The sequence below is a fragment of the Eulemur rufifrons genome, chromosome 7 (assembly GCF_041146395.1).
Source record: "Eulemur rufifrons isolate Redbay chromosome 7, OSU_ERuf_1, whole genome shotgun sequence".
Lineage (NCBI taxonomy): Eukaryota > Metazoa > Chordata > Mammalia > Primates > Lemuridae > Eulemur > Eulemur rufifrons.
In genome coordinates, this window is record NC_090989.1 from 258183606 (window position 1) to 258471963 (window position 288358).

General features: G+C 37.8%; 2 protein-coding genes across 2 annotated transcripts; both read right to left on the minus strand.

Moving 5' to 3' along the window:
* Nucleotides 1-807: 807 nt before the first annotated feature.
* On the minus strand, nucleotides 808-154485 carry GRIN3A (glutamate ionotropic receptor NMDA type subunit 3A). The gene is made up of 9 exons (XM_069476643.1): nucleotides 153787-154485; nucleotides 108740-109344; nucleotides 88347-89394; nucleotides 51649-51794; nucleotides 47418-47533; nucleotides 38916-39067; nucleotides 6782-6946; nucleotides 5451-5527; nucleotides 808-1147 (listed from the first exon to the last, which is right to left on the minus strand). Exons 1-9 carry the CDS (start codon nucleotides 154483-154485, stop codon nucleotides 808-810), a joined length of 3348 nt encoding a protein of 1115 aa, XP_069332744.1.
* PPP3R2 (protein phosphatase 3 regulatory subunit B, beta) lies at nucleotides 19807-20319 on the minus strand. The gene has a single exon (XM_069474501.1). It carries the CDS (start codon nucleotides 20317-20319, stop codon nucleotides 19807-19809), a length of 513 nt encoding a protein of 170 aa, XP_069330602.1.
* Nucleotides 154486-288358: the final 133873 nt, after the last annotated feature.

Below are 288358 nucleotides of genomic sequence, written 5' to 3' on the forward strand. Positions count from 1 at the left end.
AGGCACACATTATAGTGGAGATGCTTAGTGAGATTAGAAGTATAGTCTTATTCATTCCTTAGCTGGATTGCCATCTTGGCCTAGAGTTTTTGTTCTAAAACCATGCTGTGCATTTTTAATACCTCTTCTGCCCATCTTCTGTCCTCACTTCCCATATCCCTGTCCCCTTTCCTAGTGGCATGTAAGCATGTTCCTACTAAATGTTAAGATGGAGTCAGAGATCGAGAACCTCAAAAACATGGCTCTTGCCTGATCCAATCAATCCTTGGCCTGCTGTGATACTGATGAGTTCAGTATCCCTCCCAAGAGGGGGGTACTCTGCTCCCCATTGAGAATGTAGGAACAAGTCTAGATGGGGGAGTTGTATCAAAACCTACAACCCTGGATAATCCTGTTCTATATTAAGATTCAAAGAAATAAACCAGTAAGACATAGGTATGAGTAACAATTTTATCTCTTGTTGATAGTGCAGAGAAAGGGCTAAAAACCAGAAATATTACTGTGGCACCTGGTGAAAAGTTGACAGGAGCTGGGGTTGTCTGGTTATTCACAGATCCCTCACATGGAGCTTACTCCTGATTAATTTAAGATTCTTGCTGTGAAAAAGCCTCCTATCCTGGGGACCTAGGGAATGAGCTTGGGAGAGCCGCTGCCGCATGTTAGGCTAGGGAGAGCAGACTTGACCTCCAAGAAGACCTGGCCCTCAGCTTCCCCACATCTGTGTCAGTAGTTACAAAAGAGCATTACAAAGTGTCTCAAGGGCTCAGAGGAATGCCAGGAACTGAGAAAGGGGAGCAGTGTGATCACCTAGGACTCACACGTCCGATTTGTCCTTTGATACTCTTCCAGCTCTGTTTTCCTGCTCACAGCCAGCTGTAGCTCCTGACGGATCACCTGAATCTGCTTCTCGAGCTCTGAGAGCTCCTGCATCACTGAGTTCCGAGATACATTTAGGGAGTCTGCTTTCCCATTGGTGGTCAGCAAGGCAGGGAGCTCTCTTCTCCTTGGAGGGAGAGGGATGTCCTGGTGGGTCCGGATGCCCAGCTGGTTTTGTCCTTCCTCATCACTAAAGATGTATTTTCGTCGATTGTCATGATTCAGATTGGAAGTATTCCACACGGTGAGCTGACGGAGTCCCATATTGGACCTAGGAAACAGAGACATTTTAGATTTACTTTCCATTCTGCAGCTCTCCAAGTGCTGTTCTCTATCTGTTAGCCATTTCCTAGGTGAATAATATGCATTTAGAGATGAAGTAACAAAGCCGGACAGACTGCCTGCTAGAGTGTCATGGGGACAACAGGAGTCATGAACTTTCAGCTGAAGTTCAAGGTCTTATCAAGGCTTATGCTGCTCTGAAACTGGAATGGGGAATCATCTGGAAGGCTATTGGCATGGGGTGTGGCACATTTTTCTGTGCCATTGTATTCCCCTCCTGTGGGTGAAACTCAGAGACCAGCACTGCCTTGAAACATTCTGTGTGCTATAAAGGTGGTACCTTAGTAAAAGTGAAAATCTGTTATTCAGATGTCGGACTGACATCTTATAATACAGCCATCCTTAGTCCCACAGGACCACTCCAATGTTTACTACTTGATTTTTAGGGAGAATAAAAGCATATAAGCCACAGGTTTCAGCAAAGTGTTTCTCACTGTAGGGATGACTTTATGTGGATTGAGAATGACAGATCAGTTCTGATGCTTAAAAAAAAAAAAAAGCTCTCAGGTTCCTGCTGGGATGATGAAAATCAAATAGAAACTGATTTGCAATCCCGTTTTAGGCTTGCATTGTACCTCCTATCACCATTGTGGAGAGATGGCACTAGACAGCAAGAGAGTGCTGATAGAGAGTCATAGGAGGATGTGAACTGGTTTCTGAAATACATTTTGACACTTAGATGCAACGAGGAGTTCCTGGCTACAAGAACAGATTAAAGCCCCAAGCAGCACAGCTTCTGATTTCTTCTACCCTACATGGAGGTGGAGGAGGTGGAGAAGGAGGAGGAGGAGGAGGAGGATTATGACCATTTTTGCAATCTACCACAGAACAAAACAAAATAGAAACACCCTATTAAATCCTCGTGTTTTTGTTTTCATGCATATAACTGAATCGACTTTATTTGTGGGCTCTTACTTGCCAAGAGGAGAAGGGGAGGAACTGGAGGGCGAAGGGGAAGGAGAAGGATAATAAAGTCTTGATGTAAAAGTGATCATAAACCTCCATTCCTCCTATCATCCATCCCCTTCTGTAATATGGCTTCGCACCTCATCCCTATCGGGTTCCTTTTCCCCTTGAATTAGGGCTAGTCTCATAACTTGTTTTGGCCAATAGAAAGTGGCAGAAGTAGCAGGGAGGCATTTCTAAGCCTAAGCTTTTATGAAGCCTTGCGCACATCTACTCTGTCTCAGAGCCCTGATGCTGCAACGTGAACAAGTCGAGACTGGCCTGCTTGGTGGTGAAAGGCCATGTGGAGAGAGTCCCAGCTTCCCAGTTGACCCAGCTGAGGCCATTACAGACCAAACAGCCCTTAGCTGCTTTTCCCCTTCCCTCCAAGCTGGCTGCAGACACATGAGCAAACCCAGCCCAAATTGGCGAAGCCTGGCTCAGATCAGCAGACTGCACAGCTGAACCATAGATTAGTAAGCACCTCCCTGTTGTTTAAAACATTAAGTATTGGGATGATTTCTCACATGGCAAAGACCAACTGATATGTGCCCCAAGCCATTAAAACACACAAACACACTCCAAACCACCCTGTAGTTCTTTAACATTTCTCATAGTTTAAGTCTCATATAAGTGAGCAGAGGGCACCAGGGCTGGGTTTTCATGTGTCCTGGGCTGGATAAAATTCTATAAGGAATTAGAAGCCTTTAGATTTAAATTAGAGAAAAGATACAGTTATAATTTTCCTTCTAGCTTTACAGTTCCCCTTAATTTTTCCTTCAAATCTTTTCTTACTGAGTTTGAATAATTTCAAAGCAATCTTGTTTGTGGTGTTTGTTATATGGTTTGCAATTTTTGTGTGCCTTAGAGTGAAAGGAAAGGGAAAAGGGAGCTCTATTGGGAACCCAGTGAGGTGAAGGATAGACCAAAACGTCCATGAAATCACATGTTGAATGAACTAAGCACTATATATAAATAGTCTCTTGCAGTATGCATTTTTTTCTCTGCATTGAGTAAGGAAGGAGCAACATCTGCTTCTACACAATGGCCCACAATTTTCTCAAATGTTTCCTCAAACTCTTATGTTAGCAATTCATTCATTTATCTATTTTATTCATTTGATAAATATGGAGCATAGGGGAGAGATGCCAAGTAGGGCATTTGCAAGAATGAGAGGGAAAGGGTGTTCTTAGGCCAGTAGACCTATCTCTCTAGTACCATAGAATGATTCATAGCAGGGAAATCCTGGGAATTGAGCTTCTGTACATTTTCTTGGACTGTTCAGGCAACCACAGGGATCAGGTAAGTAGAGATAGCCGATCTGGTTATCTTCAGAGCTTTATATATCTATCTGGTAATATAGAAGAAGAAACAGAAGCTGGACTCCATGGCAAACTCTAGTTGCGTGCATCGCCAGTGCTCTGCTAATTGTTGTGTGGCTCTGGGCTACCTATGAGTGTCCGGTGACAGATGCTGAATATAAGATTTAGTGACTAATTGCAAAGAATGAGGGGGCTATACTCTTGGCCTCAATAACGTTTAGGTTGTGTTTTGTATTAAGCTTTCCTAGAGTGTAATGTGACCAGTGAATGAACTGTTTTTTAACATTATAAATGAGCAAAATAGGCTTCCATGAAGCAATTATATAACATAGAGGTTCAGTGCTCCACTGGACCATTCAAAAGAGACTTGAAGGCTGTGGGACCCCAAACACTCATTGTGTTTAAAAGGTTGTAAATGTTGGGCTGTAGAGAGGTGGGCACAGGAAACGTGGGCCCAAGGTAAAGCAAGAGGACGAGTTCTGCCTTAGCTCCTTCTCAAAGTAGGGGGTTCAGGAAGGGAATCTGCCAAGAAAAGTGGGTTAGTTGAGTTAAAAGGCACATTAGGTTCTTGATTTAAGTGAGAAAGATGTGGATATGAATCACATCACAGTTGGAGATGGGATCACTGGGCTCCCTGTTTCTATAGCTGGAACATAGATGTTTTGCCATTGTAAGACAGTATCTTTGCTGCTGTCTTCTTGTGTTCTTCTGGTTAGAAATTTATGTTAGAAATAATTATAGAAAAAATATATGTAACATGCCTTGGAACAGCTGTGACCTGATTAGTCCACAGCTTGTCAGGAACAGACTTGCAATATTATACAGGAAAACCACAGACTGAGAGGGGTTTGGGGAGTGCTCACTGACTGGAAAGAGAGGCTATAAGAAATAATGGAAATGATTCTGACAGGCTAGATGCAAAAAATGCAGAGAAGAGGACTGCAGCAGTCCCAGAGGAGATAAAAACAATGAAAAAAAAAAATCATGTTTTCCATCCCTTTTTCTTTTGTTATGATGAGGGGGTGAATGTCAGCTTTCAAAACTATCCAGAAAGCCGAGCTCTGAGCTGAGGATATGCCATAGATGACAAGAGTTGCTTGGAGCTGATGCCCTTGTCTGAGCCCTCTGAGAGTATGAAAGGACCAGGAGGGCTGCCCTAGGCAGCAGGCAACAGAGGACAGCCAGGAGCCAGACCCAAAAGCTTCTGACGTCTTTAGTCACCGTGAATAAGGCACCAGTCATCCACAGGTTGGCTGTGGTGAAGGTGCGTGGTTTCAATGTTCAAATATCATTGATGCATTTAATGCTTGTTAATTCCTATTAATGAGATGCTTTCTCCTAGGGAATCTGTAGAAGAATGCCAGGAAATGGATTAGGCAGGACATCATGTCTGTTGCATATTTCAAATACTATTAATATATTCCTAGGAGTGCTGGAAAGGCATGGGGATTGTAAACATGCCAAAAAGATATCACATGAAATTAATTGCTTGCCCTGCTAGTGAATTAAGTCTTTTGTGTATAATAATTGCTAATATTTATGAGGCATCTGCTTTGTTTTCAGGGCTTTACATGTATTATCTCATTTAATCTTTATATCAGCTCCAGGAAGTAGGTACTGTTTTTTATCTCAATTTCACAAATGAGGAACCTGAGGCACAGGGAGTTTAAATAAATAAGTTGTCAAAGTAACACATATCTTAAGTGTCAAGACAGGATTTGGATCCAGATGGTTGACTCTAGAGTCCACACCTACACCCTAACCATGATGGTGTATTATTGCCTGTACTGCATTTCAATGTCCATATATTTATTTTATCTCTTTTATGTATCTGAAACCACATGTATTTATACTTATTTTATTTATCAACAATTTGTCCTGATTTGATCTGAATAATTATACAGTTATGTCTCTAAACTTTTATTTTAGCAAATGTAAAGAGAGCTGGCATTGGCCTCTACTTACCTCTTTTCCAAACGTTTGGTCTTGAAACGCTGCTGCTTTTCCTCTACAAATGATGTGTTCAGTGCTCTATGTAATCTCTGATGGAGAGAACAGATTCACAGGTAGAGATTATTAGAAACACATAGGTCAGGGGCAAAGTACTACCTGAGACTTAATGATGCAAGTAGTCACTACAAACCTTGGCCTCTTTAAACAAATTTCCAGGAATGCCTAAAAACAGATCAACGTTTAGCCCCAAATCTCAAGAGCACAAGAATTCTAATTATAGGTTATTATTCTTCCTGGAGAAAAAAAAGAAAGTGATCTGATAGAAAGCTTAGAAATGCCCTGGATTGTAAAATGGTATGTGATATAAAGTGGCTCAGTCATAACTAATGTGTAGCAAAAGGTCTTGTACAATTGCTAAAGTTAAATCAAAAACTTAAGTCTGAACTTCTTGGCAACCAAAACAAAGAAGGGAAGAAGGACTTGAGAATTAAACTAATCCTATTAGCATATAATAGAGAAGACCTATCTAGAAAAAAAAGTATTGTGTTAACAAAGTGAGGGGGTCAGCATGAGAATGCATGAATGGGGCAGAACTGGCAGCCCCCCTGCTGGGAAGTGAGCCTTTGGTGCACTGGGAGGCAGGAAGGAGCCCACCACTGGGGAGGCCAGGGGGCTCATCCCCGTGGTCAGGTGAAACTGCCCCGTTTGTTAGAGTTCATCTGTCATTAAGAAGCCTTCTGGCTATATTTTTGCTTTCCACGTCAATTTCCTTCAGGGAGAGTTGTGCAAACGAGTGTGCTCGAATTGTCGGTCCACTCAACAGTTTCAGTTCTCCCTGTAAATCAGCATGTTGGTGTCTGGATTTTATGAAAGAACTGTGGCCCTGTGAGGCTTGACTTGGGCACCAGTGGGCCTCAAACCTCAGACAAGGAAAAAGGCAGAGAGAACAGAGGTAAGTGGGGTCACTTAAAGAGGAACAGGACTTCATACTCATTTAGGGGTTTCAATTTCGGCAAGAAAAGAATATGGGAAACAAATATTTCACACCATTTTTTTCAGATCGTCACTGTTAAGTGAAGCCTGGTTAAAAACAGTTCTATTGCTTCTATTATAGGTGGCAATGGAGGGTTATAAGAAAGGCAGGGGATAGCTTAATGTAAGGGGAAAGTGAATTAATGGGATAGAGGGAACCCCATCTTCTATTAATACATTCAGAGTGCCTATACCACCGCTGTGATCATGGTAATTTATCATTTGTCAGTCTGACATAGGGCTCTGGATCCTCCCATCACTGGGAATTCTACAGTTGAAGAATATTGGAGAAAGACACCTGTGCCACTCACCTGACTGGTGTGGAGCCAGTATTGCAGCTTGGATTTGTTTTTGATTCGTGGTAGCAGCAGCCTGTACACTATGTGCTCACCAATGGTTGTCAAGATGGATAGACCAAATCCGATGCACAGCAGCACGAAGAGTCCAGAGAAGTGTTTGATGCCCATTTGCAAAGTCTATGATAGAAAAGGAAAGAAAATGCCACGAATGTGATGACCCACCTGGCCCAATGCTTGTTCATTCTTTTTCTTTTTTAGACCCAGATGCCTTTTTTTCTGGCCCTAAGGAAAGCTGGGGACTATTCCTCCCAGTGTGTTCTGTGAACTTCACTGTACTGCGCTGTGAGAGGAATTCCAGTGCCGGACTGAGGGCTGCTGAGGAGCACAAGCCTGGGGTGCTGTTCACATGCTGATCCCACTGTGGAACAGTCCCTGGAGCTGTGCCAGGGTCCTGGGTCTGCACCAGGGTCCTGGGTCTGCACCACCCTCCAGTCTCTTAGAGAGAAATAGAGTTAGGGAATTGAAACAATTTAATATACTAAAATATTCTATCCGGGAAAGAATATTCTTCAGGGACAGAGAGTGAGTAGATTTAAGGGGAAAAGATGATGAATTTAGTAATTATGGGCTTTGAGTCTGTCATGGAACATGGAGATCATCTAGTTCAATGCCCTCATTTTACAAATAATGAAACTGAGACCAGAGAGGTGTAGTAGATCAAGCCAGGCCACAAATTAGGCAGCCATAGAGGAGAAAGAGAAGGAACCTAATATTTATTGTTGCTTAGTTTTTGCCAGATGTTTTGTATTGAGATAGGTATAATCCCCATCTTCTACATGACAGAGATGGTCTATAAGTCCATCTCTGTTAAGCTTCAAATCATGGGCTCTTTCTGCTGTACAACAAAACAGCAGCAGTTACAGCAACAACAACAGTTACAATAACTATATGTGACTGGCACGTTGCTAAGAGATCTACATATTGTAAAAGTTAATTATACAAATTGAGTCATTCTTATCCGTACCCAACTAAATCAAGTCAGGTGGCCAGGGGACAAAAGCACTCTTGGCACATAGCATCTGCTCCAAGAGTTAAATTTTCCAAAAGCCCAGCTGCGTAAACTGCCTTTTATAACCTGAAACCAGTTTTATCTAATGGCTACTAAACAATCTGCTGTGACTTTAAGACGTGTTGTACCCACTGCCGTCACTTACCCATCAGGGCTTGCCAGCTCCCCAAAAGTTTACTAGTGCCAGTGAACTTTCTTTCAAAACAATATGTAGCATTTCTTCTTCTTATAAAACTACCACCTTTTCTTTATTCTTCAGACATGCCGAAGACTATCTACTCTGTGTGTATGCCCTGAATTGCAATTCTTGCTTCCCAAATAGTGTTTTAAATTTAGAGATTCTTCTCTATATTTTATTTGACTACAACAATATGCTATCTAAGAAAACCTCACGTGTACTCTGCAATAGGTATTACTCAGTCGCTGACATCAATGGCAAGAGTCATTGCTGCAGAAGGAAAAACATTTAATGTATTGAGAGTCTACTATGTACCAGGCATATGCATCTCCTCTGTGTACTATGGGATGGAGATAGAAGGAAGTTCTATTTCCCTGTAAGTAGCTTTAGTCTAGGGAGAAGGCAAACATGTATGCCACCATGATACACTTGATCCATGTTTCCTGGGTTTTGTGGATAAGCTGGCTGATGAGATAAGATTTGAATAAGAGAGGCAGAATGGGGAGGTAAGATGGAGAAAGTGAACACACTAAGCTGAGGGTAGCATAAACAAAGGAGAAAAGACATGACTTTTCCAGACAGTGGTGTAGGAGGTTGAGAAACAGACTGCTGTAGTTTAGGGGAGGGTGCATGAGGCATGCGTAGTGCTGTGGTTTGAATGTATGTGTTCTTCCAAAATTTATATGTGGGGACTTAAACTCCAAGGTGGTGATATTAAGAGGTTGGGCCTTTGCCCTCAGGAAGGGAGCAGAGCCCTTACAAAAGGACTCTCAGGAACTAGCTAGTTCCTTATGTTTCCCTTCCACCCTTCCACCACATGAAGAAATAGCAGCAAGGAGCCAACTTGGAAGCAGAGACTGGCTCTGCAGCAAGACATCAAACCTGCTGGCACCTGGATCTTGAATTACAGCCTCCAGAACTGAGAAATAAATTTCTGTTCTTTATAAATTATCGAATCTCAGGTATTTTGTTATAGCAGAACAAATGGACTAAGATATTTAGTAGGGAGAAACAGGACCACACTAAATCGAGTTCTTAGATGCTATTCTAAGAAGTGTAGGTGTTATCCCTTTGCTGGAGGTTTTTGGTCATCATTATCGTTGATAATTATTTAGCACTTAATACATGTAGGCACAGTTCTTAGCACTTTATCAATGTAGCAACTTGCCCAATCTTCATAACGACCTGTGTGGTAAATACTGTTATGATCTCCATTTTATGAGTGGGTGAAGAAACGTAGCAACAAAGAAGTTCAGTAACTTGTGCAAAGTCACACAGCTAGTGAGGGTTAGAGCTGGGATTCAAACTCACATAATCTGTCTCCAGAGCCCATACTTTTCACTGCTTCATTTGTCTGATGTGAGGGGATCCTCCTATCCTCTTTAAGGGGGTTTTCTTCTTTCATTCTCCCCTCCTCTACCCACCCAAATCCTGGAGAATGGTTCAGGCATGAGGGACATAAGGAAGCCTATCTGGGGGTCAGGACTCAGAGGTAAAGCTCAGAGATTTAGGCTTTGATGGACCCTGGGTCATGGAATCTCTTCTCCGCCATGACAGTATTTCAGGCAGTGGCTATGGCTCAAAACCAGTGTTAGGATCCCTGGAGAAGAAAAGACTAGAGCTGAGGAGGAGCTCAGAGCATGCACCAGCTCTAGGACACTGAGACACAAGACAGGGAAACTGGGCAGACGACCTGGGAATGCTGGCTGAAGCCCAGCCATAGGGAACAGAGAAAGCAGGTCTAGGAAAGGGTTCGGTGGGGAGGTTCATTGGGCCCTGAGGGCTGCAGAGGTTCTGGGGCTTTTCCTGGAACATTTCTGTACAAGCAGTGACCAGCTGTATAAACCCTAACCTCCAGAAAGTACGGAAAAATGTGTTTGAAATTAGTCCTTGGTCTGGACCTATTGTAATGTGTAGAGGATATGGCTATTATAGAAGGATTCAATGAGTTATTGGTATAGATTAAGAACAAACTGGGAAAATTCATTTTGGACTTTGACATTATCCAGCATTCAGTAAAACTCTAAGCATACAGGCACTGTTTTCTTATAAGATACTGCCAAGATAAGCAAGAAAAATGTAACTTACAGTGAGTCATCTTGCCTTTAAGCACATGGCTTCTCTGTTTCCTTGTGTATAACAATAATTAGTCACATCTCCTCTAATTACCTCAATAAGAAATAGGCCATATACAGTTTATATTATACATTTCTTTGTTAAATTTCTGTTGTTTGCATCCATATGCTAATAGACTGTTAGAAGTAGTTATTGTTTTTTTTTAATTGGGCATTTAATGTGTGCCAGACACCATATATTCATGTTATGATCTTACAGTAACCTTGTAAGTTAAGTATAATTATCCCCATTTCACACTTGAGAAAACAGAGGTTCAAAGAGATTAATTTCCTTACCCAACATCATGCAAACTAATAAGTGGGGAGCTAGGCTGCAGAGCCAGGACTGTCTAATGTCAAAGCCCACATTTCTTCTCGAGCAAATACTATTTACAGGTATCCTTCGCTGTCTGAATTCTCACTCTCTATTCACTATAATAACTACCAAAAATATCTATTTAAAACTCACGACTGGAATTGAAAATCCACTATAATCTGCCTGTGAGCACCAGTGAAATTACGTCTGAGTCTGAGTGATAAGATATAGGGCTGCAGTTGCAATTTAGCTGTTCTTCCTCTAGGATCCTGTTGTTTAAATGTGCTATGCACTAGATATGTGCATCTTCCCACATTACCAAGTGAAAACTTTTTTTCTAATCCAGTGGAACTTGCTCAACTTGACACTCATCATTGGTCAGAGGAAGAAGAAGGGGAGGAATAATGAACATTTAATGTCAAATCTTTAAAATAAATTTAGGTGATGCAGACGAAATGATGATTGCAGTTGCAAGTGATACGTGTGGAAACACATTCAGAAATGCAATCACAAACCCAGTCGCATACTGTGAAAAGCTGTGTAAATGAAACCAAAAAGAATGCAAACAAACATAAGTTTTGAGGGTTTTATTTTCCATCCTATTGCTTCCTCTGGAGCTTCATTTGATAGCTCACAGCCACACACTTCCAGAGACTCAAGTGCCAAGAAGAGAAGACTGTGCCAGGATTTAGACAGGGACAAATCTCAGGCATTTGTGGCTTCTCTTGGTCCTCCACAAGGTTACTCCAGCACATCCCATCTCATGTAGGCAACTCTTTAATTAGTAACATTCAAAAAATTATCTCGTTAATTTCATTGTTCTATGTGCTATTTATACTCAAGTTTCTTTAGCATTTTATTTTATTGTTAATTTACATTAGGATATATTTATTATACTGTGGATGGGAAACAGTTTGTATCTGATACTGTACTCTTTCATATTGCATCCAGGAATACCCACTAATTAAGCATTAAATAATTGGTATTTTAAATGCTTTATATCATGTAGAAATTATTGGTGGGTTGTCATATATCCATATATTCTGCACTAGGATATTAAACACTTATAGATGTCTAAGAGTGTTGCAATGATATTTGGGGAAACTGGTTGGCGTTTTTGGTTTTTGGATGAGGTAGGATGCATTATTATTTTTCCCACTTAAACTAAGGGGAAGGGATTCCACCATCTGGAAATTCACTAGGCAACACATTCCTAGGAAGAGACTAGAGTCACATAAAAGGAGATGTCTGTACTATCATAAGCGTGGTCTTGGACCAGATCATCAGTGCTTCTAGTAACATGCAGAGGTCAAGACTACCAATTTTGTTGTTGCCCAAACCCTGCTTTGCATTTTGTTTAGATGTAGACACTTGAAACATCTGACAACTGGCTAGATAACTGATTCGTTCTCAAGCCTCCTGCAAGAAATGCAGTTAAAGTATTTCACTCATCATCTGCCTTAGATGTTACTGATTAAACTCTATGCAGCTAATTCTCCCTTGTGCCCCATCCACACCTCCCAACATACAGCAATCACCCAATTTCTCTGGCTCTCAAGAGAGTTGTTTATACTCACAGCATCAAATTTCTCTCTTCCCACTCTCTCTTGGACCCACTCCAATCAGACTTTTGTTCCCTCTCATCACCTGTCAAACAGCTCCTGTTGAAGTCATCAATGACCTCCACACTGCCAATCCAATGGTCAATTTTTACCTTATTCATGTATTGGCAGCTTGTACACTATTGATTACTCCATCCTCTTTAACATAACATCTTTGCTTTGTTTTGGGGATACCTCTCTTTGTTCTACCTTAGTCTCTTTTGCTGTTCTTCCCCATTTTTCTGACTGTAAACATTGGCATGCCTTCAATTTTTTAGCTACACTCACATTTTCATCCAGACTCATGGCTTTAACCACCTATATGCCAATGACTCCCAAGAGTTGGGGACTTTTCTTCCCTAACTCCCTACTCAACCTCTCTACTCAGGTATCCAGTAGACATCTCAAACTTAACACATCAAAAGCAAATTCCTAATTTTCCTTCTGAAACCTGCTCCTTGTACAGTCTTTCTCATCTCAACAAATCTCTATTCTTGTGGCACAGGCCAAGAGCTTAGTCACCTTTGCTCCTTCCTTTTTCTAGCATCCCATAGCCTAGTGTGTCTGCAAATATGGTGGACTCGACCTTCAAAGCATATCCAGAATCCAATGACTTCCCACTCCTGTGCTGAACACACAGCGATTGTTTTCCATCTCATGCAGAGTAAATATTAGAGCCCTTACAATGGGTTACAAGGCCTTGACAGATCTATTCCTACACGTTCTAACTTGACAGCCTTCTTCTCACTTGTTCACTCTGCTCAGCCACTTGGGCTTCCTTATTGTTCCTCAGATCTATCAAGAAGTTGCTGCTGGAGGGTCTTTTCATTTTCTGTTCTCTGCCTGTAACCTCTTCTGCCAGGAATCAATATTCCTCTTTCCCTCATTTCCTTCAGGCCTCTGCTCAAATGTCACCTATCAGCGAAGTCTACCCTAACCACTGTGGTTAAAAAGGCAAATTCCCCCCCCCCATCCCCTCAGACACAATCTCCCTCTGCCTGCTTTATTTATCTCCTGACATATGTATTTGTTTATTGCCCAGTTCCCTCCCTGAGTAGAATGTAAGCTCCAGGAGGCCAGAGCTTTTGTCCACTTTGCTCTGTGTATACCCTGATTGCCTAGAACAGTGCCTAGCACATACTAGGCATTCTATACATACTCTTCACATGAATGAATGAAAACATATGAAAGCTAGAATCTTTTATGTATAATAAAAATTTGTGTATTTCCCCCCTAAATACTCATATATCTCAGAGGCTTCTTAGGATAGCTCTGTGAGGGAGAAGGGTAGAGATGGATTTTCCCAATCGATAGGTGAGAAAACTGAGGCCCAGAGGGCTTGAAGAACTTGCCAACTTGACCTGACAATGCTAGTATTCATTGATCTGGGGATCTGATGTTGGAAAGGAGACAACAATATATTTAAAATTAACAAAGTAATACATTGGAAGTTGAATGCAATAATTCTAGCTGGTTGTGGTAGACTGTACTGATTTTACTTTCTTAGGATCCTTTCCTTGGGGAACTGCCCTTCTCCTACTTTGTGTGGTCTTGGTGTGTCTGTCAATCACAGACTCCTCACTCCCTGGTCATGGGGCCACATCTGTGACCCAAGGTAGGCCAATTTGGATCTGAAGCAGAGACATTGTGCATCAAAAGTGGTTGCAGGCTGTGTACAGTGGCTCATGCCTGTAATACCAGCACTTTGGGTGGCTGAGGCAGGAGGATCACTTGAGGCCAGGAGTTCAAGATCAGCCTGGGCAACATAGTGAGACCCTGTCTCTACAAAAACAAACAAACAAAAACAAACCAAAAAAATCATTAAAAAAAAAAAATGGCTGTGGCTGAGTCATTGCCAATGTCAGTGCCCCAAAGACATGGTCCTCTAGTTTCTGCCTGCCACTAATATCCCTGTGTCCTGTGGTTCTTGAGGCCTAATCTGCTTGTAGCCGAAGAATAGCCGAAGAATCTGACTTGATAGATGTACTGTTTAGAGGATTAAGATCCTTTAGCTCTGAGGTGTGAACATAACCTCTTTTGAGGTAGACTTTTTTTCTGATGCACAACACTGAAATGAATGGATATAGCCTGTTCTATTAAGACTTCCCTGACAGAGTGAGGCTGTGCCTTTCTTTGCCTGTCTCCAGAAGCCTGGTGTACAGCAGGTGCCCAATAAATGCTTGTTGAATGAGGCATATATCTGAAAAGGAACTTAGTTATAAGTACTCTAAAGAGTTCCTATTAAATGCTTTTCCCCAGAGCAAAATGACTACAAGAACCTGGGGAAATCCTTTTATTTTTCAGTGATCTAGTGCATTAAACTCTGCATGATCTGTTCCAAGTGTGTAAACACAAATCCTGATGTTCAAAAACACATTTTTTTTTTCTTCAAGAAGAGAACTGGGGGTGGGGGAGAAATAATGATTTTAGTGAGAGGTAAAGAAAAGAAAGGCTATGGTGCTTCTGAAATACTGATGACTCATACGTACTTGGAAGCAGGAAAAGGAAGCAAATGCTGTTTCTAATTTGAAGACCTGAGATCTATTTTATTTTTTTGACTCCTGATTATTTTGCCCAGAAGAGCAGTAGCTTAAAAAAATTCGTCAGATTCCTTGTTGTGTCTATACATATGGCCCTTGGGGAGGGGGAGGAGATGGATACTTGCAGGAAGTCTGGGCTCCAGAAGTAACAAGGACAGAGTTTCCAGGGAGGAGGTTTAGTCTGTCTGGAGAGGGTGGGGTAAGATTGTGTGGTATAATCATTTTGAGGTTTCTAAAACAAAAAACAAACAAACAATAAAACCATTTATCAACAGTCATGAAGAAGAAGAAAGAAGAGGTTTGCTCAGAGAATCCTGAATTTTCTCATCAACCAAGACAGAGTGAAAGGTCCCTTAACAAAAGAAACAGAAGAGGAGATGATTTACCAACTCCAGGGAGACACTGCATGAGCCTAAGTTAGCAGTGCTCAAGCCAAAGGGTTTTGACAGCACTCAGGGTCTGTTAGAGCTTCCCATCACTTCCCAGAGCCTGGGGAAGACATCTGCCTTCTGTAATCTGGAAACTGTTTAGTGGCTCATCAACGCGGCGCTGCCCATGTTGCTGAGAAGATGCCTGTAAGATTTTTGGATGGTCGGCGCCAGAGAAAGACAGACAAGCAGAGTAGAAAGGGGTAAGCAACGAGGCTTTATTTGAGCGCTCCCAGGCCAGGGTAACGGGTCCCAAGAGAGGGGCCCAAGAAGTCACGCCACCCAAGAAGTCGTGCGGCCTAGAAGTTTTGTGTGGGCTTATATATGTTTTAGAGCTGGGGGATGGGGGCTTTTCCAGTTCCCATTACGGTTTTAGGGTGGGTATTGAGAACTAGGAGGGGCTGGTGGCATGTGTGGATTCCAGGAACTGAGACCCTTATCAGGGTAACCATCCAGGTGTGGCTATTCTTTAACTTAGCTGGGCCCTGCAGGCATTGTTTTCGTCAGGTCTCATGGGCTTCTTCTTTTTTTCATTAGGGAGCGGAGGGGTGCCTGCCACCAGCCTTACAATGCCCCCTTTCTCCCTGTTTCTTGGGCTTCCTTGGGAGTCCCCATCCCTTCTCAGCTTGGGCAGCCATCTTTTATACTTGGAACTGGTACTTAATTTGCTGTATTAGCTCTGTTGTGCAGTCTTTTGAAAATTTTAATTTATTTTTAAAACAACTCAGAAAAATATTTTTAAAAACTAAATGTGAGATTACCTAGAATCATTTCAGTATAAAAACAATTTCAATTTTCTGTTTTCTCTTCTGAACTATGACTATATGCATATATATTTTCCAGAGGTATAAAATAGAATATAACCATGCTGTATTATGCTTTATGAAAACATTTGATATTATTTTCTAAAATATTAATAAAATATTTTCTTAATATTAATTTCTAATGGTTCAGATTTAGCCTATGATCTCTCAGATACTGTCCTCTGCTCTACACAGCTTTATTGCTACTGCAGTGTCCCTTTGGTGTTATTGTTTTTCATTTTGAGTCAGCTAATTCTTTTAAAAGTGACATGATGCAGGATTTATAATTCGCAGTCACATGGCAGCCAACTCAGCAGGAGTCCAGTCTGATCCTCAGTCTAGTGGCCTTGCTCCCGTACCACGGCGACACTCTATCTTAACATCTGGGCCTCTCCCTTTTCAAAGCATGCAAAATTGATAAAACACCATAGTCACTCTAACTACCTACTCTGCATCCTAACAGAGAATCAGTAACAAAAAGTGAAGAATGGAATTTGTAATTAAAAAAAAAAATTTCTGGAAGGTTTTTCCTTAAGAATGTTTCTAAAGCATGATAGATTTAGAATATATAAACCAACTCTGCTGAGGTCATATTTTGTTCTCTGTTTCAGAAAGAGTGCCTAGTGGCCTAGGGATTGCAACACGTGGTAGAGAGCAGACGCAGTCTGTTAATATAAGATTCATGACAGCATATTGTTGCTCATCTCTATAGCCTCAGAGCATATTGGTTGCTGTTCTCAGTTTAAATACTGTCCCCTGTCTCTCAAGATGAGTTGAAGATGGAAGATGATTTAAAACTGTCTTGCCTAATATATCTGTTTCTTTGCAATGCATAGAATGAAGAAGGGGAGCGCTGCTTGACAAGCAATTCACCTGTTCGGGCCTCAGTTTCCTGTTATGAAATTGAAGCTTGATTTGATTGCATTAATAAGACTATCAGAAATAATTTGAGAAAGGTAAATATAGGACCCACAAAAATAGGAGGAATACAGTGAGGTAGAAACAAAAGCTCAGGGTTTTGAGTCAGAAAGCCAGGTTCAAATACTTGCTTTGCCACTTACCACCTGGGTGACTTTGGAGGGAGAAGATTCTAGATCTATGGCATAATCTATAATGCTGAAATGATGGCACCCACCTCACAGTCATGTTGTGAAGATTAAATGATATAATAAAGGTTATATCAAAAGTTATGAGACAATTGCTCAATAAATGTTAACTCTTATTACCCCAAGGAATTGCATAGAACTAGATTTGTTGGCAACTGGCAATTAACTTAGAGAAAAAACAAAGCATTCTAACTTGGAAGTAAATGTGATTCTTTCCCCCCAATATCCATGGTCAGATCTTTCCAGTGCTAAAGCCAGAAATAGGCTCTTAGTTCAAGATCATTGCCACAAAGCCATGGATGGCTATATTAAATTGACTGTCTGAGCAATTAGCTTTTTAATTCCAGTCACTCTAGAAGCTGAAATATTTTTCCTCTCTTTGTTAAATTTGAACATGTAATCCAACATATTTCAAACACTCGGTCATAATTTTAAAATTTCCATATTTTAATGTGCACATTTCAGTGTGTATAAATAATGTCTCTTTTTAAGAGCGCCTCTTGGCTAACATGACATGTGCTCACTTTCCTCATGTAAAATTTTCCTCCACAAGGTGAAATATGTTGGGCTAGAAATGAGAAAGTCTCTCTGTTTTAAACTTTCTCTAGTTCTCCAGTCAAGATAGTCTATGGTCCCCTCTGCAAGCGAAGGGGCATGTAGGACCTTGACGTTGTTCCCATTGTTTTCTTTCTGGGCTAGGATTGCACCAATGTCCAGTTAATTTTAGAATGGGTATGGCTAAGAACTAAGTAAGGGTACAAAAGGAGCCAGTAGACCTCATGTGTCCTTTAAATTTTGATGTTGTGGAAGGGGAAGAAAAGAGCAGGGAAGGAAATTAATAGAATGAATGGAGTATTTGAGGTACTTTGCATGATATATCTTTTTGAATCTTCAAAGTAATCCTGGGATGGATCCTTTTTTTAATTAGGTGGAAAGACACAGAGAGGCTAAGTCAGTCGCTCACGCTCACACAGCTAAAAAGAAGTGGCTGTGCTAACAACACAGTTGTAACTACTGAATCCAAACCTGCATGTGTTTGAGTCTTTGAACTATGTTACCCTCCAGTGGAGTTATGATTCACATCACTACATCACTGCAGGTTGGGAGTGTTTACTGATTGGTAATACATTTTTTAGGACTGCAAAGAAATTAAAGGGATAGGGATTCCTATTATTTGTGGTTCCTAAGTAAGTAATTATATAAAAAAGTGTGGCAGGGTGCCTTGGTAGATGAGTGTCCTGCCAGTGAATAAATTTGTGGACTTATTTTTCCTTCTTTTTGGTCAAGACTGGTTGCCAGATTCTTCAAAATATAGCAATACTAAAACTCTTTGCAACAGATCTTGTCCTGAGAAAAATCACCTGAGAGGTATCGCATGTTTAACTAAGTATAGGGAGAGTGTGTCTGTTGTCCTGGTGTTTTGAGAGCCTTAAGCACTTTGTATGGGGAGTAGTCCTCTGTGTAAAGTGGCAGACGCTGGGACCAATCCTGGCCCTGCTCTTCTGAGGATAGTCAATGCTCTGAGAACCGACAGCAGTGTGTAGGGCTTCAGAGAGCTGGCAACATTTGGAGTGCAGGCAGTTATATACTCACTGGTAAACTAATTTTCCAAAATAAACAAAAAAACCCAAATATTTTTTGTTTGTTTTCCCACCATGGCCAACCTAAAGCTCCTAACTTGACATAAATGAGTGGGGAGGGACATGTACTATTGGATCTGGCCCAGAGCCAACAGGATCCAGGACACTCCTGGGTGGGCATCTATCAAGGTATGAAGGACTCTGGGCTGAATGTCACATTAGGGAATGAGAGAGGTCCCAGCTTCCCACTAGACCCCAGATCTGATTTTCAAAATCAAGCTTAGCTAGTGTAGCCAGTATTCACCTCTGCTGTAGAGACCTGCTTGTCAGTCTCTGCATCTCTGAGCACCAGGAGCAGCACCACTTCATCCTGGAGAGAGCCCACTGCAGCCTCAATCTTAACTACCTCTGCACCATGGGAAGACTGACTCTGAATCTGTCCCATTCCGTCCTACTGGGGGGGGCTCAGTGCTGGAGGTGAGAGCACTTTCTGGGATGGTCCCTGCCCTATTTGACTGGAAATCCCCTTGCTGAACTTAATACTGGAATGAGCCACCAGTTCTGCAAACCCATTGCCACTGAGGTTGATAGTTTGGCCGGGCACTTAGTCCAGACTTAGCATTTCTCACAAGCGCCCTGAAGCTTGGTTCTGTTGGGAGCTGGAGCAATGAGACAGGAGGAGCCCGACTGGACTCCTAGTCCTCAAACATGCTCAGAGATTTCTGGATGCATCATGGAGAATGGGGCTGCTAAAGGGAAAGATGGACTTCTGTTCCCAGGGAGAGGTGATTAAAAGATGCTCAGCAAAGAGAAGTGTATTTGTCCCTGTTGCTACAATCTGTTGTAGAAGGTTGGCAATCTGTCAAAAGATACCTAACCACTGCAAGTAAATGAAAACAGTTCACCTAACACCCATGAAAACTGTGAATTTCCTCCCATATACAAAATAATGAGAAATAAAGGCAAAGATGTATATTTTCTTATTTTTGAATTTTTAAAGTTTTTCCAGTTTGGTCTCTGAATTAAAACAAAGAAAAATATGTTTATAAAAGCTATTTCCTTTTCTTTTCCCACCAATGCTCCTTTGTCTTGCTCTTCCCCACTTCAGGGTGTTATCCCAAATCACTGGGAGAAGAAGAACTAATAACACTGAATGGGTGATAAAACGTGTTAGAAAGTGTGGCTTCATGAAGAGAAATACTTCCAGGTGAGTCAGAGAGAGAACATTGCTGGACGTCTTGAGCAACTCTTGAAAGAGATTAGAAAGCAAAAGTTGTCGGGTGGCATTCTTAAGAAAAAAGCTTACACAATTACTACCAACTTCTTGTGGATCTCCAGTTTTCTGACCACAGCGCTGAACTCCTCAAAGGATATTTTCCCGTCGCCATCCCTGTCCAGGATGATGATGGTTTTGTCCACGAGCTGCTGTAGCTCCCAGTCCCTCACGTTGTTTCCCACCATCATCTTCAGCACCTGGAAGAGCTCCCCGTTGGAAATGTAGCCGTCTTTATCCATGTCGTAGATGCTGAAAGCAAACCTCAACTTCTGCTCCTCGTCTCCTTTGACGCTGAACTGGGAGGTCCCCCGGATGAATTCCTGGAAGTCCACTTCTCCGTTGCCGTCGGTGTCGAAGATGTCGATCACTCGCCGCACCAACGGGTTCTGCTTCAGCTCGGGCAGGGACATGAACTCCTCCACGGTCAGGGAGCCTGATTTGTCCAAGTCCAGCTTCTTAAAGCTCCTGGCCAGCCTTCTAATTTCATCAGTGTCGAAGTGGGAGCACATCTCCAGCGGGTAACTGGCCTCGTTTCCCATCGTGGGCCCCGGACAACGGCTGGCAGGTGGGAGAAGCGAGCAGGGGCGGCTGCGCAGGGCCTCGCGCAGGGATGGTTGCGCCCCGGTGGGCGGAGGGCTGTGGGACGCCCCTCCTCGGAGGAGACAGTGGGCAGGGGACGCAGGAGGGGCTGGGTGAGGGAAGGGAGAGAGGAGGGGAGGGGAGGGAAGGAGGAAGGGTAGCGGAGCCAGGACGTGCCCAGGAGAGGCAGAGGCGGAGAGCTGGGCTACCTAACCCTCCTCTCTTCCTTCTCTCAACCCCCTTGTAGCTTTCCATTATAACCCCTGTTCGCCTCGCAATTATTTTATCTTATCATTTCCTCACTTTGTTTTTCTCTTGACAAAGTAAACCCCAAGGGGGCAGGGGGACACACCTGTGTTATTCACGGCAGTATCCTGGCGGCACAGTGCCTGACGTACAGGATGAGCCTAATAAATGTATGTCAAATGACTGAACTGCAGCCAAGGACTCTTTATGCTTGCTGTACAGGCCCAGTGTAAGGACTAAACGCGGTGAGAGTCAAAGCATTGAAAGTATGTACATTTCCCGTAATTCCCTGTGAGGGGAAGCCAGGGCTGACATCCTTCTGTACCTTTGCCAGGACATGGGGTTCAGAGTTTTGGTAAGAGACCACCCAGACATCACACAGAATTTCTTACGTGGATCACCTACAGGCACTAATGTATTCCTGAATTTGGAACATTTTTTTAAGAGGACACAGGTCCCAAGTACACAGCCTCTATTACTTGGAATCCATCATCTCAGGCCCAATCCTCGTCTTTGTGGTTTGGTGCCTGGCAGCTGTCCTGCAGAACACTTCAGGGAATGGCTGCAAGGTGCCCAGAGAAGCCTTTTGTGTGTGCTGAGAGTGACAGTAGCCTCTAGACTGTTCCCCCTTTGTTTCAACTAGATTGGTTCTTTTTGTTGAAGATTAATCTCATGTGCTCCCTCATACTCCTTCTTCCTTTAGGAGCACATCAATTACTGCAAATGCATAAGAAATAAATTTGGTTCAAGAGCAATACAGTTCAAAGGGACTTGGGGGGAACCCCAGGCCACTAAATCAAACACTCCTTCACTTTTAAAAATGTTAGCAACGTCTGTGTTCTGTAGTTCAGCCAAAAGATCAGTCTAAAGATAACCATGTAGAAACTGGCACAAGCAGCCACGGATACCTTTAGCACCAGGTATGGCCATTTTGTTTTCCTCTGTAAACAAATGATAATCCATGGATATTTTTTAAAGCTGATCATGAGTATTACATAAATAAAACCTCTTTACCCAACTAGACTGTGATATTATACTTGGAAAATGTTTCGTCTGATTTTGTCTCACTTGTTTTCTTGCTTTCCAGTTACTCAGAGAAACAGGGTGCAAATTCAAATCTATTGAATTTTTAATGTTAAGATCACCCTGAATTGTATTACAAGATGCCTGAAATCAGTGCTGGTCTCCTAATGCTACCAACCACTCTGGTCTATGTCTTTTCTATAACACAAAGATCTTTCTAGACTCCGGAAGGAGATGCCCAGGCCCTGGAAGTGCTATTCTGAACAGTCAGAAGACTCATGGGCAGGGACAGAACTCTATTCCCTGGGCACACCAAGGTAGCTTGAAGTCTCTGGAATTGCATTATTGGCCTGATCTTATGTCTTTGACCACAGTGTAGTACAGATTCTTGGCTGCAAGTAAGAGAACCCACCTCTAAGAAGCTTAGCAAAAAAGAGAATTTGTTGGAAAGTTCTCACATGATGGAAAGAAGAGCTGAAAAACTCAGTTGTAGGAAGGGTAAGGATCATATACTGTTTAAGGAACAATTAGAACCAAGGCCTCAGGACCAGTTACATAATTTTCAGGGTCCAGTGTAAAATGAAAATGCAGGCCTCTTGTTTGAAAATTATTAAGAATTTCAAGACGGTCACAGCAGGCCTTAAACCAAGTATGGGACCCTGTGTGACTGCATGGTATATACCCATGAAGCTGGCCCTGCAAGGACTTTGACCTCTCTGCATCTCTCACCTTGCTTCTCTTTCCTTCACTGTCTCCTGTGATAAAGCAATTCTTCTGCATGGCAGAGGACACGACCACTGACAGATTCTAAGTTGAGACTTTGGGGGTTTTATCATCAGAAAAGATTGACTTTCCCCTGTTCTAGTTATATGTCCACAAATGTCAGGTACAGGCTCTGATTGTTCTCACTTGGGTTGGATTCCCACCCTTGAGCCATTGGACATAACCTATAACATGTGTTGGGAGGGGGCGCTGGGTAGGAAGAGCAGGTACCAAAAGAAGCACTTGCTCTTCCTTGTAAGAAGGGTTGATGCTGAGCAGACAGAACAGTAGATAGACATTAGATATGTCCATGAGGGCTGACTCCATAGGAGGGAGGAAGCATTTAGTCTAATGAGCTCCCTTCAATTTTGCCAACCGAACAGGCCACAGAACTTGCTCTAGCTACAGGCCTCCACTAGCTCATTCATTTCTGCTAGGTCCGTCTTTTTATTTACTAAAATATCCATTCACCTCTGTGTAGAAAGAATCGGAATCTCACTTGCAGGCACTCTACTGACTTTTACAAACTGTAGGTTGCTACATATTAGTGGCTAGCGAAGTTAGTTTAGTGGGTTACAAGCAACATTAAAAAAATAGAATAGCAGATCATCGAACAGAAAATATCATTAGTAAAGGGAATTACTATTACTTCATGATGTTATTTTAGTTATATTAATATATAACTATATAAAACTAAATGTAATATATATATGATAAAGGAATAGCAGGTTGTTCTGGGTTTGCAATATGATGTATTATGTATTTTCTTGCTATATGGATTATGGTAGAAAATAAAAACAGTCTGACAGATATCATGGAACTCAGTGTCTGGACATCTTGTGTTCATGCCATGAGAATAGTTCAAAGGCAAAAGCATTTTCATCCTAGTTAATTATTTCTGAGATCAGTATGTGAGGATAAAGTAGGTGGATCTTGAAATAATAATCTAAAGCAGTACTGTCCAATAAAAAATTATATTAATTATATTTGTAATTTGGCCGGGCACAGTGGCTCATGCCTGTAATCCTAGCATGCTGGGAGGCTGAGGTGGGAGGATCGCTTGAGGTCAGGAGTTCAAGACCAGCCTGAGCAAGAGTGAGACCCCATCTCCACTAAAAATAGAAAAATTAGCCGAGTGTGGTGGTGCGCATCTGTAGTCTCAGCTATTTGGGAGGCTGAGGCAGGAGGATCACTTGAGCCCAGGAGTTTGTGGTTGCTGTGAGCTAGGCTGACGCCATGGCACTCTAGCCCCAGCAACAGAGTGAGACTCTGTCTCAAAAAAAAACAAAAAAAACAAAAACAAACTATATCTATAATTAAAAATTTTTTAGTACTGGCCGGGTGCAGTGGCTCACGCCTGTAATCCTAGCACTCTGGAAGGCCAAGGCGGGTGGATCGCTTGAGGTCAGGAGTTCAAGACCAGCCTGAGCAAGAGTGAGACCCTGTCTCTACTAAAAATAGAAAGAAATTATCTGGCCAACTAAAATATATATAGAAAAAATTAGCCGGGCATGGTGGCGCATGCCTGTAGTCCCAGCTACTCGGGAGGCTGAGGCAGTAGGATCGCTTAAGCCCAGGAGTTTGAGGTTGCTGTGAGCTAGGCTGACGCCACGGCACTCACTCTAGCCCGGGCAACAAAGCAAGACTCTGTCTCAAAAAAAAAAATTTTTAGTACTAACATTAAAAAAGCAAAAAAGTGAAATTAATTTTAATCATATATTTAATTTAACCAAATATACCCAGTGTTATCATTTCAACATGTGGTAAACATTAGAATTTATTAATGAGTTAATTTTACTTTTTTGTGCTAAATATGTATTTTATACTTACAGCACATCTCAAATATGACCCAGCATTTTGAATGCTCAATAGCTATATGTGACTATCATACTGGACAGCACAGATTTTGACAGTTAAAGGAAAAAGGAAGGCCGGGCACAGTGGCTCACGCCTGTAATCCTAGCACTCTGGGAGGCTGAGGTGGGCGGATCGTTTGAGCTCGGGAGTTCGAGACCAGCCTGAGCAAGAGCGAGACCCCCATCTCTACTAAAAATAGAAAGAAATTATATGGACAGCTAAAAATATATATAGAAAAAAAAAATTAGCCGGGCATGGTGGTGCATGCCTGTAGTCCCAGCTACTCGGGAGGCTGAGACAGGAGGATCGCTTGAGCTCAGGAGTTTGAGGTTGCTGTGAGCTAGGCTGACGCCACGGCACTCACTCTAGCCTGGGCAACAGAGTGAGACTATGTCTCAAAAAAAAAAAAAAAAGGAAAAAGGAAAGGTTTGGAGGGTAAAATATTTAATGATCAAATTATTATCCCAACTGATTGAATTAATTAGATTTGAAGAAAGCATGATGGGGTGAAAAGAATTTAGAATAGGGCAACCCAGCATCAAATCTTAACTGTTATCATTATTGCTGTTACTAATTTTATTATTATTTACCCTGCTAGTAGAGATGAAGTCTTAAAGAAAGACTACCTCCCCACCCTTAAGTGTATGTATGTCCATTTAACAAACACTCCTCATGTATTGGGGACAGTATGCCACACACTGCTCTAAGTACCTTACCAGCATTAATTTTGGCTACCCCAGTTCACAGATCTTTGAGGACTCATGGCAGACTTTCCATTGCAGGCTTGAGAAAAGTAGCAACTGACATCAATGGCCCACCAGATATTTCTATGGATTCCTCGCTGACCTTCTCCTGAGTAATTCCCTGATGGTTGTTATTTAGAAAGGAGTCACCAGCGTGGACACTCTCAGTAAGCTGTATTTCTCTACGTGACTGTGTTATTAGGAGGCAGCGAGGGGTAGCGGAGAAAGCACGGGAGTTAAATAGACCTGGTTCCAGTCTCAGCTCTTCCCTTATTACCTGTGAGCCCTTAGAGAAACCTCAGTGTCCACTTCTCTAAAATAGTGACAATTTATCTACTGTATTTGTCTATTGTGAGAGTCAGATGAGGGAATGTACATAGAAATATTACCTAAGAGGAGAAATCTTGTCACAAGAGTTAATTAATTGAATGGGTGAATAGACAATACCAGGAAGATGGTACCACTTTGTTGAAATAATTCAAGTTTGCAAGCAGAATCGCTTTACTCCTGCATCGTAGAGGATGTAACGTTACGCTGGATCTGGAGTAAATGTGAAGTTGAGTTCCTATTGTTCTACATTTCATAAACTTTGTAGTTCAGCATTGTTATAGTACTCAATGCCATTGTTTCGATTTTCTCTGGCCATTATTCTTAGTCATTTCCATGGAAAACACTATTTGTTACTTTTTCTGTTTATCACTGTGGATTGATGTGGACTGTAGGACGTTCACTGCAGTAAGTAAATTAAAAGTGTTGACTGTTTTGGAAGAAACCGGGAGCCTGATGGCACTTCTATTTCAGCAAGCCATTTCTTTTTTCCTCAAAGGTTTTCTGATAAAGAACTCTGAGATGGTCATGTGCAAAAAAATAACTGACATGGGAAAATAAAACTGACAGAAATGGAAGTGATGAGACCTGAGGCTCATATAAAGCTTCATCTTTGAAGGCAGTCAGAAGACCAGAACGAGGTCACACAGCCATTCTAGAAGCTGCACAAGTGGTCCTCGACTTTTGGCTGGAAGCTCTCCCCTTTCTGTAGTGTTGCTGGTCACCATATTTAACATCTAACTGTATTGACATTAGCCACAGTATAGACTGTGGAACCACATAGCCCCGAGTTTAACCCACTTCTGAGCATTAGGTTTCACCACTGCAAAGCAGGAATAATATAATGGTGTCTTATAACTTTGACTCAAACTGTACAAAAGTAATTTATGTAGCTAAAACGTTGTACTCCTATAATATGCTGAAATAAGAACAAATATAAGAGTGTTATAGCATTGTTGTAGGTATACATGAGGTAATATCTAAAATGAAAAATATTAAAAAAGCATCTAAGATAGCACCAGCACACAGTAAGTGCTCAATATGTTTTGTACTCTCCTTTCTTTTCCCTTTCCTATGTCTTTATTTGCTTTCTCTGAGGCAGAAATTTGGCTCTGGCTATATGTGTTTTATCTTTTCTGGATGTGACAAACCTTATTTAAAGTTTAAATCCATTTAGCCAATATATTAATATATTGAGCACCTCCTGTGTGCCAGGCTCTATGGCAGGTGATGAGGTGTTCTGTGGTGAGTAAGGAACAGTTCCTTGAAAAATACAGTTGTGCCATTGAGAAACCTACAGTTTAATAAGCAGTATGGCTTTAAGGATGCAACCCTATCTGGTCAGTCTTTTATGTTTATCATGTATATTCAAAAGGATTAGGAATGATACACTTAGTTTTCTTTCGTTGTACTGGGTTGATATTTAATGTGAATTTTGGAGTGTGTGGTTTCAAATCAAATTTTGCTGTTTAAAAATCTGTGGCCTTGGTCTGAATTACTTGTCTGAGTTACTGTTCATTCATCTGTAAAACAAGGACAATGATTGCTAACTCATAGCCTCATTTTCAGGATTAAATGAAGAACTAGGCTCAATGCCTAGCACACAGTAAGTACAAAAATGGTAGAGGTTATAATTATTGCCTACGGTAGGCTTGCCTGAAAAATTCCAGTAGACTGTTCACATCTTTACACATGCAGATATTCTTAACTATTCATTTGTTTTCTCAATAAATATTTATCAAGCATGTACTATGTAAGAGGGATACAATATGACCTGAAGTGGATACTTTCCTGCTGTCCCTGTCCTCATGGAGCTTGTGGTTTTGTAGGGAAGATAGACATTAACTGAAGTATCATGTTCATAGATATATAGGAATACCTGCCTTGAGTGTTACAGGTGAGAGGTCTATGGTGCCAGGAGAGTTTGCACAAGAGGAAACCTTTATTGGGGATGGTTGATCTGAAATCTGGAGGAGTAAAGGAAGTTAGCTAGATGTTCTGGGAAGGGATGAATGTTCCAGGAACTCTCTGTGCAAAGGCACTGGGGCAGGAGGAACAAAACAAGTAGGAGGAACTGAAAGAAGGCCAGTGCGACTGAAGCAGGAAGGTCAAGGAAGTGCATGGTATTAGATTAAGTGGAGAGATAGTTGGACCATTCTCCAGACACTGAAGAAGGGACATTCACTCAATTATTCCTTAGAGAGCATCATTTATTCAGTCATGTTTCAACATGTAAAGCATTGAGGGCATTCAGACGTGGTCCCTCCTCAGAAAGCTTATGACTGCTGAGCAAATTGAGGCATTCAAGGATTGTAATTAATAACATGGGATGGAAAACAAAAGATGTGCTCAGAGCGGTAAGGACAAAGAGCTGTAAGAACTCAGGGAATTGAGAAATTACTTTCTTCTGGGAACAAATAGAGAAAGATAGAAAGATATATAGTTTTTTTTTTTTTTTTGAAAGAAGTGTTTGATCCTGAGGGCAGCATGGGGAGCAAGTCCCATAACCACAGATGTGGGAAGAGGGGAGGTGTGGGTATCAGCAAGTTGTTGATTGTGGCTGAAGTACTTGAGCAAAGTAGCAGAAAATGAGCTGCAAGGAACCAGATCAAGGTGGATTTCGAATGTTTGGCTAAAAAATTTGGTTTCTATTTGGTAGAGAAAGCAGAGGCTTTAATCAGAAGAGTGACCTAATCAGAATCAGATTCTGGAGAGACTCTGGCATTGTGGATTGAACAAGGCAAGGCACCAGCAGCTAGGAGAGCAGCTAGGGAATGGTGACAACTACACACGCTTGTCTGGAAAACAAGGGCCTGAGCTAGGATGAAAGAGGCACTAGAAATGAAAGGCTGGGTGTATTAGTTTGCTAGGGTTGTTGTAACAAAGCACCAGACATTTATTGTCTCCCAGTTTTGGGGGCTAGAAGTCTGAAATCAAGGAGTTGGCTGTGTCATGCTCCCTCTGAAACCTTTCTTGCCTCTTCCTAGCTTCTTGTGGTTTGCTGGCAATCTTTGGCATTCCATGGCTTGCAGCTGCATAAATCCAATCTCTGTATTCATCATCACATGATGTTCTCCCTGTATGTCTGTCTTGGCATAGTAGTGGTCTTTTTTTTTTTTTTCTTGATGGGGTCTCGCTATGCTGCCCAGGCTGGATTCAAACTCCTGGGCTCAAGCAATCCTCCAGTAAAGATGACAGTTACTGTTACGACTCCTGCCATAGCCTCTCAAGTAGTTGGGAGTACAGGTGTGCGGCACTGTACTTGGCTGGTAGTTTTCTTACAAGGACGCCAGTCGGAATGGATTCAGGGCTCACCCTACTACAGTATGACTGCATCTCAACCTAACCAGTCATGTCTAACCCTATTTCCAAACCAGACCACATTCTGAGGTGCTGGGGGTTAGGACGTCAAGACCTCAACATCTTTTTTGGGGGACATAAGCAACCCCTAACACTAGGCCTGAAGTCTGATTGGATGGAAGGATAGAGAGAGGGGGCCAATGAGGGGTTCCAAATGTGCACGCACTGGCTTCCCTGGCTGGCCAGCCCTGTGCGTCCATGTTGCCGGAAGCCGCTCCTGCTGTGTGAGGAGACGGGCTCCCCTGTAAGGGCCCCAGGGTTCCCCCGTGACGCAGCTTTCTCATCCAACAGGTCCTGGAAGTCTACCAACTCCCACAGCTGCACGGGGAAGAACTGTCCTCAGATGCATTGGAGGAAATGCTGGGGCAGTTTCTCACAGTTTTAGACGTGGCGCATGCTGTTTGTGAGGAACAAAAAAAGATTGCTTTCCCAATGCTTTGTCACACCGCACATGAGAGCCACTAGATGGCAATCTTCCCATGTTTTCGTGCTTTCTCTGTTTTCTGAAGCCAGCATCTTCAGTCTGGAGGCAACTACACTTTGCACAGGGAACAGAGATGAGGGAGGAGTCCCATTTCATGTGATCCCCCACAGATTTCAGTGCATGGAAGTCTGAAAAAATGGAAGGAAGACTGTCTCTTCCCATAGTCCAAATCAGTGTGAGCACCGTTTGTACCTTTTAGTTTCATAGTAAGTAGCATCATAAATATTCATGAGTTCATTGAATTTAACGAGGGGAAAGGCAAGAACTATTAACAGTATGTGGTCTTGGGTGTAATTTATGCCCAGGTGTCTCTGGTTTATAAAAGAGTAATCCCTTATCCCATGAGATCTGTTAACTTGGTCATTAGCAAGGATGAAGGAGACACTTGCTGACATTAGTTTTCCCTGTATCAGAATTCAAACTTTGGTCATTTATACTAGTCAGAGAGCAACAGAAAAGCAGCCCTAACTTTGTGATGATGTGGGCTGACAGAAAACAAAACTACAGAATTGTAGGTCCCAGGCCTGCCCACCCAGCAGCCTGACTTTGAAATACCATTGACCACATTTAACACATTAACTACCATGTGAGTTGTATTTAACTCACACAAGTTTTGAGCATGGGGCCTCGTGAAGCATAAGAAGACTCAATTCTCTGAAACAAATTCAATAAGTATGTCATGAATCACGTCCAACTCAATTGGCATGCAGTGTAAAAACTGATTCTAGCACCTTGTGAGTTACATATAACTCATGCACAGAAAACAATAAAAAATAACTTTGCAAAGTAGAAAATTCTAGAATCATGCATTTCTCAAGTTCTCCAATTAAAAAGTCTTCAGTTCTGTAACGTATGTAAGCATGAAATAAAAGAATGTTTTTGATGTTGGAGTTATAAGATGCTTGTAATGCTAAGATGCTCCTGCCTTTTTAGAGGTGGGTCTAAGGTGGGTCCAAGTTGGTGCACCAACTGTAATTTCTTGTGTGTGCTTATTATTCACCAAATATTTTTTCTTCTGTGTGCATAGTTCTATACTCAGGGAAGGAGGAAGGAGCATTTGTTAAGCCAGGTATTCTTCATAAACTATCTTATTATATATATTTCACACTTTCAAGCAGGCCCTATTATTATCCCCAGTTTGGGGGAAGATCTGAAGTTTTAGAACTTGCATGGCTGGCATAGACACACAATGGTGAAGCTGAGAGTTAAACCCTGGTATGTCACTTCCAGAGCTGAAATTTTTGACCTCAAGGTAATACAGAAGCTACAAGGCAGAATGCAGGAATAGTTAAAAGCTTTTAATTTACTTGTGAGTCTAGCTGTGGCTGCATAACAAGTGGCCCAAGGAAAGCGGCTGGGAGAGGGGGACCCATAATAGGTGCATATAAATAGGGCATCAAATTCTGTCCATTCAGCATGATCAGATGCAGTGTCTTTGGAGGGCAAGGACAAATTGTATCACTTATAATTTCATATCTCAGTGTCTTGCTCATGCGTTACCTGCAGGTTTCTTCCCCTATGGGGGTTACCCCTTCTAGGAAGTCTGCTCTGGTTCCTTCTAGCTCTTCTGTTAATGAATCAGTGTTTGTGTCATTGCTTTACCTTGTATCTTCTTCTCTTGCTGCCCCTGTGGCAGTGTAGAATAGGGGGTTTGTTGACAAGTCTGTCTCTCCCTACCTGTGAGCTCTGTATTTATCTCTGCATGGGCTGTACATGGCACGGGCCTGGCACATGGGAATTCAATACATGTTTGCTGATGGATGGATGGATGAATGAATGAAAGAATGAATTTGTTTTGGTGGCAGGGTAGAGGAAGGTGAGGCCTTTCTGAGATTGGCTTCCCGTTCTTCATGCCCAATCCTACTTCATGTCATAAAAAGGACATACATACAGCTTTGTGCTTCTTCAGGTTTTCAGCAAGTGCTACCTGGATGGGTTCCATCTGACCTTATGCTTGGCTTAAATATTAAACTTAATTACTTAGGCTATTCCAAGGGAAGCACTCAGCTGTCAAGGTGGCTCCTGACACACACGAGTTTTCAATTTAAAGCAATCCACAGTCATTAACTCTTCTTGCCTCGCCATAACTTTCCTCAGGTTGAATAGTAGACAGTGACATTTTAAATTGAAAAGGGAAGGGGTAGGAATGAGAGAGGGGCAGTAGGGTGTTGAGATGTGGCCTCATTGTCAGGAGCAGAAAAGACTGCATTAAAACTCAGCCCTCCCCCACTGCCCTAACCATTCCTTTTGGATTTTTAATATGAATTAAAGATAAACTGGGCAGAAAACTGACTGGAATTGAAACTTCTTGATGTGACTTGTGTGATCCTTTTGGCTTTCAATATATGAATGACTAATCCTTCCCTTTCTTCCCACAAAAATTAATGTATAAGAATGTATTTGCTATGAGTGACCTCTGTTTTCCTCATTAAATAAATATTAATAGGTGAACACATACCAACATATCAAGTGTACATTTTGGTGGTCCTTGGGAACCAAGGCTAGGGGATGGACAGCCCAGGCTGGAGGCCAGTTGGGTCCCTGTCCACTGTGTCCCAGGAACCATATCTTCAACTGGGTGGGCCAGGACTCAGCTCTAAACATACCTACTTGAAAATCGCAGCTTTGCTGGCCATGGTACATGGGCGTTTATTTTAAGGGAAGGAAACAAGTTTAAAGAAGTGAAGTGATTTTTCAAAGGTCATGCAATTGGTTTTGGGAGAGCCAGGACAAGTATGATTGCTACCATTCATTCAGCACCTACTATGTGTCAGGCAATTTTATGCACATTACCTCTATTCCTTATACTGAGATAGAAACATAAGATATCACCTCCATCATGCAGAGGAGAAAACTCAGAGAGGTTAAGTAATTTGTGTTCATGACATTTTGATGTGCCTTTTTGATGCGGATGTTTTGATACCATGGTTATCTTTACTTTTGCACCTATACAGTGCTCCCCAAAAACAAACCATTTAAACATCCACTTTTAAAATGACCTCATAATGAGCTGAACAGACAACTTCACTCCATCTCTTAGGGGGCCCCATCCCTTAGGGGGTGAAGGCTGAGTGGGGGGAGGCCAAGGATAGGAGGGGTCAGGAATGGACTAAAGGTCAGGTTGGGGCTGGCCATCAGGAATCGGGTTAGGTGAGGGATGGAGTAAGTCCGAGAATGGGGCAACATTTCCTGTGGTGCACTTTCCTTGATAATAAAATCACTGAAAAGTTTAATGATTTACTTTCAGATTGTTTCGACATATACTTCTCCTTTTTCCCACCCCATGCAATCGAGGCTTCTGGATTCCAGAGATAGAACTCCTTTCACTCCAATGCTCAGTCTCTTGCTTAGTACACATTAGTTTCCCTCAGTACTTAGCAACAGCAGGAGGAGACTCCTGCATTCAGTCAGAAAACCTTGCAACAACGCAGTAAGATATGCAGTAAACTGAGGCTCAGAGAGGCTAAGTATTGTAATTTTCTCAAGGACATGGAGCTGCCTCCTCATGGTAGAGCCAGGGTGGTCTGACTCTCAAGACCAGGGTCATTCCAGTGGACTTGGCTGACTTCTCTCTCCTTCCTGACCAGGCAAGGCATGATCTGTCTCCCTCCCGGCTGGACCCCTGTCTGGAGGTGCAGAGTACTCTCATCCTCAGATGGTCAGACTGCAGATGCTGTTCTGTAGCTGGCCCAGTCCCCTTTCATCTGCCACGAGGGGCAGTGCTGGGCGTTCTTTTGCCCTTCCAGATCCACTCTCCACCTTTCTTCATCCTGCTTTGTGCCTTGGGAAGCTGACTTCTCTGGACCACGTGGACAGGCTCCCTTGACCTAAGGCAGTGGTGGAAGATGCGAGGGTGGGAGGAGCCTGAGGTCAGGCTCTTATTCCCTGGCTGTCTTCTGTCTGGGGCACTGTGGGATGGCTGTACCACTAACCAAATGGCCACGGCTCTTAGAAAGTCCGCTCCCATGCCCCCTAGGTTCGGGAAATGGCTCTCTTCATTTCTTCCTTTGAACCTAGATGCAGTAATGACACCCTCACTTTACCTGCCCTGGGAGGCTGCACTGTCTCTGTCGGTTTCCTTAAACCATACATACTTTTGCAAATAATTTCTTTAAAATTCTCCACTGACCACTGAAGTGTGCTATCTGTTCCCTGCCAAGACCACTGTTTCCTTTTCGTTCTTGGCTAGTCCCATTTGGTTAAAAGGTACATTATTCAAACCATTATTTAAAGGAGATTTGCAAAATGAGGTATCATCATAAATCTTAATAATTCCTTGAAGAATTTTGGAGCTTGCTAAACTGTGGTCTGCTGCCTTGCTTTCCTGGTTTGTGAATAACAGATTTCATAAAACTGTTGCCTTGGAGCTCTTAAATTCACTCAGGGACTTGAAAAAAAATTACATTTTTTTGTGTGTTGTTGCTGCGTCAAAGGAAAATGAAGGAAATTTACACCCTGCCATACGTTTTCCCCAGTGGAATTGTTTGACAATGAGTCCACTGTGGGTAGAGGCACAGGTGCACCGGAGGATTGTGGGGAAACATCTGAAGTCAATTTAAAATTTCTCTTCCAAAATTGCCAGGTCTGATCTGCAGAATTGGACCTGCAATTTCCTAGGTGACCCTAGGGAGCAGATAAAGCCCTGGAATTTTTTTAAAAAAGAGTTTATCTTCTAGGGAAACTGCAGCTCTACAGCTCTGGGGTTGCAAAGAGATGGGAGGTGAATAGGTCAAGGTTCTCACGCAGGGCCAAGTATTAATGTCCAACTGCCAGAAACGTGGGGGAAAAAAGCATCTTTCATGTTTTATTACTCAGCAATCATATAATTCATTATCCAGACTAGAATATTTTTTCAGAGTGAAAGAAGGTGTTTAATTCTTCTGTGGTGATAGACATAGACTGAGACTGTAACTGGCAAAATGGAAAGTAAGGTCAGAAATAACCCAAAGAATGTCTTCCTTAAGGGCCAAGAACACCTGTGGGAGAGGAGCCATCCAGAGCCTGCCTGCGTCTGTTGCTCCGTGCCCCGCACCCCTGTCCTGGGCAGAGGGGGAGGACGAGGGCCATGTTTATTGAACTGCCGATTTACTTACTCCTCACAGGAGCCACTGAAGAGATGAAGAAACCGAGGCTGAGCTGGATTAAATGACTCGTCAAAGGTAAGCTGGTGGTAGAGGGAGGCTTCCGAGATGGCTTGTCTGATTTCAAAGCCAATCCTGGTTTCTCCACATACACTAACACAGCCCACCAGTGTATGGAATTTGAGGCAAAAGGAATGGCAAGCAAAGCACTAACAGTCTGCTTTCTTTTTCTGACCTTTTCTGGGAGAAAGTTAAAAAAAAAAAAAAAAAAGCAGGTGGAGACTCAGCATATTGAGCCGTGGGAAATGCAGCAGGCAAAGGGCCTCTGCGCATGAGACCAAGCTCAGCCAATGAGTTGAAGCGTGTTTCCATTTAATTATGTTCTATCTTTAGGTTCTGATGATCCTGAAATTCTGTCTTAGGTTGGACAAGACAAATATGTCAGTGCACCATGGTATGCATGGCTGCTTAAATGCACACAGGTGAGCAACCTTATAGAACAGTGTGTTACTGCACAGACCAGGATATGCCATAGTACAGACTGCTACCACTGAGAAAGAATAACTCTACGTGTATTCATAATATTCTCTGAGGATAGGGGTGGCCCTCCTATCTCTATACACGTATAGATGTTACCAACACCCTCTTGTATTTCTGTCTCTGGAGTTCCAATTAAGGACACAACTCTCCTCCATTCTCCTCATTCCTACTTCGCTCACCCTTTCAAATCCAGCTGACCTGGGATGTGGGCCCAAGGTTGTCCTAACAAGTACCACTTGATCCTGATATCACCCTCTTATCCAATGCTTCCAGCTGACCACATCTACAATTTTCCAACTGCTAGTTCCCTAAGTCCCCATTTTCCTCTATGCTTCCCTCAAATCTTTGATCAATGATCATCTTCTTAATGAGGCCTTCCATGACTGCTGTCACCACCCCTATTCTCCTTCTCACCTTGTAACATACTATTAATAATTTACTTATTATGTGTTATGTCCACTGTACATTTGTCTCCTCCTGCTAGAATGCAAACTCCCCGAAGGTAGGGATCTTTGTCTCTTTTTTCAATGGTATATCCAACATATCTAGAACAACGTCTAGCACATAGTGGGTATTCAATAAATATTTTTGGATGAGCAAGTCCATTTTTTCAGGTGGCCTAAGTTTTCAGAAACAGGTTGAGTAGGTCATAAAGAAACAGAGGGTATGAACTGCATGTTTACTGCCCCTCAAAAGGCTTTCATTGAGTCACATCTAACATCATGCTCTCAACTTCTATGAAGCATCAATATAAGAATTAGAGAAGCAATATTTTTGCATCTTGTAAATATTGTCAACTCTGTGATTCGGTGTCATTTTTCAAAAAAAAAAAAAAGAATTATTTTAGAATTCAGAATTAAAGATAGATTCACTTCCACTTCTTTTTTGATTAAAAAACTTTCCAAAAAATAAAAAAAATAAAAAAAAAATAAAAAACTTTCCGACTCATCTTATAATCCTTTTTGTCATGACTTCCAGGAAGATCAGAGGTACACTTAATTGCCAACAGCATTGACCAGCTTGCCTTGGCTTCCAGTTGGAGTTATTTGTTCTTGTTTTATCTGTTTATCTATCCATCTGTCTACCTATTATCTATATTCATCATTGTCTATCTGTCTGTCTGTATTAATTTCTAGGGATGCTAAAACAAATTACTACAAACTAGATGGCTTAGAACAACAGAAATTGATTCTTTAAGAGTTTAGGAGGCCAAAATTCTGAAATCAAGGTGTTAGCAGGGTTGGTTCCTTCTGGAGGCTTGGAGGGAGAATCTACTTTATGCTTCTCTCATAGTTTCTGATAATTTCTGGCAATTCTTAGTATTCCTTGGCTTGTAGCTACCTACTCCAATCACAGGGCCTTCTTCCCTTCTCTTCACATGGCTTCCTTATAAGGACAACAGTCATGGGACTTAGGGCCCACCTAAATACAGCGTGGCCTCATCTTTACTTAGTTAACTACCTTTTCGAAGACCCTGTTTCCAAATAAGGTCACTTTGTGAAGTTCTGAGTAGACATGAAGTTTGGAGGGGGGCACTCTTCATCTCAGTACACTACTAATGTCACTTCTGATTTATGCTTCTACCTTCTGCTCCCCATCTTCTTCTCAGGTATGTTGCTCAGTTTCTCTTATTCATTTATTCCACAGTTACTTATTGAGGGCCTACTATACACGAGGCATTGAGAAAACAATTGTAAACAAAGCGTCTGCCCACTCCCCCAGGGCTCTCACTATATAATGAAGAAGAGATACGCTAAAAAATAATAATCTGATTAAATGTGTGTTTAAAAATAGTGAAATTTATAAATTATGACAACTGATATGAAATAATGTGAGGTATAATATGAGATTATAAAGGGACATATGATTCCTATTGGTCAAGGATTATCGGGCTTTGAAGAAGGGGGGTTTTATTTTTATTATTTTATTTTATTTAAAAAAATTTTTATTCTTAATTATTATGGGTACATAATAGTTGTATATACTTATGGGTACATGTGATGTTTTGATATAGGCATACAATGTGAATAAATCAAATCAGGCTAATTGGAGTGTGTATCACCTCAAGAATTTATCATTTCTTTGTTTTAGAAACATTCCAATTCCACTCTTTCAGTTATTTTAAAGTATACCCTCTAACTTATTTTGACTATAGTCACTTTGTTGTGCTATCAAATATTGTTCATTCTATCTATCTAACTATATTTTTGCACCCATTATCCATCCCCACTTTATCGTCTTCTCCCCACTACCTTTCTCAGCCTCTGGTAACCATTATTCTACTCTCTGTCACCATGAGATCAATTGTTTTTAATATTTAGCTCCCACTTATGAGTGAGAACAGGAGAGATTTGTCTTTCTGTACTTGGCTTATCTCACTTAACATAATGTTCTCCAGTTCCATCCAGATTTCATTCTTGTTTATGGATATATAATATTCCATTGTGTATATGTACCACAATTTCTTTATCCATTCATCCAAATCTTGATTCCAAATCTTGGCTATTGTGAATAGTGCTGCACTAAACATGAGAGTGCAGATATCTTTTTGAAGAAGGGAGGTTTTAACTGGAAGTTTATAATGTGAAGGCTTTAGCTGAACAAATGTCAGAAGGAAGAGTATTTGAGGAAGAGGAGGCAACAGCATGTGCAGGGGCCCCACGGTAGAAAGCCACTGATGTATATCCATCTAAAATGCCCATTGTTGTGGGGCTGTAATGAGCCAGGAGGAAAGTGGCATGAGATGTAGCTGGGGCAGGTCCCACAGGGCATTGTAGGCCATGCCAGCATTTCAGATTTTGTCCTAATTAACATAGGCAGCCATTGCAGGCTTCTAAGCAGAAGAATGGTCTGCCATGTGAAAAACAAATTGGAGGAAGGCAGCAGTGAAAACAGAGAGGCTAGTTAGGAGACTTTTGTAGTGGTCCAGGTGAGGGATGATGACTTATACTAGAGTGATGACAGTGGAGATGACAATAAATGGACATATTTGAGGCATGTTTTATAGAAGAAAAAGATATGGCTTGCTGATGGGTGCAGAAGGTGAAATGTGGGAGGCATTAAGGCTCCCTGCCATTTTCTGGAATGAGTAACTAGATGGCCAGAGGTGCCATTACCAAGATGTGAAGCATAGGAGGAAAAGCATATTTAGGAGGGAAGATCAAGAGTTCAGCTTTTGACAAGTTAGATTTGAGATGCCTATAGGTTATTCAAGTGGAGATGTCAAATAGGAAGGTAGATATATGTTCTGGAGCTCAGAAGAAGGGAATGTGTTGAAATACAAATTTGTGAGTTCTTAGCAAATAGAGTCTATTTGAAGCCATTATTTTTGGCTTTAGGTTTTTTTTTTTTTTTTTAATGTTAGGCTGACCTTGTATAAGTTTAATTGGCTTCACTTTTTAAACATCTGAGCCTATGTTTCTGATTATACCTTTCAGTCTCCTATTTTAATCATTCAATTTCTGCCTTATTTTATAGATTTATTTCTAATTACATTGTAAAGGCAGAATATTGCAATCAAAAGAAGCATATTCTGACTATTTGTGTGCCTTGGGCATATCACTTAGTACCTCTGTGTACTAGTTTCCCAACTGTTAAAGAAGGGAATTTGTTGTTTTCAGTTTTTTAAAAAAATCTGATTCTGTAATCTAAGAAGTACTAGTTAAAGTATGTCTATTTTTCTAAACCCACAAAGGATTTATCCCTAGATAGTCACCAGTGAGAATTTAGCAAAGCATTGGTTAGATTTTGAAGGATATCTTGAAGTACATATCATGACCAATAATTAATGATTAAACCAAACACTGTTAATGTCAATGTCAGACACTATTGCTGTAATTCAGAAAAGCATTTCTTCTGCACTTGTGACTATAGGTTATGGGGAAAAGTAGGAATTTAGACATTTACTCATCAAAATAGCATTACATTTAAAGCAAAGACAAACTCACTGCAAATTTCTGTAGGAATGAGTACTTTTCAAGTGAAGTGAAAAGTAATTCAAGTATCATGGAGAGTCTTAGTATTAATAAATGTTATGGTCTGGCGTTATGAGGCACAGGTATCAGCAGCATTTCCTTATAGTCTTTAAGGTAGAGTTGTACAAAGCGTCAACGTTATCAGTGGCATTTCCATACCTCAGTGACAGCAAAACTTCTCTTGCCACAGGGAACCACCTTGTACCACTTGTCATGTAGCACATCCATAAACCCGTGTGACTTGTATTGACTGATTAGCTCGGATATGTTGGAGGTCAGTGGAGAGTTGGGTGGGAGACCAATGCCGTATCCTAGGAGAAAATACAATCTCAGATGAGTTTCTTACACTGTTCCTAAGAGGTTGTCACCATATTTCGTACATGGGTGATATTGCCATCAGATCTGACAACAAGGGCATGGTGAGTTTTCACCATCTTTCCTTTAAAGGACTCAAAGATATTCTTGGATATGATTACCCTTAGATTGGCTCATCTCTGAGTAGATGAGATAAGTCTGAAAAGGAGAGGAATGGGTTGGGTACAGTGCACTAGTGGAATATTTTATGTTGAGACCTTCTATCCTTCCCTTCAAAGCATTTCTTAGAAGCATTCTTTGAGGTCTTTACCAGGGCTAGGATTCCCTATCCACCGCTCTCAGAGCCCCTCCTCTGGACATTAAGTACACAGAACTGGATTAATCATAATCTTTGATTTATGAGATTATTTTATCACTGTTAATGCATGATCTTCTTTTACATTTTTTGATTAATTTTTGAATAATAAGACAATGTGAACATGCAATACAGCATGAGAACTAAAACATCAACGAGAACTTATAAGAATTAACTTCAATTGTCCAAAAGAAACCTCCCCCCCAAAACCCAAAGAAGTCTCGTAATACCAATTGTTGGAGAAGATGTGGATCACTAAGACCATTTATATATTGCTTATTGGAATGCAAATTGATATAACCACTTTGGAAAACAGTTTGGTATTATTTTGTATAGTTGAACATTTACATACTTTAAGACCAACAATTCTGCTTCTAAGGACATTCCCCAAGAACTCCTCCACAAGCACAGCAGGAGGCATGTACAAGAATGTTCTTAGAGGTATTGTTCATAAAAGCAAAAATTGGCAACAACCCAAATTTTCTTTGGCAAGGGAATGGGTAAATAAATTGTGGAATATCTATACGGTTGGAGTATTATATAATGAAAAACATAGGAACTGGAACTAGATGTAATGATATGGATGACTCTTAGCAATATGCTATTGAGTAAAAAAAGGCCAGTCCCAGAGGATTACTTGCAGCATGAGTTCATTGTGTAAGTATTAACATATTCAAAACAATATATTTTTAGGAATACATATATATGTGATAATACTATATTTAGAAAAAAACAAGGATATGATAAGTGAAAGATCCAGGATAGTGGTTACACAGGGGAAGGGAGGCAGGGGAAGGAATAGGGGAAGAGCACAAAGATGAAATTAATTTGTTGTCAGAGTTTTTTTCTTTTTTCTTTTTTGTTTTTTTGAGACAGAATCTTGCTCTGTGCCCTGGCTAGAGTGCAGTGGTGTCATGATAGCTCACTGCAGCCTCAAACTCCAGGGCTCAAGTGATCCTCCTGCCTCAGCCTCCCAAGTAGTGGGGACTATAGACATGCACCACCACACCCTGCTTATTTTTCTATTTTTTTTTGTAGAAATGGGGTCTTGCTCTTGCTCAGGCTGGTCTCAAACTCCTGAGCTCAAGCAATCCATTTGCCTGGGCCTCCCAGAGTGCGAAGATTACAGTGTGAGCCACCGCGCCCAGCCTGTTGTCAGAATTTTAATACACAGCTTAGACTTTCTGTGTCCTCACACTGTGTGGCTCTACTTGCTTTCCAAAATGTTACTACACTGTTAATCTCTTTGATGAGCCACGTGAAAGAGGCTAATTAACTACATTTTGTTTTTAGCTGTCGGATAGCATAGTGAAAAAAAGATTTTTTGCCTTCAACATGATTGAGGAAGAAAAATTAAAAATATGGTTAGTTCCTTTTTCACAGAGATTAAAAGACTGTCAAGGTTCCAAAGATACTTAATGGGAACAAATAACTTCTATAATTATTCTATCTTCTAACTCAATTCCAAGAACATTGGTTTTTGATCCTTTTTCAATGCAGATACATAAATCTTTTTTTAGAAAAATAACAAGGCTTGAGATGTGTGTATAACCAATAAAAGAGAAGAAATAAATAATGTGGAAAAATTTTGAGTTTTTATGAGTCGTATGTTTTTTCTTTCCTGATGATTTTGTTTGTTCCTTAACAATGGGGAGTCAAGGAAATGATGACAATGTCAAAAGCATGATTAGAATTTTCCATTCAATGAGCTATTTTGAGTGCCTGTTTTGTGCCTAGTAGTTTTGGTTTGAAAGGCAAGACGACTGATAATAAAAGACTTTGGATGGGCAGCTTTTTCTTCCACTGATGTTATCTTTAAATAACATTCTTTAAAGAATGGGTATCTTATTATAAGGAAGTAACCAGTTTTCTTTAGAAATTTATAATAAATGCTGTTGACTATTCAATTGCACACACGTTTATTTAGTCCTTATTTATGTGTCAGGCACAGTACTGGGCACAAGTATAATAATAATATTTACCAAGTCACTGACTCACACATTCACTCACTCACTCATTTATTCATCCAACAAATATATCCTGAGTTGACTAGGCACTGTGTTAAGTGGTCAGGATTTAGCAGTGACCAGGGCAGGTATGGTCTCTGCTGTCATGCAGTGTACACTCTACTGGGAAGACAGATAATAAATGATACTAAACAATGCACATCATAATGATTATTTCATTACAGTTGAGTTAGGCACCACGAGAAAGAAGAACTGTTGCATATAAGAACAAAATGTAGGAGGATTTGGGACTATCTGGTTGGAGAGAGTTGATGGTCAGAATAATTAACCAGGTTTGCTGAATATTAATGTGTTTTTCTTCCTTAGAGCAGTAGTTTTCAACGACAAGAACTTCTAATATTTATTGAGGGATTATGATACACTAAGTACTGCTCTATAAGAAAACTTTTACATCCTTGCCCCATTTTGTAGATTATTCACTAGAACAAGATTGTGGCACATAGTTCAGTTAAATCATTCTGGGATTCTAATAATAAAAACTAGGACATACTGAGCTCTACTATGTGCCAGGCACTATTCCACATGTATCCCTACATGAAACTGTGCCAGAGTATGCATTACTTAGAGACAAAGATTGAATAAGTAAACTGCCAAGATCACACAGCTGGTAGTTGGCAAAGCCAGCATTTGAAAGTAGGTCTGTTTGGTTTTAAATCTAATTCTCTCTCCACCATGTTCATTACAACATGCGTCCAAGTCAAGGGAATACTTGCCTTGTTTCCTCCCCTTCAATATGGCCCCATTACTGTAGGCATATTGATGTAATCCCCAAACTAGGTAATTCATTAAAAAAACCACAATCATCTAAACTGGTAGTTTGTTTTCAGCAGAAACAAGCATGTATTATTCACAGCTATATTTTATTTATAAACTTTTCAGTAGGTTGTATAGATATAGTGTGAAACTTGTATATGATTCTATAGGTGAGGAAATTCATTAACAAGGACCCTCACGAATCATTTGTTTCTTCTAAAAAATTCTCTTAAATCTAATAATTCCAACCCATATTAACATAATAATGGCAGACTTGTTTTCATTTGATAAACATTTATTGCTACCCAGTCATCTATCCATTAATTCCACAGACATGTGTTGAATGCTTATTCTGTGCCAGGCACTCTGCCAAGTGCGATGGAGGTTACCAAGTGAAATTAGACACAGCACAGAATCCATCCGTAAGAAGCTTATGGTGTCGTGGGGGAGATGAGGTATACACAGACTATATAACATGGGAGGAAGTTACATGATTTTTCTTGGAAAAAAAGATGAGTGAGGCATAAATTCAACAAAGGAAAAATACAATGACTAGGACACAATGAGGAGAACAGATAAAACTCTGTGGAAGTTCAGAGGACTGAGAAATTGCTACCAGATGAGAGGATCAGTGAAGGCATCTGCGGTTGATTTTTGATAGTGGTATTTTTGGTAGATAAGGCAAAACTAAATGAAAAGAAAGTTTTTTAAATTTTGAAATTCATACTTATGATAAGTCGACTTATTCTAAGAATAGAATTTTGGTACTACAGCAAATGTATTAAAATTCCCTTAAGACAAAAAGCTATGTTGAAGCTGTAGAGAGATTTATAAAAAATTACTACATAGGAAATAATAAATATTAAATCAATCCACTCCATCATGTCTAGGTTAATTTGTAATCGACTGCTAAAAATAGATTACTACCCTTTTAAATTTTATATTTTAATACATATATCAAATATTGATATTTTAATGATTTATAGCATTAATAATAACTACTACCAACTCATTAAAACAATCTGCACATACAGAATGAGGGGAAAAGTAGGAAAAAATTATGTGGTGAGGAGAAGAGTTATTTGTTAAAAGATATAAAAATCTATTTTATTCAGAAACATAAAATAGTAAAACCTTGAGGGTTTTATTTCTGTCCTTCTCTTTATCAGTTGCTTTTCAGATTTGCTCATGTTCATTGGTCAAAGAATTCTTATTTTTAAATTGCTGACTCAACTTAGCAGCCTGAGTTGCTTTCATTATCATTAGAAACGACGTGGCTTTGTAATAAAGACAGGGTTGACTATTTTGTGATTGATGGATGAAGCAAAATGAAATCTTTCAACCCTAAAGATGAAGGCATCAGGCACCCTGGAAATTGGATACAACTTAATAGCCCAAGAGAACAATTTTCAGAATAGAATCCTGATCTCTTCCCCATGGATAGATCAGCTTTACTCAACTAAAAGTGGTGGAAATATATTGGGGCTAGCAAATGTATAGTTAGAAATTCATAGACTGAAAGAATCTTCCTCAACTGTGGTTGGAAAATAGATGTTTTGAAAATAAGATCTCAGATAGGGTTAAAAAGGCTTTAGGAGGAAAGATTTATTCAGTTTTGCAGTCTGTCCTTGGAGTACCATATTTAGCTGCTCTGAGACAATGGTTGAGAACATATTGTAATGGTTCCAACTATAAAGGAGACTTTAAAAATGTGTTTCCCTGATCCCCACACATCAAAGTGGAGAGAGAAATGTGTGGGAGAAGCTGAGATCTATGGAGGCTATCCTGGGAGAATTTTATAGTGAATTGGTCTCAATTTATTAATTCAATACACTGAATAATAATAGTTTATTGAGCACTTCCTGTGTGCCAGGCATGTTCCTATGGTATATGTATTACATTGATTATTTTACTTAATCCTACAACCTGTCATCAATGTACTATTTATCTCCCTACTATGCAGAAGAGGAACCTGAAGAGCAGATTAAGTAACTTGCCAGTTAGTGACAGTGATTCTATTCTAACCCAAGCACTCAGACTCCTGAACTACCGTTCCAAGCACTGAGTTAAATAATTAGTGGAAAGCATGTAAAAGAACAAACTTAAAAATAGGCAAAGGTCTTTGGCAGACAGGTCAAAAGTCATTATCGTGCATTTACATTACTCTTTCTCCTTGTTTGACCTTTATGTCAGCTAACTCCGATGCATAAATTTGGGACATGTATTCATTCATCTCAACACTTTCTTCCCCCACCCCCCCCAGCATTATGTATTTGTGCCTTGGTATATGGTATTTAATTTGACCAAAAATTTTCCACATGCTTTTGAATTCCTAATAGTTTTGGTTTGTTCTACCACATACTCTTTAGCATCAATGAATACTCAAGAAAGAGTTTCAAACTCAGTGTGGAGCCACTCTCTTATTTGCCTTTCTTTTACTTTTTAAGTCTAATAAATGCAGAATGGTGAAATTAGAAGGGGTATATAGCAGTTATCTGAGTATGTTCAGGTTTCTGTAACATAATACCATAGGCTGGGTGTCTTATGAACAACAGAAATTTATTTTTTATAATTCTGGAAGCTGGGAGGTCCAAGATCAAGGTGCTGGAAGATATGATGTCTGGTGAAGGCCAAGGCCTGATTTATGGTTCATAGATGGCACCTTTTTGCTGTGTCCTCATGTGCTGGAAAGAATGAATGAGCTCCTTGGACCTATTTTATAAGGGCATTAATTCCATTTTATAAGAGCAAAGCGTTCGTGACCTAATTACCTCCCAAAAGGTCCCACCTCCTAATTCCATCACATTAGGGAGTAGATTTCAACATATGATTTTTGGGAGGACACAAACATTCAGTTGTCAAACTGAGTAGGTATAATATCAATACTTTATACAGTGAAGGTACATTCAGCATGAAGGAATCATTGCACTCTGTTTCCTCTCCTGTCTAAATTGCTGAAATCATTTAAACCCTTGGGAAAGTATGTGCAAACTATGAGAATGCTGTTGATTAACTATATTAGTAAATAAATTAGGTACTTATTTCAAATCTAACCTAAAGAGTTATTTAATAGATAATACATCATTTATTTATATAATTGTCATATGCCTAGCATTGTACTAGGCCCTGTGAAGGGGTACCAGTAGTCATATAAAACATTCCTATAAGCTAAATGGGAAAGTATTGTTCATGAACTGTTTTGATGATTTTGTTTTATACAGTCTAACTTAATAAAGCTCACATTTTAATAAATTCAAAAAACCTAAATGTTGTTAGAGGAAAGCATATAGTATTTTCAAAATTTTCATTGAGAGAAATATTTCCCTAAAAGTCCATGAGCTTAACGTTTTTTTAAAAAGCAGCAATCAGGACTTTTACTAGTATCTCTATCACATTGTTGTGTATAACTTACAAGTATCCTCCCTTTGTGATTTACAGACTTATGTTTTTAGGTTGTGAACTTGTTGGCAGGGGCAGTAGCGAATTAAATTTCTTGATTTGTACCCCATCGTTCTGGGAATAAACCAACAATTATTTAACTTTCTCCGTTAAAATCTGCAGTCTTTCTGCTCTCTTGCAGGGAGAGCTCTTTCGTGCGCCATTTTGTGCTTATCCCCTTTGAAAACAATATGGTGTGTCTAGAGATGATGGGAACCGCAAGACACTAAGTCTCAGGAGCACAGATGGAAATGTAAACAGGAAACCAGTGGGGAGTTAATTGTGTGGCATCTGGCACTGGGGTCTAGCAGAGGCAAACAAGCCATCTTACCACTGTCTTTTGACAAGATAGGGTTGCCCCCTGAAGACAAAGGTGGAATATGGAGCCCCTCATTTTTCTGCCCTCTGCAAATGATTCATTGTTAGTAGCTACCAATAGCAAAAGGGACCTCAATTACCCAGTGCATCTAGGACAGAAATAAAATGTAACATCCCCAGATGCCACAAAAGTTGGGAATTTTTCCATTGTTACATAAAAATGGGGTTATATCCTGAATGTCATTTGGTTTTCTAGCTTTCTCTTTTTCTGCCTTTGCTATACCAGACTGTAGTCTTAATAGAAGACCACTACCACGAACTATCTCTTGTCCTAAGTTCCATCCTTGGTTCAGGCGGGGGTCACTTTGCCTGGAGAGGAAACTGATTGCTCCTAGGAGAAGGCTCAGAGAAACAGCATCAGCTGTTACAGTCTCATTTATCACAAAAACAAAGACTAAAGTAGAAAAATCTGCTGATGTGTTTAGGGGAGATAGAGACCAACTGTGGTTGGGAAATTGGAATCAGATTAGCCTTGATATCCTCGTTAACATACAGGAAAGTACAGATTTCTGGAAATAGGACTTGGGCACCCCCATGGGATTGTTTTAAGCCAAAATGTTTTCTGACAAGTGAGCATGGCTGTCTTGAGAGCCAGCATGTACTCTGAGGGAAGGAAAGCTGGGAATTGGGAGATGTGAAATTTGCTGGTTCAAACTATCAGCTCCATATATCAACCTTCATTCAAAATGAAAGAAGCTACTGACAAAGCAATCTTTCTTTGGTCCTAAAGTTTGATTGATTGGTTGATCAAGTTGGAAGTAAAAATTTGCTGCCAGTGGGGAAAAAGGCAAACCTGAGGTCCCAAATAAGGTATTATTTAGGACCCTAAACAGTACTAAACTACAGAACAACATTTTTTTCTACTTATTTTCCAACTAGTAGAAGAATACTTATTTAAGAACCATGAGATTTAGATGTTTAATCCCAGTATAATTGTCTAATTATATGATTAAGAAAATGTGATATAATGTTCCTGGGCTTATTAGATTAGATCAATTTTGAGGTCTTTCCAGCTGTAAAATGTAATCATTCTAGGTTTTGCATCAGATTCACTACAGTACTTTGCTGTTAAAAAATACAGATTAGATTAATCTGGTGTAATAAATGGACTTCCCTTTTATTACACTGTGCCACTACTCCCAGATATCTGAAGCAATATCATTTGGGTAACAATGATTTTTTTCCCCCTAACAACTGGGTAAATAAATGTTTGTTGAGTAGGTGAAAAATAAATTCCTAACTTCAGCAACTTAATAGCTAAGTGCTTATGAATTGAAAATGAAAACAAGGGACGATGAATAGCTCTTTGCCTCTGACTTTGGCATTTGTGACTTGCTAGGCTGGCAAACTGAGCACATCCTGAGTAAAAGTGAATCAAGAATGACTGATTAATACCTTCTATGGCAAATGGCTTCCCCACAGTTAGAAGTTTGCAGTCAGCATCTATTGACACTTCATAATCCAAAAGGGCTTTATCCATGATGAAGGCGTCTAGTTTCTCTGGATCATTCCTATATTTAAGACCAAGAGAAGAAAAATGAAAATGATTCATTAATGGACAGGAAGTGCTAAGGCTGACAGCTGGCTTTTGTTTAGGGGACAGAAAGCTGGACACTAAGGGCAGGACAAGTCAGCTAGCTGCTAACTCAGCTTTGTCGGCATCTCACTGACCTCTAGAGTTCAGACCTGGGGAAACTGACACCCTTATAAGAGACCATGATGTCTTTTCAATGGGTTTATCTACCAGTCCCTTTCATTACTTCTAAATCCAACAACAAAGCCAGAGCAACTCTGAATTGAATAGGAAGGTGCACAGAGAAGGTTCATTTCTCTTACATTGTCAGAGCAACTTCTTTGTGTTAGGCATTGTATTTATTGTTCTCTGTATGTTTTATCACTCATAATGGCTATGACATAAGAGATAAGGAAATTGAGGCTCAGAGAGTTGAAGTAACTTGACCTAGGTTACGTAGCTAAGAAGTGTTGGAGCCAGGTAGTCTCATTGAAATTGAAATTTCAGTATTGAAATTTTTATTTCTTTCTGTCATGATCACTATCATATTCTTCAGAAATCAAATATTACTTTATATTTAGGAGTAGATATTAAGGCAATACATATAAGAGATATAGCACTTTTGGGGAAAAGGAAGTTATGATTTCTTTAAAGTCTATAGGTTAGCATTCACTAAATGGAAGGGGAAGCTTATGTAATCTATCTTAGTGACCTGATTTATTAATATATCCCCAGAGATTCATGTTTCACTCCCATTCCAGTAGGCAGTTCAGGCAAGAATAATTTAAGGTAGGTGTCCCTGGGCTGTATTAATGAATTGGCAATGGGCTGGACTCAAGCTGCCATCAGGCGCCTTGGGCATCATTCATGAAACTCTTCCCATATTTTGAACATAGGTACAGAAACAGTCCAGATGAAGGCTATGTCTCAGCACAGGCTGAGCTCCCACCTATAAAGAGGGCAAGGAAGGAGGAATTTTAAAGGGGACTGTCTAAGATATATGCAATGACTTCTTTGTTTTCAACCACTTTTACTCCCTTTTGGGATGGTATAGGACATACATCCATTTAAGGAAGGTTTTCTACTATCATAGTTGTCCAAACAGCTATGCAAAGAGACCAATTCTCCATTCTATCTGAGCTCAGTCCTTCCTCTCTTAGAGCCAGGAATGAGGCTGCTGGAATTCAACACAGAGGAGTGTCCTCTAAGCACAGAGTAGAATATGGCTAGGGTGCATCAAAAATTTAAACGAGAAAGACATCCCTAGACACCTGGAAGATTTATCACTGGGCAGGATACACATCTTTACATGGATGGCTATGCCTGAGCCACATATGGACACAAAGTAAGTAGATCAATTTCCCTTTTTGATGGCATGACCATTGCTTCCTTTTCCTACTCTTCCAGGAAGTGAAATAGCCAATTTAAAATTCATCCCTGTTTCCAGGAGGTATTGGATTTGAGTTACAAGGAGGCCTATGTTTAACTTTAAGAAAAATGAAACCACTTCCCAGCTCCACAGCAGTGGGAAGCTTCAGAAAGGGTTGGGGAAGTGAATTGTCTCCTGGGAGTTGATGATGAGGAAACTTAATGGAATCCAATCCTGGCAATAAAACAAAAATTGAGCTGAAAAATGTTTCTCCAATCAAAGTTTTATTGCCACAATAGCAGAATGTACCTTGGGAGTTACATAGCAACAAGTTACTATTTGGTAATATTCCATAAATATTTGTGATAGCAATATGATCATAGAAAAAAATTGAGGTTCAATTCATTGTTTTGAACCAATAATTTCTGAAGTCTAGTGTTACTGATATCCTTAAGTAACTACTCCTGATTTGGGGCTCCAAAGTGCAGTTAGCTATGATAGGTTTCTGTTGTATAAGAAGGCAAGAAGCAATCAGCTTACAGACTCCCAAGGGACCCTGAGTCATTGGTGAAGAAGTGGCCGGGTGTGAACCAGGTATAAGTAGCTTTTAGACTGGCTGAATCACCATTGTACTTGGCAGGGCCTCCAGTTGTTTCTTCTATTATAGAATCATGATCGGTCTTTTTTTGAGCATTCATTTACAAATACATATCACATACCACAAAAAGAACCAGTCATATATTAACATCTTAAAATAAACAAGCATTTTAATAGAGATTAATTTATTGAAAAACTGTCATCTGAGAAAGTAGGACCTTGAGAGAATAACACTAAGCTCAGAGGAATTTTCATGGGAGAGGGGAAGGACAAGTTCTACACGTAGGAATCTGTCTTGTACAGGCAACTCCACAGGTTGTGCCTTGTAGGTCAGAGCTCTGGGATGCCAGAGGGGTGACATGAAGATCGAGATTACTTGTAGTGGTAGCTAAGCACATAGGAAGTGACTAGGCCAAAAGTGGAGAGAGAAGGCCCAGAGAAAAGAAGTGATTCTTTATATCATTCATGATAAGATCTGCCTATATTCCAATTTCAATGAGTGAACCACCTGGGGAGCTTGTTAAATTGCAGATTCTGATACAATAGGTTTGGGATGGGACCTGAGATTCTGCATTTCTAACTAGCACCCAGATACTAACTGGAATGTGGATGCTGCTGGAACATGGATGGTTCTTTGAATATCAAGGGTCTACTCTTCCATCATGGTTCAGCCTAGACTAGGCTGAAGCAGTGGTTGGATGCCAGAGACCTGGTTCTAGTTCTGATTCTACCACTGACTAGTTGCATTACCATGGAAAATTTACTTCTTTGGGGCCTTCATCATCTGTGCCTGCTTCCCTAATGATTGCTTTCTGCAGGCCATGGTGGGGCCACTGCTGGGAATGGGAGCCTTCTCAGGTGGGCTCTGGAATGCATGAATACCCTGAGTGGAGTGGAGCTCCTGGGGACTGCAGCAGTGGCTCAGCTCATCCTTTTCACCCTGCCAGCAGTTTCTCAGCCATTCCAATCAAACTGGGAGCCATTGCTGTCTCCCTGAAATCTTGTTCTTTTCCTCAACCATGAATTTGCCTGAAGAAGAGGATACAGAAGAGGATCTGGGAGGCAAAGGAGCTCTACAATCCAAGTCAGAGAGGGACTATAATGTTTTGATGTTCTGGAAAAATTAAGAGTGGCATTTCATAGTGCTTAAACATCATACATAACTTTGCAAATAGGAGAGAACAACGCTTTCTCTCTAAGCTATAGTTAAAAGTCCATAAAATTGTTTAAGTGGCCTACTACTAAAGCTCCTGAGAAAGACAGAGCCCCTATGTGCCATGGAATTATTTATTATTTGTTTTATCTTTTTCTTAAAAAATAATTTGAGGTGGCAGGTCCTTTTGTCCGTTGGGGAGATTATCGCAGCTGAACATGGAGAAACCAGTTTCCTGATACTACACATTTCTAGGAATTGGAGGATTGGATGTCTGTTATTGTCTTGATGCCATTGGGCAGGAGGGAGAGGACTGCTCACCCTCATGCATCGGTGCTTATCAGGAGCCATTCATCCCCTTGTCCCAGGAACACTGCAGGAGCAGACCCATACCTGCACCGTCCGCCTTTGCATTCAGCCTCACTGAATTACAAGCTCTGATAATTTGCCATGGCAGTGTGATTTCTCTTGATTGCTTCTTATAAATTCTGATGAGAAGGATGCAGGCATGGGAAACATTGCCTTCTTTCTTATTTCCTTTCTACAGGAAATCTCTAAGATAAATCCCATTTCCTTGTAGCAAGAGGAGGCATTCCATGGGCTCAGAGATTCACCGTGAAGGAAAGGGTTGCCTTGGGACACTTTATCCTCTGGCTACATTCCCTGTGTGTTTGATCATTTCAGCACCATTGTTTTCTCAAGCGATGTCAAGCCGACATTTTCTTCCCCCACCATCTGCTACACTAATGGTCCCACTGGCTCTTTGAACAAAGATACTGCCAACTTGAGACTATGCAGGTAACTAGTAATCTAGGTCACATAATTAAATGAATGCTATTCCATACTGCCTCCTGGATCTCACACAGTGTGAGGTATTACTGAATACACAGTGGGTATATTTATCTGTCATTTTCAAAATCTAATAAACACTACATTGGTACTAAATGACTTTTCTTCAGTGAGAACTTTTTGGATGCAAGATGTTGACACTCACTTCAGATACTCCACTCCATCGGGGGTGGCTGGAACGTTGTACCTTCTCATATATTCATGCATCTCCGGGAAGCTTTGTCTCACATAATCTTCAGCACTGCTTTCTCGGACAGTTCCAAAGCGGAAGCCTTGGGAGGGATGATGCAACTATAAGGGAGAAAAACAAATGGCTTTAGTATAAATTATTCCTAGAACTGCTTTCAAAATTTTTCCTTTCAATCACTGTTTGAAACCTAATAATAATTTAGAACTTTGCTAACACCCACAGACATAAACATGCACATAGAAATAAGCTGACATAGGTATCTGCCCTTTCATATCCCAGATTTTACATCAGAAATTGTTTTATCTTCAGAAGCAAACAGATGGGAACAACAAACCAAAAATACAAAACAAGTTTTTTGCTTTTTATTGAGAACCTATTAGAATTCTTTAGAAGCTGTACAAATTGACATGTAGAATCAGCCTCATTATTGTAAATTGTATATCAGACAAAGTATACAATTCAGATAATACAAATATGATCCTCCTTGGTTAGAACTATACAAAGGCCAAGTTCAACCCTGAGTCCTGAGATTGCTGTGAATACATCATTTCTGTGATCGGTCTTTATGCTATATTACATTTTAAGTTTGTTGAATTTATTTTTGTTGTTATTATACAATGCTCTCTTTCCTTTAAGTAACTGTATTATCCAGTGCTGAGTCATGATGTATATTTGCTCAAATGGAATGGTATGTAAGATAATTAGGAGTGACAGAGGGAAGGGTGGCAGGAGTAGACCCAATAATGTCATAGGTTTCCAGGATGCAAGACCTCACAGTGAGAAAAGACTGTGCATTGGGAGTCCTGCAGAGACTTTCTGTCACTAAGGGCAAAAAAGATATATCACGTGACACATTATTATTCAATGAAAGTTGTAGAGAAGCATTAATGTGGGATCTAAAACACGGACGATTTAAAACACAAACTGGGATTGGGCCACATTACTGTAGTCAGCAATATTTTAGAGCAATATTTTAGTCTCTGCAATTAATACAGTGAAGTCTTTGCACTGTTTTGTTCTGCTTCTTATTAATATATTTTATATTATTGGTTCTGACCTGAAGCCCTGGGGACAAGAATCTATGGATGGGCTTCATGGAGTTTATTAACCTTCTGAAATGGGATGCAATATTTTATGTAAATTTGTATTTGTGATTTTCTTCTATGGAGGGAGATAATACAGAGCATTTTTTAAAAATTGGTTTTTTTTTTTTTTTTTTTTTTTTTTTTTTATTCAATATGTTTTTTTTTTTTTTTATTTTTATTTTTTTTATTTTACAGAATCAAAGAGTCTAACAGTATATCTTGTTAGATACAGTATGTCCTCATAATGTATACATTATTTCTTGTACAATGATATGAAATAATATGGGAAATATTCATGATAAATTATTAAGTGAACAGTGCAAGTTAAAAACAATAGTTTCATATTTTTTTCCCCCACCCCCCCTTTCCCGAGTCAGCACCTTCAAGTGTTAGCACTCCCCAAACGGTGCGCAATGCACTCATTGTGTAGGCATACCCCCATCCCCTCCCCCACCCCCCACCTAAGTCTGATGTCCAATTGGTGTCGTTCCCAGGTTTGTATTTAGGTGATGATCAAGGAAACCAATTTTCTGGTGAGTACATGTGATGCTTGTTTTTCCATTCTTGGGATACTTCACTTAATATAATGGGTTCCAACTCTCTCCAGGAGAACCATAGAGATGTTGTATCTTCATCATTCCTTATAGCTGAGTAGTATTCCATGGTATACATATACCACAGTTTACTAATCCAATCATGTATTGATGGGCATTTGGGTTGTTTCCACATCTTTGCTATTGTGAATTGTGCTGCTATAAACATTTGGGTACACGTGCCTTTGTTACAGAATGACCTTTTTTCCTTTGGGTATATGCCCAGTAATGGGATTGCTGGGTCAAATGGCAGGTCTACTTGAATCTGTTTAAGATACCTCCATAATGCTTTCCACAGAGGTTGCACTAGTTTGCAGTCCCACCAGCAGTGTATTAGTGTTCCTGTCTCTCCACACCCACGCCAACATGTGTTGTTTTGGGTTTTTTTGATAAAGGCCATTCTCACTGGGGTTAAGTGATATCTCATTGTGGTTTTGATTTGCATTTCCCTGATGATTAGAGATGTTGAACACTTTTTCATATGTTTGTTAGCCATTTTTATATCTTCTTTTGAAAAATTTCTATTCATGTCCTTTGCCCACTTTTTGATAGGGTTGCTTGATTTTTTCTTGCTGATTTTCCTGAGTTCTAAATAGATTCTTGTTATCAGTCCTTTATCTGATGTGTAGTATGCAAAAATTTTTTCCCATTCTGTAGGTGGTCTGTTTATTCTCTGGACTGTTTCTTTGGCTGTGCAGAAGCTTTTTAATTTAATCATGTCCCATTCCTACCTAAAAATGATACAAGCCATATATGACAAACCCACAGCCAACATCATACTGAATGGGGAAAAACTGAAAGCACTCCCACTTAGAACTGGAACCAGACAGGGCTGCCCATTGTCTCCATTACTTTTCAACATAGTATTGGAAGTCCTTGCGAGAGCTATCAGGCAAGAGAGCAGAATCAAGGGAGTCCAAATAGGGAAGGAAGAGATCAAACTCTCACTTTTTGCTGATGATATGATGTTATATCTGGAAAACCCCCAGGATTCAACCAAGAGACTCCTGGAATTGATTAACGAATACAGCAAAGTCTCAGGCTACAAAATTAATATACACAAATCAGAGGCATTTATATATGCCAATAACAGTCAATCGGAAAACCAAATTAAAGACTCAATACCCTTCAAAATAGCAACAAAGAAAATAAAATATCTAGGTATATACCTAACTAAAGAGGTAAAGGACCTCTATAAGGAAAACTATGAAACACTGAGAAAAGAAATAGCAGAACTTGCAAATAGATGGAAAAATATACCATGCTCGTGGATCGGAAGAATCAACATTGTTAAAATGTCTATACTACCCAAAGTGATCTACAGATTCAATGCAATCCCTATTAAATTACCAACATCATTCTTTACAGACATAGAGAAAATAATTATACACTTTGTATGGAACCAAAGAAGACCCCGTATAGCAAAAGCAATTTTAAGCAACAAAAACAAAATGGGAGGTATTAATTTGCCAGACCTCAAACTATACTACAAGGCCGTGGTTCTTAAAACAGCCTGGTATTGGCACAAGTGCAGGGACACAGACCAGTGGAACACAACAGAAAATCCAAATATAGAACCATCCTCATATAGTCACCTAATTTTCGACAAAGCGGGAAAGAATATACTCTGGGGACAAGAATCCCTATTCAACAAATGGTGCTGGGAGAACTGGTTAGCCACTTGTAGAAGACTGAAACAGGACCCACAGCTTTCACCTCTCACAAAAATCAAATCACGGTGGATAACAGACTTAAACCTTAGGCGTGATACAATCAGAATTCTAGAAGAAAATGTAGGAAAGACTCTTACAGACATTGGCCTAGGCAAAGAATTTATGAAGAAGACCCCCAAGGCAATCACAGCAGCAACAAAAATTGGTTTTTAATTAGGTTTTCAAGTTGTATACAACTCCAAAAGAACTCACTGAATATGATAAAAAATAACATATATTTGAAGACAAATTGGTTTTGGCACACACTAAAGGTTTAACAATACAGAAATAGTTAAATAAACCATATGGCACATTGTTATAAAATGTCATGCAATATATAAGTCATGCTTGTGAAGTATACTTAATAAAACAAAGCAAATGCTCATATGACCAGTGGAAAAAAGCTTTTATATAGAATGGTCAAAATTAAATATAATCATATTTATTTAAATATTATCATTTCCCACAAATATTTTACACACACATGCGTGCACACACAAACACACATGCTCACACACCTTGGAAGAAAATTCATTGGCCTTGAAATTACTGAATTTTTTATGTGTGGATTGTCTATAGAAACATGTATCATATTTATAAGTAGAAAAATCTTTTTTTTTAAATCAGCAAAATAAATCACTCATTCATTTTTCAACATTTATTGAGGGCCTACTTTGTGCAGCTCTCAAAGTCACTGGGACCACAAAGATAACTATCTGCAGTCACTGCCATATAGGAACTCTTGCCACCTAGTTGTTCCCGGTATTTCTTTGGATACCTCACTGTTGAGTAGGTGAGACAGCATACTCTTGTGTTTAATGTCATTGCTCCATGCACTGAACAAATTCTAATGTTTCATGGCAGTATAACCTTAATGCAACATCAATAATGACAATAGCTCCCATTTCTTAAATACTTATTATGTGCCAGACTTGGTACTTAGCACTTTACCTGGATTATTTTATTTAATTCTCATAATAGCTTCAAGAGGAGGGCACTGTTGTTACTTCCTGTTAAAGATTAGTAAACTGAAGCTCAGAGAAGTGAAGTAACAGGGCTCAGATCACACAGCTGTAAGCAGTAGGGACTGGATTTGAACCCATGTCTATCTGATTTCAAACTCCATGCTGTTACCTACCACATCATCCTGCCTTCCAGCAACAGTTGGAATGAAGATGTTTTTTTAGAAGGAACTCATCATCCTTTTAAAAATATTCTCCTTGAGCCTTTAATCCTCCAGCAATTCTCATAACAGAAAACTGCAGTCCTACGGCTTGAGCAAGTCAAATCGATCAGCATTCTGTCTGTCCAACACTTATTCATTTTTTGAGAGTTAGATGAAGATTTTCTATGTGAAGTCTTTGGTCTTATCTAGGTTCACCCTCCTACCCAGAACAATAACAACAAAAATAATCAATTGCTTATTTATCTGTGCTAATACAGCCTCTTGTACATACAAAATATGTAGCCAAAATGTTTAATCAATCTTTCATCTTTCCATGCCTTTTCTTCTTCCATCCTACCTGTGGGGGCTGGGCCTAGAAGAAAGGAGGGCTGGATGGAAAGAATGTGAGCAGGTGAATGAAGGCTCAGGTGAAAACACCTGTGCGAAGCTGTGTGTTTGCTGCATGCAAAGGTCAGCTGAAAACAGCTGACCTGTATGGAAGTTGTTAAAGAAATTAGCAAAGGGCCCTGACCCTTTGCACGTGTCTTTGGAAATAAATAGGGGGAAGAAGTTAGCTGAGGAGGCCATTTTCTCCTTCGGACTTTGGCTGCTTCTCTTCTTTCTAAACACTCTGTGTTTCAAGTAATCATTCCTTAGCTATCGAGCTCAGGAGCGAAAAGCAGCTGCTACACCTACCAAGAAACTTGAGGTAGATATTTCTATTATTTTCTTTTTGCATGAAAAAACTGAAGATTAAAAAGTCTGTTATTTGCCCATGGTCACGGAGCTAGTAATTCTTGGCCCTGGGATTCAAGCTCAGTCTGATCGAAAACATACAGCTTTTTTTTTTTCAAAATATTAAGGGGACATTCAGCTTTTGACCACTGTAGAACACTGTTTCTGACACTACATTATACTGATTCCTTAAGTATGATCATTATAACACTTGCTACTTATGTGCCAGGCAGTGAGCTAAGGGCTCTTTAAATCCTCCCCATAATCCTGAAAGATAGATGTATTTTCTTATTTTGCAGATTAAAACACTGAGGTTTGAGTAAAGTTAACACCAATACTCACAGCTAGCAATTAGCAGGATTCAGCCCATGCTATTTTTCCTAACTTGCAGACCAAGTTTCATTCATTTTTGTACCACAGTTACCTATCATGACCCTTGGCACCTGACACATAGTCTATATCTGTTTGTCAAGTTAATTCATTTTATCATGATTCTTCCATCCTTTAACTTACATTCATTCTTCTACTCTCAGTTCCATCAACACTTCCCTAACTTATTGTCTGGGCCTGATCCTCTTGTAAGTTCTTAAAGTACACATATCCTTCTTTTGAAGAACTTATCACAGTGGCAGTTTTAAATTTAATTGTATAGTCACATAATTACACATGTATGTCTAGACTCAGCTTCACTGAACTAGAAGCTCTATGTAAATAAGGATCATGCCAATTTTAATTCATCACTGTATTTCTAATGGCTTTCATCATGTATTTGCTCAATAAAATGCTTGATGATTGATTAATTGATAACGATTCTTTGAACCCAGAGGGAGATGAGAGCTTTGTCATCCCACTTAGCACAAAAGGTGCCAACAGTATAGTTTACAACTCAAGCTTTTTAAGTAAACCCTCTCTCTAAGGTAAAAGGGCTGCAGGATCATTAATTAAAATACTTTTGTCTCCTATATGATAAGAATTTCTTCCATTAAGTCCATTTTGTCATATTATGTCGTGACAATACTTTTATGGCCTATGACCTGTTTTAAGAGACACCCTGCCTTTCTGGTTCTCATTTTCCCTTCCAACTGCATCAGCACATCATTTTTTTCCCCAAAGTATTGAAAGGAGTCAGGAACCAACAGACCCAGGCTCAGAATTCCGGTGGAGGACTTCTCCTTTGTGTTCTTTCCTTTCTATGACTTTATGGTGCATTTGCCCATCAATTCCCACATCTGCCTCACTGGCTCTGTGAAGACAAGGGTATTGAGGTTTTGAGAATGGGAACTTCCTTCAAGAGTTAATAAATAATCTGACTTCAGGAGAAAAAGTATTTTGTTGGCCTGACAGAGACCCCACTCTACTTTGGAGCTGTTTTACAAACACTGCCACCTCTTTATTTAAAATCACCGTCATCTCTGCCCTCTATACATTTCCTTTCTTCCCCTCTAATCCACTCAGAATAATCTTAGAACTCAAATCTGGTAAATGTCACTCCCTTGCTTAACACCCATCAGTGGCTCCCCATTACCCTTGGAATAAAATCCAAACTCCTCATATGGCCTCTAACTACAGTCCGTAAAGATTTGGCACCTACCTTCTTCTCCCAGCCTCTTATTCCCACCCTCCCTATGGCCCTGCAAGCTTTAGCCAGTTCTCTCAGTTCTTCCCACATACACCTTTTGCTTGATTAGAGCTCTTGCATATAGTCTTCACTCTGCCGGGGATGCTCTTTTTGCTCATCTCTACTGTTTTTTATTTTTTGTCTAGCTAACTCTTAAATGTCACTTTCTCAGGGAAGCCAATTTCATTGACCCCTAGACTAGGTCAGGCCACCTGTAACACCCTCCCATGATACCTCCAGTTTCACATAGCACTGACAACACTTGGAATTATTTGTTCAATCTGCCTTTCCTGCTAGATTATAGGTGGGACTCATGTCTATCTTATTCATGTGGTGATAAGTCTTGAACAAATGTTAGCTGCTATTATTATTATTATTCAAGAAACACAGTGCTTAGACAAAGTAGATGTGTGATAAATATTGGTATAATGAAATCGTTAACATGAAATTCTCTTAGGTTAGATATATTACAGATTTGTCATACCTCATGTTGTATTCCTTTCCCCTTTAAATTTTTTTTCCTTTAGTTGTTACCTTAATTATTTCAAAACAGTATAATCTTTTTTATTTCTCTGTGTGAGATTCTAATAGAAAATAACAATGGGCCACTCAGCAATCATAGAATAATAGAATCAGAAAAGGGATCTAAGAAGCTATTGATGCAACCCAGTGGGCTGGCATAGTTCACCTTGTGTGTAATTCAGACAGCCAGGGATGTCAGAAAGCCTGCATCAAGGAGAGGGGATAAAAGTATACAGAAAGCTAAAGCATTTGAGCTATTACAACCAACGCCAGGAAGTCCCAGGGAGAGATGCATTTCTTTAAAGTTTCAGCTAAATACTTTACCAGCTCTTCCGATTCTATTTATATTTGCATCAACCTCTTTAGACCTTGGGGAAATATCTAAGGTTAAACTATCTATTTGTATGTGAATTGTTCAGTATTAATGGAATACTGATCTCTACCTAGAGCACCTACATGAAAAATAATCAAACAACATTTCCCAGAAATCAGAGAAGTGGCTCAGAACAAATGGAGGTAAACTCAGGAAATCAAACTACATGCAAGATGCTTTGGATTAAAAAACAATCTCAGTTTTGAGTGTGTTCATTTAAAGTCTACATCTGTACCTATCTGAGATTGGTACTTAAATATTTAGTGGAATATAGTCATTTGACTTGGTATAGTGTTCTTTGGAACTGGGTGGGAAGGGTCATTCTTAACTTTCCCAGTGGAATGGGATATAATAGGTATTGAGGCCATAACTCTTCTCCATGGCATTATTTTATCCACTTTAAACCTATGGGCTCTAAAATATCAGGTGGTCTCAGGGTTCAGAAGGGCTTTGCAAGTCTAATCATCCATTAATGTCTGCATTCTTATAGCAAGGCTAAATGTACCAGCTGGGGTTTATTAAAAATGTATTCTGATTCATTAGGTCTAGATTGGAGCTTGAGATTCTGCGTCAACAAGCTCCTAATTGATGCTGACGCCATGGTTCATGGACCAGACTTTGAATAGCAAGACTTTATTTATAATATCACTATTAAGTCCCTGTTAAGTCTCTTCTTGAATGTTTCCAATGACAAGGAAATCACTCCTCTTGAGACACATCTTGTGTATATGAAGGGTGACTTTACATCCCTGCCCAACTAATCTATTCCATCTGAATATGTAATAATAATAAAATAACAGCTAACGTTTTTGAATATTTACTAATGTTAATACATTTAAATCTGGGATTGCTACTTTTATTATTTGTTAATACACAGGAGGAGTTGAGATTCAGGGAGATTAAACGCATTGTCTAAGACCAGCCAAAAGTGATAAAGTTAGATTTGAAACCAAGTCTATCTGACTTGAAGCCCTTAACGTACCCTTATCTAGCACCATATTCTAACATTACAGACTTGTATTACTGTACAAGTCTTGGCGAAACTTTAGATCACATATACCTATTTGTGCCACAGTTTCCAAAGCATTATGGTTATTATAGTTTTGGTCATATAATTTATAGTGCAAACTACGACACTTCTTTAAAAGGGGGTACTGTTAGTTATTTCTCATGCTCTAAACATTAGAATACAGGAAAATGGGGTGAAGATAATGTTACTGAGCCCTACCTGATATTTTCTAATGTGAATTACTGAGTACATCTTATGCTGCAATTCTTTTTCATGTTATTCTGATTTGCTTCTACAGAAGCTACTTCTTCCATTTAAATTTAAGCGGTTTACTGTCTCTTTCTTCATTTTCAGTCTGAAGCCCTTGACGTTAGGTCAGCTAATCTCTAATCAACATTCTTCAACATCATGTTTGATTTGTAGGAGCTTTAGCCCAGATTCTTCTGACAATGTGACAATGAATCATTACATCAAATCAAGTCCTTTGTACAGACTAGGGGTTAGCACATTTTGGTCCCTGGGCTAAATTCAGCCTGTTACCTGCTTTAGTTGATCAAGTTCATTGGAACACAGTCATGCCCATTCATTTACATATTGTCTATGGCTACTTTTGCACTATAGCAGTAGTGGTGAGTAGGTACAAAAGAGACGATAAGGCCCACAAAGCCTAAAATATTTACTATCTGACCCAAACAGAAAATGTTTGTCAGCCTCTGGTATAGACCATGTGAATCTAATTAGCTTCTTGACTCTCATATATCAAATTATCCTTTCTATTCTAAAATCTCAATGGCCACTTAGGAAGAGCCACCTTTGCAGGTGAATGCACAGGGGTAGATTTGATAAATGCCAGCAAGCTTCCTGGCACTGCTCAGATTTAGGCTTTATTATGATGACACACCTTATTTCTAGCTTCACTGAGGTATCAATCTCCCAGCTGGAGGTTTTGACGACTACACTGTTTTGTTTCTTTCTTGGACTAGTAATATGAAGGCTGTGGTCATGGAATTTCAGATTGAAGCTCTCATATGACGCTTGGACTAATTTTGAATTCTTTCCCAGGGGCAGGTGCTTTTGGAGCAGCCTCCAAAGGCTTGAGGTTATGAAAACTGGCCATGGCACACCTACTCCTTTAGTTGCATGATTTGTTCATTCTTTCTTCTTCTCTGGCAGTTTTCTCCATTTCTCATCCTTTTGATTCAGACATTTTATATCTGCCATTTCATCAAAGGTAGAGTTTATTAATGTTATTTCTATATTTTATCTTCTATTATCTTAATAATGATAATAGCTAACCTTTACTGGGTATCTCCTTCAGTCCAGGCACTGTGCCAAGATCTTAAATTCGTGACCTTATTTAATCCTCACAGCATCTCAATGGTAATATAGTCATTATCCCCATTTGATGGGGGGGACTGAAGCTTGGAGTGATTAAGCAACTTGCTCAAGGATACATAACCAGACAATGGCAGATCAAGGAAATTAATTCAGAAACCTAAGAACGTGTACTATTAATCTTCAGTTTACTTGGTTTATATTATATAATTGGTAGTATATTATTTATTATTTTTCTCTAGTATATAACTGCCTTCAGGAAAGGTTTCTCTTCTTTCAGAAGCTATAGATAAGACAGGCATTCCTCAAACCTATGATCAATTTAATCCAAACAACCAGTGCCAGTTTATAGAAATAAGACAAACAGCCCATATTCTTTGAGTTTTTAAACAAGATGTTTGTCACAGTTATAGCAACAGCAGCAATAATAGCAACATTTGAACTGTGCTGTTTACAAAACTCACCCATGCGTATTATTCCATTCACAAGGCACAAGCAGTCTGACGGTTTCTGTGTTCTACTCATTCATAAAAGGTGAAAAAAAACAAGCTAGATGGATCAGCTAAGTTTCCTAAAACAAAACATTCACCCTGTGTCCTGTGGGTTCAAATATTTTTATTCAACGTCCAGCTATCTGAGTGGTGGCTATAGGAGGACTGAGCCCTGCTTCTTCCTCCTTTGCACACACACATCTTCACACACATTTCTGCTTTACATGGGCCACTTTATCACTTGAGTAGACCACTTTACATGGTTTACAGGTGAGGGCTAGGGAGTGATCTAGAAAAGAGATAAAATCAGGAGGCTGTTAAAATATGGAGCTCAGGATAGAGGAAACATGAGTAGCTGGAGGATATGTTAGAGATCTTTTAGTCCATTTATTTATTTTTAAAGATAACAATACGAGTAGTTTCCATTTATTAAGTACTTCCCATGTGTCAAGCATTGTTCTAACACCTTAACATGGGTTATATAATTTAAACCACATAATATTTATTGTCATATCCAATTTTCACACCAAACAATGAGGATTGAGTTTGAATAACTTGCCCCAGTAACTCAGCCAATAAGTGTAAAGGAGTGTTCTGAACTTAGTCTGACTCCAGAGCCTTTGTATCTGGACATTATACTACTTCCTGATCTATACAAAAAAGATATTTAGGCCTGTAATGAGAAAGGTGAAGAAGAGAATTGCTCCAGGTCACATAAATAATGCAAAAGTGAACTTGAAAACCCCCAATTCAGTCCCAAATACAATCTATCACCTCCCCACATGACGATGGCTGATAAAAATAATTGTTCTTTATATCTTCTCTTCAGTATCCTGTCTTCAACAGCACTTCCCAATCTACTATTTATGAAATCATAAGTTTCCAGTATTTATTTTCTTCTCTAAGGGGTAATTTTCTGAATTAAATTTGCTCAGCAACATCTAAATAATAGCACCGCAGTACTCATTTACTGAGTCTCTGTAAGTCCTCGGTATTTTTCTGTCTCATTTATAGTAATAAAAGAGTAGGGCCTGTTGTCATGGTCTTCAAGTGAAATATCTGCCTTTAGATACTACAGAGACCAATCGAAACCAAAGAATTAGAGAATTTCTACAAAAGAATTATTCCTATTCTGCTACAAATGTTCTATCTGCCTCTTTGTTTCCTGTTCTTCCTTTTCTTTCACGCAAGTCATTTTGTTTTGCTTCTTTTCTGATCCTGGCCTCAATGTTGTCTTATTTTATTCATCTGGAGCAGTCTTTGCTTTTCAGTTCTCTGAGCCCCTTCCAATTGTCTTACTGAAAATACCCTTCAAATTCCATTTTATGTTGAGTAATCTTGTGGAGCTAAGTCCATTTCTCCCTTTCATGTCGACCTAATTATTTCACTACTGGTGTTTCCACACAAAGAAGCATGGAATAATAATAATCACAATGGTGATGATGATGATGATGATGAAGTTCATCACGTACTAGGCACTGTTTAAATGCTTTATTAATATGAAATTTTACAATCCTTAGAGCAGCTAACTAACTTGTCCAAGCTTACGGAGCCAATAAATGGCAAGCTGAGCAGAGATGGGCAGCTGGCTCCGTAGCTTATGTTCTGGAGCACTATAGTGCACTGTACCTGTTTCTGGCTTTACCAGCTATCCCCTTGACTTCTGTAAGTCTTAGTTCCATTAACTGCAACATGGTTAATTTAAAGAGTTCAGCCATTGTCCATGTAGCCAATAGCCCACCATGGAAGCTTAATTAGCCCGTAACAATCTGGTACTACTAGTAACTATCCCTTACTGTGCTGACTATGTGCTTGGCCCTCCACATTCAGCATCTCGTTTCGGCCTTTGCTATACCCCTATGAGGTAGGTTTTGTTAATAACTCCAGTTCACGCACGGGGGAAATGAAGCTTAGAGACATGAAATAGATTTCCCCAGGTTCTTCAGCCCATATTGTTGGAGTCAGTTGTTACACATACTTATGAACTGACTTTAAAACCCAAATACCATGTAAGATATTGTCTTACGTGGGGTTTTCAAAGGTAATTGTGGTCATAACACAATTACTTTAGACCCATAATCCTTTTTACCGTGTGGTTCCACTGTAAGTAGCAGAACTGGGGCTGGAACTAGGTCAGCTGAGGCCAGAACGGATGCTATAGAGCCTCATACAGGAAAAAAAAAAAAAAAAAGGAAGCTTCCTTTAAGCCCATGGCATCAGAATAACCCTGGCTTTTTATTTATATAATTGACTTGCTATACAGCCAAACTTCAAGGTGAAAAATGACCTGTGGATTGTGGAACTCAAACTTCTCACTTGAGTCATTGCCCATCACCAGCAGTGTACTGTACCCTGCAGACTGAGCAGGCAGTAAGGTCCTTGCCGAACCTAGAGTCAGCAATTCTGGGCTGATTAAATGCAAATGAGTGAAAACAGCTATAAATTTACGCCTAGTCCGGTGATGTAAGCCTTTTGGCATAGCTACCCAAATCCTTATGGCATAGGAACCTTTTAAATGCCAGTTTTTATTTAATTATATAACTCAGAAGAATTAAATATTAAAAGCATGTCCAATTTGGCCTTCATTCAAGGTGGTTTGGGTGCAAAAGTATCAGTAGGAGATTGAACCTAAAGGTCAGCAATTCCACAACATAAACCTCAGGAAAGCAGCCTATTAGGCTGCTAAAGCAAAACATCAAACAAACAGAAATACAAACTACTGAATACCAGTAAGACAAGAATTCCTTTCCTCTTTCTTTATTTTTCTCTTAGGCTAGCCCTTGGGGGTGACTTGGTTGTAAGTCATAATTCTGTTTGCCATGGCTGAATAGTTAATCTGCCTTTGCTCTCGAATGCTCAGAGAACCAGCGGTATCATGATGGGTGGCCCTCAAAGATTCAGGCATCTATTCTAGATAAGTGCATTCAAGAGGAGAGGATGCCTCCCTTCTGCTCCTCTTCCTCAGGGCAGCCTGCCTGTAGCATCCCTCCCAGCTTTTCCACTTGAGACCATCTCCCGGTTTATGACTAAGCTGATGTTTGCTTATCTTTCTTTTCTGTTCAGCACATTTGCTCCTGCTAAATGAATCACAAGAGCAGCACAACTAAAGTAGCATTTTGCTTTGTGAGCCAAGCATCAGAGGGCAGCAGTCAGCTGAGTAAAGAAGGCATTTTCTTTCTCCTTCTTTTGCGAATTTGAGAAAATTTACATGCAGTGGGGGGGGAAAAAAAAGAAAATTTACATGCAGCAATAAAAAAAGCATGCAATGATTCATAAAGTTTGCAGTTGAGAAAAAGGAGGATCAGCAAGATTAAGCAATTTGGCTGAGATTAGACAGCTAAGTGGAGCTATGTCACACACACATTTAACATATTACACTTGTGTGCTGCCTCTGGAACTTACCCTGATAGGCAGTTCTGTTTTCCCTGTCTTAGGTAATCCTCACAGTAAACAAACTAGGAGCATAAAACGAGAAGTTTGTAATTCATGTGCAGAAACAGGCTAGGTAAAAACCAGAAGAGCAGATTAGCTCTATGAACTCTCTCTCTGGTGACTAGACAGTAGCAGTAGATTCTTACTGAGTGTTGGTTGAATGAATATGCCCAAAGTACAGAGAAAGGAAAAATGAAAAGTTGACTTAGAACCTAAAAATATATGGTGTTAATTAATTTACGTAATTACATAAGTTATATATATATCATTGGATTAAAAAAGTAATTGTGAGTGGTAGTTATTTGTTTTGTAATCATCTGATGCATCAATGTTCATTTAATTAGAAAATTTAATCTATTTACCTTCCAGGTTATTAATAATAGGTAAGAGTTGACTACTACAAAGTCATTACTTGTTTTCTGGTTGTTTTGTAAATTCTTTCTTCCTTTTCTCCTCTCCTACTATCTTACTTTGTGGCTAAGTGATTTTCTCTGGTAGTTTATGTTGATTCTGTGCTATTTATTTTTAGTGTATCTGTTACAGGTTTTCACTTTGGGTTTACCACAAGGCTTGCAAAGCAATCTTATAATTATTACAGGTTATTTGACTTAACTTTGATTGCAAAGAAAAGTATCAAAAACAAACTCTATACTTTAACACCTTCCCCCTCACACATTTTGCCTTTTCGATGTTTCTATTTACATCTTTTAATATTGCCATTTCTTAACTAATTATTGTAGCTATTATTTTTAATAGTTTTGTCTTTTAGTCTTAATATGTAAGATATAAGTGGTTTATTTACCACAATTACAATTTTAGAGTATTTTGAATTTGTCTGTTTTCTTTCTTTACTACTGAGTTTTATACCTTCAGATGTTTTCATGTTACACATTAGCATCCATTTCTTTGAGATTGAGGAACTCTCTTTAGAATTTCTTGTAATTTAGATATGGTGTTGATGAATTCCATCAGCTTTTGTTTGTTTGGGAAAGTATTATCTTGCCTTCATGCTTAAAGGATAGCCTTTCTGGGTATAGTACTCTTGGCTACAAGTTTTTTTTCCTTTCAGTACTTTTGATATACCATCCTATGCCTTCTTAGCCTACTGGAATTCTTCTGAGAAATCCACTGAAAGCTGTATTGGGGCTTCATTAAATGTGGTATGTTTCTTTTCTCTTGCCGCTTTGAATATTTTTTCTTTGTCTTGATTTTTTTTTTTTTTGCTGATTTGATTATGATGTGCTTTGAAGAATTTCTCTCTGGGTTGAATCTGACTGGTAACTTCTGAGCTTCCTGTATCTGGATGCTGTCATCTTTATCTAGATTTGGGATGTTCTCAGACATTATTTCCTTAAATGTGCTTTCTAGACTTTTTTTCTCTCTCATTTCCTTCAGGAATTTCAATTATGTGGAGGTTAGTAAACTTGATGTTGTCCCCTAATTCTCATAGGCCTTCTTCACTGTTTTTAATTCATTTTTTTCTTTTTGTTTCTTTAATTGGGTAATTTCATATGTTCTATCTTCTAGCTCACTAATTCTTTCCTCTGTTTAATTGAGTCTGCTGTTTAAGATTTCTTATGAGTTTTTAATTCAGTTATTGTCGGCTTCTAGAATTTCTATTTGTTTTTTATTTTAATTGTTTCTATTTCTTTGTCAAATTTCTAATTTTGTTCCTGGATTGTTTTCTAAATTTCATTTAGTTTTATATTTGTATTTTCTTGTGATTTCCTGGACTTCTTTAAGAGGCTTATTCTAAACTCTCTGTCAGACATTTTGTAGATCTTTAACTCTTCTGGGTCCATTGTTGGGTTTTTGTTGGTTTCTTTTGGTGATGTCATATGTCCCTGAGTTTTCACAATCCTTGCATCTTTACATTGATGCCTTGTGCATTTGAAGATATAGCCATCTTCTCCAATTTTTTGAAGTATTCTTTGGTGGTTAGACTTCTACTTCTTAGTATCGGAACTTAAATGCTAGGCTACTAAGGACTTGTCCTGATCACTGGAACTAAAACACTGCACTGGTTCTAACTTATTGCACTGCCATTGTTTCCCCATCTGGGGAATACTTATAGTGAACACCAGAACTTAAAATATTGCTCCTGAACTAAATTGCTATCCTGACATTTTTTCCCCCCCATTCTGAGAAAGACTTATCTTAAGCACTTGAGTTTAAATGCTGCCCTGGAACTATATTGCTATCCTGCCATTGTTTTCTAGTCTGGGAAAGACTTAAGTGAGCACCAGAACTTAATCCTGACCTTTCAGTTGTTTCTGGGCTAGGGGAAGGCTCCACACAAGCACCTAGGGTTTGTGGAAAACCTGGTTAGGGATTCAGGCCATCCTGCACATTGTGTTCCCTGAAGCACTATGGAGCCAGTCTCTTCAACATGGTGTCCTTGCTGATTGGAGTGCTGAACAGCCACCAAGATCTGTGCATCAGTCACTGTGAGCAGTGCTCCACTCTTAGTTCCCAATTAATCCCAGGTGGTTCACCTCTCCTGGCACCAGGAGATGGGATGGGACCAGAATGGGCTTTTCATGAAGATTCCTAGACTGATGGGAAGATGGAACATCCGCCTCCAATTCCCTTATCTCACCTTGGCAACCATGAGCCTAGGGAAATTCTCTGTGAGTGGTGTTATGCTGGTTTAATGGAAGGGGTAGCCCAGTTTGAAGTAACTATTTCTCATACTAGTTGTGACTTCTTTAAATTCTGTTGGACCAGGGGATTTCTTTGCTTCTGCTCTGAGTTATGGTATATTTGGAATGATATTCTTGTCTTCAAATAGTTTCTTATATTTTTATGGAGGAAGTGATGCTGGGTAATTTTCTATTCTATCACTGAAGCATACCTGAGGTCAACCTAGATGTTCCTTTATGATTGCAGTCTGGAAAATGTACTAGCATTGTTTGAGACTGTTGTTTTTTCTCAAGAACATGAAATGGAAGTTAAAGTTTAAATGTGTGACTAGCTGATGTGCAAACCATGAACAAAGTGACACCAATCTTTCAGATTTCCATGATAATTTTTGTGGCTATTTATTTTCTGCTAAAAGCCTGCAAAAAAACTTCCATATATTTCCTTCCACCCAGCTTGGGATGTCAGGAGGGAGGAATTTTTGTGTGTTCCAGTTATAGAAAAGAAAACCAAACTTTAGAGAGATTAAGTGGGTGGAGTCAACTGATAATATTAATGACTCCAATTTTTCTCTTCTTTTTGATTCACACCCCTTAAAATGTCACTATGAATGCTCTTGTTTCTAACTCTGGTCCCAGCCATGTGACTTGGTTTGGTCACTGGAGTGTTAGCAGACATGAGGTACACAGAGTCTTGAAAAAGTGCTTGTATCTTTGTGTGCTATAGCCATCTGCTATCATCATGATAAGGACATGCTTGGATTAGCATGTTGGAAGATGAGATATGTGGCAGAATCACATCACCCCAGCAAATTATTAAAGCCACCGTGTGTCATCCAACACCCAGCTGACCCCCAAATAGGTAAGTGAGTCTGGACTAGATCAGCTAAACCTGGCAAACCTGTGAGATATATAAATGCTTTTGGGGGTATACCACTGATATTTTGTGGTTGTTTGTTATGTGATATTATTGTAGAAGCAGGTAACTTCTGCTTCTGATACAGTGTTAACAACTGTAAGTGAAGATCCAGAAACTGAGATCTTCAGTCACTAAGCCTAGTGCTTGTATCATTTAGTCTAGTCTTGCCTTTTAGCATTTGCACATGCTCTTATTTCTGTCTGGAATTGCCATTTCTGGTTCCTGGGTAAACTCTTATTTTTCCTTTAAAACCCTGTTAGGTATAATCCCCTTGTAGAAACTTTCTCTGATCTTCCCAATGAAGAGTTAACCATCCTTGTGCGTATCACATCTCCCTTTTACATAATTTTATTATTTCATCAATCACAATAGAGTGTGATTATTTACTTGTATGTATTTCTCAAGGAAATATGTTTCTCTGAAGTCTTTTAGAACCCATCATAGTACCTCATTGATATTTTGGGAATTATAATAATCAGTAGAAAGAAGAACATGGAAGAAAAAATTAATGATTTGTTTATGAAATGTTTCAAGCATATTTCAGATTTGGTCTTACCTGCCATGTTAATTAGAGACCCTGGGTCAGGCGATAGGTTCAAGAATGAAGAATTCATTAATATAAAATCTGTATCAGTTAATAATTTCTATCAATAATACAGAAAATGTCTCTACCCCTATGGAGAAAAACAATTAACACAAGGCAAACCAGATAATTACAGATAATGAAAAATTAAAGAAAGGAAGAGAACAAATGGTATGATGTGATGGAAAGTCAGATAGGGAGGCTACTTTTGATAGGGTGGTCAGGAATACTGACAACCATATTGGTACTCTGTGATGAACACGCTTCTTTTCCTAGTTTTCCAACAGTATTTTAATTTTAACTTGATTATACATTTTCTGAGGACAAGGATTGTTTGTATTATTCTTTGTATCTTCCACAGACTATGCACAGAGAATAGCTTGCTGGTTGATTTATTAATCTGATAATGAGGCGTACAATAAGTTCATTGTGTGTGTATGTGTGTGTGTGTGTGTGTGTAGTGTCTTTCAGATGTTAAAATTTATTACTTGCTTGGAGGGTTATTATAAGTCTATAAATTCTATAAATAAATTTCATATTCCTTGGTAATACTTCTGGGCTTGAGATTTCCCATTTATAAATGGTCATAGGCTTTATTTTAAAGATGCATGTCAAAGCATAAATCCTGAGTGCTATGAATGTTGGTTGTAATTTTTCCTGGAGAAGTCAAGGATGCATTTGGTCTTGGCCTGTTGTTAGAGGTGTGACAAAAAAAACTAGAGTGGGTCCTCAACCCTTGTATTTGATATAATTTGTCTTTGTCATGCATCTGGTCACTTACAACTCTGTAATTGGAGGCAAGTGGAGAATTTAGATTTAACAAATAATTACAAAGCATTGATACAGGTCAGGCAATGTGCTCAAAGATTTATATACATTATCTCATAATTGCCTAAGGATAGTGCTATGAGTAGGTGTTATTTTGATTTCTATTTCTTAGGTGAGAAATATGAGGCCCAGAGTTTAAGTAATTTGCCTGGGTCACAAAGTCCAGTTATGCAGTGCAGACAAGATTCAAACCCATGATTTCTGACTTGAAATAGGATTTAGAGATCTTCCATTTTTTTTCAGCAAATGTCCATCAAGTGCCAGGCTATATACTAGATTCTGGAAATAGAAAGGTGATCAAAATGGCTTGGGGTGGGTCTCATGAGGTGCTTTCCATGATATCTCATAAATCTCAGAAGAAGAGAAAATGAAATAAGAGTGTATTTGAGGTACTCTGTGTAGCAGTTTTTCTACTGAAAAGAGCAACTTTGGCATTAAAATCTTGGGAGAGCCAGTAGTAGTTCCCAACATCCCCCTCCAATCAAAGGTGCTATCCTCTAGTGAGGGAGTTGACCACAATGTATTGACCAGGGATCTCAGGCTGTAAGCCCTGTGTAATGCCCTGCAGCTGTCATTCTCATGCTTTTCCAAACTTCCTTAGAATAGAGACACCTTGGACTGGGGCAGCTTAGCTTTCACACTTTCCTTCAGGGAAAACTAGTCAAGTAAATGTGTCTTTTATGAGGCTTGATTTTTCTGTCAGCATTTAGTTTTTATGTATTCAAACTTTCCTCTAATATGCATAATTGCTGAAAGAAAAAGGCTGTAGAGCAGCTATGAATTATGGCTTTTAGGGGAATGAACATTGCAGTTAATGTTGCAAGACAGCTTCCATTATAATCCTCTGTTTTCACATCTTTGTGATTTTTTTTTTAGGGGGGGATGGGAGGGAGGAAGAATTTTTGTTTGAGCTAAAATTTTCCATGGTTTGACTCAGCCCAAGGTGATTTGCAAAAATGAAACATTTGCACAAGTGTCTTCCCTTATTTTTGAGATATTTGGAAGATGCTGTTCATTTTTACTCCAAGTATTATTAATGCATAAAAATTCCAAGTATGTATGGCTATTAAAACTTCAGTCATCACATGTCACTTGTCTCAGGAATGATATCCGAGTGAGATTTTAAAAGAATTATAATTCCTAAGGGCTAGATTTTTTCTTTTTATAACTATATTAAAGCATTTAGTATAAAAATGGCTAAAATATTTCTTTATTTTTATAGTTTCATTGTAATGCTCACTTAGCACACAGATTTTCAGAGAGGGAATAAATATTTAGGTTACTTTTACTATTTTTGAATGAGCTCTAAAATACATTTAAAGGTAATTTCTATACTTTTTGAATTATGTTAATCAGGCCTTCAATTTTTTTAGCTTAGGGTCTGTTTTAAGTGTGTCTCTTATAAATTGCACTTTGTTGAGACATTTTCTAACAATGTTGCTTTCATAGAGAAACCAACTTTTGGGGAGCAGAATTATTTAACAATTACAACAAAACTAAAACTAATTCTTCCTATATCTAAGGATCTATATTTAGAACTTGAGACACATATTTAAGTAAGTGTTTTGTTTTTATTGGTTTGTATCTCTAATTATTTTTTCTTTCTACCTATTATTGATACAGATTGATATTCTGAAATAGAATCTTTCTTGTGTCTATTTTTTATTTTGTATGTATGGTTTTAGGTGATTTACTTATATTTAACTATGCTAAAACTCTACTGTAAGTATACCTAGTACCTAAGCTGAGAAAACACATGATACTGCAAATGCAATACAAATGAAAATTGTATTATCACTAAAATTAATAATATAATTTAATTTTTTGAAATGATATTTAAATATTATTGAGAGATAACTTGTGTGGTCAGTAACTCTTTCTGAGCTTCTCCATTTGGTGGTGACGTTTGTATTCTCCTCCAAAATGAATGACATCTTCACTAGGTAAATATTTCACATTAAATAACCTCTTGGTCTCTTTTAGAATCCTATACCTACTGTTTTATTCAATACACTGTCTTATGATCTTATCTGATTTTGTCATCCTAATTAGTTACCCTTTGAATATTATGTCTGTAGTCTTCGAATCTTAAATTATTTTTTCTTGTGACTGAAGATGCAGCATTTCATAGAAAATGGCTTGGTGTTTTACCATTGCAAATTCTGCTCTGGCACACACACATGCACATGTGTATATCCATACACATGTATAAAGATACACATATGTACTATATTACATGTACTTTATATTTCTCATTATATACACATAATTTACACATATATGCTTATACTATATACAATATATTATACACATGACATATGTAATATATGCATATAATATATGTATATATTGTATATGTGTGTACATAATGCGAAATTTATATACATATCATTGATATCCAGGCTAGATTATTTTATACATTATTTTCTAATTTTTTCCAACTTTTTCCTCTAGCCTATCCACATAGCTCTTCCTATCATTTGGAGGGAGGTTGGATCTCTGTCCTCTCCTTTCAAGGTCTTTCTTTTCCCCTCCCATTTTCTTTATCTGCTTTCCTCTCCTCTTTTCCTTTATAATTCTGATTCATCGTTCAGAGTTCCTGTTTTTTCCTCAAGAAGGCTTCTCTGACTTGTTCCCCCTTCTACTCCACCCCAGTTGATCAGGTTCCTATTAATACATTTGGCACAGCATTCTGTTCATCACCATTACATGCATCTCATGGTTCTGGTCATTTAATGTCGAATTCCCCTGTTGAAATGCAAGTTCTTTGAGGATGGGGTTAGGAATCTGACTTGTCCACTGTTGTAATCCTATCCTTTATCTTAGTGGTAAACATATGATGACTTACACATATTTATGGAATGGAGGGATGAATGAGTTTCCTGCCTGCTATTCTCATTAAAAAAAAATTCTATATTTAAAGTCATTAGTCAACATGACTAAGCATTTAATATAGTTTTTCCTATAATTGCCATAGAGGACAGGTTAATTATGGTACTCACTGGCTGAAAGCATTTCAACACTTTTGCCCGTGGGGAGCCATAATTTCACCTTATGATATCATAAACCACTCAAGGATTTCATGTAGTTACCAGAACCTTGGGCTGAAGTTATAACCCTGAAAGCCCTTGCTGCCTATTAGTCATTTGGTACATGACACAAAGCAAAATATATTCTGCATTCTTGGAATTCATTTGGTGCTCAGTATCGTGACTGCTTGATTTCATATTTGATCGGCAAAATATTCATCTCCTTGAAAGTTAAACCACCTAAAATCTTATGGTAATTCACAAGTGCTAGATGAGCATTGAGCAGTAATTAAATGAACACATTATGAATTTCCTATTTGTTCTGATAATTACTTTTTTCTCACACTACACTCTTGATATGCTGAGCAAAGGTTTGGGAGTCATGAGCATTCCTACCATTGTATGCCTAATATGTGTTTGAATATAGTTTAATATGAGGCAGCACATCGTACTGAAAATTGTGATGAATCTGAAATTAGAAAACTTGGGTTTAAGTAGCAGCTTGAACCTTGGAAAAATTACTTAACTCCTCTGAGCTTCTGCTCCAGTATTAAATGCCTTTTCTGCCTCACAAAGATGCAGGGAATCAATTGAGGGGCTGAAGTGAAAGTGGGAGGCAATGCAGGGCTTTATAAATGGTGTGTGTCATTAATAATTTGTCATATTAGTAAAACAAAACAGCCATTTTCTAAAAGCATGTAAAAATGAAAAGAAAGTCACTGGATCAGGATAAAAGCCTGTATTTCCAGTATGTAACACTTTTTCCTCTTTCAGCATTCAGTTGTAGATGAAAGCCCCATGTAAAAGCATGCCAATGGTAAAATTATGTGAATACAAGGGCAGCACTTTTCATCTCTCCAGAGAAGCTGGAAACAGTAATTTGTCAACTGATTTACAAGATGTGAAGAGCTTGGTGAGAAAGGGGTTAATAAAGGTTCAACAAAGAAGCTGATAAAGCTGCTTACTACCTCCCCAGAGGAAAGCACAAGAGTAAAAAGGCTTACAAAGGGAATCATTTCTGAAATTCTTTAGAGGATAGGCTGGTGCTTGTTGGTTTGGCACAGAGATGGTATAGATCAGTTTAGCAGTAGGGTGAGAAAATTATGGGTGGACAGTGAAAAAGAGAATGGCATAGGTTCATTATCCAAGATGTCAACCAGCTGGGCTAAAATTGTAGCTGACAAGTTAGGACTCTGAGTCAAAGGATCTCCCAGATGCTAAGAGAGGGTTAGAGCTAAGCAGGATCACAGAATGGAAATCACCAGAACACGGAGCTTGTAAACAAGGCACAGAGTCAATTATGAGATGTAAGGTAAAGTTTAGTCCTAGAACATGTCACAGATTCAAGGGTAAAAGATAAGAGCGAGGTCTGCAGCCAGAGTGCCCCGATGTTGGGTCATGTGGGAACTGACCTATAGCAGTGCTTCTCTGATTGTATTGTACAAAAGGAAATACCTAGGGATCTTTTAAAGTGCAAATTCTGGTTCAGTGGTCTAGGGTGGGGTCTGAGATTGAACCTAAGATTCTGCATTTCTAACAAGCTCCTGGAGATGCCTAAACTTTTGGTTCTTGGACCACAGTTGTGAGGAGAAGAAGATCCAGATAGAGCATCTTAAATTCTCCCTGAAAGAATAAGATTAGTTCTAGAGCCTGGTTGAGGGAAAAGTAAGGACGAGAGAAGTGTTTGAACATGAGGGAAAGTGGCCTTGGCCATGAGAAGCAGAGCAATAAGGGAGGTGAATCTCAGCAGGAAGCTGTGATGGCTGCCTTCTTGTGTGGTCTCTTCTATAAATCCAATGGTTGGTGTCATCTCCCTGAAATTTATCAAAATGTCCAGTGGTACATATCGTATTTGTTTTCTATGTAAGCAGAACCATCTAGTTTAAATTAATAACCTTACAGGAAACTAACAGAAGTCTCACATCTTTTAGGGACCATTTGTCGTACCTTGAAATATAGGCAGTATATGTAGGGGCCTTCTGGAGGAAAATTTCTTAATACAAAGAAATGGCTATTTAGAGGAATTTCCAGATCTGTGGCAGCAAGAAAGACTTGAAGTTCTTCTGGCATCTTTATATTCTAGTGGTGAGCAACGCTTTTACATGTGCGCCAATTCAGTTAAACTAAAAATGTCAGTAGAATGTTTTTACATGCCATATTATTTTGTATTCATATTTTGTATAATCTACTTTTTTATTTGACCCATACACATCTAGCTCATTTTTTTTGGTCTTAGCAGCAATACTACATTCCAATGAAGGAATGTACTATATTTTACTTAACCAATCTTCTCTTGATGACTATAGATGACTTCTATCCTTTCAATAGTGTAAACAAACTCTTGATGACTTAATGCTTTGAGCAAAATTTATGTGAGTTGAGTATTAGCCGTGCTGAAGATGGAGTGAAGCAACAATAGAGGGATTTAACAGGTAGGAGATTAGTTGGCACCAGAGTCCATTCTCAGACACTGCAGCTTCATTTGGAGATGTCTAACTCAGGGGAAAAGGAGACAAAAGGGAAGGTGCCATTTCACAGAGGGTGGTGGCAGGGGAGTGGGGCAGCATCTGAGACTGACAACGTGGTGGTGGATGGAAGACCCTGTGCCCATACATAACTTCTTAGTTTGTGAAGTATCTGGAGGATATGTTCTTGCTACAATACGTCCGTGGGCAGAGTAGCGGTGATGTGATGGTGGGATGGTGGGTGATGGGGTGGGAGTTCTTTCTTCTTGCATCTGTATCTCTCCCCCTGCTTTATCCCATACTAAATCCTATACTGTATGTGCACAGATTCAAATGTCACAGCCTCAGCAGCAGTCTCTGCCCTTGAATCATCTTTGTGATATGAGCGGCTTTCCCAGCCTAAGTCCCAGGGGTGGGGAAAAGACTGGTTGGAATAAATCAGGTTAGGGAGAACATTCTTACTGCATGTGTAAATGACATACTGAGTAGAAATAATTGTCAGATTTTATTGGATATGAATCCTGCCTCTATCGTATATGAACTATATGGCCTTGGGCAAGATCCCTAATTTCTTTTAGCCAAGTTTCCTCATCTGTATGTATACAGTAAAGTTTAAATGAAGAAAATCCATTTAAAGCATATAGCATAGTCCCTGGAATATAGCAGGTATCCCAACAAATGTTATTATTTGTTGACATTGATATTTTTAGTTTCTGTTCTTGAAATTGTATTTATGGTCTTATTATGAAGCAAGTCAGTCATTTGTAACCTTTACCATGACAATTAATCATCATTTTAAACACATAAACCACAGGAGATGTGTATGTGTGCGTGTGTGTGAGTGTGTGTGTGTGTGTGTGTATACACCTATACTGACTTACATTCTTATTTACCAATAGAGTCACCTCCGTTAATTATGTTTTCAGATCATGCATGCGAAAAAAATCTATTTGAAATATAATTTAAGGAAACCTTGATAGGTTCTGTTTTGGCTGACATTGTTAAAATTTTCTGTCATTTGGCATATTTTATGTAGCAGCTTTCTGACAAAATGTCATGGTAAGTGCACTTCTTGAGTCTGAAAAAATACTATAGACTCTGGAAAAACGTCTTTCTGAACTGAAGCTACGAATAACATCATATATATGATATGTATGTATTTGTACAGTTGGCTGAAGCAGGGTTGTATCTAGTTACAATTGAGAAAATTGAGTCCTAACTGCCCAAATTTCCCAGATTGAGTTTACCATGATCCTGAACTCAGTTAAGATTCCTGACTTGCACTGGAAACACCAATGGTTGGATCACACTAGATCCTGATTAAGGATCAAAATGTCAAGTCAAAGCTAAATTCAGCATTCAACTTAATTTACACTGTGGTAGAGCTAAAATAGATATATTTTAGACACAAAAGGAGCCCCTTTGGGAGACTGCCTGCAATTTCTTCACACACAGATAAATATTTATGGAATATTAAAATAAGATTCTTCACAGGGAAAACCATCATTACTTAGTTCTTCTTATTCCAAATGTGTTTCCATTTAACCTGCATTAACTTTTTATATAATATAAATGTATCTTTGCGAACAGAGTCAATAGACATGTATACTGGTAATTGTTTATAATTATATAAGATATATGTGAATATTTATAAACACCCTATTATATATTCATTGGTATAGAAAAGTATCTATGTATAGAGAATGGTTGCTGAGAAGGTTAATAAGGTAAACAAGGTTATAAGACAATTTTCCCCTACTTTAAGAGAAGGGTTTGCAAAAATTTGACACATTCTCTGTTTGTATTCAAATGAAAGGAATGATCTTAGACATTCATTAAAGCAAACTCAGCAGGGTATCTAATTGAAAAAACTTTGCTGCAGTTAGTATGAATTACTGTATCTATTTGAGAGTAATAAAAGCTGCAGTTATTTAAAAAATTCTGTAAAGATGCCATCTCAAAATTATTTTAGAAGTAGGTGAGGAAATAATAGCTCACATGCTCACTTGTTCAGTTTTCCACTTATCGACCTGAATTAGCAAAGTCTTGGTGGTTTTTCTAAAGTTCCTTTAATTGGAGAACATTCAAGAAGGGAAGAGAAATACCAATTTTGTCAACTCTGTATTAATTGTCACTTACTGTGTATCTGACCTAGTCTGGGCCACTAAATGATTCTGACCCAACTCTATAATCTACTTCCGGGGACCCAGAACCACCCAGGCTGGGGCAGCATTATCTGTCTCACATTCCCTCAGAGTGCCTTCCCACTCCAGGATCCTACGTCCCTGAGCTTTGCTCCACTATGGGCATTATGGTCTGAGGTTTTCTTTGCTTTGATGGTCTGGTTATATATAATCTCCTGGCTCAAATTCTCTAGGTCAGCCTTGGACATAATTCCAACTGCAAATGAAAGATGCTCTACCTCTGTCCTCCTAGCCTCATGTTGGCCACCTCTGCTTGGCCTTGAAATCAAGTCCATTTATCTATCCAACACTTACCTCAACAAGTGGTGGCCATATTCTAAGACCCTAGGGATACAGGTGCATAAGACAGATTTAGTCTTTACTCTTACAGAGTTTATAATTTATTAGTGGATGGAATCAGAACTTCAGCTGAATATGTTGCATCATTATTTCCTTTAATTTTCACAGGAAACAGAGGCCATGAGAGGCTAAGTAACTTTCAGAACTTCACAAACTAACATGTAATGGAATCAGGCATTGAACAAAATCCATCCTACACCAGAACTTTGTCCCTCGTATCATACTACATTGCCCCCTACCTGAGCTTTTCTTCTATTTATTCCATAGCGTCTAGTATGAGAATGATTTTGAAAGGTCATACCAAAAGCATTGATTTCAAAGTAATGGCTGCACAACACTATACCCTTATTCCAACGATGCTGCCATTTTTCATGCATTTATGAATTGAATAACATTTACTAAATATTTGCTGCTCACCCAACACTGTGCTAGGTTCTGAGGATATAGGAGTAAGCAAGACAAAGTGGGACAATTAACAAACAAATAGGTAACATGACAATTACAGGTTCAGTCCTGTGAAGGGAATAAATTGGGTGAGAATAGGAATTTACTTCTGACAGTCTCTGTGGAAAGTATAAGCATCTTTGAAATGTAAATGTTTTACTATGGGAGCGTTACTCATTGAGGAACTTATCTTACCTGGACTTGAAAGGCTACAGACAGCAGCAGCACAGGTGGAGCAAATATTGTTGTGACTATTGCTGTTGTAACAACTATTATCTCATGTCTGTGTTATTCTCGTTCTTACTTGGTTTATTAAGCGCTTTCACATTACATGAGTAATACATAAATAAACACTGTAGAATATATGGAGTAGAAATAATACAGTAAATATTTCCTTTAACTATACTGCCCAGATATCAATGCCGTGATATTTTGTACCTTTCCTCTAGTCACTTTTCTTTATAGCATGTATATATGTATATTACAAAATTAGAAATATAGTATATGGTTTTGTAACCTGAATTTTCACCTAACATTACATTTTGATTTTTTGACATCTTAAAAGGCTCTTCAAAATCATTTCTACTAACTGCATTTTTATAGTATATAGGAATATTATAATTTATTAATTGTGCTATATATCGGACACATGTAGTTTCCAAGTTTTTGCTATTTTGAGTAAGGTTGCTGTGAATCTTTGCAATAAATTTTTGTCCACATATTAAATTATTTCCTTTGGACAGATTCCTAGAAGTGAAAGTCAAGGGTGATAGGACATGAACCCTTTTAAGCCTTTTGACACAAATGACCAAAATAATTTATGATTTATTGTAAATTTATCTTCTCAACAGCAGTCTCAATGCACTTCCACCAAGACTAACTATCAATAAAAAGTTCCTAATTTTATAGGTAAAAATATCATCTCATTACTGTTTTAATTAGCATTTCTTTAATTACAAGTAAGATTTAACATTTTTTATATTTGTCAATTTTATTTCTTTCCTAAATTACTGTTAATATTATTTATTTATTTGATTTTTACATTACTTATGTATGCCTTGCTTTCTTGAAAAGATTTAAGGCAGTTTAAAGGTCACACAAAATACAAGATAGCATAAATTAAAATAGGGTGAACTAATAAAAAAGAAACAATATTGTTTCCACAGTGACAATAAATCTGTGTCTGCCCATTAGTGGGCAAGCAATTTGTCTCCAAACTACTCTCTAGAAGTTACCTTAATAAAGAATCTTGACATTTGCCCAGTTCACCTTGACAATGAGAGGGAGAGGGAGAGAAATTATTCAAGGTAAATATAATTTTTACTGGTATTAACATCTGATAAGACTTTATTGTTATTATTTTGTGCCCCCGAGGAATCAGATACTATGCAAGGTGATTTAGTTGGATTATTTTATTTGACCTCCATAACTACTTAATGGGGGGGAAGTACTATATTAACTTCATTTACAGTTGTGTCTGGCATACAGGGAGTGGTCAATGAATATTAAGTATTTCAATATCTAGAGAAACAAATACCTTGAGTCTTTACATAAGATTAACATTAACATATATTTTTAAAAGATTCAGCAATCAAATGAACAAAAAAGCCTTTTGGGATTTTGACTGAAATTGCTTTAAACCTATCCTACTAATAAAGGAAATTTTGATATGTTTAAATATTCAGTCTTCCAATTTGGTAATATGGTAGTTTATGCTATCCAAACCATCTTTTATTACATTAAACATTTTTTTAAAACACAATTGTTATAGAGGGCACTTCCATGATCTATCATGAATTTTTGTTGCTGGAGTGAATGGGATATTTCTCCTGTTAGGTTTTTCCACCTGTAAGTACATGGAGCCCGTAGGAAGTATTTCCAGACCATGGCATTTCTCAGACTTCTCTTCTTTTGAGAAATTTTCCCTCTGTAATGTCTGGTGAACGAAATCCTCTACTTTGTTACTTGTCTGATTCTCTTTGTTCTCCTTTTCCTGCTTTCCAATCTCATAGTTCATGATGGAGTGGTCAAGATCACCTTTTCCTCCTTCCAGCGTCAGGGCTTCTGCAAATGCTGCCCTGTCACCCCACAATGCTATTCTGTGACACCCCACCAAGTCCCTGTTATCTCATTTACCTCCTTCAGATCTCAGCCAGATCTTCTTTCCCCACAGGGGCCTTCTTGACTCTCCATTCAGATCAGATCTCCTGCAAAGCTCCCAGATTACACTGTATTTTCCTTCACAGCAGTTTAGCATGGCTTTAATCATTCGCTGACTTATGTGCTCTCTTGATTAATGTCTTTCTTTCTCACTAAATTCCATGTTGCAAGGACAGTGTCTATTTTGCTTACTCCTAAATTCCTAGCCACCTAGCATGGTGCCCAGAACAGAAGGTGCTGTTACTGGCGGAAGTAAAGAAAGAATGAGTGGTTTGATGATGTAGTTAAGTTTTCTTTCTTCTCACCTCAAATCCCATTTTCAGCGTTTTGTTCGCCTTGAAGTTATGGCATCCCCCCTTCTTCATGGTCAGCTTTTATTATATGAATTCCTATGTTTTATTGGGCAGCCATATCCTTGTTATATGAAGATCAATAAAGGTGGCTTTTATTATTTTGGGAAATGCCTCTCATTTCATACTAGGGCTATGCCAGTGTCCTCGCTTTAATATTTCTGGTTCAAGTTTGCTCTTGCCTTCACAGCATGTCTATTTAATTTTTAATATTTACTTGAATGATCACCAGGGCTGTTTTCCTAAAGCAGTACTGTCATTTTCCTATACAACAATGGCATTAGTCTCTTATTTCCTCTAAGAAGCTGACTTTTTCTTTTTCTTTCTTTCTTTTTTATATAAAATACTCAGGGCTAAAGGTGGAGAAGCTGGAAAAGAAGTACTAGAAAGTCCATTAAAATCAGCAAATAGCTCATTTGAGTGCTCATGTATCCTTTCAACCAGGCAAATTCAGCTCTATGAGGGGAGATGGAGATTTATTTTTCAGTGAACTTTATTTTGTGAAATGATTTTTTTCATCTTGTCTCATCTCCCAGCAGAGCAGGTGCTAATGGCTGGAAGGTTCTAAGAATGCCTGGATCTATTACTCAGACCATAGACCCAAAAGGAGTCCTTGCTGGACAAAAATGATGCTGCAGTTTCTATCCATCTGTCAACCATCTCAAAATGCTAAAATGAAATGACTTTGAATGATGAGGCAATGGGTGCTTGCTTCCATCTGTCTACTTTAATTTCAGCATCACCTATAATGAGTGGTGCTAGTTTTATGTTGGGGAAATACTCAAATAAGCTCTATTAAATACATCAGTCATAAATTCTTGCTTTCATGGTCCCATGCTTCAAGAGCCCACCCACTTTGAAGCGTGGAGCTTGCCTCCCAGATGAGTTGGTGGGAGGCTGTGAGAAGATATATGTAATACTTTTAGTGTAAAATAAATTATTTCGGCAAAAATAGTTAAGTGAGGATAGAACCATCCTCTTGAATCTTATTTGCACAGCAGGCCAGTTCCTCTCCCTTGGGGTTATCTGCAGGAGCAGCCAGAAACAAGATTATTTCGTTCCTCTGACCCCCTGTCAGGGAAAAAAGATTTCAACCTCCCTTGGCTGCTGCAACATGTAGTGAATCATAAATTCATCTGTCTTGCACAGCCTTTTGCTTTTAATTTTATTTCTGATTCAAAGTAGCTGGTTGAAGCCAATGAATCTGAGCCCTGAAATGGTGATAAAATATTCACCCTTTTAATTCTTAACAGTTTTATTAATTGTGTTAAATGTATAGCCAGCATGCTAAACAATTATGATCAAGAAGAAAAATGGAGCTATTACATTCATTGTAAGTTATCTGATATCAGGGTTACAGACACTTACGCAGCCAGAACTCAATTTGTAGACAGCCCATGTATAAATACAGATCATCACAAATCTTACCTTTTAAGTCAATAGGTTTTCATCCAAACATGTCTTCCCAGAGAAATATAAGTGGTGTTTAGATTCTAAGATTAATATTTAAAAAATAGCCAGAATTTGGGGCTAGAAATTGAAGCTATTTACACAAAAATAAGGAAACACTGTTATTATAATTTAAAATATTAAATGCAAAAGAAAAGTCATTTTAAGGAAAGAGTAGATGGAACTTTTGGGGGGTCTCTTTTTCAGATTTTGGGTGCCTAGATGGCCTCTAAGATATAATGGCCATCAATTGCTTGGACCACATTTCTTAATAAAATGCTTCTAGGGAAGTCTGGGCATTGTCATTCTCAAAGTTTTAGGGCACACAATTATAACAGAAAGACTTGAGGAGATTATCCCAAGGTAACCAAAGAAGAGTTAAAGGAGAAGGAGAGAAGAAAGATGGTTAACACATTGACTGCCACACTAGAGAAAAAAAATTTTCCCTGGGGCCATGGTGTTTTATTAAAGCAAAACGATCCTTTCTAACTTATTACTTTTTATTGTTTTCTGTGTGTAAGTTATATGCAATGCAATTCACGATTTTAGAATTGTCAATATTAACTGTAACAATAAGAACATCAACAAGTAAGATTTTCAGGAACCAACTGCAGAGTTTTTCTTCATGGGGTCCCGGGGTTAAAACTAGCCTGAGTTAAATACAACTCACATGGCAGTCAATGTATCAAGAGCATTAATGGGGAGGCACAGGACAACTCATGTGAGATGAATTAACTGAGGAGGGTTATGAGTAGTGAAAATGGGGTGAAAATGGCAAACCATCCTAATATCCAGTAGATGAGGGGGATGACAGGATGTGAAGAGAAATGAGACAATGAGTTAGAGGCAGAAGAGTCTTCAGAGTGTGACCAATATTCCGTATAAAATGTCACTTCTCATTCAGATTTGGGAGATTTTTCAGCTTATGGCAAAACCCTCCACAAATGTTCCCAAACAACCACAGAGATCTGTAACTCTATGTAAACAATAAGTTCTCCCTCATCAGAACTAAAATGTTGTCAATGTGAATTTGAAAAATAAAAATGGAATTTTGAAAAATACTGGAAAAAAGTTAAATCACCTAAACCTAGTTTCATCAGACATTAAAACACACACAGCCACACACCAGCCACACATACACATTAATTCTCATGGTCTTAGGCATTGATCCACCTCTAGCCTATCTGATGACCACCAGCAAGAAGCTAGGCATAGCAGGTAGGATGATACTAATCTTCTCCTCAAAAAAGGAAAATTCAGTCTATAGAGTGGCTTTCATGGACCTGTATGACTGCCACAGGACACCTTTTTCTCTTTGTCTTTCACCTCATCTATCTGCAAATTCCCTTTTCCGGTACCCCGGGACTCCTTATTCATCGTGCTTTTCTTCAGACAGCTATTTTCTCCCCATCACCTTTTCCCTTGGAATCTCATACCCCACTTAGGGCTTTAATACACAACATTGCCTTCTCAACCAGGCTTCCCACTAGCTTCAGTCTCACTCCTGTTTCCAAATGCCTGCTGGATTTTACCTGGATGTTCAAAACAGATTTTAAAATGCCATGCATGAAATAGAACCGATCACTGTCTTTTCTGCTTCCTTGAATGGGACCATCATCTTCTCAGACACTCAGGGCTGTAGCTTTGCAGGTATGGCTCTTTGTTGTCTCTCCCATCCAATTAATTGCCAGGTCCTACTCATTTGTGTAATATTTCTTGCATCCTTTTTCTTTCTATTAGTGACCATAGCTGTAAATTCAACTCTGTTCATTTTCTTTCTTTTTCAGTCTTGTCCGCCTCTGCTGCTGAAGCAGTCATTTTAAATGGACACTACTACACTGTGCTGTTCCATTGTTCAAAAATGGCAATGGATCTTTATTGAAGTTCACTTTTCTTAGCCTGACATCAAAGATTCTCTGTTGCCTCAATTAAACTTAATTTTTTTCTGATTTAGACCTTACCTCCTTTCCTTCCTGTAATGTATGTTGTGTCTAAATTGAATACTTAGTGGTATCTTAATTGTGCTTTATACTTTCCACCTCCAAGTAGTTCATTCTGCTCCTTCACTGGAATGTTCATTTCTCCTTCCCTGATACACGTGTTCAAATTCTGACTATTCAATAATAAACACGAATTTTACCTTGTTAATTAAGGTTTCCCTTGATGTACTGAGTTGAAGGTGATCATCTTTTCCTTGAACATTGACAGTACTTCTGTTTCTAAACTTTGGCGTATTTATAACTTTTTAAGTCATTTCTTCTTTTGTTTATGTCTCTTCTTCCCTACTTGATGAAAATCAAATAATTTGACTTCTTTACCTCTGAATTTCTCTATATCACTTAGTGTATGAAAAAGGTAAAAAGAAAAAAAAAAAAGAAAAGAAAAAGGCATAGTCCTCCTCTAGGAATTTAGCATTGGTAGGAGAGAAAAGCACTCATGCAAGTAACTACAATATATTTAAGAATAGATATTGAGTGACTGAAGAGGGTATGGAAATAATTTTTATTTTATGTCTCTGTGGAAGAGTGAGGATATTATGTAGTCTACATAATACCACCTATATGGATAAAAATTAAAAAAATTCTGTCACTAACATTATTCTCCAAAAGTCCAGGTAACTATTACTTAGCCAAATAATCTAGGTGTCTTTTTATGAAAAAAAAACCTCTAAGTGAGAGATTTTTAAGACAGAAACAACATTAGTATAGATATATACATTTTTGGGAACCTTAGTGGAAATTCATTTATCATCTCACATTGAAAATGGTTTAGATTTAAGCTTGTCCGACTTCATTAAGAACTGACTTACTTTTTTTTTTTTTTTTTTTTTTTTTGAGACAGAGTCTCACTCTGTTGCCCAGGCTAGAGTGAGTGCCGTGGCGTCAGCTTAGCTCACAGCAACCTCAAACTCCTGAGCTCAAGCGATCCTCCTGTCTCAGCCTCCCAAGTAGCTGGGACTACAGGCATGCACCACCATGCCCGGCTAATTTTTTCTATATATATTTTTAGCTGTCCATATAATTTCTTTCTATTTTTAGTAGAGATGGGGGTCTCGCTCTTGCTCAGGCTGGTCTCGAACTCCTGAGCTCAAAAGATCCGCCCACCTCGGCCTCCCAGAGTGCTAGGATTACAGGCGTGAGCCACCGCGCCCGGCCAGAACTGACTTACTTAATGCAATGTCGACTTTGTCCATTTCTGCTGACTTTGTCTTGTGGGCTGGGTTAGATTTCTAGAAAGTTCACCTCTTTCTTTATTCTGGTGGAGTTGGGGATGGAATGATTGTTCCTTTTTGCTTAAAAAATAGTTTTACTGCTGTGTATAGTTTGTCTTTACAATTTTCTTTTTAATCCTTTAATATAATCACTGTTTCAGGTTTTTCATGCATAGCATCCATGACTTACTAATAATTTTGGCAATCCTTGGTTCTGATAAATGAAACTCTAGTCAGTATTGTGTTCAGTTTTTTACATAAGATAATGGTCTGAAATCTGCACAATAGGCATATATTAGATTTTTTTTGTACTAGATTGGATGAATACTTTTCATTTTGAGTTTATAATTTAGGAGTCACATTGGCAAGATTCTCACAAAAAAATCTGAATAATTCTCTAGTGAGATTGTGAGTCTTCGGGAGATTTACAGGACTATTGGGGCAAAGAATAAACAGAGGCTGCTAATGCTGGTACAGAATGTGAATGCTGAAGCATTACCAACATCTCTCTTTAGGATGATGCATTTATTTATGCTAATGAATTTATTTGTGTTCACTGAATTCCAGCTCATAACATAAAGCCCCGAGTATTCATTAAGAAGCAATAAAAACCCTTGTTTAGTCAGTGAGGCATTGTTAGCTGAAACCCATGAGGTTCATGTCACTTCTCAGGAAGTTTGCAGTATATGGGTCAAATTTCTTATGTTCTTTTAGTTGCAAAACAGAACTTAAATCCTAATCGAAACCATCTATGAGAATTCTCTAAAGTTGGCACTAGGTCTCTGGGCTACTCCATTGTTTGCTAAAGATAGTTACAAATGTCCTATTTGTTGATGTTCTATGAAATCAATTTTATGTGTTCATAGAAATTTATAGTAAATGGTTCAATACATTGAGACTTGGTGTGACAAGGGGCATTTAGAAGGCATGGTGAGTGTTTTACAATTTGAAATGGTCTGCTTAGTTGCTTTAAATGTGGTATGCCCTGAGTGTTCCCACTGAATTGAAGCTTTCTCTAGTCTCTACTAGGTATGTCCTACACAGTGGAAGGCACTTCTGCTTAAGATATGCATCCTGTTACCCATCAGTACTGCAGTACTCCCTTGAGTTTCCTTCCAATTGCCTTGGACCTTGACATCCCCCTCCTCTCTGATCCCACTGCATTGGACTAGGTTCTCTATACCTCTAGTCACTGAGAAGAGGCCCTGGTTTAATCCAGAGAGAACATAGACATGGATATACTTACCTGAGCATCACCACTGCTTTACCTGTTTACCTGCACTCCACACTCTCTTTCCTTTCCACCCTTAGGGTCAGATATCTAGGATATCAAAGGCAGCCCAGACAGACACAGTTTCTTGAACATTTTTGGACTGCTGGCACTCTCCCTTCAACCCCAGGTGGCCAGCTATACAGCTACTCCTGCTACCTCAGTTTGTTCAGTACTGCTTGTTCTATACCCATTGAGTTCCCTAGAAGTTTACTTTGGGTGCTTATAATAAAATGTTAATTCTTTCCATTTTATCATGTTTTTAATGGTAAAATTATTTACTTCTTAAAATATAGACCCCCCCAATTATTTCCATTAATTCCCAAGAGAAGTAATTCATCAGTTTTTAAGGTCTGCTTTGGGTGAAAATACCTTATAAGACATTCCCTGATAGCCATTCTATCAGATGTTCAAATAATACAAGGAAAAGTTGCACTAATAGATATAATATTTCCACTAGAACTACATTCTCTAGAAAAAAACACTTTTGAAACTCCTTACTCTTTTGTTTGATTTAATAAAACCTTGAAGCACTTAGTTTGACCAGGACACAGACTTTTAGAGTAGTCTCTACAGTTGGCTGAAAGAATATTCTTGCATTAGATGGAAGAATATGGACACACTGCAGCATAAGACACAAAATGTGGAGTTATAATGGGCAGTAAGGAAAGCTAGAGTAAAAGGAAGTATTACCTTAGGGTCATGTATTCCAGAAAGCTCTTCGTAGATCTTCTCACCTACCATGACGGCAGCTAAGTTTGCAGTGTATGTAGAAAGGCAAAACATACAGAAAATGGCCCAAAGGTTCATTAGAAACCTTCCAGTCCAGCATTTTGGGGGTTTGATGGCTACCGTTCTACCAAACAAGAGGGCATAACAGACATTCAAGGCTGAAGAAAAGGAGAAGACTTTACTTCTATTCCGCCCCTTGGGAGTCATTCCAAAGGGGCTCTTCCATTCATACAGAGTGAGAAAGATGGCAGTGATGTGCAGAGCCACGAAAATCCCCAGCCACATTGTCCAGTGGAGTGGCCACATGAAGGCTCCAATGGGAGCTGCTGTGTCTCGGGTCCTCACTAAGATGCCCAAGCTGGTGGAGAAAAAAGGGCTGGTGAAATCTATCACCTGGCTCCGTGCAGTATTGATGCTGAAGGAAGTGACTGCCATGTGGGCAGTCCCACTCAGGAGATCGCCCACCAGCCCAGTCCAGTGCCCATTTTTCCAGGCTCCATACTTTCCATCCCCAACAATATAGAGGTCAAAGTCAAAGTTCATGTCCTCTGCTAGCTTTTCCAGCAGGTCGATGCAATATCCATAGCAGCACTTCTTGAATTTAATGGGCACTGTATCATTACCACTGTGGAGGCTGCTAAAAAGGCTGTCCAATATAGAAGAGTCATTAGTCATGGGGTCTAGACAGAGCTGGCCAGCGGGGCACAAGCCTTCATCATCTACCTCCCTTGTGAAGACAAACGGATGCTCAATCAAGGTAACCACTCTCAAGTGTAGCTTACTTGGGTGTAGGAAGTGGGTTTTGTGTCTCTGGGCTGGCTCTGGCCATACTCCATAGTCCATGACAATCTTGCCCCCCTGCCAGCTGCCCAAGCGGGTCCACATTGGCTTTCCCATGGGGTCATGTTGCAGATTCCAGATGAAAAAGTTGTTTTCTGAGCTGATGATGGTGGAACCTTTTACTTTGATGGAACCACTGAGGCCTCTGAAAGTGGTGTTGGCTAGAAACCTGGCAAGGAAGAGCAAAGGCAAAAAGTAAGGAAGAGAGGTGAGGCCAAAGACAGGAAGTAGTGTTCTTTTTTTGCCTCTCTGTCTTAGTAAGCTCTAATTATTGTTAAAAATCACATTGCCTATAATTTCTTCAGGAATTAATAGACTGAACTTTTTCTAGAAGTACAGTTCTGTTTCATTGAGCTAATAAGATCCAACCCTTAGGTTGTAACACCTTGACTCTTGATCTTACTCCAAACATTTTAATTACTAGTTAAGAGATGTGTTAACTGTTTCCTGTTGTAAACTGTTAATTATATATTCTCATAACTTCTCAAGTTATGGAGGTTCTCGGCATCTTTAGCATGTCCCATTTCTACTGTTAACTACATTTGATTGCCACTATATTTGCTCAATAAATACATATTTTTTTGGTACAAGGAATGAATTTTAATAAGTATGCACATACTTTTATAATTGCTTAAAAATTGCATTCATAGCATTGAAAAATAGCCAAATCTTTTACCAGTGTTTCTTCTTAATAGAGTGGAAACAATTAACATATCTGTCCCCATGAGGCCAGCGGAAACTGCATGTTGGGTATCAACCGTGGAACAAAGAAAAAGATAATAAATCAACTTGCAATTCTCAGGATAGCTTCAGGCTACTCTTCCTCTAAGTCATCAGAGAAAAACAATTGGCCCTGGCTCTAGAGAGAGCTTTTGCCAGAAGTCAAATAAAGGAAAATTACTAACTGATTTCTAACCCTGTGAACTAGGGCACTTTCAATGTGTGTTCTGATATGGACTAGACAGGAAAACTAGACTGATTTGGCTTGGTTGTAGCCTCTGTCTTTCTTGAGTCTGGGAAGATAAGACAATAAGAGGTAACATATGAGCTTGTGGTGTCTTAATGAGGGCCTGTGTCAGAATAAAAGCCCAGGCTTTGACATTAAACACACCCACGTTTGAATATTGGCCTAGCCGCCTGCAAGCATTGACCTTGGACAATTTACTTAAATCTATGCTTCAGTTTTGTCATCAGCAAATGGAGAAAATAAGACTTCCTTCATTATAAGAGTTGGAAATAATTGATGTAAGGAACATACCACAGCCTCTGACATGGAACATATATTCCAGATATGGTAGCTATTATTTAATGTCATTCGAGTTTTTTTTAAATCAAAGCTGTTTCCAGGCCACTTTTCCAAGACTTTTATTATAATTTTTCTAGTTGAAGACACAAAATACTGTGTTATGGTAAACTCATAGCATTTACTCAAGACACATTTCAAATTAAAAGGAATTAAACTGAAATGTAGAATGTAACATAGTAGATATTTTGAAGAACCAAATGATAGAAGTCTGGGCTCTCAGTAAAACACGTTCGCCCATTGCCTGTCATAAATATTATTCCCTAATTTACAAATGCATATGTTGCCACAAAAGGGACATAAAAAAATCAAAAAAAGCGTGAAGTAAATACTAATTTTCATTAGAGATATAAATGTAAATCATATTCGAAGATGCTACTCTCACTAAATGCAATGAAACTATTCATTTTGGTAGATTGCATGTAATGGTAATTATTCATATTAGCAATCACCAGTGGGATGCTAGCACTTAAATTCTATTTTGCAATAAGTAATGAAGTCTCAGCTATCTTAGACTTTAGAAGTTTTCTGCTGCTTTAGAGAAGGAGCCAAATCATTAAAATATACAGATTAATCAATTGATAATTACCTAATATAAGGGAAGGGTGGCTATAATTGTTTCCAATAAGAAATCTACTTTTAGATTTGTTAAAACAACCACAGACACACATTTGCTGACATAACCTAGGGAATAAAATGGTAACTAGTAAATAGGTTAGTTTGTTTTGGTCAATTTAATGATCAGGACAGTAAGGTGAAAGTTTTGGAAAGAGGAACTCTTCATTATTTTAAGAATATTTGGGGCTTAATAATGATATATTTTAACTGGATAGGCCCTTGAGAGATTACCTACAACTAAATATATACTTAAACCATCTCAGGAAAAGGCATTAGAAATCTTTCAGAGATTATACAGCTCTCTCATTCTGGTAAAACTTATTCCTGATTATTGGTTTTAAATAACATTAAATAACATTTAAGAGAGCATGACAGAAGGACAGTGCTCAGTTGTCTTTGAGGCAGTTATTTGTCAAAGAAAGCAAATGAGGATCTGAATGTCTGCAATTTTCTTAGCAGAGAAAGCCCAGTACTTGTTTCACTGTACAATTGACACCAAAAAATTGGGTCCCAGGGAATCACCCATTTATGACAGATTATTTGTGCCTGTTTTATTTTTAGTCTTATGATGAGGATAAGTTGGAATAATCTCAATGACAGCTTTTACTTATAGACACCTTTACTGATGGGATGACGATGCATAGCAAAGTTTAAGTGCTCTTTACCTTAGTTACAAGATTAGAAGAATGAAATCCTGCTTTTGCTTAAATTGAATTCTATCCCATTCCTTTTTTTCTTGCCCAGGACTCTTCTTGAATAAACACACAAAAAATCAGGAATAATTTTATTGGCAATATAAACTGATACAAATACCAGGCACTGTTCTTAGCACTAGGGTTGCAGAGGCGAAAGACAAGCTCATTGTTCTTGAGGAGCTCAAAGCCTAAGTTTGGGGAAGAAAGAAAGAGGGAAGGCAATTCAAACCGTAATAATGAGCAGCATGATAGAGGTAAACCTGGTGCCACTGGAATAGAAGAGCAAGGGAACCTGCATATTCTCCTCTAGGGGTGCCAAGGAAGGCTCGTTAGAGGAGGAGGTGCCAGAGCTGTGTCTTGAAAAAAGGGATTCCAGTAAGCTGGGAAGAGAAGCTGGGAAATGAGGCTGTCAACCCAGAGAGATGTGTGTACGAAGGGCAGAGACAGAGAGCGGAAGCTGTGTGATGATGAGAAATGAAAAGCAGGCTGGAGAGGAGGATGGGAAATGAATTGCATCAGAACTGAGGCCACAGTGAAGATAATGGGGAGCCACTGAGGGGATTTTGTCTGGGGAGGGACATGATCATTACATTTGATTTTAGAATGAATTTTTTCCTTGCTAGCTCTATAGGAAATAGTTTGGAAGGAGGAGGGGGCTGAACATGATTCCACATGTGAGGAATGAAGGTCCTTCCTTCTCTCTCCGCTTGTTTCATAAGGGGCTTAGGGTTGCCAGGGCTAAGGTAGGAGCAGAAGTGGAGAGGAGATGGTATACCCAGGAGATATTCAGTCTTCAAAAGGAAAGGCAGTGATTCAGAGAGCCAAATGCACAGGGTTGTGTTGAGTCCACGAGCCTTACTAAGCATGTGTGAGACTCAGCTTGACAAAAGGTCATATAAATAAGACCTGTAGTGTTTAGTTTAGTATAAACTCAATGTAAGCCCATAGAGCTACAAGGGTATGAAAAAGGAGAAAAGTAATCTTAAGTTACTTTAATAAACATTTAGAGCCTGGATCAGAGGGAACAATAATACCACCATTCTCTGTGCTGATCAGATAACTGTTCCAGCCTGGATATGAACTCTAAACAAATCTTCCAGAGTCAGGAATGTATGAAGAAAGGTAAGAAGGAGGGAAATGTAAGAGGGAGTGGTTAGCACAACAGTCTGATTGGAGAGCAGGGTAGAAAATATTAGCAAATAATACAGGAAAAGCAGGTTGCAATTAGACTATGAGGTTAGATTTTATTTTAGTAGCAAAAGGGGAGCTATGAAGATTTCTGAGCAACATAATGATGTAACTAGATGTCCGCATTAGTAATATTGATCTGGAAGCAAGTGAAATGCACATACAGAGAAGAAGAGATGGTGACCAGGAGAGCACATAGAAGAATATTACAATACCTTTGTCATGGAATGACAAAAGCCTGGATCTCACTTTGAGTGAGAAACTAGTTTAGCACTGCGCCTTGCATGTAGTGAGTGTTTAATAAAGCAGTTCAGGTATTCAGCTTTTTCATAAGCAAATCTCCCAAGATACCACTCTGCTTAAAAGAATGAGGCTCATTAGTTAATATTAAAAGCTCCCAATTATGTCACTAAGAATATGTGCTGATTTGGACAACTGAGATAAAATCTGTACTTTGTAAATTATTTAAAAAATGTTTTTGAGACAGTTTACAGTATAAGCAAGGTCAGTATTTAATATATTCATGATTTAGAAGCCATATTTGCACACAAAATCTTGACTTGCTAACTAAAGAATTTATGTACTTATCCATCAAAAAATGAACACCACATCATGCACTCAATCATTTATTCATTCCACAACACTCACTATGTGCCAGGCACTGTTCTAGGAGCTAGGGATATAGTAGTGAATGAAGAAGTGAATGAAGACAACAATCTACAGCTTATGTTGAAGGAGACATAATAAATATGATAAATTGGTAATATATGTGGGATATTATTTAGCACTGAGTGCAAAGGAAGAAAAATAAAGCAGGGAAGGCCAGGAATAGCCTCTCTGAGAAGGTGATATTTGAGTAGAGAGCTGAAGAAAGGAAAGGAGCTAGCCATCTGGGTAAAGAACATTCCATGTATAGCGAATAACAAGTCCAATATCCTTGAAGTGAGATTGTGTCTGGCATGTCTGAGGAGGGGATGAGGGGCAAGAGAGTTGGAGATGAGGTCAGAGAAAATTTACAGGGGAGTGAGATTTGGGGAAAATAGGATTTTGTAGGTCATTGTAAGGAATTTGTTTCTTCTTTATGTGAAATGGAAAGCCATTGGTGGGTTTTGAGCAGAGAAGTGATATGATATAACTGTTTTAATAGGAAGGAAGCAGAAAAGACCAGTTAGGAGGCTGTTTCAAACACCCAGACCAAAGGGGATGGTGGTTTGAACTGAGGCAGTAGCAGTAGTGGTGGGAAAAATTAGTTGGATTTTGATATGTTTTGAAGCTGGAGCTGACAATATTTGCTGACAGCTCAGATATGGTTGCTAGGAGAGTCAGGGATGCCACTGTGGTTTTTGCCCTGAGCAACTGGAAGGATGGAGTGGCCATTAGTTGAGATTAAGAAAACTGTAACAAAACCAAGTTTGAGGTGAGGGAGAGCTATTAGGAGTTCAATATTGTTAATGTTAAGTGTGAGATAATTTATAACATTCAAATGCACATGTCAGATTGGTAGTTGGATTATCTGGAGTTCAGGAATGAGGTCTATACCAGAGATACAAGTTTGGGAACCATGAGCCTATACATGGTATCTAAGGAGACCAAATGAGATCACCATGTGAGCAATTATGGATGAGAAGAAGTCCAAGGAATAAGTCCTGGAGCACTCCAACATTTGGAGGCAGCACAGGCATGGAAGAATTAGCGAAAGAAACTGAGAAGAAATAACCAGAGACAAAGGAGAACGAGCTGTGATGTGATCTAGAAGCCAAGTAAATAAGAAAGATACTTCAAGAAGGGCACGGTGATTAAGTGTGCGCAATGCTTCTGACAGATCAAGTAAAATTAAGACTGAAAATTGATCATTGGCTTTAGAAATGTGTGGGTCACTAGTGACTTCTGTAGGGTCATTTCTGTGACGTGTTGGGGCCGAGCACCTCAGTGGAGCAGATTCAAGGGAGAATGGGAAGACAGAAACTGCAGGTAACTCTTTAGAGAATTATGCTATAAAAAGAGGGAGAAAATTGGGGTATTGATGGAAGGGAAAAATCAGTAAACATCTATATGAATATGTATGTATACACATTATACACACATATGTCTATATTTACACACATATATATATATATATATATATAGCTTTTGAATTTAGATGGGGAAAAAAGAAACAGGCATTATGCTGATGGAAATGATCATATAAAAATAGAAAAATTGTTGCTGCAGGAGAGACAGGGGAGAATTCCTGGGACAAAGCCCGTGAGGAGGCAAAAGAAGTTGTGCTCTAAGGTGCAAGTGGAAGTTATGCTCTTTGCTATGACAGAAGAGCACAGACAAGAGGGAAGACAAGGGAGAATGTCAGACCCAGGGGTGAGTAGGTGGGTGGATGTGACAAGGGAATTTGAGTGGAAGGTCTCTTCTGATTCAATTCATTTAGGGCATTATAAAAGTAAATAGATCTGATCATACCCTTCCCCTATAATTCATTTGAGAGAGGTTTTATTGTATTTTCAAAATGAGACAAAATGTATTCTTAAAAGCATAGAAAGCAAAGGACTTTCATAAGAAATTTTTTAGATCTATTTCAGTTGAAATGATTAGTCTTTTGTTTTCCCATTTGAATTTGCAGGAGACAGTCAGAAATCTATCTGGGCCTGGCACTTTTTAAAAAATTGTAATTCTTTAATCACTTTTCCAATATCTTCTATTCAGCTTTCAGATTTTCTGGGTCAATTTTGGCAAATGATTTTTTTTTTCTCCAAATTTGTCACTATACAGCTGCGTATAATATCATTTATGCTAATTTAAGGATTTTTCCTCAATAGATTTTAATTTTTATTTTGTTAATTCTTTCCTTCTAGGTCTCCCCCCACCTCTTTCACTTCTAGTTTTTTTGGATGAGGACATATTTGTGTTCACAATTTTTTCTTCAATAATAGAGGTATTTAAAGCTATAAAACAAATCTGGCGTGGTGGCTCATGTCTGTAATCCCAGCATTTGGGAGGCTGAGATGGGAGGATCACTTGAGGCCAGGAGTTTCAGACCAACCTAGGCAACATAGTGATATCCCATCTCTACAAAAAAAAAAATATATATATATATATATATATATATACACACATATATATATATACTATATACAATATAGTATATAATGTAACATAATATATACATAAATAAAATAAGGCTATAAATACAGTCATGCATCACTTAACAGTGGGGACACATTCTGAGAAATGTGTCATTAGGCAATTTTATCTTTGTGTGACCATAATAGAGTGTACTTACTCAAACCTAGATGGTGTAGCCTACTACACACCTAGATATATGGTATAGCCTATTGCTTTTAGGCTACAAACCCATACAGCATGTTACTGTAGTGAATACTCTAGGCCATTGGAAACCAATGGTATTTGTGCATCTAAATATATCTAAACATAGAAAAGATGCAGAAAAAATATGATAATATAATCTTACGGGACCACCATCCTACATGCAGTGTGTCATTGCCAGAACATTGTTATGTGGTGCATGACAGAATACCATTCAATATGGGCTAAACTATTTTTTAGTATTAAGCTTTCTTTTTAAAGTTATTTTTAGGTAGTTTTATAATTTCAGTTTGTTTTCTTTTTTGATCTTGGAGTTATTTTTAAGTGATTAGGAATTATTATCTTTTTTTGTTATTCTAATTCTATTAGAGGAAGTAGATTATAAAATGTTTACTTTGTATTTTAAAAAATGTACTTTGGTTTCCTTTGTGGCCAAATGCTTAATTGATTTTTGTAAATGTTCAATTGACAAAAGAAAAGAATTTATTCTAGTTGTACATATTAAATAAAGCTTATTGACTGTGTTTCTTAGATCTTCTGTGTTCTTGGTGTTTTTTCTTAGATCTGATAAATGGCATATACAAATCTCTCACTTTGTGTGTGTGTGTTAAAATTATCTTCTCTTGTTTTTTTTTTTTTAATATCTTAGCTGCCATATTGCTTGGTATACACATAATTAGTGTAGATAGTCTTTAGCAAGTTAAGAAATATTATTCTATGTGTCCTTTTTAGATGTGTTCTAATATAAATACATTAGATTTGTAGCTTCAGAAATGCCTTTTTTTGTTTTTTTAGATCAAAATTTGTAACAGTGGCCTACAGTGTTGCAACATACATTTTTATGACCTATGACAATATTTTTAATAATCTCTTAAGACAATGTTTAAAAATTGATGGATGACAAAACTAGAGTTTTTTGAAAAAAAATTAAACATAAACAGAACAACTGTTAGCCATGGGACTATATTCCTGAAAGACGGCAATTTGTTGGAGCCAAGGAGTGGCTGCCTCTTTGGGTGGGGCATGACTTTGTACCGTCCTCACACAAGGGGTGCACATGCACCTGTGCCAAGGACCACCCTGCTCATTAATATTACATGTCTGGCATTAGAATCTGTGACCACTATTTTAGATTGTCATAATAGTTAAATTGTGAGCATGTATAAAAATTTCTTGGCATGGTTTTTAGGACAAATTATCTAATACATAGTAACAGAAATTATTTTTTAAATAGCTAAACTTGAATTATGAAATAAATACTCTTTGGCATAGAATCAGGTCACTTATTATCTTTTTCTTTTTATCAGAGTAGGATATATATTGTTGGAACTGTTTCTTAAATATTCAAAATATTATATCAATGAATCATTCAGTTCAGGCATTTTTTTAAATGATAATCTCTGTTGTGTGTGGTGGTAGGCAATTTGGTATCTGTTACCTGTTTGGTCTACTCAGATTTTCTACTTGTCAATTTTAGTATTTTGAATTTTAGTAGAAAATCATCAGCTTTATTGATATTTCCAAATTTATTGTAATTATATAATTTTATTATAATAGAAAAGTCTATTTTTATATGTTATGTTCACTTTCTTATCAGTATTTTATTTTTTATTTTTAGATGAGATTTTAAGAGATTTGTCTGTTTTAATTACTTCTTTAAAAGAAGTGACCCTTGGATTTACTGATTACATTATTTTGATTTCTTATCATATGTCTTATATCTTACTTGTTAATCATAAAATTTGTTTCTTCCTATTTCCCATTATTATTTTCTCTTTTCACTGATTGATTCATTTTCTCTTTTTAGAATTTGATCACTAAAATCTATTAATTTAACCATAATTATTGCTTTGGTCACATGTACATGATTTTGATATGTTAGGCTCTTGTTTTCTAAATAGTTAATAATTGTATTACTGATTTAGATCTGTCCCAGTGTTGATACAAGAGGTTGTTTTCTAATAATTTTAAATGGTTTGAGCTTTGGTTTATTGTACTTCCACACATATAAATCTACTGCTTAGGTTTATAGCCTATTTTGGATGCTTGAATATTGTCATTTTGGGTAAATAGTCCATGTACTAATCGAAATGAGTGTACATTCTCTGTGAAATGTTAACTGCAACGTTTGTTTTAATCTATCTGATTAATTACATTATTCATGTCCTATTTTTACTTTTTGTTAACTTGCTCTAAAATTTGCTAAAGTTAAATAAAAATCTCCTACTACAAATAATGTTGCCCTTAAAGATTTTAGGAACCGTTGTCCCTTGTTTTTCTTCTGTCTTACTCAGCATATAGTTTTATAAATATTATGTTTTTATGTTTATTAGAAATCTATATTTTTTCTTGCTTTTGAAGTAGCGCTATAATAATCACCTTGTTTCCAGTCTTCATTTTGGCAACATATCAATCTACTTTTGTGTTGTTTAAATGCATCTTCATCTTCATGGGTCTTCTTCCATGCCCTAATTGTTGATGGGTCATATATTTATTTCTACTTGGATATTTTTTCACTCATCAACTTCTGTCTTTGTATATCTACTTCTCTCAATTGTGTTTTTTTTTCCTTGTTTCTTTTAAATTGCCTTATTATCTTTGCTTCCCTATTGTTGCCTTTCATTAATCATACGTGTACATGGGAATATCTATTTTGCTCTGTAAAGCTTTAAAATTTATTTTTCCCCTTGGGAACTTTCTTGGTATCATTTTAAAAAACCTATATCATCATCCTCTTATAGCTTGAAAAATGAGCTGAATTTCTGTTTCCATGATCATCTCATCATATTAAGGAATGAGAGATTTGTTCATCTTCCATAAAGCTCTATCAATTTTCTTTTTGCCTTTGAGAACTTGCTTTTGATTTTTTTGCCTTTGCCTGATTAGAAATGTTTAACAACATTACTACAGTGACATTTTCTCAAACTCCCCTCCCTCTAGCGCCACCTAATTCTTGTTTACTGGGTTCAGTTGTCAGGATTACTTGCTCTTATGCACTGAATCTAGATATTTGTTTCTTGGTCACTTTTAATTTGGCTCCAGATCTACCAACTATTGATATGTAGCCAAAAAATAAAAAAATAAAAAAATAAATAAAAAAATAAAAAATAAAATAAAAACCACAAAAAAACCCCCAAACCAAAAAACAAACAAACAAAAATCTTCTCAATAAAGTTCTTTTCCTATGAGACAAAGGAATATTAAAGTTTCCCTTTCTTCTTTTTCTGGGAGAGGCAGGAATTTGGGAAGAGATCCATAGATGTTCAGTAATCCTATCTTTTCTTCATGTGATTCATATCTATAATGAATCTTCCAATCAAAAACTCACATCCTCCAAAGTTCTACGCTTTTTCATTTGTCACAAGTGTACACTTATATAGTTTTTTTTTCCTGCTTTTTTCATTGAAGAGCCCCAAAGAATTCTCTCTTGGAATAGTCTTTTAGAAATCGTACGCCCAATTCTGATATTTCACAACCTCCACAGACCTCCAGGTGTCTGAATTATTCACTATTTATATTTCCTCTTTGTATTTTAATTCATATATGTGTTATTTCTTAATGTTTCAGGGTTTTTCCCTAAACTGCCTTATTTCTTAAGTTAGTCTCATTTTACATCTCTTCTTCTGGCTCTAGATTATTTCCCCCCCCCCCCAGTATTCTTAACATTTTCTGGTATGTGGGTTAATGTACAGTTAACTCATTATTCCTTTAATATTTTTTCTCTTATTTTATTTTTCTGAATTTTCTCTTCTCCTTTATCCCCCATCCCTGCCCTTCTTTTCCTGTTGGTGGGCTTTGAGTAAAGGAAATGCCAGTATTCTGTCTTGTTAGTAAGAAGTCTTTTCTTAAATTGGCTCTTGATCATCTTCATTTAATTTAACTAATTTTTTTTGTTGCCTCTCCAGCTCCCCTCCCTCTGCCCTCTGAAATCCATCTATTTATTTCTCTTTGGGTTTTTTTGTTTGTTTGTTTGGTATCTCTTTTTTACCATCTCCCTCTTTTCTTACAGCCCTGGAGGACCTTTCTCTACTCATATGGCCAGTTGTTACTGGCTCAGCTTCACTTTGTGGCTTGTATCACAGAAGAAGAGCCCTGTGGTATCTGCCTTCCTTTTATGATAACATGGATCTGGCCATTTTAGCCACAGAGCTTACTTATGGTCCGATTCTGACTTTGTTCCCTATACATGGGGCAGCTCTCCAAATTAAACATGACATGTAGATGATTTCTTGAGATATATGTAAAATGACTCCTTGGCTGTCTTCTCTAATCCTCCTTAGTACACTGAAGTGTATTTGGCAGTTGATTAACCTCATCTTTGACTTTTTAGACTATAAGATCCTCAAAGGCATGGAGTTTTGATAACTCTACATTTGGACAGCAGTGTCTTCCACAGAGTTGCTGATAGGAATGAACAAATCCTCCTTTCCCACTGCTCTTCTTCCTAACACTGCAGGCTGTCAAGCTGAAAGAGACTTCAGTGTTCATCTAAGCACTTATCATGCTGAGTCATCTTTGAATCTTAGGCACAACACAGTGCCTGGCCAGAATAACTGCTCAGTAATATTTGTGGGGTAAATGCAATTAAACGCGTGTCTTTTGCTCAAATCAGACACGTATCTCTTAAAGAGCTCTTCATCACTTTGCCAGAAGAATGAGGCTCAATAAGCCAGGAAGCATTTACATTTGCAATTTACAGATTGTTTGAAGCATTAAAGTTCCAATACGTTTTCCCCAGAATAATGGATAGCATAAAAAATAGAAATTATTATTATCATTATTATTATTATTGTAGAGATGTGATTTCCCTTTGTCACCCAGGCTGGTTTTGAACTCCTGGCTTCAAGCGATCCTCCCTCCTGGGCCTCCAAAAGTACGGGGATTATAGGTGTGAGCCACTGTGCCTGACCAAAAATATAATAGAAGTGAGTTCGGTGGGAAACATTTCTGATGATAAGGAATTTAATAGGAATTGGAAATTGCTAAATTTTCATTCTCAGAGAAAAAGGCCCCACACACTGTAATCACTGATTATGTCATCTTTTAAAACAACATACAAGGCTCATCTTTGAAAATAGATTTTTATCAGTTAATGGGCAACAGCAATTTAATAATATATTAAATACTTATACCTACATGTATATGAATCATTGGGGTCTATGTTTTGCCAATACCTGCAAAATTTAGTTACTTACAAGTAAAACTGTAGGGTGGAAAGAGAACTCCTGCCACTCTTAACTTTCTTCTCAAGAGAAGAAAAATACTAATCTATGTGATTGGGTCATAATTTAATACACATTTGGGGCTGCATGACTATTAGTGTGTGTGTGGGGGGGGTCACTACATAAAGACATCAGACACATGGACATACTCCTCGTTTTTCCTGCTTCCATGTGTTGTGGCAAGCTGGCAAACAGGCACATTTTTCTCTCTGTTTTCTTCTCCCATGTGTTACACCACAGTCTTATCTGTTCCATACGCCTATGTCCTTGTCCTTATCTTTTGCTCTTTGGTGTGAACCTTGACTGTTCTCCACAATTATGATCTATGCCCACACCCTGAACTGCTCCTGATCACTCTGTATAATATCCCAACTTAATTCATTCTGATCTTTGGATCTTGCCCCAGCACTAGCCAAGATGCTGATGTCCCTTCCAATATTGCCTTGGCATCACCGTAGCCGTTGGACATTATGCGCTATTTATCAGTCAAGCATCTACCTGAAAGGTTACAGGGTATGGAGATTGCAGTGGTCCTGAGAGATAGATCTAGAATTCAGAGTAGAGCTGAAGTATTACCCTCTATAGCTTTATACCTTTTTGGCATATTTTAAAAATTTACAGTAGATGCATACAAAGTGAAAAAAGTCAACAAAGGATACAGTTTCCTCTCAGGCAAATAAAAGCTTGGAAGCTCTCCTAATTTGGAAAAATTCCACAGTTTGAAACCTGCTGGATCTTAGATTAAGTAAATTCAAGCCACATTCACCAAAATAGGTCTTGAGGGAATACACATTTTCCAGTGAGCCTTCATGACAGTGAAAATTTCAGAGTCAACCTTGCATGACTTAAGTGGCCTGGAGGAATGGGTAAGTTCAAAGAATTTTGGCCAAATTAGTCTAGTGACAAAGGTTACTACTGGAAGCATCTGGAGACACATACCTTAAATGTTGATCCCTGAGATGCACGACACCAAGGCAGGTGTTTTCTAGAAGTATCAACTCCTCGGTAGCTCTAGCAGCATACTGGGTCACCCACAAGCAATGTGTTCTCCTTGGGGCTCTACGGAACCAGCATTAAGTAGCATCTAACTTCTGGCTTCCATGTTCAATACAACTGCACTTCATTTAAATACATGTTAAAACATATAGACTAACCAGTTTGGCTTGGTAGAGTTCCTTAAGGTAAGAATGCTTATATATGGGTAATCATGCCTGCTGATTTATATAACTTTTGTTTGAAAGAATAATAAATTACAAAGTAACAGGATCCCAATTAAGGAAGGTTTATATTAATTCCAAAAGAGCCCAGAAGGTGGATTTGGATGAACTGATTTAAATCTTCCCCCACAAGGTATTGGATGAATGATCTTAACGCATACTACTTCGACATACTAATTTTTTGAGAATAGATATCCTTATAGTTAAGGAAATTAAAGTTTATAGAGTTTACATAATTTTGCTTTGGTCACAATGCCACTAAATTATGGTGATGGTAGACAGGAATATCCAAAATTAGAATTATAGCATGCTGGCTCAAGTTTTTCTGGAATTCTTCGAATGTCCAGGAATGAATTAGGGGCCATAATTAATTTATACCTTGGGTTGTTTGAATGGACATTTGCTTTAATCTTTTTTCCTGAAGATTTCCTAGTGCCTCATGATACCTGGCACATTATAAGTTCTTAATGATATGTGCAGGATCAATAATTAAAACATTTATTATATATTATTAATAAAATGTTAGTGATTATTGGTGTTGTTTGACCATGTAAGCATAAAGATGAACACAGCTTGGAGGAGGAGACAGTCTGTAGCTGAGACTTCTGGGTCAACCGAGGGGGGCACCTAGAAATGCCAGCAAGTGCCAGAGGATAATCACTGGTAGAATGGGTGTTGTCCCAATGAAGAATAAGAGCCAAACAGCCAAGTCAGGAAAAATGGATAAAACTGTGAATAATTAGATGAGTCTATCCTCTTCTGGTAGAAGAACAGAAGAAAAGGGGTTATAAGCTTCCTGCAAGCAAGGCCCCCTTGTCTTCTATTTTTTGTGTCTCCAGCCAAAAGCTTAAGCTAATATTAGTAAACTTCAACACATATCTGTGAGTGTATACATCAATTAATCACTGCCTACTTGATATAATTCTCATGGGATACAGAACAGAACTGCAGAAACTATTCAAAGAAAAAAGGCAGGATAATTTTACAGCCCACTTAGTAGCTAGAATAAACTATCAGGACTATGGTTAATTAGCCAAAAGATCAGGGACTTTTCAGAGCAAGAACAAGGTGTCTATCAGTATCTAGACTCTTGGAATTCTTAAAATAAGGATAAATGCCCTTGACCAGACTATGACTAACTCAACCAGGGAGCTCTTTCTCTAGGAACAATGAATTCATTAGCATTTAGGGCCTTCAGATAAGCATGTGCAAACCCTAATCCTAGGAACAGCAGGTAGATCCTCAAAGTCCTATTCACTTTCACCAGATTTTGGTGTTCAGAATGCAGCAAGGGAGTAAATGTAGGTGAGGCTAAAATCAATTTTGAGAAATAAAAACAACTTTTATATTCTAATGGCTTTTAAAAATTACTTGCAAGGCTTTTATACTGTATTACATATTTGGTTAATTTGTTACAGGATTATGATTTTATAGATGTGTCATGGCCAGTGTTCTGCCATTCAGCTGACATCCTCTATGCATATAAAATGCAAACTCCTTAGCTTGGCATAAAAGCCCTGTGTGGTATATTATCAAATTAATGACTTTTCCAGAATCATCTCACATCCTCTTCATATGCATTTAATGCTCCAACCGTGCTAAATTTCTCTTTCAGATCTTGATGAATTTGCATATACCATTTCCACTGCCTGTGACTTTGTTCCAAACCTGAGAACCCCTATTCATTTATTGAGAGCCAACTCGTGTTTTTCCTTCATTACCAAATTTCAAGAGTTAATTATTTCCTTCTCTCTGTATCTGAATATATCTCTATTCTTAAAAATCACATGTCCCATTGTTTTATAACTATTTACTTACTTTTGACCTCATAGACTGGACTGTCAGCTCCAAATGGCAGAATTCAAGTTTTCATTTTGTCTACCTCACCCTGGTTCAACACATGGTCATTGGCTGGCCAAAATCACCCATGCATATGTACTTAGGGAGGTGTTACCAAAATAATATACCATCTATAATTGCTCAAACAATTAACATTTAATAAAACAACTTGTAAACAAATTGCTCACACTATAAACTTGGTCCCCAGATGATTTTTTTTCTACATTTAGTTATGATGGACATTTACTCTGGCATGTGGGGACCTAGCAAGAATAAAAGCTCTTATCCCTGTAATTATATCCGTGTAGTCTGCCATGAGAAATGATTTTTGTAGTCTAAAAGCCGAGCTGAAAATGCCATGTTTTTGGTGATTTCATTAACATTTTAAGATGTTAACAATTCTGTCTGCACAAACTGAAAATGACTGTGTGAGGAATGAAAGCTTGCATAACTTTGACACCCCGCTATTCATGGCTCATTATCTTCCTGACTTTCATTATGCAGTGAGGAAGTGGGGTCAGCCTTACAAAATTTAGGAACAATTAAGAAAATTACTGTATGCAGATGTGACTTATGGACTGAGAATAACTAACTTTCTAAAAGACTGCATTAAACAAAATAAATAAAGATGATGAAAAATCCACAGATGTTTTATGGCTTAAGGCAGCTTTTCAGTTATTCATTATAAAGACTCCTTCCAGGGCTTTCCCTACTTCCCTTGACCCTTTTCTGAACACTTTCAAACTCTCTCTTTGCCTGTATCCCTCAGGAGTTTCAGAAGTCCTAGACATATTTGCTGGGTATAGTGGCTCATGCCTGTAATTCCAGCACTTTGGGAGGTCAAGGCAGGAGATAGCTTGAGTCCAGAAGTTTGAGACCAGCATAGGAAACATAGCGAGACACTGTCTCTATAAAAAAATAGGAAATATTAGCCAGGTATTGTGTTACACAGCGGTAGTCCCAGCTATTAGGGTCCTGCCACTGTACTCCAATCTGGGAGACAGAGCAAGACCCTGCCAATAACAGTAACAATAACAATAATAATAAGTCCTAGGCATATTTTCTGAAGTTCTTTGAGTTCATTTCAAACGTAGCTATAGGGGTGAAAATATTGTCATTGACCTTTACTGTGAATTGCTGCTGGGCTCCAAACCTCACACTCTTCTTTTACAACCTTCCAAGTTTATGGAATAAACAGCCATGAGGGCAGAGGTTATCTACCTTTCTAACATCCCACAAAAAAAAAAAAAAAAAGGAGGAGGTGGAGGAAGGAAAGGAAAATAAGATGAAAACCAGCCAGTAAGTATCTAGGTAAGTTTAAGTTTAAAAAAATAGCATGTTTTTAATTTAGATAATATTTATCTACCAACCACCCATTTTCTTCTATAGCAACAGATGATGGAGAATGTAAATATAATAGAAAGTTGCCTTTCCTTCTTTCTATGTCAATTTCAATAAATATCTAATAAGTGTTTGCTATATGGTAGGCCTTGGACTAGGCTGAATAATAGTGTTTCCACTTAATAGAATTTATATTCTAGCTTAGAAGTCAGACAAATTGGCAAATAATGATGATGGAATGGGCTAAGCACCATCATATAATTTTATGTACAAAATGTCATGGGACCCTTGTGGAAGGAGGCACATAATTTTAATATAAATTACATTTTCAGGAGCCAGGAAGATCAGTTTGATCTTGATAAAACGAGACCCTAAAGTACATATAACCGAAGTCAACAAATATTCCTCCCTGTAATTTCTAAACATTTTTAGGATCCAAACAGAATCATTTTTCTTGTGCCCTCCATTTTACATGAGACAGAAAGATGCTAAATAACTCAATGTAGTTTTCATAAGTGGTTTTTCCTGTCTGCTGTCTGCTGTTTATGACTGTCCTTCCAAAATAATGACTATTTGAAATTATAAATCAAAGCTTTGCTTAAATGTTTGTTGTGAAGGAGACTGTTTCCTATCTGAGATAAAACCCTGAGCCTCAGTTGCATGGTAGCACACAAACAGTGGATTAAATCTGGCTAGTGGCTGTGAAATAAAATATGTGTAGACTTTAATCTTGTGAAAATTCAGATACAATATGGGAAAAATGGAAAGTTCAAATGATGATAGAACATCTAATTTTATTATTAATAGATTTCTAATAAAGAAATTTGAATTATTAACAACATTCTTTAAGGAATTTATAGGTGGCTCTTGGTCTTTAACTCTGCCCACTTATATGGCATTTAGCATATTGCCTTTTCATAGTAGGTGTTTGATCCATATATGTAGAATTAAATGTTAAATGTAAAATTCTTAGGATCCCCTAAATTTTTATCAAATATCCATGTCTTTTTTTTAAAGGTAAGACACTATGAGGTTGCCTTGTCTTCCTCGATATAGTCAGATGTCATTGTTCCAAGAGAACTAAAAATGGGGCCTCGTCTACAAGTAAAGCTTCATCTTTGTAATAGCAATAATCCTCTAACTTGGCCTCTCTGACCTAAGGTGGGACTTTTTCAGGAGAAAATTTAAGCCCCTATAAAATATCCTTTAAGGGTATTTCCTTTTTTCCAAGGATCATGAAAACCATTTCCATATGATGGGTTATTCTTTATTTTAAATGGGAATTTTCATACTAGCTTCTGAATCAGATTGAAGTACTGGAGCAGAAAGGTATTTAATTTAAAATATACATACATAATTATATAGAAAATAAAACATAATATGTAAATATAATAACACGCTTGTGAAACTCTTAGTTCTACTCACCTATTGTATCTGTCCACCCATTGGTCCATCTATCATAGATAGATGTCTGTCTGTCTATAATGATTCAATGGGTAATAGGATCTACTCTTATGCCCATTTTACACGTAGGAAACTAAGGCTCAGAGAAGTTAAGTAACTTGATTAAGTTGCACAAGTAGTAAGTGGCAGAGCTGAACACCAGGCTCAGAGAGTCTGGCTCCAGAGTCTCTTCCTTTAACCACTACTTTTTTTTTTTTTTTTTTTTTTAGAACTTTTGTCATAGATTTATTAAACCAAAATTATACATTTTAAAAGTATATCACAAATATACATATTTAAAGGGAAAGAAAAGGAAAGACTGTCTTAGTCCTAATTTTCTAGTTTGTTCTTAGCCACTAGAACATTATGGAACATTCCTTCCCTTGTGCCCCACATATTTCAATTAGATTTATAAAATCATAAGTCAACCTACAGTCAAAATGTCTTTGGTTAAAGAACGAAACACAGGCAGTTCTTGACACAAAAACATCCCATGCATATAGATGCCAGCCTCCTCCTGGTAGGCACTATGGACAACTGATGGGATACAGAAGTCTTTGAGCTGATGATGTCTCTACCCTCAGATCTGTGCTAACAGCAATGTTATTCTCATTTAAAAATGCAAAAGCCATTGGGAACATGGAAGAATACCGGTAGCACATGAAGGAGTAAGTTGGTTGGTCAGCCTTCTTTTAATACCTGTGGATAAAACTGGGGCGGGGGCAGGGGAGTAGGATGTGAGGCCAGGATAGTGGAAATCTAACATAACCACTACTTTAGACTGCCTTTCGCTTCAAGGCCTGGGAGGAGAGAGAAAAGTTCATTTCTTGCTTGACTATTTTTTTCTTTATAGATTTAGAGAGATTTGTTCAAGTCTATTGATATGGAAAGCAGTAGGCCAGAAAAGAAATATTTTTGTGCATCTCTTATGAGCCAAATGTGGTATTAGATCCTTTTTGTGTATAATTTCATGGTATCTTTATTATACTACATCAAGCTATTTAATATTACCCCATTTTACTGATTAGAAAATGGAGCTTAGAGCTTTTAAATAACTTTCCAGGTACACAACAGGTAGTGAGGGGCTAAGTCAAGATGTAAAAGCAGAATTGAATGCTCTGCCTATACCAAGCACTTAAAAGTCTATAGATCAAATTACATGTAACAGACCAAGAGACACTAGCCTTATGTAACCAGAAATCCTTTAAGAAATAATATTAGAGTTTAAAGCTACTCAGAGTTAAGATTTCTGCAAAGGGAATAGATATGTAAAGTTTACTTCCTGTCACAGCCCTATGAATGGGGATATAACCCAGGCTTTGTATCCTACCTTGATAAATATTGTCCTGAAGTGAGATTTGTAGTTTCCACCTCCATACAATTCATTGTGCTGGGAATGAGAGCAAGTTCTGGCTGGATCATGGTGGCTGTGGCTACAGCTCTTGCCACCAGCTCCATAGCATCTTGTACGTAGTATTCAAAGACAGACTGTGTTGTTTTTCCATGAGCAATGAGCCCTAAGGGCAGACCTTCTGTCCTTAGTTCCTCCACATTCTGGGAATCTCCCAGCACCCAACGAAGTTCATGGGGTGTTACCCCAAACTGGGTAGTAATTTCAAAAATCCGCCGGATACTTTCCATGTCGCAGCCAAACATCACCATTGTGGGTGTGCTGTTTTTCAAAGTCTCAAGCTGGACCTGCAGGAAGCTCAGGAGGTCCTCGGTGGAGGAGAGGTTAGCAGTGATGTTGATGACAGATCCAAGGTGGAACTTGGAATTGTTCTGGGTAAGGAGGAGGAAGTCGGTGATGTTCCAGTCTTCCTGGCACAGCAACAAGCTAAAATTGTACCAGTTGTTCATGGTCAGGATTGAGACAGTGACATCAGCATCAGAACTTAATGAATTCTCTAAACTCAGTTGTAGGTGAAGGGGATTCTGTATTTAAAGATATGAAAAAGAAGAATTAGAAAGCATTGGCCAAAGACAATATATAACGTAGGATATAATACTTGCTTTCTTATGAGGCTTAACCCTTCATTTTTCTTTGTGATATCCAAATACCTCTGGGATAAAATTTCCATACTTTGGAAAACTATGCTTCCTGTCTGATGGACCTATTGATTCCCTACAGTTGATTTCCTAAGAATTTTTGCCAAGAGTACGAGAGGACACATGGTTCTTGGTGTAAGTATCAGGGGTGACACAGTCATACATTTGGCCAGGTTTGTCTACTTCCTGATAGACAGTTTCCTTTATGAATCCTATTTCTTAGTATCGCTTTTAACAACTCATTTGTTAAACTTTCCTCTCAGGTGAAATAATTAAAAGAAATTCCTTTTGCTTTCTTTAAAAGTTAATAGCAGAGAAATCTTAACACAGTGCAGGTGCTTGTATGAGGGTGGTATGGAAGATGGCTGCATCACAGTTTCCTAAACTTCTGACCCCTTGAAAGGCACTGTTAATATATATAGAATAATTAGCAATCTAAATATCAAAATTAAGTGTAAAGTCCAATGTTAAAGGCTTGATTACATTCTGTATCTGTTGAGCCTGGATTCTTGCTGTGAAAAGTGAAATGTGTGCCACTTAACACTTATGTAACTTCCATCACAATTTCATCTACTTATGGAACTCACCAACTCAACAGAGGAAGAGTTTCTTATTTGAAAAGTTGCAAATTGTTAATAATATAGTTGAAGTGGAGATACTCTTCCAATGAATAAATTTTTTAATTGTTGCTCCCAGAGGCAGACATTTGGCATATTTATCATTTAATGCTGGTATCTTGAGAATGTTTATAGCACAATGCCTCACATGTGTTAGGTACACAATAAATATTGGTTGAATTGAACGCAATATATTTTTATTAGGAACTATGGGGTGATTTTTGAGAGCTTGCCAACATTTAAATCAATAATATGCATTGAGAAATGAAGAGGGCTTTCTTGGTAAAATTTCAAGCCCTTGTATTAAATGAAAAAAGTGTGGACTGTCCCTACCCATCAAAAAAATTTGTAACAAGAAATAGGATTTGAGGTGAATTTTGAATTATTTGAAGGATTGAAAGGACTTTGATATGTGTAGAATTAAAAAATGAGGATTACAAGGAGGTTTCCAGGGGGAAAACTATGACTGCAGGTTGGAAATGAGAGCACTCTGGGTGGTAGGCGGGTTGGAGTCTTAAAATTTATTCTGAGAATTTGTCTTTTGTTCTTCCAAATTCTGCTTTTGAGCAAAGCTGGTAATGATAAAAACAGAGCTTTGGAAGGGTAACTTATGGGAAGCATTCAACAGGGAGGGGGAGAAAAGCCCTCCAGCATCATGATTAGATGCTCAGTGTTTTAAACTGGAAGCTAGTGTTGATAATAGTAGGGAGTATGATGAGAAAAGTTTTTGTAAAGTTAAAAAGAATTTAGTGATAAGATAAGATGTGAGAGGCAAAAGAGAGAAAGATGTCAAAACCTAGGAGATAGTCTTCTGTAGTAGCTTTTGGTTTCTAGGCTTGAGATACCAGGCAGGACCTTGAGGTGAGAGGAATGGAAGCTTCACTTCCTCACTCCTCCTTTTGATTTATATAAATTGCTCCAGAGAGTTCTTTCTGTCTTTCTCTTTCAGCTTTCTTCCTTTCTTTCTTTCTTTCTTTTTTTTTTTTTAATTTCCTCCCCTGTCTTAACCGTCTTCCAGAAGCAAAGAGCAATGGAAGGCAAGCTCTATATTTAGCTGGCAGGAACAAATTATTCCCAACTGTTTTCTTGGCTTCAGCTCCCTATTCTGTTGCCAGTTTTCTTTCTAAAACACAAATATAACAATATTATTCTCCTGCACCATAACCTCTAAATCACCCATAGGACAAATTTCAAAATCAATAGTATGGCTTAGGAGGCAGGGATGAGATTGTTCTCCCCTTGCTTAATAAGAAGTTAAATTAGCTAATCATAGTGAGCATTTAGTACCAGACAGAGAAACAAATGCATTTGGCGTGAGAGAGACAGGAGAGTGAAGACCCCTCACCTCCATCAATGGGCAATGATTAATTCATATAATTACATTCATCCCTACAAACAATCCTGCTGAGAAATTCCAGATGTTGAAGTTAATCTTTTCACAGACGTAAGAGATACAATTTCAAACAAATATTTATTAAATAATAGTTTAGAAGCATCTAATGATATATTACATATCTAGTGGCCCTAGATGCAGTATCTTCCAGTTTCTCCCTTTATAATGACAAAGGCACACTCACAAATACATAAAGACTTCTAACACTAAAATTTAAGACTGATGATAAAATTTTTCTTAAAATCTGAGGCAAACATTAGACTTACTGAGCCAAATTGAGAATCAAAATATGTGTCTTACATATGATTTGCTGTTTGCAAAAGAGCAGACCCATGGCCTGAATGAAAGAAGGTATAAAGATTTAAAAAATAATTTCCACATTGTTTGTCTCCTAAATCAGAGATCTAGTCACAGAAAACTCAAGAAGCAGGAGGCCTCTGTCTACCATGCAGATAGAGTGAGAATTTGTCTTTTGTTCTTCCAAATTCAGCTTTTGAGCAAGGCTTGTAATGATAAAAACAGAGCTTTGGAAGGGTCACTTGTGGGAAGCATTCAGCAGGGAGGGGGAGAAACACCCTCTAGGATCGTGGTTAGATGCTCAGTGTTTGAACTGGAAGCTAGTGTTGGTAATAGTAGGGAGGGCGATGAGAAAAGATTTTTTTAAATTAAAAAGAATTTAGTGATAAGATGTGAGAGGCAAAAGAGAGAAAGATGTCAAAACCCAGGAGATAATATCCTATAGGTAGCTTCTGGCTTCTCATAAGTACATTCAATTTATATATTTTAAAATCAGCAGGTTCAGAAGAGGAAGGTGGAGGGAGAGAAAATATGAATTTAAGTAGTACTGACAATTCTCATTCCTCTAAATGAGTGTATTGTTATATTAACATATGGTGTATTATATATGTTATGTACTATAATGTGTACATATTATTACACATATCACATGCACAAAATGATATATGTTAAACCAAATAGGTAATTTAGAAGATTTTCAAATGTAATTTTCCTACACTCTGAACTGAATCTTCATTTCTGTTGAAGATGACATTCTACTCCACTATATTGATTTTTTGTGTTTTATTTCATCATAATTTGCTTCTACATGACTTTAGAGGCTGAAATTCCCAAAAGCAGAGGGCATGAAGTCTGGATGGGAAATGCCCATGCTGCCATGCACTCATGGAGTGAAATCCTGAGTCAAGTGCAGAGCTGGAGAGGGAGATCAATCACAGGAATTTGGTTCAAAGTGTCAGAGGATCATTCAGTGGTGTGAGGGAAGATTGGTTAACCTGCTATGGGTCAGAGTGTATTATAACTAGTAAAATATTAAAGTTCCACATAAAGAAAAATCAGGCAAGAATGGTAAAAAAATTGGAAAAAGAAAAGTGCTAGGCTTTGCTTTAGAGAATATTAGATCACATTAAAAATATAATTTTTATAGGCCGGGCGCGGTGGCTCACGCCTGTAATCCTAGCACTCTGGGAGGCCGAGGCGGGTGGATCGCTCGAGGTCAGGAGTTCGAGACCAGCCTGAGCAAGAGCGAGACCCCGTCTCTACCAAAAATAGAAAGAAATTATATGGACAACTAAAATATATATATACAAAAAATTAGTCGGGCATGGTGGCACATGCCTGTAGTCCCAGCTACTAGGGAGGCTGAGGCAGTAGGATCGCTTAAGCCCAGGAGTTTGAGGTTGCTGTGAGCTAGACTGACGCCATGGCACTCACTCTAGCCCGGGCAACAGAGCGAGACTCTGTCTCAAAAAAAAAAAAAAAAAAATATATAATTTTTATAAAGCAATAATAATTTAAATAGGGAAGTACTAACAAGATAAATGAATAAATGGAACAAAAGTATTAATATACATTAAAAATCAGAAAGAAATATGGAAGAAAATATGAGATTAGGATTTGAGAAGATAACAGCTAAATTCTTAATTATATCATATATTAAGGATAAATTCCAGACCATTTAAGAATTAAAAATGTGGTATCAAATCATTAAAAGATAGAACAAATACAATGATAAAAAGAAATTACAGTGATGAAAAGATTAAGCTAAATATCACAACACACCTTATTTCTAGCTTTGAATACCTATCATAAATAAAAAAATAAAGGAACGTGAAAAACAGCATATGTGCAACAAATTTGGCAGGCAAGGGGTTAATGTTCCCAAACTATAAAGAATATCTACTAGTCAATAAGGAAATAGAATTCTTCACTGAACACTCTCATTCAAACTAGAAAAATAATTTTAATCTCCTACCGTGAGCCATGTCTTCTGCAACGTATTTCCACTGGACAAATAAACACTTCATATAACTATAAATTATAAAAATTACTGTAAATGAAACCAAAAAGGTGTGGGAAGACTAGGAGAGGGAGGAGAGCATCCTAGGAAATATTCATTTGGTAATTATGATTAGTAGGAGTAGGCAAATGCAAGTATTTGTGCTGTACAAGCACTCTCTGATTGAGGCTTTAGAAAAAAATGAGATGTATTTGAAAACAATTGATCACTACATAGGTAAATAGATGTAATGATTCATAAAAACATACACATTTAACTAAAAATGTGGTCTCATTTGACCATTCTTCTTTTACCAGGTATTACTATCTTTCCAGTCGCAGATGAATGGATGGAGCCACCACCTCCTTCTGTATCCCCTCTGTTTGATTCTGCATTGTCCTTTTCAGTAGCGTCTACGATGTTTTTACTTAAGCCCCAAGCTGTGCTTGCTGTTGGGGCTACTGTCTTCTTCAGTAAGCTGAAGCAGTTAGAGCGGTTAGGACTCAGCAGTCAGGGCAACATATGCTTAAAGTCTGGTTCCATCATTTATGAGCTGTATGGCCTTCTACAAGTCATTTAGTATCTCTGAGTCATACATTCCTCATCTCCAAAATGAGGACAATGCTACCTCCTACTTTATAGATTCATTATGAGAATTAAATGTAAGAATGTGATAATGCATGGGAAGTGCCTGGCACACAGTGAGGGCCCGGTAAGTGGCGGCTGTTACAGTTTGCTTATAGAGTTTAGTCATTGTGTTAGAAGTGTTTGCTAAAGTGATTGCAATACAGTTTTCTTTGCTGAGGTTCTTTTTCCTTTTTCTTGTCTATTTTCATACAACAGTCTCAGCAATAGGTATATTTTAAAAATAACGATTACACCAACTTCTTAGCAGGAAAACAGAAATTCCATCTCATGTCAGGAGAGGCTATTTATTTGGGAAGTACTATTAAATATTCACAGTAGAGTGCCCCCTACTCCCATCCCACAGACTGTTTCTTTGGCAACAAGTTCCAGTGCCACTTTACAAGTCAAGGGATTTTTGGTGACAACTTCTGGAGATTCCTCATCAATCTTTGTTCTCCTAGACAGCACAGATTCAGCTATTTTCTAGATCAGTAAAGGTTTCAAAAACAGGATTGACCACAGTAAAGAGCTTGCCAGAGGGCTTTGAGATATTCCCTGACAGAAGAAAACAGGTGATCGGGCTGAGGTTACTTTAAGAGCAGAGAAAAAAATAAAATTCTCTGAGGTCATTCCTGGGCAATCAGACCCAAATGAGCTAGGCTGAAACTTGGAAAGCTCAAGTAAGCATAATATTTCTACTATTTTTAATGGGGATGAAATTCCCTTCCTTTCATCAGTCTGCTGATTACTAAACACAGCGGAGGGGCTCAGAATAGGCTTTCTACACTGCTATCACTTCTCCTCAGCCAAAGAGGCTGCAGGAGGTTTTCTGTTTCTCATTAGCTCACACCTCATTTGACCTACATTATACAGAAGTCTTTTATTCTGAAAATTAAAGCTTATTGTTTAGAAGCCCAGGTTTTTAAATAAATTAACTGTTTTTATGGTTGCATTAAGGATACAGGCAAACATAAGGTATAATCCCTGCCCAGAAATTGTAATTTAATAATAATTATACAAGTGAAAAGCTAATACCTACTGGTGTCCCTAGTCCATTAGGCATATTGTCTTATTTCATCCTCACAACAACCTCATGGAGGTGACTATAATGATCAGTCTCCTCTAACAGATGACGAGATTGAGGCTCAGAAAGAGTGAGTAATTTTCCCAAGGTGGCACAGCTACTAAGAAATACAGCCTGAATTCAAAACCCAATTTGTCAGACTTGAAAGGCTGTGCTTTTCACTACTACTCTAAACTGCTCCCTTTAATTGATGATAACAACATGTGAAGTAGACCCTTGACATTTGTAGATTTAATAATTACAGTCTCAGTTATTTGCAAATAATCCTAAAGGCCTGTGAAATGAAGTTACTTTTAAGATGTTTCAAGGTATGGGTTAGAACTGCGGTCCCCAACCCTCTGGCTGTGGACCAGCACCCGTCGTCCTTGGCTGGCCAGGAACTGGGGCCACACAAGAGGGGGTGAGCAGCCTGAAGCCCCACCTGGACCCACAGCTGCTCCCCATAGCTGCCATCACCGCTGGAGCCCCGCCCCTCCATCAGATCCGTGGTGGCATCAGACCCTCATAGGAGCCCGAACCCCACTGCAAACTGTGCATCCAATGCCTGATGATCTGAGCTGGAGCTGAGGTGGCGAACCACCCACCCTCCTTCTGTGGAAAACCTGGCTTCCATGAAACTGGTCCCTGTAGTCAAAAAGATTGGGGACCACTGGGTCCAAACTTTTTGGGGAGCCAAAATGGGCACATAGCTTCTGAGCTATTGTCTTCACTCCTCCCATATGTAGCAACTCCTATGAAGTGATAAAACTTGTATCTATTCGTTAACAACAATTTAAAAAAGAAAGATAGTTGCATAATTAATGAGATCAGTTTTGTGTTTGGTAGAATAAGAAAGTTTGGAAAAGCTAAAATTTTTCATTTAGATTCTATTGAATTTCATGGTTGAAACTATAATCTATAATGGTGTTCAGCCATTATATATGGGTGTGTCAAGAAAGATCTTAGGACACATCCCTCAGGATTTTTGAGTGTCTGATATATAGTACAACACATAACAGAGTAGTATAATACAATGAATGCTTCAGAAGGCTGGACTATTGATGCATGGTGCAGTTGGCATAATATTGCTGGTCATGCTGGCTGTGGTTGCTTTCACTGCAGCAGTGTTGGAAGTCTGAGAGGTGGGGGCATCTAGAATGGGGCTCACTTTTGGAATAGAGCAGACACTGGTAGACTGGCCCAGTCCTAGTAAGGAAAAAGTTTTGGCACGCACAACTCTACTGTATTCAAAGAAAACTGGCTGATTTAGTCATACAACAAAACATATGTTGAAGGTCTATCATATACCAGGCCATGGAGACAGAGATGCATGTTTTCAGGCAGAAAAAATAGCAGAAGCATGCATACTATACCCTTTGAGTCAACTCAAACCACCTGAGCCCCAGGAAAAGTTATAGAAAGAAATGTTGGGGCATAGTAGGTTGGTTTGTGGCAATCACTCAAGCTTCCTGCACTGGGTTCTTGATCATGGATTTTTTTTCCATTCTAATTCCACCTAATTATTGATACTCCACTCATTCTATATTCTACCCTACCTCTGCCTTTAGTTCTGGATGGTTACACTTTGTTTCTCTCACCTGTCCCTTGGTAATCCTGAAAGCCTTTGACTGTTAGTCTCTGGATCCTATTCTTTCAGCCCACTCATATAAATTATACCCCACTCAAATTCAACCTGTGGGGTCTAACAGCTGCCACTGGCATACTTGGGGATGGGAGGGCTTTGATCAAGAGGGTATGGCTCCGGAAGATATTTAGTCATTTGGTAACTGGGGAGGGTAGGCAGTTTAGGAATGATATCTCAACACAGGAAAGGGTGATACAGGGATAGGTAGTCATTGGAAATGTGGGCACATCAGGAAAGACTATCAATAAATAACAAAGTCTAAAACCTTGGTCTGGGGTTCAGAAGGTCACTTCAATTCCCAGGAAGTCTAGAAGAGACTTAGGCTCCAAATAAAGGGTGGCTTTATTTGGAGTCACTAAGATTTTCATTTGAATTGTTGCTCTACCATTTATCAGTTGTGTATGTGCGACTTTGTGAAAATACATTAGCCTCACAGAGATTCATTTTCCACTTCTGTGCAATGAAAATAATACTACCTAACTTACAGAGTTCGTGAGGATTTAACAGTGTCATGCACCCAAAGCATCAGCACATAGTACCTGCCCAGCAAGTAGAAGTTTACAATGATGGTGACTGTGCTGGTGAGATTAGGAAGGTTACACACAACGGCTAGAGTGGTGGTGCATTCAGTTTTTTAACAAACACTTTAGCACCTATTTTGTGCCAGGCACTGGGTACTGATTGCTGAGGCTACAGTGGTGAAAATGATCAATATGTCTTTTTCTTCAGCATTTTAAAAGGTAGAAGGTAATATTATCAGCATGATGATACAGCTTGAGCAATAGATTAGGAATAAGGGAGTAGTAGAAGAGAAATAGGGCCCAAAGCCACAGTCAGACTAAAAGGAATGGTGACTTGGATTTTGAATTTTAGATTATGAAGCAAATATCTTCATAGATCTCCTGGCTCCTGCCTGGACTAGCCCTGGTTCCTGGGGCAAGACCAAGTCTGCACATGGAGGTCAAGGACTATAGATGAGTGGGAAGAAAGGAGGAGGCTGGAAGAAGGTAGAGTCTGACAATCAGGGAAGCTCCCCACGTACCTGAAATACAGTAAGTGTTTGGTATATATTAGCCTTATTATAACTATTGTTAATAATAATTAGCATACTTCCTTGTGCTGGCATAATTGATCCTTTCCAGATGACTCACAGTATTCTGATGTCAACACCAGTCATTGTGCCTGGCTGTCAACACCACAATGTGCTCAGGAGCTACAGACATGGCTGGTGTCTGTGTTGGGTGCAAAAGTGGAGCTGAGCTTGTGGCAATGCTGGAGCTTTTGTGCCTCTTTAGAAAATGAATTTTCTCTCTTTCGTGCCTGTGTTAGGTATCTACTATCCCCTTTTGCTATGTCAGCGTGCTTACCTTCATAAATCCCATGAAGTCCCTTTTAATATGTTTTGAGCTAAAGAGAGAGCATAACTAGCATGTTACAGTTTTGTCTCAATTACGAGTAAAATACATCAAGGACCATCCTATAGGCAAAATGGATCAGCTTTCGCAGCATTGCAGAGGGCAAGGACTGGTTTTGAGATAGGACTCTTCTGGGGAACTTAAGATTTCCATTTTTTCAACTATGACAGAAGAATAAAATTGTCAACCAACTACTTCAGGGCAATGTGGGGACCGCATGATATTATGCATATGGAAGTGCTTGATGAAGTGGAGAGCACTATGAAAACAGAAGGCATAATACATTTACATGTCTATTTCCTGGACTGCAGGGATGGTGAAATCAGTAACCTAGCTAGGGGTAAGAGAGGGTAAAAGAGGCATTTCTGCTATGGGATATAATTTTCAAATTCTATGCCAACCTTTTCATCTTTATATTACAAACAGCAAGATTATTTAGTAAATTTTAACAACTTTTGGAATAAAGGTGTTGCTTTAGGATTGATTTTAGTTCCTATTCCAACACCTAGGTTTTGGTTAAATTCAGTAACATTTGAAAGAACATCAGGCGGATAATTTACAAGATAATTAAAATTTATCAAATATTCAGACTATTGTTATAGACATCCTTGGTGACAAACTTGAGCATATTTTCTTATAATGGGAACTATTGAAATATGCACCAGATAATTAAACTGTCTAGCATGCACGTTAAATTTCCTACAGAAATTGGGTTACTTTATGTCAATACAGCCTGAAACCATTATAAAGAGATGGCTTATGTCACATGCTAATTTGCTTTAGTGCATTAAGAATGAAAACTCAGCTAAATGCTGATTATTTCTATTTTAAAGACCCTCTAGAACTGATACCACAGTTGACATAAACTTTTTCTCTTAAGCCATTTTTTAAATTGATATAAGGGCATGCTTTGTATGTTTAAACCATGATTAAACTAATTTTGATGTAATATACCTTTTATAGATATTGATTTATCACTCTAGATTAAATTCATAATTATTAAATCTGCTTAATTGTATAAGGGCTTCTTATTTCATATGAGAATTCAAAATTTTTTCTTGATTTACATTCATTGCTTGCTACCTGACATTGACCAGATCAACACTAGAAATAGTATTAAATAGTATTAGCATGCCATTAAGCAGTATCTCAGTGCATTTCCATTTTAACATCTTATTTCAAAACTGTAATCTACTAATTATGATTAAGCTTTGCTGCAATGACATTTTATTTCACTTGCATCACGAGCAATATATTAGTATAATTAATTCTTTGTATCTTTCAAATCCTGGTTGAAAGTAAGAAGGTATTGGAAATGTTGAGTTTACTTTTTAAGGTCTTTGGTCACAGAGGCAGTATTTTCTTATGAATTAGTGATCAAACTCAGAGGCTCTTTAAGCAGTTCTGGTGACCTCAGGCCCAGGACAATGAATCCTGAATGAACAGGTCTGTGTTCTTTCAGGAAGGTCTATATGAGCATTGTCATGAAATATGAAATGAAAAAAAGCCGGGATGGCTAGTTTTTAAATTTAAGGTTTGAGTTGCATCTGGCCCTGTAGTGAACTCACTTGTCAAATCATTCCCATATCCACTCAAGCCTGATATAATCAGATAGGGCAGACATGTTAAGTTTGAACAATCCACCAGAAGCCAATTAGTGCCTTAAGATTTTGTCATTTGGTTTGGAAGGGAACTTAAAGCTCACTTATTTCAAACTCCTGTACAGTTTCTTGAACACCACAAATTAAGGTGGAGTGAATTAGAGGCATTTCTCTTTCTTTTGCAAAGGTTAATAATTTTTTTACTTGAAATGGTCTGTCTTCAATATAATCTTTAGTAAATATGACTAAATTTTAATATGTATAAGTATATACTTATGTTTAATTTTATCTCCTAAATTTTATTTTATTTTATTTATTTATTTTTTTTGAGACAGAGTCTCACTCTGTTGCCCGGCCTAGAGTGCTGTGGCGTCAGCCTAGCTCACAGTAACTTCAAACTCCTGGGCTCCAGCAATCCTCCTGCCTCAGCCTCCCGAGTAGCTGGGACTATAGGCATGTGCAACCATGCCCGGCTAATTTTTTCTATATATATTTTTGGTTGTTCAGCTAATTTCTTTCTATTTTTTTAGTAGAGACAGGGTCTCGCTCTTGCTCAGGCTGGTCTCAAACTCCTGACCTCAAACAATCTGCCCGCCTCGGCCTCCCAGAGTACTAGGATTACAGGCGTGAGCCACCGCGCTTGGCCTTGTCTCCTAAATTTTAAAGCAAAGATTCAGGTTCAGCTAAAACTTGCACACTCTAACATCTCTCTGTAGTGCTTAAGCCACAGATAACTGCCCTTTATAAGAGAGATAGGAAGAGCACTATTGATTTATGAATTTACTAGCTTTTCTTCTCTATTATGGCAAGCATATACAATCACGTCATGTCTTGTGAGCATAGAAATATTAATTAGTAATATATTTAATGCAAAACAGAACCAAATCAATAAAACGAATTTTCTGGATTTACATGTGATTTACTTTATGGACCCTGGAAATTATTTTCTGTCCAATATATTCGTTTTATAAGCATTATTTAGCGTCCATTTGCATTATTTTCTTTGAGACTCTTACATATTACACTAAAAGGTTTTGGGCTTTACAATGGGAAGAATCTCCAAAGACCATTATTATGCTTCCGAAGTCAGTCCAGGGGGCTTAGAACCATAAAGAAAGCAGAAACCTTGAGAGGTCCTTACTATAGTCATGCATCTCCTAACAACAGGGATACCTTCTAAGAAATGCTTTGATAGGTGATTTCATCATTGTGCAAACATCAGAGAGTACATTTTCATAAACCTAGATGGTAGAACCTGCTACATACCTAGGTTATATGGTAGAGTTTATTGTTCCTAGGCTATAAACCTGTATAGCATGTTACTGTATTGAATACTGTAGGCAATTGTAACACAGTGGTAAGTACTTGTGTATCTAATCATATTTGAATATAGAAAAGGAACAGTAATAATATGGTAAAAAGGATAAAAAAAATGGCACACCTGTATAGGGCACTTACTGTGATGGAGCTTGTAGGACTGGAAGTTGCTGTGGGTGAGTCGGTGAGTGAGTGGTGAGTGAATGCGAAGGCTTAGGACATTACTGTACAGTACTATAAACTTTATAAACACTGTACACCGTGTATCTCTGTTAACAATAAATTAACCTTGGCTTACTGTAACTTTTTTACTTTATAAACTTTTAATTTTTATTAACTTTTTTACTCTTTTGAAAGAACATTTAGTGTAAAATACACATTGTACAGCTACACAAAATATTTTCTTTCTTTATATCCTTATTCCAGAAGCTTTCTTCTATTATTTATTTGTTTACTTTTTAAACAGTTTTGTTAAAAACTAAGACACAAACACACATATTAGCCTAGGTCTGTCTACACAGGGTCAGGATCATCCATATCAATGTCTTCCACCTTGAGGAAGAAAAGAAACATTTTTATCTGAGGAATGTGAGCCTCCTCTAAATTATCAGACTGAGAGATGCATAGAAATGAGACAGCAGTCATCCTACCTCCCCTCTTGAGCTGAGCTTGCTACCTAGACTCTAGAATGACTGCCCCCACAGGTAGCTATAAATTAACCTAACAATGCTGCATGCTGGACATCATAACTCATACCCTATAATTAGACAATTTGTTGCCAATAACTAATCAATGTTATTTATGTAAACCAATGAGAATTCTTGACAAACAACTTTATATCAGCCCACTCCTTGCCCCCTTTTTTGCCTTTAACAACCTGTGTGTAACAAAGCTCACATCCAAATTTACTTGTTTCTGAATCTTCCAGGCAGCTGTCCTCATCTTGGTTCAAGTAAACTCTTTAAAATTGAATTTTATGCCCCAGTTTCTTCCTTTTGGTTGACAACCTCCATATCTTATCCCACTGGAAGGTCTTCAGGGCAATAGCACGCATGGAGCTGCCCTCTCCCATGGTAACAATGCTTCCTTCTGGAATGCCCCTGAAGGACTTGCCTGAGGCTATTTTATATGCAACGTTTTTTTATAAATAGAAGGTGTTTACTCTCAAATAACAATAGAAAGTATAGTATAGTAAATACTAGGCGGTAGGAATGTTTTAGCCCTGGTCTTATGGAGCCACTGCTGTGTATGTAGTTCATCAATGCTGTTACGTAGTACAGTGCAGGACTGTATTTCCAGATAAAGAGAGAATTGCTGACCAGTATCTCAAAATGCTAAATTCACAATGTTGATGATTTTATTTTGTGTCTTTCTTGTTTGAGTTATGGATAATCTCAGAGACTCAGGATCTCTTGCCTCCCTTCCCAGATTATGCAAGATCCATCAGAGCAGACTATTATATCTCTATGCATGCTAGCCCTGTATATATCTCCTTTGAAGCACAACAGTGATGTTGTCTTGTCCTGTTTATTCAATTGTCTAAACATATCTTAGCTTCTGATTACCTTGTAAGCCCTTCTGAAACCTTGGAATTCCCCAAGTGCTCCAAGCTCTCTTGCTTCTACATCCATGGGTAGCTCATTTTCTTTACTCAGAACACTCTTTGCCTCGCTTCTTGCCTTGCTAACTCCCAGGCATCTTTCAAGGCTGTGTTCCAACTTCACATCTGCAGTTACACGTCCCTGACCTGCCTCAGTCCCAAGTTGCATTGCCTGCCTCTCTTTTATCTCCTGCTCCACCACGCTCTGTACATCCCATAATCACTTATTACATGGCATAGTCATTATTAGTCTACTCATTTCTCTCCTTTCCTGGACTGTTTAGGGGCCAGAAATGCTGCTTTTTTTTTTTTTTTTTTTTTTTATAGCAGAATTCTAAGTAACGGTGCCCAGACTCACAGAGGAGCTTTGTTGGTTGAATGAATAAATGAATAAGTGGTGATGTGTAGTTTAAATTTAGACAGAGAATGCTGACTTTTGGCTGAGGAGTGCGTCTATTTTTTATAAGGCATTTTCCTTCTGAGTTAACTAATGTGGTTTCTCTCTAGAGGCAAGAGTAATTATTATCTGCTTTCCCATAAAATGGTATCTTTTCAGATGACACAGATCTCTGTTGTCAATCAGAAAAGTGGCACCTGAACACTGACAGGAGTGACAGAATTGCTCCAGTGCACATGTGCCTGAGGCCCTGATTAGAAATACAAGTGAATCATCACATACGCAAACTCAACGTGTGCCCCTCATTTTCTTTACGCCAAAGATGCTTGTGGGGAAAATATTTATTTTGCTTTATAAATTATTCATAATTGAATTTGTTTAAACGCTCAACACTGATGTATATTTAAAACATGATTTAATATAGGAAGGTATCATTATGTTGTCAACCGCTCAGTTATTATCTGTTCTCCTCAGTGAGAAGCCAGGATAGAACTGGAGACACGACTTTGAAATCTCAGTGACCGACACAGAACAGTATCCCAGTGAAAGTAAAGTAAAGTAAAAATGGAAATGACGGTAAATAAAGAAGATGATGTTAAGGGAAGGAAGAGGACAGATAATGGAAGATGTCAGAAGTTTTATCTAGATTTTAAAAGTTAAAATAACACATCTATTATCATTATGCATCACAGAAAGTACCTTAGTATTTTACATAAGGAAGCAAGCAAGCAGGCTTCTGTTTCCTTGAATTTAGAGACACAACTCTACAGGGCATGGAGGGTGGGGAAGAGGGAGACATGAACAACTATACTATAAATTCTCCCGTCTCCTTACCCTGGATTACTCTGGTTTGCCACTGGGTGTATATGTTGGAAAGGTGAAAATGTTTGTTCTTTAACAAGAAAATAAAGTTCAGATTGCCGTGAACCGAGGTGAGGTTCATTCCTGAAGTACATGGCAACTTTCAATTATACAAATGATGGGGAGTTTTTCTCATTCCTCTCTCTTACCTCCTCAGTGACCTTGTTCTGGAAGCTGCATCAGCAGTTTCTCTCTCTACCCTGAGACCTCCCATCAGCTGGCAGATAGACTTAATATCATTCACTTCCCTCCTCCAGCTTCTATTCTAGATTTTACCCCTTTTTCTTCTTTTAGTGCAAGTCTGAGATTTAGCTATACTTAAAATTTCCACTTCCTCACTTTATATTTTCTTTAGCCAATCGGGCCCTCACATTCACCATCCACAGAAACAACTTTTATTAAGGCAATCGATAGCCAAATCTTGCTGAAAAGGTTGATTTTCAGCCTACATGTGACTCATCTTTAAATACCTTTGGCACAGGTGTTCACTCCCTCTTGAATCACTTCATCCTCTAGGCTTCTCCATCCCATGGGCCTTGTTTTCTTTTTATCTCACTAGTTCATTTCTTCTCAGTCTATCAATTCTTTAAATTTGATGTGCCCAGGGCTCTGTCCTTGCCTCTCTTCTCAGCTACACTCCCACCTACTAAATGTAGGTACCACCTGTACACTTCATTCTCCCACCCAGACCTTGGATATTCCACTGCCTTCTTGATACTTCCTTTAGGATTTCTGTTAGGCACCTGAAACCTAACAAGTATAAAGAGATGTGTTACTTTCTTTCCACTTGAGCTACCCCTGCCAAATCCACTTCCCTCAAAGCTCCCCCAAGTCACCATGAGGGCACCACCACCCACACCAATTGCTCAAGCCAAAAACTAAGAAGTTGGTTTTTAATCCCTTTTTTTCTTCATGTCACACCTTAATCCACTAATAAGTCTCATTCACTCCAAAATATATCTCAAATCCAATCACTTTCATCATTGCACTGCTTCTAAAGTAAGCCTCCACGTCTGTTACTTGGACTACAGTGACAGACTGATGTGACAGACACACTAATGTGCCTGCCTCCACTGCTACCTGCCCAGCAATCAGTTTGATGCACAGACAGCAGGCAGAGTCATCTTTAAAAAAAAAAAAAACAAACTAAATTCACATTATTCCTTGGCTTAAAACACTTCACTAGTTTCCCATTGCAACTAAAGCAAAATGCAAGGTCTTTACCCTCCACCCTGAATGATCTGGCCTGGCCTACTGTTCTAGCCTCACTCAATCCACCCACATGGTCTCAAAGCCATGATGCTCAAGCTCACTCCTGTCTCAGTGCCTTGTAGTTGCTGCTCCTTCTGATTGGAGCTCTTCCTCCCGATCTCTGCACAGCTGAGTCTTTCTCCACATTCAGGTCTCAGCTCACGTTTCAGAGCTGCCCACCCTGACAATAGCAGCCTCCCACAGCATCCGCACCATCAAATCCATCATTTGCTTCATATGACACTATTTTATCTTCTTCAGAGCACTGGTCAATAGCTGAAATTGTCTTAGTTCTTTATGAGTTTGTTGAATAATTTCTCACTACTAAACTGTAAGTCCTTAGAGAGTGCAGACACCTGCTCCTCACTATATTCCCAGGGCCTAGAATGATTTCGGTGGTGTGTGGTGGCTGACTGACTTGCCGATACAGGATGCCTCTGCATCATGCATTAAAATGTGTCTTTCTACTGAAAGCTCATGTTTTAATTGATAACACATTTCTTGGAAATTTTCCCAGTGGAATTATTTTGGGGTTTATTACTTATTATTATTACTTTGGGGTTTATTATTAATCATTGTGGGCTGACCTGTAGAAATCTGTTTTTCTTTGCTACCTCTGTCTCCATCCATCTCAGTCTGCTCCTTCCTCTTTCACTGCTACTGCCTCTTTCTCGATCTTTGTCAACATCTCCATCTCGATCTTGATCTGTATCTCAGTCTCTAATAAATTTATCACTTACCTCCTCTGTGGCTCTATTTCTATCTTTCTCTTTTGTTTAAGCACAAGGGCTTCCTTTAAAAGGAACATAATAATGGCAAGCCACTGTATTTACTAAGCATTAGAAACCATTATCATCATATTCAAACAGCTTGCTGCTTGGCTAATGTCTTAAACAGATGAGATATTTTAACTATTATTTTTAAAAAAAGCTCATTATGGGATAGCTCTATAGTGCAAGATTGGATATCCTGTGGATCAAATCATGTTTCCTAAAATATTCTCATGGAAGACGCCCTGGTAGAATAAGTCTAGTCCATTCCATATCTTAGTGTAATGTCATACAGAGGCCTAACTTAATTCTTTGAGGTCATATTCACTTCCAGAGTAACTCATGTTTCTGGGCAATATATTTTAGATTTATTGATTTATTCTGAAAATATTTGCTGAATTCCCACTATGTGCCAGGCACTGTGACATATACAGATGGTCTCCAACTTAGGATGATTCAACTTATGGTTTCTTGACTTTACAATGTTGCACAAGCAATACATGTTCAGTAGAAGCCATACTTTGTATTTTTAATTTTGACTTTTTTCCCAGGCTAGAGATACACAGTATGATTCTCTCTGGATACTGGGCAGTGGCAGGGAGTTGAAGATCCCAGTCAGCTGTAGGATCACTAGGGTAAGCAATCGATACTCTACATTGTGTAATACTGTGTTGCCAGATGCTTTTGCCCAACTCTAAGCTAATGAAGGTGCTCTGAGCATGTTTAAGGTAGGCTAGGCTAAATGATAATGCTTGGTAGCATAGGTATATTAAATGCATTTTCGACTTAGGATATTTTCAATTTATGAGTTTATTGGGATGCAACCTCATTGTAAGTCGGGAAGCATCTGTATTGGGAATGCAACAGGAATGGGCAAAGTAGACATGGTCTCTGCTTCCAGGGAGTTTTAAGAGGATGACAGATATTAATAAAATAATACATTTAATATAAGCTAACACTTATATTGAATGAATATTTACTGTGTGCCAGGTACTGTTCTAAGTGCTTTACAATTGTTTACTCATTTAATCCTCATAACAATTCTATGATATAGAAACTACTAATAACCTCATTGTGCAGAGGAAAAAACTAATGCCACACGACTGGTAAGAAACCAAGATGGGATTAAAAAATCAGCCTGTAGAACTATACATATTTTTTTTGGGGGGGGGATGGGGTCTTCCTCTGTTGTCCAGGTTGGAGTGCAGTGGTGTGATCATAGCTCACTGAGAACTCCGACTCATGGGCTCAATCAATCCTCCTGCCTCAGCCTCCCAAAGTGCTGAGATTACAGGTGTGAGCCACGGTGCCTAGCCTCCGAATCCATATTTTCAATTGCTACATTTTACTGCCTGGTGATACTGTTAAAAAAAATGAGAGGCAAGAATCATTTCAAGCAAATTCATAATTATAATAATAAGTTCGATGACCCTAAGGTAAGGAATATAAGAAGTGACCTGGTCTGAGGAATTGGAAGATTATTTTAGATGTTAGCACTGAGATAGGGATAATTTAATTATTTTATATTTTATTCCCTCTAGACCCATCTGCCCTACCTAATATTACTTGAACCTCCTTTTCAAAGGAATACAGATAAAGACTCCTCATTGACAATTTTCTGACCTTTCCGCTTCCTGCAATGTAATCAGTCTCTGCTGTTGCTGAACATACTGCCAAACCAGAACAAATGAATGTGGGTCAGATGCACTTAAATGAACTCAGTGAGTGGCTGTGGTCTGTCTTCAGGAGGAATGTGAATTTCTGAGACCTTCAACAGTAACCTTAAGAAGTGGATAATATTAGTTCTGATTCTTTTGTGACCCATTCTAGCCACTTATGCATAAAGCCATTGTTGGTGAGGGATTGGAGGTATTTGAGAATATCATCATCATATTATACAATCAGGACAGGGAAGAAACTGACATTATTGAATTTAATTTATGACACTTATATAGTAAACAATGTCAGGGAAATAGTGCCTCTCCTTTTAAAGCTAGTCATTAGGAAAAACTTCCTCACTGTCCACGTGGCAGAGCACTAGAGTGTGCTGCCAGAGCAGGCCATTGTAGGTTCTTTCTAACCTACAGCTCATTTAATTCCCAGATGGGCCAGGAAACTTCAATTTGTTCCTTGGACACAGATTTCATTCTTCACCCCAGCACTTATCTAAAAATGTGGAATGTTGCACACAAGGGAGACCAAGAGAAAGAACGAGAATGAATGTGTTGCCAAATGACCGAGTTTTATAGTCTCTCAAGTCTAAGTAGATTGATCTCCTTTGTTTCCTGTCTCACTTGCAGATGAGACTCACAGATTTCAGAAAAGAAATCACAGATTTCTAATGAGGTGATAAGACTAAATCAGCACATGAGAAACAAGAAACATCCCAAAAGCAATTATTCAACCGTGGCTAAAATTTGCAAAAGATGCCAGTACCTGTGCAAGTTACTCCCAGGAGAGTAAACAATCATGATGTTGAAATGTCAACTGTGGAAATAGCAGTTTAAAAATTCAGTGCAAAATTTCCCAGCAGTCCATTTTGTCTTATAGAGTATAGCATTATGCACAATAGTCCATAAGTAGCCCCAGGGTTGTAGCAACATCAGCAGAAATGTTTTTACTTCTGTCTGTGGTAATTGTGTAATGAACTGAACTGGGGAAACATACTAGCTAGCTTAATTTATTATCACTAATTATTGTTTATATCAAATAGGCTTAAGTAAGGGAATTCAAACCCAACTCCTAAATACACCCATTTGACTGCTCTTCCTTATGGCTAGTTTATTGTTTGATTCTGTATGTATTTGGCACAGTCAAGAAAGGCCTCCCTTTTGGTTGCCCTGGTGATGCCTTCTTCATATATCTTCTAACATATCCATATTGGAAGCTACTGAGAAATAAGAAATGGATATATATGGATGTCATATTATTGAAAAAGTAAACCAATTTTAATATGTTATCTCTATAGTTTAATAAACTCTGATTTTGCTTTGTTTTGGCTTTTTGCAATTGCTCCCAATAATAACAGAGACATTTTTAACACTATATGTGCCCCAAATTTTAAGAAAGTATTAAGATAATTGGTTTTACCCTTAACTTTGGCAAACAACACATCCTAAGGATTTGTGATTAGTTGAATAGTGAACATTTGTTTCCTTCTTGAAATACCCCCTTTTGGGAGCTTCCTGGAAAAGGCTATGTTCTACGATTGTTTATGCTTAATGTTTCTGCTGGGGAGGGGAGTGGAAAGAAGCATGAAGTCAGAAGTTGCTCACTTCTCTTTTGATAGTTCTCTGGCGAGGTTTTCCTCTTAATGTTGACTCATTGCACCCTGTCAATTATCAAGGGAGGGGAAAAGGGAGTTTCTCAGTGCAGAAGGTCCAGAGGCAGTCTATGGAGATACTAAACATGGAATAGACTTGGATAAAAAGAGAATGAGAACAATGACACAATTTGCATGAAGAGTATAAAATGAGTTAGTTGATGAAAGTAACATATTTTTCATTCTAAAGAGTCCTGAGGCCATGTCAGTGAATGGCCGCTAATGGTAGTCATTGGATCACTAAGCAACTAATGTGATCTGATTTTAAGACTTGAATAACAAAGTGGATCTTATGATTTTCAGGGATTTAACATTATTTATTCTGGGCAATGCATTATTTGGTGTTGGGTAGACTGGCATCATATGTCTTTTAAATATTATTTTCTAACAAGATAATGTGGTTTTGTGATGGCTTTATAGATAGAGCCAATTAAAGCATATTTTTTTCCATTGGCTCTAGCGGGGGCTATTTGGTAGTATTGTTAAACCATTGTTGGTGTAGAAAGCTTTGTATAAAAGGAGAGATGAGGTCTTGTGGTTTAGCCCTTCAAATGAGCTCAAGGTGATATTAGTTATTAGTGTGGCCTAGTAAATATCCATGTGATACCTACTATCATAGGGTTCTGTTTACATTATTGTTATAATACAAGTATAATAATGAGTCATTTTAGCTTAGAGATCCAGAGTTAAATTTATCATCTCTGTTCAAGGCATAAATATTCAGAAATAATGGAGTAATTATTTATCTTATGCATTTCTATGGCTAGCCTGATATTTTTATGCTAGATGAGTGAGGAGCTACCTCTCACATTATAAAGTCTACACTACCATCTCCCAGATGTTTATTAAAAGTCCTCAAAGTAACTTTGCAGACTCTCACATAAAATTTTTCAGTAAATCTCCAACATATGAATATGTCATAGGACTTATTTTATGAATCCCACGTAATAGTAGAAAGCTCAGGATTAAGTTTTTAACTGTTGTAAATGTTTTCAGATACCTTTGAAAAGGATTTAAAATGATTATAACACACAGGCAATTTCCAAATGCTCCTATGACCCTTGGCAATGGACTCACTCTTTTAACAGTGTGCTCACATATTCCCAGCCATAACCTGTATTCCAATTCTTTAAGTACTTTTTTTCTCTTTTGTAGCTAGGAAGATGGGTTGCTTAACACTTCTAGAGGCTGAACATGAATAAAGGAAGCTAATGGTAAATATGTTAATATATATGCAAGGTCAAATAGATCTCAGAAAATTCAATTCAAATAAAATCTTTTCTGGTCAAAAACAAGTTTCATTATTTATCCACTTCAGCAGCTTCAGATAATAGTGAATGAAATTTTAAGGTGCTAAGGCAGCTTTAAAGAATACACTATTTATTGAGACAGAGTACAACTTTTTGCTTATGGGACTTTTGATAGAATATCCCTGGTTTTTTATTTATTTATTTATTTATTTATTTATTTTTTTGAGACAGAGTCTCACTCTGTTGCCCAGGCTAGAATGAGTGCCGTGGCGTCAGCCTAGCTCACAGCAACCTCAAACTCCTGAGCTCAAGTGATCCTCCTGTCTCAGCCTCCCGAGTAGCTGGGACTACAGGCATGCACCACCATGCCCGGCTAATTTTTTCTATATATATTTTTAGCTGTCCATATCATTTCGTTCTATTTTTTTAGTAGAGATGGGGTCTCGCTCTTGCTTCAGGCTGGTCTCGAACTCCTGAGCTCAAACGATCCACCCGCCTCGGCCTCCCAGAGTGCTAGGATTACAGGCGTGAGCCACCGCGCCCGGCCAAGAATATCCCTGGTTTTGTTGAGGCAGCAGAGACTGGGTGATTACAGTCTCAGGAGAGAAGTCAGGACCTTTTAATTCTGAAGTTGGTGTCATAGCAGCTCACATACTTGCCATCTAAGCTTTCAGAAGAAGAATCTGAGGATCTTCAGAGATTTAGGAGAGAGGACTGGACTTAAAATCAAAAAAATTTTTTTAATACTTACTTGGTAAAGTAAACCACCTGAGGCTCAGTTTCTTTGTAATTTGGGGGAATAATACCTTCCTTCTGGAGTTGTAGGTTGTTATCTATATGTGAGGTTATGTGACTGAGATTGCTTTGTAAGTTGTAAAATTCTTATCAAATATGAGTGATGGTTTTTATTATGCAAGTACAAGAAAGGCTCATCCCCTGTACCCAAGTCCCCAAGGGAATGAAATGTTATACCCTAACTCCACACTACACTTAGTCTTCTTGCAGTTATGAAAGACTCTGTTAGAGAAGGATGGATGGCATTTTTATGATGAACCAATAAGACGATATAAAAGGCCTTTCAAAAAGTAGTTTGGATGCTCCAAACTTAAACCTATTCTGCATATAATATGTGACTTTTACTATTCTTCTTCTTCTCGTTTTTCATGGAAATCCTCTGTTTTAGAGAACTGTGGGTAGATCCCAGTGATTTGGGGGTCTGGGAGAAGGAAATAGAAAGATATTAGATTTGAAGTATAGGCAATGTCAGTCCAGTCTTTAAAAACTGGAGAGGTATTTGTAGATAAATGGTAATTAGGTAGAGTGGAGGTGGGTGAGTGGAAATTAGGGAGCTAAGATAATTAAGGCTCTAAGTCTCAACTATCAAAAAATCTCAAATGACAGAGAGTAGCTATTTTATATTCCAACAAATCTATCTCAGAGAATTATTAGTTTTTAATCTCAAACATAAATACAAATTAAGATAAAAATTCATTTATTATATGAAGAATGCCAAGTATTTGTAAATATTGGTAATTTTTTGTAGATATCAGTGGCATCAGTGGATACATTAGGATTTGTCAGGTGATGGATGCCCCAAGTCTATAGTCCAGAGCAATAATTTATCCTCTAAACAGAGATCTCTACTAGTGAGAGCTGCAGTAGGCTGGTAGTTTCCCATATCCACCCTGTTCCATAGAGCCATACAGTAACTCAAAGATTTCTATTTATGGCAAAATTGTACAATCAGTTTACTCAAGTTGTTTTCCTAAGGGAGGGGCTGCCTAGGAGAGTCAACTGCTGGTGATGAAGTACCGAAGGGGGACATTTTGGCAAACAATTAGAGTGACATTATGTGACATAAAGTCCACTGGCAACCAGGCATTGTTCCAGGCAATCTGAAAGACAAAGTAGATGGCCAAAGCAAATAATTTACATTAGCATATTTCTTCTGAAGTTTGAATTATCTGATTTGACTACCTGTTTAGTTCAGATAAACTGGAAAATTTCCCAGTCTCCACAGCTCTGTTATGTTACGTTTTTTCTATACATACGTACCTATGATAAAGTTTAACTTATAAATTAGGCACAATAATAGATTATCAACAATGAATCATAATAAAATAGAACAATTATAACAGTATACTACAATGAAGTTATATGAATGTGGTCTCTTCCTCTCTCTCTCTCAAAATATCATATTACTGTACTCACCCTTGTTCTTGTGATGATGTGAGATGACAAAATGCCTACACGATGAGATGAAGTGAGGTGAATGACGTGGACATGGTGACCTAGCATTAGGCTACTGCTGACCTTCTGATGATACATCAGAAGGAGGATCATCAAGCCATAATTATGTTGATGGTTGGATGTCAGAGCAGGTGGTGTGGATGAGTAACAGGTGGGTAACTTATACAGCCTGGATTCCTTGAACAAAGGGATGATTCACATGCTGAGCTCCACTAGCTTATTTAGTATTGGCATGTGTTAAACCAGGTTATACATTTCACCACACTTCAGGGCTGCTCCAAAGTCCCAGAAGTAAGTGGAAGAACAAACAAGGTAGACAAGGCAGTGAGTAGGAAATGGCATGAAAGCATGGATAGACACGAAATGATTGACTTCTTGTTCAACCCAAAATTACAGTGATGTATTACCATTCTAGAACTTATCCATAAAATTCCAATAAAATGCAGGAACTGATCTGATGCAGAATCTCTCAACTTTCCACTAAAATATCAAATTAGAAACAAAAATATGAAAGCTCACCATTCTGAAAACTTCCACTAACAATCAACTTATTGCTGGAATGGAAAGACATTGCACAAATTACAAATAGGTAGAATCAGAATTTTAAAAATATGAAATTGATATTGTATCTAATAATGATGTTAGCTAATATTTCTTGAATACTAATTATGGGCCAGGCAATTCTTTACACTTTCTATAAATTATTTCATTTAATATTCCTTAAACCTCAATGACATAGGTCCTATTATTCTATCTTATAGATGAGGAAACTGAGGCATACAGAGGTTAAATGACTTACCCAGTTGCATTTAGCTAGTAATTGGCAGAGATGGGATTCAAATCATGTAATCTGGGTCCTCTGGCTCTTAAGTCTTTTAAAGACTGTCATCCCTTTCTTTTTATCACTTAGTTCAATTGGAAGAGTCACCACAGCTTCTCTATTGCATGGACTCTTTTTTGAGGCAGTCAGAATGATATTTGATCACTTCTATCCTCTGATGAGCATTTTTATTCATAAATATGGATAGAAACTGCATCTTTAAGAAGAGTGTGTTTAGGAGAGGTTTAATTCCCACAGGAAAAGCACTATAGGAGGTAGCAGAATCCTAAATTACCTCAATAGACAAGGAAACTGAAAGCTGTCATTTTTAAGAAATGCACTTAATTGGTTCAGATCAGTGATTCCCAACCAAGAGGGCACATCAGAAATATCTGGGAAATTTTTACATATGCAAGGTTATATCTCCTAAGATTTTGATTCAGGAAGTCTAGGATAGAGCCTGGGTGTGTATTTTGAAAAAGCTGACTAGTTTGAGGGACTGATTAAGGACCACTGGTTCAGATGATCAGAAAGCAATGCCTCAGAGGATAAGCCATTGTCAGCTTGGTGTAGCAGAGTCACATCATGTGCCTGATGACTGCTAAAGACTGGGGTTTGGTTTAGGTAATATGCACAGTAACCTAGAGTCCACATGTATTTATTAGAAGGAGATTCAGCCAGCTCATAAGTGAATCCTAAGTTAGGCAATTTGCAGTCTAATCAGCCTGTTTGTTGGTAAATGGAGGGCATGGATAGATTTCTTATTGTTCTAGAATAAAAACTCTTCCCCTTACTCAGTAAAAAAACAAAAACAAACCAACACAGGCCCTTTACAAATGCTGCAGGACAAGGCAAAGGAAAGAAAAGACATATTACAAAAATAATTTAATTTAGAAGCCAAAAGAAAATTGGAAAAGAAAAAATCCTGGCATTCATACAATAAGCAGGCAGGATAATTTGACTTTTATGAAACATAAAAAATTTATAAGATGAGAACATGTTGAGATAGACAATACTAGGACGAAATGAAAAGGAATAGTGTTATATGGAAAGAAACAGGGAAAGTAAAAATCTTATAATAGATTTCAAATTATGCTTTGGAAACATAATAAGCATGCTAAATATTGCAAAACATTGAATTAGTGAAATGAAGACAAAATTAAGAAAATATTCCAGGATACAGAACAAAATGATCAAGACCTATAAATAACAGGAGGAGCAGGGTTGGCTGTCTTGGTTAGTACTCAGTTCCTGTTTTATGCCCATGGTCCCGCACAAATATTATCAGCTCCCTCGTTTCACTTTCAAAATTTTCTTGGTTTTCATCACCTAGATATGGGGGATAAACAAAAGAGTACCAACTGAAGAACTATAGTGTCCCATAGTAAGAAACCATGATAACAGAAACAGAAGTACCTATCAAAGACATATCTGAAGAAAAATTTTCTGAAGTTAAAGTCTCAGTTTGATGAGATGAGCCAAATCCCCCTTGACAACCAAAGTGTTTTAATTAAAAAAAAAATTGTCAAGCACTAAGGATAAAAACAATTAAAAAGGTAAATTTCAAAGAGATAAATATAAATATCATGAGCTTCTCATTTCTGCTACATTAAATGGCCAATGACAGTGAAGTGATATCTAGCTGAGTTTGTTTGGAAAAGAATTTTATGCTCTGTTGGTTTGTGTTTTATTTGTAAGAAAAATAACCAAGGCATGCTGGGATACATAAGGATGTAGAAAATATGCCATTCATATAACCCCTATGAAAAGGATCCTTGGAAATACTCTAATTAACTAGTATTTATTTTCCTGTTTCAGGAATCTATGCTAAAGAATTAATTTACAAAGTGGACAATGAATCTGTGAACAAAGACCTTTACTGTGGAACATTTTGTGACAAAAATTGTAAAAATCTTAAATGTCAACATTCTAGGCATATACAATAGCCTGGAATAATATGCAATTAACAAAATTATGGTGACAGTGGGCTCTTTATTACATGGGAGAATACTAGCAATGTTGTATTAAATGAAAGAATCTGAATAGAAATTCTCCATGTTTAAAGAAAAAGCTTAATATAACAAATACTAGGAGAAAATATCACAAGGTAAGAGTGACTGTCTCTGGATAGTGGGTTTAAAAACTTTTTTCTAAGCTTTCACATTTTTTTGATTTTATAATCGGCAAAATCAGCAAAATGGGTAGAGAAATATAATTCATTTGAAAATCTGTGGAGAGTTATAAAAGTTTCATGACACAGTAGCAGTGAGCTAAGCAGAATACAAAGTTGACTGTATATTATAGTTTCAGAAGTTCATTCATTCAGTCCTTAAATATTTGAGTAACCGTGCATGGCACTGTAATAGGCCTTTGGATTATAATGGCAAATAAAACAGAAAACAGCGATCTCACAGACATAAAAACATGTATAAAGGAAAAGAAAAATTGGAAGGAAATGTATGTTAAAGTGGTGAAATGATTAGTCTTTTAAATTGTAAATACATTGTTTAATATAACTATTACATTATTTTTATATAAAAATTATTTTTTAAAGAAGTCAATATATAACAGAATGCAATAAAGTAAAGGCCATCTTCCTAGGCCACTCTGGTCCAGATGTCATTGGCTTTTTCCCAATTACACACAAGAACTTCGGAGACCACTTATTTAACAACTTCCTTTGCACAGCATTTGGAAACACTGAACAGTATAGGGAAGACACTCAGTGATGAAAGGAAAAAAAACATTTCCTATTTTGAAATGACGTTTCTTACGAGGGGCTTGAATTACTTTGTTATCATTATCTTGTTAATTATCTCATCCTAGATATGTTATCAGTTGTTATCAGTTACTGTTTTATAAAAAAACACACACATGAAAATCAAAGGAGTTTGTTGGCTTTTTTCCATGAGCTTGTTTTTCTTTAGTGCCTGTTGAATTTTTGAAAACAGAGGTCTAAGGAAAGGGAGAATAAGGAAACTAGTATTTTCAATAATTGAATACATACTATATGTCAGATGCTGTCATTAATCCACTTGATGTAAACTGTTCTATTTAACTGGTACCTCAAACACAATGAGTAGTTTCCATTATCTCATTAGCTCAATTTTATGAGTAAGGTTTCCAAGATTCATTCATTATAAATGGAATGAATTACATTCATTATCTTTTAGTGTCTTTTTTCCCCTCTTGTTCTCTTGCTTTCACATGAGGGTGCTCACCTATCCTTTACAATATATATACTCATTCTAGCTCTTTCTAGGTGCACCTTAAAGAACTGTGCTCCTTATGGTTACAGGCTTAGTCGCCTCCTGTTACTTAGCTAGGCATTGAGGCATTTCTGGTTAATGCTTGTCTGCTACAAATGCCTTGACATTTTCTGTTCCAGAAGGTGGTGAACTGGTGACCTTCCAGCACTTGCAGGCATGAAGTTTGTTTTTTAAACAGTGAATGAGTTGTCAACATTTAAGGAGATTTTTACATTTTTTAAAAAAAATTCAGTCTAGCTTCCTTTGAGAAGTCAGAATATCTGGCAATGTTCCCTGTGAGTAACAGCTGGTTGCAGCTGAGTTGTGGCTGGCTGGCTGCTTTAGAAAGGTCAGGCCCTCTTAGGTGACACACAGTTTTGCTACTCTGTACTGTATCATTTGGGATTGCTTTTTCACATTTCCATTACCTTCCTGACCCCTATAAGGCATCGGAGTTTGAGACCTCTGCTCCAGGTCATTGGTTTTCAGACTGTACTGTGCATATATGAATCACCTGAAGGAGTTTCTTTAAAAAAAAAAAAAATGCAACTATGAGGCATACAATTATATGCACTAAAATAGCATCTAATTTGGTGGAATTCAGGGAGGCCAAATACCTACACTTTAAATTTACCAGATATAATATTTTTTTTTCAGGTGGGTCCTAGTCACATTTTGAAAACCACATTAGATGAGACTCTTAGGATAGTGTGGTTCCCCAAAAATGACACCAGAATCACTCATGGAAACAATCACCTATGAATTTTTTTTTTTTTTTTTTTTTTTTAAAGACAGATTTCTATGCTCCAACCCTGGGGTTCTGATTTGATAAATCTGGGAATCTATATTTTGAAGTTATCTGGGTGCTGTCAACATACAGATGGCCACCACTCTTGGTGGCTGAAACCTAAAGAATTATACATAATGTTTGTTTGTGTGTTATTTTTAAAATATATTTTATTACATATAAAAAAAGAATTATACATAATGACAGACAAGCAGTGAGTACAATGGGAAGCTAGGAATAGAGTTGGCTAATCTTAGGCAAATCTGAACTCTTGTTTGATTTCCCGATATTTTGTTTGACAGGAGATGACAAGATAAAATACAATTCCAGCCTTTTTTATTTTTCACTGATGATTATTTCCAGTAACTTTGCTTTTCATCAACTTTGACATTCTCTAATTTTAAATGTCAAGAATCTTTGGCTACACAATATAGTGAAATTGGCTGAAGGGGGATTGAGGGTTTGGGAAAAAAATGGCTCAAAGACATGAGAACAATGTCATTTTCTGTCACTTATGGTCTATAGAAAATTGAAAAATGATTTGGGGACAATGAAGGAAGTATGAAGAGTTTAATAGGGCAGTAGAAACAGGTTTTCTATTTCCTTTGAAATCAATTTCCCCAAGGACTTACTCTTGCAGCTTTGTTCTACATCTTATAACATGCTAAATTCTGGGTTGGTCATGAACTCTAGCCACCACAGTGAAGGGGGACCCTTTTTCATTAGGCAGTACACTCTTTTAGGTTCACATCGCCTCACTTTGACAGATGGTGAGTTTTCCTCAGGTGTTACTTAGCTCTGTTATGCCAGAAGAGATGGAAATGGACCATTAATTCAGTTTAATCAATAGTCATGGAGCATCTATTATGAGCCAGACACTGTGTGAGGAGCTTACAGGTCAGTCTAGTGAAGAAGAGAGAGACATACATGTTAACAAAGAATTACACTACTCTGTGATAGAGCAAGAAAAGATGAATGTACAAGGTAGAAAAGTCACACAGAAGTGAAAGTGATTAATTGTGTTAAGGGGAGGGTGGGCAGTGTACCATGCACAGAAGAGGTGATGTTTAAGCAACGGTTTGAAGGTTGAATAGGATTTCAGGCAGACCCAAAAGGAAAGGGCATGTCAAGCAGTGAGAACATGTTGCACCAAGGTTTGGAACAGTGAGCACATTTAGGCTTTGCTGGAGCACCAAGTGCAAAGGGTGAGGGTTAGTATCAAGAATAAATGAGAAGAGGTAAGCAAGGATCAGATAATGAAGGGTCTTGAATGCCACACTAAGATGCTTAGAATTCATCTTTTAAGTTAGTGTTTGGCAGAGCGTAGGTAGTTCATGAGATGACGTTATGTTGTTTAGGGACTTGACATTAATAACACTGAATTACATAGTGAGAAACTTAATCCTTTTTCAATTAGCATTTAATCTGTCTGTTTAGTCAAGGAGAAAGCCTCAGTTTGGTGTCAGTATGTCTTTAACACTTGAAGATTTCCTTTCTTTTTATTTATTTATTTATTTTTTTTTTTTGAGACAGAGTCTTGCTTTGTTGCCCAGGCTAGAGTGAGTGCCTGGCGTCAGCCTAGCTCACAGCAACCTCAAACTCCTGGGCTTAAGCGATCCTACTGCCTCAGCCTCCACAGTAGCTGGGACTACAGGCATGGGCCACCATGCCCGGCTAATTTTTTTTTCTATATATATTTTAGTTGGCCAGATAATTTCTTTCTATTTTTAGTAGAGACGAGGTCTCGCTCATTGCTCAGGCTGGTCTCGAACTCCTGACCTCGAGCGATCCACCCGCTTCAGCCTCCCAGAGATTTCCTTTCTTAAAAAAGGACTCAGGTTCAGACCTGTGGCAGGCAACAGTACCTAGCTAGAATTGTTTTGTTTGCATTGTGTACTTATTTTTACAGTTAACTTCTTTTTATGACAAGTGGTACTGGTTTTTCATTAACATTGTGATGAAAATATTTTTTTTTTTTTTTTTTTTTTTTTGAGACAGAGTCTCACTCTGTTGCTCGGGCTAGAGTGAGTGCCATGGCGTCAGCCTAGCTCACAGCAACCTCAAACTCCTGGGCTTAAGCGATCCTACTGCCTCAGCCTCCTGAGTAGCTGGGACTACAGGCACGCGCCACCATGCCCGGCTAATTTTTTCTATATATATTTTAGTTGTCCATATAATTTCTTTCTTTTTTTTTTTTTTTTTTTTTTTTGAGACAGAGTCTCACTTTGTTGCCCAGGCTAGAGTGAGTGCCGTGGCGTCAGCCTAGCTCACAGCAACCTCAAACTCCTGGGCTCAAGCGATCCTCCTGCCTCAGCCTCCCGAGTAGCTGGGACTACAGGCATGCGCCACCATGCCCGGCTAATTTTTCTATTTATATTTTAGTTGTCCATATAATTTTTTTCTATTTTTTTAGTAGAGACGGGGTCTCGCTCTTGCTCAGGCTGGTCTCGAACTCCTGACCTTGAGCGATCCACCCGCCTCGGCCTCCCAGAGTGCTAGGATTACAGGCGTGAGCCACCACGCCCGGCCATGATGAAAATATTTTTAAAAATGAATTTATTTAAGTAAAACAGCAAATTAATTTTAAAAATTACTAGCAATAGATGACGCAGAGATATGGCAAAAATTATGAAAGCAATGTGTTCATGCCTGAAGTTTGGGATGTACTGCTGTCGTTTGTGGGGAGTAGTGAAGGGTTTAAGCAGGCTCGTGAACTGGGTCTCTTGCTGACAGCAGCTTGGGGAATAGAATAGAGGCGGGCCAAGAATGGAGGCAGGGAAGTCAGTTAGGAGGCCGCTGAAGTACTGTAGGCAGAGATGGTGTAGCCATGGTTAAGCCGTTGATTTATTACTGATCTTTCCTAGTGTTACTTCCCTCTCTCATTCTGCAAGGAGATCCTAATGGTTCCCCTGCCCTGGGCTTGGGGCTAAATCCTGAAGCAGTTCTGAGAGCCGGAGATGCAAAGGCCTTTAGGTGGCTGCTGCCATGCAAGTGTTAAAGGTGGACTTGAAATGAAGGTTAGAACTGATCAACACTTAAGTGCACATATAGTACTAACATTCATCGGGTGTCGGACAGATGGGAGGGGGGAGGAGGGGATGGATATATACACACCTAATGGGTGCAGTGTGCACCGTCTGGGGGGATGGACACGTTTGAAGCTCTGACTCAGGTGAGGTAAAGGCAATATATGTAACCTAAACATTTGTACCCCTGTAATATGCTGAAATAAAAAAAAAAAAAGAATAGGATATGATCATTTCCACTATCCCAACCCATTATTGAGCTTGATTTAGAAATTGCTGCAATCTTAATCAATGCATTTTTATGCATATAAATTGGCAATCCTAGCATTAATAATTGATTTCCCAAGCATTTCTCATTCTAACCTGTGTTTTGTCTGTAGTCCTCCTATCCTGTCAGCTCCCCAAATTCCCTTTTTCCTCTTTAGGCCTAAGGTGAGCTGCTGAGTTTGCTGGGTTCTTCTAACATGGCAGCATGTAAGATAAACACATTTTTAAGTCCCTGTTTGGGAAGTGTGGCACTCTGCTCTCATTCCCTCCATGTCCAACTGCTGCTGACCCTTTAGAAGTCACAGTTTGGCCACTCTGGTCCTTTGCAGTAGAGCCGAACAAGGGTGGGCTGTTCCTATTGCCAAATTAGTCCTGAGGAAGATGTATCCTGGCTTTCCAAAATTGAAAGTAGGAATGAGTTTTCCTGAAGAAAAAGATGTTTCAATAACAATGCCTCTTAACTATTTTTTAAATTTGAATTTACAAAGTGTTTTTATGTATATTAACTCACTGAAACCTTACCGATTCTTTAAAATAGCATGGTAGGCATTCAATAAATATCTGTTGAATGAGCGACCATTTCTAATTTATAAAGAAGGAAACTGAAGCTCAGAGAGGTTTTTCAAGGCTCTACTCAGGATTTGGGAACTGTAACTTGAAGCCAGGTCTCCAGTTCTCCTTGCCACTCCACATCCCCTTGGTCTCAAGCAGAAAGAGTCTGTTACAGATGGTGTTTAGTAACTATAAAACTATTAATATCAGAGTTCTGCTATATAATGGGACAAACAGGCTTTGGTGGCCTGCTCTGAGGTCTTAAAAAGCACAGGTAACATTGTTTCAGTGGAAAAATCAATTCTGAATTAGACCATAATTCATCTGCAAATCATGACAACTTGGGTGTATATCTGTCTTTCCATATAGATATGTAATAAATGCTTTTTAATATAGTGATTTACATTTATTGATTTACATTTATTGATTAAAAAAATTTCAACTTCTAGAAATTTTGTGCTTTCTGTGTACCTATATCTCAACAGAATGTCATAAGTTGGCAAGAGTCAGTTGCGTATATTTGTGGAAGGCCTTGAGGACCAGGTTCTGTAGATTTGCTGATAATTATTGACCTATTTAATATATTTCTCTGGCTACAGGGGAGGCATGTCAGAGTCTTGGCATGTCAGTGAGGCATGGAATGCTTTTTTGAACTATATTCACAAAACCTGGGGAATCTGATACATTCTCTTAAGGGTGGTGTACCCCACTTCATTTCTGTGAATTATTATTACAGCATAAGCGACTGTAGAATGTTAGGGACGAGTTAAGGAAGATGAGCCTGGTAAAGTCCCATTAGTAGCAGTGTTATTTATTTTTTTAATGGAATAAAAACCGTGATTTTAAACAACTGGAGCTAGGTAAACAAATCATGAAACAACCCATTCAAAGGCAAACTATCTTAAAAATAATGGAGAAAAATATTAATGATACGGGAAGATGTCTATATTGTATGGATAAGTTAAAAAGAAAATTCATCAAATAGCATGATTCAATTTTATAATGCACACATATGTGTAGATCTTTGGGTTGAGTATTTATGGGTGTTTTTAATTTTATTCTTTGGCATTTTATTAACTTTCAGAATTATTGCCAAGGAACATACATTTTTTGTAATTAGTAATAAAGGAATAAATGATGTGCTTAACACAATAAAACAGCTGCATCTTTTCACAGTACATTACGAATAAAAGTGCTAGTAAATACGGTAAATACGGCTACTAAGAAATTAACTATTCTACATTTCTAAAGTTGGTAAGAGTCTTTCACATTTTTCTCCCAACCCCTCTGGACACACACTTGCAGATATCTTACATTATGGTTTATAACTATAGATATGTTGTCAGTACAGCAGAGGTTGTTGAATCTTCTTAGTAGAAGGCAGAAGAAGGTCTTTTCTTTGATGGATTAACCTAGATTTCCCACAGGCAAAAGACCAGGAAGGAACTAATAGCTGCTTTGAATCCCTTCCTGTGTTGTGAGGTTGAATTCTTAGGAGGCTTCATCTTAAAGCTATATTTGGGGGACCACTAGATGGCTCTCTGTGCCTGTGACCAGGTGAAGGCACACTGGATTAACTCAAATATGGATTTATCATTCATTTTCAGGCACATATTCAAGTATTTCTTTATGGGTATAACACAATGTGTGATAAGACTCAAATTAACTCCTCTTATAGCACCAAGACGATATCTCTCTGTGTGTGAATCTGTACGTATACCTGCTCCTATTACATTCACAATATATAGAAGCAAATTGTTTAATGGAATCTTCATTTAAGAATCTCTGTTTGGAACTGAACAAATAGCATTTCACAACAGAGTCAGATTGTGATTCTGTTAGATAAAGACATGCTGAGCATTTAACTTTGCTTCTAAAAATAAAAACTTTTTTTTTTTAATCTGGAGAATATTAACCCAATTTTGTTTGGCTTCTAGTTGAGGCCTTCAATACAAAAAACACCAATAGATTGCATGCAGGTTGTGCAGCCATACATGTGCTTAGTACTGTACTACTAATGTTCAGTAAATTTAGTTAATGATCACCTTTGAGAGGAGAGTAGTGGTGTCTCATTTCTAAGTCATTCCTAAGAATGTTACTGAAAGATACAGGCTGAGCTATTGTTTGGAACTGTACAGATTTAGCCACTTGCAGAGTGATGAAAATATAGACTGCAAACACAAAAGAAAATCTCACCTTTGATACAGAAATACCAGAATGATCAGGTTTCAAAAGCCATGTCAAATTTGAGTGTTCAGAATTTTTTTTTTAAAATAAGACTTTTCTAACTAACACCACATGTACTCACCAGTAAATCAGTACTAACTGATCGACACTTACGTACACATATGGAAGTAACATTCATCGGGTGTGGAGGGGGCAGGAGGGGATGGGTAAATTTACACCTAATGGGTGTGGTGCTCGCTATCTGGGGGATGGGCACTCTTGTAGCTCTGGTTTGGGCTGTGCAAAGGCAATTTATGTACCCAAAGCATTTGTACCCTTACAATATTCTAAAATAAAAAAAAAGACAATAATAAAAATAAAAGACTTTATTTCTCTTGTTCTTTGATGCCAGTGTCTCATTAGAGTGGCAATAGGGATTTCCTTAATTGTACTATTACTGTTGCTAAAATTTTAAACCATTAGCCTTGAGAGAATAAAATACATCAAAATGTTATTCAGGGTTATCTGTGGACATGCATGGATAGCAGTGCATGTGTTTTACTTTTATAATCAGAAAAGCAATATTCATTTTAAAAAGTCCCTCAGAGTTGTGTGCAAGTTTGCCAGGATAAAGAGGGCCAAATCACCTTCTATCTCTTTTCCATCTTCTTCTCGCATAAGTCTGTATGGGCAAGTGCATTAGTTTCCTATTGTTGCGGTAACCAATTACCAACAACTTAGTCGTTTAAAACAACACAAATTTCTTCTCTTGTTACTTATGACTGGAGGTCATAGTCTGGATCAGTTTCACTGGGCTGAAGTCAAGGTGTTGGCAGGGCTGCATTCTTTCTGGAGCCTCTGAGGGGAGAATCCATTTCCTGGCCTTTTCAGTTTCTAGACACTGTATTCCTTGGTTTATGGGCCCTTCCTCCATCTTCAGAGTGCATCACTCCAATCTCTGCTTCCTTCATCACATCATCACATTACCTTCTCTTCTGACTCTGACTCCTGCATTATTCTCATAAGGACACTTGTGATTACATTGTGCCCACCTGGATAATCCAGGGTACCCTCCCCATCTCAATACACTAAACATAATCACATCTTCAATCCCTTTTGCCATAGAAGATAACATATTCATATGTTCTGAGGATTCAGGCGTGGAAAGCTTTGGGGGGCCAATATTCAGCCTACCACAGCAAAAAAAGATGATTTCTGTACCTCAGACTCTTGTCCTCTATCTCTTCTGCCACTTCTTTCTTTTATTTGCCCAGACGGAAGGTGGTAGATGTCAAAATTTAGAACTAGGAAATGCCACAGAAACTTGAGGCCCAAGATGTATGTTCCAACCCAATCTTTTTTTTTGAGAAAGAGTCTCACTCTGTTGCCCAGGCTAGAGTGAGTACTGTGGCGTCAGCCTAGCTCACAGCAACCTCAAACTCCTGAGCTCAAGGGATCCTCCTGTCTCAGCCACCATGTTCGGCTAATTTTTTCTATATATATTTTTAGCTGTCTATATAATTTCTTTCTATTTTTAGTAGAGACGGGGTCTCACTCTTGCTCAGGCTGGTCTCGAACTCCTGAGCTCAAACGATCCGCCCACCTCGGCCTCCCAGAGTGCTAGGATTACAGGCGTGAGCCACCGCACCCGGCCCCAATCTTTTTATAAAGAGCTATAGGCCGGGCGCGGTGGCTCACGCCTGTAATCCTAGCACTCTGGGAGGCCGAGGCGGGTGGATCGCTCGAGGTCAGGAGTTCGAGACCAGCCTGAGCAAGAGCGAGACCCCGTCTCTACTAAAAAAAATAGAAAGAAATTATATGGACAACTAAAATATATATATACAAAAAAATTAGCCGGGCATGGTGGCACATGCCTGTAGTCCCAGCTACTCGGGAGGCTGAGACAGGAGGACCGCTTAAGCCCAGGAGTTTGAGGTTGCTGTGAGCTAGACTGACGCCACGGCACTCACTCTAGCCCGGGCAACAGAGTGAGACTCTGTCTCAAAAAAAAAAAAAAAAAGCGCTATGAAACAGGGCATTAATGCATTTATTAATAAAGTGAAAACATCATTTCCATTCTATCATTTTTTGAGTTTAGTTTCTCAGAACCTCCTATGAGAAGTTAAGGTAGTAGATGAGGAAAAATTTGTGAGTTCTTTATTAATATTGTCTAATAGACCACAATGCCATTCTTAACCTCTAACGTAAGTGCTGTAAAAATTCAACCATCCTGAACCCATATAAAGAAGTGACTTTCTAAAACCAGACTTCAAAGTTCACTTCATCGTGGACAAACTTTACATACACTTAACTTTCAGGTGCACTTCAGTGAACCAGAACTGTAAGTGTGGTTTCAAAACAGCATATTTTAGCTGGGTAGTGGTCCTAGCTGCTTGGAAGGCTGAGGAGGGAGGATGCCTTGAGCTCAAAAGTTGGCCAGCTTGGGCAACACAGCAAGAGCCCTTTCTCAAAAGAAAAAAATTAAAAATAGCATATTTCTTCCTTTTTCTCTGGCTTGCTTGCTGGAACTGGATGTCTTAAGCATGAATATTATACATATATTGAAAATGCATGTAGAAGTTTCCTGGAAAACAAACTAAAATACATGCATTCATATCCTGATTATTTTTATATTAATTTTGCCATATCAATACTTTGTGCTAAAAGAACAATCATCATCATCAGAACTTGCTGTGCTCTAGATACTGTGTTCAGTATATTGCATATATGATGTAGTCCTGACCATAAACGTAGGAGATATTCAAATTTTGTGATTCAAGAAATTGAAACATGGAGACATCAAGCTTATTTCCCAAGGTAGGATGTCTAGAAAATTGTACAGCTCAGATTATAACACAGCTCTGAGCTTCTCAAAAATATAGTCTCTTAATTCCTATCTTATCTTTCCTTCATCTATATTTTAGCACCCCATTTTTTCTAATTTACGTTATGAAGGTAATAATATTTGTCCTGCTAATGTCACAAAGTAGGTGAGGATAAAATGATAAAATGGATGAGAAAGGACTTTGATAAATTTAAATATAGTCAACAATTTATTTTTCTTGAAATATATACTTTTCTTTCTTTTAATTTTTTTATTTCAGCATATTACAGGGGTAAAAATGTTTAGGTTATGTATATTGCCTTTGCCCCACCGGAGTCAGAGCTTTAAGCATGTCTATCCCCCTGGCGGTGCACACCGCACCCATTAGGTGTGCATATGCCCATCCCTTTCTCCCCCCTCCCATCTGCCTGACACCCAATGAATGTTAGTACTATATGTGCACTTAAGTGTTGATCAGTTAATACCAATTTGATGGTGAGCGCATGTGGTGCTTGTTTTTCCATTCTTGTGATACTTCACTTAGTTGAATGGGTTCCAGCTCTATCCAGGTAATACAAGTGGTGTTAGATCAATATTGCTTTTTTGTGGCTGAGTAGAAATCTATGGTATACATATTATCTTTTTTTCTCTTATTATTTTTTGATTGTATAGGTAATAGATAATTATTTTTAGGAATACAAAAGCATGAATAAGGAAAAATTTGGACTTCTACCATCTAGTTATAATCACTAGTAACATTTTTATAAAGTTCCAGACTTCATATTTTACCAAAATGAAGTCACACTTTACATATATTTTTGTAAATACTTTTTACCTCGTTGTGTCAATAAATATATCCTTATTTTGAATGAATACACAGTATTCCATTATAAAGATATATCATGATTCCATTAATTAAATTCCCATTGTTTTAACATTTAGTGTACAGTATGCTTTTAGCAATCAAGCCCAGAAATAGATATATCTTTATTTTATCCTTTCCTCTGGGCTATTCTAAAGGCAGTCATGGATCCAGTCTGTTCTTTGTTTGTAGGCTGACAAATACACTAAATTCAGAAGGAACCATTAGTCTTTTTTCTTCTTGATGACTGGTCACTTCCTACAATGCATAGCTCTTTCTACTTCCCTATACTTTGTCTATACATTGACATCTACCTTACAGGGCTGCCAGGAGGAAGCCTTGAAAAACATAAATGCTACAAAAATATATATGATTAAAATTTTTTCTAATTCCATGCTTCAAATGAATAATGATGAAACATAATTCAGAAGAACTAAAAAAGGAGTCATCCTGACTAATTCTTTACCACTTGAACACTTGCAGGCTCATCTCAATCACTAAACCAGCCCTGGCTATCAGATACCAGCCTTTCAGTGTCAGGGTTTTCTCCTGCTGAGGTAATACCATCCCAGATCAGGGACCAACCTGCTCCCTCAATGCCAAAGTTCAAACACAGGGGAGAGTGTCCCCTAAAAGTGCATGAATCTTACACAGTTAAGAAAAAGATCTGAGAATCTGGCTGAGGTCAGGTTGAGGGAAGGGGGAGGGAGGGAGAGAGAGTTGGCTCACTCTTAGCTCACCTTTTCCCCAATGGCTCTTTTTTCTCCCACAATCCCATAAAGAAAATCTCAGAGAAAGACAACTGAATGGCTTAAAGATTTCTATTAGTTTGCCATTCACGCATTCACTCATAAAACAATGTGGCAGGTGCTAAGAGATGTTCTTTTTTCTCATCTAGTTTTATAGATTTGGCATCACATTTCTGGGGCTGTCTAGTTCCTTTACTCTCTGTGCACATGGCAGCAGCTAGAGCAGGCAGGAGAAAAGACAAGGAGATTTCTCATCTCTACATTTATCAGTGCCACAAAAGTGAGCAATACCTTGCTATGAGCCCCGCAAAGTTGTCTATGGCAATGGTACTCAAAGTAGCTGTTTTGCAAATTGTTATCTGTTCATGATGAGATAAGGAGCTTGTGACAGTATGAAGCAACACACTACTTTCTTTATCAAGGAATACTTTCTGTAAAAAAAAAAAATTTTTTTGAATAAGTCAATGTGTGCTTAGCGGTAGAGTTTGTGAAAAGGGGGTAGGGATGGGGTAGACTCTGTGTGGCCATAGTCTTATGAATGATGAGTTTGCCTATAGGAAAATTTAAGGCCAATGTGAAGGACCAACATTTCTCAAAAACCTTGGGCATCTTATTGAATTTCCTATGGCAGAACCTAAGGCTATAGAAGCTGTGTTGGATGTGTCATAGGTAAACAGTTGCCATCAGTACAGAAGCAGTACTATGACATGTCTTCTTTTCCTAGGCAAGTGTGCAACCTACTTAAGAACCTAGGGTTTTTTTTTTTTGTTTGTTTGTTTTTTGGTGGCTAAACCCACTTACTTTTTTTTAAGAGAAAAAAATGAGGGGGAAGGTAAGGAAGAAGGTGGGGGATGGAGACATGTTTTGTGTAAATCACATCCCATTTTGATTAGTAATCGTTAATAGAGAATTAGTATAGAATTAGGACTTAATTGATTCTTATCAGATCATGACCAGCAACTCCCCACTCATTATTTGGTCAACACTATAAATTTTTCCAGAGTACTTCCACTTTCTCATTTGATTCACAAAACAACTCTGTCAACACGGTGAAGTACCTTCTTTTGACTGGTAAGCAGAGATGCTCAGAGATAGAGTCACTTGCCCAAGATTACACGGCTAGTAAGATGCAGAGGCAGACTGGTAATCTTTCGATTGCGATTTCATATACTTTCTATTACATTTTGTTCTTTTAACTAATGTGGTTTGAATTTGACTGAAGATATTCATGAAATAAAATCTAATGCTACAAAATCCATTGTGCCTTCTGCAATACCAGAAGATAAAATACTAAGGAATTAGACACTAAAATTGGTCCTCAGATAGCTCAGCTGATTCAATCATAAATTAATTCTAAGATATGATGGTAAAGTAAGATCAAAAGCAAATATATTCTTCATAGATTAAATGACGCTCCTGTGGTAAGCACAAAGAAAAGTGGGAGAGACAGACTAATTGCCCAATACATGGTGTCTGCTAGTCTCTTCTGCTCTATGTAGCTAGAAAAATAAATAAATATTGTAAATAAATTACCAAATTAAAAAAGACTTCCAAATTAATCCCATGTCTCTGTTCTTCAAGAAGAATCTGTAAAAAGATCACTACTAGGAAAAGTTTTGCATCACTTGACATTTAATTTGAAATCGTTTATCTTCAAGTGAGCAACAATTAGGTGCTATTATCAGCCATTCATCATAAATTGTAGAAGAACACATTTCCCCCAGAGAAGAGAAAGCTGTGCTTTGCACAGAGCAAGTCAAGGAAAACTAACACAGTTGAGAACACATATTTAAAAAATAAATGTCCTTTCCTGATCCCCTCATGAGGCACCCAGGTTATGTAGTGATACCATTATTCTGTTCCTGTACTATGCAAAAGTAGTGTTGTGTTAGCCAAATTCTGGTAAACAGGCTTCAGTACTCAGCCCTGTGTTGTCAGAGAAAATGGACCATCTAAAAAACGTATATTTCCACTGCAAAAAAATCATATATTAATTTGTTAGTACATATGACTAATGAAACAGGCAAAATTGTGGTAGGGACATTCAACAAGAGTTGAAAATAGGAGTGCAGTCACTTTTGAATTGCATTGGTTTGGATCCAAGCCACTTATATTACTTCATTAACTTTGCCTAATGGAACTGAAATGGAATTAACATGAGATATGTATTTTAGAAAAAATGTGTATTTGTCACTACCTCAGCAGGTAAATTCTAAGGATTTAACTTGAAGAAACTACACAAACCCTCTAAAACCTCTAGAAGAAAAAGTAGTATGGAAAAGGAAGAGAAAGAAAGTATAACTGTAGGAACTTAATGTAACTTTAAATGGAACTAGGTGCATATACAACATCATTATTTGAAGGTCATAGGAATAGAATTTAGAACTAAGAAGTAATTATTTTAATAAAGTGAGTTAGCCTCAAGTGGGGGTTTGAGTGTGGTAGTGAAGTCAGAATTTTTTTGATGGAAACGTGCTTTGACTCCATCCTATGTGTAATGTTGTATCAAGCTTTTACAATGTAGTGACAATATACATACGTTTTCAAAAAGTGAATAGTTAACTAGCTTACTTTTAATGAATTTCCCTGCCTGAAGGAAGTTGGTACCCTCCAAACTGATGATCCTATATGTTTATGTTTTGAATAAATAGTATATTTAAATGAAACTATTATGCTTTTCTTAGGGGTTTGATCATCTTGGTGGTATCTCCTTCCATTCAAGGGTTGTGGCAGGATGTTACCAACACGATTACTTATTAATTGAAACCTTCATATGAAAGAAATCATCAGCCCAAAAGAAAGTGAGAGAAAACAGCTGTTGTTGTTCCTGCTCTAAAAGCAATTTTTATTTGTTTGAATGAGAGACATAATTTTATTTTACTTGGTTGTGTGAATAAGTCCACTTTCTTCTAGAATCCTTTATTCAGGCATTGACACAATCAACAAGTTAAGTCACAGGGCAGTAGACTTTGAGGACAGTGACTAAATCGTCAATTTTATTTACTGTGTGGAATGACTTTGACATCCTTTTATATTTAGAAAGTTTTCTTTTTAAATCACATCAGTGTATTAGTGAAAGGAGAAGCAAGGGAAAGATCAGTTACTATTTTTGTTGAAAGCAGATTATGGTCATATCCTAAAATTACATGTTACAGTGACTTGGCGTTGAGCAAGACATTCTTAATATTGAATATTGTAGAATGCCATTTAAATGATATACTAAAAGTAAAACAAGTTAGATATGTTTGAATGTAAAATACCAAAGGAGATGAAAGAAAGTGTCCTCACTGGACAAATTAGATCTGAATTAATATAATAATCTTTCCATTTCAAGATGTGTACCACAAAAGTAACAGTGACAACAGTGATTTAAAATGTTTCTGAATTGAAATGCAGAAGTAAATGTGCGTGGCAGAGTATTTATTTTATTGTCAGTTTGTCTCTGGTAGACTTTATTCTCCCAGTCATCTTAAAGCTTTGAAATTTACTGATTCTAGATTCTGCTTCATGGTTTTCCTGATCTCCTTGTTGTAATATGCACACATCCATTATGGAACACAATTTCCCTTCTAACTAAGAAACACTAATTTTTTGGGGGAAAAGTCTTGTTATTTAAGACTCTTGCCAAACAATCTGCAAATGGAAAGGAGTCTGGAGACTGTGACCACTATTGGCAACTTATGAAGTATTAGGTAATAAAGAAGCAATGATGAGAAGCTAGTGATGCTGACTCCTGCATTTTGTTAGATCTGATTCTGCATGGATATTAATAATGATGCACCCTATGGATGCAATTTCATGTTTATAACACTTTGGCCATTGGCAGTATTGTGCACCTGTGTTTTCCATGCCTTCCCATCTGCTGCCTACAGTCATTCAGATTCAGGTGACAGAAATATTTTAGATAAAAGTTAATTAGCCTGCACTCTGCAGATCAAATCTCTATAGTTCAGCATTAAATAGGCATCTTCTGGGCAACTGCTTAAAGTAGTTTATATTCACCCTTCCTAAGATTAAGAATGTAAGATTTATTTTTCTAGAAAAAGGAATCTTTAGTACTCCCTTGATATTTTATGTATAGAATCTACCAAACTTTTGACTTGTATATTGCCCTTATTCATTTTAATTCTTTTCTCTGCATATATATATCAAAAGTGGAAGAAGACAGATTAGAAATATATATATTTTTGAGCTAAAGGAATAGAGTGAAAATGATGTAGAGTTAGAAATCCTCCAAGGTCTGGACTCTTTTACTAGTACACTGACCTATGTTGATCAAGCTCCAGAACTTTCCTTAGTTTTTCAATCCTCAAAATGGGGCCAATGCCAGTTACCTATTTGCTTCATAAATACTTTGTGCAAGGCTTAATACAGCTGGTTATTATGATAAAAGTAATGTATAAAATGCAGAAAACTCCTTTTGCTATAAGGACCCTATCCTGTCCTTAAATATTTATCTCCTCATTATTACTTGTCAACAGTTAAGTTCATAAATATCTTCTTTTACTAAAACTACATTTAGTTTTTTTAACAGATAAAAAACTATATCATTAGATTCACTTTCCTTTATTCTTAGATAATGGGAGCAGGAATGAGCTCAACACAGCAATTGCATACCAGCCTCCAAGTCCATGTCACATAGAAGGAAAGTAGGCACAAAGAAACAATCCTCAAATGAATCTACCCATCCATTTTTACACTATTATGTATTTTTAATGCTTTCCAGTATCCAAAACTAATTAACCACTCTTCTTTACCTATTGCTTCTTCTGTGCTGGTTGCAGATTTTCTGTTTACTCAAAGGAATTCAGAGGGACGTGTCTCCTTCCTTACACCAGCGCCTAAGGCTCAGGCACACCTTCTGAAGTCAAAGAGAGCAGATGCTGCTTTTTCCGCCACATGCTCTCAGAGTTCCTCACGGGAGTGTACGACTCTAGCAGAGAGACAGGAACACCCCACCCCCAGTCCCTGCTCTTGTCTTCAGAACCTTGACCGCTCTCCATGGTCCTGAATCTCGACTTCTACTTCTGTCGGGCATCTAGAAGATTTTTTCCCAGCAGGTCAAAACGTGAAGATTTTTTTTTTTTTTTTTCCGCCCGCGTATTCTCCCCACTTCCGTCCATCTGCGACCCCCACCTCGCATTTTATTTTCATCTACTCTTAAAGTGTTTTATTCTACTTCTACTGAGGTCCTTCTACCTATCACCTATGCATATGGTCTCATCCTTAATATCAAAGTTATAAAACACCAAGTCCCTCCGAACGTCACCGGGCCCTTTTCTTCCGTGCCCACGCTACAACCCCTGTCCCCAGCTGCGCCCATCTCCACTCCACGCGCCAGACTCCTCTCACCTGACTCTCCCGCGGAAACTCGTGGCGCACGATGCTGATCACTGGAATGTGCAGGACTGAGCTGACTAAGTCGAGCTCCATCATCTCGCCCAGGCCCTGGGGGAAGGCAAGCAGCGCCGATACCCCTTGCACCACCACGGTGTGGCACACACTTTGCAGAAAGGAGAAAGGGTCACTGCTCCACGGCGAGCTAGGGGAGGAGAAGGGCAAAAGCGGCAGATCGCCCAGGCCTGCCTCGATGGCCATCACTACTTCCAAAGACAGGTTGTAGGGCAGCAGCCCTTCCACGCGGTTCAGGTTGTCCACTGCGAATAGGAGGGCGTCCCGTGGCCACAAGGTCTCTGCCCCGGTTCCCTCCCCGGGCTTCTGGGCGCCAGGCGGCCCCCGGCCATGCAGGGTGCTCCCCAACCAGCGTGCGCCCGGCGAGGGCGCCGGGGGCCGCCAAGTCCCTGGCTCTGGCTCATCCCTCTGGGCGCCTGCCCGGCTGCCGTCTGGAGCGCGGCTGGTCGCGCGGGGGGCCGTGGTCCAGGGCTGCAAGTGTACCGCGCCCACTCTCACCGCGTGCCCGATGCGCTTGAGGATCTGGCAGGGCTGCGGGTGCGAGGAGGAGCCGGGCACCCCGGCTAGCACCAGTGCGCAGGGCGGTGGCAGCAGCAGACAGACCCTGCTCAGCAGCCACCACAAACTCAGTCTCCTCATTACTGAGACCCGCAGGGAGAAAGCGCGCCCCCTCCTGCGCCCAGCTCGCCCCTCTGCAGCTGCTGCCTAAGGTCTCCGCCTCCAGGTCCCGCGCGCAGCTTCACTCGATTCGGTGAAGCGGTCCCAGGAGCTGGAGCGGTCTCCGGGCCATCCAAGTTGAAGCCTAGCGCGCCCTCGGCAGTCTAAGATCCCGCTCCAGGGTCCCTCCGCCTGGCATCCTCTGCCCGCCCGGTCACTGCGCTGAGCGGGGCAGGCGGGCGGGCGGACGCCTGTCACCCGCGGCTGGGGCGCCTGTTCCCTGCCCGCCCCATCTGCAGGACGCCTCGGGCACTGCGTCTGGCCCCGCGAGGCGGCTGGGCTGAGAAGCAGCCGGAGTTCCAAGGGGGCAGGGGTGACAGAGGAGCAACGCTCTCACTTGGATTCTTTTCCTTTTCCGCCCAGGAGAGACCCACTTATTTCCTGGGGTCGCGTTGGAGAGGGCGTTCACGCCCGGGGTGCGGAAAAGAAGCCAAATCCGCCTTTCTCCGCTGTCGGCCACACTCTTGCAGGCTCCCCCAGCGCTGGCTTCATTTTTTTCTTCCCTCGCTACTTCCTCTCTTCCTTTCTTTCGTTATTTCTCTGCCCAGTAACCACCGCCACTTGCTTCCTCGGAGGAGCAACACGACTGGCCAGCAAAGGGTGGTTCTGCTCGGAGCGCCAAAGTTCTCCCCGCCTCAGCCGGCGCCTCCCTGTTGCTGCGCCCTGGCGCCAGCCTGTCGCTTGGCTGCGCTAAACGCCCACTGTTGGTGAGATTCCCGAGTGGCACATCCAGTGCCCCAGGAAAGTCCTCTCCCCTCGAAGGCCGGGAGCCGTAGTTTGCAAAATTCCCTGAGACCTCAGAGGGAAAAGACTCTGAGCCGCAGAGAATTCTGAATTCGGAGTCGTGCCCGAGGGATCTGAAATTCAGTGGTTCACTGAAATAGGTTCAAAAAGGCTGTGACTTTAACGAGCTTCTCGATGTGTCGCTTTAAAGGTTTTTCTAGCTAAGGGTATTAGAACAAGAATTATTTACACATTTAATCTCCCCAGCTGCCTTCTCTCTGGTATGTGAGCCTTTGCGTTTTTTAAGGATCCTTTATGTTTTTAGGTTCTCAGAATTAAAACAAAGTGAGTTCAAAGCAATTATTTGTTCAATAAATGAAAGAGATTCAAAATACTTTTAGAATTTCAAATAAAGTCAACAGCAGTTCCCAGTTTAGACCAAGAGTCCCCAGATCACTGTTTCTCCTAAAGTTATTTCATTTGTATGATAATATGGTGAGGTCAATAGGTCATGATCTAATCTTTTTCTTCCATGATCTAAATAATCTGGAACTGGAAGGAAAGGAAAGAGTTAAGGGCAGGCCTGTGGTTTGCACACATACAGTAGATTAATTTTATTTTATCCCACAGTATCATTTAGGAGGAGGGTGGGAGAGAGAGATCCATGGGGCGGAGCAAGCACTGGGGGCTCAGCAATTGTGAATGTAATACCACTTCAAGAGAAGCATGACCTTGGCAATTTATTTCACCCGACCTTGCCCTGCAGTTTGGATGTGCTAAATTGTTATGCAAATACAGCTAGCTTTTAGCTCTGGAGAGTTGTTTTGATTCATGAGCTAAAGTTTTCATCATGCTTTAAATCCTGGGATGAAGAGGCTCTAGCTAAATAAAAATCCCAAGAAGGTTGCAAAGTGAACACTGTTTTCCTCTGCACGGACCTTTAAAGACATCTCAGAGCAAAATTGACCAGACATTCAAAATAGTTTTTGCAAGACTGGATTGCTAGCAAGGAAAAGGCTCCCATGAAGGAAAAGTGAAAATCATAGTAGGGGCTGAACCAGGAGGGAAAGGGGACTTATTGGAGCCTCAGAGAGCATCCCATGAATGGAGATATGCTGCCTCTAGCCTACTGGAAATTCCCTCATGTTCCAGAGGATTCCACCGATTGAGATCTGAATAAGAAAAGTGTAGAATTCTCTGGTCCTTGCATTGTAGGAAGATTGGGAATCTACTAATTGTGTAGTAAGGAAGTGTATTTGTTTGAATTTGAGTATGTGTGCATTAAAAGAGTATAGCATTCCCCAGGTTATGATCGTGCCTCAGTGTGGTAATTTTAGTACTTGGCATTACACACAAGTTCAGATCAGGTTCCCAGAAAATATATGATGGTAGAGAATAGTTTGGTCTTATTATTAATGGCATCCTAGAATCACTGTATGTGCTTTAGGCCTCTCACAAGTTCATGACTACCTTGAGAGAATGAATGATCATTCATAGAAGAGATTCCCAAATTTCTGAGGATAATACTGTCCCAGGTCATAATAAAGCTATAGTTAAATATTGTGAATACTGACCGGACAATGAAGAACCATACTTCTTTCTTGTCTTCCTTTTGTTTATTTCCTGGTCTTTTCAATGACACTGGTTTCCTTTCTGTTTTCCTTTTGCTGCTTGGTTCTCTTTTTCCATGTCACTGCAGTCTAAGCATCTCTGACATGATTCTACTCTCTCCTTTCTCCACATCCTCCCTTTCTTTTTTCTTTTCTCCTTCTCCTTTTTCATATGTCAAGAGTCATAATTTTCAAAGCTCTTTTAGATTCAGTCATCAATTCAACGACCACAAATTAAGCTCCTACTATGTGTGAGACATTGTTGTAGGATCGTTGTGGAAATAGATGAATAAACTCTAGTTGAGAGAAGTTGAGTTTTCCCCTCTCCACAAAGTCACATAGTCAATGAGTGACCAAAATGCTAGCATAGAGTTTATATTCTCGTGGGAGAGACAGATAGTAAAATATACAAATAAGTCAATGTAGGGTATGTTAGCTGGTGCTAAGGAGTAAAATAAAGCAGTAAACAGGAAGTTTTAGGGGGGTAGCTTGTAATTTTAGATTGGAAAGCCAGGGAAAACCTCTCTGAGAAGATAACTTTTGAATAAAGACCTAAAGGGAAATGAGAGAGTGATTCATGTGAATACTCAAGGTGAGAATTTTACAAGCAGAGAAAACAGCAAATGCAAAGGCCCTGAGGCAGGAGTATTTCTAGAGCATCTGAAAAATAGTGAGGGGTCCATAGTGGCTGCAACAAAGTGATCCAGGCTGAAAGTAGTGGAAGGTCAGAGAGGCAATGAAGAGGTGGCAGCAATGTAAGCTGATGGGAATTTTGGCTGGTACTCTGAATGGGATAAGATGGCGGTGAAGGCAGGAGGATTGAGCAGAAGAGTGGTGTAGTAATGTTTTAACAGGACCACTCCAACTGTTCTATTGATAATAGATGAAAGGTGGATAAGAGCAGAAGCCAGAAAAGGAAATATGAGGCTATTGCAATAATCCACATGAGAGTTAACATTACTGTCAAATCATAAAAAACAACTTTATTAGGTTAGTGTGATTACTCCCATTCTAAAAGACAGGAAATTTTATTTGAGAAAAGTTGAGTTATTTGTACAAAGTCATCACATAGTGAGGGACGGTGTGGCTTCAGAATTTTAAGTTCATCCCAGCTGCATTGTTGTAGCAAAAATCAGTCAAATTTCAAAATTGGCTCACCCAGAGAAGATGAAACTTTTTTATTACTTGCATCAAAATGAGAACTACTGATATACGAACTCATGTTGGAAAGTCAAACAAACAAAAACAAATCCAAATGCTCACAATTCAAAATGTACTTTTGTGCACATCTGTGCTTTCTGGTACCAGCAATGGGTGGACTAAAAGCTAAGATATATTAGAAATAGGTCAGGAAAGGCTACAGTAAAAGAAGCTGTGGGAATTAGGAGCTTGGATTCTCTTCTCAGCACTGTTTCTCTGTGGGTATGACATTTAATGTTTCAAAGCTAGAGCTTCTTCTTTCGTACAGTGGTTGTGGTGACAGCTCTTGGCAATCGTCTTTGTAGACGTGGCAACATGCAGACTCCTGTGAACATTTTAAGTTCCGTGGGAATGGGAGGCTTCTTGTGAGGTTACCAATTCAGGCACATATTTATAGTGATATGGAAAACTATTCTTTTTCTTCACTATAACTTGACATTTTACAGTTGTATCCCCATCTAGCTTTGTTTTTGTAAACGACAATAATATCCAATGACATGTCTCCAATTCTGGGTCAGCCTTTTTTACAATAGTAACTATGAAGGTTTGTATCAATATTCAGATGAAAAATGTGCTCATCCCTAGTTAATACATACCCATAAGCTCAAATTATGCACTCTTCTACATAAACTTTGTATCTATTGCCAAAGACCTGGTTGTTATGGGAATCTTTCTGGATACTAACAAACAAACAAAAAAATCTGTGGAGCTTTTAGAGAATCTATGGTAGCTGAATTTTAGGAGGGAATGAAACTAGAAAAAAATCAGTTTAGAGGAGCAGATCCTGAGGACTCATCTATCACCAGCCTAATTATTTTTTTTTTCTCATTCTCCCAATTAAAAAAAAAAAAAGCCAGTATTGACTTGATACTTGTAACACTGTCCTACAGTCTACTAATTAGGCATTAAGATTTGGCAATAATCCTCCTTTTTTAAAAATGCAAATAACTCTTATGATTATGGGACTGTCCATTAATCACACATTAGTACAAATTATTTCACTCTGATTGTTGAAAAATTACCATCCTGTTGAAGTTTTGGGTTGAGAGAAAGGAAAGAAGAAGTTTATTTTGCATTATAAAGGATTTGGGGGATGTAGGACACTTTAAGGAAGACTTTCAGAAGATGTGCAAGAATTATGAAATCTTCATTATTCTAACATTTTATCTTGAGTGATATCTATGTGCCAGGCATATTGCATACACGATCCAGGAGGAATCTCACTGAAAGATTTTTGGGTAGCCTGAGGGACTGGAAACAGGAGAAAAGGAGCATTAGAAACTAAGGAAATGGGGTGAAAAAAGGGAAGGGAAAATTTATCTTCCATAATTCAAAATATTGCCTAGGCTTTGTTCTGATACTGGAAAACATAAAGGAAAAATGTCTTTTCTTTTACATCAGATGATCACCTAAACCCAAGAAACCAAATTCAGGCCAGGGCTATCACCTATCTATAAACTAGGAGCTTCCAATAGTTGTTTACCATTCAGCTATGAAAAAGAACATTGTGGTGTCCTCATTCTAGTTATTGTCAGGGGAGTCAGTTATCAGTTGTGACAAGTGCTTGGCCTTTTCAACATCCACCAGGATTATTAGCTGAGTGTTTGGATTTCCTGATTCCTTCCCTAAACCATACACTAAAGGGAATTCAAATAGAGCTTGGAGAGGCTAATATGGCAATCTCTCTCATCTCTCTCTTTCTTTTATATGTGACAATTATTCCAATTTAGTGTTTATCCAAATGAGTTATGGAATAAAATGTGGCCTACCACAGACTGGGAGATTTTTAAAGGATTTTTTTTTTTTTTTTTTTTTTTGCCCAGTTTGTAGCACTAGTTTTATAACTGCAGCCAAGAGAATTTGGAAATTTTCTAAAAGCTTATTTGCCTTCATGGATCTCATGCCTCACATCTATCTAAGCATTTTGTTTAAGAAAAATAATTTTTATTTCTTTAGAAAGAGACTTGAAGGGAGACTTTAAGAAGAGGTTCAAGAATTATGAAATCTGGCCGGGCGCGGTGGCTCACGCCTGTAATCCTAGCACTCTGGGAGGCCGAGGCGGGTGGATCGCTCAAGGTCAGGAGTTCGAGACCAGCCTGAGCAATGAGCGAGACCTCGTCTCTACTAAAAATAGAAAGAAATTATCTGGCCAACTAAAATATATATAGAAAAAAAAAATTAGCCGGGCATGGTGGCGCATGCCTGTAGTCCCAGCTACTCGGGAGGCTGAGGCAGTAGGATTGCTTAAGCCCAGGCGTTTGAGGTTGCTGTGAGCTAGGCTGACGCCACGGCACTCACTCTAGCCTGGGCAACAAAGCGACACTCTGTCTCAAAAAAAAAAAAAATAAAATAAAAAGAATTATGAAATCTTCATTATTCTAGAGCTTTTATCTTGAGTGATTTCCACGTGCCAGGTCCCTGGCATATGTGATCTCCTAATTTCATGAATAGATTGTTATCCTTATTTTGTAGATGATGAAACTGAGGGCTAGAGAGGTTGTCATTTGCTGAGAAATGGGAAGCAAACCCAGATTTGATCCTCCTTCTCCAAAGTCCATGCCCTTTTCATCTACACTTCCAGCATGAATGGAAGCATTATGATCAAGTCTGGATAACTCTAGAACCATTAGGGATGAACATAATTACAAAATTATTTGATTATTTATTACTTATCTGAGTGTATAAATGAAAACTCCAAAAGTTTTAATATTTAAGATGATCTTAGGAAATTATTTCCTTACTATTTAATACTACAAATAAATAGGCATGAATCATTATCATTTTTTATTTTCTTATTGGGCCACAAAACATACAGCCAGATGTCATTTATTTATTTCAAATGTGAAATGACTCCTATCTTGGCTACAGTTTTAAATGTCATTGGGAATATTCTTTTATAATTCATCATCTTTCTTTAGGTCTCTGTGCAGCAGACACATACTCAGGATATCAAGGAATATTTTAATATATGAAAATCTACATGATTTGGAATGATGATTCTAAAATGTTCTCCCTGTAAAAAGTTCAATTCTAGGAAGCCCTTACTCTTTATAAGGCAGAGTGGAGGCTCTCTTTCAAATGCTCTAACAAGACTTTTATCTTGATCAAAGCATTGAAGAGTTTGTATGGTATTAGCTAGCTCACTGAAAAGGGAACACTTATACACTATTGGTAAGAATGTAAATTAGTACAATCTCTATGGAAAACAGTATGGAGATTTCTCAAAGTGCTAAAAATAGAACTACCATTCGATCTAGCAACCCCACTACTGGGTATCTACCCAAAGGAAAGAAATTATATCAAAAAGACTCCTGCACTTATATGTTATTGCAGAAAAATTCACAATAGTTAAGTCATGAAATCAACCTAAGTGTCTATTGATGGAAGGTTTGATAAAGAAAATGTGGTATATATACATATGCCCTGGCATACTACACAGGCATGAAAAAGAATGAAATCATGCCTTTTGCAGTAACATGGATGGACCTGGAGGCCATTATCCTAAGTGAAATAACACAGGAACAGAAAGTCAAATACTGCATGTTCACACTTATATGTAGGAGATAAACAATGGGTCTGTATGGACATATAGAGTGGGATAATAGATATTGGAAACTCCAAAAGTTGGGAGGGTGGGAGGGGGATGAAGGATGAAAAATTACCTATCAGGTACAATGTACACTATTTGGGTAATGGGTACACTGGTAATGGGTACACTAGAAGTCGAGACTTCACCACTAGGTAATATATCCATGTAACAAAACTGCACAGGTTCCCCTTAAATCTATTTTTTAAAAAAGCTATCTCACTCAAAAATGAGTTTGGATATGATTCATATCATTATGTATAAGATTTTGCTAAACAAGATTGTCCTCCATGCCATTTCTAGGTGCTACTATTGGTGTAGGCAGAAATAAAATCTCAGTATGCTGAATCTTCTAGGAACCAAATCACTCTGAAATGAGGGCTAGTCATCTAGATATTGTTATTGAAGGAGAAATGACCTCTTTTTGAATCTGAAATTCCTTCAAAAAAAACCACTATATCTTTTTCTTTAGGTACAGAACCATCATTAGGTTAAAAAAGCCCACAATCCCCGCCCCCCAACAGTATATCATTTCAGTACACACAATGGAGAGTAGACTGGGCAAGACTGAAACAATAGCAGCAGTGATTAGCTTATGATCACATGGAACTCTACCAAGAACTCAATGGGAAAACATTTTCATCCATTAAAAATGCTGGTGTAATGAGACTGATTTGGATGAGGCAGGATGTAAATAATAATGATTACTGCATTGTGAAATGAGATGACACTTCTCTTTTTGAGTAGCTTAATGCATTTTTGCAGAATTTTTTTCTTTCTCTTTAAGGTAGGAAGAGGGTAGACATATTAATATATTTAATTAATATATTTAAAATCAATTATAAATAGCTGATTCCTGAAGCAGAGTCCATAAATGGATAGCCCAAGATTCTATAGCTTTAGGCAGATGCAGAACTAAAATCTCATTTGTTTTATAATAGTCAAAACTTAGAGGCAACATTTTCTACTACTACCTCTACAGATGGAGGAGTGGGTGTTGTGTAGGTTGATGTTTCTTCTTTGATTTGCTCACAGGGAAGATCCCAATTTGGTTTTGACATTTAATGCCATTAAGCTGAGGGCTGAGCTTTTCTGGTAATCAAAGCAGTCAACTGTCCATTTGTTTATAATGGCCATACATACCTTAATCTTCATTCACATTTTCTAACTGGGAAATTTGCAATTCCCTCCTATATTGGTGTGGTTTCTTTCTCAAGTCCTTAACCTGTTTGGTGAGACAGTAATGTTTCTGTGGAGCTTCAAAAATGGTCCTTGGCAAGAGCAATCTTCCTTTTCTACCGTACCAGCTATTGAATCTTGTTCCTTAAGTCTCTCTACTAGCTCCTTACGGCCTTCTAAATCAAGCCTTGATTTTCCTGGTTTATTGGCCTCTTCATCTTGGGGTTTAAATTTGTTGTTACAAATTCTTTTCTTAACTGGTATCTTTTCCAGTGCCAAAATGCATCACCTTCACTCCAAAAGTGGGTGGCCAGAAATAGGTATAAGGCAGCATCCACAATTACATCCACAATTACATCCACAATTAGTGGTGCAGACATGTTTCCTATAGCTTTTTTGCTTTTGCTTCCACAGTTTTCAAGTGACTAACAATGTCTATAGGTTCTCTATACATCATTGCATTCTGGTTATTCTAATGCTAACAAGACTTGTCTACATAGACAGTCAGGGGATATGGTTTAAAGAAAAGAAACTAGCCAATATAACCTTTGGCTATATTTTTCACAAGATCAGAAATTATGATGATAATGAGAAGGTTACACAGAATCCTATGAGTATATTAGAAAAGGCTTTAGCAATGTATATATGTTTGGTATAATGAAAAATATAACATATAATAAAAATATAATTTACTAAAATGTATATGTTGAGTTACTAGTCTCAAGTCTTCATTTCTCTGTAGTAATAACATGACTTTATAATAGGTGTAGTGTATTCTAGGTGTAGTTTTTGAATTGGAGGTTGGTCAACCCATTGCTTTGACCAGTGAGATTTTAGTGGACATTATGCAAAGGTTTGAAATGTGCTTACACAATTGGGCTTCCTTACTTGAGCTCCTGCCTTTCATTCAAAGAACATTGTTTGGATAGCTGCTAGTCCAAAGACCATGAGAGGCATGTAAACAGACCTGAACACGTTGTGGCTTGAAGCCAAGTCCACCTGATCCTAGTGAATAAAAAAACCAGTGAGTGAAAAATAAATGCTGTTTTATGCTGATTTTGTAGTCACCTGTTATGCAGCAAAATGACTGATATGCATGTCTAAATCTACAGGAAAAAACTTTAATTAGACGTATCCTGTTCACTTTTGGGAGAAATATTCCAAAGATAGATCAGAAATTTATGAGTTAATAAAAAATTCTCAAACCTCTCTATAGTATATTCTGGAGAACCCACATTGAGGCCAAGCACTGCCACCTCACACAGTGAAGATTCATACTCTTTGCATAATCCAACACAATCTTGAACATACTCAGCATGTTGTATTTATTAAAAATAATTCCATACACTCATATAGTGCTGAGAATAAGTGCTATTTACCTTAAGATGAACACATCCAGTCTCAAAATAATCTTGAAATAACAAATATTAATATTTTATTTGCATTTTTTAAATAGCACAAAGAAATATATACATCCCAGTAATATTTAAATTTTTTTGTCATTTCTCCCATCCATTTTCTTTATTCATTGCAACTGCTTTCACATTTTTTAAAGTTCTAAACTATACCTAAAATATTTCAATCTTTCTCTGTTTGAAGATTTCCCCAGCCATAGCCTGTGGCCTCCTAGTCTTTCTTGGTCTATAGTTTTCTTCCTGATTCTGCATAACAAACCACAAGAGAATGGGTCCAATTCAGTTGACAGGACACTGAGGACTTCAAGCCAGAATCTTCTTTAATGTCCAGAGTTAGGATAAAGGCTGAGAACACTAACAATTTAACAACTGTTGACAGATCACTTGAGGAGACTAAATCAGCTTTGAGTTAGGAAGATGATAGATGTTTGGTATAGAATGCAGAAATAAAAAGATCTCTGCTTTGAGATCTCACTAGTATTAGAGAATTTTGTCATTCGAATAAAGCACTAAAAAGGCATAAGGAATAAAGCTTGAAATGGAAGAAACTTCCTTAATTGCAGTTGGGTTCTTTGTATGGATATCAAACGTAAAAGAATCAATGAAAAAAACATGTTAGATAATAGAAAAATACAGTATATGCCAGAAATCGTAAAATGGAATAAAAGGATAAAATAGAGCCAAAATAGACTATTAAGAAGTATATATACACATAAATATATATTTTCTACCTGTCTTAGTAAATATAGTGGTTTCTAAACTATATGGTCCCCAAGTGGGTGGCATTTTGGTTTGCAAAAATGCTACTTTACTTCTCTATCACTAAAATTTAATTGAGCTTTCAAATTGCCATTTCTACTGATGGTAGAAAACTTAAATAGGTCAATTTAAAGAAATTTAGCTCATTTGGATTAAGCACAGTTCCTTAGGGTTCTTCCTTTCCCATTTTCCTTCTTTTTTCTAGGGCAGAAGTGGGCTTATGAATTGACCTCATGTTAGAGGAAGGGAGTTCGCTTGGTGAATAATTCTCTGCTCTGGTGACTCCTGGTGTGGGCCTGCATCTTCTGTTGAAGCCTTAAGGACCACGTCCTCCCTGTTCTAACTCCAGGATTCTTTGGGCCATTGGCTCTTTCAGCCACTCTGCACCTCTCTTAGGGAGCTATGAGAATTTCCCGAGACTCATTCATGCAACACTGGGCAGTGTGGAATTTGAGAAGGGTACCCTCAGATCTCTAGACACTTTCCTTAGCCACTGTTCTCATGCCTTAGGGGCCTGCTGGACCTGAGGTTTTTCTACAAGGCTCTCAATCTGATAGGCTATGTTCCAAGTTATTAAAGAATAGTTTCTTCTAATGTGTATTTCTCTTAACCTAATTGGGCATTTATATAATCCATCTGTTTCCCCCTTGAAGATTTCAACCCTGTATTAGTTTTCTATTGATGGCAGTAAAAAATTACTGCAAATTCAGCAGCTTAAATTAACACATGTATATTACCTCACAATTTCCATGGTTCAGGAGTCAAGGAACACTTTACCTGGATTCTCTTCTAAGGGTATCACAATCAATCTGTTGACCAGGCTGTATTTTCATCTGGAGGCTTGACTGGGGAAGAATCTACTTCCAATCTCATTAAGGTTGCTGGCAGAATGAAGTTCTTTGGTGTTGTAGAATTAAGGCCCTGGCTTTTTGTTGGCTGTTGGTTGTTGGCTGCCCTCAGGTTCTAGAGACCACAAGAAGTTCCTAGAAGCCACCTGCAGTTCCTTTCCATGTAGGCTTCTCCAACATGGCCACTTATTCCATAAATCCCCCAAGAAGAATCTCTACTAAGATAGTCTTGCATAAGTAAGAGTGGTATCCCATCAGCTTTGCCATAAAGCGTAACCTAATCATGGGAGTGGCATCCTGCTAACTTGCCAATTTTGTTGGTTAGAGTCAAGTAATATGTCCTTCCCCTCTCAAGGAGAGGGATCATTCAAGGGCATGGACATAAGCAGTGGGGGCGATTAATGAAGCCACCCTGAAGTTTGTTCACCACAAACCTCAAAATGAGGCAAAGAGCTGGGCACTGTGAGATGCCTGCTGCAGAAAAGTCGTAGTCACACTTCCTCTAATTCTTTTTCCTGTCAACTGGCAACATTTTTATTCTCCCCGCTAACTCTTACATCATCATGTATGCTTTTTCCAATCCATCTGTGGATAAAATTTACAATCTTTTCAAGAGTTGGCCTCTAAATCTTTCAAGGTTTTTAGAATTCCAAAACAAAAGCAGAAACAAAAATTTTCCCTCTCAAGCCTGGCTCTTGAAAATATAATCTTCAAGAATGATTATTTCTGCTGTCATTTTGTAAAAGTCTACCCAGGAGCTGAAAAGCCAAGACTAGGATTCTAACTTCTCTGTTTTCCCTAAATTAAATAATAAACCTTATTCTGTCTGTCTAATTTTAATGGTGGGATGGTTGTATAACTAAAAACAAATTAGTTATCAAGAGGGAAAATATAACAAGTGATATTTCAAAATATGATTCTTGTCTATATGCATAAAAACAGTGGAGAATGCTATTATCATTTAATGACTGCTTCTTGGAAGCTTGCATATCAACATTGAGAATACTCACTTTTTACCTAATATGCTTTAGTTAGAGCAAAGAGCGAAATATAATTACATAGGAACACTTAAATATATAGATCAGAGTGCATAAGTACCTAAGGTAACCTAAGTTTACATTGTTGACACTTTGAAGAAATAAGAATACTCCCATGCTGATAATAAAATCAAGATATCAATCCATGTAGAGGGCCACACAACTATTGATCCTTTTTGACAAAATGATCCAATCCATGGTCATTAATACCAAAAAACAAAGAAGAAGAAAAAGAAATAAGAAAAGAAAGAAAGACAAACCAAGAAGTGTAAAATAAAAATATTTATAGCAGCACAATTCAAATGTTGTAGAAAACTGGAAAGCAACGTAAATATTTAACAATAGGGGAATGATTATTCATGGCATATTAGTTATATGTAATTACATTCAGTCAGTTAAAATAACACTGAAATTTTATCTTGGTAAATCACCTATGGAAAAACATCAAGTATAGATTGCATACATTTTGATTACAATTCTGTATGTAAAAATCTTCATTTAAACATTGATAGAAATTGGAGATCAGAAAAACATTCATATGAAATAGTTACCATTCGAAAAAAATAGTAGTTCCATATTTATACATTGTAAAATGAAACAATGATACACAAATTAAAGTACAGCTAATCTAGCAAGTAGTTACCCAGCTGCCTCTCACATCTGAAACATATTTAGGAACCAAAAAATAAGCAAATACATATCCAAGGAGCCAAAATAGACATTGGGGTATCGGTGCTCTGACCTTCTCACATTTTATTTATAGAGGAACACTTCCATCTTTCACTCAGAGCATTCTAACAAACCTGAATGCTATTACTGTAGCAGATTAGAAGAGATAATGAGAAAAGAGGAACAAACCTCAGAAAAGTAATAACAATGACAAGATCCATGTGCTATCTTATGCTATTAAAGTGCATTCACACTCATTATTTCATTTGATTCATACAAAAACTTTTGAGTTTTTTTATTGTGTCCAACTTACAGATGAATACATGTGATTAAGTATTTTTGCCCAAGATCATGCAACTAAAACTCAGGTATGTTAAATTCCTGTTTTCTTCACCTTCACCACATCCTCCGCCTTGCAAACTGAACGAACAGTTTGTTACATATTCACTTTGGGATTTGACATTATTTTAAGGTAAAATGGCTGTAATGGTCATACATTTGTGTAGAAGTTGGTTTCTTTCTTTTAGAACATCTTGGACACTCTGCATCTTCACAGCTCTCTCAGTCTCTGTGGTTCTCATTCCAATCATGGAATAAAAAAGTTAGCAAAACTGGGCTTTTTCATATAAAAGTTCCAGTTTTCATTCCAGAACAGCTTAATGAATGGAAACATCTAGAATTTTACTCGGTGCTGCTCTATATCATGGATTTTAGAAAGAACACTAGGCCCTGCAAAAATGGACATCAAAAGCTTCCATCATGAGAAAAGACTTTCATGACCTCTACGAACCTGGTCAAATGGTACTTTTTTGAAATAAGCTTGAGGCATCACATTATTCTTTCTCATGCTGTGTTTTGGCTTCCTGAGGTACTTCTTATTTTCTAAGGTCCTTTTGGCAGGATTAATTGGTATTTTCTATGTTAGCTGGAACCCACAAAAGGACTGCCAGGGAAATAATTTGGGGCTGGTAAAGTTTTCAATACACATACAAGCACACACAGGCACACGCACCACACATCCTTGTCATTTACTGTCTTGAATGAATTGTATTGAATTTCAGACATGTCTTTGTTTTAATAAGTGAAGCTTTGAAGCCAAGAAAATAGATCTGGTTCTGTATGTAAAGGATAATGGGACCCACTCTTCCTTGAATGATAAGTAAAGCTGAACTCTTTGGTACCTTTCTGAACTTGCTTATGCCAAATAGATGTACAATAACTAGTGGCAAATTAGAACTTTCCTACTTCCAGAAGATTAGGTAATAGCTGAATTAAGCATATTTTACTTCCTCTGTAGCAATTAGAAGAATAGATATATTACACATGTGGACTGTTGAATGAGTAAGTGGCAGGTGCCACTAGGGGTTCCAGCTCTGGCCTTCCCTCCCACCTGCCCCCGCCAATCTGTAAGAATTTAAAAGTGATTCATAACAAAAACAACAACAAAAAACAACAAGAGCAACAACAACAAAAGCCCTCCGCCATAAACAAATAAATAAGACAAGAAGCACCTGCTAAAAGGTGCTGGGATCAGGGCCCACCGATGTAGACAGTCTCTCCAAAATGACAGTCACTGTCTTCCCTTTTGTGATACCCTGATGAGCTTATGACTGTGGCCAAGTAGACAACTACGCCTCAGCCGGGACCCCATCTGAGGTTAAAATGTTCTAACATGTATTTCTGTGTTAGGCAACAATTGATCGGGAATGTTACAGGTGCTTTTGGCAAATTCAGAAAGAGAAAGTTCAACAGTGCGGTGTGTGGAGGGGAAAGAATGGCTCAAATATCAATATTAGGACCTCATTTAAGAGAAGCCTCAAATTTTTGAATGGAGAAACCTTCTGAACACCTGAATTGTTAAATTGGCACTTAGCATGCACTGCATTAATATTAGCTATTATTATTACTGACTGAAAACAGAAACTCTATATACCATAAAAAACAAAATGAACTCTGAAAAGCACAGGGCTTCAGTATACAGGCAAACTGTATTACATAACTCGAAAGTCTTTTGGGAACACCACTGCATTTCAACAGGGTGTGATAAAGGGCAAAGATCAGTTAACTCTTCCCTTCAATTAGATTGAATCACCACAAGCCTGAAAACTTGGATTGCGTTAGTTCATTCTCTTGAAGAATTGCACATAATAAAGCATGGTTAATATTATATACTTGTCTTTTATTTTAATTGCTACAACATAATTTGCTAAAGCATTTGCTGGAAATGAGTTTGAAGATTTTCTCTACTACCTAACTTAGCCATGCTTATGTGAAATTTTCTGTAAGCAATAATTTTAGAAATAATATATCACAAATCCTGGTTTCAATTTAAGAAATACGATACTCCCTCCTTTCTGGAAATGAGAAATAGACTTGGTTCTAATTATCCCTTTCACTGTCTTTAGCAGGAAGCTCAGTGCCAACTTAAAAATTCATGTAAACCAAGTGTGTTGACATTATTTTTTTTCTTTTGCCTCTCTTGTATTAGTTTCTTGATTTTGTGTTTTACATGCATATATATTCTGCTACAGCATTTTGTGCTTTTTTTTTTTTTTTTTTTTTAACTGCCAGCTGCCTCAAGTCCTTTGTGGAAAATAGTAAATAAAAATGTAATCATACAATAAATCAATTCCACCCTGTCCCGTGTATTCTGTTTAAATTAAGACAGAAATGTGCAAATGATGCATTATGCATTTATCTCAATTTATTAAATTTGATGAGAGAAATACTCAACCAGAATGCAAACAAATTCTAGACGTTAGACTGCTAGGATTGAAAGGACTTTCGAGGTCACCTAGTTACACATTTAATCTGGCTCTTAGCATTTGCATTCTCATTGACATATTTTATACGGCTTAGTGTATAATTATTCCATTTTTTTGTCTTGTGATAAGTAAATATATTAAAAGAAGGCTCATTTAAATTAAGGTAGGAATACTCAATGAAAATATGCATCACAGCATATTAAATAATTTTAATTAAAAGTATTTAGATCCCTTTTATATTCTCATAATTTATACATTCATAAATATTTTAAGTTTTATTCAAACTATTTATTTCAGAATAATTTTTATTCATCTAAATGCTGATATGTAAGAGTATCTTCTATCTAAAAATAACATCTAATTTGTGCCTTCATAAACTTTTCTAAGATCACCAGCTCTGAAAAAAATGTAAAGCAATTTATTTCGTTATTATTTAAATTTGGGCCTGAACTCAAAATGTAGCAAGTTTAAAAAAATTTAGAAACTTGATAAACAGTTAATCCCAAACACAAGGACCTGTATACCCACAGCAAAAGTGCACAGTGGTTTGTCAGTTACTTGTTATACATCCCACCTCCCCTGCTACACAGTCAAGTTGCAGACAATATAGAAAGATTGCTTAGCAGTCCTGGAAAACCTAACTGAGGAACTGGGGACATCTGAATCATAAACGTAGCTGCCAGTGAAAATAAAACTGCTAGTTATGGTTGGTTCTGTGTGGGAACGGGCAGTCATCACAGCTGGGTTTGCTGGACTGTGCTGAGACAGTTGCTGTTGTAGAATTCTGCCCTTGGAATTATCCAAATCCTGATTCAGTGAGCCTCTTTAGAGGAATTGCCTTGTGAGAATAGTTCATTTTTTTTATTCATTCATTTAATTTCAGTAGATTTAGGGGGTACAAATTTTTTTTTGTTACATGGATGAATTGGACAGTGGTGAAGTCTGGGCTTTTACACCTTGAGTCGCATGTTAATGGTTGTGACACCCCTTTTTCCTGGTAAGGAAATGCAGAAAGGCTTCGCTTTATTTTGGTAGGCTTAAACTACTCCTTCACAGAGCTTCTGTGGGTGCTCAGAGAAGAGACCTTTAGATGTGAGAACCATATGCAAAATGTTCCTTGTGTCTCCCAATTTAAATTTATACCAGTACCAAAAATAGGCTGAGGGATACCTCCAAAGGGAAGACCAAGGGCTTTTCTTCATGGGCAAATGCCTGCTGCATTCCTCTGAGGACTGCATCTTGAGATGACAGCTTGTGTTTGCTCTTTTCTGTCTCTTATGTTTGTGCTTTGTTGGTATCACTTCAGCACATCACATGTTCAGTTAGCCAATTAGTGTAAAATTACTTCATTGTCGTATGTGGAAGTGTTTGGATCTAGGAAAAAAAATACAGTTTTTTTTTATTTTATTTTATTTCAGAATATTATGAGGGTACAAACCCTTTTGTTACATAAATTGTCTTTGCACCGCTTGAGTCAGAGCTACAAGTGTGCCCCTCCCCCAGACAGCACGCACTGCATCCATTAGGTGTGGATTTACCCATCCCCTCCTACCTCCTCTCACCTGCCTGACACCCTATGAATGTTACTACCCATATGTGCACATTTGTGTTGATCGATTAGTACCGATTTAATGCTGAGTACATATGTGGTGTTTGTTTTTCTATTCTTGTGATACTCCAGCTCCATTCAGAATGAGAGCTAGTTAACCATTTTTTTTTATGACTGAGTAGTACTCCATGGTGTACATATACCACATTTTATTAATCCACTCATGCATTGATGGGCCCTTGGGTCATTTCCACATTTTGCAATTGTGAAATGTGTCGCTATAAACATTGGAGTGCAGATGTCTTTTTTATAGAATGTATTTTTTTCCTTTAGATAGAACCCAATAGTGGGATTGCTGGGTCAAATGGTAGTTCTACTTTTAGCTCTTTGAGGTATCTCCATATTACTTTCCATGGAGGTTGTACCAGTTTGCCGTCCCACCAGCAGTGTATGAGTGTTCCTATCTCTCCCTATCCACGCCAACATTTTTTGTTTTGGGACTTTTTGATAAAAGCCATTCTTACCGGAGTTAAGTGATATCTCATTGTGGTATTTGTATATATACATGTTTTTTTATTTTCAGAAGAATATTAATACAAGGTCACTCAAAAATTAATATTCCAGTCAGACTTGATCAATTGTCAAGTAAGACAGTATCACTTGCCAGAGCGTGGGTTGACCCATGAAAATCTTCAGCCATAATTAAGAGTAGATCATTTTGTTTTTATACTCAGGCATTGACGAATGATTTTCCCCCCTTTCTTTTCCATTAATTCCATTAACCTATACATAACTCTTCGTATAACCTACTGAGGTTGTAGACTGCTGGGCACAGGTCACAGAAGCTCAATTCAACCAACCCAGAGTATGTAAAATTACAGCCTTACTTGGGTTCCATCAAAGACAGGTCTGAGATGGAGATTCTGCTTATAATATAATTCAAGGAAGTTGCATGTTTTAACAGCTTTTTGTTAACAACACAAAGTTGAGTTTTTAAGTTACAAATGTGGGAGCTGATATTTGTGTATAAGTAAAATCAAGATCACTTTGAAAATGATGCTCCAATTTGGGTACTAAAATAAAAAAAATATATAAGGACATTTTAAATTGGATGAAATTTTGGATTTCCTCAGAAACCCTAATTCTGGCATGCTTTAATATCTGTATTTATTTTCATTATAATAGATGAATTGAGGCTATACTTTTGAAGTAATTTTATATACTTTTAATATCAGCTTTTTAATGAAAAACTTTATAACAGAATCAGTACAGAAATAGGAGGATAGCATAACAGACAGGGAACAATGATGTTAGAAATGGAGTAGGCCCATCATGGGAGAGTCCAACTCTCTGTGGTCTGTGAGAGATCTGGGATACAATTGTCTGTGAGAAACCAACCATTCGTGGTGTCCTTGTGTCTTCAGGAAGCTGTGAGGCACTGTGTAGTCTTCTGTTACAGTTTTAGCTCAGGTTCTCCAGAAATAGATTCTGACAAGAAGATTTGCATGCAGGGAGTTTGCTGGGGAATGTATTCAGGAAGAGCACTTGTTGGAGGCGAGGGAAGCAGGATTGGGCAGAGGGAGAAGGTGGTGCGGGTGCGACAGAGGACTCAGCAGGTAACACAGGCAGCTCTGAAACAGGACTGGCCTGTAAGGTTGCCTCACATTGAGGCAAAGGGACAGGCCCTTTGCTCCTTTCTCTCCCAACATTCCTTATCAGCCAGACATCGGAAGAGGGCTGCCTCAAGAGAAGGTATGTGAACTTGGACAAGTTTGCTCCCTTTATCAGAGGGCATTTGTCAGAATGTGACTGGGTCATAAGTTATCAACCATCGACATTCCTGGTAGCTGGGTGTGATGGTTACTTTTACGTGTCAACTTGACTAGAACATTGGGTGCCTAGCTATTTGGCCAGACATTATTTCTGGGTGTGTCTGTGGGGGTGTTTCTGAATGAGATTAGCACTTACATCTGTAGGCTGATTAAGGCAGATTGCTCTCTCCAATATGGGTGGGCATCATCCAATCTGTTGAGGGCCTGAATAGAACTAAAAGGGAGATGAAGGGAGAATTCACTCTCTTTTCATCTGAGGATGACTCTCTTTCATCTTCTTCAACCCTGAAGAAAATCCTTATAGACACTATCTCATCAGGTGTCTGGGAATATTAAATGAGCTTAATAGTAAAAAGTATTTAGGATGCAGTAACACACAAAGTCATTATACTTAGAAATGTTAGTTACAATTATTGTCTTACTCATTTTACAGATGAGAAAACTGAGGCTTGTGGAGGTTAAAGTGCCAAGGCATATGAACTCAGGCAATTTGACTATTGATTCCATCTCTTTTATCAAACATTTTCTATAATAAAGTGCTAAGTGTATATGATATGGAGAGGTCCAGGAAATCAAATAGATTGTATTCTCCAAGACTTCTGGATGAGAGGTTTAAACTGAGTGAAGATTAACTCCATAAAATATTATGGTTTTTTTTTTTTTCTGACATTGTAGCAAGAGTCTAACTTTAAAGAGAACATAATTATTTATTTGGTTATTCATTCATTAGTCAACAAAAATTTTATGAGTTGGGCTATTGTGTTCTGGCTATTCTGTTGGGCTCTGAGATAAAGTGATTAGCAGGACAGTCATTGTTCCTGCACTTTTGAACTTATGCTCAAATAAGAAAAGTTCATTAAATTTTATAAATCAGAAATATGAGCCAAGTGGATATAAGAGGAAGAGTGAGCTTCAGATTTACTTAATAGTTAAGTACCTACTAGATTTATGGCAAAAACTTCCACCTCAGGACTCATAACCTATGTGAATCATTAATGGTGACTCTACTTTGTCCTGACCCTTGAAGTGGCCTCATCACATACCATAGAATCACATTCTATGTGCTCAAAAGAAAAAATAAAATGTAAAAATTTAGTAATATCGGTGAGCTATTTTACTCGATAGCTTTATGCCCTGGAGAGAACATGAGATGGAAGACATTACTTTGCTATTCAGTCAGTTGACTTCAGTTTCCATTTACTTCTTATAATATGTACACTTTATCAATCTGGGCATGATTCTTATGTTAAAGACACTTTTCAAAAACACAGCCTCTAAACATAAACTATTTTATCTGTGCTGAATTGAAGAAACAGCAATCTGTTCTAATCCTGGAGGAAAAATTTCTGGTGTTGAACTTATTGGATTCCAACACAGTATAAAATATGACCATATATTATACTTGATCTGTGATTAAAGGGATTTTTAGTGGTAGTTTTCATTATATACAATTTTTGCCTTATGTGCTGACTTTAGAACTGAATCTCCAAACAAGATTTTACCCCATGTAGCATTGTCCTTATCAGAATGGACCCTAGAGCCAGGTAAATGTGGGCTCAAATCACAGTTCCATCAAAAATAGCCGTGTGATTCTGAGGATTTCAATGAATTTCTCTATACTTCATTTTCTCCCTCTGTAAAATGGGGATAATCTTGCAATATAGAGCTGTTAGGAAGATTAAATGAAAACACATGTAAAACACTTACCACAGTGTTTTAGCAAGCAATAGTAGTCTACTGAGAAAAATCCTTGTCAAGCACAGAACTTTAGAGAGTCAGAATTAGTACAACGTCTAAAACTTACTTTGTGCTGACATGTGTCTTAGGAGCCAGTAAAACATAGAAGAGAGTAGTGCATAAAACAGTGATTAAGTTTAGTTTTGGAGCTAGTGCTGAGCTTGAAACCCCAGTTACTACACTTACAAGCTTTGTAACTTTGGGCAAATTTTTCAACTTCTCTAAGCTGTTCATCTGTAAAATGATGCAACTAATAATTCCTCCTTCAAAGAGTTGTTGTGGGGATTAAATGAAATGATCCATGTAATGCACTTAGCTGAGTGCTGGCACACAGTGTGCACTGAAAAGTGTCAGCTTTTATTATGGGGAAATTTCACACACTTGAGCATTTTAATCCTTCTCACAGTTATTCATTTTATAAACATAAGAAAGGAAGTTCAGTGATTTGTCTAGCTGGTAAATGGTGATACTCAATCATGGATCTTTTGACTCTAAATTTTCTGCAACCTGATTCTTGTCCATCTCTTCTCCCTCAACAAAATATGGGCAAAATGCTGTTAAAACTTGTACTACTGATATAATTTTACAATTGCATGGACTTGATACTCACAATTAATCCTACAACTAAAATTACACTCATAGAAAACTCCTTGGAAGGTTTCAGTAAGACACAAATATGTCAAACTATGAAAGGTCACAATACCAAAAACAAATTTTCAGGAATAATTCAGAGGATATGTCAATCTTAAATATTAAGAATTTAAAAAAATCAACAAAAGATACCTCTCTGCATATACAAAGCACAGACTAGATGTGGCAGGAGAAGAGCATGGAAGCATACTTTTATGTGGTTGTCTTAGTTTAAGAAAATTCATGATTCCACTTCATGGTCTAGGGGAAAAAACACAATCTCTTATTCTTTTTACTATTTAAAACATCTTTTATTATCTATGGCTTTAAAATAATTTTAATGTTTACATTTATTAACTAGGGGCAGACCATTTCCTAGAGCAGAAGAAACTAATTTAGGATGTCCATTGATTAGATATCTGATAAAATTAGTCCATGTCTTTGAACCTGGACTCTAGCGTGATGAATATATTTAGCGTCATATCAAGAGTCATTAGATCCCTGAATTCAGAGTGAATACTGCATATCATGTCTTTTGCACAAAGGAAAAATGTACAAATTCAAGATGGTAGTAGTTTTAATTTAGTCAGTCTTCATTATCGTTGTTCATTCTCTAATTGGTTTAGGTGAATCCTTCTATCCTTTGCCTTTAAGCCTGCCTAACAGCCACTGACCTATATAAGTGAGGCATATATTTCCAACAAGTATGACACAATTGTGCTGTTCCCTCTTCTCCTATCACTGCTTGTTCTCATTCTGACTCAACTCCTGTCCAATTCCTGGTACTGGGCTGGTTCTCTCCAACTGTTTGCATTGCACTTGAGGAACTGCTAACTTTCATATCACTCTCAAGGACTTTGGCTTGGATGTATTATTGGCTCTCCCTGCTTTTAATGTCCTCTGGTAGGATATCCAGACCTAGTTGGCCTTCCTGCCCCCAACTGACTTACCTACCTGCAGCCCAGGAAGGTAAATACAGCTAACATAGTTGGTTGGAAGCATCAGGTGGACTTCTTAGATATCTGTTCCTCTCTTGGGAGATTTCATATTCATTGCTCACTACCCCATTCCCCACTCTCTTAATGAGAATGTCATATATTTATGTATCTATATACATGTACATATAATTATTATATTATTCTTGTGTTGCTTTTTTCTTTCTTTTTACAGTTATTCTCTTTTAAAAATTATTTATTTTTAATTGACAAACAATAATTGTGTATATTTATGGGGTACAGTGTGATGTTTTGATCTATGTACACACTGTAGAAAGATTCAGTCAAGCTAATTAACATATACATAAACTCACCAACTTATTTTATTTTATTTTTTTGTGGTGAGAAAGTCAATCTTATAGAAACAGAGGGTAGAAACACAGTTACCAGAGACTAGGGGAAAGAGAAGGATGGGGAAAGGGGAGATGTTGATCAAAGAATAAAGTTTCACTTAGACTTGAGATATAATTTATTGCACTGCATGGTGGCCATTGTTAATAATAATGTATTATATATTTCAAAATTGGTAAAAGGATATATCTTTAATATTCTTGCATTACTCGTTTTAAATCACCATTTTTTAATATAAATTCTGCTCAATTGCACATGTACATCAAATTATTTATACAATATTCCCCTTAGAAATAATAATACTATAGTAATTAATACTTATGTAGCATTTACTAAGTGCCAGGAACTATTCCAAGCACTTTATATACATCAAACTCATTTAATCTTTTTAATTTAATTTTATTGACAGAGTGTCTTGCTCTGTTGCCTGGGCTAGAATGCAGTGGCATCATAGCTCATAGAAAACTCAAACTCCTGGGCTCAAGCAACCCTCCTGCCTTGGCCTCCCAAAGTGCTAGGATTATAGGCATGAGCCACCATCCCTGGCCCTCATTTAATCTTTAAAACAACCTTCTCAGATGGGTAAAATTGTCTCCATTTTACAGATGGGGTAGCTGACGTGCAGATAAGCTAAGTAATTTGTCAAAGGTTACTTGAAACACTGTTAATTGAAGCTTACAGAGCATCCTAACTATCTTATATCAGTGTATTAAATCTACTCAATCATTGATGACACTGACTATGCTTAGCCCAGGTGGTTCTGGGTACAATACAGTAACAATGTAAGATATGCTTGGCTACATTTCTCTTTCCTTTCCTGAACTCATTTCCCCATTGAAATATCTATCATTCTTCCCCTAAAACCCAGTTCTTTTAATTGTTTTCTCAGGAGAAAAGCAATTCCAATAGAGGATGTATAGTACAAAGTAACATGATTCAGAAGAAGAAGAGCAAATGCTTCATAGACATGTGAAAAGATGTTGAACCCTAATAGCCAAGAAAATGCAAATAAAGCAATAAGGTATTTTGCTTTGTTTGTCAACAAATTGGCAAAATTTTAGAAGATTGATATTTAGGAAGTCACAAATGACTGAGAAATTCCATTTATCCTTTGCTGCTGGGTGTATAAATTGCTATAGCGTTTTTTGGATGACAATTTGGAAGTATCTAATAAAAACTTAACTATACGTAGTCTATAAAACAGCAATTCCACTTCCAAGTATCTATCTTAGAGAAATATTCAGAAGTGGACATTGTAAGTGGAAGGATGTTTACCAAGGTATTGTTAGTAAGAACAAACATCCATCAATTGATAATTAGTTGAATAAATTATGGTGCCCACGCTGGTAGAACACCATGTATTCAGCAATTCCAAACAATCAGGTAAATACACACGTACTGAAATTTGAAAAGCCCCAAGATATACGAGGTCTGTCCGGAAAGTATCCAGCCATGTAAGTCGTTCTTGTTATATTAACAATGGTTGGATACTTTCCGGACAGACCTTGTATTATAATTTGCAAAAGTAAGTTTTAGAAAAATAAATAAAGGCACTAATTTGCCTATAGAAGAAATACAACAGTATACACTTCTATCTGAACATGTGTGTCACACAGACATCAAATAGAGCAGGAGTCATCTTGGGAAAAGCATCTGGAAAGTGGAGACACTACTGTTTGAAGTTTTTAAACGTACATATACAAATACATTCACAGCTTTCTTTTTGTGTGTACATTAAAAAATCAAATCAATAGGTCTTTTTATAAAGAGTTGTGCCTTCCATATCATGTCTCCCTGTTTCATGTGCTTATAAAGAGGACTACAGAAGAGGATTATTCTCTGATCTTTTGCTTTCTACTCAAGAGAGGCTATTCTGTGATAAAGGGTGATTAATGCCAAAGGATTTCTGGTGTTTGCACATCATCTCCAAGGCAAAATGAACTTAAGTTAGATAGCAACAATTATTTAGCATAATTTGTTTGAATTTCCCAAGCCCTATGTCACACTATTTTTATCTATATTACCCAGTTGCCCAGTATTGCTGCCCAGCCGGGCCCTCTAAATGTTGGATCTACTCTTTTCCCTTTAGCTGGCTATCTCACCTGAAGGCCAAATAAGCTTAGCCCTTGGACTTCATATGTTCCTCTGATCTCTTCAATGGTTCCCAATGCTACCTCTAATGAGCCCCTCAATAGCCCCTCTATTGTCCATGATATTGTGTTTCTGACCTCAGGTCAAACCATGATCCCAAAATGGACCAGGTGGGCTTCCAAATACTGTGTACCTTTAAAAACTATTAGGAAGCACTTCAACTACTAGGGAAAGGGAGTAGTAGTCAGCTGAAACTGAGGGGTATGAGAGGTCAATACATGAGAAGAAATCTGTCCTGTATCCAAGAGGCAGAGGTGGGAATAATGTAAGATATGCTTCCCAGGTTCCAGGCCAGAAGTTTCCTGGGAAAAAAACTATAAATACAGTGAAAGCGATGCCAGAGATTTGGATGAGGGAAACACAAGAAATGTTTATGGTAACTAAAAATCAGAACATGAGACATTGTTGCTAAAGTGACCTAAGTCTCCTAAATTACCCATGTGTGTTTCTCAGACCAGGTCTGGTCATGACACACTACTTTATAGATGTTGCCTAGAATCTTCTATAGAAGCTTCATTAAATGTTCTACTTTTCCCCTTCTTCTCTCAATATGATGGTCAGGTTTTAGCTTTGGTGACAGTTTGTGCCTTGAGCACAACAACCACAGGCCACCTTTTTAGTTCTGTAGGCACTGGAATCTGCCCAGGTGCTCTTGGGGATCTAGTGTTGTGGAAGCAGAAGAAAGACGTGACAGCGTCATCTTGTTGGACTTGGCATAAAAGGAACAAAAAGAGCTCTGGCTGTAACAGGAGGCAGACTGCAACCTGTATAGACTCTACATGTGTGTCTTGTACACTCAAAAATATTTTAAATCCCCATACTGCTGAACTATCCTAAAGTGATTACAGAGAAGTGTCATCATCTGTTCCAGAGCCAGAGCCTTAATGAGAGAGTGGTACAATCTCCAAGGGCTGGTGTGATGGTGGCTGCAGGAGTCCAAAGGCAAAATCCAAGAGGGAAAGGTCAGACTTAAGGAGAACCTGGTTGTAATCACTTGATACTGTTTGGACATTCTTTTTCCAGAGGAAAGCTTTAGAGGTTCTGGACTTAGTTTAGAAGAGGATTTTCAGATATAGGTATCTTTAGCAGTAGAAATTTCCTTGCTTTTGGGGCTGTTAAAACAGAGGCAGGATGATTGTTCTACAGGGTGTCACAGGGAAGATTCAGCAATCAGATAAAATGGGAACCCTAGATAATACCACAAGGAACTGTGCAATCTTAGAATTTAGACTCATTGAGTTCTCAGTGTTAGTCAAATATTATATCGAGTCATAAAATACAGTGTAGTATATTTTGAATTTTTGGAAAAAGCAATGCAATAGATACTCTACCATTAGCTTGGGTAGTGGACCCTAGGCTAATCATTTAATTGAATACTATTACCCTAAAATCTCCCAAGCAATCAAATTCAGTAAAGGCAAGAGTTGATTCATATGATGTCTTCCTAAATTGTGAAGATCTTATTCTTATAAAATAATATTTAAAAAATCAGCACGCAGACCAATATCCAATAAAGACATTCTTTGTACTTTTCAGAACCAGTAATTTGAGAATAATTATGTATAAAGTATCTTCACATTTGTCTGCGTGATCTTTAAAAATAATCAAAAGTGTTTAAAATCAGGACATTGAAAATATTTGTTTTTCTAGCTACAGTCACTGAACTTTGCTTTCTTTTTCACTTAGATTTATAAGATTTGGCCCAAATCCCACGCCTCTGGGTGCACATGTTAACATAATTTGGAGGTAATAGAGTGCTTAGAAACCATAGTGATTTGTGTTGTTAAAACACATTTTTAAAGGAAAAACAACTATTGAACTTAAGCTCCACTCTGGCAAAAGCTTGATTAAAAAGAAAGCATTTACCGTTTGAAAACCAACTTATTATTTTGCTCTAAGGATAATGAAAAGAAGCACTCAGCATAACTAACCAACAACCTTCCAGATATAATGGAATGCAATGAATAACAGTTATGCAATGTATCACATTCCTGGAAATTTAAAAACAAGGGACATTCATTGTTCTTACAAAATATAGCTGATTTTGTTACACCCCCCCTCCTTGGTCCTTATTGTTTCTATCATATGTTTACAGGATCATTTTCAAAGGCAATCAGGGAAATAAAAATGATTTTGTAGCCCCCACTAGGAGGCATCTCACTTTAACCCTGATTCAATTACAATGTGAATCAAATAATTTGCTCTTTGTTCACAGTTTATGTTGCAGTTTTCATAATATAATGTAAAAAGCCTCTCAATGCCTGGCTTGGTTCTTCACTGTGAAATCATAATTGCAGTCCAGAGACAATACTACTAATAATAACAATGACAGCTAATATTTATTGGGTGCTTACTGTGTGCCTATTACTCCCATTTATAGAATATATACACATAGACATACACACATACAGTGTCAGAAAAATGCTGTTAAAGATATGTAGTATTTGAGTGTTTGAGTTATTAATCTGAAAAATGCCCTTTACTCACCCTTATCTTGGTGCTTTTTTGCTGGCAGCTTGACCTTTACTTCATCACTAGAACAGAAAGATCTACTCAACATTTCCAAAATGGCTACCCCGTTGATCACTGCTTTGATTTGAGCACTTGATTCTTTGGCAGTGGCCTGTACCTTGATAAAGGTTTTCTCCCTGAGATTTCCTCCTCTCATTTTTGGACTGGACTGTATCTTTTTCCTTGCTGGGTTCCAGAACATTGAATTTATCAAACATATACTCATCCTCTGGTAGGTGACAGGACTGTGTTATCGACTGGAATGGATGATGATAAGTATTACCAGGCTCACTGCCTTCCATGAATGATACTTTTCTGTATTAGTAATGACATACAAAACTAATATGTGCTTATCACTGTCTATAGGTATGGCTTTTTAGTTGTTTGCCTTTCCGGTTAGACAATAAGGTCCTTGAGTTCACAGACCATTCTATGTTTCCCACTGTTGCATGTCAAATTCCTAGCATAGTGCCTGGATCAATAATAAATATTTGCCAAGTTAATGGTCTAATGAAGGGAAATAGAGATATAAACATATATTATAACAGATGATACAGGAACAAAAAGGAGAGATGATGCTGAAAGTAGAGAATAAAGAGCACAAGTATTATCCTTCTACCTTAATACATTATAGCAACGTGATGGGATTTTGTTGTTATATCTTAAATTTGATAATGATAATAATGATATTTTGGGTACAATAATACCTGAATCACAGTTTGGGACATTTAACTTTTTTAGGTGATTTCACAACCCATGTACAGGAGGCATTGCATTCATTTTGCAAATAAGGAAATTGAGGTAAAAAGTGTTTTAATACTTAAAACAGTTCTTTCCTAAGCAGCCATGGTATCAATACAATCTATTCTAAACAGATAATCCCTTGGCAACAATGTTTTTTGATATCAGGCTCTACACCCTAAGGACATAGTTGATGGGATTAAAGGATGACACTAACCCAAGGTCATCTGATTGGTAAATTGGCCTGATGCAAAAGATAAATTGAGTTTATTAGATTCTTTCTCTGAAGAATACAATAGAATATGGCAGAGTCATGTAGAGGCAAAGTTATGAGGGAGCAGAAGCCATGGGCCATAGACACAGGAGGTACTGGAAAGAGATGGAGTGGAGGGTGGCAAAGCTGGCAGAGAAGCAGGGAGATGCAGGTGGAGAGAGAGTAGCTGAGTTTTGTAAAAGGCATGGGATTCATGCAGTTGCCATGGACCCAAAACAAGTCTCTAGTTTCTGCTGTTCCTAAAGCTGAGATGTCCAGCTTTTCATGTGCCACTCCCATTGCCTGCAGGAACTTGAACGAATTGCTGTTTCTTGTGACCCCAGAGATTAGAAGAGTGCTCAACCACGGTAAAGAGGTTTGATGGCCAGCTCAGGAGAATTGCCAGAGCTGGGCTGACTTCACACCTAACAGAACTGGGTATAGTGATGGGAGTCCTAACTATAAGACTCCATCAAGGGGGAAATGACAGGTGACCTCTTATTCAAATTGGGATGTAAGTTTGGACTTGTGGCCATGGGCACATGAGCAGTGTGAGCCCAGCAGTGAGGCTGCACCACCAGTCAGTGAGCCAGTGATTCTCTGCTCTGGGGTCTCCTCATTCTCCCAGATCAAAACCAACAGTGGCTTCTGAACCTAGGGCAAGATTGAAACACTTGCTGGGATCTACATGGATCCAGTTGTATTTCTTCAGTCTCATCTCATCTTCTCTTCCCTTACTCATTACACTTTCTAACCACATTGTACTTTTTCAATTTCTTAAGCATTGCCCCAATTTTTTTTTTTTCCTTTAAAGACCTTACTCTCTACTCATTATTCAGGTTTTTGGTTAAACATCCTTTCCTTTCAATGTCTTTCTTGACTAATAATTCTAAAATACACCACCTCCTTTACTTTGTCTTAGAACATTTTGTAGTTTTTTCTCAGAGCCCTTAATAGAATTTTTAATTATATATTTGCTTGTATGACTATATGTTAAATGTATGTTTTCCCCACTGGACCTTACATTCATGGCCTAAGTTTTGTCTTAGTAACTTCTATATACCTAACACCTAACTTTGCTAACATAGAATTAGTTTTTAATAATATCTGATGAACGAATAAGTAAATACATGAGAATTAAAGATATGTAAAGTAGGGAGCTGGGAAGACAGTTATTGAACCAAGTATTTGCTTTCCTTCAATACAAGATCATTATGGTTATCTAACGATAATTTTCTTCTTACTACACAACTAGATTCCATTTTTAGTGATTTTAGTCTCTCTGGATGTCTTTTGTAAAAGTTTATCATCAAGGAAATTTCTTGCGTGAATTTTCTTGGTGTTATGTGAATAACATATACTGAGTGACACTGTTAATAACAGTCTTAAATTGCTGCCTTTTAAAAAATTTTTTCAAAAAGCTTTCCAAAAGACAGCCTCAGAACACACAATGTCATTTGTAAATGATGTAACTCTTTCCTCGAAAAATTTTGCATTTGTTGATTTCAATTGGAAACCTGAGTATCATGAACAAGAGTGACTCAGAAGTTTTTATTCTTTCAGAAGGAGAGTCTAATCCTGATAGCCTAGTTTAGGCTGGCCCTGTAGAATCCAGCATGTCAAGAACAATTTTATCCATTTTTTTTAATATACGATCCTATACCAAATTCACAGTTGGATTTAGCAGAAGGGAAAGCAGAGATGTCAAAGAAACAGATGCTGGCATTGTAAAAGCAGATGCTGTATGCTTAATTTTACATGCTCAAAAAAATTCTATTATTAAAATTCAACATCTGTCTTTTTTAGAGGAATTACATACTCCCAACCAGCTTGAAAGTAAGTCCTTGTACTCAATTACAGGATTTTTTTTTTTTAACTCAGAATGTTACACTTTTGAAAATCAAGTAAACAAGGCAGATACAAACCTCTGCCAACATTAGAAGGCCTTCACAGTGATGTACGCAAGTACATTCATATATAAAAAGTTGCTTATATGAATTGCATTTAATTTTTGCTTCCTAAACACTCCCTTCTCCCTTGAAGAGTCTGGCAATGACAAGGATGCTGGTGTAAGACTACCCTTTAGAAGGAAACACGAAAAGGCAGCCTCTGTTTCTGAGGAACTGAAGTCCGAGCCCAGGAGGGTTCCTGGGAAGACTTTTGATCAGTAATGAAGGGAGACCTATCTAAGCCTGTGCTTTGAAATCCTGCATCCTTGATAAGGTCAAAGATACAGAGCTCACTGCCCTAGGAACCTAATTAAAGCCCTGGCTCTCTGAGAGAAATTAAACATTGGCAGGAAAGCAGGCACCAGCAGCTGTCAGGAAGCCATTTCTTCAAGGACAGCCGCACCTTGACGGCACCTTAAAAGTGTTTTCCTCACCTGCTCTGCAAACCCCTAAAAATCAGTCCTTTCATCTCTGATTTGACAGCTGGCCCTGAACAACTTGGTGAGTCTATGCTGCTTTTCCTACTTAGGGAACCGTGTTTATGCAAAGACCTTCTCATTTGCGGCAACTCAAAGTCGCGATGATTGGACACTGAGGCAATGGACAGCCTGGTCATTGGGAGGCAGGTGAAGGGGAAGCGTCATGAGTTAATCAAAGAATGTGAGTTTGCCCTGTAATGCATTTCGAAATTAGACTGTTAGAGTTTCAGTGTGGCTTTGCAGTTGGTTATTAAGGGAAGGGGTTGGAGAATCCATTTAATCCCAAACACTCAACTTGTGTTGATTTGTTTTTGTTATTCTGTAGCTCGGAGGAAAGGGTGTAATGCGTTGTAGGTTCCATAATGCTTCCCAACATGGGTTCTTGTGAGTCCACTGTGATTCCCATCAGGAAACTTTCGAAGGAAATTGCTTTTTGTCTACTGGCTTGGCATATAGGTATTGATGCCTGTAAGAAGGATTAGGGTTTGATGATGGCTAGAAAATGAAAAAATCCACGAGGGAGTATCCTGAGGACAAAAGAGAGAAGTTGAAAACTTGTTAGGAAAGTCAGAGAAAAAATATCTCTACTATTAGGAACCATCAAAGATATATTTTACGTTTTGCTGGAGACTGAACTGGAAAGTTGGGAAGCACTAGTTTTATAAGTATGTCAAAATTCTGATGTACTTTAAAGAAATCAACTTGGTATTGACTATAGTGGGCAGACTTCTCTGTCAGGGCTATTAGAAGGTTCCAATAGGATAACAGCTGTAGATGCCCAGGATAGTGTCTGTTACATAATGCTGAGATCAGCATTAAAAGCAACAAAAAACCAAAAATATTAGTTATTACATAGGCATTTCTTTTAGCACTTGACATTGGAAAGCTCTCCTTTTAATGTGTATATGCTGAGTTTTCAGATACATTTGTCCTAGCATGCTGGTTTTATATAGAAATCGTTACGTCCTCTTTAAAAGACCAACTCATTCTTTCATTCAATTTCAACTAGAGGAGCTGGAGTTAACTGGGGCAGAGTGACAGTACCAGGGTTTTCTCTAGTATATAAAGGAAAATGATATAAACACCATTCTCTGGTCTCTCCAAAGGATGGTGGGCTCTGGCAGTTTGCTTGGACTCCATCTGATACAATGGGATTCTGGAGGAAGGAGTACTCAAGATCTTACTGAATGAATGAGAGTAGGCTCCACAGAGGTGCTAATATTTTGGCTGAGATCTCAAGGATTAACAAAAGTTTGCCAAAGATGTAAAATACAGATGTGTGAGCAAAGGTGGTATGCCCAGCAACCTGCAAATTCTGCTTCTGTCTTTGTTCCCTATAATTCACTTATTACTCAGTAGCCAAAGTGCTCCTTTGAAAACATAAAAATCTGGCTATGCCATTCCTCTGCTTGGTACTCCCCTTTTGGCTTCACAGTATCAAACTCCTTCTCTCTTTTGGTCCACTCTCCCCACCCACTGCCCTTCTGACACACTGGCCTTCTTTCTGTGTTTTGAAGCTACTCACCTCCTTCCTTCTCACAGCCTTGTTTTCTCTCCTACAAGCTTCTCCCTCCAGATTACAAAAAGTTGACTTCTTATCGCAGGCCTTTCCTGACTACCTTCCCAGTCCCATTACTCCCATAACATTTTTCCGATTTATTTTGTTCATAGCATTTATCCCTCTCCAAATTTATTAATCTTCTGCTTATTATCTCATTAAAGAGACTTTAAACACCATGAGAATAGGGGCATCATCTAACTTTGGTAAATTTCTTATTGTTAAAACAGAATTTTCACAGGTGGTAGGTTTTTCACAAACACTTACTGAATGGACAAGTGAGGATTGAAGAGAGGCATATTTTTGCAGACCTGAAAAATAGCGAAAGTGACAGAAAATAAGGCTTGAGAGATAGACAGTGACTAGATCATTAGGGAGGTATGCTGTGTTAGAACCTTTAGATTTTGTTTTGAAAAAGTGTGGAAGGCATTGAATAATTTTGAGAAGGTGGGTAGCATTCATAATTATGATTTAGGAAATGTTATTTAGCTTCTGTGTGGAAAGATGGATTGGGAAATAAGTCTGGAAGTAAGGAGAGGAGCTGGATGTATGTTCCAATATCCTTCGAAGTGGGAGTGACAGAAGGAGGTTTGCTTGGTGGTCAGTGTGTGAGTTGTGAACTCGTGCTGCGTGGGTTGGAACAATGGCTTCATATTTTTTCATCCATGAAATGTTGGAAGATTATTTATGCTTTGCAAGGTGGTTATGAAAATGTGCCTCTCAGATCTCTGGCTGCCGGGAGTGTAGCAGCCTCAGCTGCTGTGCTCCAAAATCCATCACTACATTCCCTCTGAGGGCACGTCTCCCTGGACTGTTGCCCGCCAGTGACGGAACATGACAGGGACACCAAAACAGGCCCTTTCCTGGGAGATATTAGACCCTCTGCTCAGTGAATTTAGGTTGTGGACTCCCCATGTGCTTTTCAAAATTTTCTTAGGACTGTACTGCAGTCTAAGAATCTCCTACTCAACCTTCCTTCCTTGCTCCGTCCTTCACAGAAGTGACATCTATGTCTGACATCTTTCCCAGCCTCTTCTGGTTCCCAATCCCATTTTCCCCCTCACAGGTGTTTTTCCCAATAAATCTCTTGTTGATCTTGTCCTGATGCCTGATTGTGAACGAACTGAATTGGCACACTCTTTCAGTTCTCATTTTCTCATATATGCAATGGGAGCCATTAATGCCCATTATCATAAGTTGCTGTGAGCATTCAATGAAATAATATATTAAAATGCTTAGCACATTTTTTTTTTTTTTTTACCTAGAGCTAGCTGGATAGATATTGCTGTTGCTGTTTTCATTATTTGAAAGGCAATTAGAGAGAGAATAGGTAGAATTTTGTGATTGCCTGGATGTTTGTAGTGAAGCAGAAGGAAAAGTGTACTCCCAGGTTTTCGATCACTCACTCTCAAGTAACTGAAGCAAAGGTGCTACCTTCTACAGAACAAGAATCATAGGAGAAAAAATATGCAGAAAAAAGGAAGGAAAATGGATTTTGTCTGGACGTGTTACTCTTGGATCCATAAATAGGGAGCTTAGAAAAAGCTTTGGGCTACAGATTTTGATGTTGGTGTCATTGAGGTATGATTGACAGTACAAGCCATAGCGATGGATGAGAATGAACAAGATGAACAAGAGTGCTAAGGAGAAAGCTGCAATTTTTTAAAAAAATTTTTCTTCGTTTCAGCTGCAATTTTTAAAGTGCAGAAAGAACAAGATATCAGCAAAGGAGAAAAAACAGAAAGGAGATACCACAACTTTTTGGAGAGCTACAATTAAATTCAGAAATAGAGATGTGGGTTAATGCAATAACATGGAAAACTCAGGAAATGACCTTGATTTTTATATAATTTTTTTTTGTGTGATAATACTGTGAAATGAGGAAAATTTGGGGAGTCTAGGAAAAAAATAATTCAAATTCCTATCTTACATTGCAAACTTAAGTATGTGCAAATAGATAGAAGAAATAAGTATAAAAGACAAACAAACAAAATCTAAACTATTATCCACCTGGGTTTTTTTTTTTTAGTGGCTCCATACTTTTCAGACATATCCACCTGGTTTTGATAGTTGCATAGAATTATTAAATTTTGGAAAGCTGACACTTTTCTATTTATTACTTGGAAAAATATAATCATATTGAATTATATAAACATTTTAAACATTTGTAAAATAAAAATTAACTTAACCAAAGCAAAATGAAAATCAATAAATTTAGAAATATTTGTGTAAAATGAAACACAAAGGATTCACATCAACATTATCCTACAAAATGGTAAAAGTTCAGTAAATAAATTGGCAGAAGACATAGAGATAATTCATAAAAAAGAGAGATACAATTAACAATTATAAACAAACATATGGCATATTTCTACTTCGTTAGTTATGGAACATATGGAAGAGTGTTCACCCTCTTTATTTATCCAGGTATAAAAATTAAAAGAAAATATATGGAGGTATAATTTTATACCTATGAAAGTAACAAAATGAAAAATAACTTAATAGTCATTATATATGCTTTTGAATATTTTATTTCTCATATATTATCATCCATTATATTTATTTACTATTTTAGCAAATATTCATTAAATGTCTACTGTATTCTAGTTACTACTGTAGGTACAAAGGATAAATGATAAATAAAATAGATAAGATCTTCCTTAATATCATTCACTGGTATGTCCTCTCCTTTTTCTCTCATTAGTATTGCCTTAAGAGTGTAGTCATTCATTATTTCTTGCTCATGGTAGTGATTTTCTGAATCTATTGGCTTCCCTTTTCTCTAGTCAGGTCTTTGCCATGTTTCTAGAGTGATTTTTTTTTTTTTAAATAAGCATTTGTGAACTTCATCATACATATTAAAGAATATATAAAATATAAAGCTTAGATTTGTGATTTTAATTTGTATTTTATTATGAATAATGAAGTAGAATATCTTTTCCTATGACTTTGAGCCATTTGTGCTTTCTTTTTAATGAAACGCCTATTCAAGTTTTTTCCCTACTTCCCCCTGCCAATTTAGCTGCCTTTTCCATGATGATTTGGAGATCTTTATCTTCTATGCCTACTAATCCTTTAATACTTATGTGTACACACACACATACACATACATATATATTTCCCTCTCTAATTAGCAGAAAGTCTTAAGCTTAATTTTAATATGGTCAAATTTATCAATCTTTTTTTCACAGTTTGTACTTTTTGACCCCTTCATGAAATATTTTCGTACCATACATTTATAAAGATTGTCCTATGTTGTTTTCTAAACATTTTATGAGTTTGCTTTTCACATTTATTTTTAATCCTCTAGAAATTGATTTTTGTATATGATGTGAAATGGTGATCCAATTTCATTTTGTCCATATGAATAAGCAATTGTCCCAGCACCATTTATTAAATAGTCCATCCTTTTCCTACTGCTCTGCAATAATATCTCTGTGATAAATCAGTTTCCATTTATGTGTGGTTTTGGAGCTTTTTATTCTGTTCCATTGGTTTATTTCTTCAGCCCTGCTAAATCTGCATACTGACTTAATACATAATAAAGCTTTATGATAAAGTATCGATAGTCCATAGTCGTGTCTTCTTCTATAGAAATGTTTTGTATAAGTTTGGTTTCTTGCTCTCTTCTATGAATTTCAGAATAAGCTTGCCAAGTTCCATGAGAAAAAAAGATCCTGTTGGGATTCTGATTGGAATTGCATTGAATCCGTAGATCAACTTGAGGAAATTGACATCTTTATGATTTTGAGTCTTTTTATCCAATAACATAGCTTATTACTCTATTTGTTTGGGTTGTCTTTAATAGCTTTCAATAAAGTTTTATAGTTCTATTTATAAAGGTCCTGCACGTATTTTGATAGATTTATTCCTAGGTACATTATATTTTTGTTGCTATAATAAATGGTTATATTTTAAAGTGACATTTTCAAACTGTGTTCAGAAATGCAATTGATTTTTGTGTATTGATTTTATATTCAGTGACACTATTAAAATCTTTTAGTATTTATAAAAATTTACCTCTTCCTAGGTTTTCTACAGAGCCAATTATAGCATTTGCATATATTGGCAATTTCGTTTATTCATTTTTTATCCTTATAACTTTCATTTACTTTCACTTAAACCCTGCACTGCAGGACTTCTAATACAGGATTGCATAGAATTAGTGATAGTGGCTCACGCCTATAATCCCAGAGACTCAGGAAGCTGAAGTTGGAGGATCACTTGAGCCCAGGAGTTTGAGTCTGCCGTGAGCTATGATTGTGCTACTGCACTCCAGTCTGAGTGACAGAGCAGGACTCCATCTCCAAAAAAAAAAAAAAAAAAAAAAAAGAATTAGTGATAGTAGATCTTGTTTCTGATCTTACAGTATAGGGAATGCTTTTCACCATTTCACCATTATGTATGATGTTTGTGGTAGGTTTTTGGTAACTACCCTTGATCAGGTTAAGGAAGATTACTTCTAGCCTTACTTACTAGCCTTGTTTTCTGTGTTTTCTTAAAATATCATGAAAGGATAACAAATTTTTCAAAAATAATTTTCTCGTCTATTGAGATGATTGTATAATTTTTCTGCTTTAATTCATTCATGGTGCATTACATTATTTGATTATTCCTATGAAACTAGCTCGTAGTCCTGAGATAAACTAAATTGGTAATGATTAGTTATCACTTTTTAAGCATTATTGGGTTTGGTTTACTAAAGTTTAAAATAATTTTAGTGTGTATATGCTCTTGATCAAATTGACTGTTATTTTGTCTTCAGGTTCTGTCTTTGTTAGGTGTTGGTACTGAGGTTAGATTAGCATCGTAAAGTGAGTTGGGGAGTTCTCCCTTTATTTCTATTTTCCAAAATAGTTTGTGTAAGATTGGAATACCTGTTTTGAATGTTTGGTAGAAGTTATCTGAATTTCTATCTGAACTTTCTGGTTTTTTTGATAGAAAGATTTTATCTGGTTCAATTTCTTTAATGGTTATAGGACTATTAGGATGATCTATTTCTTCTTGAATCAGTTTTGGTAAGTTAAAATTTTCAGGAATTTGACCATTTCATCTATGTTTTAAAGAAGAATTATTCATAATGTCTATTTATTATCTGTTTAGTCTCTGCTAAATCTGTGGTATGTCTCCCTTTTCATTCCTAATATTTTCATTGTGTTTTCTCTAATATGTTTTTACTTTCTCTGCTTGTCTCTTTGTTTTATTCATATTTTCCAAAAACTAAAATTTTGCTTTGATGATCTCTATTCCATGCTTGGTGGCTATTTCATTATTTCTGCTGTAGCTTTTATTTCTTTCTGTCCACTTTCTTTGGCTTTATTCTGATGCTCTTTATTCTAATGTTTTACTTTGTATGCTTAGAGCATTAACTTTGACATTTTTTCCTTAATTAAATTGATTAAGGCTCTGTATTTCTCCTCAAGTACTACTTCATTTGCATTCAACAGGTTGTAATTATCACATTTTAATTATTATTCAACTATAAATGTTTTAACATTTTTATTATTATTTCTTCTTTGACTTATGAGTCATTTAAAGGAATACTTTAACATTTCCACCACTGTGTAAGATTGTCTAGTCAAATTTTTATAATTAAATTTCTATTTTCTTGTATTGTGTTCAGCAAATGTGATCTGTTTGATACAATTCTCTGAAGTTTATTGAAGCTATATATGTGACCCAGTAGTTTGTCAATCTTTATAAATATTTCTCCCATGTTTGGAAAGATGTGATGGCTATAATTCTTGGTTGTGTTGTCCTATGTATGTCCATGAGATCAAGCTCCTTTATTTTTCTGTTCACATCTTCTACTAATTTTTTATCTTCTTTCTTTTCTAAGTATTGAGAGAGACATACTAAATTGACCTATTATGCTTGGATATATGGCTCATTCTAAGAATGGACAAGGAAAATGAAACGTGAACCTGGGACATCTTGTAGTGCCAGAGAGTAAGGAAGTGCTGAAAAAAAACAAAAGAATGAGGGCATGTCAACAGGACAGGCTGTGTTAGTCCATAAGGGCTACTATAAAGAATACCACAGATTGGGTGGCTTAAACAACAAACATTTATTTCTCATAGTTTTGGAGGCTGGGAGATCAAGGTGCCAAAAGATTTGGTGTCTGGTGAGGCCTACTTCTTGGTTTACAAATGGCTGTAAACAATTATGTCCTCACATGGTGGAAAGAGGATGAGAGAGCTCTCTGGGGTCCCTTTTGTAAGGGAACAAATCCCATTTACAAGGTTTCCACCCTCATGACCTAATTACCTCCCATAGTCCCCATCCCCTAATTACCATCACACTGGAAATTAGAGATTCAGCATATGTATTTTAGGGGAAAACAAACATTCAGTCCACTGCAGGGGCCAACCTGAAAGGGCTCCCAGTGGCCCCAGCCAGAACATTTTGAGCAAGAAAATAAATAATATATTATTGGATTATAACCCAAAGTATAAAATATATCTACCTATGTAAAAAAATGATACAAATACTTGATTAAAATAAATAAATGAGAGAGGCTTTCTTACAGAAGAATTCCAAATAATTTATGTAGATATACCACCTCCAGTAGGTGAAACTTAACATTTCTCCCCACCATCCCCCAACAGTGTAGAATGAATTTAGAAACTTCCTTCCAAATAATAAAGAAAGATAATGAGTAAAAATAACTTTAAGTGAGAAACCAGGAAAACACTACACTACAGGTAGTCTGTACACTTCACAATGTGACAAGCACAGTTATAAACATTGGGAATGTGTCAGTGAATAAACTAAACAAAAGTCCTTGCCTTCATTGTGCTTACCTTATGGTACAAGGAGACAGACACTTTTAAAAATAAGTAAATTACATTGGGAGGGGAAAGCTGCTATGTTAATAAATAAAGCTGGAAAGAGGGAAGGGAGTGCTATGAGCACTCTTAAATATATCAGACAACATGCAAAGGTGACTTTCGAGCAGACGTGAGGAAGGAGTGCGGGAGGTTTGCAAGCATCTGGGGAAGGGTGTTCCAGGCAGAGGAAACAGGAAATACAAAGGCTTTGAGGCTGGAGCCTGCCTAAGTATTCAAGAATTAGCAAGCAAGTTGCAACTGGAATAGATTAAGCCCGGGAAAGAGCAGAAGATGGTGAGATTAAAGAAGTATTACTTTCTCAGGGCTGCTGTAATAAGGTAACACAGACTGGGGGGTTTAAAGGAACATAAATTTATTCTCTCACAGTTCTAGAGACGAGAGGTTTGAAGTCGAGGTGTTGATAGGATTATTTCCTTTCTGGAGGTTCTGAGGGAGACTTTGTTTTGTGTTTCCCTCCTAGTTTCTGGTGGTGCCGGCAATTCTTGGTGTTCCTTGGCTTGTAGATGCTTTACCCTATCTCTGCCACTTTCTTCACATGACATTCTCACCCTCCCCCCTCTGTGTGTGTCCATATCTCTGTGTCTCTGTTTTCTCTTCTTATAATGATACCAGTCATTGAGTAGGGCCCATTCTAATCCAATGTGACCTCATTTTAACTAATTACACCTGCAAAAACTCTATTTCCAAATGAGGTCAGATCCTGAAGTTCCAGGTGGACATGAAGTTTTTGGGAATACTCTACAACCCAGTACAAGCAGTTAACAAGGATCTCACCATGAAATGAAGCAAAAAAAAAAAAAAAAGGAGCAAGGAACCACATTATATTTAGGACTCTGTAGGGTATAACACATTTGACTTTTACTATGGTGGGGATGGGATGCCATACAAGGGTTTTGAACAGAGAAGTGATATGATCTGAGTTAAGTTTTAAAAGGATTACTGGGGCTGGTGCATTTAGAACAGGCTGGAGGGGGGAGAGGTAGGAAGAGGGGATATGGACTGGGAAACTATTGCCTACTATTACTACTAAAATAATTCTGATGCCAGAGATGATGTGTTGGATTGGGGGTAGAAACAAGGAAAGTGGGAATTAGTTATATTGGCCCAAAAGGCTGAATCTTAGGGTCACATCATCAAGTTCGGAGATCAGAGAAAAAGTGAAAGGTAGCAGCTGTTGAGGGAATATGAAAATCAGGTGAGGGAGGTATTCTTCCATTCAAGTGAGGAAAGTGTTTCAAGGAGAAGGGAATGATCAATTCTGTCAAATGTCTGGAGGAATATAAAGGAGACCAAACACTGAATATTGAATTTAGCAATGAGGAGGTCATTAGTGGCCTTCATCAAAGCACATTTAGTGGAGGGATGGAAACGAATGACAGAAAGCTATGAGAAAATAAAAGGAGAAGAACTGAAGTCGGCAAGAATGTAGAGGTTTTGTTACAGAACAATGGTTATTAATTGGGGCAATTCTCCTCCTTAAAGGGACATTTGAAGATGTCTGGAGATATTTTTGATTGTTACAACTGGGAGAAGGGGGTGCTCTTGGCAACTAGGCAATAGAGAATAGAGAATAGGAATGCTGTTAAATATCTTACAATGACAGCCTTCACTGACCATTCTCCATCCCTCCTCTCTAAGACTTGGCTTTGGAATTATTGTTATCTATTAATATCTCTAACATCCACTGTCTCTATACTGTAGTCACCTACCATCATTTATTACCTCTCATTTCCAGAATATTTTACCTCTTTGTTCACTGCCATTCTCTCTAATAATTACCATCTTAATTCTTGTTGATTTCAATATCCACATAGAAAATCTTTCCAACATCCTTGGCCTCTCAGTTCCTTGAACTTCTTTTCAATGAACTTCCCCTGGAGGCAAGTTCATCAATTCCACAGTCTTCTCCTGGAAGGTCTTTGTTATTATTGATAACTACAAGCCCTCCATAAACTGTTTTGGCTCTTCACTCTGCTCTTCTGATTCCAATCATGTGACTCCATGGGGTCCTAAAATTTATTGCATGTACCATATTTGAATTTCCCCTCACTGACTTCACATTCTCAATTTTTATCTAGCTAAATCATTAGAATTACTCCATTGCAAACAGCGTTGTCTTCCTTGTTTCTATGTCAATTCCTTTTATTTGTGTGGTAAAAAACCAACCCTGGTTAAATCCAACTATTTGCCTACTTTCTTCCTATTCTTCTGAAGCTAGATGGTCTCACTTAAAATTCATGACCATAAACCTGCCAGCAGGAAGATTATTAATGCTGCCAACAATCATAATATATTTTCCTATCCCATTCACTCTTTAACTCTTCTATTTCATACTTTCTCAAATCCCCAAATTACTCCATCAACCCCCATATTGCTCCCAGTTGATGACCTTGCCTCCAATTTCATGAAGAAAGTTGTTCTCAGACTAGAACTTCTACAAACTCTCTCTACTCCATCTGCCCACCCACCAGTGATCTGTACTCATATTCTCACCTTTTCCTTTTGGTACTAGAGTTGAATTTTCTGAACCCCTCAATCTAAGGCCAGTCCCCCTTCCAACATGGACACTAGATACCATCTATCTTTTATTTCTAGTTGGTTTATATTTTGTCTTTTAGTAGTCTTTTCATTTTGTATTGATTTGCAGATTTTTAAATTTTATCTTTCTTTAGACTTATGGGGTTTACTGGATCTATGAATGATATATTTCAATAATTTTGGAAAAAACTTTTGCTAATATCTTTTGGGTTAACAGATAATATAAATAATACTCATTTTCCAGAAATCCTGGAACTTTGGCTAGGTAATTATTAGAATTTATACCTCCGTCCTCCATGTCACCTAATGTCACTCTGATACTTTTCACTTATAGAACCTTGAGAGTCTTTCATTGATTTATCTTTTCAATATATATAATACAGAAAGACTTCCTACATAGAAATTATCAGATGATAAAAGATAAGTTTAAAGCAAAAAAGAAGAAATTGAAAACAAGATAAATCAGTGAAAGGCTCTCAAAAGTGACAAGAAAGTTATGAAGAACAAAATAAAATTTTAAGAAATAAAAATTTTAAGATGATATCTTTCAATAATTCTGGAAAAAACTTTTGCTATTATCTTTTGGATTAATAGATAGTATGGATAATACTCCATATCTATTAATAAATCAAAATCTAAAACTCAATGAAAGATTAAGCACAGGTTAGATACAGGCAAAAGAGAGAATTAGTGAACAGTAAGGCAGATTTTAAGAAGTTGCCCCAGTATGTAGTTTTTATTTCTGTTTCTGTTGCTCATTGTGACTTGTTTCCTTGTGCATTTTGTGTCTTTTGTTATCATGAAAAATTAGTATTATTGCAATTGTTTGCTGAAATTCTGTAAGTGGGAATTTTGTGAACTTGAAATGTGGATTCTTCTACCAGGGAGATTTGTATTTGCCGGTTATTGCATTCACACTCGTAAATTACAATTATTAACTTGCAATGTTTGGAACTGTCAGATAGTCTATATTCAGCCTCCAAAACCACCTGTGTCCAGGTTGGTGTCTACAAATTACTGGGGGGGAACTTTTTCTGTGTTTGCACACAGGCACGGGCCTTGAAAGTCAATCTTTTGCAGACTGCCTCTCTCTTTCTTTTCTAGTCCGCATTTCCCTACAGGTGTAACCCCTGTTGTGAGCTTTGCCTGGCTTAGTTCAGCTTTCTGCTATGTGTAGCCTGAAGCACTGTGTCCACTCTCCCTCATATTGTAAAGTTCCGTATGCCCAGGGATCCATATTTTTCTTCAGGCTATCCCAGTGGCTTTGGTGCTTGCTTTTTTCTTGATTAACATTTCCACTGTGTTCTTGTCTTCACCAGAATTCCCTACTTTCTTGTAGGCTCATTCAATTATTTAAAGCATTTATTTTTCCCACCCTACCCATTTTAAATTTTAGCAAGCTTTTGTAGCTGTTTGTGTCAGGATATTTTTAGCATCTCTCTAATACCCTATTGCCAGAAATGGAAGTTTCATAAATTCTTTCCAACAATTTTTAATGAAAATTTCAAAAATTCAATAATGCTAAAGAAACATACAATAAGGGAAGGATCAGCAAGCAAGGGCCCATGGGCCAAATGGAGTCAATTGCCTCTTTTTGCGTGGCCTACAGCTAAGAATGATATTAACATTTTAAAAGAGTGAAAGAAATCAAGGAAGAATATTTCATGACATGTGAAAATTACATGGAATTCAAAATTCGGTGTCCATAAATAAAGTTTTAGTGGAACACATTCAAAGTTTTATTGGGATATATTCGAGCCCATTTGTTTATGTTCTGTCTATGGCTGCTTTAATACTATAGCGGCAGAGTTGAGTTGTTTTGACAGGGACAATAAGGCTCACAGAGCTTAAAATATTTACCATTTGGCCCTTTACCGAAATGACCTCTGCTGTAAAAGCAACACCTTTCAGGTTTACCCAATACACGGAGTTGAGAAGTAAAATTGCTAAGAAAGGTATAGTTCCTTTGTAATTCATGAGTGTGGGTGTTATTTACTCCAAGTTATTTCTTGTTCAAACGCTCCTTGGATTCTCTTTGGCACTGATGATCAATATTTTCATGCTACAAATCACATTATTTATAATATTGTGCTCTCCTCAATATGTGTTACTGAGATTACCTTTGCTGCATGGCAACCAATAGAGTTCCGAAATTTCTAACTATGTTGCTTCTTCATTTACATTTGCCATTTTTTAAAACAGAAAACATCCAAGTTCCATACAGTGTAGGAGTTTTCTATTTACTCTGCAGAAGCATGTGACATGAGAAGGAAATAAGGTCTACAGCTGATACGCATTAAAACAACTTGCCTTATTTCTGGGAGTTAAAACCATTTTGTCAAATAACTTAAAATAATCTTCCTCCTTTGGCAGAAATTGGACTTCTAGCAGCCGGTGGTCAGGTTGTTATGTAGAGGAGGGACTGATCTGTATATTTATTGTATAACATTCACAATCATCAGCCTTGTTACAAATGTGCCCGAGATCATCTTCCAGAGTATATTTTTAAATCTTCACTCAGTCTAGTGAGATTTCTAAGTTAATCTGTGTGGAGAAACTTAAATTAGAGAAATCAAATAACCTCTTTTCCCACACCTTTTGGCTTTCCATTAAACAATAAACATGGTAATTTAATAAGCTACTTTTATACAGAGACGAGACTCTGCAGGGATTCAGAAGCACCGATATTTAATGGGGAACCCTACATTCTTCCACACTTTGATTTAGGATCCCATGAGAAAATTTAGCTGGCCAAGCGTTTGTTTCCTGAATGGGGGGTAATTAAGCAGTGGACCAAAGACAGCCTAGGAAGAAAGAGCCAAGAACAGGATGAATTTGCAGGAAAGATAGTAACGTTGCAGATCCAAGTTAAAAAAGGTAATCAAAAACCTTTTAGAGACAAAAAAAAAAAAAATAATCTTGTGGATGTTCACAGGAAGGATTATGGGTAAAAACTATATGTATAGTGCTTTTAGTAGTGGGATATATTTTGTGGGGGCGAGATGGAGTTTCCTGCTTTTGTTTTTTGAGTCTGGTTCATTTAAAATGAGTTTTATTCCTGAGTCAGAATACTCATTTGGAACATACTATAACAAAAAATGAATTCTAATGGTATCTCTGGTAAAATTTAAGACTCTCCTGTTACTGACACAGAGAAAGAAGGACAGGAATTCCTCTGACAGAATCCCAGTCAAGATTTCCTCTCACTGTAATCATCTTTTCCAATTCTTTATTGAAACTAGTTAGCTCTATCTAGACCAGTGGCTCACAGCCCTGGTTGTACAGCACAGTGTAATCATTGAGGTTAGGGGATAAATATATGTATTTAAGGCCCACCCAAAACCACCTAAGTTTGAATTTCTAGATTTGGGGGTACCCAAGCACTGACATTTAAAAAAATTCTCTAGGTAATTCTAATGTGCAGCACTGATTGAGCACTACTGATCTAGATCAGGGTTTTCTCGATCTCAGAACTGCTGGCATTTTGGGCTGGGTAACTTTTCCTTGTTGGCATTGTCTTGTGTATTTAGGATGTTTTGTAGCATCCCTAAGCTCTACCCACTAGATACCTGTAATACTTCCCATCCCCCAAGTTGTGGAAACCAAAAATTTCTCCAGGAATTGCCAAATTTCCTGGGGGATAAAATTTCCCCCAGAGCAAAGAACCATTGATGTAGAATGAATAAAATCAGACAAAATCAGATATATGCTCTGAGATGCATTCCAATTCCTTTAAGGAAGAGATTGATACCATAAATAAAATGTCTCAATAAATTTAGATACATTGAATGTTATGAATGGTATGAACTCTTTCTCTGTTTTTCTCCTCATATTTTTATATTAATCTGTATATTCAAAGATGGGTGCTTCACTTAAAGATATTCTCTTAGGTTTGGCTCATTTGAAATAACAGGGTAACCTGGTATATGTTTATATTTGAGAACAATTAATGAAATGTTAAAATCAACATCATCCATTTTATTTATAATGTTATATGTTGTATAGTATTTAATAAGAATGAGAATTCATAGTTATCTATCCTATGAGTCAAGTGATCCACTTTGATATGCTTTATAAAGAAAGCTCAGCAGAGGATCCTAAATCAAAGTGTGGAAGAATGTTACTTTTTCTCAAACACTTTAGATTGCTTAAGGCTGGCCCCTCCATGGGGGGCTATACCTCTTTACTTTGGTATGATGGACCCAAGGTTTCACGTCTGACAATTTTAACAAGGTGTGAGTTATTAGAGGCACTTCATAGGGTCCCTTCCACTTCTCTGCTTCCAACTGGGGCAGGGACTTGAGAGGCAAACTCATGTATAGTGGTTAGCACCTGACCCACTCATTTGACACATTGTTTTACTCTATTCTCTTTCACTTATGGTTATATTATCATATTTCTACCTTGGGGTGCCAGGAAGGGTCCCTTATAAACTGTTATTTTAGGGGCTTACCTTAAGCTTGCTTCTAAAAGGCTACCCTATCCAGAGGAGGGTAAGCAGCAGTACCCTATCTTACTTTAGATGGTTTTCTTGTATCAATTCCAGGATGTATGCAATTTCTATTCTAGGTGTAGGGCTTTGCTTACTTGTTGGGTTACCTCTGCTGCAAAGGAGGGTCCATTATCACTCTTGTGAAATGTCCAGGGCTCTGTGGAGTGTGCGCTTGGGTCCTGTTGACAATGGGGTGTCTGCTGACATCCTTGCTGTAGGAGGAGGAGCTGCTGAGCCATCTCTGTAACTGTCTGTCCAAGGTGTCCATCATCAGTATGGCATTCTGTGTCTGCTCGGCCTCTTTCCCTGGACTGAATGATGTGCAGGCTTGCTGAGGCCCGAACTTCAAAGCACAATGACAGTCTCCTGTGAACTTCACCAAGCCCTGGTATTTATCCAGCAGGAACTTGATGGTGCCCCACACCCAGAAATGAGCTTCTGCTTCTGAAACAACCGCCGCTTCGCCTACTGCTCACCCAGGTCTACCTCCCAGGCCTGCTGTGATGAGTTTCTCAGCCTCCACTTGTCTATAGCTGCCTCACTGCCACCTGGCCCCTTCCCGCCCCCCGCCTGGCTCACAGAGCATCAGGTTCAGGTGATGCCAGGGATTGGGGTGACACCTGGGGGAAGGGGCTCCCCTGGACTGCTTCTAGAGGTCCCCTGGATGGCTAGTGGCAATCAAATCCCCACTGACAATTTTGCCTAGGGCTCCTGTCAGTGTATTTGGAGCAGGGGACTCCCTGGAACTGATGTTAATCATTGACATACTAACAATTTCATCAGCAAATCTGATGTGTTCTAAGAATAGTAAACATTATTAAATTTATTATTTTCCCTGGGTAGCAGGACTTCAAGCTCAAGAATGCCACACTGAAACCCATACTTTCATAATGTCTGTGGAAATGACTTTCAGATATTAGTAGTTAGAAAAATTTCTGACAGCACTATGACACAGTTTTATTCAACTCCTTTCCAAGAGTTGGGTCTATCAAGCAAGGATGTTTTTCACAGTTGCTTAGGAGTGATCTGACTGTAATGTATAAAGATTAAGAAATTGGGCTTTGGGGTTAGACAGATCTTGGCTCTGTTCTTTATTGTTCCCCCAGAAGATGCTTAACCTTGAACAATTTATTTAACCTTTTTAATACTCAGATTTCTCATCTATAAAATGCACATGATATTACCTTACTTTATAGTGTTGGGCTGAAATTAAATGGACAATTAATTTAAAGCACTTAGTGTTCAGTTATTATTGGCTGTTAATATTTTCATTGCTCCATACTTTCCTCATATTTGTGAAAACTGAAGACAATGAGGGGGTTGTGCTGAAGTATAGTCCAAATAGCTCAAAACTCTGATGATGAGGATGATGATGATAATAATAATAATAGCTAACATTCAATGTACTCTTTCTAAGCACTTTTCTTTCTTTTGATTTTTCACATCATTGGACTTCTTCTTCTGGCCAGGATGGACTAGCAAGGATGAGATTTACCCTTTTGCCTGAAATAACTAATAAAAAAAAAAACAGACACAGTATATGAACGGTTTTTACAACATTGTACATGAGGCAAGTGGAGGAGACATATCCCTGAGAGATGGTGAATAATCAAGGCGAGCCCTATCATTTCCATAGCTTATTGAAAGCATTTCCATGCTATGGTACAGGGAGAGGGAAATCCAGGTGAACCCCACAAGACTTCTTGAGTTGAAAAGCCAAAGATGAGAGTCTGGTGAGTCCAAAGAAGCTGGGGTTCACAGGATAGAGCACGAGAGAGGAGGGAGCTGCACAGAGAATTCTGGAGATCTGCGGAGATTCCCCCTTGAGTATTCAGCAGAGATCAGATCAGCACATGCATATGAAGAAAACTATGGAGACATGGGGGGCAATGGGTGAGGGAGAACAGATTGAAAGGATTAGAGTGAATCATAGCTGATACTCACACAGAGACAGCAACAGTGCCTATTCCCACTAGCCAGACTTGAAAACCTCATAATTCATGAGGCATTGGGTAGGGTACTCAGAAGGGTCTGGCCTCAGGAGTGAGAAATCACTAACTCCAGATTATATGCTGCTCTGGTTTTGTCCAACAAATCTCAAAAGCAAAGCTTGAAAGAATCAAACTATTTCTAAGTGCATCCTAGAACAAAGTCTAAGAATATTGACATAAAAGTTATCTAGTACCAGAAAAAATAAATTTCCTCAAATTTGGCATCTAATAAAAAAACCTGGGATTCAAACAGCAGAAAAATATATTCCGTAACAAGGAGAAAAATCACTGTAGTGAAACAGACTCAGAACTGACACAGATATTAGAATTAGCAAACAATGACATTAAAACAGTTGTTACAACATTCTATATGTTCAAAAACTAGAAAAATGTTAAACATATTAAATAGAGACATTAAAGATATATAAAAATGTAAATTTATCTTCCATAGAAACATAAAAGATATTTTTAAAAATCTAAATTTTACTTCTATACAATGACATGAAAAATATGCTAGATGGGATTAATGGCAGGTTAGGTATTAAAGATCAAAAGACTAGTAAACTTCAAGACACAGAAGTAGGGAAAAAGCAATAGTAATAAGAGTAATAATGAATCAACAGAGCATTAGTGAGCTGTGGGATTACTTCAAGTGACCTAAGATGTGTGTAATTAGAGTTCTTGAAAGGAGAGATGCATAAAAATATTTGAATAAAAAATAACTGAAAAGTTTCCAAATTGGATAAACCCACAGATCCAAGAAACCAGTGAACACCAAGCATAAGAAACATGAAGAAAATTGCACTCAAGCAAGAAAATTACCCTAAAGAATTTATTTGAAATAAAGTCTTAAAGCAAGTAATAAAGAGAAAATCTAAAAAGCTGACAGAGAAAAAATTACGTTATGTACGGAGGAACACAGATAAGAATAACAGCGGATTTCTTGTTGGAACAAACACATGTGCAAAGATAGTGGAGTAACCTGTTTAATGTTTTGAAAGAAAAAAAAAAACCCTTCCAATCTAGGATTATAACAGTGAAAATATCTTTCATAAACAAGGGTGAAATAAAGACCCTTGTATTCTAAGAATATGAAAGGAGATAGAAGGAAAATGAAACTATATGGAAATATGGAACTAAACAAAGAAACATTTTAAACACCCCAATTAAGGGCAAAAATTGTTACATTGGATAAAAAAGCAAGATCCAAGAATATATTGCCTAAATAAAATGGACTTTAAATATAAAGGCACAAATGGTTTAAAAGTAAAAGGATAGAAAATGAAAAACATGCTAACAAGAACCACAAGAAAGCTGAACTAGCTATATTAATATCAAAGCATATTTCAGAGAAAAGGTTTTCACAATACTCCTATGAGGGTAAGTATGAGTGTAGGGTTCTCCGGAGAATCAGAACAATAAGATGTGTGGGTGTGGGTGTGGGTGTGGGTGTGGGTGCGTGTATAGAAAAAGAGACTGATTTTAAGGAATTGGCTATATAATTGTGGGGGTGGGCAAATTTGAAATCTGCAGGTCAGGCCAGCGGTTAGAGACCCAGAGAAGAATTGATGTTGCAGTCTTGAATGTAAAGACAGTCCAAAGGCAGAATTCCTTCCTTCTCAGGGGATTTTCTTTTATATGTTCTCTTAAGGTTTTCAACTGATTAGATGAGGCCCACCCATATTATAAAAGGTAATCCGCTTTACTCAAAGTATACTGATTTAAATACTAATTATGTCTAAAAAATACCTCACAGAAACATCTAGACTGGTGTTCAACCAAACAACTGGGCAGCATAATCTAATCACATTCATACATAAAATTGACTGTCACAGGTAGGTAATATTTTTAGCCGATGAAATAAATTGAGGCTCAGAGAGATTAAATAACTTGCTCATGGACATAGGAATAGTAAGTAACAGAATTGAGTTTCAAACTCAGGGAGGCTAGGCTGCCTTTATTAAGTATACTCTTATTCAACATGCAAAGCTGATAAATGTAAATGTTGCAATACAGAATTTTCTCCTTCTTTGATACAAACTCCATTTGACCAAACTTGAACTCATCTTTTAGATGGGGTGTGTGTGTGTGTGTGTGTGTGTATATATATATAGACACCATCTAAAATATATATTCTGATATAAAAATACCTTCATCAAGTCTCTGTATATTACATATTTGAGGACTTCCCAGTATGTCTTAGATTTTATATGTCAAATGAGATAAAATTCTTCTGTAAAGTTTACTTCAGTTTTATTCTGTGCTTAGTCCATGGGTGAGTACGGCATAAAGGTGGACCTATGGTGATAATATATTACATCTATTATGTGTCCGTTATAACCAGGTACCTTTTACATGTATTACATTATTTAATACTTTAGCATATAGTAGGTTCTCTGTGAACTTTATTTCCATCATAACTTTATGTGTCATATCAAATTTTATGAATAAACAGTCACATTATTTAGGAAAATCCTTTTGGCATATTATATTAAAAGATTTCTCTTGTGTATTTTTGTTTCATTTACTTTGTCTTTATTTGCACAATAAAATAATGAAATGTTTTCAAATATACTTTACACAAATTTGAACTACAAGAATGTAATTTTGTGTTCCTTTCAACCACGGTTGCTCCGGTTTCTGTATGTGCTGTGGAATTCATGGAGCTTAATCAGCATACTGTGCCTTTATATCTTTTATAGTATTGGGCCTTAAATAGTTAAAGTAGCAAAATTCCTGAGTTAATTCATGTAAAGAAAATATTTAATAGTGAGTTATACAGAAGAATAGTGGTGACCTTTTTTCTTCTCTATATGTTATCCATTTTCAGCTCAGAGCCAAACTTGAAGTTCCTCTTCCTGCCAACAAGAAGTGGGATAACCCCCTGTCTATCAAACAGCACAGCAGAATACTGATTCTGCAGAACATAGGCACTCAGCCAAGGAATAAAGAAACAGAACAGAATCTGCACAGCCATGCTAGGAGAAAGCAGAAAGAATTTCTATGGAAAAAAGTAATCTGTAGCAGACATTTATTAGATGGTATTGGAAGGTTTCTAAGCACTCTTGTACTTAAGTTTTATCAGGTAGAAAATGAGGCTTAAGATTTTCTGAAATTAGTATTAGGTATCCTGAAGCAAGGGAGAATCATTCCATTACAGACTAGTATGGGTTAGGAATGGAGTTGGACACAAAGACCAGAATCAGCCAAAAGTGAATGAAGGAGCAAAATCTAGAATAGACTAGAACAGAAAGTGTTGTCTTATTCAAACCTGGTGAAGAGTTTTTCTAGCTCATTACGAAAAATGTTCAAATTAATCTCCTTCATTTATTTAATCATTCAATGTCCATTTTCTGAGCATCCCTGGGTAGATGCTGGAGAGAAAAGGAGATACGGTTCTTGCTTTTTTGCAGAATATCATCTAAGGAAGGAACCAGATTAATAAAATAATCAAAACACAAATGTGAAATCTCAACTGTGAAAAGTCCTTTTATCTTAGGGTGTTTGCTGCAGCTGTCATCTCTGCCTGGAACATGTTTCCCCAGCTGTCTGTTTAATTCTCTCATCTTTTTCAAGTGGTTGCTCAAATCTTGTCTTCCAAATAAAGCCTACCTCGATCACTCTATTGATATTACAGTCTCTAACCCTTTGATGGCCCTCTGAATCCCTTTGCCCTAAACTACTTTCTGCATAAAATTTAAAATCCTTTAACATATTATGTGATTTACTGACCTACAAAGCCTGTTGGTACTGTCTGTCCACTGGTAGAATATAAGATTCTTGAAGATAGGGACCTCTGTTTGTTTTGTTCATGAGGTTCATATCCCAAGTACCTAGGACAGTACCCAACACATAGTAGATGCTCAATGTTCATTAAATGATAAAAAATGAGCCTATGAGAGTCTACTAAAACATCTTGCAGTGGTCAAAATGGTCAAAATTTGTATAAATTACCATATTGGACTTAACTCCATAGTTAATGTATATTGTTTTATTTTCATGAAATTCACTCAGGTTTTCAGTTTTATCAACTAATTTCTTCATGAAGTCCCAAGAATTATAAAAAACAAAAAACAATAAAACAAGGAAATCCCTATCTGACTCTTCATATCAATTCTGATCCTTAGATTGTGCCAACCAGGAAAGTGCTTCCTTGCAGAATGTTACCTTAGTGTGATTTATTTTTATCCAAGCATGCCACACGTTATATTCATTTAACATTGCACAGCTAGGCATGTATGATATGGGACAGTACTCATTGTTTTCATGATATATCACAATGCTTTCTTGGCCCCTGATTTCTCAAATCTTTTCAGTTCTTCATCTTTAACACGTAAAATTCTATTGCAATGCTTACTTACTCTATCCTTTCCATTACTATTTTTATAAAAATTGTAATTTATGGAACATCTTCATGGAGTACAGAAGAGAATATTTGAAATCACAATTGTCCTGGAAAATTTAGGTTACGTGGGCACAATCCCTGCAAGGGATCTTCAGCATACCGTTAAGCATTGATTATGTGCTAGCATCTGGGGATTTAAAAATGAAAAGACATAGAGGATCTTTAAAGAGTTGCCTGGCTCTATTAGCCTTGGAATTGAGCCATTAGAAATGCTTCACTGCAGCCTAAATTCTGGGCCAATCATGTGTAAGCATTGTTATAATTTAAGGAGCCTGGTGAAGCTAAAATTTTCTTGTTAATACTGGATTTTTTTCCCTTTTTCTTTAGTGGCCCCACAGGACTTACCAGAATTCTACAGAAATCAAACCTATGTGTCACTGGCTATCTTTATTCACACAACTGGGGTTCATTGACATGGGTTTCCTTAGAAACCCCTATCTTTCACCCTCAGACACTTAATAAGGAAGTCCTTTAGCTTTAGATACATATAGAATTATAACTGTTCCAAGAAACTTGTCATTGTCCTCTCACCCGCCTGAAGTGTGCCATACAGTGGTTTAGCATGGATGGGATATACTTGGGTTGAGAGGATGAAAGATGAGGTTGGAGAGTTATTGAGGAGCCACATCAGAAGAGTATGTTATGCTACATTGAGGCATTTGAACTTTATGGTGAGGGCTGAAGGGTTCCACTAAGTATTTTATTTTTAAATCAGGGGAATGGTATAATCAGATGCATATTTGGACAGTCACTGTGGGTGCAGTGTGAAGAGTGGAGTGGAGGGATGGCAGGACCAGATGCAGGACAATAGACTGGATGGATGATAGTGACCTGAATTATTAGGTTATTAAGCATGAAATGTCTTATTTCCTTAAGTACTAAGTTTGACTGTTGATATCTCTGATGCTTCAGTTTAACACTTCTTGTTTTTTTTTTTTTTTTTTTTTTTTGTGTGTGTGTATGTGTGTGTGAAGGTACATCCTTATTCTTTCAAACACACATTTTGGCTTGTGATAATCAAATTGGGATTAACTGATCAACACTTAAGTGCACATATAGTAGTAACATTCATTGGGTGTCGGGCAGGTGGGAGGGGTGAAGAGGGGATGGATATATTCACATCTAATGGGTGCGGTGCACACCCTCTGGGGGATGGACACACTTGAAGCTCTGACTTGGGTGGGGCAAAGACAATATACGTAACCTAAACATTTGTACCCGCATAATATACTGAAATAAAAAAAAAATTTAGAGCAATTTTTGTGAAACCATGGGTAAGACAAAAATTCGTGTTATTTTTTAATATGACTTCCTTCATGGAACTAATGCAGCACAGACAGCTTGAAATATCAATGAAGTGTTTGGGAAGGATGTGGCTAATGAACACACAGTATATCAATGGTTTGAGAAGTTCCATTCTGGTGATTTTAATCTTGAAAATGAGCCACATGTGTGACCTGACACCAAGGCGGATAATGATGAGCTGAAAGCCATAATGGAAGTAATTCCATCTCAACCTGCGTGTGAATTAGCAGCAAGGTTGAAATTATTATGCCAACAATATTGGACCTTTTGAAACACATGGGCAAGGTAAAGAAGCTGGATAGATGAGTACTGCATGAATTAAATGAGCATAAGAGAAATCGTCTCAAAGCTTGATTTTCTTTGCTGTCATGTTATAAAGGTGAACAATTTCTATACTGTATTGTTACGTGTGATGAAAAATGGATTCTTTTTGACAATCACAAGTGTTCAGCACAATGGTTGGGTAAAGATGAAGTGCCAAAACACAGTCCAAAACTGAATATTCATCCAAAAAAACTAATGGCATCTGTTTGGTGGTCCAGCGCTGGTATTATACACTACAGCTTCATGAAAACTGGTCAATCGATTACAGCGGATGTCTACTGCAACCAGGTGGATGAAATGATGAGGATGCTTGTGATTAAGCAGATGACTTGGTCAATAGAGATAGGCCAATCCTCTTGCAAGACAATGCTTGACTGCATGTGGCACAAACAACGCTGCTCAAACTACAGAGGCTGGACTTGGAAACACTCTGTCATCCACTGTATTCACCAGACCTTGCACCAACTAACTACCATTTCTTCCAGGCTTTGGACCACTTCTTGCAAAGAGAAATATTCAATTCTCAACAAACTGTGGAAAACACCTTTTGCGATTTTATTGCCACTTGCTCTCCAGGCTTCTTCACTGCTGGCATAAGCAAGCTACCTTTAAGATGGCAAAACTGTTTAGTGCATACTTTTATTAATTGTACTACTTCGTGTTTGAGCTCTAATAAACTACACTTTTGATTCAAAATTGGACCATTTCATATTTAATAATCTATAGCAAAATGGCAAATTGAGAAAGAAGCAGCATAGAGATTGCCTTGAGGTGTGTGTGCAGAGAACCTGGGACAGGAGGAATAAAAGATGAAACCCATATTTCTAGCTTTAGTATTTAGGTTTCACTCTCAGGGAAAATAGCTCATTTGGAGAAAAGATGATGAATTCCTTTATGGACACAATGAGTTTAGATGTCTGTGAGTTATCAAAAAGAATGTCTGTTCAGACAGGTATGTGTCTCTGGAGCTCAGTAGAGATATTTGGGTGGAGATAAAGATTTGGTGTTTATTAGTACATAGATGTTAATTGAAATCATAGTTGTAGATAAGATTTATGAGGGAGAGGGTATGGAGTGAGAGGAAAAGAAGCCAAGCTTGTGGTTTACTAATACAGGGATGTACAGAGAAGATCCTGTAAATGAGGCTGAGATGGAGATGCCAGAGAGTTAGAGGAAAACCAGAAGAGTTCATATTCACAAGCAGTGAACTCATTAGAGCTCCTGTCATATATATGGATCTTTAGTTCCCTAGGACAGAGCAGAGGAGATAGGAGGAGAGTTATTGCCAAGGTCTTTCAAGGATGAGAATGACTAGGTGATAGATGATGGTGACGGATGGTGACTAGGAGGGGAGAGTGTGATAGGACTGGATGGCACATGCTTCACAGTGGTCAGAACAGAGTTTTCAATGTAAGAGAATGAGAAACCTTTTGAGAGGGTTGCAGGGAAACAATATTTCAAGAGGAGAAACAAATTTAACTTAAGGCATGAGAAGGATGAAGGAAACAGAAGACTGTGGATATAAAGGGATTTTATAACTCAGGATTTGGCACAGTAGAAAAGTTTAGGACACAAGATGGCAATAGCTGATTTTGTTAAGCAGAAAGCAGCACTGAGTATTGTAGGGTGGTGGTATGAGAAACTATAGCAAACTAGAGGCTTTACTTTGGTATTAAACACAGCAGGGATTTGGGGTAAGTAGGTTCAACTATGGGAAAAGTTGCTGGACAATCCGTCTTGGCTCTACCCTGTATGTGACTGGAGTACTTGTGTTTCTTAGGGAGTTATCTTCAGCTAGTGGAGGCCTCCCCAATGATAGATATTTATCTATAAGTGGAATAAATGACCCAAGGTCTGGATTGATGGTATGAGCTACGTGAGTCACTCAATTTTCTGCAGAGTGGCCAAGCAATGTTGGGTCCTATGTGCCAACCTTTGAACTACATGGAGCACCTTCCATCTCTATTTTCAGATCACAATTTAAGATCTGAAGCTTTCTTTGTGTCTTGAGTCATAGTGATGTGACCCTTTTAAGTGCTTCTATAGTATCATATAATTTCCCCCTGATAGCACTTGTCTAAATATATTATTGCCAGTTTATATAGCTATGTCCTCCACTAAGTCATTCTAGTTAAAGGACATGGATTTTCCTATCCACTGATATATTTCCAGAAACTGTCATAATGACTGAAATATTGACACACACACACATACACATGTACATATGTAGTTTGGATATATGTGTGGGTGGGGCCAGAATATCCTGCAGGGACTGCACCTTCTATCTGGGGGACTCTTATGTGCCTGTGCTCAGGGGAGGTATTCTATATTAAGGTGGAGGTTTTCTGCCCTCAGGGTCTAGGGGGATGCATGGAGGGAAACGGTAGTGTGTTGTCAGCAGCTCACAGTGATCATGGCCAAAAGAGGGCAGCAGAGGGTCACAGAAGAAAGGTGATTTGACGTGGTGCAGAGGTCGGGTGCGAGAGAATACAAAATCAGGAATGAGGGTGTAGGATGCCTGGGACACAGGTGTCGGTGCTCTTCATAGAAGCTAGTCCTATGGGGGGAGGTTCAGTAAGGAGAGAGTTGGCAAATCTCCAGGTCTAAAGAGGATGCTTTAAGGAAAACTAGAATCTTAAAACCAAGGAATGAAGCAGGTAGTAGTAAGGCCCTGGAGTTTGACACTGAAAGTATGGCCTGCCAGTCACAGGAAGGAGAGTAACAGATTGGGGAAGGTTCGCAGAGTGCAGAGAAGTCACAAGATATACAAACGAGATGCTTCAAGGAAATGGGGAAGGTCTGCCTCTTAGAGGTAGATCAGGTTCCTTCTGTTCCGAATGGTCCAAAGGGAGACGAACTGGGACGAAGGAGCTGGGAGACAGGGACTGCAATTTCAATTCTAAACAAGAACTCCTCTCCAGTCTCTTCTCATGCCACTCTCCCACTTCTGTGAACTCTGTTCTAGCCATGCTGGCTTCGTCTCAGTTCCTCAAACGTGACAATTTCCTGCTGCTTCACTACTAGCATGGCTGGATTTTTGTCATCCTTCAGGCCTTGACTTAAATGTTATTTCCTAAGAGAGTTTTTTTTTGTTTTTTTTTTTTAACATATCTTTTGATATTAAGTGAAGTATCCCAAGAATGGAAAAACAAGCATCACATGTACTCACCAGAAAATTGGTTTCCCTGATCATCACCTAAATGAACATTTGGGAATGATACCAATTGGATATCAGACTGAGGTGGAGGGTGGGGGGAGGGGATGGGTGTATACCTACATGATGAGTGCATTGCGCACCGTCTGGGGAATGGTCACGCTTGAACGTGCTGACTCGGGGAGGTGGGGGATGGGGGGAGGGGATGGGGGTATAACTACATGATGAGTGTGATGCACACTGTCTGGGGAATGGGCACGCTTGGAGCTCTGACGGGGGGGGGGATGGGCGGTACATGGGCAACGTATGTAGCCTGAACTTTTGTACCCCCATTATAAGCTGAAATAATAAATAAATAAATAAACATATCTTTTGCTCTTTACTATCACAGCATTATGTTCACTTCCTTTAAATACCCAGTGCCATTTCTATTTATGCTTTATTTATTCCTCTCCTGTTGATTGTCTGCTCCCCCCTTGGGGGGGTGAGTATACTCAGTATCTAGTAGAATACCTGGTTTACAGCGGTGTTTTAATAAGTATTTGCTGGACAAAACATACTGAATAGGTTGCCATAGGAGAGAGGAAGTTATTCCATCCTATCTCCCATGGAAGGTATTCGATATGGACTAAACATGGAGTTGGCCAAGACATTGTATAAAAGATTCAAGGATCAGATGGTTAATTTAGTAAATGTCATGTTACTAAAATGACATTTGAAGTCCCTTTCTGTCATTCGATTCTATTATTCCAAGAAATGGAGAGTATAAAATTAATGACTCTAAAATGGAGGAAATAATGAGTGCATTGTTCATCAATATGAAAAGGAAAGAGAATAAATGGTGGCTAATTAGAGAGTAATGAAGATCTTACCAAACCATTAATAAAAGTAGAAAGTATAATTTGTAAAGAACCTGGACCTTAAACAAGTCAGTAGACTTGGGTAACTTTCTAGGGAAGTATTTAGGGATTAATACAAAAGTAGATCTGAAAAGAACTACCTTATTCTCTTTGTGTCTTTAATAACCAGCACAGTATCTGGCACATAGTAAATGAACAACAAATATTTGCTGAATAAATAAATAAATAGGTGAACTTTTAGAAACCACACCACCACACTTTCAGAAATCTATCCAAGTGAAGAATCTGTATTAGATTGTCCCCTTTGCTCAGTATTATTTGCCCATTTACAGCTTAACACCTTCCTATAGATAATATACTTACAGTATATCATTAAAGAGAAGATAAAATGATGCAGCCATGAAGATAATCATGTTCCTTATTGCTGCATGTGGATGCAGGGACAAATCATTGCTGAAAACATTTTCAGGTTTCTGAAATTGTCTATGAGTTGCTGTTATGTTTTCTTAAAATTGACATTAAATGAATACAATAATAACTAATACTCATTAAGATAGCAGACATGATTTGGTTAAGTAACTTTTCTTCAAGTTTTTTTTTTAACATGCTTCTATCACTAAATATCAGATATTAATACTAATAAACTATGTATTTATTTTAATATTTACTATTGTGGTAGACAGACTTTAAGGTGGTCCTCATGACCCCAACTCCTGGTGTTCATGAGCTTGTGTAGTCCCCTCCTGAGTGTGAGTGGGATCTGTGACTTAATTTCTAACTAATAGCATATGGCAAAGGTGATGGAATGCCACGCATGTAATTATGCCGTGTTATTTAAGCCTCCGTCTTACTAATAGACTTGCTCTAGAATCTCTCCCTGCATTGCTAGCTTTGAAGAAGCATGCTTCCATAAATGCTAGAGGCACAAGAAAATGAGTTCTGCCAACAACCTGAAGGAGCATGGAAGAAAAATCTTCTCTAGTTGAGCCTTTAGATGAGAACCATGTCTTGGCTGATAGACTGTTTATAGCCTTGCAGAGAACTCAGCTGAGATACAACCAGACTTTAGACCCAGAGAAATTATGAGATAATAAATGTGTATAGTTTTAAGTCACTCAGTTTGTGGTTATTTGTTACAAAGCACTGAAAACTAATATAGCTATGAGTACTTAAAGCAAAATACAGAGCAAAACTCAAAAGAAGCTGTTTAGTTAAGCTAGGATTATAGGCATGAGCCACCATGCCTGGCCTGTACCACCTTTTCTTTATCCATCCATCTATGGATGGACACTTAGGTTAATTCCACATCTTGCCTATTATGAATAGTGCTAAAATAAACATGGCAGTGCAGATATCTCTTCAATGTACTGATGTTGGTGTTCCTACAGTGGGATGATCACTGTAAGGTTCTATTTGGCCATTTTGCTCCACCTTTATTTATGCATTTCATACCTGTATGCATGTATATGTACAATATAAATTTGTTTTTTAAAAAAGAGAAAACATACTACACCCATGATTCTGAACTCAATTTTTCACTTACCATTATTCTTTGAGATTTCTCCATGTCTCTGTACGCAGAGCTGCCTAATTCTTACAGTGGCATTGTATTTCATGCAATAAATACATCATAATTTATTTGACTACTGCTCCATTGTGGCTTTTCTGGATGTTTAGAAGAAGACTTCACTTCAGTGCAGCATAATAGAATAGAGATGTTTTTCTAGAAATTAGAAATTGGGCTGAAAATTGCTGGTCTATCTTCCATATGAAGGATCTGAGAATGGAACTCAACTGTCATATAAGTGACAAAGTGATTAAAGTCAAAGGCAAAATACAAACTTTCTTTAATGACAAAAACCAAATTTTACTAATCTTGTTTGAATATGAATAAAGAGAAAAAAATAAGCTTGTGAATAAATAAAGTATAACAGAAGAAAGGGAAAAACATTCTGAAGACTCAAAGAAAAAATATACTTCTGAAGATTTGTACTGTAGGACAGAAATGGTTGGTATTCGCAGTACAATGTATGGATACATATGGTTAAGAAAAGATAGCAAAAAATTATAAATAGAAAACAGCTTAGATACAGCAGAGGTCAATGATATGAGACATGATTATCTGGGGTCTAAAAACACAATGAATTATTGACAGGAAAAAGCAATAGGAATGAATAATGAATAATCTGAAAATAATCACATCAATGATAGAAGAATAAACTGAGAAACTCTACCTGGATTTAGAGGGGAAGAAACATAGTTAAAACCAATTACAACCAATGGTTGAAGAGGAGAAAAAACAAAGTTCAAACTGGAATATATGTCATTCCGATAAACATCAACATATCCAAATTTTATATTTGAAGATATGGGCCATGTAGCTTTTTGGTCATAATCAATCTAGTGCCTGGTAGAGTTAAATAATTACTTGTTGAAAAAAAGGAATAATTTAAACAAATAATTATTTGAAAAATATTTAAAGAAAAAAATTTGTAAAGTAATTTAACAGCTAGTAAACTTTTTATGCACAGAGAATATGCTTTCTTTTTCAAATCCCATGGACATTTGCAAAAATTTCTCTAAGTAGTCTAAAAAAGGATCAATTAGTTTCCCAAACCTTGAATTATTAGGCCATACTCTTTAGCCATATGTGCTAAAATTGAAATGAAAGAAAGTTTATATAACCCCCACACAATGCAAACCCATCTATGTGGGAAATCTTAAAAAGTCATTCTCAATAAGTATTGGGACAAAATTCAAATCAAATGATGACTAAAAATTACTTATAACAAGAATACTTACAAAGAAATTCTTGAAGTGAGATAGGGAGCTACAATAATTAAAGAGTATGTTATTGGCCTGAAGATAATCAGATAGGTCAGTAGATCCAAATAAAGTCTAGGTGCAGACACAGAATAAGTAAATGTTTTGTATGACAGAAAAGGAAACATGATAGGCACATCTGTGGAATGGACAAATCACTAGCTTTTCAAATTAATGGGATTATTAAACAAATGTAATCTGAATAATTGATACAGTTTTTGGAATTAAGGTAAAGTTAGCACTCTATTTCAGATCCTATATCAGAAGAAATTCAATATAAGTAGCGTTAAACGCAAAAGAAGGACATTATAGGGAAATAGAAAAAAATATTGACTATGTTTCTAGTCTGATGGTAGAAAAGCACTTTCTAAACATAAAGTCAAACAAAAAATATATGAGCAAATGATGAGATTTTACTGAGAATATCTGAACAATAAAAAATATGTACCTACTAAAGAGCTCATGGCCAATTAGTGTCAGTGTATGGAATATTTTGTGGAAGACACTGTTTAATACTCTTACTATAAAAACAGTGCTAGCTAGCAATATATGACAAACAAATAACTCCAATAGAGAAATGAGTTAAGAACATGAGCAAATAATTCACAAGAAGGAAACTAGCCAATAAAATATGGGAAAACCCCAGTAGTAATCAAAGTAAAATAAATAGAACTATGTTACCAGTTCTAAATTTTCAAATTTGCATTCTTTGAAAAATGGTAATACATAGTTTTAGCTATGGTACAATTAGGGCTATTCTGGAAGAAAATTTTGGAATATGTCATAGGAGCCTTAAAATCCTTGCACTTTTTGACTAGGTAGTTTTTCCTCTAAGAACATATTAGAATATCTAGAGATTCACTGTAGAATTTATATACAAGAATCTTCATTAAGACATTATTTATAATATTCAAACATTAAAAACAAACTGAGAATAAGATGGATAAGATTCTATAGTGATCAAAATTATGTTTATTAATCATATTTAAATGCTTAAGATATATTTTTAAATGGAAAATGTAAGTTACAAAAGAATATTTATAAAATATTCAATTTTAATTAATAAATATCTACTTTTTCTGCATTTGCTTAATTATAAGTAGAAGTTGAACTATTTATTTATTTATTTTTCAAATGAAACAGACCACTTTAATTGTTTTTGCCCTTTTCCCAATATTTTTTATTTTTATTTTTAATTATTATGGGTACATAATGGGTGTGTATATTTATGGGGTACATGTGATGTTTTGATACAGGCATATAATGTGTAATGATCTAGTCAGGGTAATTGGGGTATCCATCACCTTAAGCGTTTATCATTTCTTTGTGTTAGAGACATTCAATTTTACTCTTTTAGTTATTTTAAGATATATAATAAATTATTGTTGACTGTAGTCACCTGCTGTACTATCAAATACTAACCATCCCCACTTTTCCCTCTTCTCCCTGCTATCCATACCAGCCTCTGGTAACCATCATTCTACACTCTACCTCCATGAAGTTCATTATTTTAATTTTTAGCTCCCACATATGAGTGAGAGCATATGAAACTTGTCTTTCTGTGCCTGGCTTATTTCACTTAATATGATGTCCTCCAGTTCCATCTATGTTGTTGCAAATAACAGGATTTCATTCTTTTTTATGGCTGAATAATATTCCATTGTGTATATGTACCACATTTTCTTTTTCTTTTTTTTTTCTTTGTAAAGTTCTCACTGTGTTGCCCACACTGGTCTCAAAATCCTGGCCTCAAGTTATCCTGCCTTGGCTTCGCACAGTGCTAGGATTACCAGGCAAAGTCTCTCATGCTCTTCCCTCACTTTCTCCCAAACAGAAGGAGTCTTCTCTGAGCTGGGCTGCCTTGAGTTGGGGGAGAGGTGACATAAGCACCCTTGTGGCCACCATAGCTGACACGCTCTGGGTCACACCTGAAGCCAGTAGAGTAGTGGGTCTTGCCAAGTCCTGTGGGTTTACTCAAGGCCCAAGGGCTCTATAGTCAGCAGGTGGTGAATCCTGAAGGTACTGGGTCCTTCCCTTCAGGGCAGCAGATTCTCTTTTGGCCCAGGGTCGGTTTAGAAACACCATCTGGGAGCTGAGGCCTGAAGTCGAGGGCTTCAGGAATCTGCTTGGTGCTTTAGTTAACTGTGGCTGAGCTGGTACCCAGGTTGCAAGACAAAGTCCACTGCACTCTTCCCTCCCCTTTTCCCAGGCAGGAGTCTCTCCCTGAGCTGTACTGCCTGGAGTTGGGGGAGGGGTGATGCAGGCACTCCCTTGGCCACCACAGCTGGTGTCTCACGGGGTCACGTACACCATGAGTCCAGTGGCTCTGAGCTCAGCACAGGACCAGTACTTGCCCAAGGACTGCACTCCTCGAGGCTTGACTGTTAAGTGACATTTAATCTGGGGCCCAGGCCACTTTAGTCAGCCAGTGATGGCGCTAACGTGAACTCAGGTTCCTACTACAGGGGCTAAGCATTACCCTCTGGTCAGGACTGGTCTAAGTGTAGGCGCTGGCAGAATTCTGCCCTGTGTTGTGTTCCATTGTGACAAGGCAGCAGTGAATTCCACTGCAAAGCTTCACAATACTTCACTCTCCCTTCCCCAAACACACAGATTCTCTCTTCATCTGGCCCTGGTGTGGCGCTGCCCTCTTTCCTACACTCTTCAGTGCCCGTTTCCTTAATATGATGTTAAAACCAGGTTCTGTGATTGCTCAACTGATTTTTGGTTCTTCTGAAGGTACTTTCTTGTGTAGATAGTTGTTCAATTTGGTGTTCCTGCAGGGGGGTGATCACTGGAGGGTTCTATTTGGACATCTTGCTTCATCCATCTGATCTCTCTACTATTTTTACTGAAAAAAGACTAAAAGATGTTATTAGTGAATATCAGATCTTTGTAGAAGTCATCTAAGAGATTTCAAATGATTTTTATCTGTATACATTTTCCAAATTTAGTAAAATATTATAAACATTATATAGGAGAACAGGAAATGCTAGATACTTTTAAAAAACCCATCATATGTCTTTCAAATAAAACCTTTGAGTTTAAAAATAAAATTCTAAGAGATAATGAGGGTATTTGTGAAGATGTTAGTGAAAATACTTTATTTAATATTTTCCTGTTGACTGTACTCTGAATATTCTAACTGCTACAGGTAGGAGAATTTTACCATAGATGATCACATTTGATGAAAAACTATGAATTGAGATTGTTCACAATTCTGAATTGCACAATTCTCAGTTACCACAATTACATAATGTCTTTTCAATATTTTTTTTTTGGAAGGCCCTACGGTTATTCTTCAACTAATCCTTGAAACGTCTAAGGGTCTTAGAGCATCTTAGACAGTCAGAGCTGGAAGGAACCTTGGATCATTTGGTTCAATTCTTTTCAGTGCACATCTGAGAACACAGGTGCATTCATTATATGATCTCTTCACTGAAATAAAGCCAGAAGGCAATAGTAGGTTTTTATTCTTCCCTTATTCTACAATGTGCTGTGTACATACATCTGAAAATGATTCTGTAAACCTGTCTAAGAGCTCTGGTAGTTGAATTTCTTTTTAGGTAGGGAGGTAAATTCCCTGCAGTTAGAATGGAATATTAGATATATTTTTGCCTGATGGTCTATGTGAAAACTGAAGTGTATAACATATGGCAACCCATTCATTCAGGACTTTTACATAAGATGTACTGATTTACCTGGCCATACACTTCTTTTTATTTTTTGATGGAGTATTACATCTTTAATATTGCACTAATTACAGAGAATTCCCAATCTTTAGCTGTAATTTCTTTATTATAAGGCTTAAGTACAGTCCTCTTCAATTCTTTATTTAATGCCTTAGCTTTTTAAATTAGAAACTGAGGTGGGTAATTTTTCTTTGACACAAACTTTGAAATACGCTTACTGAAGGTATTTTTGATCCAAAATGTTTTCTATCTCACACTTAGTGATATAATAGGACTTTATAGGCTGTGATAGGTTTTGATTAAATGAGAATGACTTCCAGATTGAGTAGCAAAAAATGTTTTGCATATGATGAAAAAGATATTGGCTCCATGTTCTTCATTATTTTATGTTATCAAATATTGCCCTCAATCTTAGATAGAAATACTTAGAATTTAACTTAAATTATGCATTTGTATAAATTATTCTTTGATTTAACTTCTTTGCTATGCATTATAATAACTACATATGCCTCCTAACTGCTAACGTGGTGAACAACTTTTAGTAAAGATACCAAATCAAAATATTAAGAAAACAAATGAAATTTAGAGGTCACATGTGTTGATTTTCCAGGTTTATGATGCTACAATGTCCACTAGGGATCCTGGCTGTAGCTTATGTGAGCCATTTAGGGAAAGAGCCCAGTGGTTGAGTCATCACATTTCAGGGTCTAGTCCTCAGCCTTGCAAGGCCAGAAATTTGGTCCTCAGAAATTTGAGGTAATTAGGCCCTGGGAAATTGCTTCATTTCAATAAAAATAGAGAAATATATAAACTAGAATATCAATGGACTAGCTTGTAATGAAAAATTTAACTGTAGCTAGGACTGAATTACTCTTATCAGCAGATCAGCATATTCTTTCCGTGTAGACAATAGACAGCCTACAACATTTAATCAGAAGGTTCATTTGATAAAAATAGATTTGTTTAATTTTAGGGAGTGTCTCTCCTAAATTAAGGATAGATTAAATTAAGACTACAAAGATGGCCTTACCCACTAGAGGATAGATAGCATTACTTACTGAATCCACTGGCCTACAATCTCCATCTGCTGCATATGCATTATCTATGTTTTTATAACTAGTCCCTCTCTTTATGTAGGCTACCATGTCTGCCTTCCATAATTCCATATCAGGTTTTTAACCTTTTTTTAAATATTTTAAATGTGAATTCATGATTTATACTCTAGCACTAGATATACTTGCACAATCTGATTTCCTTATTGGTCACAATTGTACAAGTTATTGCCTAAGTAAATGTTTTTTAACTCAGTCTTTTAAGGTATTTTACCATATATTTTGTATAATCTTCCTACGAGAAAGTGAATTATGTTTTCTAGGTCAAACCAGTCTATGGGGCAAACTAGATTCCCAAATGTGGTCACATCTACATTTTTAGATTTACCTTCGCTAACCATTGTGAGTTTCCATTCTTTTTTACCTTAAGTATCCTTGCAACTATTTCTAGAAATCACTGGAGGTGTGTTGTTTTCCCAAGGACTCTGATGGCCACAAAGGAAGTGTTGCATTTTTTTAGACTCCCAAAAATGTGGACACTGCATCTGACTCCATCTGGTGTCACTGGTACTGGTGCCTGCCCTCAGGTTACAATCTTCTGCCTGTTGTTTATATTGTCTTTCACTGTAGGCAGGACTGTGCTCTACTGCTGCAAGAGCTATGGCTGGTAAGCCGTGTTACCACAGAAGGAGCTGGCTAGGCACATGCAAAAACAGTGAGTTAAAATATATGGTGTTAAAATGGTCAACATCAAAACAAGAGACCTCTGGGTAGAGTCAGGCCCTGTGGATATGGGTCAGCAGGGGCTAAGAAAATAGGTTGACAACTCAAAGAGTCTGCCTTAGAATAAAAGAGAATGTTGGAGGTGGATAGAAGAAAAGGGGAGTGAGGAAAGAGAAAGGAGGTTACGTATTATTGTAGGAGACTGCTGCAGATCTGATATTAGCTCATAGGATGTCTGTAGGTGAATTAGAAAAAGGCATCCTACCTTCCTGGCAGAGGCAGCCCCTCCCATGGGCACACAACTAGAAGAGGAATAAGGGCTGGATTTCTTTGTTTTTGTACCCCCTTGGCCAAGTGCATCTATACAGGGCACAAATTGTACAACTGTTTAAAGAATTGAGGACATTTAGCAAGAATACTAAATATTATTAAAGGAGACTGGATGCTTCGAAAAATATAAATGTTTTTGGTGTTTACCATTAAGTAGATATTTATCTAGTACCAAGAAATTTTTCCTAGTTGCCCCTAAAAATAAGAATGAAAGTGGGTTTTACATAGTAAATGTAGGTTAGTTAGTGTTGGTTATCTAGTTTATGTTGTAGTAATCTAGTGATTCCTATTCCTAGATCAATCATAGTAGGAGGTTTATTGGTTCACTTCCTTCAGTCAATGTCATCTCAGAGTCTTTCAAACTCTATTGTGCTCTGTTTTCACAATTATGATTTCTCCTTTTCTAAAAGTGAAGTGAGCTTGTCAACCACATCCAAGAGGCTACTCTTATTCAAAGTCAGCAGTGCCTGCTTTCTGGGCAGCAATATTCCTGGACAATATTGCTTTTCCAACATCTGCGGCTGGTGCTATGTTTATTTAAGTCACGATTAAACTAATTTTTTCTCCTTGAAACCCATTTGAAATGGAATTTCTGGATTATTTCTCTCTAGTTCTACCTAGAGGCAGGATAATAAGTGATTTGGATTTAATCTTTCCTAGAGGCAGAATAAGAAAATACTGCAAACCTTTTGGTTCTGTCACTTCCCTGAAATTTTCTAGCATGTGTATGTGTCTGTGTGCTTATGCATATATATATGTTATGTATCCATGTATACATGACTGTAAATACATGCATATACATATATATATGTGCCAAATTTGCTATATAGATCTCAGAAATTTAAAAAACATAAAGTTCCTTATCGCCTTCCCATATGTAGTTAGTGCCTTGAGAGAATTAATTAGTACCACTACTTTGCAAATTCAAACTATGAACATTTTCATTTGAGGTGAAATCTAGAGTTGGCTTTCAATATTGTGTGCTAGAGGTGTGACACAATGGAGAGTCCCTGGAGGGAACACGGCCATGGAAGAATTTTAATATAGATGTGTGCAAATAATCACGCTGTAAACCTTGGCAGAAAAACAACTACTTCACTTTTCTAGCAAACTGATTTTCAGGACTCATTTCAAAACAATTTCTAGAATTGCTATGGTCATTTTTAGGGTGCCTGGACTCTGTTGCATGCCCCCACCCCAATATTTCTCCAGCTAAGTCTTCCTACTTTTCAGATTTAGATCCCTACCTCCCCTTCTTCCTTCTAGTTGGTCTATCATCCATTGTACCTCCTGGATATCTGCTTCCTCAGGAATTGGCTATGAAGTAGAACAGTCTCCCTAGCTTTCTCTAGCTGGGTAAAGATGGCAGCCAGCACTTTGTGGTTTTGATATCTTAGCTGCTGATCTTACAGAAAAGGGGAAAATAAAAAATAACATGTGATAAGAAGATGTAACATTTTTGAAAACTTAAAAGGTTCCTATAGGTATAGTCCTTCATCCAGAGGTAATATCTGGTGGCCTAGGTGAGCACTTGATGTCTTATTTCTAACCATTGGGCTACCAACAAAACCCCCACCTCCCTGCCACCAGCTATAATATTTTTTTTTTGCCAACTCTCCCCCTAAAAACAACAACAACAACAACAACAACAAAGTATAAGGATAAAAGCCATTATTTTTCAATGTAATCAAATTGATTATACTGAAGATCAATTGCTATGATGGTTAATGTAAGGTGTCAAGTTGGCTGAGTTAAGGGAGACCCAGAGAGCTTGTAAAACATTATGTCTGGGTATGTTTGTGAGGGTCTTTCCAGAAGAAATTAGCATTGGAATCAGTAGACTGAGTAAAGAAAATGGGCCCTCACCAATGTGGACATCATCCCATCTGTTGAGGGTCCACATAGAACAAAAAGAGGGAGGAAGGGCTGATTCACTTTCTCTTATGGAGATGGAACATCAATCTTCTGTCCTTGGACATCAGAACTCCAGGTTCTCAGGCTTTTCGATTCCAGGATTTACACCAGTGGCCCCTCAGGGTCTGAGGTCTTCACCCTCAGACTGAATTACGCCACTGACAGTGTCCCTAGTTCTACAACTGGCAGATAGCATATTGTGGGACTTCTTGGCCACCATAATCATGTGAGCCAATGCATACAGAGGCAATAACAGATATTCTTCCCCATGTATTAATTTATTCTTGTCCCTTCCTTTTTTTCCTAGTTCTGTAACTGGACTTCAGGTGTGGTGACTTTTGTTTTGAATATTATAGTTGAAACAACCTGAACTCTGTATCAGAAACCCTGGGAAACACCTTTTAATATCCAGGAGCCAACGTGCCAAGTGTGTAGTTTTCTGCTGATCCTGCTCTTTGTCTTCTCAACACATTTTAAAAACATGATATGATAATAGAGATTTGAGCTCTAAGTTGCTTATTTATGTAGGCCCAAATTGCTTGACTTATATAGCCCACATTGGAATGAAATGCTGAACATTTTCCTGATTCTTAATCAGCCTATCAAATTTTATTTCACTAAGCTTGAACTAATCTATATCATTCATTAATAATTTATGAAAGTATAACTTTGGTTATATAATCTTTAGCAACAAAATATCATTTGAAAAATATTTTAATATTTTATTATTAATAAGTGTAATTTGTCTTTATAATAATTGTGACATTATTTAAAAAAATCACAGTCATTATATAATAGCATTTGAAATATAAAATGTCCTTTTTATTGCATTTTTCCAAGCAATTGAAATGAATGCTAGAGATTTAAAACCACATAATCATTGTGAGTCAAATAGGAGATAATATTCCCTGGTATTATATAACTTATGAAAATTAGCATAGAGAATAAATTAAAGCACGATGAAAACTAGACAAGGTAATAATGAGGTTGACTGTATGGTTTCCCAAAATCCATGCAGAGAAAGATCAATGGATCTCAATGGCAGAAGGGATTTGTTGATTGTATAATCCAACTACTCACTATGCTGGAGAGAAAACCATGACCAGAGAGTTTATATGACTTTCCTAAGGCTTGTTGCTGGCATATAGGGATGCAGCACCCATTTCTTCTGTCTTCTAGTCTTAAAACCACTTATTAAACCATGCTTGTTATAATTATCATCTCACCAAATTTTGACATCTTTTTCAACCTCATCTTTATTACCATGAAATATTTCTGGGGGCAATGAACTGCAATGACTTAAAATATACTTCATTATTATACATTAAAAAATTCTTACAGGAAGTCTTACTTCCTTGAGGCCTTTTCTAATTTTTATGTACAGAAATCCTTGCTATTAAAACTTATGAAGAGTCTTGAACAAAAATATCTTAGCTCTATACTGTTCTCCCTGTTATTCCACAGCAAGACTGCTTCTACTGGTGCATTTCATATAAGTGTTCTTGGATAGATGAAGTCTTTTATTTCCAGTCTACACATGGGAAAAAAATTCTTGTTAGTGATTATTTTTACTTTCAGAAACTAGCATTGATTGAGGATAACTCTGACCTCAAAATTCTAGTGTATACATCGTCCTATTGTTGAGAAATAATCCACTATTAAATCTACCCTTTTCTCATATTTTGTATAGCAGTTTGGTTTGCCTGTCACTATCAATATCTGTAACAATTCAGTCAATATCATTCTAAGTCGGAGGGAAATGGTATTATCTGCAGACATTATTGCAATATGTTTCAGAAAGTATACAACTATTTACAGGTAATGTGAAGCATTTTTCACATATATAGCCACTTAATTGTTGTTTTGACAGTGAAGTTAGCCTTGACTATAAATTGGTTCTCTTTGAGATGCTTATTTATGAGAAAGACAAATTCCCCCTTTCAAAGATTTGGAGGTACCAATATACCTTTGAATAGTCTCTGATTGAAGATCTAAAACTCAATGTTAAAGAAAGAATTTCAGTTTCCATTGAAATGTGGAAATTGATGACCATATCTTTTAACACTGTAGAGTTTTTCTTTTACCTTTCTCTGAAGAGGGTCTTGTCAATGGAAACTAAACAACATGCATCACCTGGTGTTTTCCTTTAAAACTTACACTGCTAAAAGAGAATGGCCTATTTAGGATTTTCATGGAAAATTATTACATTACCTTCTTGTTCTCTTCTTCCATTTCCTGAGGGTTACTCAGACATGGTAAAAGGGGAAACCTGACTTGCTCATAAACAAAAATATTTGGTAAAACTGTGCATTTCTTTAAACTGTTACCTTTTCAAGGTCTGATAAAGTTATTGAATAAAAAAGTTATGTAGAGGATGGCATTAACCCAGCTATATCTCAAAGTATAATAAAGAAAATCTGGATTCAATTTTTGTAATTGCAATAGTGAGTACCTCATTTGAACCCAACATTTGTGATGGCTATTACAATGAAGAAAACAATTAATTCACCAATTAGCTCTTGGCAGTTCATCACAGTTGATTTTTAATACTGAGAGCAAATAAAAATAAAAGAAATATTCATATATATTAGCTGGCATTAAGATTTTAAAAATAAAACATAAATGTGTTCCTGTTTTCTTATGTAAGCACAGTTAGAATTCATTTCTTACCTTTAGCTCAGTTCAACATCAATTTAGATTTTTCCTTCTCCAATGGGAAACTTTGTCAAGTTAACATCATGTTCTTTTAGTTTTATCAACTAAGTGATATACCTACTACTTGTAGAGAATTGTGTCAGGCATTGGGAGGAATACAAAGACATAGAAAATGGGGTTTCTGTCTTGAAGGAGGTGACAATTTAGCTGGAGAGACAAGCAATGCATACCCAGAGGTTTGATAGCAATTTGACAATTAAAAACAATATGATTTGCATTTGTCCAGTTTACAAAAAGGGTAAGTAATCTGATTGGCATTCCAACTTTTGTTTTTGGAATTCTTGAGGTATCATATTAATATAAAATGGTTCTGTCTTTCTGGAATCAATCAATTCAGTGTCTATGAATGTAAACAAATAGGCTAGACATGGTTAAAGGAAAGAACATATTTGAAGTCTGAAGACCTGAGCTCAGTCACATGGCTGATTCACTTTGGTGAAATTATTTAACTACCTTAAGTCTTGATTTCCTCATCTGTAAAAAAATAAAAATAATAACACACACTTGTGGTAGATTGACTGCATTAATGACCATAATTAATAATGTCTCTGTAGCAATATCTTTTCCTGCACACCATAACTCTGGTTTGGCCATGTGATTTGCTTTAGCCATGGGACAGTAGCAAATTTGATGCAATCTGAGACTTGATAACATGTGTATGCTCTTTCCCTTGCTCCTCTGCCTTTATCGTGAGAATGTGCCCAAACTGGGCAGTGAGGTATGTGGAGCAGAGTCAAGACAGTTCACCCAGTCCAGTTAAAACCCAAGACATGTGAGGGAGCCCAGTTAAGGTAATCAAAGCTGCCTGGATGACCTGAAACTGATCAAAGATGCATGAATGAACCCTGCTGAGCTCAGATGAACTGTGCAGCCAATGGCACAATTTGTAAGCAAAGATATATAATTGTTGTTTTATGCCATGGAGGTTTTGTGCTGGTTTGTTACACAGCAGTAGCTAACTGATAAAATACTTCATTGGTACTGTGGGGATAAGACAATGAACATGAATGTGTTTTGCAAGCTGTGAAGTAATATACAAACGTGAATTAAAAATTCTTAAAGTTAATGGGCTATTGAAGATGAGGAAACAGAACATTCATAAGGTGTAGTGTTCAGCTATTTCTAGCATCCATTTAAGTGTCCAAATTATTCTGTCAATGTTTGTTTTGTTGTCACTCCAAGTAAGATATATATACACATACACACACACACACACACACATATATTTATTTATTTATTGTAGTGAGCATTCTATTCATCAAAATATCTTAGAAGTTCTTATCACTTATAAATAATTACTAAAAAATATAAAAAGAACTGTAGAAGCAAGCACAATGCTAAAAACTAGGTATGGAGGAAAATTACCAGATTGTGTTCACTTACGTCATTTAAGTACAGAAAATTTTCATTAGCAAACAATAAAATTTATATTCCTTAGCCAGTTATTAATAGTTGGCTTGACTGAAGCCAAAACTGAGAGAAACTCAAAAAGAAAATTATGAATTTGATATTAACATTAATTTATGGAATATTTTTATTCTGCTGTATTGCAAAAAATAGATGCTGCAAATATAAATAAAAAATACATTTCTGAGTAGACTGTGTTCCAAAAGTTAATTTTTAAATTAGGCCCTTTGGATTTTGGAGCAGATTTTTCCAAAAGCAACAATGATATGTTCTGAGAGTAACCTCAAGAATATATTTAACAGCAATAATTTAACAATTTTTGAGAACCTTGCATGGGCCTGGCTCTAGTCTAGAAGACAGAGATATACTAGCGAACAAATAGACAAATATCCATGTCCCCATGGAACTTACATTCTTTTAGGGTGAACAAAAATAAGCAAGATGCATAAATAAATATGTAGTATGGTTTTTGGCAATAAGTGCTTTGGAGAAAAACAAATCAGGGAAGGGGTACAAAGTGTTGCAATGGTGGTTGCAATTTTAACTAGGTGGTTTTCACTGCAGTGGCTGAAGAAATGGGCCAGGAGCCATGAACATAGACAAACAGAGCAACACTCTGAAGGATTATTTTTGGTGGTTTGACATTCCTTCTCCTGCTCCACTTGCCCTTCTTAAGTTCATAGTTTTCACTCTGAATTTGTTGAGATTAAAAAAATAGAGATGAGGTGGGAATGAATGAGGAGGCCAGAAGATGGCATGCACAAGATTGCTGAGGTAGAAGTAGAAGAAAGATGAGAGGAAAATATAAAACGATGGCTGCTCACATAAGGATAATTGATAGGAAATGGCAGTTAGAATTTTCTATCTTATAATGTACTGTTGTATCTCAATGCCTTTCCCTCCTTTCAGAGCATACATTATTCAAAGGTAGGAAATGTGTGTGTGCTTGAAAAGAACATGAAGGGGGTTTCTAGTGAGCTGGACTAAACTGCAAAATGTCTGGAGGATGTTATCTCATATGAGGTGACAGAGCCCTTTATAGTGAGTGCCCATTGCCTGTTAAACTACTCCAATGTATAATCTTTTAAAACAGCAATTTTATGTTGCTTATGATTTTGTAGATCAAGAATTAGGCTCCCTTGTGTCCAGACGATTGACTTACAAGCTAGCTCATGCACATGACTGGCAAGTTGGTACTGACTATTATCTGACAACTCAGCAGGATTTCAGACTGGGACTTCAAGTTCTTCCCTGTGTGGGCTTCTCCATGGGGTTGTTTGGGCTTCCTCACAACATGGTGGCTGTTTTTCAAGCGTGAGTGTTTCAAGAGACAGGTAGTAGAAGCTGTCAGTTTCATAAGGCTGAGGCCCCAAAACAGATGCAGTGTCACTTCTGTAGTATTCTGTTTATTAAAACAATCACAGAGCATACACAAAATCAAGGATTAGGCCCCCACATCTCTATGGTTAGATTAAAATGTTAAATGAAGAAAATAAAACTTTGTTGTTCCCACTAGATAGTCAGGAATTTTTGAATAGTGACACTCTATTTGGTTTACTGTGTTTAACACAGTGCCTTGGGTTATCATTGTTAAAGTTAATTTATTAAGTTAAACAATGTTTTTTTATATTGCTCAATATTTGAAGAGAAGTGTGAAAGATGTTTTCCGAAAAATGAGAGAGAATAAGCCTCATAGGATCCTTCTTATGTTGATTGTTTTACTCTAGGCAGTCCCTGTTACTTCCCAAAGCTATTTTCCTTTTATTGTAGACATGCTTGACTGACCAACTGGACACTAGCTGTTAAAATCGGAGAGGGAGAAATTGCTTTAATAGATTCAAAGTCAGGAAAGAATGTTTCCTCCATCATGAGCCACTATGCTGCAGGTACTGAGGACCGCTGCTTGTTGGATATTCCTGAACAAATCTGATAGCCCATAAAGTCAAGACAGGCTTAAGGCCAAGCTACAGGATAGAACTGTCAGAGGAGTTTTAAAACCGAGTCATGCAGCATTGTTTTTAACTCAATGTTGTGCTTAAGTCTGGAAAAAATCACTCATCATTATTGCACTGATAAAACTGTGTTCAGTGTTCAGGCGGAGCACATCCTTTTGAGGTTCATGGAATACCTGCTATTCATTTTTGCCTGTATTGGTTAATACTGTTCAAAAAAGGGTATTAGGGATTAAAATTTTGTGTTTTTTTTTTTAAACAGAGATTAATAAAAATGTCTGAAAGCAAAATTTAACTAATAATCGTTCATAGCTGCCTAGAGATGGGGCTCAGTATTCCCTAGATAGTGTGATAACTCTTCCTGTACCCAAAGGGTCAGAGTAAAATGGGTCCCTAAATTTCTGGAACAAAGTTAGGAAAGCCTTGTGACTGGAAACTAAAGGGATATATGATTTTTTTAAAAAAAGATTTTCTAATGAAAAAGGAAGCAAAAAATTAAAGCGCCCCCTCCCCCATTTTTTTAACCAGCAAAGCAACCTAGAAGATTGACAAGTTGGTTCATGTCAGAGATCTGGTACCAAAGTGTTAAAAGTGAGCCTTGTGATAGACAGTATTTTTGGGACAGCCTTAGAAGCCTTGACAACTTAACCTTAAGAGAATATGAAATCTACAAAGGGTCAAATGGGTGAGGAGCTGATAGCTAACTTTAACTGGAGAGAGTCCTTCCCTGGGTACTGCCTCTCCTACTGGTGATGGAGTGTTTATCTCCCAGCTTTGGCTTTGTAGTACTGCGTCTGGAACTCTGTAAACTACAGTCCCCTTTTGCCAGCTGGCTCCTCCTGGGCATTATTACTATGGGTAACTAGAGAGAAATTGGAAGGCTGGAGAAGGGAAGAGGATCGCTACTTCTTTTTTGTTTCCTGAATTCTGTCAGGGCCACCCTACTAATGGTATTTCATTCTGAAAGCAGCAGTTGGTTCCAGTAGCAGCAGGTGGCTCCAGTTTCTATTTCCTTTTTTATATTCCTTGTATCGGCCTCATTGTATCTTCTCAGATTACCAACAGTAGGCAGATGGTGCCTCTCTTTGTAAGTCTGAGTCCCAGCTCTGCAGGGGCCTTCCTCTGAGCTGCTGAGGTGCCAGACCAGCTAGCAGCACCCCTTCCTTTGAGGTCTACATCCAGTCCTTTAGGATCTTTCTTCTGAGCATCTAAGTTCTTAGGATCCTTGGGCAGTAGCTGCTTTTTTCAGTTACCATTTCTGTGATATCTCACTGTTGACTTTTTGCCTTTTTACTCGTTTTATCCTATTTATTAATTCTTTATATTAAATCTCTGTTAAAATCACTGATGAGCGTGATTGTGACTAATACATCTATTTTGCAGGAATGTTCATAGTAGGCCCCAGTACTACACTGGTTTCGCCAAAGAGGTGCAGAGCCTGAACCTTTCCTATCTTTTTCACACTGCAATACAATGACAATGTTAATCCACAAGTCTTGCCATAGTATACCAGAGAATCAGCTAAGCATGCTAAAGGTGGGAAACAGGTAGGATTATGTCAGGGGTGAGGTGTAATTATTTAACTTGTCTAGAACTTCTGGGCCTTGTCAAATCTCCAAGGCCCAGCATTTTCTCATCAGATACTCTTTATAATCATTTTACTCTCCTCCCCCTTCCCCACTGTAGGTGCCTCCAAGGGTATGTGGTTTATGCTGATTTATGTGTGTGACTCTGAGAACTCCATTTTGCCCTTGATTTCTGTTGGTACTCTTCCTTCTATTTAAGGGATCAGTGGAGTGAAGTGGAATAGGGGACCAGAGTGGGCATGAGTTTCCCGAATGATCAGGTTGTGGTGCCATTAAGAAGACATGAGACAGGATGTCCAGAACACAGATTAGGAATTCCTCATCCATTGAATGCACATTATGGAATTCACAGGAGGTGCATCCAAGTTACATCTTGGAAGGATGAACTGGATGGAATTAGTAAGATGAAAAGGGAAGAGGACATAGGTTAGTAGAACTTGATGAGATATACCCAAAAATATGGGTAAAAGGAGCAAGCCTGTAACATTTTGGCAAGTTATCAGATACTAGTCAGGAAGGACAAAATCAAATTGGATTTGTGTCATATTTATTTTCTGAGCACAGAAAGACTTGTTGGGAACTGAATATTGTCTGTATACAGAGGTACTTTTAAGTAGGCATCAGGATGTATTGAATTTTAATTGACTTCCATCAATGTGTATATATTACCCAGTTTACTAATTATTTGGGGCATATATATATATATATCTTATTTTCCTACTGAGACTTTAAGTAGAGATAGTGCTAAATGCCACTTTGTATCCACCCACCAAAACCTTACACAGTGACATGAAAACAACAGATGCATATGGAATGAATAAAAGAAAACAATGAATGAAACTTTTAAAACACCATTATTTGTCATTAAAATGGCCTCTTGAAGCCAGTATTCTATCTTGGAAAAGAACATGTCGTTTTTTTTGTTTGTTTATTTGTTTTTTATGGTATTGGTCTCAAAATGTAAGGAATGTACCACCTCATCCAAAATCCTCTAGATTTTGCTATAATACGTTCTTTTTTATTTTAAAATATTAAGTGGGTACAAATGTTTTTGTTACATGGATACATTGTATAATAATAAGTGGGAGCTAAATGATGGGTACCAAGAGATTATAATACCTTCTTAACACAATGTGAATCTAGATTTAGTTAATGGTTGGATCAGAAATGATTTTCCAAATATCATTGGAATACAGATTTTTTCACCTATCTTATAGGGGCTTGATTTATAATGAAATCATTTAGTTAAGATTTGAGTTCTTGGGGGTGTTCAGGTTCCAGATCTGCTTCATGGTGGTATCCTCGACTTAATTTGGAGGCCACTTACTTGAAGGCAGTGGCCATCTACTGTGGAACCTGAGGAAGACATGTTCCCTCTCTATTCACCCCATAATCAGATGGTAAAACTATTACATGGGCTTGGCCCAACAGGTGTCCTTTGTAGGACTTCGGCTCTTGAGTGAGTAATGGCACAATACAATAACTTATTAAGGTTATCTGACATTCCCTGGCTACCTTCCACAGAGCCCTCCAGAGCTCACTTGGTACCTCTCAAGTTTTCAAGCTGGTCCTTCAGTTGTCCAATGTCACTCCAATAAATTTTCTTCTTTTCCCCTTCAGATTATCTGTGTCATATTCTGTTGTTTGCAACCAAATTCCCAGGTGATATAGATGGTGGTTAACATATAAGAAAACATATTACTTTTTAACCCTCCTTCAAACCTAATTGTCTTAAAGAAGTAAAAATACTCCAAAGTAGAATTTCAACCCACAAAAAGAGCATTTCTGTCTTTAATTGCAACCATCTGTGACAAGTTTTCCACTGGATACAAAGGTTTTTTTTCACAGGTATTGTAAATGTCTGCAAGTGACACACACATTTTTGGATGGGGATTTCAAGATTTCCCTGGTGAATGTGATGAGCTGTCCAGATGGTGCCTTGATAGCCACTCAGCAGAGTTCTTTAACGATAACAATTAACAGCTAATTACATTTAATGCCTTGAAAGGAGTCCAGTTGCATTTGTCTGATCAGAAATCCATCCCTGGGTAGACCCAGAAGAGAGAAAAGAGTTCCAGCATAGCCATCTGGATACTCTTTCCCCCCCTGCTTTTACCACTGAAGAGGGTTTAGCAATGTCCATGACTCCTTTTGGAGTACATATTCTTCTCCTGGAAGCTGTTTAAAGAATGGGCCTTGCTGAATTAAAAAGAATATAATTGGCTTTTGTCCCAACAAAGGCAAGAGTCAAGTTGGATAACAATTCTGTTTGGATGGCAAGGAAAAGAGAAAAGGGTTGGATAACCTACCCTAGACATTTGTAGTGGTTCTAGGAGTTTGGACATACAAAAATCTAAGCCAAAACAAAGTTGAAATACAATGACTTCGACTGATGCATTCAAACAAATGTATATTGCTTCTTCCCATATTTTTCATTATAAAACAATTTTTCTTCACATAGCCTGTACACAGGAAACTGGCATTATAATAAAACTTGATCAAATTGTAGATTCACAGTTTAGAATTCATGACAATTCATAGAAACTATGCAACATACATTTTTCAGTGTATGTTATTTACTTTCCTATTCAAGTGATAACCTCGCCTACCTGCACTGTATAACTAATGCCAATTACTTCCTCAATGGGAGACAACTGAACAATATGTAGAGATTTTCTATCTAGCAACTGTGTCTTGGTGCCACTGTTAATGGAGTCCAGAATCTATACAGGTGAGTCACTCTCGCATCAGATGTCCAAAGGGTGAAGTGTAATAAAATTACAAAGATTCCCCTCTGGAAATGGTCTCAAAGCACAGTTTAGGGCCCCAAAGCCTAAGAGGCCATGTCTGCGTGTTGAACTCCACACTTTTGAGTCAGATAACTGATCCAAGCTGGGTCAATTGGATTTTATTTCCTGGAAATTTGAATCTCAGACGAAGGAGACAGAGAGACTTCAAATTTTGAAGCGGGATCACATTAATGGCAATACTTTAGAAGGAAGGTTCTTCTTGTATATGTTTTGTGTACTTAAAGCATGACTTTTTAAAAAGTATATTTTCATAGGTTCTGATATGTAGTGTTTATTATATATTTTTAGTAAACACTCTACCATTCTAATTTGTATTTTTAAAAAGTCCAAGTGTTTGTATCAGTCAGTTCAGGATAGGTTAACACTAATTTCACCTTCATAGCACATGTTCATTAGGGTCAATCGGAAGCTATACTTCATTAATCCTCCCACAGAAACATCTGGAATGTTGCTGGTCACTGCAACAAACCCTTAAATACTTCTGCTCAGATTTGATTGGCTAATGCAAGTCACATCAACATGAATTCAAGGGTGTAGAGAAACACAATCGTATTGTGTCCTAAAATGACAAAAAGTAGAAATATTGGGAATATTGACGAGCAGCATTAGTGTAACATATCAGGAGTTGCAGGAGTTTTTGTTTCTTGCTTTATTTATGGTCAGAGAATGTTATCTATACTCTTCACACTTTATAAATTTGGAATTTATTGAAGTTTGCTTAGTAGTTGAATGTATGATCAATTTTATGACTATTTTACAGACATTTAAATATTACCTATTTTCAAGGTATATAATTTTATATGTACATCTCTCACTATATATATCAATTACATCTACTTTTTATTTATGATAGTTTTAAAAAATATTTTCTGTCCATTTGATTTCCTATGAACTGAGAGAGAAAAATATAAATCTATTATTTTAAATATATTTTTGCCTATTACTCCTTGAATCTTCTGTGATTATTGCTTTATAAATGTTATTTACAGTATATATTCATAACTGTTATACATTCATTATAAATTGTACATTTTATAATTATAAAACACTCTGTTTTTCTAATTTTATGCATTTTCCTTTGAATTCAAACTTATTTGATATTGGGATCATAATCTCTAATTTTTGAAAATACATACTTATCAAGCATTTCTCCCCACCACTGATAGGTTACTTGTGACTTTTACCTTGACCACATTGATTATCCTCTTCCTTGAAATACCATTTTTTGTTTTCCAGGATATCATATCATCTAGCTTTTCTTCTACCTCACTAGTTTCTAATTTTTTTCCTCTCTTTGCTATTTTTTTCTTATCTCCTTAAACCTGTAAATTAGTTGAGGTTTCAAAGGCTCAGTTCTTGGAACTGTTACTTCTCTGTTTTTATTCAGTCTTGTGGTTGATGCTTCTAGCCTCCAGCTTAAATGCCACCATCAGGATCAAATCAGGACACAGAAATCACACCAGTTCTTTCAACATAAAGAATTTAATATAAATAATTATTAATCAGGCATAAGTTTATTGCCTATATCGCCAACAATTATTATTATGAGATAATCTATTGTGCAACATTTTCAGCAAGTGGAACTTTGAAAGAAAGCACTAAGGTTTGAGCACTTTCAGCTGTCATTTCTCAGTATAATTTTTCTTTTCCCACATGTGAACTACATTTCTTCCTAAGAAAGCACTGAGTATGTCTGATTTTGTAGACTATGCCAGCTATACTTTGTACACTGGCAAAAACTCTCTTGTTCTTCTTATTTTTGCTTGCTTACGTGCTTTTAGTTAATCTTTACTTGCATTGGACAAGTAGAGTGCAGAGATTTGAGTTTGGCTATTGGTATAGAAATAAATAAAGCCTTTTAGCCTACTTTGGTTAGAACCTCTCAGAATCACTTGGATGAGGCATAAGAGGTCAATACTAGTTTAACAGAGACCTCTATTGGAGTGTGGACTAGAGGTCTAGCGAGGAATGATATGTTCCTTTCCCATGCTCTACTTTCTCTATGTCCGTATGATCCTTGGGAATTTGCTTGTCAAGAGAAAATTTACCATCTAGTTAGAAATATTAACTTGTATTTCACTTAACATTACTTATAATTTTTCTCTAATAATATTTTGGGGCAATTAAAAAGAAGAAAATACATAGGACAATAAGAAACAGTGTTAAATTTTGATTATATTATCTCCTGCCCTGAAATGGGATTTTCTTATTGCACTCTTTTTAAAAATTATAAAACCATTGTAATTTCATCTATTTTGTTTATATTTTTGCTCTCTTTGTGTTGTCAAAATGCAATTGTTTACCATTAATACTCATGTAAATATGACTAAAATAAAATACTGGCCAAAAAATATATTAATAATGATATTAATAGTTCTTTTCTTCTCAATTGCTTTGTTATATGTTAACTCATTTGAGCTTCATCACAATCTCATGAAATAATTCTGAGAAAGTGCTATCCTCTTTATTTTACAGTCAATGACACTGAGGCCTAGAGATGTTAAATGTCTTGCTCAAGGTCATAGTTTAGTCTTGTTTTCATCCTACATTGTTGTGAGGCCTGAGCACTCCATGCTTCCCATTAGAAACTTCCATTCTCTTATTCAAGGGGACACTGAGAAGCTTTCACTGGTTAGACAATTTTTATTTCTGCAACAACAGAACAGAATTTGACCCACTGAATTGGCCTTTATGAAAGTTAATGAGGAATTAAGCTGCCTGAGAGACGTGAGGTGAAATATTTCTCCAGGTCTTTTATAAACTGTAAACATAGAGCAGGTGGAGACCAGACTTGCCTTTGTACATTGTGAGATATGGAGGGATTAATAAGCATGAAGAAATGAATTGCCTGCTGGGTATTTTAATGTTAAGAGCTTCCAGTATTGTCACACTTTTGTCAAGTACATGGTGTACCTTGTGGTCTCTAATCATCCTCTATCAGTGATATATACCTGTGGTCTCAGGGCCACACTTTTCTAACAGCAGGTACAAAAGGGAGCAGAGAGATTCTCTCACTATCTTAGGCTTAGAGCTTCTTTACTGTTTCTACTCCTGAATGCCACTGTTTCAAATTCTCTAAGCTGTTGGATTCTGTACTTACCTTGACCTTCAAGATTCTGTTGATCTCTCCAGCCTTGCCTAAAACCATGGACTTAACCTGTTTCCTACTCTCTCCTGAACTCAGAATTCTGTCTTAGGAGTCCCAATTTGTAAGACTTGTTTGATTCTTGACCCATTGGCTCCTCTGGCCTCAGATTCATACCTGGTTGGAATTCAAAATTATTTTGCCTCTGTCTGATGGTTTCTACTCCTATCTCTGCTTGGGTTTGATACTTTATGCTTTAATTTGTTATTCTACAATTTTCCTAATATTTCTTCTTTGTTATCTCCCAAGGTTATCTAAGTTACCTAAGAATGAACATGAAATATGGTAAAATCCAAAGTGATTTAAGCCATGGGAGGTATGGGATGGTCTATCTGAAGAAGAAACACATAACAAAAGATTTGTCTTTTAGGGAATGAACTTTTCCAGATTGAGTTGATATCATTTCAAATCTGGAAAATAATCTATTTATCAAATTTAAGAGTAAGGTTTTATATCCTCTCCTGTTCCCCACCGAATAGCTGTAGTACGGGAAAGATCTCAGAGAATGTGGGTAGGAGAAGCAAAAAGTCAGAGCAGTGCTAGTTGCACTGAGTAGCAAGGGCAGCCTTTTTGTAAATATCATTTCCCAAATCTGGAATTTGGTAGGTGGAGATATTGCTAGGCTATACTTTTTAGGCCCTACCTAAAAGATAGTATTAGAGCATGGTCTGGAAATATGAGTTTTTAACAAATTCTCTAAATGATTCTGATGTGGCACATCAAAAGATTAATATTTGAGAACGACTGCTCTAGTAACTGAAGGTAGCAATTATGCAGATCATAACTGAGAGTACCAAAAACTTTTTACAGCTAATAAAGACTCTATATTTAAATCAGTCTGACAAAAGAGCTGTTGAGAAAAGACAGAGAATCCTCTGCAATCGTTATGAAAGTTTTTGATATAAGAACTTGATCAACCTCCAAAATTAATTGTTAGAATTTGAAAGCTGGAGGAAGAGGATCAGTGAATCATTGTGGTGAAATCAAAGTAGTAGACAGACTAGAAGAGACATATATCCCTTACTGACACCTAGATAATCATTTCACCAGTTTTCTACTAAAGATGAATTGAAAGTTGTTAGACCCCAGTGTTTATCATGCTTATCCTCATTGCATGACTTTAATTATTCTTAGTTCATGATGTGATTTCATCATAAGTGTCTTCTTGTTAAGAATATTAAGTCCCAAAGTATAGATCCCTCAGCCACTTTTATAAATAGGTAAATCATTACTGGATATGTCCTGAGTGGCAATTATAGTCAAGAATATGATGTTTAGAGTCGGAAAAGGAGAAAAGTATCTTCTGTTACAAAATTCTAACTTAATTAGACTTGCTTCTATCTGAGCATGCTCAGAGGTGATGTTCAAGCACATAACAACTGACACAGTAATATAAATTAATGTCTAAGTAAAATGCATTTAAAATCCCTTTTATTCTCTAAATTAAATATATGTGTATATATATACACACACACACACACACATAATCATATGACTGCTTATCTAGTGACATAAGTCATCATCCAATTTATTGGTTTTCAAATCAATCACCAATTTGTTTAGAAGTCAACAGCAAGATCTTTGCTTCTCCATGGTTTCACTCAGTGTTGCTCCCATCTGAATGAAGATTTAATATTGAGAATCACATAACACTATTCCAGTGACTTCTTCAATAGGTAGTCCCCCTTTATCTGTGGTTTTGCTTTCTGAGGTTTCAGTTACCTGTGGTCAACCACAGTCTCAAAATATTAAATGGAAGATTCTAAAAATAAAGAATTCATAAGTTTTAAATTGCATGTTGTTCTTAGTAGTGTGATGGAATCTCACACTGTCCTGGTCTGTCCTGCCTAGATGCGAATCGTTCCTTTGCCCAGCATATCCACACTATATACAATACCTGCCTGTTTGTCATTGACATTGTCTGTTCCTGACATCCAACCAATGATATTGTCATGGCTCAGTGATCCAGGATCACCTGAAGCAGATGATCCTCCTGATGTATCATCACAAGGTCAATAGTAGCCTAATGCTACATCACAATCCTACATCATTCATCTCACTTTAGCTCATCACATAGGCATTTTATCATCTCACATCATCACAAGAATGAGTATGGTAGAATAAGATATTCTCTCTTTTAGAGAGACAGAGCAAGAGAGAGAGACGACATTCACATAACTTTTATTATGGTACATTATTATAACTGTTCTATTTTATTATTAGTTGTTAATCTCACTGTGCTTAATTTATAAATTAAACTTTATCATAGGTATGTATGTATAGGAAAAAATACAGTATATATAAGTTTTGGTACTATCTGCAGTTCCAGGCATCCTCTGGAGGATCTCAGAACATATTGCTCATGAATAAGGGGTGACTATAGTAAGTGGATAGTGGTTTCTGGAACCTGAGCCTTTTGTACCTTGGAGTGGCTGGCTGCCTTGCTTGCATGTGTGTATCTAGAGAACCTGAGTTTCCACCAGGCTCTGGCTATCACTATCATCAACTAGTGATGACAATGTTGATGCCAGTGCTACTACTCCTGCCATCTGCTCTGCTACATTGTCCTTGCAAATCTTGGGTCACCCTAAAGTAGCAGGTAGAACCAGAAAATGCCACTGGGATTGGGATTGTTGCTGCCACCAGCTTAATATACTCAGCAGCCACTACCGGTTGCCATGGCTGTACCAGCAAGAATCACAGACTCAATTTCCTGCCTCTTTTGCTGCTACACAAGATTATTAGGTAGAGTTTTTGTCAACAGCCCACATGGAAGAATTTCATAGTTCAGTATAGCAAGGCTATACCAGTATAAACTGGTTGAATAGCAGTCCTAGGTATACCACCTGTATCAGTTAGAATGACCTTCAGCTGCATATAACAACAGATAACTTAAACAAGCTATGTGTTTATTTTTCTTTCTTAGGTAAAAGAATCTGGAGATAGGTAGTTTGGGGCTAGTATGGTGGCTTCACTGTTTTTAGGAACTAAGCTTCCTTCTCTTTTGATGCTCTGCTATACTTGGCATTCTGTCCATGTCCCAAATAACTGCTTATGCTCTGTTATCACATCATATTCCAGGCAGCAGGAAGGAGGAAAATGTAGGGGAGACAGGTGTGGAGTCTTCCTTTAAGAAAACTTCAGGAAGGAGAAGAGGTAAGGTAGCCAATGCTCCCAAGCAGCCCGTACATGCTGCTTTCAAGGAGATCTAAAGTTGCAAGTACATGCCCACCTACAGTTGGGCCTTCTAGGAGAGAGCATTGTGAAACATTGGAGAGGTGATGGGAGACACTCAGAGTGAAGGATGTGATAGGGTGATCCACTTGGCAAGATCAGAAGGTACCTGGTGGAGGCATCCACACGTGGGGAAGGACAGGAGGAGAGCACGCCAGGGTTCCACACTCCCCCCCACAGACACTGTGACCCAAGCTGTGAGTGGGCCCCCACCACAACCTCAGACCTCAGGACTGATCAGGGAGCTGCTTGGAGTCTGAGCAGCAACATTGCACCTGAGAGCAGGCACAGCTGGGCCCCAGTGGCCTCTGTTCCAGGGTTGCTGCAACTGACCCCACTGAGCTGTCAGGTCCAGAATGCCAGGTCTGCACAGGGCTTGGCTTTGCAGCAGTCACCTCCACATTGCCCTGACTGGGCCAAGAAAGAAGCAGGGAGAGTGGATGCTTTCTCGTGCTCCAAGACTGGGACCTGAGCATCCCTCCCCCCTGTGGGGGATTCTAGCAGAGTGGGCACCATGAATGCCAGCTGAGAAGCCCTGTGGCAGCTGCAGCAGCGAGATCTGGGCAGGGAGAGAGCCCCAGCTGCCTGGTGGGCTGGCCTGGCAGCCCCGCCCTCACAATTCCTGCACTCCCACCTGGCCCCGTGGCCCTGCTCATGCAGCTCCTGTGCAGCCACCAGGACCTGCAGCCCTGCCCCTATGGCTCTTGTGCTGCTGTCTGACCCTGTGGCCCCACCCAAGTGGCTCACATGCTGGCAGCTGACCCCGTGTCACTGCCTACATGGGTCCCATGCTGCTGCCTGGTGGAAACCACCCATGTGGTACAACAATCCATCAGGGAATGTTAGCTATAAGCCAGCATTGCACCTGGAACCAGGTGGAATGAATACTCGCAGCCCTGACACCCATGACCACTGCTTAGATAGCCTCACCCAGCTGCCACTGCCACTGCTGTGGGGAGACTCAGGCAGAGCAATCCCCTGCAATGCCAGCCTCCATGGAGAGGGATCCACCCAGTGCCCCACTGAATTTCCAACGGTGGCCTGGGGACAGTGAACCACTCCACATGAGGCTCATCTCACCCACTTAGACTGTGATAATCACAGGGGAAAGGGACAACACAGAATAGCTGCATTACAGGATCTCAGTGCATTCACCCCTCTCAAGCCTGGTCAATCATCCATAGTAGGTCATAAAGATGCAGTATATGGACCTTTCCATCTTCTAAGTAGGAGAGTTCCCAGTAAATGAGAATAGGTGTGCTGCAAACCTATCTGCCCTGAGCTGAGAGAAGAGGTTTCAGATGAGGAGAAATCAGCAAAAGAACTCTGAAAACATGAAAAATAAGCTAGTTCAACACCCACAAGGGATCACAATAGAGTTACAGCAATGGACTCTAACCAAAAGGAAAGTGACAAAATGTCAGAAATGGAATTGAGAATATGGGTGGCAAATAAGATGAAGGAATTGAAGAGAAAATTGAAAACCAACACAAAAAGGCCAAAAGGATTTCAGGATATCAAACAAAACAAACAAAAAAACCAAACAAAAAACCCCCAAAAAGTTGCTAAAGAGCTAGACAACATAAAGGATATAAAAGAACTTGAAGATATGAAAGAGTCATTTAGGGAAATTCAAAATACAAGAGAAAGCTTCAACAACAGACTATACCAAGGAGAAGAAAGAATCTAATTGCTTGAAGACAAAGATTTCAAACTAACAGTTGTCAAAGATGCAGAAAAAAGAATAGAGGATAATAAACAATCACTCAGAGAAATATGGGACAATATGAATGTCTTTTGATGATGAACTCCATGGTATACATATGCCACATTTTTTTAATCCACTCATGTATTGATGGGCACTTGGGTTATTTCCACATCTTTGCAATTGTGAATTGTGCTGCTATAAACATGTGAGTGCAGATATGTAAACCATGGAGTTCTATTCAGCCACAGAAAAGCAATGGTGATCTAGCACCTCTTGTATTATCCTGGATAGAGCTGGAGCCCATTCTACTAAGTGAAGTATCCCAAGAATGGAAAAACAAGCACCACATGTACTCATCATCAAATTGGTTTTACCTGATCAACACTTAAGTGCACATGTAGTGATAACATTCATCGGGTGTCGGGCAGATGGGAGGGGGGAGGAGGAGATAAGTATATACACACCTAATGGGTATGGGTGCACACTGTCTGGGGGATGGACATGCTTGAAGCTCTGACTCGGGTGGGACAAGGGCAATATATGTAACCTAAACATTTGTACCCCCATAGTATGCTGAAATTAAAAAAAAATTTTAAAAATCTAGATGGAAGCTATGGATTGTCCATTCAAGCCTTCGTTTGAGGGTATTTTGATTCTGGCTCCTGAACTTTTGAAAATACTTTCCAGGGAAACTTTCTTCCATCAGTGTTCTAGAAGATCTGCATCCTCTTGTGCTTCTCATACAGAAAACTTTGATCTGGACTTGGATGCTAATTATAGTAATGGCAATATTTTCAGTGTGTGTGCTTTGAAGACTTTATGGGAAGGAAATTGAGATATGCAGTTCTGGATATTGCTGAGTCTGTTTGGTCATTTTGAGAGAACCGAAATGAGAGGACCATTGTGTATACAGTTTTTGACCCAGGCCCATCACTCTAGCCATATCTAATTTGAAGATTTTATAAGAAGAAACTACATTCTTCCAAGATCTCTATTCTGAGGGGAAAAATGATGAGAACATATTCAAATATATATGAGTTTGCCAGACATTTTCAAGAAGCTCCTTACTGATGTGGTGTTTAATTGTCTGCTATTCACCCAGTTGGGCAGGGAGAGATTGCTACGCTAGGTTTATAAGGATGACTGAATATACGACACCTGACGCTAAAAAGATGAACAGCAGTTTATTAGTCACATATATTCATAGCTTGGAGGGAGGAAACCGTGTGTCATATAGGATCACAAAGGAGTTGAACTCAGAAGCAGAATGAACACCCAGGGGCTGCAGGAGGCAAGCTTTGCAGTGTTAAGAGGGTGAGATGTCCCTTGGTTCCCATGGGAGGATGTGATTGGCTTATTTGAATAATTCTACAGATTGGCAAAAAATGGAAACCCAATATTCAGGGATAAGCAGGAACCATCCTGGAGCCTTTGATAAGGAGAGGTGTTTGTCTAGGAAACCTTATCTGTGAGAGCAGGGTTGGGAGGGGACCTTGTGGTTAGGCCATTCAAGGTCCTCTGATTTTACCAGATATGAAGGCACCAAATATTCTAACATTGAGCCTGAAGTTTAGAACACATACTGAAGATTTCACTGGATTGGTGTTTTCCTTCTGTTCCTCATTGGAGATATATTTAAACACAGAAACTTGATTCTGTATAATTTTATCTCTGCTCAAGTAGAGTGATCATTTAGGGCTTGACAGAATTTCCTTTACTTGTAAAGTATGTTAATGTTTATCAGAAAAATCCAATTTGTAGTGTTCATGGGATTGATACTGCATTGGGTAAAAAGAAAACATCATATGGCTATTTTTTTCCTCTCTCAAAGGACATGTCAGCAATAGGACAGCCCTTATCATGAAATATACAGGAACTTTTAGCATGTGTCTCTGGCAAAGGAAAGAGAGGGAATAGGCTAGGGAAATTGACATAAATTTAGAACTGACCCCCAGTGGGTATGATCGGACAATTCAGGGACAAAAAAGCAAATGAGAGTTTCAGATGTCCAAGTTTTTATCAGAAACTATTTTTTCAGATTTTCTTTTATTAGTGATGCACACATAATTAAACACATTTTCTTCTTTTAGAATTTCACTTTTAAAAATTATCTGTCAATTGCATGGGGAAAAATATCCATGCTTGTTTGGAACACAGGTACTGTTCGAAAATGAGCTAAGCTAATATGACACATTAATTGATCACCTGCTATATTTTTGACATTGAATTACATGTTAAAAATCCTGTAAAGAAATATACACTACATTTTCCTTTTTCTGTGGTCATAAATGACTGAAAACTAAGTAGCTCAGAGTTCCATGAGAATTGCTGTGCAGTACTTTGGAAGTGAAGGGGCAATATATTATGTTGGTCTGATAAAAGAAAAAAAAATGGGGAATCAGAGTTAAGGTAAGACTTGAAAGATAGGTAGAACATTTTTTAAAAAGAAAGTGTATTTTTACACAAAATAAACATGTGCTCAAAATAAAATATTTCTAAAAAGAAAAAGAAAAAAATAATCTCATCACTTTTGGTTACTACTGATAACATCTTCATGCATTAACTGTTGTCTTTTACTTCACATATAATTCTCTAATTTGCATTTTCTGAAGTTCTTTAAAACTTCTAGGGTATATAAATTCCATAAAATATGTGTACCATAATTTAAATCATTACCTACTCAATGTGAAAATCATATACAAATTTATGGTTGGATTAATCAAATGGAAGATTACATTTTTAATGTTCATTATGTATTGCCAAAATGCTGTCTTATAGAACTTTAACTTTTTAAAGCCATTGTTAATGTCATTATTGCTTGGCATTATTGTTATAATTTTTAATATTTACTAATTTATAGGCTAAAATAATATATCATTATTTAAATTGAATTTATTTGGTTGAATTTTTATGCATATATAATCAAATTAGCTAGTTTTTTAGTAGATCTTTTTCAGATTTGCCTAAAGTCATCTATGTGTTTATCATTTGTATTAGTTCTATATATTAGATATTAACCTTATAAAAATATTCTTTTGTTTTATTTGTCTTAAATATTTTCTGAGTTTTATTTAAAGCATTCAGACAGTTGAATATTTTAGGTATGTAAATATGTCAATTTATTTTTTATTAATGTTTAGAAACCCTCTCAGATGATAGAATTTTATTGTGCATAGATGTATTGGAGATACTACCTTTTAAGAGGAAAGACTGTGAACTGGTAAAAAGCCTAGTGTAGTTAGAATAAAGATCTGTGTAACCAGTACTGAGGCCTAAATTTGGGAAGGAGGTTGGGGATAATGCCAAGAAGTTATGACTTCCAGCTCAGGAAGGAGTAGACTCTTTCATTTGGGAATTGGGGGCCACTGAAGGTTTTAGACAAGAAGTGCTATGATAAAAACGACTTTTTAGGTAGATGAATTTGTTGCTATATACTGGATCTATTTATTGGAGGCAGAAACAAATCAGTGGGTGGAGGAAACATGGTATATTAGTTTCCTATTGCAGCTATAACAAATTACCACAAATTTAGCAGCTTAAAACAACACAAATGTACTGTTACAATTCTGAAGGTCAGCGGTCTGAAATGGATTTCACTGGACTGAAATTTAGGTACAGGCAGGGCTGTGTTTTCTCTGGAGGTTTTGAGGAGAATCTGTTTTCTTGTCTTTCCCTGCTGTGTTCCTTGGCTAGTGACCCCTTTCTCTATCTTCAGAACTAGCAGCATAACATCTTCAAATCTTTCTATGACCCTGCTTCCATCAACACATCTGCTTCTCTGACTTTGACCCTGCTAACTCCTTGTAAGGCTTCTTGTGATTACATCGGACCCAGCTGGCTAATCCACGATAATCTCTGCATGTCAAGATGCTTAACTTAATCACATCCACAGTCTCCCTTCACCTTGTAAAGTATCAGGTTCCGGATATTAGGACATTGACTTCTTGGGGGGCCATTATTCTGCCTACCACACAATGACATGACATAAATTCATATGTGAATTAATGAAGAAATGAACTATGGTGGTAGCTATAGGACTGACATCTATCTGTACCTCCCTGCATGATTAATCAGACATAAATTTCTGTTGTCTCTTCCTATTCATGGTTCCTTGAAGCTATTTATTTCTTCCTTTTCATTCCTGCTGAACTATTCTTGAATTTACCATTTGTGCTTTTGCTAAAACTGTTCACTTCATCTAATAATTATTTTCTATATCTTTTTCTGCTATCCAGATTTTGCTTATTCATTGTTAATTGCATTTCATCTTGTGGTTAAACTGAGATGAGCCACATGTAGGTGGTTTTCTTCCTTGTTCTATGAGACTGCTGTTGAATTTTTATCGTTTTGTCATCAGAGTATTAGGCTTTTCCACAAACATGGCAGGTGGTCAGACTGAGTTTATTCATTATAAATCACACAAAAAGTTGAGCAACTAGATATTGAAATTATACTCTTATGCAGAATCTATTTTCTGAATCATTTTTCCATTGCCCTGTGTCTTTCTCCTCCCCTCTGGTCTACAAGCTATTTCTATCAAAGTAAAAACACAGAATGCTAAAGAACAGCTAGCTATATTTTCTCATTGTAGAAAGGAAAACCTGAAGATCAGAGATTTCCTGATGAAGTCACCGAATTATTAAATGGTAGTAAAATGATACTTGAAACCCAGACTCTTGACTCTTTTTTTGTAACAAGGAGCTTGCTATTTATTACACCACACTGCCTGAAGTCTAAACCACTTAAAATTAAACCCTCATATGTCTATCAAAGGAATGCTTCCTTTGAAGCCTTATGAAGAGATGTGAATTTATGATAATCTCTATTTGTTACTTTTCAATCAATTGTGCTGGTATTTTGTAAATATAAGGCATAGTATATAAAAATGTGGAGAGGAAACACGGTTAAATCTTTCACTTACTTTTTAGTGAGATTTGCCCCAGGAAGGGGCCATTGAAAGCAGTAATTTGACACCATCCCTTTTCCCACTGACCGAAATCAAGTGATAAACCCAGTATTTGCCACTGGAATAAAAAAGTTTATTAGACTTACCAGAGCAGACATTTAGGGTTATTTGGACTCCTTGGCTTTCCTTATCTGACCCTGGCATCCAGTGATGGCTGGGTCCATGAGTCAGTCTGGTCCATTCTACAGAGCACAGCTAGAGAGACAATCAGAGGATGAGTCTTTGCTGGTTGGTAGACATGGATATTATTCCTCTCACTCATGAAAATGATTTTACCAGATCCAGTTTCATAGCCCTGCAAATTTGAGAGCTGACTTTTAAAATTCATAGTCTGAGGTTGGGTTAGGGTCAAACTTTTATTTGTGTATAAATAAAAATGTATAAGAAGGGGGTGATAAAGTGAAGCATTGGGGCAAATGGGTGTATCATAAAGTCTAAGGTTGGTTGCATTCTGTTTGAAGTACCAAAATTGGCAACAAATAGCTTAAAGAGGTAAACATATTTTCTGTATGACTCTTTCTTAGAGACTTGGGGTATAGACAAGAATAAGAAACAGTCCCTAGTACACAACAATTGACTTAATTTCTTTTTCTTAATGGGTAGAGAGCATCCACAATTTCTTTTTTTTTTTAATTCAGTATATTATGGGGGTACAAACATTTTGGTCACATAAAATGCATTTGCCTCACTCAAGCCAGGGTCATAAACATGTCCTTCCCCCGTATAGTGCGCCCCGCTTCCATTAGCTGTGGGTTTACCTACCTCACCCACTCTAGCCCCTACCCCACCCTTGGCCTCCCTCCCTGACCAGCATCCAGTGAGTATTACTACCATGTGAGCACCTTAGTGTTGATCAGTTAGTACCAGTTTGATGAAGAGTACATGTGGTGCATGTTTTTCCATCCTTGTGATACCTCACTTTGAAGGATGGGCTCCAGCTCTATCCAGGATAATATAAGAGATGCTAGCTAGTTCACCATTGTTTTTTGTAGTTGAGTAGTATTCCATGATATACATTTACCACATTTTATTAATCCACTCATGTGTTGATAGGCACTTGGGTTGTTACCACATCTCTGCAGTTGTAAATTGTGCTGCTATAAACATTCCAGTATATATGTCTTTCTTATAGAATGTCTTTTTACCCTTTGGATAGATGTCTAGTAGTGGGATTGTTGGATCAAATGGTATTTCTATTTTTAGCTCTTTGCGGTATCTCCAAATTACTTTCCACAGGGATTATACTAATTTGTAGTCCCATCAGCAGTGTAAGAGTGTTCCTATCTCTCCACATCCATGCCAGCATTTGTGTTTTGGGACTTTTTGATAGATGCCATTCTCACTGGAGTTAAGTGATATCTCATTGTAGTTTTGATTTGCATTTCTCTAATGATTAGAGATGTTGAGCACTTTTTTATATGTTTGCTGGCCATTATTCTATCTTCTTTTGAAAAGTTTCTGTTCGCGTCCTTTGCCCATTTATTGATGGGGTTGTTTGATTTTTTTTCTTTTATCTTCCAGGACATCTATGTGGTTACCAAAGGACCATCAGATGATCAGTAAGGTACTTAGAAATAAGATTGCATCTGATATCTCTCTGTCTTTATCTATTTTTAATACACTTCCTCATTTTTCTCTTAGTCTAGAATAATGGCAGTTTCTGGTGACTGGGTTGCAGGTACAAAGGAAAAAGAGAAAGTACAGAATGTGAGTGCCCTAACAGATATTCAGAGTGGAGTTTGTGTGTGTATCTGTAGGTTAAACCCTGAAGCATGACTCTTGAATTGCAATAGCATATTGTGTTCCACTCTTCGTAGAAAAGACATATTTCATAATGTGTCACTTACTTTGAATGTACCAATACTACTGAGTTCAAAAGTACAAACATTACAGCCAGGAACAATGTGTTGCTTGGAATTGTGTTTGAGAAATCTTTTAAGATTGTACCTGTCTAAAACTCTGCCTGCAAGGAATTTTCACATAGGTTCTGTCACATCCCATCAAAGACTGGTTCATCACAAATGGGGGAATAATTTTTCTGATATAGAATGATTGCATTTCAGTTCTCAGTGTGAGAGGAGTAGCAAACAGGTGAGCAACTAGTAAATCTTCCAGAGGACAGTGCTTTATTGTTCGAAATACCTACCCCAGGCTAACTCCACCCTAAATCACTCTAGCAAATGACCACAGAAAGTCAAAAGGAACAAAAACTTACTGAACATTTTGACACCTAGAGCAAACGCAGTATTTTAACTGACAAGAGACTTAAGCGTGATGAAGTGTAATTGTGACAGGTCCAACAACTTTGCTATCCACAAATTCTACTCAGGTAAATGCATATCAACTATATGAAATAAAAATACATGGCAATTCAACTGTGGCAGTTATAGCAAGACAATAATAAAGTGATTAACTATGGTGAGGGATGGGAAACTGAAGGACCCTTGGAAAATCCAACTGGTGCTAAGAATTGACTCTGGGAAGTCAAGAAAATCTAGGAAGGAAATAGAAAATAGAAAAATAGAAAATAGGAAGGAAATAGAAAAATCTAGGAAGGAAATAGAAAAATTACGTGGTGGTTGCCTAAAGTAATTATCTTTCTGGCTTTACTAGAGAGTGGATAGTAAGTATGGCCTTTGGGTTGGAGAGGAAGCTGGTCGGGTATCAGTTCGGTATGACCTGTGCTTCCCAGAATGTGAGCCTGTCACAATCCCTGTGTAATTAAGAAGGTGGTTCCAGTGCTTACAGAAACAGGAATTAAAAATCCATTTGAAATCAAGCTGAGATAAAATTTGTGATCCTTTTTAAGACTCAGTGCCTGTGAGCGAGTTCTAAAATGTTGCCAGGTTAAACAAGCAAGTAGGTGCAACCAATGCCTTATCTATCCATTAAGAAAAAGAAATTAAGTCAATTGTTGTGTACTAGGGACTGTTTCTGTCTTATTCTTGTCTGTACCCCAAGTCTCTAAGAGTCATACAGAAAATATTTTTTCAATAAACATGGGTAAAGGAATTTGGTGTTTGCAAACTAAAATTGATTAGGAATTCTTATTGTTTATATATATTAGACACACTTGAAACTATATCTAGGCATTGTGTGAAATTCTCTGTTAATAACTATTTAATATAATTGATGGTGTTTGTGTATATATGTGTGTTTCCATATACACATATATATATGTTTGATATAATTGATAGGCGTTCTGAGTAGGAGGGGATGTGCTTATTAAAAAAGCACTATCTGAGCAAAGATAAAAATATATATTTGAGATGGAATTTGGAGAATTTAGTACCATTTGGTCAATAAAAAAGTATTTTCTTTGAAGATTCCAGCAATGCAAAGACTTCCAATACTATGTTGAAAAGCAATGGGGACAGTGGGCAGCCTTGTCTGGTTCCAGGTCGAAGTGGGAATGCTTTCAGTTTTTCCCCATTCAGTATGATGTTGGCTGTGGGTTTGTCGTATATGGCTTGTATCATTTTTAGATAGGCCCCGTCTATGCCTATTTTGTTAAGTGTTCTTATCATAAAAGGGTGTTGAATTTTGTCGAATGCTTTTTCTGCATCTATTGAGAGGATCATATGATCTTTATTTTTGCTTCTATTTATGTGATGAATTACATTTATAGATTTGCGTATGTTAAACCATCCCTGCATCTCTGGGATGAAGCCCACTTGGTCATGAATAGAAATTTTTCAAAAGAAGATATAAAAATGGCTAACAAACATATGAAAAAGTGTTCAACATCTCTAATCATCAGGGAAATGCAAATCAAAACCACAATGAGATATCACTTAACTCCAGTGAGAATGGCCTTTATCACAAAGTCCCAAAACTATATATGTTGGCGTGGGTGTGGAGAGATAGGTACACTCATACACTGCTGGTGGGACTGTAAACTAGTGCAGCCCCTGTGGAAAGCAATGTGGAGATACCTTAAACAGATCCAAGTAGACCTACCATTCGATCCAGCAATCCCATTATTGGGCATCTACCCAGAAGAACAAAAGTCATTCTATAAAAAAGACACCTGCACCCGAATGTTTATAGCAGTACAATTCACAATCGCAAAGATGTGGAAACAACCCAAATGCCCATCAATTCATGAATGGATTAGCAAAATGTGGTATATGTATACCATGGAATATTACTCAGCTATTAGAAATAATGGCGATATGGCATCTCTTTGGTTCTCCTGGAGAGAGCTGGAACCCATTCTATTAAGTGAAGTATCCCAAGAATGGAAAAATAAGCACCATATATACTCACCAGCAAACTGGTTTCCCTGAGTGCACATTTGGAAATAACAACAATTGGGTATCGGACAGAGGTCGGGGCTGGGTGGAAGGGATGGGTGTATACCTACTTGTTGAGTGTGATGCGCACTGCCTGGGGAATGGACACGCTTAAAGTTCTGACTGGGGGGGATGGGGTAGGGGGAGGGGAGGGGTGCACACCTACATGATGAGTGTGATGTGCACTGTCTAGGGAATGGACATAATTGAAGCTCAGACTCGGAGGGATGGGGAGGCATGGGCAATGTATATAGCCTGATCTTTTGTCCCCCATAATGAGCTGAAAAACAAACAAACAAACAAACAAACAAAAAAGATTCCAGCAATGAAAAAAACTAATACCAAGTACTTTTTTTAAACTTCCATAGTGTGTTCCTTACAGGAGTTATCCTTGGTCACCTTTTATATTTTTTATATGTAAAAAAACACACATCTTCACAATATTTTAAATATGAGTTAAATTGGTACAAATACAAACTGGGCTAAGAAACTGGGCAGATGATTATTTTGCTTACTCCCCATTGTATTTGGCATGCATTAGACTATATTAGATAAAATTAGGCCAAAAACAAAGGAAAACTCTATTCTGCCTCAAATCATTGCATCGTTGCCTTTCCTCCTCATACAATTCTAAAAAAAAGATTAAGGCACAAGGAACTATTACTTTACCATCAACTGAGTTTTCTTTCTACTGATGTGGAAAATTGGGCTAGGGCATGGGGCTTTTGGATTCCCCTTAGTGGCACCCCCTCCCCAAATCCAAATCATGGGTCTCATTATCCTCTGGCTAAAACTCTAGGAAGAGATGGGAGAAAGGAAAAAATAATAGTCTGTTCAGGGAAGGCAAGCCCAGTGGAAGGAAAGAGGTACTTCACCCCTGTATGAGACCTTTTTCTTTTCTTTTCTTTTTTTTTTTTTTTTTTAGGCTGCATATTCATTTAATTATGAAATTATTCCAGAAATTATTTTTTTTTATTATTTTATATCATCTTATTGTTATGGGGGATACAGAATTGCAAGTTACATACGTTGCCCATGTACCGCCTTTCCCCCCAAGTCAGAGCTCCAGGCGTGTCTGTTCCCCAGGTAGTGCGCTTTGCACCCATCACGTAGGTATATATCCCTCCCTTCCCCACCTCCCCCTTCCCGAATCAGCACCTTCAAGCATTACCATTCCCCAAACGGTGCGCAATGCACTCATTGTGTAGGCATACCCCCATACCCTCCCCCACCCCCCACCTCAGTCTGATATTCAGGGAAACCAATTTTCTGGTGAGTACATGTGATGCTTGTTTTTCCATTCTTGCTATACTTCACTTAATATAATGGGTTCCAACTCTCTCCAGGAGAACCATAGAGATGTCGTATCTTCATTATTCCTTATAGCTGAGTAATATTCCATGGTATGCATATACCACAGCTTACTAATCCAATCATGTATTGATGGGCATTTGGGTTGTTTCTACATCTTTGCTATTGTGAATTGTGCTGCTATAAACATTCGGGTACATGTGCCTTTGTTACAGAATGACCTTTTTTCCTTTGGGTATATGCCCAGTAATGGGATTGCTGGGTCAAATGGCAGGTCTACTTGAATCTGTTTAAGATACCTCCATAATGCTTTCCACAGGGGTTGCACTAGTTTGCAGTCCCACCAGCAGTGTAAATACACAGTTAGACTTCATCCACTAGCAATGATTGTCCAGTCATTCTCTTTGTAGCTGACTGATCAGATTAGTGATAATTCTTCTTTCCAATATATGTGGGCTGGAGCAAGAAAGAGAAAGAATATAAGGGAGGAAGAAGTCATGAGTATGTGCCATCCTTATTGGCATACAGTTCTTGATTAAAATAAATGTAGCAATAAATTCCAATTAAATGTTACTATAGTCATAGAAATCACAGAATTAGCAATATTTGGCTAACAATCTACCAGATTCCAGGAGAAATGTCCAGTTACCTTTGCACCAGTGGGGATCTAGGGCATAATGTATGTCAGACAGGAAGAGAGACAGAATAATTTCCATTTCTCTCCCTTGAATCCATCCATCACAAAGATATAAAATCTTAGTCAACCAAATGCCAGAGGCAGCTGGAGCCCATTACCCCCACTTTCACACTGATCTTTCCATTTAGTCTTCCTTTGTACATTCATTCAAGGTCTAAAATGCCTAGTAACTTAACGTTAGCAAGACCAAACTATGAAGTGTATGATGCTTTCCATTCTGCGACCCGAAGATGTTAGTGAGAAAAGGTGGCCATGGGCAGGTTGCTCTTTGTTGGCTCTTTTTGGTTTTTGTGCATTTTTGTTTTGTTTTGGTTTGGTTTTCTTTTTCCCACTGATTGTGTGGGAGTATGTGTCCATCAGGACATTCAGCTGACCAGGTATGAGGATAGTGGCCCCCTCCTTAATTCAGCAGAAACACTAGATAAGTGATAGCTAAAAACTAGAAAATGGTCAAGATGTGCAGATCAAGCAGGGTTTCAAGATTAATATTTGAGATAGAGATTTTAAAAGCATACAGGTAGTTGTTAGGAAACTAATGACCTGTACTATCCTCTTGTTCCCCAATTATGAACAGATATTATGTCTGGATTCAAGGTTGAGTAAATAGAGAAAGAATGTGTAATAGCATGATGTCTATGAACAGATTTTGTGGCATAAAAGAACATTCAAATGCAAGTTCATACATGGAAATAATGCATTGTAGTATATGGAATTAAATTTTAAAATCTATTGTTTTATAATCTCAATAATTCAAAACATGAACAATACGAAACAAGAGAACAAAGAGGAAAGAAGGCAAAAGACCGAGATGAAAGAAGAGCCAGACAAGGTAAGTAAATATTAGGATGATGCTAAAAACTGCCAGTTAAGAATTTAAAAATGCATCAGAAATAATAAAGATTAAAGACTGGCATCACAGAAAAGGGAAGCAGTGATGTGTGGGGCACACATTAGAGAAGCTTTTCCAGGATACGAGGCGAAAGGATTAAGATATGGAGATGACAGTGAAGATGAAACATGAAAGATTAAAGAGAATCGACATAACAGATAAATGAACAGAGATCAGAAAAAGTGGTGAAAAATCAGTAACCGAATTTATATCTATGGAAAACTTTTCCATATAAAAGTGAAGAAAGCGTTGAGTCTGCAAAGTGAAGGGTCTCACTGAGAAGCAGGCAGCATTAATGAAACGAAGCCAATATTTAGACATATCACGCTGAGATATTGGAATTTCAAAGGATAAACAAAAAATATCCTACAAACATCCAAGTAAGAAAAATTAGATTATTTGTGTAGGAAAAAAAATTAAATGAGTCTAGGATGTCTTCACTGCTAGATGGCAATGCTAGAAGCAATATTTATAGTGTTAAGGGAAACGATGACAATGTTATGACTAAAGATCCCACATGCAGGCATATTGCCTTTCTTGTGCAGTGGCAACAAAAAGACATTCTGCAATATGCACAGCTCATATGATGTGCTATGCGAGTTTCATCCCTGATGATATTACTCAGAGATATTCTCTAACTGACAAAGTGATGAATCATAATAATAAAAAAAACCTTTGAGAACAGTAAAGTTGTATTATAGAAGCACTGACAGTGAGTAGTAAAATCAATTAAATTAAAAATATAAGTAATTATAATGATTCCAAACATAATAAAAATATAAATTTCGAAGCAAATTTTAAAGAGATTAATAATATAAATTATTAAAATGTAATAATAAGAATCTGAGTATAAAATTTTAGATCAGTCAGTGAGTGGGGGAAGTGGGTAGAAATAGAAGCATAAACACTAGAACAGTATTGATTTTTCTATGTGTTTCTATATCTAACCACCTTGATGAATACCTAGAAAGTTCACTTGTTTGTGTTTTTAAGTACACAATCATTTCATCTATAATTGTTCATAATACCGTCTATTCCTTCACAGTAGTTTTCTCTCTTATTTCTGCTGTTTGTTTCTTTATAGTTTTAGCAGACACAAACACAAAATCCTGCTGCTGCTGCTGCTGGAACAGATCAGCAAGCTCTGCATTCCCGAACTCCCGGTTACCAAGATTGGCTCAATCCTTCCTTTGTTCTTATGCCCAGCCAGTCTCTTATAATTTTCACTGGTGAGGGTGTTTCTGGCCTGAAGGCTCTAGAGTAGATCCCTAAAGCCTGATTTTCCAGCACTTGAAGGTGTTCAGATGCAGGCAGCTTATAGACCGCTCTGTGTGGTGAAAATATTCCCTTTGATTGTTAATTAGTTCTTTGACCTGTATTAACAATGTCTATCTAGCAAGTGTCGATGTCATATACATTAACAATGTCAATCTAGCAAGCGTCAATGTCAGGGAATGCAACTCTATTCTTTCATATATGCATTTGTTGGTAATTTTAGAAGCATATAATGGTCACTGTTATCCTGGCCTGTGAGTGAAACACTGTCCTAATTAGGAACCAGACTGTGCGTTTAAAACAGCAGGAAGAAAACTCAGACTGGTCCCCAAGGCAATTTTGTAGTAGAGGCAAGCTGCCTTCCTTGTTCCAGCCTGTTGTGTCTGATAGGAGGGTCTCACAGCTCCTGCCCACGTGTGTTTATGGTATGCTGCTATTATATACTTAGGCCATTGCTGACTCCTCTGAATCCAGACATGTAGTCACCAAGCTTTTTCCTTTCACCGATTGTATGATTCCTCATTTTCCTCCACTATTCAGATCCTGAAAATTGGAGCAATTTAGCTTCCAAATGCCATGTCAGTCCCGAGTGTAATTCCTAGAGCTGACTCTGTTTGGAGATAGGAGGTACTGGAACAGTTCTACTTCCAAAATTTTCCCACTTGCTGTTAGTCTGAACCTTACATATGCCCAAGTTCTCTTACCTGGGATCTTGTGTTTTGATAATCAGGATTCTGTGTTTTGATAATCTGTCATGTTCCTTGGGTAACAGAATGCTACCATGATCTCTCAGGAGCCCTGTCCTAAACCCCATATTGGTGGCTGAGCCCTGACTTTCCCGACAAGAAATGACTCCTGGCCTCCCAGGAATCTCTGCCTCTGTGCTCTGCCAACCTGAGAAACTCTGCTGCTTTACTTCAAAGCTTTTCTGTTTAACATATACATGTGTATTGGAGCCAGATATTGTCATGTTCTTCTGCCTTTCTTGTTGTTTTATTCTTTGTCCTATAGTATAGTTCTTACTCCTCATGTGTGGCTTTGTTGGGTCTCAGTTGAGTGACTGTGGTGCTTAGCAAGGTTTCTTGATTCTGTTTGGGCCAGAATTCCAAAGTCTCCCAGCATTGTACAACATGGGGCATCTCAGTTCAGCATGTGACCCCAGAGCCACTACTTTTTGTAAGGCCTTACAGAATTTTGCCTTGCACATGTGCAGCTCAGCTTCCTCCAACCAGCCACAGGGAAATCCTGTGCCTACTTCTTTGTGTAGCTTCTTCCTTCCTAAAGTCTTGCTCAGGAAATTCCAGCCACTTCCGTACCCTGCTCTCCAATCTTTCCTTCTTCAGCTCAGCAAGACCGCCGCTTTCTGCTTGGGCTTCAACTCCTTGCGTCGTGACTGGAAAACTGCTCTCTGGGAGAAGGCCAGGGCAAATGTGGGTTTCACCCCATGTGCTTTCCTTCTCTCAAGAATCTCAGTCCTGCTTGTTGTCTAATGACTGAAAACAGTTATTTCCTATATTTTGTTCAGTAATAGGATTGCCTTTTTATGGGAGGATAAGTCAGAATCTAGTTGCCAGGTTAGAAAGTTAGAATCTTGTGGTTTTGTTTTTGTTGATTATATAGAAAAGTTTCTGGCAGTTTCAAAACTTGTTATTGGTTATGTCAGGTACATTTTTAGTAGTTGTCAGGTTTGGGACATTCTATATCAATTTTAATATTCATATATCTTTCATATATGAGCTAAATGCAACTCCAATGTAAAAGCCCCACCCCCCAGCTAGGGCCATGGCTACTTGAACATCACCAGACAGGAGGCAAAGTGTGATGGAGGGAGTCAGAAGAGAAAGACCAAAGTCTCAACTGACTACTCTTGCAATACCTTACTTTTGAAAATTTTACAAAAAATCGAAGATTATGTGAATACAATGTTGGTCTTTTCCTCAGACTTTGGAAGGGACTTGTGCAAAAGATGGGCCCTTAAGTGGCATTAGCTTCATGCCCGGGAAACTGGAGTGCTTACGCTTCTTTTGTCATCTTCTGAGTAGGGATTTTTGCCTCTGCAACTTGCCATATTTGTGGAGTCTAGCCTCTATCCAGATTCTGAATCTTGAATTTTCCTGATTGAGAAAAATCAATTATTTTCTCTGAATTTTTGACCCATTCTTTTAAGCTATTCTCTTTCCCCAAATGACCATAGCCAGCTTCTGATCAGTTCAAGCAGATAATAAACTGTCACTCACAGGTATTCTTACACTGCCTGGTGAATTTGTCCTTTGATTTGATTTCTTCAAACAGACCTCTGAGAGTCCAGATACCTCAGAATAGGAAGGCCTTGCACTATTGCTGGAAACCCACAGACTTTAAAAGTGAAAGAAATTGTATGGGGGGGGTCCTCAAAGTATTTTATTTCTTTTTTTATTTTATTTTATTTTATTTCAGAATAGAGGCAGCCTGCCAGTTCACTGCTCCCAACAGGAAAAAGTATTTTCATTAAAATAGGATTTTAGCATGCATTGGGAAAGCAGAGATTATATAATAAATCTTGGCAAACACTTTTTTACAAATATAACTATTACATTATTTTGGCATATTTTTGACATCTATTTGTAAAACTAGAGCTAGTTACTCAAAGTTATTTGATTTGAGAAATTGAACATCATTTCTGGGATTAAAACCCAAAGATGGTAAACGTTGAATTTAAAAAGTAGCTCTGTTCATTCATCATTTAGTTCAAAGATTATCATACAGAGATATTTTTTCAAGTTGAGAAGACATTACACACACACACACACACACACACACACAGGCATTTTCTTTTATATTGTAAGCTTAATATGATATAATAGTATGAAACAGATTTTCATTTCTTAGATTGGTTAATGCAGGCCTTACTAGATGAAGATGAAAACATAATTTGTGTTTTAATGTACTTGAAATAACACAGATTTCATGGATTTAGAAATTCACCTTTAATAGAGGGAAGACTGGAAGATCATTTAATTAAAAAGTTACTAATCAGTTGATAACTCATTGCTTATATAGGAAAGGTAGGTCATGGGAAATTATATATAGTTTTAGTTATCTGATTTGATCATTCCACAATGTGTACATGTATTGAAACATCACATTGTACCCCATAAATGTTAGTATACACAATTATTATTCATCAGTTAGAAATAAAATAAAACTAAAAAAAGAATTTCAGATTTATAATGATTATTTCTAAATATATAGTTGAACTTTTCATGTATCAGACTTATTTGTATATCAGAAAAAGTCTTAGGGGAGGCACATGAAAAAGTTACTGTTCTTAATTAGAACAGTAAAAATCACTCTTTTTTTTCCATGGGGTCAAAAGGTACCTAAGTATATGATTGCGAGTGGAAAAATAGGGGACAGAAATCAGGTATTGGCAGTTTTTCCATTTTCATTTGTGTGTGAATTTTTAATATAAATGCGGGGATGTGAAGCATTAATGCAAGTCAAATGTTTCAGTGAACATTTGCAGTGAACAACAGCAGTTCAACTTTATAACAATTATAAATAAGCCTGTTAAATTTTTCTGGACAATGCCAGCATTTGGATTTTTTTAAAACAAGTAAATTTCTTATTGTCGGCAACTAAATGGTGTTTGTGGCATTTTTATCATACAGTAGATTCCATCCATTCACTATACTTTTCTAACTGAGTTGTCCTACATGCAAATACATGTTTTTAATGTTGTCTGTCTTCTGTGCTGTTCCTGTAAGTTTGCTATTAAAATACATTAAACTATAAAAAAAAAATCACTCTTTGTTTCAGCAGGGATACATAAAAGAAATTTAAAAAGGAAAATTAAAATTTGGCATTCCCAGAGAAACGGATCTAGATAAGTTGTCTTAGAGCAGCAGCTTACAACTCTGGTGAAATGATAGTTTTTATTCTCTGCTCTGTATCTCCACAACCCATGACGGTTTTTAGAAAGGTTAGTCAATAATGCAGGTTTGACCCTGTTGGACTGCAATTGACCTCTCTTATTTATGGCATAATATCCTTTTGTTTTGTCCCACAGAATCCAGGGCTGAAATCATCCCAAAAGTGGTGGCACAGGAGTTCTCACAAGGGAGTGCCCTGAACCATTCCTAGATAGGGCTGGTTGGGATTCCAAAGAAAGAAGCACTAAATGCCAGGGTCATCCGTCCAGAGCATTTATTAGGGGAATCTTAGAGTGCTGCAGCAATCCTCGCAATAGACAGAGAGAGAAAAGTGGTGTTCTATGCAGGTATGTCTACAGCAAGGGGGTCAGGGTATAGAGTTTGTATGAGGATTTAAGAAATTTGGCTCAGGGCCTGAGATAGTTTTTTTCAGTGTTTTGGGCAACAATCTAGATACCTGGGAATGTTCAAGGTCCTGGTTTGTGGTCAAACCTGCTGGAAAAAATCTGCAGCTGACTAGGTCACAGAGCAGTCAAGGCACTCTGGTTTCTGGTGCTGAATACAGGATACAGAAAGAAAGTAGGTGCGGGGATGAGGACTGGGAGACCCTACACTGTTCTTCACCTTTCTAGGAGTTCTTTTGGCAAAGGCTTTGTCTTTTATTCTTGTCATGTGATTCAGGGGGAATTACCCCTACCATTGGCTCCATGGTGGATCCTTAGTGGCTTTAGTCAACCAACATATTCTCCTCTTGCTTCTCAACTATTGTCTTGATCAGAGACAATGCACTCTAGGCGTTTCTGTGCCTTGAAAGAGAAGCCTCATTTCTCTTACCCTGGGTTGTGTAGTGTGAAGTTGTCAGCTCTGGAGCTGCTGCAACCATTTAACACTTTAAAAGCCAGAAATAAAAAGTGAAGAGAAGTTGAACCCTTGATGACATGTCTGTGTTGTTTCAAAACTTTCCTGGAGCCAGAAATATCTCTGAACTTTGAAGCACTTAAGCAAGTGCATTTTATGTAGCGTGAAAGGCAGGTGAAGTTGTTTTTCTATCATTTACTGGCAGATGATTCATCTTAAATACAGAAATTTGTTGCTCAGACTAGGGAGTTGCAAGTGACAGACTCCCAAATATGCAGTTGAATGAACTAACTTTAAACGAACGGCAGACAGAAAATGAGTAGACTTAATTATGGGGTAACCAACAGAAAGTTAAATTGCTGTATAATTGTACTTAGCACTCACACATGTGCCAACTAGGTTATAGCTTTAGGGAATTTGAAATATAAAAGCTTAGAATATTGGAAAAAAGAATTATCCACTATTGAAATATGTCCTCATAAAACAAGAGCCAACCTTAGGGTGAAGCTGGCTTGTCTTAGTACAGAAAAGGAACAGAGGTCCTTTCTGCTTGCAGCCTGCAATCCAAGGTGATACATGAGTAATATCAGAAGGCACAGGGAAGGGACACAGCGGGAGACATAATGAGGCTTGGAAAAAACCTGATCACCTAGGCTCCCCCCAAACACTCCTGGTAGACAAGGAGGTCATTATTCCATTGGAGAACATGTGGGCAGAGTGCGGTGCTGAGGTTATGAATGTGTATGTTGGAGTCAGTCTTCCTCAGTTTGAATCCCAGTTTGGCTATTTACTAGCTCAATGACCTTGGGAAAGTCACATAACTTTCCTATGCTTCAGTTTTCTTATCAGTAAAATGGGGATGATAATTATAGCCCCTATTTCATAGGTTGTTAAAGGTGAGTTAATTTATGTGAAGTACTTAGAACAGTGCCTGGTACATAGTAAGTACTGCATAAATGTCACCTATTACTAGGCAGCTGAGATGCAGCCTGTAGTCAAAAGATAGATAATCAACGCCTCCCATCCCAGCCTATCATTTGGAATTGTCCTAAGTTAGGGGCCAAAATAGAACCCATTTGTATGAGGTATAGGTAAAGGACAGAGACATGTCCAGCATAAGACTTGCATAGTAGTTTCTAGACAAAGATTTAAAAGATCTCTGGATTTGGTTAATTAGTTCATGGGATTAAATGGAAGCCAACTTTTAAGGAGGTTGCATCACCAGATAAATTCCAAGAGTGGCTTATAATGGTCAGTTATTGCTCAACCCCTCAGGTAATTCCCAGGATCCTACTTCTGCACCAACAGGAAAAAGGCCGCTAAAGAGTTACAGTCCCACAAAGGGGCTATCATGAGGAAGCCCCACTGGAGTGGCTATAGAGGACCATGGACAAGAAAGATTCTCTCAGAGCTAGGACAAGGGGTAGAGAGTTGGTTAATCAACTACTTTCTTCACTGTTATAATATATCTGAGGTTTCTTATTATTCCAGCCTGGAAGAATATGGTATGCTATTATCCACTGACCACTATCCGTTCCCAAGCTGAAAATGTTCCAAAATTTTCAAAATGGATTAATAAAATGTAGTCATCCTATTCTTTTTCTGCGATTGACATTCAGAATATTATTAATAATAATCATTACACTTTTTATTTAGCCTTAGGTTTCCAGGCCATGAAAAGTTATATTGAGACCTTAACTGAGAAAATTATATTTTCCTCAGTCTCAGAGCTAAATACAGAAAATGGATGTGACTTTTAGTTGTTCTCTTTTAGGAGAGACATGGACATATTTGAAAAATAAGAAGGTAGCCTTGTGAGGATATTGGGTTGATGTTTGCAGTCCAAGTTACGCTACTCCTCTTTCCAGGAAAAGTATCCCCTTTTTGCTTTGGGGAACCACCCATTCTCCATTCTCAGGGATGGGTTGGCTCAAGCTCATGGTATATCCCACCTTCTCAGCTGCAGTATTTGCTTCTTAAATAGGTATGTAATCCAATCATAACCAACACAATGCAGAATGAGGTTTGCAGGGACTTTTGGCAAAGAGAAGCTTTCCTTTCTCCTTATTCCTACAGAAGGTGTGTTGTGAGGACTTGAGGTCTGCAATCGTTATGGTAATTTTACTCACAATAAGAGAATCTGGAGGTGGAGAAGTTGGAATAAGCATAGTGTAGTGTTTGGGAATGGAGTAAATGCCATGGAAAGCAGAATCCTTGGTAACATCATTTTTAACCACTAGATCAAGCTTCCCTTAAGACTAGTATTAACTGAAAAATTTTCATACAGGTGAGCCAATAAATTCCACATGATAGAGTATGGTGGTTAAGAGAAAGATTCTGGAGTCAGGCTACTTATATTCAAATTCCAGCTCCATACTTAGTAGTTGTGAGACCTGGGAAATTAATGCCTTCTTTCCACAATTTTTTCATCTGTACAATGAAGATAATATATCTACTTAATAGGATTTTTGTAGAACTATATGAATATCTATCCATCCATCCATCTATCTAATCTATCTGGAACATTACCTAAAATATAATAGGCACTAAATAATAATTATTCAATTTTATTATTGCATAAGCCATTTTAAGTTATGTCATCTGTCACTTATGAAAGAAAGTATACAGCAACTGTTATGAATTTTTTGTTCTTTATGTGATAGATGATAATCCACACAAAACTTGTATCTGGATAAAAAGAAAATGTTGGAAAACACCCTATCAACAAGCTTCTGAAAGGTACAACTTTTCAGGAAAATCACATTTTTATAAGAGGGAGAGATTTCATTACAATATCCACACTGTATCCCTGGTCTAATGAAGCATCTATTTTACCCATATACTGCAATTTTGTCAGGCAATTATATAAAAGCTCAGATCCACAAAAGTTAATTGTTTTACATGTAAGTTTGATTGAAACATATAAGCGGTCTACCTTCATGCTTCTTCAATTTCTCACAGCTTTTATTTCTATTATTCATGCTGATGCTTTATAATTTAAAAGAGCTTATGTTATGTCTTAATTTTAGCATCTTGAGAACATAGATTTAAGTTTAGCACCTCCTGTGCTCCTCAGTGACCCAAAAACTTCTAGTTGAGCTATATGTATGCTCCCTATTACTAAGATTAGACAGGTACCATACACTTATCTTCTCCTGATAAGATTTTATCACATGCCAGGAATGGCCTCAATAGACAATTAGTCCTGCCTTTTAATTACAGTCAGAAAAATGGCTTAAGATCAACTGTTTTAAAAATAAAGTCATCAATTTTTTGGACATACATCCTTTTACAATTATTTGGCTAACACTCAACAATTCTATATGTCAGATCAAGTCTTTCCATCACTTGCAAGTACATTTTGCAACTCATTTATCTTGAAGGGATCATCAGGAAGTTTCATTGCTAAAATTAGATATTCTTTGCCTAATAAATTGAATGAGCAACATGAATAAAAGAATCAACTGAATGAATGGGCCTTCTACCGCCAAGGTTCTCCAAAGAGTTCTCTAAGCAGTCATGTCAGCTGCTTTTCATTTTTCAATCCTGCTCCGATCTGGCTTATGCCTCCAACATTTCCCCAAATCATTCTTGTTAAGATCTGTGACACATTCACGTTGCCAAATCCAGTATGTTTTCCGTCCTCCTCTTGCTTGACCTCTCAGCATAGTTGACATTGAGAATCTCCCTGAAACACCTTTCTTGGCAATCTCCCTCTTTCTTATATTCTTCCTATCCTCTTGGTCCATCCTTCTAAGCCTCTATTGTTGATTTCGTCTGCTCTAAACTGCCCTCTAAGTGTTGAGCTCTTCATTGTTTTGTAATAGCCCTTTTTTTTCTCTTTAAAGGCTTCATACAGTAGATCTCATATTCTATAGATTTAAATACCATCTATATGTTGGTGACATTCAACTTCCAATCTTATACATCTACTTACCCATCTGACATCTCCATCTGGATGTTTTATGGACATTCCAGATTTAACATCAGTCTTGCAAATCCTATTCCATCTATAATCTTCCTCATATCAGTAAATGGTACAACCTTGTCCCCAGCTGCATTATCCAGAAACCTGGGAAAAATCCTTTAATCTTTCCTCTTCCAATCCCTCCACTTCCAATCCATTAGTAAGTTTTATCCCTATATTACATCTTGTATCCCACTACTCTCCACATCCATTACCAGCACCCCAATCCACCCACATAACACAATGGTGCTTGGAACTGCTTCAATACAGTACTTTAAACTGCTCCTGGGTTTCCCAACTCACTTTACTACTTCAGCCCCCTGTAATCTATTATTCCTTCGGCATCCAGAATGGCCTTTTAAAAATAAATTTTGCTACTTGCCTGCCCAAAAATATTTTAACATATTTCTATTGCACTTTGAATTAAACCCACACATCATATATGGCCCTAAAAGACCTGGTATAGAATGACCATTGCTTACCTCTGAAATCTCAACTTGTATATTTCACTATAGTCTGGTCATGTTGCCTTTTACTTTCCCTCCTAAGATTTTACCACCTTAGAATATATCTTCATTCTATTCTTTTCTTCATGGAATGCTCTTTCTCTGGCATCTCATATAGATGGCTTCTTCTCAGTTTAATTATCACCTCTTGTGTGTGATATGAGAATTTATTTCTAAAGAGATTTCTTCCCTATCTTATTCTCTATTATAGTTCTACATCTGTAGTTTGCATTTAACAATTTTATTTATTAGTGCAGTTCATTGGCTTATTATTTTTCATCTCCCCACTACAACATGCAGATCTGATTGTTTGAAAAGATATTTGAATAAAATCATCTGACGTGTGAACAGTAATGTGAGGTTTTTCTCTCCCTGTGTAACCAGCTTAGATGACTAATATGGAGAGAGAGACTGACCAAATGCATTGGCCAACAATTAGATTATTTTGAAGCATAGAACTGCATTCTTTTTTAAAATTTTGAAATTATTATGAGTACATAATAGTTGTGTATCTTATAGGGTATATGTGATGTTTTGATACAGGCATACAATATGAATTAATCAAATCAGAGTAATTAGGGTATCCATCACCTCAGGCATTTATCATTTCTTTGTGTTAGGAACATTCCAATTTCACTTCTTTAGTTATTTTGAAGTATATCCTAACTTATTTTTTATTATAGTCACTTTATTGTTATATTATCAAATATAGTTCATTCTATCCAACTATCTAACTATATTAACCCATTAACCATCCTCACTTTATCCACCCTCCCCACTATCCTTCTCAACCTCTGGTAACCATCATTGTACTCTCTATCTCCATGAGATCAATTGTTTTTCATATTTAGCTCCCACATATGAGGGAGAACATGAGAGATTTGTTTTTTTGTGCTTGGTTTATTTCACTTAACATAATGTTCTCCATTTCCATCTATGTTATTGCAAATGGTAGGATTTCATTCTTTTATGGCTATATAATATTCAGTTGTATATTTGTACCACATTCTTTATCCATTCATGTGTTGATGGACACTGAGATTGATTCCAAATCTTGGCTATTGTGAATACTGTTGCAATAAACATGGGAGTGCAGATATCTTTTCGATATACTGAATTCTCCTTCTTTGTATATATAACATGAAGTGGGATTGCTGGGACATATGGTAGTTCTTTTTTCAGTTTTTTGAGGAACCTGCATATTGTTTTCCACAGTGGTTGCACTAATTTACATTCCCACCAACAGTGTATGAGGGTTCCCCTTTCTCTACATTCTCACCAGCATTGGTTATTGCCAGACTTTTTGATAAAAGCCATTTTAATTGGGGGGAGATAATATCTTATTGTAGTTTTGATTTGCATTTCTCTGATGATGAATGATGTTGAGCACTTTTTCATATACCTGTTGGCCATTTGTATGCCTTCTTTTGAGAAATGTCTATTCAGATCCTTTGCCCATTTTTTAATCAGATTATTTTTGTTCTTCCTATTGAGTTGTTGGAGCTCCTTATATATTCTAGGTATTAGTCCCTTGTCAGATGGGTAGTTTGCAAATATTTTCTCCCATTCTGTGGGTTGTCTCTTCCCTTTGTTGTGAAGAAGCTTTTTAGCTTGATATGATCCCATTTGTACGATTTTCCTTTGGTTTCCTGTGCTTTGGGGGTATTACTCAAGAAATCATTGCTCACACCAATGTCTTGAAACACTTCCCCAATGTTTTCTTTCAGTAGTTTCATAGTTTCAGGTCTTAGATACATTTTGATTTTATTTTTTTATATGGTGAGAGATAAGGGTCTACTTTCATTCTTCTGCATATGGATATCCAGTTTTCCCAATATCATTTATTGAAGAGACTGTCCTTTCCCAACTGTATGTTCTTGGCACCTTTGTCAAAGATAAGTTTGCTATAAATGTGTGGATTTATCTCTGGGTTCTCTGTTCCATTGAGCTATGTGTCCATTTATACACCATTACCATGTTTTGGTTACCACAGCTCTGTAGTATAATTTGAAATCAGGTAATGTGATCTTCCAGTTTTGTTCCTTTTTCTCAGGATGGTTGGCTATTCTGAGTCTTTTGTGGTTCCGTAGACATTTTAGGGTTTTCTTTTTCTACTTCTGTAAAGAATGTCATTGGTATTTTGATGGGGATTGCATTTAATCTGTAGATTGCTTTCAGTAGTATGGACATGTTAAAAATATTGATTCTTTCTATCCACAAGCATAGAATATCTTTCCATTTTTTTGTGGCCTCTTCAATTTCTTTCATCAATCTTTTATAGTTTTTATTATAGAGATCTTTCACTTCTTTGGTAAAGTTTATTCATAAGTATTTTATTTTATTCATAGCTATTGTAAATGAGATTAATTTTTTGGCTTCTTTTTCAGATTGTTTACTGTTGGTATATAGAAATGTTACTGATTTTTGTATGTTGATTTTGTATCCTGCAACTTTACTGAATTTGTTTATCACTTCTAATAGTTTTTGGGTGGAGTCTTTAGGTTTCTTTAGATATAAGATACTATCATCTGCAAACATGGATAATTTGACTTCTTCCTTTCCAATTTGGTTGCCCTTTATTTCTTTCTCTAGGTTTTAAAAGTTTTCTCATTATTTCTTTGAATAAATTTTCTATCCTAGTCTCTTTCTCTGTCTCCTCTTTAAGGCCAGTAATTCTTAGATTTGCCCTTTTCCTTGTATTTTCTAGATCTTGTAGACATGCTTCATTCTTTTTTATTCTTTTTCTTTTTTATCTTTTGATTGTGTATTTTCAAGTAGCCTGTCTTCAAGCTCACTAATTCTTTTTTCTGCCTGGTCAATTCTGCTGTTGAGAAACTCTGATGTATTTCTCAGTTTGTCAATTGAATTCTTAACCTCTAGAATTTCTGCTTGATTTTTAAAAATTATTTCAATCTCTTTGTTACAGTTCCCTGATAGGCTTGTGAATTCTTTCTCTGTGTTGTCTTTAAGTTCATTGAGCTTCCTCAGGAGAGCTATTGTGAATTCTTTGTCTGAAAGTTCACGTATTTCCATTGCTCCAGAATTGGTCACTGGTACCTTCTTTTGTTTGTTTGGTGAGGTCATGTTTTCCTGAGTATTCTTGATGCTTGTGGATGTTTGTTGATGTCTCGGCATTGAAGAGTTAGATATGTATTTTAGTCTTTGCAGTGTGGGCTTGTTTGTACCTGTCCTTCTTGAGAAGGCTTTCCAGATACTAAAAGGGATTGTTGTGATATAAGTCTTTGGTCACTGAAGCCATATCAGAAGTGGGGGTGCCCCCAGCCCAGTAATGCTGTGACTCCTGCAGACTCCTGGTGGTACCACCTTGGTGGACTTGGGTAAGATATGGGAGAATTCCCTGAACTGCCAGGCAAAGACTCTTACTCTCTTCCCTCACTCTCTGTGCTGGGCTACTGGAGTTGGAGGAGGAGTGATGTGGACACTCCCTCGTGGCCACCAGCACCAGGTCTGAAGACATCCTAGTCTCACCCAAAGCCTGTGGTGACTGTTGCCTAGCTACCTCTAATTTTTATTCAAAGCCCAAAGACTCATTTTTAGCAGGTAGTGAGTCCTGCCAGAACTGGGTCCTTCCCTTCAGGGCAGCATGTTTCCTTCTGGTCTAGGGTGGGTCCAGAAATGCCTTCCAAAAACTAAGGCCTGGACTCAGAGGCTTCAGGAGTCTGGCTTGGTACTTTATTTTACTGTGGTTGAGCTGGCACCCAAGTTGCAAAACATTGTTCTCTGAACTTTTCCTTTTACTTTCCCCAAGCGGAGGAAGACTCCCTGAGCTACACTGTGTATAGTTGAGGGGGAGGGACACAGGCACTGGCTTGGCCACCACCAGTGGTGCCACACTGGTTCATGTGCACTCCAAGTCCACAGGCTTCCAGCCAGCACAGCCACAGGAATTGCCCAAGGACTGCAGCCTTTGTGGCCCAACAACTCCCTTAAAGAATTTAGTCCAGGCCCCAGGCTGCTTTTTGTCAGCTGGTGGTTGGGTTAGCTGAACTTGGGTTTCAGGATGGAGGATTTCTCTTTAGCTGGGCTGGTCTAAATGCTCCCTCTGTGAACACTGGCAGAATTCTGACCTGTTCCGTGTTCCCCTGCTCTAGGGTGGCCCTGAGTTGCAATGCAAATTCCCACAATCACTTCACTGTCTGTTCCCTGGGCACACAGATTCTCTCTCTGTTCAGAGTGCTGGTAGGGCACTGCTGCTGGGGAGTCAGGGAGGACTGGTGTAGGCAATGCAAGATTGTCTTTTCTGCCTTCTTTAGTACCTCTTTCACTGATATGATGTGAAAACCAGGTAGTATGATCCCTCACCTGATTTTTCGTTCTTCTGAAAGTCCTTGCTTGCATGTATAGTTGTTCACACGGAGGGACAATTGCTGGAGGTTTCTATTCAGCCATCTTGCTCTTTCCCCTTCAAGAACTGCATTCCTGACAAGGATTTCTATACTATAAGATAAATGACATTGTGTATGATTTCAGCTACATAGCCGATCCATATTTAAAGTAGAGTTATTAATACCTATCTTTACTCAACCTCTAGGCCTCTGGTGGAAATAAATGAAATATGTGATAGTGCTTTGAGGAAAGGCACTGAATAACTCTAAGTGTGTCCTGGCATTAGCTAGATAGCAAGGGATCCTGGGTCTCCTAAGGATGAAACTGGGTGCTCTTGTGGTCCACCCTGCCCCCTCCCCCACTGAATGGGCTTTCAGAAAGGCTCATGGGAGATCCACATGTGGAGTAAACTCAGGTCATATAATTCCAACTGCCCAGTCAAAGTGATTCCATGTTGACGTTTGACTCACAGGGAGGTCCCTATCAGGATGCTATTAAATAAGACACAGACAATAACCAAGCTCTCTTTTGCTACCATAAGGGGTCTGGTCATCATCTGTGGCATATGTATCTTGATCTTTAAACCTATATCTTGCTCTTGCTCTATAATCCTATATTTCTTTCCTCAATAAACCTCATTTTCATGCTTGCTTTACTTTGGTGTGTCTGGTCATTCTTTGGCCATGAGTGCATCAAGAGCCGACATTTTAGACTGCGACCCGACATTAGTATAACAGCAAGTAGATGACAGTTTACCTTCTGCCTGTTCTACATTCATTATTGAAGATGTGTTTTATAAAAATTTAAATTATATATACCATTGTGGTTTTTTAGAATTTATTTTACCAAACACATATTGGGCATCTTTTATATAGAAGGTAATGTGGCAGGACCCAAGGAATCTTTACAGTCTAGTAACAGGAAGTAACACAGGTAAAAATAACCATACTAAAAAAAAGTATGTGACACATACTATTAAAAAATTAGAAAGTACTATAGGAACCTGGAAGAGGGTGAGATGGAAGTGGGGGTTGAAAAGTTTCCAACAATGTAACTTTCCCCATCTCTCATGGAGACAATAAAGCCATTCATCATATTATACTGGATCTAGAATAGCTTGGCACACTGTAGAGCCTTAATAAATATTTGTTGAAAGAATAATGTGTTGAAATAGGAAACTAGACTTTCTAACAGAGAAAAACCTTGGTTCCTTGGGAAGCCTTACACTTTATTACATTCTATACTCCTTTGAGTCTTATTTCCTGGTTAGCCTCTTTTCTTTTTTCAGTTTATAATCCCAATTGAACAAGATCTATGAAAAATCTGGGCTGTGATGAGCCAAAATCAATGTTGAAAAATATAACATTTCCCATCTTCAATATCTGAACCAAAGCCTAAAGTGAAAGCATATTTTCACACTTTCTTCCCCCTCTAGACTTTCAGCTTTTAAGTTCCTTTTTGTTTTCCTTACTGCTTTATTCACTTCACGATTCCTCTTCTACTTTATCTCTGTTTGTTAGTACATTAGATTACTTAAACATCCAAATGTCTTCCTTTTGGTGTCTATTAACCCCTCTTTCAATTTCTAGGTAGATTTAAGTCACTGGTTAAGTCTGTACTGAGGTTATGTTTTATCTAGAATGCCAAAAGAAATGAGAAAGAAAAATGACTGACTTGATCTACTCTATAATATTTTAATGAAATTATAGCAATAGTTTCATCTGTTGAACCCCTCACCCTCCACCCATCCCACAAAAAGAACTTTTAGATGGAAAGTGGGTCTATAAAACAGACAAAAATGGTGCTGCTCTGCTGCAAAGGGGCGGGAGAGTTGGAGTCCCATACTCGTTGATGCCTCTCTGCTGCGAGAGTTGAGGATGTAACTCCACAGAACCTTGTATGATCTCTCCACACAGTTTGAAAACCACTGCATTTTATTAATGACCAGCTATTTCAATGCTCCATGGCCTATCAGTAAGAACCCACCCTCTGTGAGTTGAAGAAGTACAGAAAATTTCCATGGAATTTTATTCCAGAGATAAGCCTCTAGTGATTTAATTATTTCTACAATTGACTCCTTTCTTTTCCATTTTCTATAAAAGTGAATTTTAAATTTAGATCATAACACATGTATTCATTAAAACTCAGAAAACGATCTAACAGTAATTTTTAATAGCTTGTAACTCACTTTTGTTATTGACCATAAACATTGATGCAATAATGTTTTTATCTTTAGATGTTGCCAGGATATGTTTCTATTTCTCACCCCCAGGCTGGTTACGGCTCATATTCAGCTAATAAGTAGTATACAATTGTGAGATAAACAAATTTAAAGTTCATAATTAAATATCAAAATTGTTCAAAGTAGCATGACAAAAATGGCCCTAAGATATAGGTTTTGTCAAGAGCACAGCTCACATTTAGCAAGTAGTAATGGAAAGTTCTTGGTTGTAGCTAAGATAGGTGAATATTCATACTTTAACTCCAAATGTCTTTTCAACTCAATAATTTACTCTGAAAGAAGACATCATGATGACCTTATCATATTTCTAAGTCAGAGTGCTTCCAGAAAATAAAAGAAATCATGAGAAGAATTTATATTAAAATAATAATAAACCTTTGCAAAATTTCTTTCTTACTCTACATAGTAAAATTAGATTAATTAAAAAACAATTATTTTTATCAACTCTTAATATGCTAGCCATCACTTTTTCAAGGTGACTTTTATATTTAAACATCAATATTTCACTCAGTGAAAATGTTGTGGAATGAGACATAATAATTACAAATAAATTACTTCTGTAATGCAATCTAAAGTACACAAACTCTTCCCCATAATCATCAATCTTTTATTTTAGTGAAAGAGGTTATTTTACTGAACTGACTACAAAGCATAAGGCACACCCTTCACTATAACATATGAAGACGTTAATTAATATTTGAGCATCAGCTGGATATAGGGACCACACTGAGCCCCAACAAAGACATACTTTTCACTCTCAAAGTATTTATATTTTCAAGGACAGACCAGGCAAGCACTGTAAGGATTTACTTTGTCTGGGTGACAATGCTAAGAGAGATGCCCAACTAATTACTGGGCATCTGTGGTCTTAAGTCTAACTGGGAAGGTGCAGTTGGGGCAGATGCTCAGGGGTTTGGGCAGTTCAAAAAGTACACTCTTGTTCCCAGATAGGTGGCAACGACTTAAAGACCAACCTTGACAGCCCTTCTTGAGATTCAGGCTTCGGGCCTTGCACCCAGCAGCCACAAGAAAGGAGCCACCAGAAAGCAGAAGACCATGTTCCAGCCAATGGGCACTCTGCCAGCAGGGGTGTAGCCCAGCTCAACTTGCTGAACGCCTCTGAAACAGTCACAAGCAGAAAAATTCAAGTCTCTCCAGGCAGCTCACATGTCAGGGCTGCTGAGAAAGGTCTGTTTTTTGCTGTTGCTGTCTGCAAGGACTCTGTTTTCTGTGTGAGATTGAATCATTGTTGAAGAATCAAAGAAAATGAGAGATGTTGTATCTAATCAGTCCTGAAGAAATACTTTAAAAGAAAAATGACATTGCACAAATAATGTCTTTGTTGTGACATTACGTATAACAGCAATAAATAAATAAATAAATAAATAAAAGAAATACTGAAAGGAAACAAAAAATTCACCGGAATGTTTAAGTACCTATGACTTATCACCCTCGGATATTATGGGGCTGCCAATACAATGATTATGAAAACTACCCAGTAACAGGAAAAGCATTTGTTAATTAAATGAAATGAATAAAGTAGAAAACTATAGATTATATGTTTTGCTTTAACTATACTACTGTCAGGTGTGGGGACTGGATGTCAGGTCTGTATTCCCTGGTTCTTGGTTCCCAGTACTGAAGAATGGTTACTGAGTCGCTGGAGCAAATCAGCAGTCCAAGCAGATGCAAGTAGGCAAAGTGCCAAAGTTTATTAAAGCACAGCACATTCCACAGAAGGAATGGGTCAACCTCTGAGAGAGGAGGAGACCCTGCGTTTAACAAGATTTTCCTTTTATGCTGATTCTACAATTTTATGTTAAGTGGAGGGTACAATATTCATGTTTTTTTTTTTTTTTTTTTGGAAAGGGATGGAGAATTCCCAGAACTGGGAACTCTCCTCATTTTTAACCTTGTAAGACAATTTCCAGGGGTTGCCATGGTATTTGTAAATTGTCATGGCGCTGGTGAGTGTGATTTTTACTGTGTTAATGATGGTAGGTCACTTGAGGATATGCTCACCTTACTTAAACTCATGCTCCGAAGACCCTCTTTTGTGGCCTTGTTCCTGTCACTTCTTTGTGGCCTTTCTACCTCTTTCTGATTGGTCAGTCCTTGGAGACCCCCCATCATAGACGAAACATCTGTGCAATCCTTGGAAGCCTCCTTGACATGTCATCTGTTCTTTCTTGGAAGCCCTCCTTCTGGTCAATTTGTTCTTTCTATTGTAGACAAGCATCTCCTAGTGCCACCTCTTTCTCAATGGAAACCCTCTAGACAAAGCATCTGTTCCCCTTCCTTCTTGTCCCAACCTAACAATATTAATATACGGAAAAAATTGAATGTCAATAGAGGCAAACAAAAAAGAACGTAAACAAGTGCTAAAATTGGAGTCAGATCTAGATTTATCACCTGTATTTACCATTTATGATCTGCACTTGAACAAATTAATCAGTCCTCTTGAACCTCAAAATTGTAAAATGGGCATAATGCTATCAACCTAATCTGAGACTATGGTATCAACCAGGACAATATGCCTATCACCAATGCAGTGCAGTTAAGAGGATGGGCTCAGGGCCCATATAGCGTGTTCTCTGGTTCTGCCATGCGTTATTTATGGATCTGTGGACAAGTTAACTAACTAAGGATGACTCAGTTTCCTTACTGTTAAATGGGACGTTTGGTTCAGGGGTTAAAAGCATGGATGTTGGAGCCAAATGAATCAATTATTTCCTGACTTTAGCAAGTTACTTAAGTTCTCTGGGCCTCAATCCCCTTGTCTATAAAAAGAGGATAAAAACAATACCTACTTCATGAACTGTTGTTAAAATGATATGATTTAGTATGTTTTTAAGAGTTATTGGGACAGTGCTTGGAACACCATAAGTACTTAATAAATGTTAGCCATCATTATTCAGAAAATGAAAAAATTTATAGTTGACGCAGATTCTGAATTTGGATAGGAGCTGAAAGGGAACCCAGACAAATAAAACAGTTAATGCGTTACTGAAGTAGGACTAAAGTAGGACTATGGGGGGAGAGGAATTTGGTCCTTGTTTTAGATTTCTTTATTGTTCCTGCAATATTTTGTTTGTACAATAAATCATAATCTAAGACAGGAACAAATGAACAAATCTACCCTATGTACCATTCCCTGAGGCAATGCTTGCTCAGTGACTGATAAATTAATTTGTGATGTAGTATTAATGGCTGGTAATGGATAAATACATTACCCCCCCAAAGCTAATATATTTGCATTTTAAAAAGGCACCTTATGTTGGGAGACTGCCTGATGTGAGAGTATCAGAGCCCGGGTACAGACTGGGGTCAGGAAGATTTTGATTCAAAGGAACCTTTGGGCACTGCGGCAATCATTCTGCCTTGGAATCACACAAAGAGGAGCTGAATTCTGGAGGGCCCCCAGGCTGCCCACAACCATTGTTTATCTGATCAATGAGGCTGGCAGAGTCAGGGGAGAAGCAGAGGCATCCTTCCACCGGCAAAAAAGGAACAACTACACAGCCCCACTGGCTTTGCCACTGCAGAAATCATGCCCACCCTTCACCTAATTGCCTCCCTATCCTCTACCCCTGCCAGAAACAGAAAAGCACTTTTAAAGAATAACACAAACTAAATTTGATCAGCTCACAAAACAAATGTAAGTCATTAATCTGTATCTAAAGAGTTATGTCACAAATATTGTAACGATCAAATTATGATAGCTCAAGCACTCACTGAATAAGTTGTTGGAAATCAGCCTCCCTAAAAACATCCTGATTTTATTCCATAAATATTTATTGAGCACCCACCAAGTGCCAGACCCAGGAACTGAGTAGAGAGCAAAACCCCAGTTCTTGCCCACACAGAGTTCACTTTCTGACAGGAGTTATCGCTTGGAGTTTCCAAAGGTGGACTTACCTGTGTGCCTGATGCGTGAGCTTCAGTCACCTCCACCCAGCAAACGTGTTGTTTGTCCTCTCCTGCTCAGGATCCCATTCCCCCTCAGCTGTCACCCACTGAACCACTTGGCTCAGAGAGCCTTCAATGTTGCCATTGTCTCCCCTGAAAACCCCAATGGCATTGCTAAGGACACTGCTCGTAAGATTTCCAGTCCTCAGGGGACCACACTTGTTGAGTTCCATGCAAACTAATGAAGGAAAAAGGTCTGCTCCCTGCCTATGTTACCAGTGTCCTCAAAGCAGCTCTCCTTGTCTCAAAAAGTCTCATTTGAGTGGATGAGTCAGATTCTGGCCATCCCTCTTGACCAAAACCTCATGAAGACAGGTCTATGACTCGCAAACTTTCTCCCTTTTAATAAATAGATCTCAAACACAGGCCACAGGCTTAGGAGCAGATGGGGACTTGCTGCTGTCCTTGCCATTCTCCTCTCAGCACTTCTCTCTGGAGTAAACACCTCCATTCCCCAGTTATGAAGCAAACATTTCCCATACGTCTTAGTAAGGAGTGATACACACCAAGATGATGTCTTGGTCTCACTTCAGTCACCCCCAAATGCCTGTTACATCCTTAAGAAGAAAAAGAAACCGTGGAGGACTGCAGGTACGAAAACTGAGGTTAACACGACTAGGGAGCACCAACTCCGGGCACTAAGGTAAGACCGGATATGACATGATCCGCTGCCTTCTTATCCCTCTTGAGCATATCTTCTTCACCGCCCGCCCACACAAGGTGCTTCCTAGGCAGTGTTCTGATGGGCAGAGCCCAACACAGCAGAAAGAGGATGTTATCATGAGACATCAGATATCTCAGAGGAGAATCACCTGTCTTTAGTGCATTATTGTTTCTAATGTCCCAGTCAAATGGGTATATTTGGAACTTATATATTTGCACGGGGAAGGAACTGGAAGCTTAATTATATCCTCTGATTTTTCATATTGTTTTCTGGGAATCAGTTCAACATAAAGCAGGGAGACAATGAACTGCTGGTGTGTGGATGAATGGATAACACAGCAGGTAAACCCACATCTCTGAGACCTGATTGAATGCCACTGAGGAAACGTATAATGTGACTTTGACAACATAGTCTTGCAATAAAAACAAACACTTCTCTGGGTATTTCTACAATAACAGCTACAGCAACTTCGACTTCTTTTTAAGCCTCCCTTCCCTTTAAGTTCTTCTTGGTAGAGCTGGTGTCACTGAACATGCAGCCATGGTATGTATTGTCTATCGTTTCCTGTTCTGTCTCCAGATTTCTAAAGTGGTGGCTGCTGGTGAGGACGCTGGGTCCTGATGCCATGCTGTGGCTATCAGTGCAAGTAAGCCTTCTATAGGGTTTCTGTCAAGCAAATGAAATCTCCAGCATAGTCCTATAGGTACTACCTTTATTTTCAATGTTTTAGAAAGTATAGTAATACTGACTCTTCAATTTTGGAGCTTTCCTTAGAACTCATGTTTTGGACTATCAGGCTGGGTCAGGAAACAATCTCTGAGACACTCTTCTGGGCTTAGCATCCTCTTCCTTCTTCATCTAACCTCCATCACTGGCCTGTTACTGCTGCCTCCAACCTGAGTGTCATTGTAACTGTCAATTTTGAGGATGAAGCCTTACGAGGGAGACTGCTAAATCCTTCACGTAAACTGATCTTTTGACATCAGCTTTACCAATCCTTGAAAAACACTGAGCCTATTTTATGCTGGGATTTCTGCAGTAATGGTGTTGAAATCATTGCATTAGTGCTCTATCAGTGGAACTCTTGGACTTTACAAACACTCTCTTGGCTTGGTCTCTATGTACTCTCTGACCTCCATGCACCAAACTAATTCTGTTAGAAGGGAAGTCTCATGGACTTAGCCCTGAACTGAACTATATCTAGTTATGCTTTTTTCTTTTTTTTTTTTTTGGTGTCAGCAGGCCAATTTATTGGAAGAAGTGGGCAAAAAACATATAAATGAATAAAAGCTTTGAAGGATATTATGGCAAATTGGCATTATCTTTACAAAAATATGCTGAGAAAAATCACGAACAACATGTGAAAATCTGACTTCTAATTCAGCAGATAAGGTATCATTTTTTCCAAAATGACACAGCAATTCACTTTCAAAAAGTGAACATCTAGTCACATCTTAACATGAAGAATGAGTAGTGCCTGTTAAACTGATTGTTTTGAAGAAACAGGTTGACTAGTGTATTAAGGGCAAAGGGTGGAGTTCTTTTCTCTAAAACATAGAAATTCTGATAATTTCTTGTGGGGATAAATATTATATTATTACAAGCAAATTAGGAGAGATCCAAGACTTCAAGTTTAACATTTTTACATGCCACCATGGGAAGTGGGATGCCTTTGACTAATTAAAATAATGTTTAACATATTTTTCAATGAATTTTTTCATTTTTACTCTAAATATTTCCCCCTCAATTAGTAAATAGACAGATAATCTTGGTAGCTCTAGTGAGACACACAAACATTTAGAGAGCTAAGCTTCTAAGTTTAGAGATAAACTTCATCCTTTGCAAAGAAAATGGTCCCAATTAGCATAATTTCCTAAGGATTTTACTTTAGGAATATACTCAACTTTACTGCTTTATCATCCTCTCAACATCTTTTTGTGCTGTACTGAGACTACTCCTCTATGCTGGTATCATTCTCCTTATTTACATTATTTATTTCTACATGGTAATATGCACATTTTAAAGAATTCTCATTTATATAAAAGTAGGAACAAAGACAGATGGTCTACCATAGCAAAAAATATTCAATGCTCTACTTTTTCAATTATTCTATAGTTTAAACAGTGCATTTTTTAGGTAGACTGCCTTGTTACTATGACATTTATGAATGCTGGAATTTTCCTGTGTGATTTACCTTTCTCACTACTCTGTAATTGGTGGAGAATATTAAAAGAAATTCTCTTAGAAAGAAAAAAACAAACCAATAACAATAGCCAATTATTCTGCTGTTTGAAACCAAGAGGCAGCCTGAAGTCTTTAGAAGCAAATTCATATTCTTTTAAAGAATATTATAAAATGTTTCTGCTTTCATCTCCAGAAGGTATCCATCTACATGTTTTTTTCTTTTTTTTTTTTCATATGACCCTGTTCATTTCTGCTTTGCATTTAAACCTTTATTCATAGCTGTGGGAAATTGAGTCAAAATCAAAGCCTCTCAGGAGGGGAAAAGAAAATTGAATGTATAATCTGTGCAGGTTAGCCACACCAAACAATCTGGCTGTACCCTTAATGAGCTACACTCACTTAAACCTCCCTGTCTTTCTGCAGTATTGCTTCCTCTCACGAAGTGTTCTTGCTGTCATATCCTAGATAGTTGCTGTTTCTTTTTCAGGACTCATCTCTGGTGCTGGTTCAGCAGGCAGCCTTCTCTGGCCTCCACAGTCTAGTTATGTGTCTTCCTCTGTGCTTCCCCGGGCGCTGTGCCTCCTCCATCCTAGCAGACCTCTCTGTGTTGTGCCTGTGCCTGTTTCTCTGTCTTCTCCATTGGAGAAGTCACCCTCCGATGGCCTGGCTGCTTTTTGTCCCTGAGATGCCAGACCTGGACCAGCGCTCATCGCGCATGATTTGAGAAAATTAAATGAAAGTGGGGGAATGACCTCTTGCTCTTGAAAGGGAGGAAGGGACGCCACGCCCTGCAGGGTAAAGACTGAATGTCTGAGTTCTGGAACATTTTTCTGTTACGGTAAAATGTTTTTCTTTTCTTTTAGCCATTGTTTAGAATCTTTCCATGATGTTTAAAGTATGGATACTGGGAGAGAGAGGTCTCCTGATTTCCATTTTTCAGGCTCAGGCTCAGGCGTCAGGAAAGTGTTTTATAAAGTTAAGAGTAGTATAAGGCAATGAGCACAATGTTGTTAGGTGGGGGACTGGTGGGGTGAGTGTGGGCTGGAGAGAACTCTGAGGTTCTTGTGTGGCACCCATGCTAAGTTGAGGGGCAGTGGGCCTGGCATGGAGCTTGTATGACAAGGGAGGGGAAGGACACTACAGTGAAGGCTGCCATGGTCTTGCAGGACTGGTTGGGTAGATGAGGGTGACATGAGGTTAAGCTATTGCGTGATGGCTACCAGGCTCTGACCACATCAAGGGAATCTAGATCAAGAGTTGTACTAGCCCCTCCAAACACCAGGAATGAAGCCCCTATCAGAAGGTGTGAGCCATGCCAGTCCAAGGACAAGCATGAGATCAGAGGCCCCCTTTGCCACCCTCCCCGACCCTGGTGACCTTGTCATATAGTTCTTCCCTATATATCTAATATTATTTTGGGAAGAGAAATTAGGAAGTGAAAGCTAGCTGACAGATTAAATAAACTTTACCCAGAAAATAATGAAAATTACTCAAAGGGACTACTTATAATATTGGCCATTTTAAAGTTTAAAATAGATAGGATAAAAGTTATTATTACCATTATTATTTTCACAAAGGCTGGAGTCTTAGATAACAATAAATCCATTAAAAATTATATATTTCTATGCATAAAGTTGAAATATGAGTTAATATTGCAAACTTGTCACACATTTATCCCCAATTTAACTGTATGCTAGTACGACATAGGACTTCTCTTTGGCCATCCAACTGGGGCCTTGCAGGTAATGTGTGTTCCATGAATTTATTTGTTTTTAGATTTTGATATTTTATCGCATGTAACATAGACTGCACATGTAACAAAACCATCTATAGTTGCACTATTTTCTTCAAATTTTATTAATTTGCTTGAAAATTAACCAAATCCATGTGAATTTTGTACATTTACCAATATCTCCCTTTTACACGTAAGAAGACAGAAAGTCAAAAAAGTATAATAGCATCTAAAGGACCACAAAACTTCTGCTTATGCTAAAAAGTAAAAATGAAAATTGTGTCAATTATTTCAATTACGTGGCAAAGCTATAATTTTAGTCAATTTATATACAGTGTCCTTTTAAAAATATATGTATTTGCCTAAATGAGCAACAACTATCTTCTTCCTACTCGTGTCCCATTGAAAATTTCCTGGACTTATTATGCCAGTGTAATTTCCCCAGACAGTGCATATTTTCCACTTTTTCACTGAAATTCTCCAAAGGTAAAATGGAGAGTATATGAGGGACGGGACAATAAATGTATTTTCGGGAGACTTGAAATAAATGATTCTGTTGCTCATTTCCTGCCTCATTTGCAAAAGCAAAGTGAACTACAAAATTGAAGCAATTATCTGAATCATTCTGGCCCCCTATCTTGGGCCTCACATCTTTCCAGGAGGAAATGGCTATAAAGTCTTTATTTAGGATTCCTTAGGCTTCTCAGATTCTCTAAGCTTCTGTCAGAACATAGGCTTGGCTTCGCTCACTAGATGCACTAGAGTGAACAAGAGTGTTTCATTTCAATCTAAGGAAGTCATGATTTCACCATCTCACGTGATTCCGGAGTGATGCCCAGAAATTAACTTTTCAGGGCTCTGTCTTCTTTAAAGGGCTTCTGCACTGTTCAGAGTTGTGCACGTTCTGGTATTCTCTCCCCACCGCCCAGCTTTAATTAGGTATAATTGACAATAAGAATCGAATATGCTGATATTCTTCAACTCCAGAAAATGTCGAGCCATCAGTAATGACTCCTGTCTTATAGATCATATTAAATACTATTATCTATTTATATAGTGCTTTGGAATTTATAAAATGCTTTGTCATGTCACTCAATCCCCACCTTTAGAGTTCTCTATGTAATTCAATCACCCTCCCTTTAACTGTCCAGGAGTTGTCTTCTACATTTTTAAAAATGCTTGAAAATGAGAGCGTATCTTTTCCTTTTGTAGCTTCATGCTATTATGTATCTTGTTTTCCCATCATTATGTGCCCTGATCTTTCAAGCCTCATTTCAGGAATCACCTTTCCATATTTTTCTGATATTGCCTTCCTTTCCGGCCCACTCAAAAAATATGAGTGACACATTTCTCTCTCTCCACTGTCCTAGAATTTAATAACTCCTATGGCACAAACCTGTCACGTTGTATGTAAATGTGGTTACTTTCCTGCACTTCCACCCTAGACTTAGAATTCCTTTAGGGAAATGTTTCATCCCTTTCATCTTTGCATGCCAAGATCTAGCAACAATGCCTGGTATGTATTAGGCCATGCAATGAAGGATTTTTTTTTTTTTTTTTTTTTAAGTAATGAATGAGGTAGACAGAATAAATCTTTTTTATTAAAGATAAATCTTAACATCCTTGTTTTTACACTAAGAATTGGAGGTTTAGAATTTAAAATATGTATTCAAAAGTTTAAAACTGGCAAAGGGAGTGGTAGGAACTTGGATTCTAATAACCTCACTCCAGGGAGAATGGTTTTCCCACCTGTCGGGTGCCCACTGGAAGAAGTCATACTTTTATTAGTTCTACCTTTCTAAAATTAAAAAAGCCACATGCTTCCACTGATTTCTGCTAATTAGATATTACAAGTGGGAGACAGCACAGGTATAGGTTATGAACATGGACTTAGGAGCTAAACTACTTGTCTCAAACTTTGGCTCTTACCTGCTGCCTGTTGCCTAACTTTTCTGTGTCTCCCATGTAAAATGAAGAGGAAAGCACTCATCTCCTGTGGTGCCAAAAAGGTTAAACGAGTTAATGTAAATCATTAGAATAGTGCCCAGAACATTAAGCGCTCCATGCATTTCCTATCATATATGTGTGTTGTTACTAAAAATGGGGAAATGAAGGCTTCCTTAGTCAAAGTGAAGTTCGGTAGATTAAATATTTCAAATCAAGGAGTGAAATGACAAAAGTCTCCTTAGTGGGGAAAAGGTTGGGAATCATTGGATGTGGTATTTGTCCTTCTGTCTGAACTTTAAAGATCATCAAGTAAAATCAAACACTTCATTTCATACAAAAACGGAAAATGTCTTTTTTCCAGGGAGGATGCTGATGGAGAGGTGCAAGCAGATTTTCTAGTTGCTGGGAGCGAAGAAATAATATAAGTAGACATCATTTTGAGTAAATACTCCCTTTACAACAGTCACTGAGAAGCTATTAAACATGCCTCCAGATCAAAATTTACAGCAGAACCCATAGGTAAGATTCACCAGTTTTTGGTTTAGAAGGGGCCTCCTGTGGTTACACAGGGAATATTTAGAGAAATCTTACTTTGCCATGCAATGTCTTATTTAAGTGATACTAGGGCATGCTAAAGATCACTTTGAAATGCAATCGAAATAAAGCATAAGGGTGATACAATAAAATTCAAATAAACAGAAACATCATGCTAGTTCCGGGACACACCAGAGCATCTTGGAGTCACACTGGTAAAATAACACGTCCGGATTAGGCAATTAAGTCAGGGTCCTCATTAGAGAATGTGGAAATCCATAAAGGGAGCACCAGAACTGAACAATACTACATGAAGTGTTGCTAAATCCTGTTGTGTGTTTGTGGGATCCCTGAATTGAAAAATAGTAATAAAGCAAATATCCCCAGGATCAAGAAAGAAATTGAGACTGCTTGTTGCTGACAGATAAAAGGCAGCACAAAAGAGGAGACATAGCGTTTGACAAAAGTCAGAAAATCTGGTTCTTGTCTCAGTTCTGTTTGTTCTTAGCATCATAATTTTAAACAAGTTAGGTAATCTCTGAACTCTCGTCTGTAAACTATGAGTTATAACACCTGCTTACATTACAGGCTCATTGTGAGAATCAAACGAAACAATGGATGTGAAGGCATTTTTGAAACTTTGAAGCGTCAAAAAATTCAAGTTGTTCCTAAAGATAATTTTTAAAGCAAACTCCAAGAGCACATATTTCCCATACACAGAGCCTACATTTCTCATTTCGAGAGAAATTGAAAATGGGCTGCTTATTTGCATGAAAGGAAGAAAGAAGAAAAAGTAATGGAGCTAGGAACAAAGTGGTTAGTGTTTCACAAGTGAGCAAAAACAATTGAGTTCTGTTTTCCCCTAAGATGTACCCTGGGAGGCTATATAATTGAAAATTTCTGACTCTGAAATGAGCACAGACCATAATTTTTGAAGAGGTCTTGCTTAGCGTGAGTTCTTGGGATTGTACTCTTTCCCCCTTAAGGAAGAATTGAATGGAGGGCTTATGGTTCCATTAGGGAGCAATTTTCCTCTGGCTGAGTAACTCGGGATAATCCTGCTGTGGCAGTAGAAACCTTGCCAGCCACTCTGGTGGCACTGTGAGAAGATAATCCGAGCTGTAGGGCTTCTTTTTTAGACACTGTGACCCTGACTAGATTAGGAATAGGGCCAGCAACTCCACAATCTGTGTTAGACGGTATTATTTCTCATCCTGAAACAGAAGATGAAATCCCTAGCTCATGAGGTCTGTTAGACAGACTGCACATTGAGCACAGTGTGGGGTAGGAGATAGATGATGTATCCTAAATGTAAATTATAGACTTAGCTGTAGAAACAAGCTAATTCACAGTCTTATCAATGTAGAATGCATAAACAATGAATCATATGTTCATAAACCTGGAAATTTTGGGGAAAGATAGTGGGGTAAAAGCATATTTGTAAGCTCTCACACCTTAGCTGAATAAAATGATCAAAAAGAACCAATGATATGGAAGAAAACACAGCACTGCAACTAGAGATATTGTCAATTACAGCCATTTTAAGACTATTTGTCAGATACAACATGGTTTAGAACATTTTCAAAGATGACTCCAGGAAACACAGCACAACTTAGCTTTTTTAGTGGGTGCTGTTGGTGCCCTGTGCAGACACTCTTCAGTGAGTAGAGCAACCTTTCCCAGTTGGCTGCTGAGAACTCACAGCTTCCCTCTTCATCCAAGTCTCCTCCCTACCCCAGACCCCCTTCACAATAGCCAGGGACAAATGACTTGTTGACACAGGAGATAAAAGGCTGTCCCCCTTACCTAAATATGGAATCAATTCTAAGGTGCAGCTTTTTCTCTAGAGATTCCAAAGGGACCAGGATGAAAATTAGTCTCCAGCTGAGAGACCATATCTTGTTTAGCTTCCTTGCTTTCTTCTCTTCTGCATTACTGACTTCTGAAAATTCCCTCAACACTTTCATGAGAATCCCCTTCTCAGTCTACTTCTAGGGAACGAGATGTTTCAAAGATACCTTATAAGAAAAATACATTGTTGTGAACTGCAGGTGGAAAAAATTCTGGAAATTTTATCAGTATCTTCCAACTGGGAGTGCCATGGACAGGAGGTGTGGATAGGCTATGGGGAGGATTGGGAAAATCTATTTTGGAGTCCTTTCCCCTGACATAGGTTTGTTATATTTCAGGACAACAGTGGTTCCATTGCAGCTACTTATTTTTCTCTGAGATGGTTTTCTAGCGGCAAAAATGATTTGAGAAGAAAATCTATTTTAGTATTTATCTGTTGCTGAAAAACAAATTACCACAAATGTAATGACTTAAAACAGCACACATTCTGTGGGACAAGAATCCCAAGCATGGCTGGGTTTTTTGCTTCAGGCTCTCTTGTAGATGTCAATCAAGGTTTTGTCTGGGCCTGGGGGGGGGTCTCATCTCATTTCCAAGTTCCTGTGGTTGTTGAAAGTGTTCACTTCTGTGGATTGACTGATTGAGAGGTTGCCCAAGGCTGGAGGCCACCCTCAGGTCCTTGCCACGTGGACCTCTCCAGATGGCAGTGTACTTCATCAGCAGAGAGGGAGACCACTAACAAAGAGGGCTGCTAGCAAGGGAAAAGGTGAACTCTAATGTGACATCATCTTGCGAGTGACATCTCTTCACTTTTGCTGTATTCTATTAGAAGCAAGTCACAGATCCTGCTCACACTCAAGGGGAGGAGATTACACCGGGGCAAAAAACACCAGGAGGCAGGGACTGCTGGGGGCCCTCTTGGAGTCTGCTGCCACACCGACTGATTTAGAGCAAGGAAGTCTGGAAATGAGAATGGATCATCCAAAGGATGGGAGAGTATCTATTTAGAGCCATTTAACAAATGTAAATCATTAGTATAAATGGGTTAATTAAGGAGAAAATGTGTAGTTTCTCACATCAAAATTTGATGGAGCTTTTTTCTCACAGAAGTTCTTGTCTATATGGCCAGTTAAATTAGAGGTGGGACAGAACCGAGGGCCACCATGATGGGAAAAGATTTTCTCCAAATTTAGCTGAGTTGGCATCCATATGGTGGACTTCAACAAATGTACAGCAAATGCTTTTAGGGAAAATGTCCTTTGGTTGTAGCATTCTACAGTGCCAACTCGCTCCCCACATTCTTGAAACCACTGAATGACTCAGGTAGTGATATCAACCTACATCATGACCCTCCAGCTTACTTCCCAGGAGCATACTTTACAAGATGTCAGGGAAAAATCAAGAAAGTTGAGAGTCAGTAGAAAACCTCTGGTTATCAACTAAAGACGACAAAAATGGAACCCATTATATTAAACTCAGCATCCTCACACCCTAGTAACTAATGGGATTAACACATTCCACAACAATAGTGTGAAAAATTTAGCTGAAAGGCATATATTTGAAGAAGATTTGTCCAGGGCAACAGAATAAAACTTTAGGTATTAATTTGGGCCAATATTAGAGATAATATGATACTTGAAATGAACATGCATGTTATATTAAATAATAAACCGTAGAGATTTTTATTGAGGAACCAAATAAATAAATCTAATAAAACAAAAATGCTATTAAAGCATTCAGAGTAGTAAAGAACAAACTTATCATTGCAAAAATTGAATCATGAAGACATAGTTGAGAAAATGACATAGAATACCAAAGAAAAGCTGTAAAAGATTTTTATAAAAGTTATAAAAAGAATTAGATAAGAGTAGATAATGATGATTCATCAATCTCATAATTTGTGTTTCTAGGGAAGGGAAGAGAGTAGAAGAAATGAAAGAAAATAGAATGGAGCAAAAAATATAAATAAATTTTTTGAATTGAAGGTAAGTCTTAATCTGGGTATCTACAGGGCTCTGCAAGTATCAGGCAAAATTAATGAGAAGCAACCAACACTGAGCCCTATTCTGATGAAGTTATTTATTTCAAAGACTAAAAAGGACTATACAAGCTGTAGAGGAACAGGAACACATTATCTAAACAGGAGAATAAACATTTTGTTGCTTCTCAGCCATGAAATATGTTAGAAAAGAGTAGAAAATATTTTTAAAATATTAAAAGTTCTACCTCAATGAGAGTTTTTCTCCAATGTAAAAGCAATGCAAAGTTATCACCCATACAATTTTGAAGGAGGGAAAAAAAGAAACAAAAAACCTTTTGTAGACATACTCCAAATAATAAAGAAAATCAAAATAATGAATTCATAAATGGGGAGTTGAGATATAAAAAGACTAACTAGTTATTACTTTTAAATCCATTTTAGCAAAAAATCACATCTAAAATGTATGGCCTTACCAATGTGTACAAAGATATGTATACCACAAGGTTCATCTGCTACTATTTTTAATCAAAACAACATATTTTGCACTATTTCCCACTCTGTCATTATTCATTTATATTTAACTATATACTTTATAAGATCAATTGCACACCATTGCATTGTCTTGCTTTCCTTTTTAGCTTGAAGTCTCTATTATTCTGAATCTTTGGCAGTTTGGATATGATCTGTTCTCCATTATTTTCCTCAGATGTGGTATTTCAAATGTGGTGGGTTATTTTCTACTTTTGTGCATTTGTGCAGGTGAATGACATCTTACCTAGGTGAAAAATTCTTATATTGCAATCTCTTCTCTTTAAAGTCTGTAGAAGTTAGTCCACCAAATTCTAGCTTCTAGTTTTTCAGATGGAACATCCAGTGCTTTTATTCTTTGCTAGAAATTTCTCCTTTCTGCTGAAAGCGGAGAGGGTAGAGGTTCATCTTTGGAGACAGGGTTTTTTTTTTGTTTGTTTGTTTGTTTGTTTGTTTGTTTTTTTAACAGGACGTATATGCCTTAGTGTATGTCTTTTCTAGTCGTTACTGGAATTGAGTGATGCCTTTCAATCTGAGGCCTCCGAAATTCCTTAAGCTCGGGGAAATTAAATTTTGTTTATTAGCTTTCCAATTATTTTCTTTATTCTATTTACATGTGAGGTCTTCTGAATTTTTCATTAGTATTAGTTTCCAAGGGCTGCTGTGACAAATTACCACAAATTGGGTGGCCTAAAACAACAGAAATCTATTCTTATTTTCTGAAAGTTCTGGAGGGTAGAAGTCTGAAATCATGGTATCAGGCTGTACTCTCTGTAGTCTCTGGGGAAGAATCTTGTCTTGCTTCTTCTAGTTTCTAGTGGTTGCCAGCAATCTTTGTTGTTTCTTGGTTTATGGCAGCATAACTCTAATCTGTCTCCTTTTTCATGTAGCCTTCTTCCCTGTGTCTCTTCTGTGTCTTTAAAAGACATTAGTCATTGGTTTATGGCCCGCTTTAATCCATAATGATGTCATATTAACTGGATTACATCTGCAAAGATCCTATTTCTAAATAAGGTCATATTAACAGGTACTAGAGGTTGGTATTTTAACATATCTTTCCGAGGGGACACAAGTCAACCCACAACAGCATCCTCATGATATCCATCTCCTTGTGAGATACTTATTATACTTTATATCCAATTTGAAGGGATACTAACTTTTCAACAGCTAACATCATCTCCAATCAATCTATTAGATTTTAACATTAAAAGGATGCTTTTATTTGGTAAGAATATTTTTATTTGGTAAAAATAATTTTATTTTGAATTTGAATCTTCTTAAGTGTTCTTAATGCTCTTTGCTAGAAGCTGCCTATTCTGAGCATTCTGCTTGTCCTACCTCTGTTTGGGTGGCTGGCACTCCATAGTTGTGTCTTTTTCTTCATCTGTTCATGTCTCATCTTTTGGATATGGGCCTATCAGTGTACCTTATGTGGAATCTACTTTATGTGGAGGTAGAATTTTAGTGGTTTCATTCCCTGAGGGCCAATGACATAGTAGGTGATGATTTATTAATCTCTCCATTAGGGTCCCAAAGGAAAGGGTTCCTTGCTGCTCTGGTCTTCTCTGCTCATCAGTTCCTCAATTGCAATATGTAGGGCAGG

Bases quoted from the DNA above. Each gene is read 5' to 3' on its own strand.
- PPP3R2 (XM_069474501.1), bottom strand. From the start codon at position 20,319: ATGGGAAACGAGGCCAGTTACCCGCTGGAGATGTGCTCCCACTTCGAC.
- GRIN3A (XM_069476643.1), bottom strand. From the start codon at position 154,485: ATGAGGAGACTGAGTTTGTGGTGGCTGCTGAGCAGGGTCTGTCTGCTG. The intron at 51,795-88,346 runs GTAATACTTCCT...TCTCCCTTATAG, and splicing joins CTGGAATACATGACCCTAAG to TTGCATCATCCCTCCCAAGG. The intron at 1,148-5,450 runs GTAAGTAGAGGC...TCTGTTTCCTAG, and splicing joins ACCAAACGTTTGGAAAAGAG to GTCCAATATGGGACTCCGTC.